Raw genomic sequence first — 230,099 nt, 5'->3', positions numbered from 1 at the left:
AAGCCTTCTTCTGTCAATTTGTCAAAGTCATTCTCCATCCAGCTTTGTTCTGCTGCTGGTGAGAAGCTGCGTTCCTTTGGAGGGGGAGAGGTGTTCAGATTTTTAGAATTTTCAGTTTTTTTGCTCTGTTTTCTCCCCATCTTTGTGGTTTTATCTACCTTTGATCTTTGGTGATGGTGATGTACAGATGGGGTTTTGGTGTGGATGTCCTTTCTGTTTGATAGTTTTCCTTCTAGCAGTCAAGACCCTCAGCTGCAGGTCTGTTGGAGTTTGCTGGAGGTCTACTCCAGACCCTGTTTGCCTGGGTATCAGCAGCGGAGGCTGCAGAACAGCAAATAGTGCTGAACAGCAAATGTTGCTGCCTGATTGTTCCTCTGGAAGCTTCATCTCAGAGGGGTACCCTGCCGTGTGACATGTCAGTCTGCCCCTACTGGGAGGTGCCTCCCAGTTAGGCTACTCAGGGGTCAGGGACCCACTTGAGGAGGCAGTCTGTCCATTTTCAGATCTCCAACTCCGTGCTGGGAGAACCACTACTCTCTTCAAAGCTGTCAGACAGGGACATTTAAGTCTGCAGAGGTTTCTGCTTCCATTTGTTTGACTATGCCCTGCCCCCAGAGGTGGTGTCTACAGAGGCAGGCAGGCCTCCTTGAGTTGCTGTGGGCTCCACCCTGTTCAAGCTTCCCATGGCTTTGTTTACCTACTCAAGCCTCAGCAATGGGGGGCGCCCCTCCCCCAGCCTCACTGCTGCCTTGCAGTTTGATCTCAGATTGCTGTGTTAGCAATGAGCAAGGCTCCCTGGACGTGGGACCCTCTGAGCCAGGCGCGGGATATAATCTCCTGGTGTGCCGTTGGAAAAGTGCACTATTAGGGTGGTAGTGACCCAATTTTCCAGGTGCTGTGTGTCACAGCTTCCCTTGGCTAGGAAAGCGAATTCCCTGACTCCTTGCATTTCCCGGGTGAGGCGATGCTTTGCACTGCTTTGGCTCACGCTTGGTGGGCTGCACCCATTGTCCTGCCCCCACTGTCCGACAGGCCCTAGTGAGATGAGCCCGGTACCTCAACTGGAAATGCAGAAATCGCCCGTCTTCTATGTCGCTCACGCGGGGAGCTGTAGACTGGAGCTGTTCCTATTTGGCCATCTTGGAACTGCCCCTCTACACTAGTTTTGTTTTAATTCCTATTTGTCTCACGCATCTTTTTCCATTCATTTATTTTCAACATTTCTGTGTTCTAATGTTTTACATATGTCTCTTCACAAACAGCTACCATTGGATTTTTAAAAATTCCAACCTAAGTACTTCTGTCTTTTAATGTGTGAGATTAGTCTGTTTACATTTACTATGATTACTGATAAATTTATGGCATTTATACCTATTTTTATCTTATTCTTTTGTGTTTCTATTTATCGTAATTTTTATTTTATTGTTTTCTCCCTTTCTCCTTCTGTTGAATTGATTGGGATTTTTTTGTATATAGCCCCCTCTACTGGTTTAGAAGTTATACGTTCTACTTCTACTCATTATTCTTAACATTTTTGACATGAATATTTGACTTTTAAATCCTTACCACTGCACTGTCCAATAGAGTAGGGCCACTAACCACATTTGAAATTAGATCAATTGAGCACTTAAATGTTTAATTTAATTTAATCTTAATTTAGAAATTGACACAAAATCCAATTACTAAAAAGCTTTTAAGTATGTTTAGAACAACTTGAAAATCTTTTGTTAACTCTAAATTTTGTAAACTCTAAATACAGATAAAATATTTGTAGCAGAAATTTAGCATCCAAATTGGAATATGCTATAAATGTAAAATACACACCAGATTTGGAAGAGTTGGTATAAAAAAATACAAAATGTTTCAATAAATAATATTTATAAATGATTACATGTGGAAATGATAGCATTTTGCATATATTGCCCTAAATAAAATGTTATTAAACTAATTTCACCTGTTTCTTTTTTAATACGGCTACCAGAAAACGTTTAATTATAGACGTGGTTCAAACGATATCCCTGTTGGACAGCGCTGATCCGGAGTAAAAACCGCAAGTGCCCAGCAGACTTAATGTCCCGATTCTCCCCAGTCTTCTCTTCCAGGTGACTGTGTTCAGTGTTAGTTACTGCGCTGTATGAATATTCGTTCCACCTCATCCTTAACACTCCCACCTTTTTTACTCCTCACTCACGCAGCATGATGCTCTGGTTTACCAAAATGTTTGCCAATTCCTCAGTCTTCTCTGCACCCAGCTTCCCTTGCCTCCTTCACAGTTCAACTCTCTTCTTCCAGTTTCCGAGGCCACTTTGCAGGCTGCATTCTCTTCCAGTGTCACCGAGTACCCAGGCCCCGGACAGAGACCCCCCTACCACGGCGCCATGGCCTCCACACCTGCTCCACGGTGGCTTCTCCAGCTCAGGGGGGCTGCCATGTGCAGGAGCCACAAGAGGCTGGCCCAGCCCGAATGTAGATAGGAAAGGGCACTCCAGGGAGGCACTGGACTCAGCCCCACACCCTCCATGTCCCTGCGGCTCCAATTCATAGTGGGAATAGGGATGAGCAGCACCTCGTCCATTCCCTTAATCCCCTCCCAGAAAGTACTTCCGATTATCCTGGCCACAGCCTCTGGATCAGAATAGGGGCTTTAGCGTCCCCGTCGTATAGGCCCCACCTGAGCAGGGCTGAGGTCAAAGCATCATCCTCTCTCCTGGGGTCTCAGGGAGCTGCTCTCCAGCTCCGCTCCTCACAGACACGTCCCAGTCCAGTGACCCAGGGCCGGGACCAGGGTGAGGGGAGAGGGGCGCTCATTGCCCCTTAAAATTTGCATCCAAGATAACTCACTTGCCTCACCCCGTTCCCAGCTGTGTACCCACAGAAGCATGTGTTTCCTGTAAGTGTTACTCAGGTGACTCCCCTGGACTTCCTGGAGCGGACAGAGCCCCTCTTCAGGACATCCTCTGTCCGTGTGCTGGTCATTGCTGTTGGAAAACCCAACAGCTCAAGTAGTGTGCTGAGGGCGCCACCTCGTGGCTAATACGAATCAGCTCCAGGTTTCTTCTTCCAGTAATGTGACCCTTTTCAAAAAGGTGCAAACAATCCCTAGGTTCTGGCATCGACTGACTTAAATATTTAAGCCCGTGAAACAATAGATAGCCCTGCAATGCTTATGACAACTAGAAAAACCAAACAACGTCGCTATATAAAAACAAAAGTATCCTAAGAACTCTAAACATGACCTACAGTGTGGTTATGTGGCGTATATTTTAATTTATCATGTAAATTTAAATGCAGAATATCTTTCAATGTGTGAGAAACTTGTTTTGAGAAGCAAAAACTGCCTTAGCTTCTGCCGATGATGATGGACGAAGCAGAATACACAAGCACTTCCAGGGCCCCTGATAAAGGTTGCAGCTGGAACACACCATCCTAGCCAAGGGCATGAGCATGGTGTACTTAATGCGAGCTGGACACTTAGCTAAGTGTCCTGGCTGACTTTCCTCACTTCATCATCTAACAGACCCAGGGACTCAGCAGTATTACTATCCTCACTTCATACATGAGGAAGGGGACTCAGAGAGGCTGAGCCCCCTAGAGACGCGGCTAAGAAGGGGGCCGGGTGCGGTGGCTCAAGCCTGTAATCCCAGCACTTTGGGAGGCCGAGATGGGCGGATCACGAGGTCAGGAGATCGAGACCATCCTGGCTAACACGGTGAAACCCCGTCTCTACTAAAAATACAAAAACTAGCCGGGCGAGGTGGCAGGCCCCTGTAGTCCCAGCTACTCGGGAGGCTGAGGCAGGAGAATGGCGTAAATCCGGGAGGCGGAGCTTGCAGTGAGCTGAGATCTGGCCACTGCACCCCAGCCCGGGCAACAGAGCGAGACTCCGCCTCAAAAAAAAAAAAAAAAAAAAAGAAGTGTCCGAGGCAAGAGTCAAACTCGACTCTCTGGCTCCCCAGTTCTGTTCTTTCCACCGAAGTTCATGCCGCCTCCTCCAGCAAGCCTGGAGAGTGAGTGAGCCCTCACCAGGGCACACACAGAGAAGGCCTGGCACAGTGTTTTCAATGGAGCCCCCTATAGCTGTGGAGACTGACAGGGTCCAAGAACAGGATGCTATGACCTTGCTTCTCAGGTGCCCTGAGCTCTAGTGTTGTGGCAGGCCTTACCTCTGCCAGCTCCCACTCTCCACCATGGTCAACCTGCCCCACACCTGGGGTCTCCAGGGGCAGGCCAGAGGTTACCACAATGCTTAGGGTGAGTGATGACCCTGAGGCTGGACTGACCCAGCTCTGCCCAAAGGCTGAATCAGGCTCTCCAAGGCCGTCAGCGCATGGCCAATCGCCCTGCCTTTGTCAAGGACAAGACTGCAGATGAGTCCAGGTGAACCTGGACGCTGAACCCAAGTGAGTAGGAGGCCACTTACTTCTCGGGGAAGGATCTCTCTGCCCAACACAGACTCCGAAAGCCAATTCAAGAAGAGCCACCTGCCTGCTTCCTCTGCTTTGACTTTCAAATGCCAGCCATGCTGCGTGTGGCTCTGGGACCTTGGGGAATGCACTGACCCTTTGTGACCGTAGTTTCCCAGTCTATGAAGTGGGGGAGATTTGGGTGGTGTGGGAGCCTTGGGAAGTGGCAGCGATCCCCCTCAGCAACCTCAGGGCTCCTCCCCTGCTAGTGATTTCTCCAGCCCCCACTTTCTCCCCATACTTAAGACACAGAATTGGGCCAGCTATGCAGAATTCACCTGCTCCGAGGAAGACTCAATAGAGAAAATCCTCGAAATCCCACATGCCCTGCCAGCAGCACGGGGCGCACAGGACAGTGAGCTACAGATGAGGCTGGGGCGAGATGAGCTTGGGTAACCAGAAGCCAGGAGGGAAGGCGCGGCGAGCGCTCCGGGTGCTCGGGAGGCCGCGTCCCCGATGCCCGCCAGGGGGCGCCGTGCACCAGGGCCCAGGAAGGTCGCCTCCGCCCGCGGCGCCACCCGCGCTGCCCGGCAGGGGTCAGCCTCGCCGGGCCATCCCCGACCCAGCTGCTTCAGGCGCTCGACTCGCGGGGACCGCCCGCCGCGCCGCTTCCCCCCCCCCCCCCGCCCCCTCCCCCCCAGAGGCGCCGAGTAGCCGGGAGCTTGGTCCTGCCTGAGGATGCGGGGCCCTGGCTGCATACCCCCCGCCCTGCTCGCCCTCTCATCACACGGAGGCCGGGGGCAGGGTCACGGCCAGGGAGCCTGCGGGGCTAAAGGAGCCGGCCGAGAGCTCAGGAGCTGCCGCCGGGCGGCGAGAAAGGAGCTCCAGGCAGGCCCCGGGCGGCCGAGGCGAGGGAGGAGACGCCAGGCCCTGGTTCCAGGTGAGCAGCCCCGCCCGCTCTGCTGGAGGCCCCGCTCACCGCTGGCGGGAGATGTGGGTGCAAGTCCTGAAGCGCACGTGGCCAGGCCACTGCCACGCCCGAGAGACGGGTTTTCGTCGCCACCTCGGCCCTGGTGAAGCCTGTGACTGGAGTGCCTCCCAGTCCCACCGTGATGCCCACCTCGGGGCACAGCCAGGTGCCAGGCTAACGCGTGTGATCCACAGTGTGCTGAGAAGTGCTGACTGTCATTGCGATTGTCCGTGGTGGGGTGACGCCCGGGCAGGGTGCGCTGGCCTGGTTCCAGAAGACCTGGCCTCTCCAGCCCCCACAGGGCGGCCGTTTGCTGCGTGGCCCATGCCAGCGGCGGCTACTCCTGGCTGAGTCATTCCGAGACAAGCGTCCAGCCCGCGCTCTCTGCCGCCCTTCCCAGCGCTGCCCGGCAGGCCCCGGGAACTGTGCCCAGCTGTGCCCGCTTAGCTGGTGCATGACCTGCATTTGAACTTGCTGCAAAGAAAGGTGGGTGAGGGAAAGGCGAGGGCTGGGGTGAGAGTCTGGAGAGCAGTCTCCTGTCCCTTCTCCCCCCAAGGTCACTGTCCAGCTGGTGGGCAGAGCTCTGTCCCCAAGCCTCCTAAAGGAGAGGCTCACGCTGTAGGACCTTGTCACCACTATTGGCTGAGGTTGGTAAAGGTCACAGAGGTGGTTCCTGATAAAACTTCCCTAACCAGAGGTCTCCTGATGCAGCGTCCCCCCCAAAACACACACACACATCCACTCTCCATGGTGTGGATGGAGGTCAGTGAGGAGCAGGGACCTGTCCAGGCACACAGGCCTAGTTCACTGCCTCTCAGGGGAGGGGCCCGAGACCAGGAAGGAGATTGGATCATGGACCTGGCCAAGAGGAAAGAAAGAAAGAGAGGGAGAAAGGGAGGAAGGGAGGAGAGAAAGAAAAGAGAGAGAAAAGAAGGAAGGAAGGAAGGAAGGAAGGAAGGAAGGGAGGGAGGGAGGGAGGGAGGGAGGAAGGAAAGAAGGAAGAAAGAAATAAATAAATCAGCATGTCCAAGGAGAGGAACTAACATTCCCCCTCTTCCTCTGTCTCTCTCTCCCTCTCTCTCCTCTCACACAGCACACACTCACACACACACCACACCAGTGGGATGGTCTCATGTATCTTATCCTTAGGGCAACCTCACTGTGAGCACTGTATTTTGGAGCCCTTCTCCCCACCCTTGGTTGCAGTGGCTGGCATCCACTCTAGCATCCACCTCTTTTCCATACCAGCCGAGGTGGCTTTTACGAAGCCAACCTACCCTATTCCTGGTATAAGACCAGGTTGGCTTCAGTCAATCAGCACATTGCATTGGTTTGGGTGGTTCAGGGATGGGTGAGTGGCCCAATCAAGGCCATGAGGCCAGAAGAGAAGCTTGGAAGAGTAGGGAGGGGCAGTTTCCCAGCACTTCTGAGAGACACTGGAAGATAGGCTCTTTCTTTGTCTTGGTGGTGAAAGAAAGAGTATTAGTTCCTGAAGCGAGCTGGTGTCCAGCATTTTTTAATAATGAGGGGATTTTGTTGAGAATGAAGCAGGCATTCCAGAAGCAAACAGGAGAACTGGGAAAAAAAAAAAAAAACAGATTTGGTTAACATTGCCAAGCTGCTGGATCCAGTCATGCCTGAAGTCCACATTATGAGGGCTTTCCTACTCAAGGAACCAATAAATCCCCTCTTTTTAACTGGCTTTCTTGTTGTCTGCAGTTGAAAGTTTCTTACTTGGTGGTATTAGCTTTTTTGATCAAAGAGAAAATGGATATTTAGAAGGTATAAGGTTGCCAGATAAAATACAGGACACCCAGTTAAATCTGAATAGTGTTTCAGGTCAACTATGCATACCTTTTTAGCAGGTATTATGTTCCATGCAATATTTGGAACAGTTACACTGCAAAACTAACTGGGCATCCTATACCTTTTTTTTGCTAAATCTAGCCCATGTCTAAATTCCCAGCACTCGAAAAAGGAAAACCTGGACTTGGTCCTAGAGTTTTTAGTTCCAAAGCCCCCTGTACACCAGGTCGTGGGATGGGCTTCTTGCTCTCACTCCTCTCTGCCTGTGTACCTGTGGGCTCTTATCAGCCTTGCACTCCGGCCTTTGCAACCCAAATTACTGCTTACTTTGTGGCAAGGACATGCTGGCACCTTGGGTTTTGGCCCTTGCTGCTCTCTTCAAGCAGTTGAGTGCTTGACTGCTGCCTCCTTCCGCTCCTAACTGTCCCTGGTCACTCCCCAGAGGCTCAGGTTAGCCCCCTTCTCCGTGCTGTCCAACGCTCCCTTGAGAACATTAGCAGCAGGAACTGTCCACAGACCCCCAAGGCATGGGCCAAGATGACATTCCCCCAACACCGCCCACTGAGCACTGTCCGGCAGCCCAGGTTCTACCCTCCTGCAGTGGTGACAGCCCCAATTCCTGCACCCCCAAGCCCAGGTGTAGGAAGGATCTACCCTGCACTGAGCCACTGAGCACTAGCTATGCTTGTTTTATCTTTATAGCAGTGATTGGGTTTTAACTGCTTTCATGCTCTCTGCAATTGAAAGGTGTTTCACGTCACTGTCAATAAACGTGATGCAAGCTCAATAGAGCAGAGGAGACAAGGAGGGTGCTAGGAAGAAAATTCAGGTGCATGCCCTCCCAGGAGTCACTGCTCCATCTGAATCAATGCTGCCCTCATTTAGACAACATTGTATCCACCGCCTTGGAGCCTGCCTTTGCCTTAGACTGCCAGGACCACTATGTCAATGATGTTGATGGCTCCATAAACATCGCTTGGCTGTTTCATAATCGGGATTTTTCTTTTTGATTCTCCACAACTGTAAATTATGCTGTAATGATGCTAAATTTCCAGAAATGGAATGGAGAAGCCATGCCATGAGCAGCCTGTGTGCCTGGTGAGGGTCTCACATGGGGTGTTCTTGGACTTTGTCCCTCTGTGGGACTTGCTCTCCCCACTAACAGGACTGCTGTGCCCACCAGACGAAGACCATAATGCATCCTGGAAGTCATGCTGCAAATTTGCAGTGTCCTTTGTACTTATTTCTAAGGCTTTCTGGAAACCCAGCTCCCCTTAAATCCAGGTCAGCTCACGGAAAAAAACCAAATATAGCATCTGATGTGTGCTGAGGGCTTTGCTCACAAAGCCCCTTCTTTCCACTTCTCAATCCTCTGTTCTGAGGAGTGGTTGTCACTATCGTTCCCATTTTACAGATTTGAGGAACTGATACCCCAAGACCCCATGACTTGCTCAAGGCCATTCCAAGATCCCTAGATGCACTTATGCTTAATGAATTAATTCCTCACAGCAAGGCTTCTTGTTTAAAATCCAAGAAAATACCAGATAAAGGGCATTCTAAATATATTTATTTTCTATAGATGTGGATCTCCTGTTACTGGAAAACAGGAGTTAGCTTGTCTGCTTGAGGATGTGGTTGGTTCTTTATAAAAAGGATACAGAAGAAATTTGCACAGACTGCCAGCTTCATTATGCTGCCGACAGCTTCCAGCAAAAGGAGGACGTTTGCAGCCAGATATTTCAGTAAGAATTTTATTATGTTCTATGTGGGAAATGATTACCTTTGCATTTGACTTCTTGCTTGAGGATGGGGTCCCTGGAGGCTGTCTTGGTCTTGTGGCTGAGAGCATCAGGCAGCATCTGTGGTCAGGGTTCTGACCTCCTTCAGCTCCTGGCAATGGCTGATGGCACAACCCCCACCCCTGAACTAATGCAGCTGCTCTGTGTCTGCCTGAAAAACAGAGGCTTCAGGGTCCTGGGATCTATTGACTCAGGGTTCTGATTGCATTCAGAGTCTGTAAGGACCCCTATGTCCAAGGACTGCTGGGGCAGTCAGCAAGTCCTTCACAGGGGAAAGCTGTGTGCAGCTGAATGCTATTCTGTGTCCCTGCTTGGAAAGGATCCAGCCAAGGGGCTACTGGAGAAATAGTGAGGACACCTCAGTAATCCTCAGTAAAGTGTCTGGGAAGTAACTATTAGACCAAATGGGATGACTGTCTGTTTGCGTCCCTCAGTAAAGTGCCTGGGAGATAACTGTTAGATCAAGTGGGATGACTGTCTGTTTGGGTCACAGGCAGGTGCTGTTTTGGTGGGCTGTGCAGGTGAGGATTGGCTAGGTTATGCATGTGGGTCACAGGCAGGTGCTGACTGGGTGGGTTGTGCAGTTGCTGGTTGGGTGGGCTCTGCAGGTGAGGATTGGGTGGGTTGTGCAGGTGCTGGCTGGATGGACTATGCAGGTGATGAATTGATGGATTGTGCAGGCACTGACTGGGTGAGCCATGCAGGTGAGGATTCGGTGGCTTGTGCAGGTGCTGACTGGGTGGGTTGTGCAGTTGCTGGTTGGGTGGGCTCTGCAGGTGAGAATTGGGTGGGTTGTGCAGGTGCTGGCTGGGCAGACTATGCAGGTGATGATTGGCTGGGTTGTGCAGGTGCTGACTGGGTGGGTTGTGCATGTGCTGGTTGGGTGGGCTCTGAAGGTGAGGATTGGGTGGGTTGTGCAGGTGCTGACTGGGTGGGTTGTGCAGGTGCTGGTTGGGTGGGCTCTGCAGGTGAGGATTGGGTGGGCTATACAGGTGCTGACTGGGGGGGTTGTGCAGGTGCTGGTTGGGTGGGCTCTGCAGGTGATGATTGGCTGGGTTGTGCAGGTGCTAGCTGGGTGGACTATGCAGATGCTGACTGGGTGGGTTGTGCAGGTGCTGGTTGGGTGGGTTGTGCAGGTGCTGACTGGGTGGGTTGTGCAGGTGCTGGTTGGGTGGGCTACACAGGTGAGGATTGGGTGGGCTATACAGGTGCTGGCTGGGTGGACTATGCAGGTGATGATTGGGTGGGTTGTGCAGGTGCTGGCTACATGGGCTGTGTAGGTGATGGTTGGCAGTTGCTAGTCAGATCACATGCATGACCTGATGGGCTCAGGTATGAGATGTTGCCTGAGCCCCTACAGGACTGGTAAAGATTGGAAATTCTAGAAGCTAGTGGGTAAAATGCAGTCATGGACCTCAACCTCCACATTAAAATCACCCAAGGTGCATTTAAAAATCCCCAGGCTCCCCCTCCAGAGATGCAGGTTTAATTGGTCTTGGATGAATCCAACATATCAGCATATTTTTAAAGTCCCAGGTGATGTAATATAATGTGCTACCAGGTTCAGGATCCAGCGGACCAAGCCCAGGGTAGGCTCAGATTCCACAGAGCCCCTTTGCTGTGGTCTGAGTAGATATTCATGGGGTGAGGAGTAAAGCTCTGTGTTCATGAAGAACGGAGTGGGCTAGAAGCCAGGACCCCTGGGCTGGCCTCATGCTGCAGGCACTTCTCACACTGTCAACTTCCCTAGATCTCGCTTTCCACAGGAGAAAATAGGGGGTGGGGGAGCAGCTGAGATTAGCCTTTAACTCTGTTCAAGCCTGATACCTAATATCTCCAGTTATTATTTTCCCTGTGCTGGGTTTATTGCATTATATGACTTGGAAGGAACAGTCACTTGCTTTTGTAGGAGGTTCCAGCCATCAGATTTCTATGATGAAATAAATTCTTCCCCGGATTCATAGCATAGGTACAAATCCTTTGAGAAAGGGACAGAGGACATATTGCATGACATACCTGAACTTAATGAATTTGATTGAATTAATGTCTTTATCAAGATGAAATGTACATAACATGAAATTAACCATTTTGAAGTGTAAAAGTCAGTGACAATTCATACACTCACAATGTTGTGCAACCACCAGCTCCATTTAATTCCAAAATTTTTCCATCACCTTGTACCTATTAAGAGGTTGCTCCCTCTTCTCCACCCCAGGCAAACACTGATCTGTATTCTGCCTCCATGGATTTTCCAATTCTGGATTTGTTATGTAAATGGACTCATGCAATATGTATCCTTTTATGAAGCCTTGTGTCTGGCTTCTTTCACTTAGTATAATTTTTCCAAGGTTCATCCACATTCATTCCTTTTGACACTGGATTAATTTGTAAATGATTACCTAACCTCGAACTCTTTGACAACTCTGTAAAAATGGACTGGCAATGCCATTTCATGACAGGCTCCAGGAAAAAATAAAAAAGTCTCCAGCACAGGGGGAGGGGGCTTCTCCTCCCCATCCTTGGTCTCTCAGTTAGCACCTCTGTGTGTTTCTCTTTCTTCCCTCCACCTGCCACCTCCCAGTCTCTCTCTCTCTCTCTCTCTCTCTCTCTCTCTCTCTCTCTCTTCTCTCTCTCTCTCTCTTTCTCTCTCTCTCTTTCTCTCTCTCTCTTTCTCTTTCTCTCTCTCTCTCTCTGCTGTCGCCTGCCTCCCTCCCTCCCTCCCTCCCTCCCTTCTTCCCTCTGTCTTTCTCAGCTAATGGAGATTATGGAGAAACTTAAGTTTGCTTTTAACTGACATCTTCAGGGATTGAGGGCAAATGAAAGGTTCTTACAGATTAAATTGTACTGCTATACTTCATTTCTTCACTTTGTCCACAATCTTGCCACATAGAGAACGTACCAGCACTTTCCCTCCAGCAGGAGCCGTGGTGAGCCTCTTGACCTCTCACTTGGTGAGTTCTATGCTAAAGGTCTCACCCAGCAGTGAGCAGCACACTCAGCTCCATCACTGTGGGCCTCAGTTCCTCCTAGGGAACTCTCCTGCCAGCAGGACCAGCTGCAGCCTCTTTTCTCTTCAGCTCCCAAGCTTCAGACCACTGGTCTGCCTGGTTGTCTCCCAGGACTGCTGGCTTCTCCCTGTCTGACCCTCCTGGCACTCCCCACCCCAAGGAGCCACTGTGCCTCGGGATCACAGTGGAGAGAAAGACAGTGGCCTCTGCCCATACCCAGCCAGAGTGTCCAAAGAGAAGGAGAAGACGTCTCTGAACCAACCACTCCTGCAAATCCCCAAATCCCTGACCTGCACGCTAACGTCAGGACCAAGGCTGGGAGCAGCCTGGGGTAGGGAGGCTCCTTCGAAACCCTCTCCCATGCCTCCCTGACTCTGTGGCTGTCCTCACCTTGGCCTTTCCCAGAGAATACTCTCTCCCCCACTGCTGGCAGGGATGTAAGGGGACTGTGAGAACCCAGGTAGGGGGGCATGACTGTGTTCTGGGAGAATAGGAGACTCAGAGAGAGGGGCACTGAAGTGGTTGGAATGGGTTAATAACGGAGGAATGGTAGGTGGATGCTGTATTGAGAAACTTGGACTTGTTCTTGTGAGCCATAGGGAGCTATTGATGGTTATAAGCACAGACTGATCTGATGAGAATGTTCATAGGAATAATCAATAGGAATAATCACATGGCAGCGCGGTGAGAGGTCAGCTGTCACCTGGATCTTTGCAAAGGATCCTCCCCATTGCTCTTCTTCTTCCCACCCTTGGCCCTTCCATCTCTCCATACTACACCGAGCAAGACTCTTTGAACCTAAATCCAATCAGCACTGTCACACCTATGGGCATCCATGTTGCTCAACACATCCACACAGATGTCCAGGCCACTTATCGCACCTCTGTGGGCTGCCTGCCCTCCCCTGACACCTGCCTTGCCCATTGAAGGATCTCCTGCCAAGTGCCCCACACTCCCCCACCCCGCTGCCCCTGCTCTGCACCAGCAGTGCCAGCCTCCCTGCTGCTCTGGTGTTTGCATGCTCTGCCCACTCTCTGGACCATTGTTTCCCAGGACAGCCGCCTGGCCTACAGACTCACCTCCTTCAGATTTTTACCCAAAGCTTTTATTAAGGCTTTCTCTGACCACCTGGGTGAGTCTGAATGGGCTGAGTTACACAACCACCGGGTCACAGGTCACCTGGGTGAGTTGAGGGGTGGATCCTGCCCTGTCAATCACAGTGACTCAAAGACCCAGGCTGACGTTGCCAGACCAGAGGCCCCAGAAATAGTGAGCTCATGAATGGTCTCATGTCAGCAGTTAAATCCTCAGTCTGGAAGGAACACACATCACACTCTGCTCACAACTGTCCCACGCTAATCACTGCCCCAATCACCTGCAAGGGGCCCAGGAAGAGCAGTCCCACCACATCCTGGGGGCCTGGAGGTTTTAATGACCACACTAATTGAAACCCCACCCTGCCTTCCCATACTCCTTTCCCAGTTTTTTTCTTCATAGCATTGGTTATTATCATATTCTATGTATTTTAACAGCCTTATTGATATGTAAGTTACATGCAATAAAATTCACCCATTCGAGGTTCACAGCTAAATTATTTTAACTACATTCATAGAGTTGTAAAACCATCATTACAATCCAGTTTTAGGGCATTTCCAGCACCTCAAGAAATTCCCTCAAGCCCATCTGCAACTGATCCTCCCTCCCAACCCCAGCCCAAGGAAACCATTTATCTGCTTTTTGTCTTCATAAATGTGCCTGTTCTGGGCATTTTCTATAAATGGAAGCATAATCTGTGTAGTGTGTTGCACTGGGCTTCTTTCATGTACCATAAGGTTTTGAGGGTCATTCATGTTCTCGTGTGAATCAGTGATCAGTGTGTTCCTTTGTGGCTGAGTAATACTCCCTTGTAGGGATATACATTTTGTTTCTCCACTCACCCATTGATGGACTTTTGGGTTGTTTTTGGATTGGGTTTATTATGAATGATGCTGCTATTAGCACTCCCATGCATGTGTTTCTGTGAACTCATGCTTTCATTTCTCTTACTGGGTCATATGGTAGGTTTATGTTTAATTTTTAAGAAACTGTCAAAATGTTTTCTGAAATATCTGTACCATTTTACATTCCCACCATCTTACAATCCCACCTCGCACATAAGGGTCCCAATGTTTCCACATCCTCACCAACACTTGCTATTGTTTTATTACAGTCATCCTAGTGGGTGTAAAGTGGCATTTTATTGGGGATTTGATTTGCATTTGCTTAACCATTAATGATGTTGAATGTACTTTCCTGTGCTTATTAGCCATTTGTATGTCTTTTTATTTCTTTTTTTTTTTTTTTTTTTTTTTTTCTGATACTGAGTTTTGTTCTTGTCGCCCAGAGTGGAGTGCAATGGCGTGATCTTGGCTCAATGCAACCTCTGTCTCCGGGTTCAGGCAATTCTCCTGCCTCAGCCTCCTGAGTAGCTGGGATTACAGGCACCCATCACCATGCACAGCTAGTTACGGTATTTTTAGTAGAGATGGGGTTTTACCATGTTGGCCAGGCTGGTCTCAAACTCCTGACTTCAGGTGATCCATCCCCCTCGGCCTCCCAAAGTGTTGGGATTACAAGTATAAACCACCACACCCGGCCTGTTTGTATGTCTTCTTTGGTAACATACCTATTTAAATTTTTTGCCCATTTTTAAATCAGGTTGTCTGTCTTATTAGAGTTGTAAGAATGTTTACATGTTCTAGATACAAATCTATTATCAGATATATAATTTGCCTATATTTTCTCCTAGTCTGTGGCTTGACTTTCAATTTTCTTAATGGTGTACTTAAATTTTAAAGTGCAAAATATCTTAATTTTGTTGAAGTTCAGTTTTTCTATCTTTTCTTTTATGAATCCTGCTTTTGACGTGATATCTAAGAGTCCGCCTAACCTAACATCACAAACACTTTCTCCTGTGTTTGTTTCTAGAAGTTGTATAGTTTTAGCATCTACATTTAGAGCTAAGATCCATTTTGAGTTAATTTTTGTATATAGTATGAGGTAAAGTCAAAGGGTTGTTCTGTTGCTTGTTTGTTCGAAGGGTTTTAGTTGTTGTTGTTATTGCTGCTGCAGTTTTGCTTATGGATAGTCAATTGTCCCAACACCATTTGTTAAAAGATTTTCCTTTCCCCACTGAATTGCCCAACCTCCTTTTTGAACTATCAACTAGCCACAAATATTGGGGTTTACTTCTGGATTCTCAATTATATTCTATTGACCTGTAGCCTATCTTTGTGCCTATACCATACTATCTTAATTACTGTAACTTTGGAGAAAATGTAAAAATAGGTAGTCTGTAACTTTATCCTTTTACAAAATTATGTTGCCTATTCTGGGCCCTTTGTGTTTTTATATAAAATTTCAAATTAGCATGCCAATTTCTCCACCCCATAAAAGGTTTCTGAGATTTTGATAGGAATCACATCGAATTTGTAGATTCATTGGAAGATAATTGCCATCCTGCAATATTGATTCTTTAACTTCATGAAGAAAGAAATGTACTTCTAATTATTTATATCTTCTTTATCTTCTCTCAGAAGTGTTTTATGCATGTCTTCACATCATTGTTAAATTTATTTCTAAATAGTTTATTCTTTTTGATACTATTGTGAATGGTGTTGTTTTCTTAATTTCATTTATGGAGTTTTTGTTGCTGATGTGTGGTGTAGGTATACAATTGGTTTTTGCTATGTCCATCTTGTATCCTGAGACTTTGAAAAACTTATTAGCTCCAGCAGTTTTTTAAATTAATTCTTGTGATAATTTTCCAAATACAGTATCATATCCTCTGCAGATAAAGACAGATTTCCTTCTTCCTTTCCAATCTGGCTTTAAATTTATCTCTCTCTTTCGCTCCTTCCCTCTCCTGACCCTCTTTTTCCCCTTTTTCTCTCATTGTCTATTGTACTGGATGGAATAATACAGTATATTGTTGACTAGAAGTGGAGAAAGTGGCTATCTCTGCCTTTGTCCTTATTTTAAGGGGAAAGCATTCAGTATTTTCATGGTTACATATGATATTGGTCTCTGGGTTTGTCACAGATACCCTTTAACATATTAACTAATTTCCCTTCTACTCCTAGTTTGTTGAGAGTTGTTGTTTTTTTAAAATCATGAATGGCTATTGGATTTTGTCAGATGCTTTTCTGCATCCATTAGATGATTATATGGGTTTTGTCCTTTATTCTATTTGTATTAGTAAAATATATAGATGTATAATAGATGTACAACATTAATTGATTTTTTCAGGTGTCAAACTAATGTTGCATTCCTGGGATAAATCCCATTGAGTCATGGTGTGTAATCCTTTTTATATCTTGCAGAGTTTACTTTGCCAATATTTTCTTGAGCATTTTTATATGTGTTAATGAGGGATATTAGCATTGTAGTTTTCTTTTTGTAGGAGGTCTTTGTCTAGCTTTAATATCAAGGTAATACTGGCCTCATAGAATGAGTTGGAAAGTGTTCTCTCCTCATTTTCCGAAAGATGTTGTGAAGCATTGGTGTTATATCTATTTATATGTCTCTAGCAGGAGGTGGGGGCACATGCATGTATATGTATGATAATTTCTGTCTTTGTTGGCATAAAGTTGTTCATAGTGTTCTTTGATAAGTCTTTTTAATTTCAGTTGAGTTGATATTATGCCCCCTTTTTCATTACTGATTTTTTATTCTTGGTCAGTCCGGATAAAAGCTTTTCCATTTTGTTAATCTTTTCAACAAGCTAACTTTTGGTTTCATGGATTTTCTCTAATGTTTTACTGTTTTCTAGCTCATTGATTTTTTATTTCATTTTATTTCTCTTTATTATTTCCTTTTCTGCTTGATTTAGATTTACTTTCTAATTTTTCTAGTTTCTTGACGTGAAAGCTTAGCTTATTGATTTGAGCCTTTATATTCTGATATAGGTGTTTAAAGCTATAGATTTCCTTATAGTGATTTCGCTGTATACCATAAATATTGGCATATTGTTTTTCATTTTCATTCCATTCAAAATATGTTCCAACTTCCCTTCTGATTTCCTGTGTGACATGTGGGTGATTTAGTAGTGTGTTGTTCAAATTCCAAATATTTGAGGGTTTCCAAAATTTCTTTCTGTTGTTATTTCTGATTTAATTCCAAGATAGATAATGTACTTTGTATGATTTAAATTTTTAAATTGATCAGGACTTGTTTTATGGCCTACCATAGGTCTCTCCCAGAGAATATTCTAAATATACTTGAAAATAATGTATATTCTGTAGTCATTGTGAGGAGTGCCCTATGTATGTTGATTGGGTCAAATTAGTTGATACTGTTGTTCAAGACTTCTATATAGTTGCTGATATTCAGTCTAGTTGCTCTATCAATTATTGAGATTGGGATCTGGAAATTTCCAACTGTAATTAGTCCTTTGTTTCTCCTTCAATACTGTCTGTTTTTGCTTCATGCATTTTGGGGCTCTCATGTTATCTCCATACATTTATAATTGTTATAACTTCCTAATACCGTTACTGTTTTTCATTGTTAAATGTTCCTCTTTTTCAAAATGTTTCTTTTTCTTTTTCTTTTTATTTATTTATTTATTTTTTGAGACAGAGTTTTGCTCTTGTTGCCCAGGCTGGAGTGCAATGTCATGATCTCGGCTCACCGCAACCTCTGCCTCCCAGGTTCAAGTGATTCTCCTGCTTCAGCCTCCCGTGTAGCTGGAATTATAGGCATGTGCCACCACACTCAGCTAATTTTGTATTTTTAGTAGAGATGGGGTTTCTCCATGTTGTTGAGGCTGGTCTCCAACTCCTGACCTCAGGTGATTCACCTGCCTCAGCCTCCCAAAGTGCTGGGATTACAGGCATAAGCCACCACACCTGGCCCAGAATGTTTCTTTCCTTAATGTATATTTTACCATATATTAACATGACCAGTTCCAGGTGTCTTATGATTACTGTTGTGTGGCATGTATTTTTCTATTCTTTTTCTTTTAATCAGTTTGTGTCTTTGAATCTATAATGTTAGACAACATACAAATGGATCTTGCCATTTTATGGAGATGGTCTTTGTATTTTCATTGAGGTATTTAGACCATTCACATTTAATATAATTATTGATACGTTTGAATTTACATTTGCCATTTTATAATCTGTTTTCTATATGTCTTCTCTTTTTTGTTCCTGTTTTTCTTTTACCATCTTTTGTGTGAGATAGATATTTTCTAGTATACCATTTTAATTTTTCTATTCTTTACTGTATTTTTGTGTCATCTTAGTGTTTGCTATAGAGATTACAATATGCACTTTACCTTAATCTACTTCAGATTAATAATTCCAGTAAAATGTAGAAACTTTTGCTCCAAAACAGCTCCATTTTATCCATTTTCCTTTGTGCTATTATTGTTTTGGGCTTATCATATATAACATTTATAACATTTATATATGATAAACCCAAAAATACACTGTTATAACTATGGCTTTATACACACTATGTCTTTAAAAGATGTTAAAAGGAAAAATAAATTTATGGGACCTTCAGATTAACCCACATGTTTTTCATTTATTCCTATAGATTCAAGTTACTGCATAGTAAAACTCCTCTCAGCTTAAAAAATTTCCTTTAATGTCTTATAACATAGATCAACTAGCAAGGAACTCTGTCTTTGTTTTTATGGAAATATCTTTATTTTGCCTTCATTTTGAAGGATGTATTTTTTGATATAGAATTTTTAGTTAACAGTTTGTATTTTTCTTTCAGCACTTTGAATATGTCCTCCCACTTCTGGCCTTCACTGTTTCAGATGAGAAGGCAACTGTTAATTGTGTCAGTACTCCCTTTCATGCAACAAGACGTTTTTCTTTTGCTGCTTCAAGATTTTCTCTTTGACTTTCAAGAGTTTGTCCTAATGTGCTGAGGTATAGATCTCTTTGTATTTATCCTACTTTGGATTCTTTGAGATAATTATACATGAAAATAATGTTTTTCATCAAATTTAGGAAGTTGTCAGTAATTATCTTTTTCAAATAGTTTTCCTGTCTCTTTCTTCTTTGTCTCCTTCTGTCTGGGATTTGCATTACACATATGTTGGCATGCTTTATGTTGCTTTACAGATCTCTGAAAGTATTTTCTTTGTGCTCCAATTTTTAAAATTGTTTTGTGTTCTTCAAGTTCGTTAATTTCTATAGGTCTGTCTTTACATTCACCTGTTCTTTCTTCTCCTTCCTCAAGTCTTCTGATGAGCTCCTTCAGCAAATTTTTTTTTTTTTTTTTTTTTGAGGCGGAGTCTCGCTCTGTGGCCCTAACTGGAGTGCAGTGGCCAGATCTCAGCTCACTGCAAGCTCCGCCTCCCGGTTTACGCCATTCTCCTGCCTCAGCCTCCCAAGTAGCTGGGACTACAGGCGCCCGCCACCTCGCCCGGCTAGTTTTTTTGTATTTTTTTTAGTAGAGACGGGGTTTCACCGTGTTAGCCAGGATGGTCTCGATCTCCTGACCTCGTGATCCGCCCGTCTCGGCCTCCCAAAGTGCTGGGATTACAGGCTTGAGCCACCGCGCCCGGCCGCAAATTTTTATTTTAGTTATTGAATGTTCAATTCAAGAATTTCCATTTGGTTTTAAACATTTTCTATCTCATTGAAATTCTCTATGTATTGATTTATTATTGTCCTATGTCCCCGTAATTCTTTAATCATGTTTCTTTAAGTTTTTTAAAAACATATTTACAGTAGCTATTTCAAAGTCTCTGCTAAATCCAAAATCTGGCAATACTCAAAGAGTTAGTTGCAACTGACTTTTTTTTTTTTTACATATGAGTCACACTTTTCCTTTGTACTTCTCTTTTGTTTTTTGGTTGTTAGAAATTGGGCATTTTAGATAACATATTTTAAGAACCCTAAATTCTGATTTTCTCACATGATTAATGTTGTTGTTAAATTGTTCATTTGTTTAATAACTTGCCTGGCCTAAATCTGTGAAATTTGTCTCCCTCACAGAACATAGCAACTAATATCTGTTATATTTGCCTTTATTCTTGCTTGTACCTTTAAACCTGCCTTCCTAAGGGTCACTGTTGTTGCTGTGTAATTTAGTAATCAGCCAATGATGAGACAGATGTCATATACAAACCATAAGCCAGTAAATCCTCTATTTTCTGCCAACAGATCTGTGCATGGGTAGGGAAATATTCTCAAAGTTCATATATAACATTTATAACATTTATACATGATAAGCCCGAAAATATACTATTATAGCTTTATACATACTATGTCTTTAAAAGATGTTAAAAGGAAAAATACATTTATCAGAACTTCTTATTAACCCACATGTTTTTCATTTATTCCTATAGATTCAGGTTACTGCATAGTGAAATTCCATTCAGCTTAATGGAATTTTAGGTTGTTTTCAAGACTGCCTTGGCTTTTACTTTTTGTTGGACCTTTCATGTCACCTCTGCACATGCCCTTGGCCTTAGAGTTGGCAAGAATGTGTGGATACTTTGAGCCATCTTTGGTCTCCACTGCACATGCATACAGTCCAAGCCAGGAACATATTTGCCCCAACCTTGACTGCAACCTCAGACTAATTGAGCATTGGTCCTCCCCATTCACTAGCTGCCAATATTGTCAGTTCTACTGACAATCATAATTGAATAAGCAACTTTGGACTACATCAGCAAAATTGCTACTCCCTATGACAATGCCCAACTCTGACAGAACCTCTGTAAGGACTGAGCTTAGAAAAGTGGGATAGGAATTGCCCTAACAAAAAGTACAAGAGTGCAAAGCAGACTTGTTCTGTTCTTACTCAAAGTTTAACAGTTTTTCAAGCATAAGCACTTTTCTGATTGTTGCATGTCTTTGGTCAATTTCCAGAGTACAGAAATGGTTGTTTTTATCAGTTTTTTCAAGCTTTATAGTTGTGTTTTGGGGAGAGAATTTGCTGACTTCATCATTTAGCCATAGCTGGAAGTCCTGCCTTTTACTTTTTTATTTCAAGTTTCCCATACCCCCTTTCTTATTAGGATATAGGCATGATCTTGCAGGCATTATTGCCACTATCCCTTTGCTCATTATTTAAGCACCACTAGAATTAGGAGGAGAAGGGGAAGGTTAAAGTTAGAGCTCTTTTGCACAGTGCCTAGGATTATGACTGGCACATAATATATGTTTAATAGTTGTTTGTGAATAAATATTATTCATAGAATGAATAAATAGCATGAAAGTGGGACTAATGGTGGTCAGGTGACCTTCCTGAGGGCTTGAGTAAATAAGAATATAGAGGGAAAAGGAGGTTCAAGAGATACTGGGAAGAAAAATGGACAACACTTGACAGTACTGGGCAGGGGAATACTGTCAGTACTGGACAGTACTGGACAGTACACTCAGGTGTCTGGGGTTTCTAGCTGGATAATGGGATGATTAGTTTTGGTGGTACAAGGTAATCCTGCAGAAGCCAGGGCCCTTCATCATTAAGCTAAACACACACACACACACACACCCCTGGTCCGGGAGTTGAAGAAGTTGCCCAAGGCTTCATGGGAAGGTGGAACAATGGCAGGCCCAGCTGCTGCTTCACACTGATGAGGTGAGTCCACAATGATGAGGTGAGGCAGCAATGTATGTCTCCCAAATCCCCCCAAGAATCTCCCTGTGGCACAGACTTATAGGAAAGATACACAAAAGGGAATCCTGGGAAGTGTAATTCAACCTAACCAAGTTGCATTATGAAGCAGCTACAAGACCTCATTCTGCAGTTTCTATTAGGGGAAAACAATGGAAGATTGGAAGCCATTCTAAGATTCTAAGGGAATGGCTCTAGGAGGGGTAGTGGATGGGCAGAGGGAGAAGAGACCAGAGCAGGGAGAGTAACTAGTCAGGAGACTACTTAAGCAGTCCAAGGAAAGCTTATGAGAATATAGGCCAAAAGAGTGGTGGTAGAGACATAACAGAGTCTAAGAAGATGGAATGCACAAGTGGCTGGCAGCATGTGGAAAAGGGGGAGAAAGAAGGTAAGTTGAGGCCAGCCTACTGGCTTTGGCAGTGAGGAAGATGGAGACATCTTGTTGGGAGGGGAATGTAGGTGAAGGGATAGGTGAAGTGAGGATACTTTGTACCTTTTCTTATTGACTTTTCCAGCAGGTTCTCTCTTCTTTTCATCCCGTCTCACTGACCCCAGCACCATCCATTCACCCATTCATCCACCCACCCATCTACTCATCCACCATCCATCTCTCCATCTATCTATCCATCTATTCACCCATTTGCCATCCATCCATTTACCCACCCATCCACCATTTATCCATCCATCTACCCATCTATCCATCCATTTACCCATTCATCCATCCATTTATACATCCACCAGTCATTCATCTACCCATCTCTTTACCATCCATCCATCTAGCCACCCATCTACCATCCATCCATCTACCTAAAAATCCACCCATTCACCCACCCATCCACCCACTCATTCACCATTCATCCATTTGCTATTCATCTGCCACTCATTCATTCACCATCCATCCATCCATCTGTATACCTGTGTCCCCTGTCAGCTGTCTCTGGACAACAGCTCTGTGAGTGACGAATGACACCTATTGCATGGCCTCACACAAGCAATAATTCACGGATCCTTTCTACCCCTTGTCCCCCACCTCAACACAATAGTTGGAGCCTGTCTCCATCTGCAGCTTCAGAACTGAGGATGCCCAGGGCAGTTAACTCTCAGTGGCGTTTATCTAAAGGCCTGGTTGGCTTCTGGGGAGATCAGCTTCTCAGAGACTGGCCTGGCAGGGATAGCAGCAATGTGTATGCAGGCAGCTTTTCTGATTGTCCCAACAACCCACTCTGGCCCTTCACACTGGAGCTCTCAGAATAAAGCTGAAGTCCTGGCTATCACGAGGAAGCCTCTCAGACTCCAGCCCTCCCTGATATGTCTTCTGCCCACCCCAGTGTACTATTCCAACTTGTTACCTTTTACTTTCATATCCTGATTCTACAAGTGGCTCTGCTTCCTGGACCCTTTGTCCTGTCCCTTCTGACTTCCCTCCCAGCACTCTGGATTTTGCATGCCAGTCAACGTCTGGGCTTTGCCTGCCCACTTCGTGGCCTCTTTGTGGTTACTTCAAGTGAAAACTCCTCGCTGGTCTCCCACTGTCCTACCAGTGATGACTACAGCAATGGGTCTTGAGCTGGTACTGTTTGCCAGCAGTCATGGCTCTAAAGCTTGGACACACATAACACGTGTAGAGATATAGCCCCTTCTTTCTAGGAGATCTTGGTCCGCAAAAGGGCAGGGCTGTGGTGCAGGGGATATAAGAAGCAGCCAGAAACAGGAGGATCCTGATGCAACCCAGGGGTTCAAGGCAGGGTCCCAGAGCAAGGAGAATCCCTGTTGGCTCTTGGAGCCTGGGCAGGAGCAGCCCAGTGGGCAGACTCAAGCAGACATTCCTGGAAGAGGACCAGGGCCATGCCACAAGCTCTAAGGGCTCCATCCTGCTCACCCCAGTCTTCTTGCACAAGCACCAAGCATGGGACACAGGCACACAGACAGCATGGACGCAGGGCTGGGCTGGAAATACCCAGACACCCCGAATGTCTCCTTTATGCAGTGTCCCCACAGCTAACATGCCTTTATCAACAGCCACTGGAGAAATACTGAAGCTGTGCAGGGCAGAGGAAGAGGGAACAGCTGTGTCATTAACCCCTTAGCCCCCATGCCTCTCCAGGATGCTCACCTGCACCTGACAGCACAGGACCCCTGAGAAATGAGTCTGAAGATGGAGATTTTCCTTCTTCTTTCTTTAATAAAAAGAGATAGAGTAAGGACCTGATGCTACCACCAGACTAAAAATAATAATAAATAACAGCATTGAGATCACCTTGCATAGTTTACAACTCTCTTCAATATCCACAAGGGTGATGTCATTTAATTCCTGTAGACAGCTTGCAAGATATTAATGTTTCCATTTTACAGAGGAGAAAACTGAAGTTCAAAAGTGCAGTCCTTCCATCCTGCTTCCCCAGCCAGGAAGTGGTTTAAGTTTATGTTGTCCAATAGCAGAGCCTAAGACAAGGGCTTGGGTGCAGGTGGTTTATTTGGGAGGTGATGCCAGGAAGCAGGACTGATGGGGCAAAGCATGACACCAGGAAAGAGGGGAGGCCAGTGTGAGGGGCATAATGAAGGTTGCTGCTGTTCCAAGACTCACTTCCACAGTGACTCTGGGAAGAGTGCAGACTCCCCTGCCATGAGCCTGGAAGGTGAGAGGGTAGGGCTTACCCAGCCCCCTTTCTCCCTTGGCTGAGGGCCACCCCAGGGGTGTGGACACCCAGCCCTTCTGGACTGCATTTGTTTGTCCAGGGCTCCAAGGTCCCTGTGGCTTCAGAGAAAGCCCAGGCCTGAGAGCCTGGAGTGGGAAGCCGTCAGTGGGCTCACCCAAGAGGGGATGTTTCACCACAGCCGTGGCTGAACTTAGAGCTGGCCAAGGGACTGGGACAAGTTACGGGGCACCCAAAGCTGTGCTGCAAGTTATGACCTAAACCCTAGGCATTTTTCTCTTGCCAACCTTGGAGGAGTATGAAACTAGTCATGCCCGGGGAGACAGGGAGTTGGGATCCAGGGAAACACCAGGCCCAGTGCGGAAGTGGGGGTAGGGGCAACAAGAGACAGAGAGGCCCAGAAACAAGATGAAGTGCTTCATTCATGATGGACCCAGAAGGAGTCCTGCCTCCAAGAGTCTCCCATGGGTGCTGGAATTCCCTTGTTCACACTGAGGAAGAGGGAGGGCAGGTACATGAGTCTACTTGGGCTGCCATGACAAAGTACCTCGGGCCACGGGGCTTTCACAACACACATGTATTTCTCCCCATTTTGGAGGCTGGAAGTCTAAGATCAATGTGTCAGCAAGCTTCTTTCTCCTCTCTCCTTAGCTTGTAAATATCACCTTCTCCCTCTGTTTTCACACAGTCAGTGTCTGTGTCCTTATCTCCTCTGCTTATAAGAACTCCAGTCATATTGGACTAGGGCCCACCCTAATGGCCTCATTTTAACTTAATCACTCATTTTAACTTTGATCATTAAAGGCCCTATCTCCAAATACAGACACTTTCTGTATGGGGCAGTGGGGGTTAGGCTTCAGCATGAACTGAGGTGGGGGGACATGATTCAGCCCTCTTGCTTTCCTGGGCTCAGAAACTGTCAGCCCTGAGAAGCAGAGGAGAGTCTATGCCAAGGAATAGGCTGGGCAGAGCCTCAGAGAGTGTCTAGACAGATGCTCTGCCAGCCACACTGCCCTCCAGGGAGCCAAGCGGAAGCCCAGGCTCACCCACCCCCAGCCACAGAACCAAATAAGGGCTGAGTCAGCGGCTCTTCTTAGAGACCCTGACTACAATGTTTCCTACAATGTTTTCTGTTTCTGCACATCTGGGAGAAATGATTTGACTCTAGGAATGGTTGTGAAATTGGCAAACCACAGTGCAGGCTCACCACCCCCTGTACCCAGCAGCTTATCCTGTCCTATGGCCCAGCTCTGTGAGGGCAGAGAACTTTTCCCTGTTGGCTAGATCAGGAAGTGAAAGATCTGAAGTTTACTGACTTGCCAAAGGCTCACAGCTAGTTAGTGGCAGACAGGACTTAACCCAGACCTGAGCTGACCCACCTTTAGTGCTCATTCATAGCAGAACCTCTGCTTTTAGGGACACTGATGGCAGCTTTTGGTTGCTGCCATCAAATCCGCCACCCAAATCTGAATGTACCCATTCAGCTACCCATGATACTACTGAGCTACTGGTGCAAACTGGCTTCTCTCAACAGGTGAGCTGGCTGGCAGGTAACACCTCCTATCAGTTACCATAGAAACAAGCATGGGAGGAAGCAGCATCCTGGTGGCCAGGAAGAAGATGAGGGAGAACATAGGGCATAGATGCCCATGGTGTCAACTCTGACACCTGCCCTGGAGACTTCCAGGAGTCAGGGCATCCTGCAGCCAGCTTGGCCCAGTGTTGAGTTGGGAAAGGCTCTCCCTCCTCCCATGCCAGTTCTCTGCTCCCTCCTCCTCTTAGCCCTGTGGAATGACCCTGTCCCTATTAATGTGCCCATCTCCTTCTGCAGATGGATATAAACAGAGACTTTCTTGTGGAAAGTCCACAGGGAAAGCCAGCCCTCCCTCCCTGCTGCTGACATCATTTTCTCACAAAATGTAAAAACAGTCGAGAGAAAGCCAGGCCTGGGTGTGGATCCAGGTTCTACCATCTGCTTACTCTGTGCCCTTACTCAAGTGATATAATCTCTCTGCTTCAGTTCCTCATTGTAAAAGTGAGACCACAATAGGCCATATCTCACAATACTGTAATAAGGATTACATGTCTAATTAAAAGCAGAGAGTTCAAGGAAAGGCACAGGGTAAACCCTGAATAAGAGGGAACTCCCTTCCAGACAAACAATTAGATGCCACTGTTAATCTCTGGCTGAGAATTGTTTCCTTTGGGAATTTTTTGAAAACCAAGTCGTATGATGGAGACTGGACACAGGGACCCTATATTTGAAGCTTTCTCTCAGTTTTACTTCTCTAGCATGCAGTCAGTGCAAACCTCAGACCTGGGAGTCTCAGAAGAAGGTAGACTGTCTGCAGAAACGAGAGCTAACTGGGGCCATTAAAGGTGGACAGGCCTGGGAAATGATCTCAAAAGTTTCCTAAGGGTTGATAATTTATGCAGTCACCCAGCAAACATGAGTTGTGCCAGGCACTGCTCTAGGCACTAGAATACAGCAGGCAACACAATTGGCAAAAACCCTTACCTCCTGGAGCTCATGCTCATATCATCCAATGGAAAGGCCTGAGGGAACTGTCCACTGATGTGTTCCATGTGGGTCACGGGCCTCTGGCAGGTGACTCAGGATCTTCCAGGGGTAGATGAAGGAAAAGAATAGTCAGCATTGTGCAGCAGTAATGAAAATGGAAAGACTCTGGCTTCTGGTTTCATCTCTGACATGTGAAAACTTAGACATTTTCACTCTCATTCTTACAACAAGGAAAAAGCTGAACAAACTTAAAATCAATGATTTGGCTCTGGCATCTGGAGACACAGCAAATATTAAAGACAGCATAGCTCCTAGCCAGGGTGGTTTTGGGAACACCCCCCAATTTGCAGTTGGTGTCAGAAGTGAGGCTGGTCTTGTGAAGGACTGTGTGCCCTCTAAACTTGGAGTTGGCCAACTCCAGGCAGTGACAGACAACAAACCACCAACCTAAGTAGGATAAAAACAAAAAATGTATACATTTTAGGCATATCACATTCAAAATGCAGAAAACAAAAGAGAAAATCTTGAAAGAAGCTAGGGGTATGGGGAGCACCTTTCCTTTAGAGGAACAAGGCTAGGAATTACATCAGACTTCACAACAGAAGCCACGCAAGCAAGGAGAGAGTGAAGCGAAATATTTCAACTGTTGAACAAAAATATGTTGAATAGTTCGTGTATTAAAAGTTGCAATAAAACTCCCCACCAATATAGGATTGCATACCCACTGAAATTTTCCTTCAAAAGTGAAGGTTAATAGAAAGGAATGAAATAATGTCTTTTGCAGCAACTTGGATGGAGCTGGAGGCCATTATTCTAAGTGAAGTAACTCAGGAATGGAAAAGCAAATGTCATATGTTCTCACTTGTAAGTGGGAGCTAAGTTATGAGGACGCAAAGGCATAAGAATGATATAATGGACTCTGAGGCTTCATGGGGAAGATTGGGAGGAGTCTGAGGGACAAAAGAGTACATATTGGGTACAGTGTACACTGCTCGAGTGACAGGTGCACTAAAATCTCAGAATTCATCGCTATAGAATTCATCCATGTAACCGAAACCACCTGTACCCCAAAACTATTGAAATAGAAAAATAATTTTCATTTTAAAAAAAAGTGGGACTAAATACTTTCCCAGACAAACAAAAGCCAAGGGTATTCATTGCTTGTCCTTCAAGAAATGTTAAAAGAGAGAAAGAAAATGATGGGTGAGAAACTCAGATCTACATAAAGAAAGAGCATCAGAGAAGGAATAAATGAAAGTAAAACAAAGTCTTCATTCTTCTCATTCTTAATTGATCTAATAGGTAGTTTGTCCAAGTGACAATAGCAACAATGTGTTGGGTGATTATAACAGGTAGATAACCAAAGTGAATGTCAGTAATATTATAAGGAACAGGAGGGAGGAACTGGGAATACTGATAAAAGGAACTTGTACTATTTTTTAAGCAGTAGTGTTATTTAAGAGTGGACTCAGATTAGCTGTAAATATATATTGCAAAATCTAGGGCAACAAGAAAATATTTTTTAAGAAGTATAATTGATATCCCAAGGAGAAATATATCATTTTAATTGGCTTGTAACTATTAAAGAAGTTAAATAAATAACAATTTTCCAACAAAGTAAGCACTTGTTCTCAAGTGGTTTGACTGGTGTATTCTACCAAACACTTAAGGAAGAAATTAGATAAATTCTCCAGAGTATCTTCCAGAATATAAAAGTGGAGGGAACACTTTCTAACTCATTCTGTCAGGCTAACAGCACCCTAATACCCAAACCAGATAAAGACAAGAAAGAAAAGCTACATCAGTATCTTTTATGAATATAGATGTAAAAGTCCTTAGTGAAATATTGGCAAATTGAATCCAATAATGTATAAAAAGAATTATATACTCCAAGTGGAGTTTATTCCAGATATGGAAGACTGATTGAACACTCAAAAAACTATCATGTGGTAGTTAATATGTGATGAACAATGTGATAACCCACCACATCAACAGGCTAAAGAGGAAAAATCCTACAATCATATGAATTGATGCAGAAAAAAACATTTGACAAAATCTAACACTCATTCATGATAAAAACTTTCAGCAAACTAGAAATAGAGGGAACTTCCTCAACTTGATAAAGAACATCCACAAAAACCATACAGCAAAATTTATACTTAATTGTGAGAAACCAGATGTTCTCCCTCTATGTTTGGAACAAAGCGAGGATGTCCCCTTTCACCACTCTTATTCAACATTGTACTGGAAGTCCTAGCAAATGCAGTAAGACAAGAGAAGGAAACCACATATACACAGAATGCAGGAAGAAATAAAATTGCCTTTTTTCACAGAAGACAGGATTGTCTATGCAGAAAATTCCACAAAATTGATGGAAAAAAAGTCTTGCAACTTGTAAGTGATTATAGCAAGTTATATATTAAACCTTGATATAAGGTTAATATCCAAAACCAATGCCTTTTTTATACCAACAATGAACAGCTGGAATTTGAAAATAAAAGCATGATACCATTTACATTAGCATAAAAATGAAATACCTATAAATCTAACAAAATATGTACATGATCTCTATGCAGAAAAGTATAAAACTCTGATTAATGAAATCTAAGAAAATCGAAATAAATGGAGAGACGTTCCACCTTCATGGATCGGAAGATTCAATATTGTTAAGATGTCACTTTTGGGCTGGGCACGGTGGCTCACAACTGTAATCCCAATACTTTGGGAGGCCGAGGCAGGTGGATCACGAGGTCAAGAGATCGAGACCATCCTGGCCAACATAGTGAAACCCCATCTCTATTAAAAATATAAAAATTAGCTGAGTGTGGTGGCAGGCACCTGTAGTCCCAGCTGCTCAGGAGGCTGAGGCAGGAGAATTACTCAAACCTGGGAGGCAGAGGTTGCAGTGAGCTGAGATTGCACCACTGCACTCCAGCCTAGTGACAGAGCAAGACTCCGTCAAAAAAAAAAAAAAAACATTAACTTCTTTCTAACTTGGTATATAGACTCAGTACAATCCCCATCAAACTCCTAGGAAGCTATTTTGTGCTTTTCCATACACCAGCAATGAACAATTGAAACTTGAAATCAATTTTTTTAATCTGTCATTTAAAATAGCACCAAAAGAATGAAATATTTACTTATAAACTAACAAAACAGGCATAGGATCTATTGCAGAAAACCAGAAAACATTGATGGAAAAAAAATCAGAGATTGAAATAGAGAGCTATTCTGTGTTTGTGGATTGGAAGACTCCATATTATTTAAATGTCAATTATTCCCAAATTGATCTATATAGATTCAGTGAATTCTCAATCAAAATCCTAGCAAGCATTGGCACACTGATTCTAAAATTTATATGGAAAGGCAAAAAATCTAGAATAACCAACACAAAAATGAAGGAATCACACAGCCTAAATTCAAGACTTACACTAAAATTACGGTAAACAAAACAGGGTGATACAGCAAAAGGATAGACACATGAAAGAATGGAATCAAATAAACAAGAATAGACCCACACAAATGTAACTAACTGACCTTTGATAAGAAGTCAAGGTAATTCAATGGAGAAAGGATAGGCCTTACACCTTTTACAAAAATCAACTCAAAATGGATGGTAGACCTAAATACAAATATACAAAATACGAAGTTTCTAGAAGAAAACAGGAGAATATCTAGATGACCTTGTGATTGACACCCATGGAGAGGGTAGGAAGCAGGAGTGAGCAAAAGGCGAAATCAGACTGCAATGCAGGCACAACAGCAGCCTCAGTGGACTCCATACTTAGCTCTGAGGGTCAGCTGGGCTTTCCAGGCTGTCCTAAGTTGGGGCAAGAAGGCCAGGCCTCTATACCCCCAAAATGACCAGCCAGTGGTCGTGGCTGGCCCTAGTAAGGGAGTATGTCTCTGAGAAATTCCCAGTGGAGGCAAAGGCTGAAAGGTCTGGGTATTAGCTGCTGGGAGCTAGTCCTGGGCCATCTGGGTAGCACAACAGAGCCCATTCCAGGTATCTCTAGATTTTTACTGTTACACGTAATGCTGTGAATACACCTTTCCCTGCAAGATAAACTCCAAGGAGCAGACACATGGATCAGGGGTGTGCACTGTGTTCCTCCCTTAGTCACAGCCATGGCCACCACTGCATCTTGAGAGTGGTGGCCTCTCTCAGCTCGGACTCCCCAGGTTGGTGGATGGGAAGGCAAGCTTTGCTCCCCTTACTGCAAGATATGTCACTGTGGCCCCATGTCCTATCTGCACCAAATTTGATGACTCCAAGGGGCCACCTGGGGAATGGGAAGAGGTTTACATCCATTTTGTGATGAAATCCTATTGCTTTAATATACTTTGACTATATTGTCAAGGGCGTGACTCAATAACTTTCAAAAAGTTCATATGCTTTAAATTTGCTAACAGGAGTCACCAGACGGAATCAAATGCCTTGAAAGCAGACTTCTGGACCTATAGAGTGGTTTGGGGCCTCGAGGTGGTAGGGTAGAGCCAAAGCCAACAGAACAGGCAGTCAACTCCACCATGCAAGTACCATATGGTGGACATCTGTGCCCACATCCTTGCTATGGAAACAGACAGGGGCCACCTGGTGTTACTCAACCCAGCAGGCGTAGCCATCTGCTAGCCAGTGACCTTGCACACACTGGCTCTGAGTCTCACTTTTCTCTTAAAACAAGAATTAACAAGACATCTTTGGGTGGCCATGTGTGTGAATCAAGATATTGGGGCCTGGGGCGTGGTAGATGCTCAGCAAATGGTAACTGCTAAAACAAGGACTGTAACACCTGTACTAATGGTAGACCTGCCACCGGGCACAGCATGCTCCTGGCCACATCAGGGCTGGTTCTGAGACTGTGTGAGTGCAGAACTGGAAGGCAGGGCCGTCTCGAACAGAGGGTGGCCGGTCAGGCACCCTGAGGACTCCCAAGGTAGACTCACTCACCCACTGCAAGGAAGAGAAGGAGGCCAGATGTCTGTCCCTGTGATGCCAGCTTGGCCATTGCCCTCCTTTCTTTGAGTCCCAGAGCACTGCATTAATACGTTTTACTTGGGACTGATTCTTCAGGCAACTCTTGTGCAGGGTAAGGAACTGAAGTATAGATAGTAACTTTCTACAAATGACAAAGATGCCTCTTCCTCTGGGCTGAGCCAGCCTCACACCAGACCCCGTAGCGTGTCCAGTAGAGCACCTGGTGGCCTGAATGAAGTGCCCACGTACCTCAGCCAGCCACACCGGAGGCCGGGCCCAAAGTGCCCCTCACCCAGGGCCCTTTACAATGCATGCCTCACATTATCAGTTGGGATCTTTCATAATGCCCTTGGAATGTCAGAGGAGACTGAAATTCGAAATTAAAAACTTGACCAGAGGAGCAAGATGCTGTGGGCATGACCCCAAGCTTCCCAGTGACCTTCCCTGGGCAACCCTGTGTCCCCACTCAGCATGGAGCACTAGCTCTCTCCCAAACCCTGTCCTGGCTGCTAGCCCAGATGGGAATGAGACAGGCCCTGCCCGCCATGCCTTGGACCTAGAGTGAAGAGAGACGTCCTCGGACACCTGTCTTGCCCTCTCTGATTCTCCAATACCAGCTGGGTGTCCAACAGTTCAATTCAATTCAGTTCAATTCAATTCAATTCAATTCAAGTCTGACATTAGCTCTCCAGAGCTAGTGCAGACCACACTGTTTAGGGCTGTGTCCCACAGGACTTCCCCCACTTCAGACGCAAATAGGTGCCCAGGCCATCCACACTCCATCCTACTTGGCTGTGCATTAATAGATTCCCGCAATACCTCTTCAGGTTTGATAATTCACTAGAATGACTCACAAAACTCAGGAAAACACTTTACTGACATTTGCAGGTTAATGATAATGAATGCAACTCAGGACAGCCTGCTGCAGGAAATGCATTGGGCCAGGAAAGAGGGAGGGGCGTGGAGCTTCCACTCTTCCTACACACCCCGCTCCCAGAATCTCCATGTGTTCACCAACCTGGAAGCTCCCTGAACCCCATTATTTAGGGGTTTTTATGAAGGCTTCATTATGTAGGTATGATTAATCAAATCATTGGTCATTGGTGATTGGACTCAATCTCCAGCTCCTCTCTCCTTCCTGGAGGTCAAGGATAGGGCTGAAACTTGTAGCCCTCTAATCACATGGCTGGTTCCCCACCATGCCCGACCAGCTCCCACTCTCCCACAGTCACCTCATTAACCTTGCCTCAGGTACCTTTGAAAGGGGCTTGCTCTGAATTATCAAAAATGCTCCCCTCACTTCTGTCACTCAGGAAACTCCCAGGGTTTTAGGAGCTCTGTGCCTGGTACAAATATCAAATATCTATTTCCCATTGTACCACACCCTCCACGTGAGTGTCCTGGGGACGGGCGGCTCTGTCTCTTGAGAGGGCACCTTCCCCAGGGCTGGATATTGGGCTTGATGCAGCGTTGGTTGTCAGCAAATGTGCATGGAGGGAAAGGGTTGAGTATCTGCCAGGATATTCAGGAAATTCCAAACATGCCGTGGGTTTGGAACAGCGGCCAGGGCTTCAACTCTGAAGGCAAATGCTTAACAAATATCAATGTAGCATCTCCTAGCAGCCACCATTGATAGCCTACTGGATTTCAGAACCATCTAGAAGCTCCATCTGTTTTTCACAGGTTTTCACAAAGACACTGAGGGGTAGATGTCCTTGGTCCTGATGAGGTCCCCAAGATTAAGACCCTGGGGGCATCAGAACTCACACTCAGCCTGTTTGTTGACAACACCCCTCCAGTTTCCATGCTGGGCTCCTGGTCTGGAATCAGGACAAGAAAAAGACAAAACCAAGAAAGCCTCCTGGGTGAGTCTCTCTTATAATTGGATCTGATTTAGCGGGGGATAGGGTTAGCTATTGCAATGTAAGAAACCAGCATAATATCAGGGCTTCAAATAGTATGCTAGTATCCACACTGCTGGGCCAAAAATGGGATTGATGGGACCACATGTCTCTCATGGAGACTTTTACAGTCAATCTACCAAAGGAGGGACATAGCTGCTTTTGAGAACTGGAAACTCATTTGCCCAGGTCTCTCCTGGGACTAGAAATGCTGGTAGTGAGCTGAGCATTTGGGGAAGCAGTTTCTGCTCTAGGTGACAATGGTGTCATAGGGTTACATGCTGTGCACATGTAAACACACTCCTTTGCTTGGGTCCCAGGATAGCTGGGTGTGGATAGGTATGGAGCAGAGATCATCCCTGGAAGCCTGGAAGCTGAGGCACATTCAGATCTTCCCTCCTCTGAGTTTGATATGAGCCAGAAGAAAAGCCCAGCAAAGCAGGGGTGTGTGTGTGTGTGTGTGTGTGTGTGTGTGTGTGTGTGTACGTTGCAGGGAGGCCCTTCCTTTGCAAAAAGGTGCAATGTGAGCACCGTCTGTCTAGTTCCTGCTAGAATCAGACATCCTTAAACAGAAGAAAAGTGCTTCAGGGTGAAAATGCAAAATAGCGGCACGGGAAGGCATGGCTCTTAACTTGAGTGTATTGCAAATATCAAGCACATGTTTTTTGTTTTTTGTTTTTATTTTTATTATACTTTAAGTTCTACAGTACATGTGCACAACGTGCAGGTTTGTTACATATGTATACTTGTGCCATGTTGGTGTGCTGCACCCATCAACTCGTCAGCACACATCAACGCGTCATTTACATCAGGTGTAACTACCAATGCCATCCCTCCCCCTCTCCCCTCTCCCCATAATAGGCCCCGGTGTGTGATGTTCCCCTTCCAGAGTCCAAGTGATCTCATTGTCAGTTCCCACCTATGAGTGAGAACATGCAGTGTTTGGTTTTCTGTTCTTGCACCACTTATTAAATAGGGAATCCTTTCCCTATTTCTTGTTTTTGTCAGGTTTGTCAAAGATCAGATGGCTGTACATGTATGGTATTATTTCTGAGGGCTCTGTTCTGTTCCATTGGTCTATATCTCTGTTTTGGTACCAGCACCATGCTGTTTTGGTTACTGTAGCCTTGTAGTATAGTTTGAAGTCAGGTAGCGTGATGCCTCCAGCTTTGTTCTTTTGACTTAGGATTGTCTTGGCAATGCAGGCTCTTTTGTGGTTCCATATGAACTTTAAAGCAGTTTTTTCCAGTTCTGTGAAGAAAGTCATTGGTAGCTTGATGGGAATGGCATTGAATCTATAAGTTACCTTGGGCAGTATGGCCATTTTCACGATATTGGTTCTTCCTATCCACGAGCATGGTATGTTCTTCCATTTGTTTGTGTCCTCTTTGATTTCACTGAGCAGTGGTTTGTAGTTCTCCTTGAAGAGGTCCTTCACAACCCTTGTAAGTTGGATTCCTAGGTATTTGATTCTCTTTGAAGCAATTGTGAATGGAAGTTCATTCATGATTTGGCTCTCTGTTTGTCTGTTACTGGTGTATAAGAATGCTTCTGATTTTTGCACATTAATTTTGTATCCTGAGACTTTGCTGAAGTTGCTTATCAGCTTAAGGAGATTTTGGGCTGAGACAATGGGGTTTTCTAAATATACAATCATGTCATCTGCAAACAGGGACAACTTGACTTCTTCTTTTCTTAACTGAATACTCTTTATTTCTTTCTCTTGCCTGATTGCCCTAGCCAGAACTTCCAAGACTATGTTGAATAGGAGTGGTGAGAGAGGGCATCCCTGTCTTGTGCCAGTTTTCAAAGGGAATGTTTCCAGTTTTTGCCCATTCAGTATGATATTGGCTGTGGGTTTGTCATAAATAGCTCTTATTATTTTGAGATACGTTCCATCAATACCGAATTTATTGGGAGTTTTTAGCATGAAGGGCTGTTGAATTTTATCAAAAGCCTTTTGTACATCTGTTGAGATAATCATGTGGTTTTTGTCTTTGGTTCTGTTTATATGCTGGATTATGTTTATTGATTTGTGTATGTTGAACCAGCCTTGCATCCCAGGGATGAAGCCCACTTGATCATGGTGGATAAGCTTTTTGATGTGCTGCTGGATTTGGTTTCCCAGTCTTTTATTGAGGATTTTTGCATCGATGTTCATCAAGGATATTGGTCTAAAATTCTCTTTTTTTGTTGTGTCTCTGCTAGGCTTTGGTATCAGGATGATGTTGGCTTCATAAAATGAGTTAGGGAGGATTCCCTCTTTTTCTATTGATTGGAATAGTTTCAGAAGGATTGGTGCCAGCTCCTCCTTGTACCTCCAGTAGAATTCGGCTGTGAATCCGTCTGGTCGTGGACTTTTTTTGGTTGGTAGGCTATTAATTATTGCCTCAATTTCAGAGCCTGCTATTGGTCTATTCTGGGATTCAACTTCTTCCTGGTTTAGTCTTGGGAGAGTGTGTGTTTCCAGGAATTTATCCATTTCTTCTAGGTTTTCTTGTTTATTTACATAGATGTGTTTATAGTATTCTCTGATGGTACTTTGTATTTCTGTGGGGTCAGTGGTGATATCCCCTTTATCATTTTTTATTGCATCTATTTGATTCTTCTCTTTTCTGCTTTATTAGTCTTGCTAGCGGTCTATCAATTTTGTTGATCTTTTCATAAAACCAGCTCCTGGATTCATTGATTTTTTGGAGGGTTTTTTGTGTCTTTATCTCCTTCAGTTCTGCTCTGACCTTAGTTATTTCTTGCCTTCTGCTAGCTTTTGAGTGTGTTTGTTCTTGCTTCTCTCGTTCTTTTAATTGTGATGTTAGGATGTCAATTTTAGACCTTTCCTGCTTTCTCTTGTGGGCATTTAGTGCTATAAGTTTTCCTCTACGCACTGCTTTAAACGTGTCCCAGAGATTCTGGTACATTGTATCTTTGTTCTCATTGGTTTCAAAAAATGTCTTTATTTCTGCCTTCATTTCGTTATGTACCCAGTAGTCATTCAGGAGCAGGTTGTTCAGTTTCCATACAGTTCAGCGGTTTTGATTGAGTTTCTTAGTCCTGAGTTCTAGTTTGATTGCACTGTGGTCTGAGAGACAGTTTGTTATAATTTCTGTTCTTTTACATTTGCCGAGGAGTGCTTTACTTCCAACTATGTAGTCAATTTTGGAAGAAGTGTGATGTGGTTCTGAGAAGAATGTATATTCTGTTGATTTGGGGTGGAGAGTTCTGTAGATGTCTATTAGGTCCACTTGGTGCAGAGTTGAGTTCAATTCCTGGATATCCTTGTTAACTTTCTGTCTCTTTGATCCATCTAATGTTGACAGTAGGGTGTTGAAGTCTCCCATTATTATTGTATGGGAGTCTAAGTCTCTTTGTAAGTCTCTAAGGACTTGCTTTATGAATCTGCGTGCTCCTGTATTGGGTGCATATATATTTAGGATAGTTAGCTCTTCTTGCTGAATTGATCCATTTACCATTATGTAACGGCCTTCTTTGTCTCTTTTGATCTTTGATGGTTAAAGTCTGTTTTATCAGAGACTAGGATTGCAACCCTTGCTTTTTTTTTTTTTTGTTCTCCTTTTGTTTGGTAGATCTTCCTCCATCCCTTTATTTTGAGCCTATGTGTGTCTCTGCATGTGAGATGGGTCTCCTGAATACAGCAAACAGATGGGTCTTGACTCTTTATCCAATTTGCCAGTCTGTGTCTTTTAATTGGACCATTTAGTCCATTTACATTTAAGGTTAATATTGTTATGTGTGAACTTGATCCTGTCACTGTGATATTAGCTGGTTATTTTGCTCGTTAGTTGATGCAGTTTCTTCCTAGCATCGATGGTCTTTACATTTTGGCATGTTTTTGCAATGACTGGTACCAGTTGTTCCTTTCCATATTTAGTGCTTCCTTCAGGATCTCTTGTAGGGCAGGCCTGGTGGTGACAAAATCTCTAAGCATTTGCTTGTCTGTAAAGGATTTTACTTCTCCTTCACTTATGAAGTTTAGTTTGGCTGGATATGAAATTCTGGGTTGAAAATTCTTTTCTTTAAGAATGTTGAATATTAGCCCCCACTCTCTTCTGGCTTGTAGAGTTTCTGCCAAGAGATCTGCTGTTAGTCTGATGGGCTTCCCTTTGTGGGTAACCCGACCTTTCTCTCTGGCTGCCCTTAACATTTTTTCCTTCATTTCAACTTTGGTGAATCTGACAAATTATGTGTCTTGGAGTTGCTCTTCTCGAGAAGTATCTTTGTGGTGTTCTTTTTATTTCCTGAATTTGAATGCTGGCCTGCCGTACTAGGTTGGGGAAGTTCTCCTGGATGATATCCTGAAGAGTGTTTTCCAACTTGGTTCCATTTTCCCCCTCACTTTCAGGCACACCAATCAGATGTAGATTTGGTCTTTTCACATAATCCCATATTTCTTGGAGGCTTTGTTCATGTCTTTTTCTTTTTTTTTCTCTAGACTTCTCTTCCTGCTTCATTTCATTCATTTGATCTTCAATCATTGATACTCTTTCTTCCAGTTGATTGAGTTGGTTACTGAAGCTTGTGCATTTGTTACATATTTCTCATGTCATGGTTTTTATCTCTGTCAGTTCGTTTATGGCCTTCTCTGCATTGATTATTCTAGTTATCCTTTCTTTTTTCAAGATTTTTAGTTTCTTTGAGCTCGGTACGTAGTTCCTCCTTTAGCTCTGAGAAGTTTGATCAACTGAAGCCTTCTGCTCTCAAACGTCACAGTCATTCTCCATCCAGCTTTGATCCATTGCTGGCAATGAACTGCATCCTTTGGAGGGGCAGATGCGCTCTGATTTTTTTGAATTTGCAGCTTTTCTGTCCTGCTTTTTCCCCATCTTTGTGGTTTTATCTGCCTTTGGTCTTTGATGCTGGTGACATACTGATGGGGTTTTGGTGTGGGTGTCATTTCTGTTTGTTAGTTTTCCTTCTAACAGTCAGGACCCTCGGCTGTAGGTCTGTTGGAGATTTCTTGACATCCACTCCAGACCCTGTTTGCCTGGGTATCAGCAGCAGAGGCTGCAGAAGATAGAATATTGCTGAACAGCGAGTGCTGCTGTCTGATTCTTGCTCTGGAAGCTTCGTCTCAGGAGTGTACCCTGCCGTGTGAGGTGTGAGGTGTCAGTCTGCACCAGTGGAGGATGTCTCCCAGTTAGGCTACTCAGGGATCAGGGACCCACTTGAGCAGGCAGTCTGTCGGTTCTCAGATCTCAACCTCCGTGCTGGGAGATCCACTGCTCTCTTCAAAGCTGTCGACAGGGTCATTAACATCTGCAGAGGTTTCTGTGGCTTTTCGTTAACTATGCCCTGTCCCCAGAGGTGGAGTCTACAGAGACAGGCAGGCCTCCTTGAGCTGCGGTGGAGTCCACCCAGTTCGAGCTTCCCAGTGGCTTTGTTTACCTACTTAAGCCTCAGCAATGGCAGGCACCCCTCCCCCAGCCTTGCTGCCACCTTGCAGTTAGATCTCAGACTGCTATGCTAGCAAGGAGGGAGGCTCCATGGGTGTGGGACCCTCGGGGCCAGGTGTGGGATATAATCTCCTGGTGTGCCGTTTGCTAAGACCCTTGGTCAAGCACAGTATTAGGGTGGGAGTTACCCGATTTTCCAGGTGTTGTGTGTCTCAGTTTCCCTTGGCTAGGAAAAGGGATTCCCTTCCCCCTTGTGCTTCCCAGGTGAGGCGATGCCTCGCCCTGCTTCAGCTCTTGCTGGTCGGGCTGCACCAGCTGACCAGCACCGATTGTCCGGCACTCCCCATTGAGATGAACCCGGTACCTCAGTTGAAAATGCAGAAATCACCCATCTTCTGTGTCACTCGCACTGGGCGCTGGAGGCTGGAGCTGTTCCTATTCGGCCATCTTGCTCCTCACCCCAAGCACATGTTTTTAAAGCTGGTCATGAACTGCAATGCGGCATAATGGGGCAGCCTTATGTATGATTAGGGTGGAAGTCCTAGAGCACCTTACAGACCTGAATTCAAATTATCACCCCTCCCTGACTCCCTGTGGGACTCCAACCCCTCAGCTAGACAAGGGGGTCACAATCACATCTAACTCTGGGAGCTGTTTGAGCTAAGATATTATAAGAGTTCCCTGGCACACAGGCTCTGTTCCATAAATGTGATTTGATAAACAACATAAATATTCATCCTTGCTGTAAGGGATGAGTCAAGGGAAGGGAGCTCATGATCTGGGACTTCCTCTATGACCTCACTATGAGGTAGGTATTGTTGTCCCTATTTTGTGCATGAGGAAGCAGAGGCTCAGAGAAGACAGGAGGCTGGCCCAAGTTCATGGAGTCAGTCAAATGGCAGTGAAGGATTTACACTCAGGTCTCCTGGGTCCCAAAACTCCACGTGACTCTGCCAACCTTCATGGAGTGACTCTTTCTAAAAAGTCTTATGCCAACAGACACCAGAGGAGGAAGGTGGTCACCAGTCATCACCGTCTACCTTACATAGGTCTGCCGTCTGCTCTTCCCTCATCTCTGTAGCTTGGGTTTCCCTATCTAGAGGATCACCATGATTTTCAGAGAAGCTATAACTGTTGTTAGGACTGGAACTTGCCCTTAGGGTTGGAATGTGGTGGAATCACTTCACCCTTACTGAGCTGATCTCCAATCTGTGCTGCTTTCCTCATGGCATGAGAATTTATCTTTCTTGGAGTTGGCTCAAAATAATAGCTATCTTCCAGTTAACCCAATCATGTTCTCTTACACCTGAAATATGCCATGGAAGTTATCTAATCCAATGCCTGCAATTTCCAAAAGAGAAAACAGATGTATTGAAGGAAAGGGACTTGGGCTGGATGAGGTGCAAAACATTGGGATGGAGCTTAAATTGGGCCCAAAACACTGGAATGGGAGACTAAGCGTGTAAAGCCCACATATTCCTGGAAAATGACATGAACAGGCTCTCTCTCTCTCTCTCTTTTGGAGACAGAATCTCACTCTGTTGCCCAGGCTAAAGTGCAGTGGTGCAATCTTGGCTCATGGCACTTCCACCTCCCGAGTTTAAGCAATTCTTCTGCCTCAGCCTCCTGAGTAGCTGGGAATATAAGCACACCGACCATGTCCAGCTAGTTTTTTTGTAGTTTTAGTAGAGACAGGGTTTCACCATGTTAGTCTGCATAGTCTCAAACTCCTGACCTCAGGTGATCCACGCCGCCTCAGCCTCCCAAAGTGCTGGGATTACAGGCATGAGCCATTGCACCCGGCCTAAGCCCTCTCTTTTGATGCCCTCAACAACTCTTGCCAGATGGTGTTCATGTCCCCATTTTAAAGAAGAGAGAAAAAGAGACGTGAACAGATTAACTGATTCATCGAGAGTCAAGCCAAGCTCATCAGTGGACAAGCTGGCATGAGAAGCCAAGTGTGACTGCAGAGGCTGATTCAAGAAGAGTAACTAAAAAATACACTCACACAGCCCGATGTTAAGGAATTTAGTTTCACATGGAGAACAAAGTAATTTCAAGCACTAGTAATTTCAGGAAGTCATATTTTGTCACCAATTTGAATTTCTCTTGAGAAGAAATGTGAGAACTAATGAGTCACAGTGACCCCCTGTGCCAATTCCTGTTTCAGGATGTGCTCCCTAAAACATTCTCACTATGGCAGCTTCCATGCCAACCCCAGACCTGCCCTGGAGATTGAACATGGGCTCCTCTTAACCAGGAGCTTGGTGAGGGGTCCAGGGTTCTTTAGCATCCAGGTCACCCTTTTACTTCAAAGGGCTTTGAGGGATAGAGGTATTCTCTGACCTGGACAATCTGAGTGCTTGGTGTACTCTCTGTCATGCAGCCCACATTGTTGTGTTTGGGGAGAAGTGATCACTCAGTTTTCATGACCACTTCCAATCCAACCTTCAACTGAGGCACCATTGCAAGTATGCCCTAGATGACAATCATTCACTCAACAGAAAACTGAGTGGATTAAAGCCCCTGGAGACACAGAGCCATACGAAAGATGAAATCTTTTCTCGAGAAAGACAGTAGGAAAGCTAAAACACACAGAGCTACAATCAAAACTGTGGCCACGCAGCCCTCCCTCACATTGCCAGTCAGACCCCAGGCTGCCCTGGCCAGTGCTGGCTGACCAGCTGGGCAGCAGAGAACAGTGGGCACTTCCTAGGTCACTTGAACCAGGGACTGTCAGCCTTCGACCATGGCAGGCTGGTTGAAGGCAGGAGGGGAATGCCAAGCTTATCACTGGAGAACAAGATAGGACTGTCTCCAGAGCTGATGGCTACGTCTGCAGGCTGGCAGTCCCTGACCTGGGTCACAGAGACACATTTTGAAAGTAGCCACCCTAGCACCAGAGGCTTTTGATATTTTAAAGAAGGACTGAAAAGTTGACTAGATTGTATTATTGACCAGAGTAAAATATTCTGAGAATAAGCTTTGAGTACGGGGAAGCAGGGAGCTGTGTCTGCCCAGTGGGTAATGAGGAGGCTGCCAGCATGTTTCCGTCTCCCACTGCATTAGTGGCTCTTAAGAGCAGGAGACCTGCTTCTCCAGTTATGTGTTTAATAACCAGTGTAAAGGAAGTCACATGCCTATATTTGGTAGAGGGCCAAATAGGTAACAAGTATCATGCTACATGCTTTAAATTCTTGATCTCATTTAATCTCCAAAACACCCCTTGCAGGTGACTATTACTATCCTCATTTTATAGCTGTGGTAACAGAGGCACAAAGAGATAAAGTGGCTAGTCTGATCCACTCAGCTAGTATATGATAGTCAGATTTTGATCCCCGGGCTGTCTAATTCCAAAACCCAGGTTCCCGACACAAAGAAATGGTAAGTGTTTGAGGTGATGAATATGCTAATTACCCTGATTTGATCATGAAACATTGTATACATGTATTGAAATATCACAATGTACCCCATAAACATATACAACTATGTGTTAATTAAAAATAATAATAAAAGCAAAAAGAGAGTGTTCAACCTCATTAGTGATCAAGAAAATGCAAATTTAAAAACTCAAACCCAACCAAAAGAAGATGTAATCCCCAAAGCAACCAACAAGAAAATAACCCAAAAATATACAGTAAAAGAAAAAAGGTCTTAAAAGGGTATGACAGAAAATGTCTTTTTATCACAACAGAAGGTAGTAGTTGAGGAACAAAAAAATATATATTGCACACAGAAAACAAGTAGCAAAATAGCAAAAGTAAGTCCTTCCTTAACAGCAGCTACATTAAATGCAAATGGATTAAACTCTCCAATTTAAAGGCAGAGACAAGCAAGATGGATTTTTTTTTTATTATACTTTAAGTTCTAGGGTACATGTGCACAACATGCATGTTTGTTACATATGTATACATGTGCCATGTTGGTGTGCTGCGCCCATTAACTTATTAACTTATAAGATATACCTTATATACATTAGGTATATCTCCTAATGCTATCCCTCCCCTATCCCCCCTCCCCACAATAGGCCCTGGTGTGGGATGTGCCCCTTCCTGTGTCCAAGTGATCTTATTGTTCAATTCCCACCTATGAGTGAGAACATGCAGTGTTTGGTTTTCTGTTCTTGCTATAGTTTGCTGAGAATGATGGTTTCCAGCTGCATCTATGTCCCTACAAAGGACATGAATTCATCCTTTTTTATGGCTGCATAGTATTCCATGGTGTATATGTGCCACATTTTCTTAATCCACTCTGTCACTGATGGACATTTGGGTTGATTCCAAGTCTTTGCTATTGTGAATAGTGCCGCAATAAACATACGTGTGCATGTGTCTTTATAGCAGCATGATTTATAATCCTTTGGGTATATACCCAGTAATGGGATGGCTGGGTCAAATGGTATTTCTAGTTCTAGTTCCTTGAGGAATCGCCACACTGTTTTCCACAATGGTTGAACTAGTTTACGGTCCCACCAACAGTGTAAAAGTGTTCCTATTTCTCCACATCCTCTCCAGCACCTGTTGTTTCCTGACTTTTTAATGATTGCCATTCTAACTGGTGTGAGATGGTATCTCATTGTGGTTTTGATTTGCATTTCTCTGATGGTGAGTGATGATGAGCATTTTTTTCATGTGTCTGTTGGCTGTATAAATGTCTTCTTTTGAGAAGTGTCTGTTCATATCCTTTGCCCATTTTTTGATGGGATTGTTAGTTTTTTTCTTGTAAATTTGTTTGAGTTTTTGTAGGTTCTGGATATTAGCCCTTTGTCAGATGAGTAGATTGCAAAAATTTTCTCCCATTCTTTAGGTTGCCTGTTCACTCTGATGGTAGTTTCTTTTGCTGTGCAGAAGCTCTTTAGTTTAATTAGATCCCATTTGTCAATTTTGGCTTTTGTTGCCGTTGCTTTTGGTATTTTAGACATGAAGTCCTTGCCCATGCCTATGTCCTGAATGGTATTACCTAGGTTTTCATCTAGGGTTTTTATGGTTTTAGGTCTAACAGTTAAGTCTGTAATCCATCTTGAATTAATTTTTGTGTAAGGAGTAGGGAAATGATCCAGTTTCAGCTTTCTACTTATGACTAGCCAATTTTCCCAGCACCAATTATTATATAGGGAATCCTTTTCCCATTTCTTGCTTTTGTCAGATTTGTCAAAGATCAGATGGCTGTATATGTGTGGTATTATTTCTGAGGGCTCTGTTCTGTTCCATTGGTCTATATCTCTGTTTTGGTACCAGCACCATGCTGTTTTGGTTACTGTAGCCTTGTAGTATAGTTTGAAATCAGGTAGCGTGATGCCTCCAGCTTTGTTCTTTTGGCTTAGGATTCTCTTGGCAATGCGGTCATGTGAGAGAGGGCATCACTGTCTTGTGCCAGTTTTCAAAGGGAATGCTTCCAGTTTTTGCCCATTCAGTATGATATTGGCTGTGGGTTTGTCATAAATAGCTCTTATTATTTTGAGATACGTTCCATCAATACCGAATTTATTGGGAGTTTTTAGCATGAAGGGCTGCTGAATTTTGTCAAAGGCCTTTTCTGCATCTATTGAGATAATCATGTGGTTTTTGTCTTTAGTTCTGTTTATATGCTGGATTACGTTTATTGATTTGTGTATGTTGAACCAGCCTTGCATCCCAGGGATGAAGCCCACTTGGTCACGGTGAATAAACTTTTTGATGTGCTGCTGGATTTGGTTTCCCAGTCTTTTATTGAGGATTTTTGCATCGATGTTCATCAGGGATATTGGTCTAAAATTCTCTTTTTTGTTGTGTCTCTGCTAGGCTTTGGTATCAGGATGATGTTGGCCTCATAAAATGAGTTAGGGAGGATTCCTCTTTTTCTATTGATTGGAATAGTTTCAGAAGGAATGGTACCCTCCCTCCTTGTACCTCCAGTAGAATTCGGCTGTGAATCCATCTGGTCGTGGACTTTTTTTGGTTGGTAGGCTATTAATTACTGCCTCAATTTCAGAGCCTGCTATTGGTCTATTCTGGGATTCAGCTTCTTCCTGGTTTAGTCTTGGGAGAGTGTGTGTTTCCAGGAATTTATCCATTTCTTCTAGGTTTTCTAGTTTATTAACATAGATGTGTTTATAGTATTCTCTGATGGTACTTTGTATTTCTGTGGGGTCAGTGGTGATATCCCCTTTATCATTTTTTATTGCATCTATTTGATTCTTCTCTTTTCTTCTTTATTAGTCTTGCTAGCAGTCTATCAATTTTGTTGATCTTTTCATAAAACCAGCTCCTGGATTCATTGATTTTTTGGAGGTTTTTTGTGTCTTTATCTCCTTCAGTTCTGCTCTGACCTTAGTTTTTCTTGCCTTCTGCTAGCTTTTGAGTGTGTTTGTTCTTGCTTCTCTCGTTCTTTTAATTGTGATGTTAGGATGTCAATTTTAGACCTTTCCTGCTTTCTCTTGTGGGCATTTAGTGCTATAAGTTTTCCTCTACGCACTGCTTTAAACGTGTCCCAGAGATCTGGTACATTGTATCTTTGTTCTCATTGGTTTCAAAAAATGTCTTTATTTCTGCCTTCATTTCGTTATGTACCCAGTAGTCATTCAGGAGCAGGTTGTTCAGTTTCCATACAGTTCAGCGGTTTTGATTGAGTTTCTTAGTCCTGAGTTCTAGTTTGATTGCACTGTGGTCTGAGAGACAGTTTGTTATAATTTCTGTTCTTTTACATTTGCCGAGGAGTGCTTTACTTCCAACTATGTAGTCAATTTTGGAAGAAGTGTGATGTGGTTCTGAGAAGAATGTATATTCTGTTGATTTGGGGTGGAGAGTTCTGTAGATGTCTATTAGGTCCACTTAGTGCAGTGTTGAGTTCAATTCCTGGATATCCTTGTTAACTTTCTGTCTCATTGATCTGTCTAATGTTGACAGTGGGCTGTTGAAGTCTCCCATTATTATTGTATGGGAGTCTAAGTCTCTTTGTAAGTCTCTAAGGACTTGCTTTATGAATCTGGGTGCTCCTATATTGGGTGCATATATATTTAGGATAGTTAGCTCTTCTTGTTGAATTGATCCTTTTACCATTATGTAATGGCCTTTGTCTCTTTTGATCTTTGTTGGTTTAAAGTCTGTTTTATCAGAAACTAGGATTGAAACATCTGCCTTTTTTTGTTTTCCATTTGCTTGGTAGATCTTCCTCCATCCCTTTATTTTGAGCCTATGTTTTCTCTATATGTGAGATGGGTTTCCTGAATACAGCAAACGGATGGGTCTTGACTCTTTATCCAATTTGTCAGTCTGTGTCTTTTAATTGGACCATTCAGTCCATTTACATTTAAGGTTAATATTGTTATGTGTGAACTTGATCCTGTCATTATCACATTAGCTGGTTATTTTGCTCACTAGTTGATGCAGTTTCTTCCTGGCATCAATGGTCTTTACATTTTGGCATGTTTTTGCAATGACTGGTACCAGTTGTTCCTTTCCATGTTTAGTGCTTCCTTCAGGATCTCTTGTAGGGCAGTCCTGGTGGTGACAAAACCTCTCAGCATTTGCTTGTCTGTAAAGGATTTTACTTCTCCTTCACTTATGAAGCTTAGTTTGGCTGGATATGAAATTCTGGGTTGAAAATTCTTTTCTTTAAGAATGTTTAATATTGGCCCCCACTCTCTTCTGGCTTATAGAGTTTCTGCCAAGAGATCTACTGTTAGCCTGATGGGCTTCCCTTTGTGGGTAACCCGACCTTTCTCTCTGGCTGCCCTTAACATTTTTTCCTTCGTTTCAACTTTGGTGAATCTGACAATTATGTGTCTTGGAGTTGCTCTTTTCGAGGAGTATCTTTGTGGTGTTCTCTGTATTTCCTGAATTTGAATGCTGGCCTGCCGTACTAGGTTGGGGAAGTTCTCCTGGATGATATCCTGAAGAGTGTTTTCCAACTTGGTTCCATTTTCCCCCTCACTTTCAGGCACACCAATCAGATGTAGATTTGGTCTTTTCACATAATCCCATATTTCTTGGAGGCTTTGTTCATTTCTTTTTCCTTTTTTTCTCTAGACTTCTCGCTTCATTTTCATTCATTTGATCGTCAGTCACTGATACTCTTTCTTCCAGTTGATCAGTTTGGTTACTGAAGCTTGTGCATTTGTCAAGTAGTTCTCGTGTCATAGTTTTCATCTCTATCAGTTTGTTTATGGACTTCTCTGCATTGGTTATTCTACTTATCCATTTTTCCATTCTTTTTTCAAGGTTTTGAGTTTATTTGCACTGGGTATGTAGTTCCTCCTTTAGCTCTGAGAAGTTTGATCAACTGAAGTCTTCTTCTCTCAGCTTGTCAAAGTCATTCTCCGTTCAGCCTTGTTCCATTGCTGGCGATGAGTTACGTTCCTTCAGAGGGGGAGATGCACTCTGATGTTTTGAATTTCCAGCTTTTCTGCACTGCTTTTTCCCCATCTTTGTGGTTTTATCTGCCTTTTGTCTTTGAAGATGGTGACGTACCAATGTGGTTTTGGTATGGGTGTCCTTCCTGTTTGTTAGTTTTCCTTCTAACAGGACCCTCAGCTGCAGGTCTGTTTGAGTTTTCTTGAGGTCCACTCCAGACGCTGTTTGCCTGGGTATCAGCAGCGGAGGCTGCAGAAGGTAGAATATTGCTGAACAGTAAGTGTTGCTATCTGATTCTTGCTCTGGAAGCTTCATCTCAGAGGTGTACCCAGCCATGTGAGGTGTGAGATGTTAGTCTGCACTTCAGTTGAAAATGTAGAAATCACCCATCTTCTGTGTCACTCATGCTGGGAGCTGGAGGCTGGAGCTGTTCCTATTCGACCATCTTCGCAAGATGGATTTTTTAAAAGCCACACGATCCAACAATATGCTGTCTAGGAAGACTTTAGATTCAATGGCACCAATAGGTTGAATGTGACAGAAAAAAATACTCCATGAGAAGAACAGCCAAAGGAGAGGGGGAGTGGCTACACTAAAATTAAACAAAATAGACTTTAGGACAGAAATTATTACAAAAGAGAAAGAAGGATAATATATATTAGTAAAAGCATTAATCTTTCCAGAAGATATAACAATATAAACATATATTCACCTAGCTAGAGCACCAAAGTCCATGAAGCAAAACCAGAAAGACTTAGAGAGAAAGAAATGGTGCAACAATAATAACTGGAAACTTCAGTATCTCAATTTCAATAATAGAATAACTAGACAAAAGGCCAGCAATGAAATAAGACTTCGACAACATTATAAATCAACTAAACCTTTTTTCTACAGTCACCACTCCATGCCCCAACATGCCCTGAGTTTGAAGGCTGAGGCCACCCAGGACCAAATGTAGTATCTAGGGATGAATAGATTTTCAATGGAGGATGCTAGGATAAACAATAGTGTGACTTATACTTTTAACAAATCTGGCATATCTAAATCCTCTACCATTTGGAGTACACAATAGTTACCATTTACTTACATTATTTTCTGAATAAGAATCCAACTTAAGGTATTCAGTGTGTAATTGAATAAATATTATTCAAATATGAATTGCACAGGAAGCTGAGTATGTAAGATTTTAAATGATCTGAAAAGTATTATTATCAAAATGACAGAGATGACAACATGTTTACATGAGGCAAGTTTAAACCAACCAAAATAAATGAGGCAAAAATGCAAAAATAAGGACAACTTATTGCAAAAAAAATAGAGAAATATAAAGCTGTAATGGAGATGTACATACCTTTAAAAAGATAACTCGCTAAAAATGCAAGTATAATGTATTTTCATATACAATGAAAGAGTCTTAAACAAAGGTATGTAGGAATAGCCTGGATGGCTGTGCAAAGGCAGTCATGTATTGGGCTTTCTGGAAAGAGCAATCATCAGTTGCAAGTAACACACCAAACTTACTAGAGTGCTCTGTACATCCTGTTCTTCACGTCTTGATGTGGGACCCTCACCTTTTTGAAGTGACAGTGAAGGCCATGGTGTTTGTGACTGGCAGCCTGAACTCCTCCCTCTGAGGAAGGTAAAGCAGTAAGGCCATGGAGCCTGGGCCTCAAGCCCCAGTACACTGGTGAATTTGACCAGAGAGTAGGGAGACGTCCTGTCATGGATGTTGAAATTAATATGAAACTCCGACCTAAATATCTGTCTATGGGCAGAGGGGTGGCTCCCTACTCTGCACCCTACGTACTTTGTTCACTACCTCTGTGAGAGAACTGACATTCCCTCTCTCCACCCGCAGCCTATGGGCTAGTTCCTCTCCCCATGCTGGATTCCAGCTCAGACCCTAGCATGGCTCCTGAGCAGTACAAAATGGCATAGTCAGAGCTTTGGGAGGCTGGGAACTGAGCAGAAGAGTTGGATAGTCTAGGCAAGGAATGATCAAGGCCCCAACTGAAGCAAAATGGAAATGATTTCCATGGTCGGGTGAAAACAACCCTGTGGCACTGCATAGTGGGAATCCATGAAGATAAAGAGCCAGAATATATGAGTGTGACTCCTGGCTCCGTCACTCTTGATCTGAGTGACTCGAGAAAGTCCCTTAACATCTCTGAGCCTGCTTCTCCATCCGACCAATAGATATGATAATGTCTGCCCTACCTATCTGAGATGGGCAATGATAAGATAGGAAGACAGTGTATGAAAAACACTTCAGAAACTGTCAAAACTTTAAAAAAAAAAAAAAAATGCACAAACATGTGTATAAACATACTGCTCCATGGCTCAGGATGAGCAAGAATCAACTGTGCTCCAACCCAATAAACTCTATGAGGAACCGTATTGATTCATTCTTTCCCAACACTTTGGCCCAGAAAGCTGTATTTTCATAGCTTGAAGTAAATCTATTTTCTTACTGATCAAAGGTAATACACTTAAGTGTATCACACATTAGAATAGTTTGCTTGTTAGCTTTCCAGTTTGTTTGCAAATCAAATTATTTGGTGTTCTTTTGTTTTTGAGGTATTTGAGTTCCTTGTATATAATGGATATTAATCCCTTGTCATATAAATAGTTTGCAAATATTTTTTTCCATTCTGCAGCTTGTCTATTCATTCTTTTGGTTGTTTCCTTTGCTTTGCATGAGTTTTTTAGTTTGATGTAATCTTATTTGTCTATTTTTTCTTCTGCTGCCTTTGTGTTTGAGGTCTTCTTCATAAAATCTTTGCTCAGACCAATGTCCTGAAGTATTTTCCTGATGTTTTACTTTAGTAGTTTTTAAATTTTAGGTCTTACATTTAAGTCTTTAATCCATTTTGTGTTGATTTTAGTATATAGTGTGAGAGAGAAGTCTAGTTTCATTTATCTGCACATGGATCACATAGATATCCAGTTTCCCCCAACATCATTTATTAAAGAGACTGTCCTCCCAATGTATGCTCTTGTGCCTTTGTCAAAAATCAGTTGGCTGTAAATATGTGGATTTATTTCTGTGCTCTCTATTCTCTGCCATTGGTCTATGCATCTGTTTTTATGCCAGTATCATGCTGTTTGGTTTCCAACCCTTTGAGTTTATTTTTAAGTTCAGTAGTGTGATGCCTCCAGCTTTATTCATCATGCTTAGTATTCCTTTGACTACTTGGGGTCTTTTGTGATTCCATACAATGTTGGGCTCATTTTTTCCATTTCTATGAAGAATGTTATTGGTATTTTACAGAGATTGCACTGAATCTGCAGAGAGCTTTCGGTAAGATTGTCATTTTCACAATATTAATTATTTCAATTCATGAATATATGATGCCTTTCTATTTTTGTGTGTTCTTTTCAATGTATTTCATCAGCGTTTCATAGTTTTCCTTGTAGATATCCTTCACCACCTTGGTTAAACTTATTCCTGGGTATTTTTTCTGTAGCTGTTGTAAACAGGGTTGCTTTCTTCATATCTTTTTCCACTAGTTCATTGTTGGTGTATACAAACGCTATAGGCTTTTGTATGTTGATTTTGTATCCTACAACTTTACTGAACTTGTTTATTAGTTCTAAGAGTTGTTGGTGGGGCTTTTAGGGTCTTCTAGATATAAGATCATGTTATTTGTAAAGAGGAAGAATTTGACTTTCTCCTTTGCAACCTGGATGTTCTTTACATCTTTCTCAATTTATTCCTAATTGCTCAGGCTAGGTCTTCCAGTATTATGTTAAATAACAGTGGTGAGAGTGGGCATCCTTGTCTTGTTCCAAATCCTAGAGGAAAAGTTTTCAGGTTTTCCCTATTCAGTATGATGTAGGCTGTGGTTTGTCATATATGGCCTTCATTGTGTTGAGGTACATTCCTTTTGTACCTAACTTGTTAAGAATTTTTTATCATGAAGCGATGTTGAATTTTATCGAATGCTTTTTATACATTTATTGAGATGATCACATGGCTTTTGTCCCTCATTATGTTGATCTAATGTATCAAATTTATTGATTTGCATATGTGGAACCACACTTGCATCCCTGGGATAAATCCCACTTGATCATGGTGAATGATTTTTTTAACCTGCTGCTGGATTTGGTTTGCTAGTATTTTGTTGAGAATTTTTGCATCTATTTTCATCAGAGATAGTGATCTATAGTTTTGTTGTTGTTGTTATTGTGTCCTTATCTGGTTTGGGCATCAGGGTATAGCTGGGCTCATAGAATGAATTTGGGAGAATTCCCTCCTCTTGAATTTTCTGGAAGAGTTTAAGAAAAAACATTGTGGCCGGGCGCGGTGGCTCAAGCCTGTAATCCCAGCACTTTGGGAGGCCGAGACGGGTGGATCACGAGGTCAGGAGATCGAGACCATCTTGGCTAACACGGTGAAACCCCATCTCTACTAAAAAAAAAGAAAAAGAAAAAAGAAAAAACATTGTACTATTTCTTCTTTAAATGTTTGGTATAATTCTGCATTAGGTCCTGGGCTTTTCTTTGATGGGAGACATTTAATTACAGATTCAATTTCATTACTTGTAATTGGTCTGTTCAGGTATTCCATTTCTTCTTAGTTAAATCTTGGTAGGTTGTATGTGTCCAGAAATTCACTTATTTCCATTAGATTTGAAAATAATTTATTTATTTTTATTTGTTGGCATATAGTTGTACACATTAATCTCTAATGATCATTTGTATTTAGGTAGTTTCAGTTATAATGTCTCCACTTTTGTTTCTGATTGTATTCATTTGAGTCTTTTTTCTTGTTCTCATACTTGGCCTAGCTAATGGTTTGTCAATTTTGTTTATTTTTTCAAAAAACCAACTTTTCATTTTGTTGATATTTTGTATTTTTAGTCTCAGTTGCACTTATTTCTGCTCTGGTATTTATTATTTATTTTCTTCTACTAATTTTGAGTTTGGTTTGTTCTTGCTTTTCTAGATTCTTGAGATGCATTACTAGGTTTATTTGAAATCTTTCTACTTTTTTGATATAGCATTTTTTGCTGTAAACTTTCTCTCAATATCGTTTTTGCTGTGTCACAAAGATTTTTACACGTTGTGCTTCTGTTTTCATTTGTTACACGAAAGGTTTTTAAACATCTTTATCAATCCATTGGTTGGTCAAGAGCATGTTGTTTAATTTTCATGCGTTTGCATGATTTTGAAAGCTCCTCTTGTAATCGATTTCTAGTTTTATTCTAATGTGATCAGAAAAGATACTTGAAACAATTTCAATTATTTTACATTGTTGAGACTTGTTTTATGTCCTACAATGTGGTATATCCTGGACAATATTTCACGTGCTGATGAAAAGAATGTATATTCTGCAGCTGTAGGATGAAGTGTTCTGTAAATGTTTGTTAGGTCCATTTGTTCTAAAGTGCAGTTTAAGTTCAATGTCTCTTTGTTAATTTTCTGTCTAAATTATCTGTCTAGTATTGAGACTGAAGTATTGAAGTTCACAATTATTGTATTTAGGGTCTATGTCTCTATTTAGCTTTAATAATATTTGCTTTGTATATCTGAGTGGTCCAGTGTTGGGTGCATAGGGGATTATATCTTAATTTAGGACACTCTAGTTTGGACTAATGCCAACTTAGTATCAATAGTATTACAAAAACTTTTTTTCTATATATCTCTGTTCCCACCTGCCAAATTTATGTTATTATCACCAGTTACATCTGTATACATTGTAGGCCTATTAATGCAGATTTATAATTGTTGTTTTATGTAGTTGTCTTTTAAATAATATGAGAAGGGCCGGGCGCGGTGGCTTACGCCTGTAATCCCAGCACTTTGGGAGGCTGAGATGGGCGGATCACAAGGTCAGGAGATCGAGACCATCCTGGCCAACACGGTGAAACCCCATCTCTACTAAAAATACAAAAAATTAGCCAGGCGTGGTGGCAGGCGCCTGTAGTACCAGCTACTTGGGAGGCTGAGACAGGAGAATGGCGTGAACCTGGGAGGCGGAGCTGGCAGTGAGCTGAGATCCGACCACTGCACTCCAGCCTGGGCAACAGAGCCAGACTCCATCTCAAAAATTAAATAAATAAATAAATAATATGAGAAAAAGTGAAGTTGCAAAAAAATTAATAATTACATATTTGCCTATATGGTCATCTTAAGTACTATTTTTAATTTCTTCATGTGAATTTCAGTTACTGTCTAGTGTCTTTTCATTTAGCCTGAAGGACTCACTTTAATAGATCTTGTAGGTTACGTCTGCTAGCAATTAACTGTCTCAATTTTTGTTTATCTAGAAATGTCTTGGTTGCTCTTTTACGTTTGAAGGATAGTTTTGCCAGATGTTGAATTCAGTTGACAGGTTTTTGTTTCAGCATTTTGAATATGTCACTCTACTGCCTCTGGCCTCCCTAGTTTCTGATGAGAAATTAGCTGCTAATCTTATTGAGGATCTTTTGTGTATGACAAGTCATTTATCTGCTTTTGGGATTCTCTCCCTGACACTGGCTTTTGACAGTTTGATTATAATGTGACTTAGTACAGATCTCTTAGTTTATTCTATGTGGGATTCACTGAGGTTGTGATATGTAGAGTCATGTCTTTCATTAGATTTGGAAAATGAACATTATTCCTTGAAAGTGACCATTATTCCTTTTTCTCTTTTCTTTCTTGGACTTCTTCTATGCATATGTAGGCATATCTAGGAGACATTGCAGGTTCAATTCCAGACCACCACAATAAAGTAAATGTCACAAAAAGAAAGCCACATATATGTTTGGTTTCCCGGTGCAAATGGAAGTTATATTTTCACTATATTGTAGTCCACTAAGCATAAAATGTATGTAATTAAATTTAAAAATGCTTTATTGCCAGAAACTGTTGACACCATGACACTAAGTGAGCACATACTACTGGAAAATTGGCACTGATAGACTCACTTGACACAGACAGCATTGCCACAGATTTTTAATTTGTAAAAAATGCAATATCTGCCAAGTGGAATAAAGTAAAGCACAATAAAGCAGAGCTCGATAAAACAGGGTATTCTTATACTTGACAATATCCTACAGGCATCTTAAGCTTTGTTCATCTTCTTCATTCTTTTTTTTTTCTGTTCCTCAGACTGAATAATTTCATTTGACCTTCTTCACATTTACTAATTTTTTCTTTTGCTAGCTCAAATCTGTTCTTGAGTCTCTCTAGTGAATTTTTTTATTTCAGTTATTGTACTTTCCCAACTCTTGAATTTCTGTTTGGTCTTTTTATATAATTTCTCTGTATCGATGTTCAGTATTTGATGATACATCATTCTCCCAATTACCTTTAGATCTTTGTACATGATTTCCTTAAATCTTTAAATAGATTTTAAATAGCTGATTTAAAGTCTTTGTCTAGTAAGTCCAGTATCTGAACTCCATTATGGACAGTTCTACTGATCAACTTTTCCCATAAAAAAAAGCCGTACTTTGTGTAGCTTTGTTTCTGGACAATATTTTTTGTTTCTTTTCATGCTTCATAATTTTTTGTTGAAAACTAGGCACTTTGAATTGTATAATATGGCAATTCTGGAAATCAGATTTTCTCTTCTTTCCAGGATTTGTTGTTGCTGCTTGTTGTAGTTTCCATCATTTATTGTTTAATAACTTTTCTGAAATAATTTTTGTGAGTTATGTATTCTTTATCATGTGTGCCCATTGAAGTCTTTGTTCCATTAGCTTAATGGTCAGTTAGCAATTTGACAGAGATTTCTTTAAACACTTGGGGGCAGGGGTTGCTCCCATATCTTTGCTGTGGGGTTGTGTTGAAGACTTAGCCCAGAAGTTTACAACTGCGTCTTAGTTTTCACTTTCTGCTTGAGCAGAGTCTAGAGGTTGGCCTTAGGTTAAAGTTTCAGGTCTTTTTGGGTCTTTCCTAATCATGCACACAACTCTGGCATGTGTATGTATATGTTAGAGCTTTTCAAATCCTTACTCTTCAAAGCATCTTGTTTACCAGCCTTTTCTCCAGAGCTTTAGGTTAGTCTATTTTTTGCTCCAACTATTATCCATTGCCTGAGACAGTAGTGAGTAAAATATTTCTCTCTAAATGTTTCTGACAAAATTCCACAGATATCTGCTTTAGCACTGGAAGAGTTCTGGGTTAGGTGACATGAAGGCAAGCCTTTGAACCAGCTTTTAGGTAACTACCAAATAGGTCAAAACAAATAATTTTAGCTATTTGCAAATGAGGTCCATTGTGCTTCCTACAGTAATGAAACTGCCACCAGGGTTGTCATTTGCAAGACTCTTGCTAATTAGAGAGTTGGAATGGAACTAGGGTAAGTTAAAATGCAACCTTGCTGTTCTTACTGAGACTCAGCTGGGTTTTCCTGATAAAGTATTCCCCTGACTGATGCAAGCTGTTAGTTAGTTTCTAAAGTTCCAAAACACTGATTTGTCACTTTTTTGTTGTTGTTGCTGCTGCTGCTGCTACAGGAGACAAAATTTTGAAATGTCTTACTCTGCCATTTTAACTGACACCATTTTCCTCAGCTATTTATTTTAAAAATGAGGGTTCTGTATTATATTTAGCAGGCTGAGTATGGGGTGTTTTTTCTGTTTTTTTGTTTGTTTGTTTGTTTGTTTTGAGATGGAGTCTCACTTGTCACCCAGGCTGGAGTGCAGTGGTGTGATCTCAGCTCACTGCAAGCTCCACCTCCCGGGTTCACACCATTCTCCTGCCTCAGCCTCCCGAGTTGCTGGGACTACAGGCACCCTCCACCACACCAGGCTAATTTTTTGTATTTTTAGTAGAGATGGGTTTCACCGTGTTAGCCAGCATGGTCTCGATCTCCTGACCTCGTGATCCACCCACCTTGGCCTCCCAAAGTGCTGGGATTACAGGCGTGAGCCACTGCTCCTGACTGGGGTTTTTTTCATGAGGGGATTTGGGGAGCATGTAATCCATAATGTTCCTGGAACTGGAATTCACCAGTCATTTTCACTCCACTTCAGTTTGGCATCCTACTCCACTCTTACAATGAATCTATTCTTGTTAAGGTTATAAACAACTCTCCTTTGCCAAATCCAGTAAATACTGACCTCTTCTCAACTGTCTAACCCTCTCTTCAGCATTTGACAGAGTGAGACACTACCTTGTGAAAACACTAAACCTGTTTTGGCTTTTATGATACCATATTCCTCAGGGTTTTCTCCCATCTCTCTGCCCATATTTGGTTAACTCCCTATCTTAGTCCATTTTATGCTGCTATAACAGAATACCACAGACTGAATAATTTATAGTGAACATAAATGTATTTGGCTCACAGTTCTGGAGGATGGGAAGCCCAAGAGCATGGCACCGGTGAGGGCCTTCATGCTATGTCAGCCCCAGGTGAAGACAGAAGGGCAAGTTAGGGCAAGAGACAGCATGCAAGAGAACATCAACCCTGCTTTTATAACAATCCAATCTCACAATAATGACATTAATTCATTCATGAGGGCAGAGTCCTTATGGCCTGATCACCTCTTTAAAGACTCACATCTTAATAACATCAAAATGGCAATTAAATTTCAGCATGAGTTTTGGAGGGGACATTCAAACCACAGCACTTCCTTAAATAAACTTTCGTCCTCCTTCTAATAATCCCTAGATGTTGGAGATTCTCATAGCTTGGTCCTAGCCTCTCTATTTTTCTTTTCTTGGTTTTTTTCTTTACATTCTTCTCAGTGGTCTATAAAAGTTATATTCCTAGCCAAAACTCTCCTCTAAACAGTATAGTCTTATATCCAATTCTCTTCTAAACTTCTCCACTTAGATGTACTTCTGTCATATACCACAAGGGCATGGCACCATGAAGTCTGGCCTAGGTCTAAGAACTAGCAAGACTGGAAACTTGGGTTTGGCTTAAGTTTCCTTCTATCTGGTTCCAATAATGGTCCAAAAATTAAGAAGATCAACTGATACAATGAATGCTTGGTTTAAGAAATTCAAACCAAGGGTTCTTCAAACGTACCATCTTCTGACTAAACTATAAAGCCCTTGTCTTCTCTTAACCAGGATAGATTAGTACTGAGGGTATTTGGCAACTAGGTGCTCATCAGTGACCTCCAAGAAAACCGTTTCTGTCACATGACAGTGGTAGTGATTACTGAGGCCATATCATGATGACAAGTATAAACTGCTCCATTAAGAAGCCTGTGATGGGCAAGAGTGCCTTAAAAGAAGAGTCACTGAGGCTTCACTAAAGCAAGGCAGCACATGTGCACAAGGTTCCACAAAGGCCAAAGGTATACATGGAGATGGGAGCTGGATTTTGAAACAGATGAGGACAAAATAAAGGTTGGGAGAAAAGAAGTGTTGGTCAGAGGTAGGAGGGCGTCATCCAGCAGCACCTTCTGGTGAGCTGAGATTACTATCTGTCCTAACCAAAAGTCCAAGGTTTCGAAGGATGGCCTGTGGTTTCCAGCCTGAGACATACAGTGATGAGGCTGACAGTATAACTAGGGAAATAGGGAAGGAAATGCCATCAGTGAGAGAATGTACAAGTGGGGAACTGCACCATCTGTGCCGATTTAAAAGGATTAGGAAGTGAGAGAGGAGAACAGGAATGGGGAACATGGCAGAGAGGCATAATGTGGGCATCAGTTAGAATTCTGTGGGTTATGAGTCACAGAAAGGAAATCCAAACTAGCTAAAGCCAGAAAAGAGAATTTATTGGAAAAATCCTTTGGAAGCTGGAGGACCAGGTTGGAAAATGGACAGAATGGTAGTGGCTCCAGAGAACCTAAAAGCAAGAAGCACAAGTATAGTCTTCTTGCAGGAAGAGCCTGGGGAGGACACCCCTGCAGAGTGTCACTTGTGGAAAAGCCTCATCATCACAGCAGGTGTCATCAGTGCCACCAGTGCTGAGAAGTCGACTCTGTCCATCTCTGGGTCACGCTCAAGATGAGATTCAAAACCCAGGCAGGGTCATCTGCTCAGCTGAGCCTCAGCCACATGACCATATCCAACTGCCTGCCAGAGATAGAACAGATCCATTCTTGTAGCTTCCAAAGAGGGAGATGAGGAATTCCTCCAAAACAGGGAGGGCCTAGATATAGTACAGACAAAAAACAAGTTCCATTCCACTATAACAGATGAGGTGAAGAGGAGGCATAATCTTGAGAGCAGGAAAGACTTGAGGGAGTTTGTCAACTTGGAAAAAAGCACCAATGAGGGAGAGATTAAAGATGCAAAAGGAGGGGAAATGGATAGAAAAGCAGGAGGAAGTTGGCTGGGCGCGGTGGCTCAGGCCTGTAATCCTGGCACTTTGGGAGGCCAAGGCGGGCAGATCATGAGGTCAGGAGTTCAAGGCCAGCCTGGCTAACATAGTAAAATGCTGTCTCTACTAAAAATACAAAAATTAGCTGTGTGTGGTGGCACGCACCTGTAGTCCCAGCTACTGAGGAGGCTGAGGCGGAAGAATTGCTTGAACCCAGGAGGCGGAGGTTGCAGTGAGCTGAGACTGCACCATTGTACTCCAGCCTGGGTGACAGAGCGAGATTCCATCTCAAAACAAAAGGAGAAAGGAGAGGAGAGGAGAGGAGAGGAGAGGAGAGGAGAGGAGAGGAAAAAGGAAAGGAAAGGAAAGGAAAGGAAAGGAAAGGAAAGGAAAAAGAAAGCAGGAGGAAGTTACAGGAGGGATCAAGGGTGTGGCATCTGTGCAGAAGAGAGGGGCAGGGAGGAATTTGACTGTGGTGAGAGGTATGAGCAATGAGAGAAGGCGCCTGGGAAATTTCCACTCTTTCCATCTGTTCCAATCCCTGCCTTAACACAGCAAGCAGGTATTTTCACAAGGAAGAAGGCTTGTTTTTCAATAATGCAAAGCTGATCACAATGGTGATTTATCGTTTTCTAAAATCTGACTCTTTACCTAAGTTTCAGGGAAGGGAATCATTTCAGACCCGCTTCCTTGTTGGTACCATTGTGGAAGGGCAGGGGTTGCCTTTGGAGCCTGGGCAGCTGATGCAGTGACTGCTCCCCTTCTTTTCTAGGAAGGGAGGCGGCTTTTGGGAATCTCAGTGCGTCATGTTCCCAGGACCCAGAAACAGAACTGCCATATAGCGAGGACACCTTTCACTCTTTCGTCTCAGCCTCTGACTCCTGGAAGCAAGGACCCTGCCTAGCCCAGGGTGTCAGGCCTGGTAAGCTAGGGTCCTTCCGCAGCCGCTTCCCAAGGTACCCTGTGAGAACCCAGCACTCACAGGCAGGGCCTGTGCTACTATCAGTCCTACACTCACTCTAATAGAAGCTTCCCCTTGTGAGAAATCCACAGACTTTACAGCTGAATAAATTCTTTATCTGAAAGTTGTTCAATTCAATGGGGAGCCCAGATAGTTGTCCAAGTGGATCAAAGAGTCCTAGGTGAGTAGTATTTCCCTGAATCCAACATTTACAGAGGCTTAAAATTGAGTCTGCAAGCTCTAAAGCCCAAGTGTGGTAGGCATGAAACTAAGCTGCTCTGAACCTGCTTCCGAAAAGGACTCACTGCCCAAATGCAGGAGTGAAGTCAGCTGACAGCTGCTAGCTGTTAGCTCTTTCAGGGTGAGGCTTAGCTTTCCAGCTAACTTCACTCTCTTCCTGGGTGGCTCCAAGCCAATGACTGCACAAGTCCTGGCCACCTCCACCCAAAGCCAGGCCCCTCCAGTGGGTCATGTGCTCGGAGTGCCAGTTGGACTGGCAGCAATACTGTCAGGTGTGCAGTGTGCTCTGATACCTTCCTCCCTGTCCCTGCTTCCCTCCTTTCCTGAGCAAAATGTTAATCCCTAAAAACACTCTTATCTCAGCATCTGCCACTGGAACCCAGCTGAGGCACCACTCATTCATCTATTCAGCACACACTATGCAACCTCTGACTTAGCTGTTGCAAAGTTAAAGGTAATGTGTGACAAGTGCTACAACAGTGGTTGGAACAAAAGGTTATGGTTATGGTGTCTGAGCCAATGCAGTGCCCCTAAGCCACCTTTCTCGCAGACCAGGGCTGAACAACTCTAGAAATCATGGCCAAGGGTACAGGATGCAATCCAGGGGCTTTCCAAGCAAAGCCTCTCTGCTCCAGTCTGAACTCTCTTGCTCGGTATATCTGGGTGGCTTCCTAGTGCCTAATTCTATATCTTTGTCCTCCTGTCCAGGATCCCAAGACAACAAAGACCCCAGATAGGTAGAAGTCCAGGTTTTAGACCCCTTCTGGGGTCCTGGGCTGTCAAAGGGAGGGTATGCCATGGATGCAGGGTGTGAGCAAAACTAAAACTAAAAGCCAAGGCAAGGGGACAGAGATGGTGGAGCCAGCAGAGACAGACTTTAGGCCCAAGGCAGCAGAGCTGAAGCCAGGAACAGTGGGTGGAGAGAAAGGCCATTCCCTCTATGACAGAGCAGCCTGCAGTGCCCAAGTGCCCAATGGCAAGATGACCAAGGACAGGCTTACAGTACAAGCAGGGCAAGGCCACCAAAGTGGTGCAAAAGTTCAACTTTGATGAATCCCACACAGTTTCCCAATTTAAATATCTAGGAAGAATATTTTTTAATTCAGCATATGATAGGTTTTATATGTAGATGATATTCAAATTATGGGTGAGGGGTCAGGGAAAACTCATACTCCTCTAAAGATCTCACAACAGGCCTTGTAGAAGGTCCCCGTGGCCTTGGGCATGGGTGATATGGGAAATGTTAAAGGTGCCGAACTCTAACCATAGAGCACTGAGCAAGGAGGTGGTGCTGGAACAAGGTCTAGAGGGATGCATCAAAGTTCAGGAGGCAAAAAAGGGCAGGCAGAGTGGAGTGTGTATCCAGTGAGAATGTCGGCTATAGTAATGAAGAGGACCAACTATGAAATGACTCGATACAGTATAAGTTAATTTCTCTTTCTCTCAAGATGCTTCTGGGTTAACAGTGAGGGCTTGGCTCCATGCAGTCATTCAGGGCCCCAGACTGCAGGGATTCTACCATATTCTACATAGGAATCTCAAAGTGGTCCTATCCCAGTCAACCAGGAAAGGGAAATGAGCTTAGAAGGGTGGCAAGAGAAGGAGTCCTGGAAGCCAGGCCTAGAAGTAACCACATCACTTCTGCTCATGTATAATGGCCAGGATGCAGTCATACCTAACTGCAAGGATGCTGGAAATGTAGAACATCTATGTGTTCCCAGGAAGAAGGGGAGAACAGATTCAGGTGGAGAATTGGCATCCTTTGCCTAGAAGAGGGAGTCTACAGTGACTGGGGCAGACAGAGTGAATGTGGTGGAAACGGGCCAGAGGTGTGCTGACACATGCTTAACAACCAGCTCTGTAGAAGAAAAACAAAACAAAACAAAACATTTAAGCTCTGATTTACTGCATTTGCTGGTTTTCTTGGTGTAAATACTCCCACAACATTCAATTTCAAACTACCAGCATGATGTCACTGAACATTAGAGTTGAAAAGAGATGCATGGCAGCAACCCAATATATATTATCCACCATGTAGAAACAATAGATGTCAATTACCTTAAGAATAATAAAATGTAGTAAAATGATTTGGAAATTACGAGTTTTTAGTGCTTGTTATCTTTGTCTTAAATAGTTTATTTAATTGTAAGTTTATATATATTAATTTCTTTTTTTTTTTTTTTTTTTTTTTGTGACGGAGTCTCACTCTGTCCACCAGGCTGGAGTGCAGTGGCGCGATCTCGGCTCACTGCAAGCTCCACCTCCTGGGTTCACGCCATTCTCCTGCCTCAGCCTCCCTAGTAGCTGGGACTACAGGCGCCCGCCACCGCGCCCGGCTAATTTTTTTTGTATTTTTAGTAGATACCGGGTTTCACCGTGGTCTCGATCTCCTGACCTTGTGATCTGCCTGCCTCGGCCTCCCAAAGTGCTGGGATTACAGGTGTGAGCCACCGCGCCCAGCCTATATATATTAATTTCTAATGACATTCTTGCTAAACAACTGGCTTACAAAACTCCCGAAAATGTAACCATCAGTTATGTCACTGGTACTCTCTAGCTGGTCCAGCCCACTACTGGGATAGACAGAAGGAGAAACCAAAGCATGAGGGTGGGAGCTGCCCATGAAGTCCCTGAGTGACACACAAGGGAGCCGTGGCATCAGCCTCCTGGCAGCAGGAACAGAGAGCATGCTAAGCAGGCAGGCTGGGGACCCAGGTGCTGGTGACCCCTGCGCAGGCATCACAAAGCCAGAGTAGCATTGTTTCTCTCCTCTGCCTCCAGAAGGGCTTACTCTGGTCCTCCATGCAGCTTCTGGAACAGGAGAAGCAGGGCTCTGCTATCTATACGTCGCCTTTGTGCAAATTAGAGGAAAGCTCCCTCTTCTAGCTGCACAGCTCCCCACCTCCCTGTGCTGGAACACATGGCTTTGCCAATGGAGCCCAAATTCAGCCTTCTTACCTCCCTCTACTGGACACCTTTGCACAGTGCACAGACTATCCAACAGCACCTGTGTCTCTGCATGGAGTTGTCTCAAGGTGGAGCTTGGGACAGATGCCCTTTCCACTTTCTGACCAGGAGATTTATTGGCAGATGTGCCTCTCCCTGAGAAGAACCTCCTTCAGGATGGCAGCCAGCAAACACCCCAAATGCAGTTGTCTTCTAAAGAAGTGGTTCTCAACCCTGGCTGAATCCCTAGAGGAGCTTTTACAGCTCCCAATGACAGTAAACCCTCCAGACTAGTTAAATCAGAGCCACTGATGGTGGGACATGGGAATTCACTGTCAGAGCTCCCTAATGTGTAGCCAAGGTTAGGAACTACTGTTTTGAAGACATCCTGGCTCCGGGCCAGTTGATGCTGATTGGCAGCCATCCCAACAAGTGTGCATTTCAATAGATGCCTTCTGGGGAGTTCTGTCCATTCAGTGCTCTCCACATATCCTTCAGCTCCTGTCCCTGAACAGCCCTTAGAAAATACTGAATGATTCAAGGCAGGAAACCAGGTGAAGGCAGACCCAGGACCACTGCTGGAAAGGGGCAGCACCGTTTAGGCAGTCACAGGGCAGTGGAGAGGGAGGCATCTCTCTGTCGCCACTGCTAAGCTAGACCTGTGTCTCCCACTCCTTGGTCTCGGTGTCCCACTTATAAGTGAGAAGAGTAGGGCTGGTTCTTCAAATAAAAGCTTATAGGATGTCACATGTTCAACAGATCCCTTTGCCCTGCCCTTGTCCCCACTCCATCCTCCCACAAGCCACCCAAGAGGAAGTGGGAGGCTCCCAGGGCCCTGCGGATCAGGGCTGGTAAACTTCAGGATGGAGGGGCTCCAATTCCTGCCTCTATGGACCCTTCATCTCAGGAAATACTGAGAGCACAGTCTGAGGGTGGAGAGGAGAAAAGAGCTACTTTGCCCACCTGCCCCATTCCCCCAGCCTTCTCAGATGCAGAATCCAGATCAGTTCCTGCCCTTTTCCCAGCCTGACTTCTGGGTGTGAGCCCAGAGCCTGTGGTTTTGTCCACTTCCAGCTCTGATCCCCAGAAAAGCAGGCGAGTGAACACAGTGACTTAATATCATCAGGGAAAACAGCTGCACAGGAAAAGGGCCTGGGGGTGGTTTCTTAACCAAAACAAGCGTGAGTGGACCCAGACTAAGTCTCAGGGCATTTCCTTGCCTCTGACTTGGATAAAGTGGTCCAGGCTGCATTACTCACAAATGGCTTCCTGATTGCTCAAGACATTGTCACAGGCCACGGGACTTGCCCTGTGACGCTGGTGTCGACATGAGATTTTCTAGCTTGATATTCTCCCTACTCCTCCTGGGTGGCCCGTGTCCCAGCCAGGGCTTGTACCTGGCCTTAAAGGAAAAGGAGGTCAGTTCTGTCATTCAGTGGTGTTTCTTGGATCTGCCCATCAAGCCAGAATTTCCTGTGAGGCTTCTGGCCTGAGTCAGCCTAAGGCTCAGGGAGGGCATACAAGAGGGGCAGTCCAGGGACATAGATAAGGACCCAGGGGAAGTGCTTAGCGGCTCATTCTGCTGGTGGAATCAGGAGAATTTCATTGAGGAGTTGCCAAAAGAAGGACAAGACAATGTGAGGAAGGGCATCCTGGAAAGAGGGAGCTACACATGCAAAGACACGGAGGCACAGAAGAGCAGGGGCTACACATGCAAGAAGAGGAATACACAGGAGCGGGTCATGTGCAAAGTCAATGGGGCACACAGGAGCAGGCGCTGTATGTGCATATGGTTGTATAGCATATCAGCAAGAGATAGGTCAGAGAGGAGGCCATGGATGCTACCATGAAAGAACCTGGAATGTTATGCCAAGGTACTCATTCATCCCTCTGAGGAGCAGCTGAAGACCAGAACAAGTGACTTGATGCTGAGTAAGACAGCTTTGTCTCCAGGGACTCCACCTTCTCCTACCAGCTTGGCCATGCGGCTCACCACATCCTGGTGAGTCTTCCTCCTTACTCTGCAGTCCTCCCCTCTCCACAGGGCACACTCTTCCCTAGGGAAGATTGCCACAGTGATCTCCTGGTGGGCCCTCTCCCGCTCCAGCTGCTAAAGTTGATTACACACCAATAGGACCCTTGGGGATCTGTGGACATGGGGCACTCGAGGGAGTGGGGAGGGTCAGATGGAGGGCATCGCTATCTGAGCAGGGGAGGGCATTGTTCAAATCCCTCTTTGCCAGCTACTGAAAGGGTCACACAATCCTCAGGCCCAAATGGCCAGACCCATGCTCAGATGCCTAAGAAGATACACGGAGTGATTATCAGGGGCACAGAGGCAGGTCACCGTTCAGCAAGTTCATTGGGGGCTCAAGCCAGGAGCTGTTACCATGCAGTGATGGGAATAGGGTGGAGAGGCTGGCATCACAGAGCAGCAGGAGCTGTAGACACAGCCCTGGGTTCCGGTGCCCGCCCTGCCACTCGGTACTGTATGACTTTGGGCAGGTGATTCAACCTTGCTGTGCCTTGTTTTCCAGATTTGAAATGCTATATATATAACACCTGCCTCAGGAGTTTGAGAGTTAAATGAGATATTGAATGCAAAGCACCAGCCTCAGTGCCTGACACATAGTAGGTGCCTAATAAATGATAGCTATTGTTATGATTGCATTCCTTGGGTAATTTTTAGCATCTTGAGGCTGGATTCCCCTCCTCACAAAGCCCCCGTATGCACCCTTTAATATTATGCCAGCATCAAACAGAAACATAGCAATTAGCAGAGATTCACTATTCAATTCAGATATTCCTATGTGAAGAGCCCTGAGTTAAGTGCTTCCTGGCCTCTTATTACTGTCACCTTACTAAGGAGGCATAAATAGTATCCCTAACAGGCATCTTCCTGCTGGGAGTCTCCTGAGGAGTTTACATTGCCAGGCTGCTTGCTCCTTCCCAGACACACCCGACTTTCAACACTTAAAACAGTGAGCTCATAAGCGGGTCCCCGTGGGCTGGGCCCTGCGTGGGGGTCTCGGCTACTCTCTCACCAAAGCGCTCTCCCACCCGGGCTTGGCAGGGAGTGGCGCATTTCCTCCAGCCTCGGCAGAGAACAGCCGGAACCCCAGTACCCTCTCCCAGGCCAGGACCGCGCCTGGCGTCTTCGGCGGGCCCCGCCCCTCTCGGCCCCGCCCCCCCCCCCCCCCCCCCCGCGCTCAGCTTGGACAGCCACGCGTGCGCCCAGGCCGGGCAGAGGAACTGCCCCGCCCTGGTCCAGTGATTGATCAGCAGTGATTACTGAGGCTTTAATGGTCCGCTTGGATGGGAATTAATTCTGGGATGGATAAATAATGCATCGAGGTTGATGTAGTCCAAGGCGAGCCGTCCGTCCGGAGCCGGGAGAGGTAGCCAAGGGAGCCTGACGGGTGACGCCAGCGGCCACGGGGCCCCGAGCGAGCAGGGCATGAGGGGCGACTGGGCGCGAGGACGAGCAAAAGCAAGTGGATGACAGCATGATCGGCCCCGCGGAGCTGGCCAGACGGCTGCAAGAACATGCTGAGCCCAAAGATCAGGCAGGCCAGGAGGGGTAAGTCCAACTTTCTGGGGGTTTTCTGGGCACCGCACGTGCCTCTTGGCAAACGTGCGCGGACACTTGGCCAGCTGTCACGCCGTGTGTCACATGGGGCGGGTGTTCTGGGACCATTGCCGCTGAACAGTGAGCATCCTCCTGAGGAAGTGCCCTTCCTCGTGAAACTCCTGGGCTGCGTGGGGACCCGACCTGAAGTTGCAAAAGGGCGGTGGCCGGTTTAGTGTCCAGTGGGTATGCACACTTCTCCCCACATTCCACATTTTGCAGAGGCCCTCGGTCGCTCCAGGTGACCTGGTGGCAACTTTAAGGAAACTTTGCTTCTTTACTGAGAGGGAAATGCCCAAGATTTGCCCTGTGGCCAACACAGAAGCACCACTTACCAGGGAAGGCAGTGCCCTGGCTTCTAGACACAGCTGGATGCAAGCGAGGGTCTTCATTCCTGCTGTTCTGCAGGCAGCATTTCCTCAAGCAGGCCAGGAGCAGGCAGGCTTTCCTGCCAGGAGAACACCCAGAAAGCTGCAGTGCCTGGGGGCAGGACAGGTGGATGGGGGAGCAGACTCAGACCAGCAAGAGATGGGAGTCAGGAGAGTCCAGGACTGGGCTAGTCAGCTTATGTCCAGCCAGCGACCCAGCACAGTGACCTGAAGACTTGGCCACTGTATGGGACTAGAGACAGCATCTCCATGGACAACAACTTCTTGGCCACGGAAAGTGTCATTTTGAATGAGAACATCTGTCTTTTACAAAAATAGAATGTGTCTTTTCAGGTGGCCAGTATCTGGGAGACCTGAGCTCCTTTTGTAAACAATGAAGTGGAGGATGGGTCTTTGGAGGTGGATGGATCATTTGCCTGGGAGCTTGGAAACAGTTTGTGTCTCACCAGGTGTTTGCAGCTGGGAGCCTCCAGCCTCCTGTGGATTCACAGGGAACACACCCATCTTATTAGCACCCTGCAAGCACTCAAATGATTTTCCTGAATGGGACCGGCCTTCCAGTGTGTTCCACAGCCATCAGAACCCCTCTGTGGGGTGCTTTTGAATGGGCTGAAACCTGTGTACCCCAGTGGGCAAAGGAGGACCTTGCATGGCTCTGCTGAGGAGGGGGCAAGTCTGGTGATGACCCAAGGGATAGGACAGGCCAGATGCCCCGTGAGAGCTTAGTTCCACCCTCCCACTCCTGTGTCATGAGCTGGCCACTGGCTACATGTGGCTACTAAGCACTTGGCATGTCACTAGCCCAAACTGAGAAAAAGACATACCAAATTTTGATGATTTAGTACAAAAAAAAGTACAATGTCTCATTAATAATTATTTTACTGAAATGACAACATTTTGGATATATTGGGTTAAATAAAATCCATTATTAAAATTAATTTTACCTGTTTTATATTCTTTTACTATAGCTACTAGAACATTTACAAGTACATATGTGACTCATATTGTATTTTTTATATTTCTATTGGACAGTGCTGGTAAGAGACCAGTGCTTCAGCAAAGCGGCTTACAGGCAGCCTGTCTTTGAAATCCAAGGTTTCTCATAAATGTTTGTTTTAAGTCAATGGTTCTCAACCAGGAGCAATTTGCCCCCCCTAGGGAACATTTGGCATTGTTTGGAGTATTTTTGGTTATTCCAACTGAGGGGTGCTACTGGCATCTAGTGCATATAGGCCAGCCATAGGGCCCTCTTCCAGTTCTCAGTGTTCTATGAACCTTCCACCATGGGGCTTTTGCACATCCTTCTTTCCCCTGGAATGCCTCCTACATTCACATTTGCACACATGCAAGCATGTATGTGTGTGCACATGCATTCATGCATGCAAACATACACACACACACCCCCCTTAATTCCTAGTCACTCTCCAGTTATAGTATAGTTCAAGTGTTGCCAGCCAGGGAAGTCTTCCCACACACCCCAGTCTAGGCTGGATCCTCTGCTCCAGCTCTCCTTTTCTTTATGGTATTTACCATAGGTTGCAGTTGTATACTCCTGAGTGTGACTGGTGAATAACTGTCACTTGCATGCTCCATGAGCTCCATGAGAGCAGGAACCATCTCTGTTTGGGGGCATGATTATGCCCCCAATGCCAGGCACCAGGTGGACACTCAACCTTTGTTTTTTGAATGGATGAATAGCTGGATAGAGAAGAAAGCATTTGCCTGGGTGGCTGGAGCACTGTCTCTACCCTAGCTGGCCCGATACTTAGGAAATTTGACCTCGCCTTTCACTGACTCATGTGTTACAAATATTTTCCTAATTTGTTGCTTGCCCTTTATTTTTATATTAGAGTGGTTTTTTTTTCTAGATTTACATGTTTTTAACTTGTATACATTTTCCTTTTAGAATTTCTGTCTTTGTTTGCAATGTTTCAAAATAAAATTGATGTTGCTATTAAGGAGGCTCCTTCTTTTAAAGGAAATCATCAGACTGATGGGCAAAGTTACAGGAGCTTTCACCATCTCCCGCAGCAGGAGTGTCAATGTCTTAGGAGCCTTGATGAATGTTCAGAGCCTGGTCAATACTTTGGGGGTGGGGAGAGAAAGCTCTATCAGTGTGATGAAGTAACTTCAATGGCCTTATTCTTGTGATTGTCCCACAAGAAAGTAAACCAACATTTATGGTGTAACTCCAGGCACTTTTGTTGTACCTCATTTAATTCTCATGACTACACTCTAATGTGATATCATTGTTACCATTTTGATAGATGTAGAAGAATCATGGTTGCCCAACCAATAAATGTGGGATGTAAATTTGTCTGTCCAATGCTAAGGCCTCTGCCTTCTCCCTAACCCAACACTATCTGAAGACCACTGCACCTGGCCCTGTACATCTCCATGACAGCTATAGGTTCTTTCAGTGATAAAATGCAAGGATATTTTTAAGAAGGTGCATCTAAACACATGGAGATTAGATTTAGACAACTGATAGAATGTTTAAGGTTGGATTATTGATACCTAGCAGAAAACTAAGCAAATAAAAAAGCAAGGCAATTATGAACTCCAGGGAAAACAAAAGTGATTCACGAAAGAAAAATTATTATCATATACGACATACCTCAAGTGGGACTAGCAATTAAATGGTGCTAATAATGGAAATTCTGTTGTTAATCTAACCAAAATGATAATATAACTATATTGGGAGGGTGGAGTGGGTGCTTATCGATGGTGGGGAAAAGGGAGTAAAAGAAACAAAATCTTCATCTTTTATAGTAAGAAGTTAATAGATAACACTTAAAAGGAAAAAATCAAGAAGTGGCAATAAATAAATACTATCTGGAAACATAGAAGTGATACCAAAAGAACCAATGACAGAGGTTCAAAGTGGCTGCCTCTGTGGGGTGGGGAATGGAAGTAAAGGGATAGGACACTGCTGGGTTTTGCCCCAAGACTGTAGGACTACTTGAAAAGTGGTTAGAGAATGACAGCCCAGAGGTCAACTGACCTCATACCTGCTCAGACTGGGGGATCCTTCAGAGCCCTGGAAGATTCTGCCCTTCAGGGACACTCATAGGGTTAGCAGTCCTCCTCAGATTGCTTAGTTATGAATGTTGTGGCTTCCAGGATATGCCTTTGGCCATGCCATGATGCCCCTGCCCAGGCTTATCAGGTACCATGAGGGCTCCCTATGAGAGCCCTTACCACCTTCATGGCCCTGAGAGTGAAGCAGCTAAGGAACAGTCACCTAATTAGGTGACACAGCATCTGACTTTGCCTAATTCAGAGAGAGGACGGAGGTCTAGCAGAGTGGTCAGTAAGGTATGCTGAGGAAGGGGCGTATTAGAACCGCTCATGGAGGGGTGCATCCAGGTTGTGGGCTGGAGCTTAGCCAGGGACAGGAGGCCTCAGAGGAGCCTGCTCTGGAGAAGAAGGGCCAAAAGGAACTCACCCAGCAGTCTCTACTTCCAGGCCAGGCCTTGGCACTGCTGTTTGTAGCTGACACCCTCTGTGACAGCAGAGGTGCCCAAGCCTGGACATCCTCTGCCACTAGCCAGGTGTTCCACCCCATAGAGAGGACCAAACTGTCTCTTGTCAGTCCCTTCTAAAAATTTGCTCAGAAGTGAAATGAAGTTACAGAGGCCCTCAGATCAGCAAAGGGTCAAGGACAAATCCAGGGGAACCTGATTAGAGGAAATAAAAGTTTCCAGTTTGGGGATTTTTGAACAAGAGTGGCCTCAAATCACATTGCAGCCTGATTTTTTTTTTTTTTGAATACTATTCTAGGATTTTCATTGTTTATTTCTCAAAATTTTAAGATTTTCTTATTGAGGCATAATTTACAGAGTAAAATGCACAAATCTTAAGTGTTCTCTCAGTGACCAGCCTGAAGATCAAGATATAAAGCATTTTCCTTAAGCCTAGGAGGTTTTCTCCTGTGTCTTCCCAATCACCCCGACCCTTCTTTCAACCAGAGCGACACCTTTCTGATTTCTAGCACCCTAGAGTGATCTTACCTATTCTTCAATTTTATATAAATGCAATCAAGGATATGACTTTCCACTATTAATACATTAAAGGCCACAAACTGTCCTTTCACTTTCCTCTTTAAGGAAGGAAGGAAAGTGAGATAATCTCTATTGAGTGTTTAGGATGTGCCGGATGCAAGCTGGACCTTGTGTTACATGTAAACGTCCTATTTTAATCTTTACACCAACTCTGTGAGACAAGGGAGAAAATAGAGGCAGAATAATATAAGTAAAATGCTCAAAATTGCACCACTAATAAGAGCAGAAGCAGCTTAAACACAAGACTCTGAGGTCTGAGAAGCCTCCCTCCTAAATCTAGTGCTGCACAGAGGCAGATGGAGGCTGATGTGTCACTGAACAGCTCATGCCCCCAGCGATGCCAGCAATACAAAGCTGTCAAATCCTGTCCAACCCTCACAAGCACCTGTTTCCATGGCAGGCACACACAATGCTATCACTAGGTGCAGGGGCCAAAATGAAAGTGGAGACAGGCCACCCACTCTGTCCTGGCCTGTCCCAGATTTGTTCCCCTGAAAGTCAGCCTGGCCCAGCAGCAGCCTAGTGGGAAAGGGGAGGGGAATTGGGATTTTATAGGACACAGAGCAGTGGGCATCCTGTGGAGTTAGCCCTCGCCAGGGGTGCCAGGTGTTAGCCATGGTTGCAAAGGTGTGTGGGGGGCTCAGATGGGCTTGGCCCCTGCCACCTAGTGATGTTGAGGAATCCCAGATTTGGCTGCTATTTTACTTCAACTGCCATATTTCTGGGAAAAAAAGATCGGCTATTCCAAATGCTGCAGCCTCAGATAGCTTTCCCTCCCTGATTTAACTCTTCATGCGCTTACCAAGGGCTTAATAATCGCAACAACCACACTAATGCCTGTTGAGCTCATGGGACACACTGTCAAGCAAGCACAGCACACGAAATGACTTTATTTGTGTCCTCCAATGTCCCCACCTGGCAGGCCCTGGGTTTACTCTGGGCATACCTGGATAGAGGTGCCCTAGGGTCACTTTTGTTTGCAACACAGAAGACCAGGTCAACGTTTCTAGGTCCATGGTAGCTGGCTGTGACCTATCTCTCTGAAAGCATGCTTCCTGGTTTGTCCCTCACTTTAGAATGCCACATCCTGTGTGGCTTGGAGCCCTGTTGGAACTTCCTGTTTGAAGTCCTGTTGCACCTATCACGTGCAGGCACATGCATTATCTCCCTTCATCCTCAAAAGATTCCCATTGAAAAAAAGACCACTGTTGCCCCATTTTTTGGATAAGGAAATTGAGTCCCAGAAAGGATAAAGAACTTGCCAGCCAGGAAGGGTACCCAACCAGGAAGGGGCACTGCTGGGATCCAGAACCCAAAGGCTTCTGAACATATAGTGCATGACTTCATATTTACATGCCAGGCTCAGATCCAGGCAGCAAGAGAGAAGAGCCGTCCCAGGTTGTGAAAGCCTCTGTGCTAAGGCCCAGAGGTGGCAACCTGGGGCAAGCAGTGTGCCCCTATGGTGGCTGCAATGCAGGAAGGCAGTGGGAGGACAAGGTGATGTAAGGGAATGAGACTGTCCCACGTCCAGGTAGGGTTTAGACAATGGAGTAGTGTGCCTGGCCGGAGCCTTAGGCAATGATGCAGGCTGCAGTGGGGGCAACAGGTGCACAGGGAGTGGCCCTGAGGGCAGGGAGAGAGGGTAAATGCTAGTGAAAGCAATGGTGTTTCCCATCTGCCACCTGCAGAGAAGGAGAGGGAGACACAGGGGCCTTTGTTGAAGCAGATCTATGGAGAGCTGGGTTCCTCTGCTTCCAGATACTCTTCCCCCAGTGCCAGCTGTGCGCTGGGCAGCAGCTGGCACTTCCCCACCCTGCAGAGTTTGTAAGTACCAGAGTGTTTCAACACCACAAGCTGAGAACAAACACTCCCAGCCACCACCCTCCAACCAGCCCTCAGGCCACCAGTCCATCTGCTGCTGCCTAAGGTTCATGCCAGGAGATGAAGGTGGCTGTTTGTACCCAGAAGAGGGACACTGTGGACTCAAGCCTCTTCCCCCACCAACCCTCATGTTCTCCTTCTTCCCAGATAACTCTGACCAACTGATGGGAAAACAGAATTTCTCTTCCCATGGAAGATGTTAGACATCCATAAGTGCCCCCACCTGACCAGTGCTCTTAGACACTCAAAACACACAACGCTGCTAGGTGCTGGGCTGGAGGAGCTCCAAGCTGGCCTTGTAGCCCCAGACAGCTGGAGAACTAGCCATGACCTTACTGTTTGAAGACAGGGATAAGTGATTTATTTGCAAGACAGGCCTGAACTGAGTTAGGCGTGGGCCAAGAGGCCACCTTGGACTCCACTGTCCAAGGCAGCAAGGCAGTCAGGACCCTGCCCTGATTCTGCTGAAATCCTCACCAGCCCCAATGATTACTTAACCAAGGGTAGAGAATGTATTGATCTAAGCTAATAGCTCATAGGCAGGCAGAAAATGAAATTTATAATCAACATGGAATTATTGATGTTACCGATCCCAGGCTCTTGGTGAATGGCCTGCTTATCTGAACAGAGCAGAAACAGAAAGCACCTGGGGTCCTGGGCCATCAGCCCCTGAACAAAGTCCAGAAGAGAGGAGAGAGGCTTCCAAGGGGCACAGCCCGTGGGAGCAAGAAGCAGGGCCAATACTGTTCACTCAGCACTTCACTGCTCTCAAAGAAAATTGCCCATTCATTCCATCCTCACCACTGTCTAGAAAGCAGCAGGATCTGTATCTGGCCCCCATTTATAGATAGAAACCTTAGGCTCTAAGAGGGTAAAGGACCTCAGGAATTGGAATCCTGTGCATCTTCCATGACCTCCCACTGCCTTTCCACACCCACTGCTAAGCTACAGTTTCGCTTTTCCATTTTCCTGCTTGCTGCTTCTCTGATTATGGGCTGAGAATCAGTAATCTCATGCCCTTTAGTTTTTCATGTGTGGAAACAGGCCGTGGGTAGGAGAATCCTGTTGGCAGATTTCTCCCAACCCAAGCGGATCATCTACAGAGGCACAAAGTCTCTTGGATTTGATGAGTTCCCATCCTCTTCAGACTTGAGGATTCCTGTCTCACATTCACAGACATGAGATGCATGTTTATGAAGGAGAGGTGCATGTCCAGCCAGAGGTGTCAGCAAGGTCCTGGGGGCAGCATAAGGGATGGAAGTCAATCATTCGGCATTGAGAGCCTACCAGAAGGGTCTTCATACCTTAGGAAGTAACTGCACTGACACTGATGCTTCAAAAGTGAGTCAGGATTCACCAGCAGAGTCATGAGTCCAGGGAAAGGGAAAGGCAGACATACCAGGGTGGAGGTATGGCACAATGGTCCCTGGGGAACCTGTCAGCTTGGAGAGACCCAGGTGTGTGGTGTGAGAGGGAGGAAGCTGGGCACCGGCTCACAGAGGCCCTCCACATCACAGCCACATCAGACCCATGTCTCTGATGGCTAAGGCTGTAGCAAAAACTGTCTACACCCTAAAAAGGGGGCACGGTCTCTTCCAAGGAGCCACAGCAAGAGAGAACCCAGAATGGGTTGAAGGCAGAAGTTGGATGAGGTCCAACAGGCTGCTCTTTCTCAGAGGGTGGTTTTCATTAGTCTGGCAGGGGCTTAGGATATGGTCTCTCCTAAGGCAGGAACGTGGGTCCTATGAGAGTCAGGGTGGAAAGCCTGGGAGTGGAGTCAGACTTCCTGGTCTGGACTCACTCTCTCACTCTCTGCATCTTCCTGTTTCCCTGCTGGGCACACTCCACCCCCCAGTGAGGCTTACCACATTCATTTGTCCCTCCTCACCTCACCCAGGCTCCCGGCCTCCTCCAGCCAGCCCCACCCCAAGCCCAACTGCCTCGCTGCTGCTGCCTTCACACTCCCCTCTCCCTTTATATGTGACAGCAAGATCTGGTGTTGGGGCATCCGTCCCCCGTTAGCTCTGCCAGGGCAGGTGTGTGTCTTGTATCTCCATATGCAGTGCTCTCGCAGGTGGGCATACAGGAGGTCCCATAATCTCAAGAATGGATAAATGAACACCAGATCCACTTGAATCTAGGGCTGCATCCTGCATGGAAGTAAAGAGCAAACATTTCGGGTGTCTCCTGGCTTCCCACCACCCTTGCTGAAGACCAGCCTCAGCTGAGCCAGGAGGCAGACCCAGGAAGCACTGATTAAAATAACTTTCAAGAATGCAATCTTTTATATTGATTTTTCAATCACTGGAAAATGTTTCAATCACTATGAAAAAAAATCCAAACTCTCTAATCTACCTAATCACTATTTAAAAATTAATATTTTCACTCCTGGGGGCAGGAATGGATAGGCTATGCACTTTATTGGCTTTAGTTCTTCACGCCGAGGTGAGGCTCATTAGGAGGGCCTGGCTCATTCTCTAGACCTCTTAGATGGAGACCTAGGAACAAACAGGTGGCCAATTAGAGCTAGGAAGAATGCAAGTCACAAATTAAGCTGGGCGTAGTGGCTCATGCCTGTAATTCCAGCACTTTGGGAAGCCGAGGCAGGAGGATTGCTGAAGGCCAGGAGTTGGAGAACAACCTGGGCAACATAGCAAGACCCTATCTCTACCAAAAAAAAAAAAAAATTAGCCAGGCATGGTCATACACACCTGTAATCTCACCTACTCAGAAGGCTGAGGTAGGAGAATCATCTGAACCTAGGAGTTTGAGCCTGCAGTGAGCTATGATCGTGCCATTGCACTTCAGCCTGGGTGACACAGAAAGACCCTATCTCAAAAAAAATAAATAAATAAAATTATACATACATACACACACACACACACACACACACACACATATAAACAAGTTTTTAAAAGTAGGGGCACTCAAGAACCATTAGGTAATAAATCATCTGATGCTCATGTAGAATTCCCAGGACAGTGTGGGACCCTGAAGGAGGTCCCCTTTGGCCTTGGCAGCAAATCGCATTAACTTTCTGAAACCATCTCTTCCCAGCCCCTCCAGAGTGCCTCTTCCAATACCTCATCTCTCTCTCCTCAATCAGTCTTTTGGCCTCAATACTTACCCTTTAAATCAATTCAGCTCTGAGATCCATCTTGCTCTTTTCCCAGCCCGGCTTTAAAATCTCATTGACTTTTATAAATCAATTGTATTTTAGCTCTCCTGTCCTGCAGCCACTTCTCCATGCTCTAGGGGCTGCACTCACAGAGCTGCAGATAGGAAACATCCCTGGCCTGCTGCAGGGCACCTCACCCCAAGGAGCATCTCCAGAGCTGAGAGCCCAGCAGCTGCCCAAAGGCACACAAAGGCTGCCACAGTTTATTCAAAAGGCCCTGAAAACAATCAAATATGTTCAGTGGGGATCTCCAAACCAAAGCAGACCCTGAGATAGTGATTCACATGCAGTAATCTATTAACGAGACCCTCAGGGGACACAGCTGGGGGGTGGGGGAGGGGATCCGAAAGCAGGACATGAGCAAGGTCCTGTTACCCTTTCAGGTGTAACAGGAAAGGGAGGTCTCAGCCCAAGCCCCCAACTGAAGTGTGAAGTACACTCCTGTACCTAGCTAGAAATAAGGTTGATTAGGGATTTTCAAGCTCCTAGGTTGGGGATGGGGGGTTGGATGATATAAACTCCTAGGCACTCCCAGCCCTCCCAGTACATGGGCAAAACAGGCTCCAGTAGCCCAAGGCCAGTCTTCCAAAACCTGCCAGCAATCCTGAGAAACCACCACCCACCCCTGGGAAGACTGTTGGAAGGACAGCACAGTTGGGGGTGGGGAGGGGAATAGACACAGGAAAAGGGATCCAAGAGAATTTGCGCAGAGCTCCGTCATGATCCATATGATCTCAGAGAGCAATGTCTGAGCTTTGGCAGCTGCCAGGTGCTCTGTCAGTGCAGGGCTGGGCCCATGAGTGATCCACACACCCTCACTGAGCCCCTGGATGGCAAGAGAGAGACAGGATGGAGGAGGCAGGCTGGAGTTCCAGGCTCACCCAGGCAGCTCACCTCCAGAGAGGGAACAGCGTGCTCACTCACAGTTCCCTGATGGTGGTCCCATGGAAGGACCACAGATGGGCTTGGTCCAGGCTTCCACCAGCATCCTGGCCTGTTTGTTGTGAGCTGATCAGTGTTAGTCTCTCCCACTAGCTTGGGAGCTCCATGCAGGCAGAGGCTCTGTCCTTCTTGCTTGTTGTGGTCCAGAGCCTAGTGTGATGCTTGTCTCAGATAAATACTCATAAGCATGTATCAAATAATGATCCTTTAATTGCTATTTTAGATGTCCTGTAAGGGGATCCAGCTCCACTCCAAAAGAGCTCTTTCATTTAAAACTTTTAATTGTAATTTATATAATCAAAAAATTCATTCCCTTCATAAAATGTACAATATAACAGCTCCGGGCTTCCCTTTAGGAACATTATCACCGTTCTAGGCGGGATGTGTTCCTTCCAGACCTGTGTATGATCACCAGCACGCGCTGAGAATACATTGCAATGTCTTTTGTTTAGGATTTTTGTTTTTCTTTCCTTTTTATATAAAGTGGTTCCTCCATATCCACAGTATCATGTTTGTAGTTTCAGTTACCCATGGACACCCACAGTCCAGAAATAAACAATTCAAAAGTTTTAAACTGTATGCTGTTCTGCGTAGCATGGTGGACTCTCCCGCTGTCCCACTCTGTCTTGCCCGGCACGTGAATCCTCCCTTTGTCCAGCATCTCCACACTGTCTAAGCTACCTGCCTGTTGTCGCTTAGTAGCCATCTCAGCTATCTGATGCACTGTTGCTGTATCACAGTGCTTGTCTTCCAGTAACCCTTACTTAATAACGGTTCCAGAGCACAAGAGTGTGATGCCAATTTATTAATTAAATTTTGTCATAGATATGTATATACAGGAAAAACTGTATACAGGGTTCAGTACTACCTATAGTTCCAGGCATCCCCAGGGGGTCTGGAACATCCACTGGGGGTCTAAGAACATATCCCCCCTTGGATAAGGGGAGACTACTGTAGTTTTATATTTTGCATATTGTTCTGCAACTTACTTTCTTCCATTTCTGTAATATAATCGAAGTAAATGTTGAGGTAAAGCAGGAAGGAGAAATGGAGTGGTGGGGGATGATTTCTAAAGAGTGGTAAGAGAGGCGTCGTTGAAAAAGTGATGTTTCAGTAAAGAGTGAAGGGGCTGAGAGAGGAACCCTAGGGCATCCAGGAGGGCCCAGTGAGCAGAGGGCATATGGCAGGTGTAGGGCCAGATGCTGGGCACACGTCTGCAGGAACAGCAGGGGACAGTGCGGCCAGGACAGGAGAGGACAGAGGAGGCCGAGAGGCCATGTGGCCGATCCCCAGGACCCTCATAGGCCATAGTGTCGGATCTGACTGTTGCTCTGAGCGAGCTCAGAAGCCTGCAGGGTTTTCATAGGGAGCAACATGATCTAAGTCCCACGCTTAAGAACTTGCTGCCTGCCCTGTTTTGAAGAGGTTGCAGCAGTAACTCAGGTGAGAAACAAAGCAGCTGGGAGCAAGGAAGGTCTGAGGATGGGGTATTCACTGGTTGAGATTATTTCTCTTATGCTCTGAGAAATAAGTGAAACTATTCAGGTCACCCATCTGGCCCTAGCGCTGGCCGTCACAGGCTCTTGTGCAAGTCCATCCCTTCCATTGCCCACCCACCCCAGCCCCACCCTGCCCATGCGCTGAGTTTCTTCTTTCTCTCATCTCACCCCAAGAGGAAGCCATACCCCATGTCCACCTCCAGCGTTACCAGGACGGCCAAGCCAGAGTCATGCAGCAAGCGCAAAGTCTACCATCCTCAGTGACTGGGAAGGCGTGCAGCCCACTTCCTCCCTCACAGGCCAGATGGCAGGGCTCAGCGCGACCTGCACAGTCTGGACCAGGCCACCCAAGGGTTTATGGGCACGCTGGCACAGATACAGCTCAGGGCAGCAGCAATATAGAGGCATGGGATGGGGACATTGTCAGGATGAGCACAAGGAGGGTTATGGTGAACAAGTAGGCTCTCTAATCCCAGCAGGTCGGGCCACAGCGGGTGGGGCACTTCGGAGCAGAGGAAGGCCTCATTCCTGCTACAGAGCACCTCCTTGCCCCTTGCCACAGCCAAGGAGAGTGTCTTGCCATCTCATGCTAACCTCCAACCACCTGAGCTCAGGCTCCATGTCCTGTCACCTCCCAGGAAGCTCCCTCTTGACTCATCACCCCATCCGACCCTCACCCACAGCCTCCACCTCTGCCAGTCCAAATGCACTTAAACCGGCTCAGGTCCCTCCCATTCTAGCAAGGGGCACCCTGCCCCTCCATGCCACCCTCCCCTCCAGCATACTCCCCGCTTCTCTCCTGCTTGCAGGGAAATTCCTGAAAGAGTTCTCCGGGCTCCTTTGCTGTACTCCCCTCCTGTCATCCCTACCCTCTCTCTGTAAAGTGGCCCTTGTGTACCCTCACCTCTCCACCCAAGACACTGCGACCTTAACTCTCTTCCCTTGGCATGGTTTACCTGCTTTTGAAAATTTTGTTTAAAACTGACACATAATAATTGTACATGCCTGTGGGGTGCAGTGTGGAGGGAGCTACACAGAGGAAAATCCTGTGCTGCGAAACGGTGGCGATTGCCAGGCTGGGACTGGATTTTCCTCTGTGCGTAGTAAATACTGTAACTACTTCCGTGAAGAGTAAGATTTTTTAGAACTCTGTGTAGGAAGATCTGTGTGTAGCTCCCTTAGTAGCTGCATATCTATTTTGGAGAATCTTGTGGAAGGCAGGAGCTAAGAGTCAGGAAGTAGCCCAGGCAAGGGATGGTTATATACAAATCAGTTCAGTAAAGGGGAGATGAAAAGAAATGTACAGAGAAAATCTTCAGATTTGGAAACTAAGGGACTCTAGGGCTTGACGGGGAGGGATTTGTCTGAACATGTCCAAGCTGTCAAGTCTGGTTGGTCGTGGAGCCCCAGATGAGAATGGGGAGAAGGAGTGGGCTGGGGAGAGACATGTTGAATTTGGACATAGGCCCAGATAACCATGAGACATTTCTCTGGAGTGTCCTGCAGATGGTTTGACACATGAATCTGAAGCTCCTGAGTAAGATCTGGGCAGAAATAACGCCCTGGGATTCATAACGAAATAGAGATAGCTGGGACAACCCTGGGCAACAGCAGGATTTGGGAGGATGGAGGAAGTTGAGGCCAGAAGCAGGCTGGAGAGGCAGAAAGAAACTTGGACAAAAACGCTGGTATTTGGCTCTGCAGAGAGGGAGGAAGGAAGAGCTTCCAGAAGCAGAGAGTGATTAACAGTGTCTGAGCCACCACAGGGCACTGGAGGATGAGACCCTGAGATCCAATTCAGGTTGGATTTGGTCAGAGCAATATCAGGAGAGGCCAAAATCTCCAAATGCAAGGAGTTGGTGGGGACTGCCGGGTGAGGAAGGAGAGGCAGGTGTGTGGGCCACCCTCTCAAGATGCGCCTGTCAGCAAGAGGAGGTGACAGCGGCCCCTTGGCACTTGCACTCATGTGAGCCAAGAGATTGCAAGTGCCAGGCTAGTTTCTTCCTCCCACGCCTGAGCCCCACCTCCCCTGAGGTCATCCCACACTCTAGTATCCTTCAAGGCCCGGCCTGGGGGCTCCCTCTGCGGGGGTGGAGGGACCTCAGCAGAGGTCTACAGCACCTCAGGGTGGGCACCTCAGGGTCAGCATCCATAGACTTTTCCTGCCCCACAGGCCTGTGGTCCTGTGTATCCCTGTGTGGTGGTTGCGATTTACTTCCCCTGCCAGACTGGGGGACCCCACGGGGAACACCATCAAATCAATTGGGCTCTGTACCTGGAGGAGCTCTATAGATTTGGAATAAATGGATGAGTGAATGGATGGTCCTGCGTGTGCATGGAAGAGCCACCTTTGGGGAGGTTGGAGAACGAAGGGCACCCTCCTCCTTCCTGGGTCCTGAGCTTGCCTGGGGCCTGCTCCTGGGGCCCCTCCAGAAACTTGGATCCGTTCTGGAGACTTAGAATGCCAGAGCTGTTTGACTTGAGGCCTGGTTTAAATATTAACAGGACCAAATAAATTGATTAAAGGAAGTGCTGATGACAGGAACAGCGGTTATTAATAAATCATAGCAATGATTATTTTCCTTTCAAGAAGCTCCATCAGCCTAATATGATTGATCAGCTGGGGAAAATCCTAGGCTGGTTTGGCAACTTCAGTAGCATCTGCAGGAAGTGCCTCCCTGTCAGAGGGGCTGGAGCCAGCCTTTCCTCTCCTCCAGGGTGGGGCAGGTGGGACCTTCGAGGATGCCTGCATCTGCTGAAATAGAGACCACCCAGAGCTTGCTGCCTACCGGCTCCCTTGCCCCAGTGAACATGGCCCCCTGTACCTGCTCCCTCCTTACCTGAAGCTCTCAGGAGGTCTGATGCCTGGGCCTTGGGCATCAGGGCACAGAATGTGCCCACCTTCTTTGTCTTGCCACGTTGACTACAGGCCAGTCCTGCAGTCAGCCACATATTGATAACACAAGATCCTGCTCTTGGCCAGGCTCAGCATCCATGGTCCTATGCACAGGGGGCTCACCCTTCTTGGGGCAGGCATGCCTGGACAGAGAGCACCTCACAGACATTGTCCACCGCCGGGACAGAGGGTGCAGCAGCGCTCAGAGGAGTCGGACTCTGCTGATAAAGTCACCGAGTTTTTTTTGAGCTCCTAATGTGCACCAGCCCTGCACAGGATGCTATGGGGGATGCAGAAGGAAGAGCAGGTGCATTTAATGAGCCAGCTTCAGGCCTGTCATAACAGAAGACAAGAGACAGAATCAGGGATGTAGCTCTAGAACATTCCATGACTTCAGTCCCTCCTGAAGACCCCAAAGAGTGCTCTGCAAACATATGTGGAAGGACAAAAGGTTCTCCATAGCCCTTGAAGATTCTGTGATAAGAGATAAAGGAAAATTCAAGAATAGACAGTGGAGGCCTGAGCCAACCCACCTGCTCCAGAGACTCCTTACCGCCAGGGGAAAAAACATCTGTCGAGTCTCATGGTAGGAATCTCACGTAATTAAACAACAAAAGCCCAGGCACTGGTGACCTAATTTGGCCAGCAATTCTCAACTCATTAAAGGAATTTTAGAGAGGAGCAAGTTGAGATCCAGATAAGAAAACTCAGTAACCAGAGGGGCAAACCGTCCCTGTCCTCCTCAGTCCCCTGCCAGGCTCCACTAGAGCCCAGCACTCCTGATAATCCTTGTCAGCTCCACCTCCCAGGGCCTGATGCAGCCCCCACCCTGGAAAGGGACTGGTGAGTGCTGCTGAATCCAGCCCTGCTCAGCCCTTTACTGGCTTGAGATGGAGAAGGGGAGGGGGCGGCCCTAGAGCAGAAAGGCCCCTTCTGATGCTGTTCTGGCACTTCTGGCACAACCCCACCTGTCTCATCAGAGGCTCAGCTCACCCTCATCTGGGCAGGGTGATTTCTTCCAAGTCTTTGTCCTCCACACAGGGCTGCTGAGGTTGCAGAGCAGCCAGGGCTGTGCAGCACAGATGCGGGATAGGGTGCTACAGGTGTCTGGAAATACAGATGTCTGGAAATTCCAGGCTGTAGGAAGACTTGCAGGAAAGGACTGGGGCTCCCGTGGAGAGGAAAAGGGGGCCCGGTAGCTCTGGGCCTCCAGGACTCCGGGTTTTTATGCCACTGAGTTTGACTTGGTGCTCCTCCTGCTGTGGGCAATCAGCTAAATAGGCAAAGGGAGTGAGCAGATGTCTCATACAATTAGTAAAAGCCCATGCAGAGATGTTCCAGCTGATTAATCAGAACAGCTAAGATAATAACTACATGTCATTTTATACCTACTAAATTATGGAGTAGGAATGCTCAAATTATACTATTTCATGTTGGTGGTGATGGGGAAAGTGGCACACTGGCATAATTGTGTGGTGGAATATAGCCACACACCATCTCTAGAAGGCAGTGTGTAGTGGCATTTAAAGGGCCAGGGGCCAGAGAGCGGTCCATTCTCTGCTCTGTGACCTCGCTGCTGGGATCCCAGCTTTAGGACACAAATGCTGCATGGAGACATCCACTGCACCATCTCCATTATCCTAATCCTCATCACCATAGTAACCTGTTACTAGGCACCTGTACGTCTAAGCACTCTGCAGTTATGGTGTCTCCCCTTTGCCAGCTTGCCCTGCTGGGTGAGGTGTTGTCATCTCATATGGGCCCAGTTTTCTGACTGGAAAACTGACGCACAGAGAGTTCACAGAGCTGGCGGTAATGCAAACCAAGCCTTAGTCCAAAACCTGTATTTCTTCAGTTGGGTCCCAACATCTTTTTAATTAAATACCTCACATTGAGGAGAATGCCAATACCCATCAGTGTGAAAATCTAAAGCCAATGTATGGTGTGTCCATTTGCAGGGATAGTAACCAGTCATAGAAATAAAGGAGGGAGGCACACTCTAAATCCACATGAACAAGCGTGGGGACCAACCCCACAGAGGGGAGGGAACAAAAGTGCCGATCATTCTGAAACACAGATAAGGTGAAGCTCAAGCCTAGGTTCAGGGCACTGTTGGGCTTCAGAGGGGGCTGTTTTCCTTGAAAGGCCTGGGCCATGTGATCCACATTCAGCTCCCTGAATTGCCTTCCCTTTAGTCTCTGGAAAAAAACCACTGTCCTGAGGAATCACCAATCCAGCTTCAGTGGGCAGGAGCAAGCATGCAAACAACCCACTTCCTCTCTGGGCCAAAATACAGCCAAGGCAAGGCTAGAGCATTCAACTCTAACCTCTCCAGCAGCAGAGGGATGGCAACAGGGAATCAAGGCAGAGTGGGTGAGGACGTAGAAGGTCTGACACCAAGGTGGCTACTGGTACCCATAGATCTATCACAGCTACTTGGGTGCCAGAGAGAAGAGATGAGGCCTCCTGTGAATGCCACTGTTGTCCATGAGTCAACCCCTTCCAGAGCAGGGGCCCATGTAAAACTGATAGATTCAGTATTATACCCCAGGCCGTATGACACTTGAGGTGAAGGTGTGAACACCAGTGTTGGGGTGATTGGACTCAACACCAGGCCGTGGGGGCTACGAAGTCCAGCAGAGTCAAAGAAATGAGAAAAGACAAGTTGAGAGAGAAAGTGGGACCAGGGGGCCAATGCTAGCATGGAGGCTGTGAAGGTCCAGAACTCTGGGAGCCCACACTATTTATTGCTGATCAAACAAAGAAACAGGTGGTAAGGAGGTGGGGGTTGAAAGGAAGCAGTATATCAAGTGAATGAGCTACAACTGTGATGGTTTAGCATTTCCTTTGAACCATATGGCTACTTGAGATAATGGGAGTGCTAGGAGCAAGGAGCCAGCAAGTCTAGACACATTGCAAAGGCCACAAGGGGTTTTAGACCCTGGACCCTGGACATGTTCCAAGCCCTGCCTCAGCCTCTCTCCCAACACTCAGCTTTTCTCCCAACACACCAGGCTATAATGTGTCCTCAGACACTGTCTGAGTGCTATGTAATATTTAATGTAATGTTAAGATACAAAAAATACTTAACAATAACGATGACCCTAAGTATCCAGTGATATTTGACCACCATGACTTATGTCTATTCCCTGCCCCCCACAGTGATGAGGACATGCATGTAGAACTGGGTAAGACATCATCTCCTGCAGTCCCCACCCTTCAGTTCAGAGTGGCAGAAAAGCAATCACACAGATAATCACCAGCCATGGGCCACCTGTCCTGGTAGGGGAGGGAGTGACTATTTGGAGGAGATTCAGAAGGAAGGCTCCATGGAGGATGTGTCCTTTGAGTTGGCTCTTGAAGGATGTGTAGGAGCTCACCATGCGGCTAATGCCAGGGTATGGATGGGAGAGGGATAGAAGAAAAGTCCAGGCTAGTGGGAACATGTGGGCAGAAGTAGGCCAGGCTTAGAGAACTGCAGTCATTAGTGTAGTGGGAAGAGCTTACACACACACATACACAGAATCACAGATACAGTGCAAGAATTGTAGGTCACAGGCACTGTGCTTTCCAATCACAAGTTAGGATCCATGGTCTAAGAATTGTAGGTGTGATTACATTTGAAGTCAGAATTATTTCTCCAGAGTTCAAGATGGCCCCTCCTACTGATCACTGTGGCAATGGCCTTGATACTGGCCAGAGAGAGGAGAGGAGCTTCCCTGGTGACAGGGGAGAGTGAAGGAGGGGGACAGAAGGGGAAGGGGTAGGGGCAGAGGGGACAAGAATTCAGTCATCCCTGTGAAGGGCAGCACCAACCTTGGCAGGGTGTGGCTCAGCACCATCAACCGGAAGGACCTGCAGGGCTCACGTGCGCTCAGAAGCTCTGGGGTAGGAGTGCTGGCCCCTCTGCCCTCCCAGTCAGCCACCAACAAGCCACAGCAAACAGCTGAAGCAGAGGCCCCACTTTGGGATGGTCCCAGAGAACAAATACAAAGGCTTTGGGGGCTCTGATGCCTCCATAGGAGAGGGAGTAAGCAGAAGCCAGATCTGGGTGGGGCCAGCTCCCTCTGGACCTGAGCAACAAGAATCCTGCTAGACTGTGAGCTCCAGGAGGATACAGATGTTTATCTGTTTTTTATTTCACTACTTTGTCCCCTGGAAAACTGGAACAGTTCTGTGCACATAGTAAGAAATCAATAAACAATGGCTGAATGAATACATTAATCATTGAACAAATGAACGAGTGGATGGATGAATCCATGGATTCATGGATGGATGCATGGATGGATACATGGATGCATGGATGAACAAACCTGGAGGAATGAAGAACCCAGGATCCCAGGGATAGAGCAGAAACTAACCAGGTGGGCAGGGTGTACCCCTACCCCAGGGGGATCACTGCGGGCTGCTGCACATCTACTCCAAACCATGCCCCTTCAATGCCAAGGGGAAGTAGGCCCAGCTGCTCACATCCTGCTGGCCTGGGCTCCCATGCCTCAGTCACGAGGCAGCTAGGACACTGGGATGGGGGCAGGACTGATAGCAGGCACGCTGCCTTCATGCTCACTGTGTCCCCTTGACTTTCAGCCCGCTCCAAGAGCCTGGTGATGGGGGAGCAGAGCCGGAGCCCCGGGCGGACTCCATGCCCTCACAGGCTGGGCACCGTGCTGAAGGCAGGCTGGCTGAAGAAGCAGAGGAGCATCATGAAGAACTGGCAGCAGCGCTGGTTTGTGCTGCGTGGGGATCAGCTTTTCTACTACAAAGACAAAGATGAGATCAAGCCCCAGGTGAGAAGTGCATGTGCGGTCTGCCGTGGGCATCACAGCAGGGCTCCACAAGAGGGAAGACTATGCCCAGGAGAAGGGAGGAAGGCACAGAGTCACTGACTCCATCACAATGATGTTTTGCCAGGATTTCCAAAGTAATTTTCATTCTTATCCCCCATGTTCCTGGTATCACAGGCTGTTTTACTGGAACATGTCCACAACTTCTGCAATGAAATTGTTTCCTTAAAATGTTGATAGAGAACGTCCCTGCCCAACTTAAGAAAACAACTCTTCCATGTCTTTTTGGCCCCTTCATGCTTCCAAGAAAGATGTACATGCACACATTTCATTACTTCTATCTTGCAAGAAAATGGATCACCAGACACATCTAGCCTCAAACTGAAACCTGACTCACTCTGAAGCCTTTGTGCCTATCCTACATAGGGTTTCTGTGTCCAGAACTGTGAGACCCACATTTTAAGCAGGTGCTTTAAATGTCTGCTTTTCTATCCAAATTGCACTAAGTTTACTCCCTCAGAGCAGCTAGTAGCCCCACCCACCACAGTGTAGCCAGGTCACACAGAGGCCCACGCAAATGTCGTAATGAGATACTCTGTGTGCTGCCATCCAAGACACCTGAGCCAGAAGCACTTGGGCAATCCAGTCCTTGTGATGGGTTTCAGAGAGAAAAAGGGTATCTCTTGGGGAGAAAATGGGAATGGACCTTAAAGGACTTGTCCCAAAAGCTGCTCCTAGTCACGGGTCCAAGTCAGAGTGGGCAGAGTCACAGGTCACAGAATCTTGCTGGGAAAGGGCCTGGTTCACATCCCAGCCATCCCCACAGTGTGGGGGCAGAGAGGGGCTCTGGGATGGGCAAGGAGTGAAGGGGGAGCTGGGCAAGAGAAAATGTCCCTTTCTCTCCTCTTTCAGTTCTTCTGAGCATGTCAAAGATGAAGTGTCAACCCTGTGAGCCTACCTTTGACACTTCTCAAACACTTGGATCCTCCTTTTAAACAAAATATGGGGGCGCGGAGGTGAAAGGGGAACAGGCCTCATCTTACTTAGAGCCTTCAGTGCAACAGGAACTGGCTGCTCATGAATAACTTTCTGCCTTCATTCTGTTCATTCCAATAGCTACCTCTATGGACAGTAATTCTGGTTCCCACTTGTGGTAGAGATATCAGTTTTCCTTTCTAAAATACTGTGTATTGAAATTAAAACCAAAAAGTGTTTCACAGCAACGTGAATGTGCTTAATGGCACTTACCTATATACTTAAAAGTGGTTCAAATAGTAGACTTTGTGTTACACACACATTACCACAATAAAAATAAATTAATTAGAAGACTGCTTCAAGAAAACTTTTACACAAATAATAGCACAGATGAAATGTGCATCTGACAAAAATCATGAAGGTGGATTCAGAAAACCCCTACGTTGTCCAGCCTCCTTGACTGTATGAGAAAGGAGAACTCTGAGCAGTTAAGTGAGCCAGATAGGAGCTCTGGAATCAGCTAGATCTGAACGAAACCTAGCATGCCAGCTGTGAAGTGTGAACAAAAGTTTTCTGAAATGGAACATGGAGGAAAGAGACTTTATTCCAGTGAACAGTTTGCAAACTGGGGACACGCAGCTTCCCTGTAAGAGGTGAAGGTGTGTTCCAGAAAACATAAGGAAGGGTTTTATAGCAAACGTGCCAGCCTAGTTTCCCAATCAGGTCTGTTTATGCAAATGAAGGATTCAGACTCATTTAGTTCTGAGGATTGATACGCTGAGCACTGGAAGGTGAGTTCTGATTGGTTGGTTCAGGTGAACTCTGATTGGTTGGTTCAGGTGAGCTCTGAAAGTCCCAAAGTTAAACAGGAGTCTGGTCTTTAGGGGAAGGCAGAGTACATGTGTGATCCCTAGTCATCCAATGTCCACTTGACTTGGCCCTATTTTAAATTTAGGCCCAGTTAGCCCCTGGGGGCTCATCTTGAAGGATTGGCTGTTTCAGGTTCACATTTGTTTACAATGGCTTGGGGGGAGTCCTTTTTTTTTTTTTTTTTTTTTTTTACTTTAGATTGTATCAATTGTAAAATGGAGACAATATTACCTCCATCACAGGGATGAACTGGGGTTAAATTGTGTAACATACACATAACTGGGTACAAATCCTAACACACTGGATACTCAAATCTGAGCCCACAAGCCCACCCAGCCCTGTCCTCACCTGGCCCCCAACTGCCCCCCAGGCTCACCCCTAGGCTGGGCACCATGTTTCTGGTTCCCCACAGTCATTTCTTTCTGGCCTCCCAGTTTTGTAGACCAGCCTTGGCCCATCAACAGTGTCTTGGCTTTCCTGGCTGACCTGTTGGTGACCTGTCACTCTGATTACTGTGAACAGAGTTGCCAGAGTTGCCCCCAGCCTTTCAGAGCCCTGCCTGGACCCTTACTGTCACCTTCCTCCTGGCCAAGCCCACAGCACTGCCTCCTGGGAGCAGGACTTTGTGATGCTGGGAGAGCCTGGGTTCTCATGACCCTGAGGCCACCCAGGCCACACATGGACAGAGCCTCCTCTGCCACAGGCGTCCCCACGTATTCCTTATAGTGAGCCTTGGGGTGGCCCTGGGAGCCCTCACCCATCAACTAGCTCCATAAGGAACCTCTATCTCCTGAAATTTCTGAGCCAGACACTCCTCTCCCTCCCCTGCCATGTTTTCCAGACCTCCGCATCCTCTGGTGGAAGTAACTAATAAAACGGAGGCATGGACATCCACAGTCAACAGCCTGCACACAAGAGCAGCCCTCAAGCCCAATCCAAAATGGACCAGGGCATTTATTGTCAGGGAGCACATTGGATCATGAGAGGGGTCAGTGTCTCCCAGCAGATGCCAGCATTTGCCCCCAGAGCTCTTGTGGCCTTTCTGGTTCTGGCTGGCACTCACTCCCAATGCCTCTTGGGACATTAAAACTTCTCCCCATTTCCCCCAACAAAACCTGGCTTCTATGGCACCCCACTGCCCAGGTTCCCAATCTCAAGGCAAATGTCGGTCAATTTTGATTCATTCAGCTTATCAGTATGATCTCAAACTTGCACAGCTGCTGGCAAAATAGCCTCACAAATTTCTGTTTAATTGCATGAACTGCATATAATAGACTAATTCTCAATATCTGGTTCCTGGAAAAATATGCTCTGCTCACTGTTCTCAGTGACAGGGGGCCCAGGCGGTCAGCATGCTCCTGTAGGATGGGCTGCACCAGCAGATGTAACTGTCGGGAAGAGGGATATCCAGCCACACTTGATGCTGTGCAGAGCTCACAACACAGGAGGAGAATCACTCCCAGCCTACATTCCTTGTTCTCTCTCCTAAGCCCTATCTCTTCCCCTCTCCCCATGTTGCTGGCAGGAGGGTCAGCAGAGGACAGAGAGCATAGAGACAAGACAGTTCAAGACAGAGAAAGAGGAAGCAGCTTGTGCAAGCTCAGATGGAAAGATCAGGCAAAGGCATGTCACAGCAGAGCCTGAAAGTGAGCCCTTGTTCTTCCAGCTTTTCCCAGCACCTGTCCCTGAGGGTTTCCAGCAGACAGATCCCACAGTTTCACAAGTAAAGGCTTCCAGGTTTTTTAAACCTTAGTGATTTTAGCTTGTGCTTGGAATGTTGAGTCATGAAAACTCCTGCCACATTCTTTGTTGATCAGCCTGGTCTATTTCCACTGTTGGGAACTCACTTTAAGTCTAGTTATCTTGGTCCTTTATTTGTTGTGGGTTTCTTGGCTTTGAATAGAAATGGAACAGAATAGACATGGAAAGTATAACTCCCAAAACCTAAGACCAAAAAAAAAAGTAAAAAATTAAATGTGATCAATTGAGCAAATGGGACAAAATGGGGAAAAGGAAAAAAAAAAAAAAAGAAAGAAAGACAAGTAAAAAACAAATAAGAGAGCAAAAGAAGGTACAAACATTTTGTTTCTCATAATAAATGTGAATAGGTTAGATTCATCTATCCCTTAAAATAGAAAGTGTGAACTGGGTCTAATAAAGAGAGAGGAATAAACAAAAAGATTAAAAAGCAAAAGAACAACAACAAAAAAAAGGTAAGAAAGTAAATGTGAGCAAAAAGAAAGCACATTTAGTAACATCAAATAAAGTAGAATTCAAGATGCTAAGAAAAAAGGGGAACAGAGAAAGATCGTTCCTCATATAGATAACCTACTGAGAAAAGAGAGCAGCTGTGAACTTTACTGCTCCTAATGACGCAGCTTTGAGGAAGACATAAACAAAGAACACTGATTGTTTTCCCTTTAAAAAAAAAAAAACTTTTTCAAAAAAATGAAATCAGAGACCCATTCACTGTCAATAATGCTAAAGCAAAAAAGACAAGTTAGTAACAAAATGACATTGAGGAGAGTGTGCAGGCATGAGAGAGCAAGGATCAAACACACACACACACACACACACACACACACACACACACACTGCGTAATACCTCTGCAGTTAATGAGAAAACCAAAACTCAAATTCAAACTTCCAGTTAAGGGTGACATTTAAAAGTCACATTTGGCTCCTCTGCATCACAAGACTTCAAGATACAGCACTTAAAGGGATGTTTTTAAAGGCACGAGCACAAGTAGATGGAAAGAACATGAGGGGAGACAGCGTTCTGGATGCAGGAAAACAGATGAGGGAGAGGCTGCTGATCTATTTAGCTGATCCAAGACAGCTAAATCCCAAGCCAGCACAAAGGAGAGCACAGAAGCTGTCTGGTTTGCAAAACAAAACTCCTCAAAGACTTGGGGCTTGATAGGACTAGATATCTCTGGAAATTAGGGCAAAAAAGGAGCTTAGGACAGGAGCACTGGGTGAAGGTTAACTTAGAAAAAAGCAGTTAGGGCCGGGCGCAGTGGCTCATGCCTCTAATCCCAGCACTTTGGGAGGCCAAGGCAGGCAGATCACTTGAGGTCAGGAGTTTGAGACCAGCCTGACCAACATGGTGAAACCCCGTTTCTACTAAAAACACAAAAATTAGCTGGGCGTGCTGGCACATGCCTGTAATCATAGCTACTCAGGAGGCTGAGGCAGGAGAATTGCTTGAACCTGGGAGGTGGAGGTTGACACGAGATTGCGCCACTGCACTTCAGTCTGGGCAATAGAGCAAGACTCCATCTCCAAAAAGAAATACCAAAAAAAAGCAGTTATATCTCAAATTTTCTGAACAATCCAGTGCCAAGAGGTGCCTGCCTGCCCCCACTCAGCTATAAGACTGGAGTTGTATTCTCTGAGCATAAGAGGGAGTCCTTCAGACTGGGGACTCTGGCCCTGTTCTTGGTGGAGTATCTTAGAGAACAGGAAGGTTGGTGAACATCAATGTACAGACCAGTTGCTTAGCCCCCAGTCTCCATCCACATTTGGTTCCCAAGCCCCAGCAGTCAGTAGTAGCATCCAGGAAGGAAACTGATGAGTTTTCTCTAGTAACTTTCTCCAGAGGTTCTCCAGTAAAATGGCTGAGGTGGACCTCCCTGTGTATGCCCTCCCTGTCCTCAGACACCACACAGTCAGCTCCATTGAGAACCATTCCCAAGTGGGAGTGATAGGCCTGGTGCAGCAGACATTCGAGGAAAGACTGTCATTTGAGGAACCGAGACAAAAACAGGAAGAAAACAAAAAGCAAGTTGCAGGCAGCAGATAGTGTGCAGGGGGAGGAAAATTGTTATACAAAACTACTGTAATATCCTCAGAGAGAATCTATAAATACGGAAGAGTCAGAGGTGGAACCCATCCCCAGAAGTCAGAAATAAGATATCATGAATAAAAAACTCCAAAGAAGGGTTGATGAAAACTTGACACTCCTAGGAAGAAGAGGACAGTAAGAGAGACAACCCAATGTCTGAACAGAAGGAGTTTTAGAAAGAGAGAAGAGAGAAATGAAGGGAAAGGAGTCTTTAGAGAAATGCTTGAAATAAATTCCCCAGGATGGGAGTATAAACCCTAAATACTAACTGAGATAACCAAAATTACTGTGAAGGTTTGGGAAGGCGTGTGGTCGGGTGGCGGTGGGTGCGGGGGTGTTGTGGGTGGAGAAGGGGCAGAAAACAAAGTCTCACCACACATGCTAGGAAATCCATAGACAATGACTAAAATGTAAAATCAAAAAGGAGTAGCATAAGCATACTAATTAGAAATAAATGTCTTAAAAAATGATAAGAAACCTCATCTGAGAGCATAGAACATGGTGACAGATTCAGGCAATGGCAGAGGAAGAATTTGCTGCCTCATGATAAGCCGTGTAGAATTCTTGACTCTTCAAACTATGTGCAAGTATAACTTTCATTGTAAAAAAAAGTGAAATAAGAGGGAAATAATTTATTTTTGAGATTTTGAGAATATGAATAAGACAAATCAGAGCCACGGGGCAGGGATGTAGGGCAGGGGAGTGAGCTGGTGACAAGGTCAGCTTGCATTTTTTTGTGTTATTGTAATTTCTCACGTTGAGATTATCTTCATGTAAGTCCATATTTTAAAGTATTTTAAAATTTTAAACAAGAAAGGAAAAACTAAAACCAAAAAAGGAAATAAATGCAGCAGGGTCACAGCCCTAGAGGGTTCTTTGGATGACCAGGAGGAGAAGGGGGAGGCCAGATCAAGGGCTTCCTCTTCTAGAAAGGGCCACTGAGCCCCACACTGGCCTCTGAAGAGGCCCTGGCATATTGGAGGTTCTTGGAAGATGTGTTCAGAATGAACCTAGGGATGGGGTGGAAGGTTCATGGATGCTGTGTGTCTGGCAGCCCACACCCAGTGGGGAGCCCATAGTCTCTGAAGCGTACGGCATAGGATGCTCATCCTACAGGTGGGAATACAAAACGCAGATGTGGGACCAGAGGACACCTGTAGAGGGGCTTCACTGCCACACCCAGGATCTAGGTCCTCACTCCATAGGCTACGATAGGGGTCGATGAAGGTTGTGGGTTGCTAAGACTTGGCCATCAGAGCCCCAAGAGGAGAGTCATCCTGCAGCAGCACAGATAGGGGCTGGCCAGGACCAGGCTGGAAGCAGAAAGGCCACTTAGATGGGGCTCGTGTTCTAATATCAGCTGAGGCGAAGAAAATCCTCACCATGCTGCAACAAGGGCTGGGGGCCTTGGAAGAAGCAGGGGAGGGAGCATGGCAGGTGGAGTTTGGAATCCACACTTCCCCCGGCCACCCACCTGCCATGGTTGATGCAACGTTATATTCTAGAAGAGGCAATTTAAAAATCACTTTGAGAGTAGGCTAGGTTTCTGTTGTATGCTGGGTTTTTTTTTTTTTTTCCAGGAGAATAATTGAGGGAAGCTCAGCAATAAGGAGCCATAGGAGATTAATTTAAAGTTTGATGTAATTGAGTAAAAGCTTGGGACTAGGGGAGAGGAAGACAAGATGGATGGCAAAGTACATGCACTTCTAGGAGTGGAACATTAATATTGGACAGTCAGAAACCAGAAAGCTTTAAGAAAGCTGAAACCTCAGGGGAAGAAAGAGAGGTCATCCTATCCCATAGCTTGAAGGTCACAGGAATATTTCAGCCTGCAGGAAATCTTCTAATTCCCCAGCCCATTGTTTAGCAAACTTACACGTCAAAAACAAAAACAAAAAACAAAATGTTGCTTTCATGAACTCTGTGTTAGTCCATTCTCCCATTGCTATAAAGAAATACCTGAGACTGTATGATTTTTTTTTAAGAGGTTTAATTGGCTGATAGTTCTGCAGGCTGTACAAGAAGCATGATGCTGACCTCTACTCCACTTCTGAGGAGACCTCAGGAAACTTACAATCATGGCAGAAGGCGAACAGGCAGTCATGTCACATGGCCAGAGCAGGAGCAAAAGAGAGAGCGGGGAGGTGCCACACACACTTTTAAACCACCAGATCTCATGAGAACTCACTCTCTATTTTGAGGACAGCCCTGAGAAGATGGTGCTAAACCACTAGAGAAACCGCTCCCATGATCCAATCACCTCCCGCCAGGCCCTACCTTCAACACTGGGGATTACAATTCAACATGAGATTTGGGTGGAGACACACAGCCAAACCGTATCAAGCTCCTTAGCTGAGTCTTTGAGCTGGAGTAGATGCCTGGGTTGTCTCCATTTCTCAAATGACAGAACTGAAGGGCTGACATCAGGCTAAGACTAACAGGTACTCACTCTCAGATAGCACCTGAAGGCTGACACAAGTTCAGTGAGACTGCTAGGACAACCCCTTGCTGTGCCATTAATGTCTGCCCACAAAACCTCACACCTTTGGCAGGGTCTATCTTCCATGGCCCTCATCTCAGCACCACCTGGGGGTGTGATGAAGATGCCATCAGGTGTCAGAGCTCATCTTGTGCTCACAGCTCACAGGACTGCCCCTGTGTCAGATGCCCTTCACTTCTAGACCTCATAACTTCCACCCAGCTCAAGTTGATTTAGCAAACCCTAACTGTGCATTCTTCATAAGTTGTAAATTGTTACTCAACCAGCCAAGAGGATGTCATTACTATTATTATATTACTGCTTTGATATTGTTCTTGTTATTTATAACACTTCCTCAATTTAATGTCTGTTCTCCATTCTAGATCATAAACCTCATTCAGGTAGGGTTTCAATCTGTCTTATTATTTCTCTTTTCCCATCACCTAGCAGTACTTGACACATCATTGGTACCCAGTAATATTGGATGCTTACATGAATAATTGAATGAATTAATGAATGAATGAATGAATGAAGAAAAATAAATGAAATGAATGAGTGCATAGTGTGACCCAGATTTGTATTAGATCCTCAATGAAAAAATACTTTATTGTTTTTGTAAAGTGCCTGAGGATTGGCAAAGAGCTTATTGACTGCCTTCCCTATTAGATTGTAAGCCCAAGGTCAGGTTTTTGTCTATCTTGTTTATTTCTGTGTCTCAGTATCCAGAACAATGCCTGACACATATAGAAGCTCAATAAACACTTGTTCAATAAACATTCACATAGCATCTCTACAAGGCCAGGCACAATCAATTTCCATTGTACTGGTGAAGAATGTAGGGCTCAAAAAGGTAGAATGAAAGCTTTTATACTATAATGGAAAAAACCATAATATGGCTGGGTGCGGTGGCTCACGCCTGTAATCCCAGCACTTTGGGAGGCCAAGTCAGGCAGATCACGAGGTCAAGAGATCGAGACCATCCTGGCTAACACGGTGAAACCCCATCTCTACTAAAAAATACAAAAAATTGGCCAAGTGTGGTGGTGGGTGCCTGTAGTCCCAGCTACTTGGGAGGCTGAGGCAGGAGAATGGTGTGAACCCGGGAGGCGGAGCTTGCAGTGAGCCGAGATCGTGCCACTGCACTCCAGCCTGGGCTACAGAGCCAAACTCCGTCTCAAAAAAAAAAAAAAAAAAACCCATAATATTTGGAACCAGAATACCTGGCTTCAAGTCCCATTTATACCACCTACTAGCTATAGATTTGGGAAGATCATTGAAGCCCTTTTATTCCTACTTTTGATGTGGTCCTTTGAGGCTGTGGTTTCACTAAGCATTGGACAAATGGAAGTTGCTGTGGTTGATAGTGTTGTCAATGCTGCCTAAATGCTCAGAGATAAGACTGTTATAATTCTTAGAATGGGTTCTGAAATGAAAGACCTTCAAGAAGCATGCAAAGGCATCTAATATGAAACATAAAAAGGAAGTTGCAGATCTAGAAAACAATGATTGCCTGAGCATGCAGGGCTCCCTGAGACCAGCCCCTCAGAGAGTCCCTCAGTCCCTTTCTTGATTAGGAGTCCAGACTAGTGGGTGGTAGGTCTGCCACGAATACCTGGTGTCTAAATTTTAGCATGTCGTATTACAGGATCTTGCATGATAGAGAAAAATGGCAGATTTCTGGTGAGTAACCAGGATAGTTCTAGCTGGTAACTAGAAAAGATATTTCACTCTCTGAGCCTCAGTTTCCTCCTTGTAAGTTGAGAATAACCACACCTACCTTATAGGACTATGATAAGAGTTAGCTCAACCATTCAGGAAATACCCTAGTGGTGGCCTTCTGCCCTGGGTGGAACTTTACCCAGTGAAGGTTTAGCAAATCATTCAACACAATCAAACAGTGAAGTCTAGGGGCAGGCAACATGGCTCCAACCTCGCCTCTGCCTTACTTCATGAGTTTGATCAACAGTTTGAATCTAAATAAAAGTTAATTTTTATATATCTGATGAACCAGCTTTGTTCTAAGTGTTTTGCATGTATTAACTTGCTTTAATTCTCACAGCAACCCTGCAAGACACATGGTAGAGAATCCCAAAGATTGCTGCCACTCATTCCTGCCCCTTCTCCCAACAAGCAGAGTCTATTTCCCTTCCCCTTGAATCTGAGCTGTCTTTGTGACTATTTGACAAACAGAATAAGACAGAAGTGATGCTGTGCCATTTCCAGGTTTGGTCTCTGTTAACTTAAAAATCACACAATTTATGAATTTGGAAAGGAGATCTTATTTTTCATAAAGGGTTGCAAACTGCAGGCTGACCATCTGCAGGCTAGGAAGCATAGCCTCTGGTAGACCCCGAAAGGCAGGCACTTTGAGGAATAGATGGTAAGGCAGGAATTTATGCTGAACAGATTAGCTAAGTAGGGTTACAGGAGGAGCTATGAATATTCACAAAGAGAGTCCTGATGCATGCCTACTGAACACCCATATTACATGTGACCCATATTCACTCTGGAGCAGAGGTTTAACATTTAAATGCATTGCAGGTAGGCCCTATACAGCAATAGGTGAAGCAGGGACATGAAGGCACTCCGTGTGCAGCCTCCTGTTAACTGGTCAGAGCCAGCCCATGGTTGGTGGTCTTTTATCAAGAGAAAATTACTGACATCCATCTCTCATCCAATCAAAGCTGCAATTGCAACTTGTGGACCAGGGGTTGGGGATCAGTTAGTCAAGGTCTAATGGTGAACTACAATTGTTTTAGCACTTGTTTCTTGGGGCCAGTGCCTGTTGAACTGCTAGAGAAAAAGAAAACCTGTGACACTTAGAACATCATTTATTCTTTAAGTGTAGGGGTATGTGACTTACCTTTTGGTTGGAATGGCCTTGGGTCTTATTTATAACTTGATATCTTATTGCCATAGATTCAGTCATATGATCACTACTGTAACATTACTGCTGGTCAGATATTGTGTCTAAACTGAAGAAGGATGTAGCAAGGCATGTTTGACCTCCTATCATGGCCAGGAACTCAGTTTTTAAGGTTTCTCTAGGTTCCCCTTGGCCAAGAGTGTATTTATTCGGTCAGATGGGGGCCTTAGGATTTAATTCTAGTTCTCATCCCTAAGAAGCCAAGCAAGTTTCTGCTTTGCTCTGAAAAGCCGCCACCATGCTGTAAGAATGCTTGAATGGACCACAGAATGATGAGGAAGCATGGACAAGAGAAAAACCACACGGCTTAGATGAATTAGTGAGGCCTTCCTTCCTGGACTTTCTAACCCAGCTCGGCTGCCAAATGCAACTGTGTCAGTGACTCTGGACCATGCTATATGGAGCAGAAGAACCACCCACTGATCCCTTTCACGGTATCATGACAAATAATGGATCAATGTTTTGTAGGCAATAAGTTTTGGAGTTTTCTTACACAGCAGCAGATTATTGAAATAATTTAGGAATGAGTACCATCACCACTGTCCCAATAAGGAAACTGAGGCACAAAGAGGTTAGGCAACTTTCTTTTTTTTTTTTTCTTGAGACGGAGTCTCGCTCTGTCGCCCAGGCTGGAGTGCAGTGGCTCACTCGGCTCACTGCAAGCTCCGCCTCCCGGGTTCATACCATTCTCCTGCCTCAGCCTCCTGAGGAGCTGGGACTACAGGCGCCAGCCAACATGCTCGACTAATTTTTTTTTTTTTTTTTTGTATTTTTTGGTAGAGATGGGATTTCACTGTGTTAGCCAGGATGGTCTTGATCTCCTAACCTCATGATCCGCCTGCATCGGCCTCCCAAAGTGCTGGGATTACAGGCGTGAGCCACTGCGCCCAGCAGGCGACTTTGATACATAGGAATTAGAACAAGGGAGGGGAAGCCCCACCGAGCTTTTCCATGGTCAGACCAGGTCACTTCTGGAGAGTGATGGTCCCCTCAAGTCACTATATTTCCAAAAACAGGGTAGCAAGGATGTAGGGGAGTCCAAACTCCTGTCCATAGGAGGAATAACTGAATAAGTCATCTGGAGAAAAGAAATCTTGCCAAGGGGCAGTATATAAAGCTCTGAATCCTCATATGAACAAGACCAGAAGACAAATGGACAGACTCCCCTATTTGTCTTCTACACTCCATTCCACACTTCATTCTGGAGTGGTCTACTGGGTGGTAGCAGGCTCCAGTCCCTGGTTCTGGACAAGTAGAAGCCAAACTATCACTAGGCTAAGTGGCTTGGAGAAGAGCTGACCCCTGGGTAGCAAGTTGGCCAGAGATGATCTCCAAGAGCCCTCTCAACTCCAAAATTCAAAGTTCATCCGAGACCTTATAAGGCAAAGAGGAATGGAGGAACAAGAACTACATTCAGCCAAACCCTAGCAGTTTTCAGAAGTTCCACCCTAGATGAGTCAAAAATGAGGCCAAAGAAGCAGGCATGCTCTGGGGGTCTGGCCCGAGCAGGGCAGTTTCCCAGAAGTCCCACTGTGGGCGCTGCTGGCAGTCCTCAGTGGCCATTTTGTGCACAGCGTTTGGAACCCTGACTCCACTGTTGAGCCAGGTCAAGGTCTCTGGGGAGACACAGTTGGTGGTAAGAGAGCTGACAGATGCAGACCTTGATGCCAGAGGCCCTTGAAGATAGGGTCACTCATGGATCTCATTGCTCTTGGTGAATTTGCCCCGATCTTCTGAGAAGCCCTGAAGAGTCTGACTTCACTCTCTCCTCCCTACTTCCTACCTCCTCTGTCCGCAAAAGAACAAGCAACTAATTACCTCCCAAGCTGCTCCCGTAGATCTTGCCACAGCAAATTTCAGTCTATCTATCTGCTCTCAGAAAAAACAAACCTGGGCATAAAAGACAGGCTCTGATGCATCCCACAGCCCCTGTCTGCCCCAGGATAAGCCAGCGATTATTGAAAAGTGTCTTCCGCAGCACGTTAGAGAGCACCTTGAGTTAATTAGGAACTGAGCTTTCCACTCCCATTAGTGCTGCAGAAGAAAAATTAAACAACAAATATTTTCTTTTTTAAAATGTCCTGGGGGACAATTTGAAATGCTTCTTCTGTGAAGAATTACTCATTGGAGTCATAAAAAGAGAGAGGGGTATTATTTATTTAGGTTCAACTATGAGACTTTGTGGCTTTTTTAAAGGGATGCTATATTTTTGTAGCTATTTTAGAACTGTAATTCCCCACTATTAAACATGTCAAAATGAAAATTCTATTCAAGTCATTTTAAATCAAATATAAATTTATTTACTAAATTGAAATTGGCAGTAGCAGCTGTGTCTTAAACAAATTTCAAACAATATTTAGTTAAAACCATTTTTTCTGCATGTCAAAGAAAAGCACAAGATTTAAGTAATCATACAAAAATACGTTTTAAGGTTTATTTTATACCATCTTGCAGGGTTCTGAGAGCAGGCCCCTGAAATGACAGCATCAGCAATATCTGGGGACTAATGTATGGATAGTGAAATTCTGCCACTGTTCTAGGAAAAGGAAATCAAGTTAGAAGAAGCCTGATGACACCTCAAGACCAAATAAATCACAAGTGACAGTGTCTTGGTTGCCCCCGAATTGTTTTGCACCCAGAGCTGTATGGCCTACAAGACGAATCTTCACCTTCTGAAAATGACTTTTGTGTTTCCTCTAGTGTTGCCAGTAGTAATGAGCTTCTCTCAGGGTCTGCTAATTTAAGTCAGCACAGATATTAGTATACAGCACTTAAAGGTCTCCCACTTATAATAGAGCAATCCTTTGGCTTTCATTGCAACCCAGTTAATTTACAGTAATAGGTAGAAAACTGATAGTTAAATTACGAGTTTTATCAATTGCAAGGCAGAAAAATGAATCAAGTAACATTGAAGCAGCATGGGAAACATATTTTATTCATTGTTCAGAAGAGCATAACTTAGGTTTCATTGTGTTTGGAGCATTCTAGCTCCTTAATGCATTGGTGGAATACTGAGTTCCAGCTGATCAGAATAATGGAGGTGGTTTGGAAGGGCTGCCGAGGACGATGGGTACATTTCACAAATGGACTGTGGCCTTTGCTAAAGACTGGAATGAGGTGTGCCTTCCTCAGCAAAATGCAGCCAGTGCTCCTTGACAGTAGTTGGCTCAGCAGATCAGTCTGGCACAGCCAAGGCAGGTCAATGCAAAAGTGTCTATACCATGTTACTCAGACTAACCTGTGCTCAACTAAGCAGCATGGCAGCCTCTCTCACAGAGACACCATATACCCCAGAGTATGGCACTAGTTTCAGGGCCCCCCAGAAATAAGACAGAATCAAACCATTTTCAGCCAAAGGAGGGCCCCACCCACTCCAAGGAGGGGCCTTGGCCCCAGCATCAACATGTCCCAAAGGTGTATTTTGAGCAGAAACAAATCTTCCAAGAGTATGCTCTTAGGCTCAGGACAACACTTGGGACAGCACCAGTGCTCCCAGTCTGAGCAGCTGGGTCTGTTCATCATGGACAGAAAAAAGGAAACACTGTGTAACCCTGGAAAACATGGCAGGGACCATGGCATGGAAGAGCAGGCCAGTGGTTCAGTGCTGCCAACCCAGGCAGTGGAGAGGCCCTGTGTCCCCATGGGCTCCTCCTGGTCGGGGCAGGGGCCAGGCAGCACCTACCAAGAGCTCCCAATTCTGGAGGAACAGGAGAGGCTGTTTCAGACCCAGCCGGCAGGCTCTAAAGAGCAGGTGGGAGGGTGAGCATCACAGTGGTGCAGCAGTCAACACCCGTATCCACCTGAGTCCCAGATCAGAGAAAATACTAAAAAGTGGGTGGTCACTCCCTTCTGGAGAGGCTGAGAGCACGTGCCCTCTGAGGGCTGGTTCTCCGTGAACACACCTGCCTCGACTTCAGTGTCTGATGCAGCCACCAAACGCCATGGGCAGCCAGAGGGATTCAGCTCATCTGAGTTTCCCCCTCAGCCCCTCCATATGGAACACCAGGTATTTCAGGGGGCAAAGAGGCCTACCTTATGGTCCAGCAACCAAGGAGGAAACAGGGTCATTTGCACACTCCCGGGATCTCATGATGCCCAGGGCTTGGGGTCCACAACCCCTCTTGGATAGTGATCTAGATCAGTCTTTTCTGGGCTCTCTCCAATGCTCCAGTCCAAAAGGTCAGGCAGGAAGCAAGTATTACACGGCCATCACAGCTTGAGCCAGAACCTAGACTTGCCATGCTCAGTGCTTCTAACCATCAGAGTAAGACAGCTCCCATCAGCCCAAGGCCCCCAGAGTAAAAGTAGATGAGCCTGACCTCTCCTTTCTTTTTCCTTCCCAACATCCAATCCAAGGAGCAAGGAAATCATCATTGTTAGTTAAATTGATTTACCAGCATGGAAATATGTTTAATTAGTGCTATGATTTTATAACTTCTTTGTTCATGTGGCCAGGTGATCAGCTCAGGACAAAATTCTCTAACACTTATTTTCTCAAAATAACATCTAATTAGTAAAATGAACAATGTTAAATGTCCTTGAGATCCCAGCAGCTAAACACAATAAAAGTTTACCTCTTGCTGCAGTAATGTCCCTGGTGGGGCCAGATGTTGGCCTCGTCTGTCTCTGTGGTCACCAAGGTTGACTTAGCAGGAGAGGTAGGAGAGAGGACTGGAGGTCACTGGCAGTTTTTAAAGGACGAGGCCTGGAAACAGATGCTGTCCCTCCTGCCCAATCCCACTGGCCAGAACCCCATCACATGCCCCCAACCTAAGCACAAAGGACACTCAGAGAGCAGCCTGTGGAGATGTGGTGACACTAACGGTCTGTCCCAAATGTGTTGTAAAATCACGTGCACCTTGGCCTCTCCTCCCTTCTCCCAGGGCAAGCTAAACACTAGAGGATTCAGGAGCTCCCTTGGGAAAGCATTCTGTTCACTGGTCACTTCCACATTAATCCTGCTGCATCCCTGTGGCACTACTCAGCACCCAGCCCCGGGCTGCCACCAAGGCCAGGACACTAGTACTAGTGACTCTTCCCAATGTGGCATGGCATCTCATTCCCACGAGCATGGTCTCAGGCATTAGAATGTTCACATGAATGACAGGACTGAGAGAGGCTGAGCCCAAGGCCACTGGGTGAGTGCAGCCTCAACTGCAGGGTCTTCTGCAGGGCTCAGGAATCCAGTGAGATGAGGCTACCTGAAGGGGTAGACCCCAGGAGTGACTCAGGGCAAGTCAGGGGCACGCTGTTTGGCACGGAGTCTAGTGCAAGGTCCTGGCTTACCATGGAACTAACCACAGAGCAACCAGGAATTTTCAAAGAGGACCCACTCACCTTGAAAAGGGCACTCCCTGGGGTTTGGAAGAGGCTGTGAACTTTGAGACCTGAAGGTTCTTGAGGGCTCCACCAGGGTTTCCAGCTTAGGCTGCAAGTCTATCCCAGGTCTCAGGCCCCAGGCCCTGGGCTCATTCATGGCTCCTAGCTGGACTTCCACAGGCTCAGGGCCTGGGCTGTGCAGACCCGGGAGTAAGGGCTTTAGGGGCTGTGGCCAGTTGGAAAGGATCGGTAAGGTGCAGGGAGCCAGTGTTCTGACTTCAAAGCCCCTGCTCTCTGCATAACATGGTGCTGACCTCAACATACTGTCCCTGTGGCACACCGCATGTGCTGAAGAGGACCACAGATAGCCTCAGGACACAGTGAAGAAGCAGGGCGCTCCCAGGGCCGATCTGCTGACTGCAGACCTGTGGATCATAACAAGAGCATTTGAAGTTCACGCATTCAACAGGTGGCAGCGTCACTGTGGAATCTGTTGGAAGAAGCTTCAAGACAAAGTCATCAGCAAGGAAAGAAGCTGGACAAATGATGTACCTCAACTCCTTAGGGAGGGAACGTTCCTCTATCAAGAACTCATTTGTCTCCAATTTTTACAATCCTTTTTAAATCTGTATTCTGGACAGTCATGGGGCGTGGCTACAGGCTTGTGTGATAAGGAAGCAGGGAGGATGCTTCCCTCCTTGGCACTGAACTTCATTCTGATCTGTATTATTTATGTACAACTCAGAGAGGTTCAGTTCCTTGGGTGTCAGGTGGATAAAGGTTTTTCAGATTGATCTGAGGCCCCAATCAGAGTTAGCAGAGATAAGGAACCCTGAGCGATTGCTTTCTAAAACATGCCTGCAGTTTTCCAAGATGCTGCCTGTGGAGGATTTTATCAGGAGACTCAGTAAGAAGCACTGCAGAAGTTGTTTCTTCAGGCAGTCTCCTAGACAAGGTGAAAAATGAAGACTTCCCAGAGAGCCAGTGTTTGATCAGGTTGAAAAGAGCTGAATTCAGACTGCAAAGACCTCAAACTATCGCAAACTCCAAAGGTAGGCCAATAGGAGGATTGCAGACATCCGCGACCTGCAGGAGGTCCCCGTGGACTGTCATCACACATTAGGAAGCAGGGCCCTGCCTTCACCATGCTGGGACTCCTGAAGTCTGTTTCACACCTTATTTCATGGCACAAGCAATGGTACTATTAGGGGAGGGGAGATTGTTTCTACAAACAGACCAAACAGATGATACAGTGAACAAAATGAGTTTTGAAGTCATAATTATGATAATAATTCATATTTGTATAGGCCCTTAGTGCATATACAGCACTATCTCAGATGGCCCAGTGACAAATCTGGGACAAATATTTTCATTTTTACAGATAAAGAAACCAGGCCTCAGCCTGGTGGAACAGGCTGGAACACACCTGTGTTCTACCTAAGCCGCAAAGTCATAGTAATTACAAACCCTACAATAATTCTAAGATTGCTATCTATTCCCACTCCTATAAAATGTTCATGCACAGAGTCTACTCCTTGGCCCTATAATAATGCATGATCACAGCAACAGCACTTACTCTCACTGGGCAGTAAACCTGGGGAAATCCTCAAAACACCTCCACATTGCAGAGATGGAAATGGAGGTTCACCCGGGTTGTATAGGTGTTGGTGGTGGAGGATCTGTCTGACCCTGACCCCCAGTCATGAGCTCACACAAAACCTCTGCAGCACTGCCCTTTATTAGGATGCTGCCATCCTGGGTACCTGCTATAGCCCAGCTCCATTCCACACCCTCTGCTCACTTGATCCCGTTTAATTCTCAGAGATCTGTGAGGGAGATGCCACTACACCATTTAACAGAGAGAGAAACTGAGGCTAAACTTGTCCTGAAGTTTACTATCACTAAGCAGTGGTGTCAGGATTGAAACTAAATCTGTCTGATGCTAAAACCTGCGAGGTTTCCATGACGGTCTTACAGGATCTCAGATTTATTACGTAATGGGTGCTTATCTTTTTACGATTTGGGTGAGGTCTGGGTATGAGACATCTGACTAGAGACATATGAGTAGAAATCATTGTTGTTGTTGCTTTGTTAATCTCATTTATTCCTCTGGACCTAGCTGAGGCTTCTAGACCATCCGGTGTTCTGGCAGCTGTTCCCAAGATGGATCGTTCTTTGCAAAATGAGCTATGGCAGTCTCCTGATGTGGGCAGGGGCTCTCTGCAGGCAGGGATGTGTGCAGACCCTGATCAGAGGACCTGGAAAGTGCTTGCCACTTTATTTCAGTCTGAGGAAACTTGAGGGGACTGTCACCCTAAATCCTTGCAGAAGAGAGAGGGAAAATCACTCTTTGTTTCCTGAAAATGATGGATGGGCATTCCGGGCTGCAGAAACACTGTGCAGGCTGGCCTGGCCCCGACACATGAGGTCGGAGAGTATAATGGTAGTCAGATGGCAGCAGCCCGTGAGTCAGGCATGGGCAGTGCTACATGAATTAGCTGACCACGTTCCTTTCCAACTTTAACATTATTTAAATTTTATATTGATGCAAACATCACAGGGCAAAACATGAAAGCTCCTTCACCATTCCCACCACTCCCTCCCAGAGTATAAGTTTTCTGTACTATTTCTATACGTTAACATGTAACTTGTGGGCTCTGGGGAGAGGACAGTAACAGACATCAGGATGGAATTGTATTAAAATTATTGTTCTGGTGTTCTTATTTCTTAGCAACTCATCTTAGAAACCTTTTGTATGTACCTCATTCTGGTATGGCCTTACCAGAAATGATTTAACCACCTCTCTATTGACAGAGGAACAAGTTGTTTCTCATTTTGTATAGTAAAAAATGTAACATGGAGGATTGTTATGCATCCATTTTTGTGCATTTTTTTTTCCTTAGAACAAATTCTGAAAATTCAATACAAGGTTACAGGACATTTTATTTCAAAATTGTTTTAGACATGGTGAAATTGCTTTCAAAAAGTCTTTGTCAAATTATGTTTCATCAAAAGTGTATGAGAATGCCCATTTCTGTATGCTCTTCCCATTGCATGGTCATTAAGTACTGACTGTCCTTTTAAATGGAATCTTATGACATATTTATTGACCATTTGTATTTCTTCTATTAATTCCTTGTTAACACCCTTTACCCATTTTTCTATTGAGTTGTCTTTTATTTTAACAACATATTTTATTTATTTATATTGGATAACCCAATATGTCCAAAAATCAGCATTTCAACAAGTAATCAATATAAAATTATTAATGAAATAGTTTACATCTTTTATAGCAAATCTTTGGAATCCACTTATAGCATATCAGATTTACATTCCAAGTTTTTATCAAATATATGTGATCTGTATTTAGATCTTATCAAATTTACATTTGAGGTAGATTCATATACCCAACTTGTTTCAGATATGCTGTAGTATACTATAGTATAAGGTAGAATAATGGCTCTCCAAAAAATATGCCTGTCCCAATCTCTGGAACATGTGAATATGTTATGTTACATGACAAGCATTTATTTAAGGTTGCAGATAGAATTAAGGTTGCTAACCATCTGACCTTAAAGAAATTATCCTGGATTATCCAAGTGGTTCTAATATAATCACAAGGGTTCTTTATCGTGAAAAGGGAGGCAGATGAAGAGGTCAGAGTCAGAGCGATTTGCGGATGTGAGGCTGCTGGCTTTGAAGATGGTAGAAGGGTGCAGGAAGCCTTTAAAAGCTGGAAAAGTGAGAAACAGATCCTCCCCTAGAGCTCCAGAAGGAACAGTTGTGTCAGATACTGACTGTAGCCCAGTAAGGCCCATTGCAGACTTCTGACCTCCAGAACCATAAGAAAATAAATTTTTGTTATTAATCTGCTAGGAAACAAATACATATTTCTAAAAGTTTTTTGATAACTGAATCAAATACCAATTTTTCTTAACAGCTTCATTGAGGTATAATTGACATACAGTGAACTGCACATATTTCATGGGCACAGTTTGGTAAGTCTTATTATAGATGCACATCTGTGACACTATCACCGCAATCAAGGCAGCAGACATATCCATCACTGCCAAAAGCTTCTTTGTATCTTGTTATAATCCCTCCTCCCACTCCCTTTGCCCCTCCTGACCCCTGACCCCTGACCCCAGACTGGTCCACTTAGTTCTCATTTTCTACAGTTTTATAGAAATGGAATCACACAGTAAGTACTCTGGCTTGTTGTCTGTCTTCTTTCCCTTGGCATAATTATTTAGAGAAGCATCCATGTTGCAGCATGCATTAAGAGTTCATTCATTCGTATTGCTGAGTAGTATTGCACTGCATGCAGGTACCTCAACTTGCTTATCTGTTTACCTGGTGATGGCCATTTGCGTTATAGCCAATTTTTGGATATAAGAAATAAAACTGCAACAATTTGCATACAAATCTCTGTATGGAAATATGCTTCCATTTCCCTTGGGTAAATATGTAGGAGGGGAATGGCTGGGTCATATCCCAGGTGTATATTTAACTCTTTTTTTTTTTTTGAGACGGAGTCTCACTCTGTTGCTCAGGCTGGAATGCAGTGGCTCAATCTTGGCTCACTCAACCTCCACCTCCTGGGTTCCAGAGATTCTCCTGCCTCAGCCTCCTGAGTAGCTGGGACTACAGTGCATGCCAACATGCCCCACTAATTTTTGTATTTTTTAGTACAGACAGGGTTTCACCATATTGGTCAAGCTGGTCTCAAACTTCTGACCTCATGATCTGCCCACCTTGGCCTCCCAAAGTGCTGGGATTGCAGGCATGAGCCACTGCCCCTGGCCGTATGTTTAACTCTTTAAGAGTCTGCTGAACTACTTTCCAAAGTGATTGTCATTTAACATTACCACCAACAGTGTACAAGAATTCTCGATCCTCTGCACCCACACCAATGCTTAGTCTGGTCAGTCTTTTTACTTTAATAGATACGTAGTGGTATCTGACTATGGGTTTAATTTGCATTTTCCTAACTACTAATGATGTTGAAGATCATCTCATGAGCTTATCTTCCAATCCTATATCTTCTATAGTAATTATCTGTTTAAATCTTTTGCCTATTTATTTAAATTGGATTGTTCTCTTATTATAGATTTTTGATGGTATTTTATATATTTTGTGTACAAGTCAGATACATGATATTCAAATATTTCTCCCAGTATGTAATTTGTCTTTTCACTCTCTTAATGTGTTTGAAAAGCAGTTTTTTAAATTTAAATTAGTCATATTTACCAATTAGTTCTTTTTTGGGTCAAGCTTCTGATGTCATATCCAAGAACTCTTTGTCTCATCCAAAGTCATAAAGGTTTTCTCCTAGAAGTATTATAGTCTCAGATTTTGCATTTAGGTATATCATTCATTCAAGTATATTTTTATATATGGTGTGAGGTATGAATTGAGATTCATTTTTTTGCACACAAATGTGCAGTTGCTCCACTGTCATTTGTTGAAACACTATCCTTTCTCTAATGAATTGTATTTACACCTTCGTCAAAATCAATTATCCATATGTGGAGATAGATAGATAGACAGATAAATAGATACAGAGATATATATGGGTCTATTCTGACCTTACTATTCTGTTTTATTAATCAGTCTCTTTTAAAGCTAATATCTCATTGTTTTGATTACTGCAGCTTTACAATGTCTTGAAATCAAGTAGTATTAGAACTCCAACTTGATTGTTCTATTTCAAAATGAGCATACTTTCCTTTTTTTTTTTTGAGACAGAATCTCACTCTGTCACCCAGCCTGGAGTGGCAAAAATGAACATACTTTCCAATGCATTTTATGAGGTTAGCATTACCCCTATATAAATCTAGCCAAAGACATTACAAGACAAAGACACTATAGATCAATATTCTTTGTGAACACAGGTGAAAAAATTTTCAACCAAATTTTAGAACATTGAATCCAACAATACATAAAAAAGAAAATACATAATGACCAAGTGGCGTTTATCCCAAAAATCCAAGGTTGATTTAATGTTTGAAAAATATTAATGTAATTCGTCATATTAATAAATGAAGAAATAAAAAAAAATCATCTGATGGATTCAGAAAAAGCACCTGACAAAATTCAATGCTGATTCCTGATAAAAATTCTCAAAAAACCAGGGATAGAAGGGAGTTTCTTTAAACCTGTGAAAAGCCATCTATCGAAAACTGAAAGCTAATATCATACTTTATGGTAAAAGACTAAAAGCTGTTTCCCTATGATCAGGATAAAGATAATGATATTTATTCTCACCACTTCCATAAAACACTTTCATGGAGTCCTGCTTGGTGTAATAAGGCAAGAAAAAGAAATGAAAGTTGTTCAGATTGGAAAGGAAGAAGTAAAACTGTATCCATACCCAACATAATTGTTTACGTCAAAAATCTGATGAAGCCTGCAAAAAGCTACTAGAACTAAAAAATGAGTTATTATTGTTGGGGAAAATGAAAGCTCTAAATAAATGAGGAGTTATACTGTGTTCATTGGTCAGAAGACTTATTATTGTTAGGATGTCAATTCTTCCCATATTTATCTATGCAATCCCAATCACAATCCCAGTAGGCATTTTTCTATTAATAGAAATTGACCAACTGATTCTAAAATTCATAGAGAAATTTAAAGGGTCTAGAATAGTCAGACAGTTTTGAAATAAAATATTAAGTTGGAGTTCTAATACTACTAGATTTAAGGTCAGATGGTTAGCAACCTTAATTTTATCTGCAACCTTAATTAAATGCTTGTCATGTAACATAACATATTCACATGTTCCAGGGATTAGGACAAGCATATCTTTTGGGGAGCCATTATTCTACCTACTACAGTATATCTGAAACAATTTTGGTACAAGAATCTACTTCAAATTTGATAAGCTCGAAATATAGATCACATATATTTGATAAAACCTTGGAATGTAAATCTGATATGCTGTAAGTAGATTCCAAAGATTTACTATAAAAGATGTAAAATATTTCACTAATAATTTTATATTGATTACTTATTGAAATGCTGATTTTTTTGACATATTGGGTTATCCAATACAGATAAATATGTTAAATAAAATATATTGTTAAAATAAAAGACAACCCAATAGAAAAGTGGGTAAGGGATGTTAACAAGGAATTAATAGAAGAAATACAAATGATCAATAAATATGTCATAAGATTCCATTTAAAAGGACAGTCAGTACTTAATGACCATGCAATGGGAAGAGCATACAGAAATGGGCATTCTCATACACTTTTGATGGAACATAATTTGATAAAGACTTTTGAAAGCAATTTTGCAATGTCTAAAACTTGCAAATACTGAGCCCTCCTAGATGCAGACAGAATGGCACATACTTTGTCCATTAGCTACTTACACCAATGGACTGCATTTGTATGGAGCTAGAGATGTGTTAAGTCAGCTGCAGCCTCTCAGGAGGAACTTAGATACATAGGCTGAACAATGCCCTAAGAGAGCAAATTAACATGAGTTCAGACACATGGGGAAGGGGGAAAGGGCCCAACATTTGTGGAAATCCATCATGTGCCTGGAGTTTGTACACTGTTTCTGTAGCCAGGTGCCTGTCTGCAAACTGTGCAGTTCTAGGTGCAAACTGTGTGCCTGGTTCCTTCCCAGATACAAACAGTTAAGCCCTGACCTGGCACTATAGTAGGAAGGCCAGTTGGCAAAGTGCTGACACTCACTTTGTGCTCCTCAAAGAATTCCCAGGACCCTCATAGTTGAGGGCACTGTCTGTGGTGCTAGAAGCAGGTACTGGTTCCTGTAACCTATGTGCGTCTAAAGCACAGAATCTTGGCAAAAACCAGGCTCTCAAAGGCCACTGGGGCCAGATATTGAATCATTTAATCCTCACGACAGCCTCATGAAGCAGATACTATTATTGTCCTCATTTTCCAGGCGAGGAAACCAAGGTGCTGAGTGAGTTCATGAAAAAGGCATCATCCTCTGGCCACCTTCCCTCAGAGTCCCTAGACTAGTGGTTCTCAAAGTGTATTCCCCAGGGCTCGCAGCATCAGAAAAATGGTTAGAAATGCAAATGGTCCTACTTTCCCCATACCTATAGGGTCAGAAACTTGAGAGTGGGGTCCAGCACTATTCTGATTGAACACTTACACTATTAGAAATTAAATCAGGCTGGGTGATGTGACTCACGCCTGTAATCCCAACACTTTGGGAGGCCGAGGCAAGGAGATTGCTTGAGCCCGGAGTTTGAGACCAGCATGGGCAAGATAGGGAGACCCCAATTCTACTGAAAATTAAAAAATAGCAAAAAGTAGCTGGGCATGGTGGCATACACCTATGGTCCCAATTAGAGGTTGAGGTAGGAGGATCACTGGAGCCCAGTAGGTCGAGGCTGCAGTGAGCCATGATCGCAACACTGCACTCCAGCCTGGGCTGCAGAGCAATATCCAACAAAACAAAACAAAACAAAACAAAACAACAAGAAAAAAAATTAAAACACAGAAAACTACCAGTAAATGAGTTATAGTAAAAACAAAGGTTAAAAAGTACTCAACATATATCATTTCCTAACTTAATATACTATGACTTCATGTGCTATGTCTTAAGCTCTGGAGGTTACTGACATCCATTGAATCCATGTGGTGCAAACACTGTGGTGCATCTCTTCTCAGTTCCACATGCAATGACATCATAAAATGGGCCGTGGAGGGGGAGGGTATTTATATTGCTGAAGTTAGCAAACACTCCAAAACAGGCTACTTTATAGTTTTCAGAGACCCCATTATTAGACACCACCAGAACACCAGGCTCTCCGTGTTTTAACAAGCCCTGGGGTGACTCCAAAGTATGTTCAATGTTGAGATCTACCCTGAGTGTCTCAGCTAATGCTATATTCTGACTCCATTCACGTCTTTTCATCACAGTTTTAGCAAACGTCATACTAGGGACCGGAGAGCAGACAGCCTCTGCTCCCCAGGCCCCCATCCCCAACCCAGTCCCGGAGCCACATTCTTGACCTGTGGGAGGCAGAGGAATCTGGGCAGCCGAGGGACAGTGCTAGGGCCCCTGCAGTGGTGGGAGGCACACTGAGATTCCCCTGAGAAGTGAGCAGGGGATCCCATAGTCACAGCCTGGCTCTCCACTGTGGCTTCTTGCAAACAAAGTCAGTTGGTGGCTGCCATGATAAAGGTAGGGAAGCAAAGAGTAAAGCCTGCAGCTCCAGCATTGGGCACACGTGAGCCGACGTCTCCAGCACACCCTTGTGGGCCGTGGGCACAGGGCTGGTTGCATCACCTTCCTGACCTCCGTCTGCTTGTCTGGGAAGACAGGAATGGTAGTACCTACCCCCTGGGGCCTCTACATTAAATCCAGTAATTTAGGCAAAGAGCCAGGAATATAGTACAGTCTTCAAAAACAGAAGCTATTACTGCTTTCCCATTTAGCTGTAGTAGAAAGCAATGTCAATGTCAATATTGTTACTCTCCTTGTATGGATGACAGATTTTAGGACACAGAAAAAAAAACAGCAAAGTATCCAGAATGACACAGGGACTCTGTTACTGAAACAGCAAACGCCCGAGAAGCAACCCATTAGCTAGTGATGGATCTCACCCATGCCCTTTAATGAGCACATTTCTCCATCCTGGGACTGCAATCCTAATTTATTTCCAGTAGCTCCAAGTTCTCTAGCAAGAAAGTAACTGTTAATTCGGTTACAAAGATTACCAGCTGGTTCTCTGGTTTATTGCTGTAATTCCTCTAAAGCAAGCACCTGCGGGTAAGGACGACATTCTGCCTTTCTGCATTAACATTGCTTAAATGAGAAGAGGCATTTCCATGTGTCCTTGTGGCACAAGATTCTAGCAGCAGGTGGGAGGCTCCCATCACCCTGTGAAAGCCAGGATTTGCCTGGAAAATACTGGGGGGGTGTACTCTGTGAGTACACATGGGGGTGGGAGCAGGAGGCAACCTGGATGCAGCAGGTGACTTTGCCCCTCACCTGGGTAAATGCAGACGCAGGGATGCGGTGCCCCACTAGGTGTGGAGCCCTGACATACAATAATAGCAGGCATTTATTGAGCAAACACTTACACAGTGAGAACTGTGTACCAGGCACTGCTCTAAGAACTTCCAAGTACTAATTCATTTGATGCTCCAAACATCCCCACAAAGTACTTTATTATTCCTGTTTCACAGATAAGGAAACTGGGGCACAGACAGGTTGAACAATGTTTCTGTAGCTGAGCAAGGATTTGAACCCAGGAAGTTGGTTGCAGTGATGGAATTCAAAATGGGTTTCCCATTGAGAGGACCAAAAATGTGTAGTCAAGCCATACCAAGTCTGAGTTGAGCAAAACCAAGCAGAATGAAATAAAGACCTCAGCAGAGCTCACAGTCACTGACATACAGAAGGAGTATAAAGGAGGCCCTGCCTAACCTGGGGGTTGGGGAAGGGTCAGTCACAGCAGTTGTAACACCTCATTCTCTTGAGTAGGACTTACCACATGGGAATCTGGCATCTCAACCTTCCTGAGACGTGTGACTTAGTGTTCCATTGTACAGACATGGAAACAGGTTCAGAGACGTTGAGCGGGTTGCCTGAGATCACACAGCCTGGAAGTGCAAGGCTGGGACTCAAAGCCAGCCTCCCAATCCCCACACCCCATGCTCTTTTTCTGCATCTTTCAGCCCAGCTGCCAGACCTCAGCACTAGAGAGCAGGTGGAGCCGCCCTTTGTCATGCATACACATGCATCCCAGGCGCCTGGCACTCTCTGTAGCAGGGTACCGTATGCATGGTAGCTGACTCCTATCTCATAGGTAAATAAATGAAATCTCACCTAGCCAAGAGGTGGCAGGACTGGATGCACACAGATCTGTTGATCCTTTCCCCCACGTGCCTCAGTAGCCACAGTACCAGGCTTCTCCCTGATCCCTCTCCAGCCTAAAACCCTGCTGGCCCAGAAAGGCCACAGGTGGCACACTGGATCAGGCACTCCCAGTGGTGGGAGCCTCCCTCCCTGCTCCAGAGTTCCCCCTGCCTGTGGGCACAGCTCCTCCAAGCATGTATGCAGACAACAGTGTCCACCTTAATCCACCTGGGACCCTGAGTAGGCCTTATCTCTGCCTGGGAGAGGAGGTGTGTGCCCCTCGCTGAGGCCCAGCCTTCCCAGTCAGGGCCTGGAAGGCCCCAGGTCCTAACCTCTCCTCTCTGGGGACCTTGACGACAGCAGTCCCCTTCCCATCATCTCATGCTCCCTGTGTTTGTCTTTGCCTCCTTTTTAGGGATTTATTTCTCTACAAGGGACACAGGTGACCGAACTTCCTCCTGGCCCCGAGGACCCAGGGAAGCACCTCTTTGAGATCAGTCCAGGTAGGCCTGAGCACCTTCCAGCTCTGCTGCCCTGGTGGGGGTGTCTCCATGCCCCTGGCCTGGGAAGGGCAGACCTTCATGACACTCCTCCCACAGGAGCCACAGCGCAGTCTCCAGGCATGACTCGGAAATGTGGGCCAAATCGACAGGATACTCACATGGGGAAGAAATTAGAAAGTCCCATCAATTATCTGGACAATTAGCTTTTGGGTAATGCGAAATGAGGATTTCTAAATTCACGATAAATGCAAGGAAAGAAACTAGTCAATGGGAACATCTCAGGGTGAAAGTCTAAACACAATACCTGGAAATAAAGCCAGGGAAAAACACTAGCACAGATTGAGAATATTTAAGTATGGATGATTATAAATTTCAAGGCAAAGAATTGGGATGTGGCAGGAGGAAGGGGAACAATTTTCCTAAAGAACTGCTCTACTGTCACGTTAGCAGTTACAAAACAATATTTTAAACTTCCAAGTTGACAATGTCGTTGCTAACGAACTAAGTAAAAGTGCCTTGCAGAGAAGCCAGCGTACATGGCAGGGCCGGCTCTGCTGTCAGCCAGTGTTTTCTTTAGCTGGGCCTCCCCCAGAAGCAGAGCCTGAGACAAGGATCTGGCATGAGGAAGGGAGTCAAAGAAGGAAGGAAAGCCAGCCAGGGCGTGCTAGTGAGTGGACTGCTGCTGCAGGCACCCTGGCTCAGTTCCCGCAGGGGCTTCTGGACACAGTACAGAACAGGCCTCAGAGTGGTCTCATCCAAGAAGTGAGGCTGGGGCTCTATCCACCCACTCCCACCACCCAGTCCTTGAGAACTGCTTTCTGGGGAGTAACCGACATTTCCTGCCTACTCTCTCACGTGGACCAAACTCTGCAGACAGAGACAGCCTCCAGGGACAGTTGCAGGTGCTTGAGGAAGCAGTGATGGGAACAGTGAGTGCTGAGGGATCTGAGTAGGGCACCAAGAGTGTCAGCTGAATTTAGACATCCTGAGAAGTAGTGGTTGTGAACTGAGTGTGCTAGGGCCTCACTGGGGCCCTGTGAACTAGTAAGTCTATGACTGGTCGCAAAGCAGTAAAGCCACCCCAGCCATCCTGAGAAATGATCTATTGGCTGTCCACTGAGGTAGCACCCCAGGCTCAGGGCACGAGCAGAGGCTGTTTGGGAACAGGTATGAGCAGATCCTGCCTGGGACAGGGGCATGTCTACCTTTGTCCTATCCATACTAGAGTTCCCAGGGGCACAGGCTGAAATTGAAGTGCAGGAACACCCTTTCCAACTGTATGCCCCTGTGCAAAATTCAAGTACCTATGGTTTCACTTGGGTATTCCTTTTCATCTAATGCAAGAATCTTTGTAGTAAAACTGCACATCAGAAGGTGGTAAAAAAGGGATCCCGGGGTATGGAGTAGAAAGCAGAGGTTGACTGTGGAACCAGGAGAAAAGGTCTCAGCTATTAAGATAGAGAAGAAATGCAAGTAGTGAGGTAGGCAGGGCCCTGCCATCTAGGGGAGGAGTGTGGCCCCTGGCCCCAGGGAGAGGGGTAATGAGTCAAGGCCAGAACCAGAAGGTAGAGGTCAACACACTCCAGTCATGAATTCAGAAAGGCACTGAGTATGTGCCCCATAGACCAGATAAGGGACATCACCTGTGTGCAAGTTCATTATCTGGGTCAGAGCTATTTACAAGAATTTATTTGACTCTTGCCAGTGGTGTTGGGGGTATGGGGGACAGTAGGAGAAGACCCTTTGCCATATAAGGTAACATAGTCACAAGCTTCCAGAAATTAGAAGATGGACATCTTTGAGGACAATTATTCTGCCTCCCACAATACTCCCAACATCCCTCTAAGATAGGGAATGTCGTCACACCTATTGCACAAAAACAGACCATGGGGATTAGAAAGAATCCCCAGCGAGACACACAGCTAGTGGCAGAATTGGGGCTTGAGCCCAGACATTCTGGCTTTTAGCTACACACTTCCCTTGCCCTCTAACACAGGCACCTGGCCATCTGAGGACCCCTACAGATTCTAGCATTTTCCCTACCCGGGCTGGGGATGTCTAAGGACTTTGTTACAGGAAGGAAATTTCCTGAACTCCTTTGTCTCAAGCACAGCAACAGTAGCCTGCCTGCTCATCAGGTTCCTACAGATCCCCAGAGCTGCTCCCCAGAGCTGCCCATCTCTGCCCTCCAGCCTTCGTGCAGCTGCTGAGCAGCTCAGGGAGAGCAGGATGGGTGGTGGGCGGTGAGCAGTCTAGTCAGCCTTTGCGGAGTGCGATGCAGCTATCTGCAGAGCAGAGCACAATGCCAGTGCTGCCCGGGGCCCAAGAGTGGTCCCCTCTGCTCCCCTCCCACTGGGGGCTCCGGAGTTGGGGTGCTTCCTACCAACCTGCTCAGATGGGACCTGGGAGGCTGCACTCAAAGCTCATGCTTGGTTCTGGCTGCAGCTGGCAAAGCTCCCCCTCCTTTGTAGCCCATGAAGGTGTCAGGCCAGAGGGGTAAGGTGAATCTCGCAAGGCCAAACAGCTGGGAGGTAGGGGAGCCTGGACCCTCCCAGGTCAGCCTGACCCCAGAAGGGTGGGCTTCCTGTTACAGCAGTTTCTGACTGAGGCTTCAGCTATATGCCATGTTGGGGCTAAAAATGAATAAGAAGAAGATTGGATGAACCCACCTTAAACTACAGCAGCATGCAGTCACAGGAAGGCCAAGAAACCCATTCACGTCCAACTCAGCAAACCTGTAGTGTGACCTCAGCTTTGAGCCAGCCTTGCAGGGCACTGAGATGAGCAGGGGTCAATTTCTGCCCTTAAGGAGTCTGGGGACATTTTCTTCCTGAGCTCAAGGCACAATAAGGACTTATCCTCACGATGCTGAGCACAGTTACCTGGGGGCAGGAGCAGGAAGTATCACCAAGTGGGCCATGCCAGTGTGCACCAAGCACAGCCCCCGGGGGAAATGTGCAAAGACCAAGAGGAAATTCAGGCTGGGTGGGTGAGGGGCGGTGAGCGCAGCTCGGGGGACAAGGGCTTCTCCTACAGTTCCGAGGTTGCCGGGTGGCAGGCTCTGAGAGCAGTGAACTAACAGGCGCGGGAAGGAGCCTAACAGCCCTGCCTGGGGTCTGGGCCTAGGCCAGGAAATCAGGGCAGGATATGAGGAAGGAGGACAAACCCGGGGTCAGTTCTAGGCCATGCGTGTGCTGGCCTGTGGCACCCGTCACCCCACAATGGTCCCTCACTCTCCAGCCAGCACCCCCAAGAGGAGGGAAAACTTGGCAACTCTTAGAAATGTGGCAGAATTCCAAGGATGGTTATGCGTAGAATCAGCTATGTAAATTTTCAGCCATAGTTCTATTTGTGCTCTTCAACGGTATAAAAAATGACAATATTTTCAAAGTAGAATTAAAAATGAGGAAACATTATACTGTGAGTGCCATCTAGTGGAGAGATCTGCCAGTTCCGGGCCAGAAAGTACAGGCCCTGTTGCCCACCCCCAGCCTTTCAGCCAGCACAGCTGGATAGGAGTGGAGCTTGAGATCAGGCCATCTGGCTTCCAAAGCCACACACTAAAATTGCCCTCCAACACAGGCATCTGGCCATCTGCGGCCTCCTACAGATTCTAGCATTTTTCCCCTCTGAGCTGGGAGGTCTTGGAATTTGATACAGCATACACCTCTGGTTCCAAAAGCAGCTGAGAACCTGCACATCCAGCCACTGAGCAAGACACAGAGAAAACACTGTCATAAGGGGGCTTTAGTGCCAGTGGGACTTCTGTTGTCTTGTGGCTGTGGCCTGCCACCGCTTCCCCAACATAGTCAGTATATAAAGCGTACTGAGAGGTGGGAGCAATAGCTTTGGGCAGAGGTGAGGGTCTCCTCCCTGAAGCTGTGGGAACACGCAGGAAAACCACTTGTAGAGTTTAAGGGAGGCTGAGAGAAAGGGTGACTGGCATTTGTGTCTTGCTTGGACAGTTGCTTATACACAAGATTTGCTTTTCATGGTTACCAGGCAAGGAAAATCTAATTGAGGACTGATGGCAAATGGGCCTCTGCCAAGCAGAGAGTGGGGCCAGCCACACCTCCTGCCATAAGTTCCAGTTCTCAAGAGGTGCAGAATGTGAAGCCTCTGTGGGACCACAGGCCTGGGCACTGATGGAGAAAAGAGGGTGACATGGGCCATAAGACTTTCTAAAATTCTGATAGTGCAGGGCAGACAGGCAAGATGGCACCTGCAGGAAGTAAGCTGAGATTTGAGGTCAGAACTCACAACAGATCAGCAGTGGCCAGAGGAGCTGGTTGGGAGGGTGCCCCTGTGCCAGTTCACAACACCATTCACCAGGGAGGGAACTGCAACCTTGCCTGGCAAGCAAAGAAATGTCTGCATTTCCCCTCTGCCTCCTTCCCACCCCAGTGCCCAGGGTGCAGTTCAAGGACGAGTCTAGGGGAAGCAACCGCCATCTACGCCAGCACACCCCAATCCCCGAGGGCCACAGTGCTGGGGGAGCAGCATGAAAGAGCTTTGAACCAGGTGTGAGGGAACAGAATTAAGGATTGGAGACATCCTTAATGAGACTGTTAGAATAACTAAGAGTGGCACACACTCTGGACCCTGGGAAAATCACCAAGTAAGCAGCTACTCAAAGGAAAGATGGGAAGTGATAGGTATAGTTATTGGGGAAATAACTTTCATGTTTATTCTCCAGTGAGCTTAGCTTTTTGTATTAGGGTAAGTGAACTGCTGGAATAACCCCCAATCTCAGGATCTTGACACAAGAATGTATTTGTCTTTCATATAAAGTCAAAAAAGAACACTTGTGATTGGCGGGCAGTTAGTCTCCCAGAATCTTCCTGTTTCCATACTAGGAGGCCATCATGCCTGGGAGGTGTGTTGGTCCAGGCCTGGAAGTGGCCCCATCATCCCATCACAGCCCATTGGCCAGAATGCAATCACATGGCTATACCTAGGAGCAAGAGAGTCTGGGAAATGGAGTTCAGCTCTCCAGGAGGAAGGCAAGCCTGGTTTGGTGAACAGTCAGTAGTCCTGCCATTCTGCGTAATGATCTGTTACCTTGGAATAAGAAAGACACCTTCCTCCCCTCACAGAATTAACAAGGTCAGAGAGACAGGCAGGAAGGCAGACATTGACTCACAGGATGAGAAGGGCTGGGAGAAGGGTAAAAAGGCAATTGTGTGAGCCCAGAGGAGGGGACGCTAATGCACGCAGGGAGTACGTGGGACTTCCAGGATAAAGTGACAACAACCCTGTTCTTTGAGGGTTAAGTGAGGGTCAACCAGGTGAAGAATCAGGGAGAGCAGCTGGGCAGAAGCAGCAGTGGGCAAGCACAGTGGGCACAGGGGCTGTGTGTCTCCTTCACACCTTAGTTTCAAGGTGCTCAGCATGTAGGTAACTGAATTTAATGTAAGGATTGGAAGCAACAGGAGGTTAAGCTTTCTGCCAGAATGAAAAATTGTCCTCTATGGCAGGAGAATGGCATCGGGCAGTGGTTCTCAAGCTTTAGCAAGCCTCCGCCTCATCTGGAGGGCTTGCAAAAAACACTGCTGAGCGGGCTCAGGGTCCAAGGTGGAGAGGCCGCCCCTGGTGTAGAGACAGTGGGGTACTTAGAGTGCTGGAAGGGTGAATGAGATGGGCCTCACAGGGGAAGTGAGTGAGAGGCGGTTTGAGTTAACTGAGGGCAGGAAAAGCAATAACCATGTTTTAATTCTAATAATTATTCTTCCAGGAGGAGGAGGACCATATAATGTATAAGATGCTGGTTTGTGCTTTGATCTCCTGGCCCTTTTTTCTCCCTAGGCCACTTGCCTCGGGGGAAGGTGAGGTCCCTGGAGCAGAAAGGAGAAGTTCTCTGCTCTCCCACCCCAGATAATTGAAGGTTATCAAGGGAAGGGAAGCATTCCCCTAGACTGGTCACCCTGTCCCCAGCAATGCCCCAGGAAGGTGACAGGCATGGTGCCACTAGGAAAGCTGGCTCCAGGCACCAGGGTCCCACCTCAGACAGACACACCATGGTCAAGAAAGACAGGGGAGCTACCCAGCTTCCAGCCCCAAGTGACTGCAGGTAAAGACCTCAGGTGACCAGGAGGGACTGAGAACAGCCCATCCTCCTTTTCCAGGCCCCATGTAAGCCTGACCACAGCAAAGAGGACCCCTTCCCTCCATCTCAATAGTAGCTGGGACTAAACTCCCTTCCAGCCTGGGAGCATAGGGCTTGGAGATAGAATTAACATGATTCTTTCCAATAAATATCATATTTGTTGAGTGCCTGAGATTGTAGACCAAGGTGTGTATGAGTGTTAGTGGGCTAAACATTCACTGAGTTCCTTCTAAGGAATGAGGCTGAGCACACCACGTTTATCCTCACCACACTCCTGGAACTAACATCTACTAACCCATCTAACAGGCAATGCCCCTGGGACTCTGACAAGCTAAGTAACTTGCTGGGATCCGAGGGCCGGTGAGCGGTGGAACTGCAGCTTGAGCCAGCTCTAACCCCAGAGCCCTGCTCTTCCTCAGCATGCTGAGGCCGGCTCCCCCGGGACAGGCATGAAACAGCCAGGCCCCACAAAGGGACTGAGACTCAAGGACCCCCAGGTCCTGCCCACCTGGTACTTCTCTCTTGTCAGGGCAGCTGCCTGGCAAACCCTGCCCCTCCCAGCCCTTTGAAAGCTGTCTACCCCTTGCAGACTTGATCCTGGGGGCCTCACAGACCTGGGCTTTTTGCTGATGTGGGCATCCAGCCCCAGGCTTTAAATCCACAAGGACGGGGTGGGGAGCGGAGAGACCTGCTTTGGCACTCTGGGCAAAAAGAGTTGCTAAGATCCCAGAGAAGGCCTGTTCCCAAAAGGCGGCCGTGTTTGGTGAGATGAATTAGGTCATCTGTTAAGCTTTGTAACTCGTTGCTAAAATCTGTCTTCTGGAATTAGCACAATGCTATTGAAGGAAACCAAGTGGGCTGGTGCTATCAAAGGGAACCAAGTGGGTTGGCTGCAGGCTTGAGACCAGAGCCATAAGTCCTTCTAGTGAGTAACTGTAAATGGGATGGGGCCAGGGGAGTGGAGATTAAGAGTCCTGGAGGGAGCAGTTTGCAGAAGCCAGCTCTGGCTAACTCTAGCAAAGGGGAAATTCACCAGAAATCAGGGATGGGATGGGAGTGAGACTTGTGGACGGGACAGGCGACTGGGCTATCACGGGGTCAGGAGCTGAGGGTGGCAAGCGGGTGGTGCTCTGTGCTGGGAAGGTTGAATCTCGTCTGGCTCTGCAATCCCAGCATGGCTCACTTGCTGAAAGTCCCAAGTCTTGGGTTTTCAGCTCCAACCAGTCTTCAGAGACCACGGTGTCTGCTTAGGCTACATGACCACCCCTGACTACACTGGGATGGTGAGGAAGGGCCTGTCCACTCTGGCACCTGGACCAGCCCTCCCAAGGCTTCACCTAGCGGGGGCAAGGAGACTCCGAAGGAACCTGGGTGCCTTCCAGAGGGGAGAGTAGATGGCAAACAGCCAGGCTCTGTCAAATGTTCACTGCTCCAGATGGTCCATGAGTATATTTCTGCAGGACTGACTGAAACATCATTGGCCTTGCCCTTTCCAAGTGCCAGACAAGGGGCCAGGACGGGGTACCTTTTCAACAACATTGCACCGAGCCGATGGCCCCCCGCACTCAGGAGCAATTCCTACTTGTGGGGAAGGACCTGAGTGTGCAGTGCTGAGGATTAGCCCGAAGAAGACGTGAATGGCCACACTGGATCTGAGGAAAAGGAGGAGGAGGAGAGTGCTGTTTTCTGGTGCAGAAGGATGCGAAGGGTACCACAGCTGCTCTGAGGCCGGGGTCTAGTCCCCATCCTGGAGCACCTGTCTGCTTTGGGCTGGGAGCCCCATATTTCTCAAGATCAAGGTCAGGAGACTCGGGCGCCAGCTGCACCATTCAGAGGCCTGGCAAGCTCCCTGCTCTCCCACAGAGGTCCACACTCCTTCCCTCCCACTGGGCTCCTTGGGACCTCCCCCCAACTCCCCAAACACAGGAGGTGCATCCTGCAGGCAATAGGAGGCCTGGACAGGGATGGCTTTGAGGTCTTGGGTTTTCAGCTCCAACCAGTCTTCAGAGACCACGGTAGTAGCAAAGCTAGCATTGTGTCCTATGGGAATCAGAGTCATGGGGTTGATTGTCCCCAGACGCACCACACACGGATGCAGATGTTGCCTGGGCAAGCTGGTGTCTGCATGTAGAAAGGAAGCTTCCGAGGAAGAGCTAGGGAGGCGAGTCCAGGAGCCATCTTCCTGTTTGTGCCCATTTTCCATGCACTCTCAACAGACACCAAGGACCTCACAGTGTCTAGTCAGTGCTGTTCCAGACCACCCATCTCTCCAAGCCAGAGTCAGGGAAAGCTGGATGGAAGCATAGCCATGCCACTCAGGGACTGAGTGGGTTTTGACAAGTCACAGAGGGCTCTCTGCCTCAGTGGGGTAGGTATATTGCCAAGCACCTTGGGTTGTGGTGAGGATTCAGCGAGAATCCAGATCCTGGCTCATAGTAGGTATCTGATCTAGATAAGCTCCCCTCCTCCCTGCATGCTGTCTAATCATTAATCGTTACGATTAAAAACAGCAACCCAATCTCATCACAATGCCGTGTGATGAGTGCTCTGATAGAGGTGTCCCTGACTGAGAGCCCAGAGCAGCGGGTAGGACTTGTTTTCCCCAGAGAGTGGTTGGGGATAGTTTCACTCAAGCTGAGGCTTGACACAAAAGCAAACAGAGAGGAGAGGGGCCTTCCCAGAGTCAGGGCTGGAGTATGCAAGACAGAGAGGCTGGAGAGCTCTTCAGTACAGGAGGCTCAGGGAGCAGATGATGCGGGTAGAAAGTTGAACAGGACCAGGTCATGAAGGGTCTTGGATGCTGGACAAAAAGGCTTGGACTTTAGTCACTGACCATGTTCAACTGACAGGAGGGATGGCTAAAACCCAAACTGGGCTTTTTCAGAGATATTTGCAAGGTACCTGAAGTGAATTTGCACCAAAGCAGCAGCTGCATTGCTACACTTTCATCTTCAGCTTCATGATTTCCCTTGGCCAACAGCACAGTAAGTAACCTCCGAGTTCAAAGTATTCAGCAAACAATGGAAAGGCAGAGCAGCCAGAAATGTACACATGATTTTCATGACAGATACGGTAATGCCATGTTAGCTAGGGGAGCCTCTTTCTCTACTGCCAGAATGGACCTATGTTGCAACACAAATTGGAATAGGATGGAATCTGTGCCCTGTTGCCAGGGTCACCCCTAACGGAATGGAGAGATCAGTAATCATCCCAGTTGGTGTCATACTGAATTGTTTATAACCCAAATCATAATTGATGTCAAATAAAAGCTCCATGTAGCCATTAAAATATGGCATTATAAAAGAAGTAAAGTATATTTGAATCCTTAAAAATAAAACCAAAACTATGTGTTAGAAAGATCACTCAGGGTAGAGCGACTGAGGGGCTTACAAAGGACTTTAATGTCTGATGCTCATCTCCACCAATGTCTATTCTATGCCCCCATCCCCACCCTGGCAGTGTTGACAGAAAAGACCACACTGCCACAGGAGTAACAGGGACCCCTGTGGGAGGCAGCACAGAAGCCAGGCTGCTTAAAGCAGAGCCCAGAGTGCATTTACAAGTTAATGTGCCAAGTTCTCCAGGATCAAGCCAGGGAGTCCTGATCACTAACAACATCTCTGCCTCGGGGCCTGTTTAAGTGGCTTCCAGGCTCAGCTCAGACCCTAGCTCTCAAGGGCAACCAGATTAGATTTCTTCTCTTCTCTGAATCTCAGTTTCCCCGGGTGTAAGATGAGAGGGCTGGCCCAGTGACCTCTGAGGTGTCTGCTTGACCTAGTAGAATGGCACCAGCGGGCATTCTATAGCCAAGTTTGCCCAGAGGGAGTCAGTTCCTGCCTTTCTTATGGCTACACAAGGTCATTGAAGTCGCCCTCAGGCATGGAGCTTGTAGCTGCCTGGCCTTATCCAGCCTGCCCTTGGAGCAGATAGGAGACTGCTGCCTGCTGTTCTGAAGGAAGGCTTGACCTTGAAGGGGAGCCAGTGTGCACAGATTACCCCGCAGAGGAGACTGATACCGTGCGTCTGACATGCCCAGAGCATCCCTGATCACATTAGCCGCCGCCTGAGTGGGGAGGATGCTGATACTGGCCTATCTCGGCACCTGGTACCAGCCAGCCTGAGTCTTGGTCTGACCTCGCACAGCCCCTGCTGAGGTTGTCTGCAGAGCTCCAGGTGATGGGTAATGACAGAAATGAAATTAGATGAGAAGTTTGTGAGTGATCCCCACTCCTGAGATGGGAGTGGCTCTTACACTTCCTGGCCTTGCAGTGGGGTTCTCCCGTCTTAGCCTCACTTTTCTCAACTTAGCACAGGACTAGGTATGGGAAACTCCTGCAGGCTCCCTGGAAAGAGGCCCCTTGAGCAGGATCATTTCTTTGGCCAAAATTGTGTTCCTAGATCAGCGCTCTTCTATAGAAATGTAATGCAAGCCATGTTTGTGGTTGCAAATTTTCTAGTGAGTACACATGTAAAAACATCTACATAAATATATACACCTACTACATACTCACAAAGACTAAAAATTTAAATTTTTTTAAAACTAAAAGGAAAGAAAACTAGTGAAATTATTCTTAATAACGTATTTTATTTAAACTACTGGCTCCAAAATACTATCATTTCAATATGTAATCAAAATAAACATTAGTGAAATATTCCACGTTCTTTTTTGCTTCCAAGTCTAAATTGGTATTTACACTTAAAGCACATTTCCATGTAGACACTAAATTTTCACTGAAAGTACTTGATCTATATTTATTTATTTTAATTTTTTAATTTTTTAAATTGACACATAATAATTGTGCATATTCATGGGGTACATAGTGATGTTTTGATAGATATATTGTACAGTGATCAGATTAGGGTGATTAGCATATCCACCATCTCAAGCATTTACCATTTCTTTGTGTTGGGAGCATTCACTGTCCTCCTTCTAGCTATTTGAAATGATGTAATATATTAATTAACTATAGCCATCTTTGATCGTCATTTAGATTTCATAAAATGTATGATTGAAAAGTACAGTCACATACCCAAGTTATTCCAAACATACTTAAAGGTTTTTCAGTAATGGAATTGAATGTCAGTTTTTAAACTAATGTAAATTAAATTAAATTGACAATTCCATTGCTCAGGCACACCTGCTTCATTCAAGTGCTTAGGACCCACATGTGTGGTGGCAGCGTATTGGACAGCACGGGCCTAGATGAGAACACCAGCATAGAACAGGCGCTCTACAGGCAAAAATGAAAGAAGAGGGGGGAGAAAGAAAAAGAAGGAAGGATGAACAAAGAAAGAACAGCAGGGATGGGGAGGGTGTGGGAGCCTCGGTCTTGGAGTAAGACAGAGCCAGATTCACATTTGAGCTCTGCCACTCACTCATTAAAAGAACCTGGACCAGTAACTTAAATCCCATGAGCTTCATTTTCATCATCTGATCATAGAAGGGAAACTGCCTACTTGGCAAGACGGCTGTGACCATCATGTGAAGTACAATATGCAGAAGTGCAGACGGTTTCTCCCCTGGCCCCACACAGTCCTTTCTCTTTCCTTTTTTTTTTTTTTCAGACAGAGTCTCGGTCCGTTGCCCAGGCTGGAGTGCAGTGGCACGATCTTGGCTCACTGCAACCTCCACTTCCCTGGTTCAAGCAATTCCCCTGCCTAAGCCTCCCAAGTAGCTGGGATTACAGGTGCACACCACCCCATCTGGCTAATTTCTTTGTATTTTTAGTAGAGATGGGTTTTCACCATGTTGGCCAGACTGGTCTCAAACTCCTGACCTCAGGCAATCAGCCCACCGCGGCCTCCCAAAAGTGCTGGGATTACCGGCGTGAGCCACTGCGCCCAGCCTCTCTCTTTTTTTTTCCCCAGTTCTTCTTTTATCTGTCATAGACAAACATGTTTCCAATGAGATTTTATTATTTTAGTTGTGTTGCTTTAAAACAAACAAACAAAAAACTTAATAATTATCGCTTTACAGCTGTGCTTCTCAAATTTCCTGGCATGTCAGAATCCCCCAGGCTGCTGGTCCTTCCCTGGCTCCAGAGGCCTGTGGTGGGTCAAAGAATCTACATTTGTAATGAACTCTGGACAATACTGGTGCTGCTGGTCTGAGAGCTACTTACTGACAGGTCAAGAGACAGCAGAAAAAAATGAAAAACCTTTATATTTAATCCCTTTAATGGCACTTTTTTTCCTTTTATAATACAGGGCATTTTTATTTTTGCTTTGAGTCCCCAAAAATTCGCTAGCTGGTCCTGAGCAGAGTGGGTGCGCCACCCCAGAAGTGGGGGCCCTGAGGCTGCGCTCAGGGTGGTGTGAGTCTGGGATGCAGAGAGATGTCCCTGGACTGTGTTTGATTCTGGGCACTGTGCTCAGGAGGGCTGTCCCCAAGGCGGTGAGGAGCCTGGAGGCCACCCCGCTTCCCTGCAACTCTGAGCTCCTCCACTGTGATGGAAGGAGGACTCTGCAGGGCTGAATGGCCACATAAATGGATGTGAAGGGCTCCACATGCCTATGTGGGCCTAGGGGTAGCCCCTGCACCAGGTTTTTTAGTTGATATTTAGCTGGTGTGTCCCCTTGGGCACATGGATACTCAAGGAGTGAGAACAGACCCTCACAGACACCCAGGGGCCCCCAAGTGGCTCCACACATGCCCACCAGCAGCCAGGTACCTCTCTCACCAGTCTCTGGGATCGGGGTGCTCTGCTGAGGGTGTACTGAAATGGGCACCAATAGGGAGATGACTCCTGGGCTCAGCCTCCCCAGCTCTCCTCTGGAGCCTTCCTTTCTAAAGGCAGACACCATCCTGGGCAAGGAAGTCCAGCCAGGCAGCTCCTCTTCCCACAGCCTGCTACCCCTAGCCTGCAGTGGACGGGCCACCCCCAAGGGTGTTCAACCTCCACTCTGCCAGGCACAAGGCACCTGGATTGGGGGTGGGCGACAGACCCATCCCCACAAAGGCACCCACCCTATGGCACTGGCACTGCCAACCCTAAGCGTACTCCACCCCAAAACTCTCTGGGGTGCCTGCCCCCAACCCCAGGCCTCCTCATGCCTGTGCTCGGGCCTCTGCCGGGCATGAGGGGAAGACAACAACAGCCGCTGGGCAGGGCCAGGAGAGACAGGGCAGTGGCTTGGGAACCAGGAGGCTGGAGGGAGCCAAGAAAACCCACTCACAGGAGGTGGAGGCAGCAGGAGACAGGACGGCAGAAGGGCCCCAGCCCTCAGCATACGCTCCACTGGCCCATTCGACGTCACTTTAAAAACACGGATTTAAAGATAGAATGATTAAGAATTTCAAGACAGCAACCACAGAGCATTCAATTCTAAATGCAGGGCCCTTCAAGATGCAGGGTTGTCACTGAGCACACGCCCTAGTTGAAGGCCACGAAACTGGCCCTGACCATGAGCTTCTGAATTTAAATGCAGGTTGTGGCCCTCTGTTCCATCCTGCTAGGCTCCATCCTGTGGGTACAACCTTCGAACAGTCCTTGCTGGTCTCTTCCTGCAAATGCACTGGCCCTCAGAGCTCAAGTCCTGAGTTCGGTGCACATCTTATCATGGTTCTCATCTCATTCATAAACTTGATATCCAGAGAGGGAAAGTGGCCTCTCCAAGGGCCGGGCATGCACAGCTCCCACCACATTCTTGTGCCATGCTCTTCCCTCCAGCACCCGGCCCCTGCCCTACAGCCTTCTGTCCAACTTGCTGATAGCAAGGCTCCAGCACATACTGCACAGATGGCTCTTCCAGATCCAATACGGCAAAGGAGCCTTTAACCGAACTTCCCCCATGAAGCGCAATAGGGAATGTCACTCTTGGAGGGTGGCCTGCACCTTCATCCTTGCAGATCAAGGCTGGGGTCTCAATTAGATGATTAAACTGCAGCCACATCTCTTGAATGATGCCAACCAGAAGGCACCTTTAGTGTCTCACCAATAGGACAGCCCGCCTGGACCAGCCTGGCTTCCTGGGTGCATAACATGGTCTATACTCCAGTGCACTGGCCCAGCCTGTCTTCTTCAGTGTGACACTCTGCCTGCCTGCCTGACCCCACAGGCTGTTCTACACAGGGGGACACTTCCATGACCTTTAGGGGTGCATCCTGCCCTGCAGTGGGCTAGCTGCATGGTTCTAGACTCCACGCTGACTCTCAGGAGGGTCACACTCTTAGCAGGAGGCTCACAGAGATCAGGATGGTGCTGGGCACCATAGTTCTGTGACACTGAGACACAGAAGGATGTGCACAGAAATCCCTCAGATGGTGATAGCTCACTGGACAGGAAGGGGTGATGCGCAGGAGGAGGTATGCTTGGTGCCAGCGCAGAACAAAGATGTAGATAAAATTCTTTACGAGTGATCTCAGCTAGACTAAATCCCTAGATAAATTAGGATGTGGGGAGGAATGTGGCAGGGGATTAGTAGGTGGGGGTTGAATGACCCAGGTCACCTCTGAGAAACCAAGCCCAAGTACAGAGGCTCCTCCAACCATCAGCTCAGGAACCCTCTGAAACACAGGCTGCTCCTCAGAGTAGGTCCTTCCTATGCAGCGTGTGGTCCATGGGCCAGCTGCATCAGCATCACCTGGGAGCTTGCTGGAAATACAGACCCTAGGGCCTCACCCACGCCACCTCAAACAGAATCTGTTCTTGCAGTATGTCCTGGGTGCTCTGTGTGCATCTTAAAATTGGAGAAGCAGCACTTTCAAGCAAAACAACATCAAGCCTCCCCAACTCTGGACTAGGAGCTCCTGAGATGTGATCCCCTCCCTCAAGAACTCCTAGTCCAGGGTTAGGCAGCCTTGATGTTGTTTTGCTCCAAAGTGCTGCTTTTAAGGTGCATGGTTCTTTAAAGGTGCTTGATAAATTAAACCAATGAAGGAGCAATCATCCAAAAGCAGAAAGAATACTGAAAGTCATGGTTGGGAGAGGCAACAGTAACAAGAAATAGGGTCTAGTTCTCAGGCTGAAAGTTGAGCTGCAAACCAGGGCTGACTACCCATGGGCTGATTCTGGCTCATAGACATATTTTGTTTGGCTCATGCAATATTTTTCAATGCACAGGATTTTACCCACTATAGGGTCAATTTGGGCCTGCTTTCACCATATAAAGAATTGACAGGAGCTGACTGGGCACGGTGGCTCATGCCTGTAATCCCAGGACTTTGGGAGGCCAAGGCAGGCAGATCACCTAGGTCAGGAGTTCGAGACCAGCCTGAACAACATGGAGAAACCCGTCTCTACTAAAAACACAAAATTAGCCAGGCACAGTCGTGCATGCCTGTAATCCCAGCTGCTTGGGAGGCTGAGGCAGGAGCATTGCTTGAACCCGGGAGGCAGAGGTTGCAGGGAGCCGAGATTGTGCCACTGCACACTCCAACCTGAGCAACAAGAGCAAAAGCTGCTTTTTCAGTTCATCTTACCTGCCTGATCTCTATGGGGTTAGAGTCTGTGTATACTAGTGCACATAATAAACTCAAATGCAAAGATGGCTAGAAAATGATGGTTATTATGTATTGGCTGACTTATTTGACACCCTTTATTATTTGTGCTGTGGGGTCATGGTTAAGGGCAAGGTGCTCAGTCACACTGTCTGAGTTTCAATTACAGCTCAGCCTCTTCCCAGATCTGAGGCCCAGGGCATATCACAGAACCCTGTAAACTTCAGGCTCCTCATCTGAAAAATGGCTGTGACAAAAGTAGCTCCATATAGGATGTTAAACGTGTTGCTTGGCACATTGTTAGTTATTGGTAAGGGTTCTAAATTAATTTAAATAAAACATTTTATTATAAGTCAATGTATTTAAATTATTTTACAGCTCTTTACCAATAGCTGATTAGTACAGCATTACAATTGCAGTGCCAGAGCAAAACAACATGAAGGAATACAAGTATTTATTCCCTGCATTGCTAAAACACCAACACTGATTATCAATATTTTCTATGAAAAGGTGTTCAGAATACCTAACATTTTAAAATCCAGCTAAAAATTAGACATTTCAAATAAAAAGTAAATATTAGAAGCATTAAGTGAAAATAAAAATCTATGAAATATAAATGTTAAAAATGTTACCCTTCTCATACTAATTGTTAGCAGATGACATGAATAAAATGCTATTCAAAAGTAATGAACTAAACCCTATAGGGTAAAAGAACTACTGATAATATTTGGAATGAAAATCTACTATTTGATGTTATATGAATCGTGAGCACATTTTTGTGCCCATTTTTTCCAGCTGCTGAAACCTTTTCTTTCACTCTAGGCTGGTCAAGGCAATGGTGAGATGTTCCAAGCTAAATTTCAAACTAATTTCCAGTATTATCCTTTGAGTTTTTCATCTTCAAGTAATTCCATTTCGTCTTCCACACTTTAGAAGATATCTTTTATCTTAAACTCTCTTCTTTTTTTGTTGGCAGGAACTACATTTGTTTATTTGATCATGAGCTTTAGTTTCATTTCAGAGAAAGCGTTCCTGGTTTGTGATCATCTTCTCCAGTGTTAATGTGGGTAGGTGGAGATGCCAGGGGGTCACCTGGGGCAAATTCCAGGCTAGAAAGTCTCTGAAGCAGAATAAAGATTTCTATCATGATGGAGGCAGCGTAGTTCGCCTCCTCCTGGGTTGTAGAAGAATAGAAAACTGCTTTCTAAATAAGCTTTCCTTTACTGGATCCAAACGCCTAATGTAGTGTATTCCCAGGTGTAAATAGTTCTAATTTTTTTTAAAAAAATCACAAAAATACTAATAGTTCAGCAGTTCTCAAAAGCACATTATTCTGGAATACCAGAATCCCAAAAACTGGAATTACAATTATTGAAAAACACCAGGTCTGGAGAGTCTTTTGCAAATCAGTTGCCTTTGTGGGTTCCAAGAACGTAGTGTTGACTTAAGACTGAGGGGACAGAGTTTGGAAGGCCAAAGCTGGGAAAGAAGGGAAGTTGTTGCCTCGAGTTGAATAGTGTCCCCCAGAATTCATGCCCGCTGGTAACCTCAGAATGTGATCTTATTTGGAAATAGGGTATTTGCGGATGAAATGAGCTAAGAGGAGGTAATCCTGAATTAGGTTGGCCCCAAATCCGATGGTTGGTGTCCTTATAAGCAGAGGAGAGGACAGACAGGATGCACAAAGACACAGAAGGAGGAAGGTCATGTGAAGACAGAAGCAGAAGTTGGGGGATGTGTCTACAAGCCAAGGGTTGCTAGGGAACCTGAAAGTCACCAGCAGCTGGAAGAGGCAAGGAAGGATTACTCCCTCAAGCCTTTAGAGCTCCACCGCAATCCTGGACTTCTGGCCCCCAGAACTCTAACCAAAGAAATTTCTGTTGTTTTAAGCCACCCAGTTTGTGGTAGTTAGTTATGGCATCCCTATGGAAAACTCATACCATTGTGGCATTGCCAGGGCCACTGGCCCTCCAAAGCAGGGCCCATGCTCACTAACCTTGGAATCCAGTCCACACTCTCAGGGGCCAGAAGACCAAGCTCCTGTTCCTGCTGTCCACTCCTGGCGGGTCCCCCATCTTCCTGAACCCTCTCTCTGCCTAGTACCTCCATCCATGCAGCATGCTGCTCCAGCCATGCTGTATCATTTGCTTGGCCCGAGGCACAGCCCCTGGGACTTCCCGTGCTGCTCCCAGAGGCCTATGGTCAGGTGGGAAGAACAGAGCTGCAGGCATCCAAGAGACCCAGAAGAGGACCTGCTGCTTCCCCACCCGCCCCCGTGTGTGCCACCTTGGAAAGTCACCTCATCTCCCTGAGTCTCACTGGATGGTGACACTAATGACCTTTGTAGGCCCTTGGCAGAGATTTTGGAATACAGCAGTGCCTGGTACACAGCAGATGCTCAATAAACATGAGAACCTCCCATCAAGTCAGCACAGGAAAGACTGAGAATTCCAGCATCCTGGAGAACCAGGCCTCCTCTGATGGACTTGGGGGCAGAGCTGGAGCATGTGGGGGCAGGAGCAACACATCCCTAGCGAGGCTGGATAGGGATGTGAGCCACCTGTCCTCATCACATGTACACAGGCGGAGGATGAGGAGAGGGCTCTAGGTAGGGGTTCTGGTCCACAGTCTTCCCTGTCTGGCACAGAGCAGGTCTCCACAAATACTGGTCGCAGGAAAAATGCTGGAGAAGCAGAGGACCCTCTGGCTGATGCACCAGAGCAGAGTTGCAAGACCAGTCACCCTGCAGGGGCTGCCCTGAAGGAATGTGAAAACCAGAAGGATTTATTTCCTTTCATTTTTTAAAAATTAAGAGAAGCTAACCTTCTTTGTCCTGTGAAGGGTCACTTAAGTGGCCCTCTTAGATATGCAAATGCAAGGCTGGAAAGCAGCTGGCCTCCTGGGATTCCTGTATCAGCAGAATTTTTGCAGCCCTTGGTGATGGGTTTTATTTTTTACTGAGTGGCCTGGCCAGGATGGTGCCCTTCTTTGGCCTGTAGAAGAGGGGTGATTGGTTGAGAGAGCTGGGGGAGGAAAAGAAATTTGTGGACTAATTTGCCCAAAGAGCCCAGGTTTTCTGAAAGGAATGAGACAAATACACCAACACAGTGTTTTCACACTTTTTTTTGATAAGAAATAGACATTACATTGCCCCCTGGAGCCGAGGGCAACGGAAGCTGAGGCTTCAGCAAACACTGCTATTCCTACATTCTGTGTCTTCTGGAATGTTCTGTCCTATGTGAGTCTATCTCTTTCGTAAAAATTCCAGACAAAGCTCACAGAATTGATTTCATGACCCCTCTAATGAACTGGTGTCCACAGTCTGAAAAATGTTTTTTGAGATTTGGTTTACAGGAGGTCTGTTGGGTGGATTGAGGCCTGGCTGGAGGAAGTGGGGAAACAGAGGCACTGGAGGTTGAGTGAGTCAACCTGGTACTGAGTAACTAGCAGGTTGGGGGACAGTGGTCTTCTGGAGCTATACAACAGTAGAGCTGGGTCTGACCTGGCCATCTGAGGCCAACTCACCCTGGAAAATAGTGGCGAGGGCACAAGAGCTTACAAACTTTGTCCTCTAGCATGAAGGTCCCCTGCCTGACCCTGCAGAGACTTGGCAGCCCTTTCCTTCCCCTGGAGACAGCTCCACAGGCTCAACCCCCTATTTCTATACAGCTGTCATCTCACTGGCAACACCAAGGCCAGCTTGGAAGATACCGGCTCTGTGCCCACCACCCTGGGGCAGCCCAGTGCCCTCGTCTGGCAGAGACCTCACCACCAGATTGAGCAGAGTGCAGAGGTGTTCTCAGAAGGCAGAACACCCTCAAAGAGTTGCAGTTTCTGCAGCAAAACCCCGAGGAACGAGGGACCTTCCCCACCCCAACATCTATCTACGCTTTGGACAGGGCCCAGGGCAGCCTCTACCGGGCCCCATCCTGCGCCTTTCTCCTTCCACAGCTAGGTGGCAGCAGCAAGCGCCCATGCCCCCCTTTCCTTAGGGCAGAAAGTCCCAATTCCCTCCCCTCCACCTATGAGCACCGCTGGCCACAGTTTGCTTCACTGAGAAAAGGAAGGGTGTCGGGCACTTGCAATGTGCCATTCTCTTTTTTTCATATCACAGCCAATGCTGACAACCCTCAGGGCCTTCCGCCCCTTTCGTTGTCCACATGAAGTGAGAGTCTTTCAAGATGGTAGAAGTTGGAATTCAATTCAGACAGCTTTGGAGTCAGTTTCAGTCAAGGCAGTGTGGTGGCAAAGCACCAGCTTGGGTGCCAAAAGTCCTGACTGTCCCTTACAGCACCTCACCCCTCTGGATCCGTGTGGCAGCCAAAGCCTCTGCTCCTCTTGCAGCCGTGAAGATTGACTCCACTTCCCATCCTCCCTGCAGTAAGACAGGGTCCCATGACTAAACCCTGGTCAAGGAAACATGGGTAGGAGTGGCAAGTGACCTCAGAGGCTTCTGTAGCTGCTGTCAGCACCAGCTCCTAAAATCCCCTGATAAATTCCCTGCCCCCTCTCCCTGCATCTCACAGCAGAGGATTCAGAGGAGGACACTGAGGTTCTAGAAGGAGCCTGGGTCCCTGAGTGACCACATGGAGCAGCCCACTCCCTCCTCCCTTTTCATGCTGACCTGCAAGAAGAGTCTTTGAGGGATTAAGTCACTGAGATTTGGGAGTTGTTAGAGCAGCAAGCATGAATTACCTGATTGATGTGCCTAGTTTCCTTATCTGTAAAAGGAGGTTATCAACATCAGTCTCAGGGTTGTTTTGTCAATGACTTCTAACGCAGTGAAAACACAAACCCAGGATCTGACACATTCTAGGTAACTGAGGTCCCTCCTTACAGCATCAGCAGCAGCTGCAGCAGCAACAGTACAAGGAGCACTAGTTAACTCTGAGTGTGCACAGTACTATGCCCCCAGCTGAGTGCCCCAGACACCAGATGGGCCTAGTTCATATACAGGGTCTCATGTTCTATAGCATGGGGGTTCTGGGAGCCTTAAAAGGTATGGAGGACTGACTGCAAATGCTTTGTAAAATGAATTTTTCCTATAACTGCAGACCATTAAGGCGATATCTGTAAATAGAATGCTAAGCTGAGAGGTCACACATAGTAAAAGCGAGAAGTAAGAAAGTAAGGATCACCCTGGAGGCGGACACCTCAGTTCTAATTCTGACTTTTCCACTTACTAGTTGGAACCCACATAAATTACTTAACCACTTCAAGCCTCAGTTTCCCCATCTGTAAAATGGAGATTGTCATAGGGTTCTTGGCAGGGATAAATGAGTTAATTTATGCAGAATGTTCAGAACAGTGCTTGGCATACAGTAAGTGGCATGTATGCCACTAAATGACTCCTGCTCAGGCAACCGAGACTGCCTCCCACCCTGAGTGCATGGTAGGGTCTGATGTCATCACAGCCACTGGGAAGTACCTGTCCCCTTTGGGAGCTGCTGCTGTGTTTGTCCATATGGCAAGGAGAGAGAGCCCTCTTGGCCCTATGGCCTCCTGCTCTTTCCCATGCTGCATTTCTCCTGGGGATGGGGGAGGAAAGAAAGTCGGAAAAAGCAGGTGGGGGCAGGGTGGGGGTGAGGCTTCAGGGAAAGGACAATGGGCTTTGTAAATCCCTCCCTGGGCAGGCTGGCCAAGTTCAATGGCTTCAGGCCACATGAACAGCAAGAAAAATGTGGCCCAGGAATTTCTCCCCAACGATTCCCCTTGTCTTTCTCTGTGGGAATTTGGAGCTGCAGACACATTCCTTCCATGAACAGCGTCCACAGCAGCTGAAGGCCCATTGGCCTGAGCTGGGGAACCTGGCTGGCCGGGCACTTCTAGAGCTCTGCCCCTATCGCCCCCCACCACCCTCTGTCAAGGAGTGGGCACTGCCAGTGTGCCAGAGAATGCACTCTCGCTGGCAGACCTCACAGCTTGCTCTGTCAGGGACTGACCCCTCCTGGGCACGGCCAGCTCCTCTCCTGAGCCAAACTGCCCAGACAGCTTTCACAGCTGCTTTTCCACAATCTGTCACCCAGAAGTGGAGACTAGACATCTTGGAGAGAATTCCCATCCATTCGCTTTTTTTCCTAAGCCAAGTACTTCACGACTTAAGAGGAAATTACTTCCCAGATGCTCTAAAATTCTTTTAAAACAGTGTAAAGTACAGTCCACAGGCCAAACCTGGATTGCCACCTGCTATTGTACACAAAGTTTTATTGGAACACAGCCACACCCATTCATTTACATATTGTTGGTGGTTGATTTCACGCCACAATGGCAGAGTTGAGTAGTTGAGTTCTCTGTTGATACAGAGACTGTATGGTCCTCAAAGCTTAAATATGTTTACTATGTTCCCCTTAGAGAAAGTTTACTTCTGGTTTACTCCTTTGTTATTCCACAAAGGATTTGAAATGGCCTCTATTGAGAAGACTTAGAATAAAATAGTGATAACACAATAGTTCAAAATAATTGAGAGCCTGAGAAAATGCAAATAAAAATAGCAACACAGGCCAGGCGCGGTGGCTCAAGCCTGTAATCCCAGCACTTTGGGACGCCGAGACAGGTGGATCACGAGGTCAGCAGATCGAGACCATCCTGGCTAACACGGTGAAACCCCGTCTCTACTAAAAAATGCAATAAAACTAGGCGGGCAAGGTGGTGGGAACCTGTAGTCCCAGCTACTCGGGAGGCTGAGGCAGGAGAATGACGTAAACCTGGGAGGCGGAGTTTGCAGTGAGCCGAGATCCGGCCACTGCACTCCAGCCTGGGTGACAGAGTGAGACTCCGTCTCAACAACAACAACAAAAAAATAGCAACGCAAAATCATGAACCACAACACAAATATGAAGACTGTTGGGACCCACATATTTGCCAAAGCCAGGCTTTAAATTTTTCTTGAGCTTCCTGGAAGCCAAAGGAAAAAGAGAAATGAGACAAATCTCATTAAAAGAAAGAAAAAAGAATACCAGTCCTTATGGGATCTAGAGCTTTTTCTAGCACAAAGATGTATAGGACTTGCTTCAAACAGAAAAAGGATAACACCCACCTTTCCCATAATCATATACTTAGTTAAAAACAAAACAAAACAAACAAACACAAAAAAACAGAGCAATGAGTCTGCAAAATGAATAGCAACTGCAATGCTGTTGATGAGGGTCAGTACAGGGACAGGGGTTCTTGTTAATATGTCTGACCAGAGATTGAGCTAGATATCTAAAGGCAAAGCAGTTGGCTTCCATGCACTGTGCTAAAAGTGCCTAAAACATTTTGAGAGAGAGGATGTAAGAAGCCTCATTTCTGCTTATCATTTCTGTAGATCTATTTGTTTCAGAGCAAAAACTGGAGTTAACTAAGGACAGCCCCAACTTGTCGCTAACTCACCTTACAGTGCCTGGCACAAAGTAGGCCCTTAAGAAATTGCTTGTTAAAAATGAGGAGGTTGTGTTAAAAGAGAACCTTCCAATTCCAATGTCCGTGGGTCTGTGGTATGTGGACATACAGTATGTGTGCACACCGAATTTCCGCCAAACTCTTAATACAGATCAGAAATATGATGGGAGAAGGGGATGGGGGCAGGGAGGCAGGCCCAGATGAGACCTTTACCTCCAAGAGGCAGGAGGCAGTGAGTGGTTGTTAAGAAGGTGACCAGTGGCGTTCAGACTGCCCAGATTGTAGGACAGGCTCTACCCTCTACCTACCAGCTGTGTGATCTTGAGAGCTCGCATAACCTGAGCGGGTGTCCATATCCTTACTTATAGCTTGGATCTGATGACATATCACCCTTATGGGCTATTGTGAAAATTAAACAAATAATGCCCATGAGTTACTAGTGCCAATCAAAGGTATGTTTTGTGATAAGCTGTCTACAAAGTGTCTTCATCACGCCCTTCTTCAACAAGCTCCCTCTACCAGAGGCCAGGGCTGGCAGGAGACAGACATTATTCTGAAAAGCTAGGAACAATGACCTGCAGTCTCAATCCAGCACTCCACAGGACTTGTCTTTTTTAACTGGAAGTCTCAACTACAGTTATGTGTGCCTTCATCCCATAGGCCATCTTATTCACCACCGAGTCCTGTTCCTTTTCCCAAAAAAATATTTATCATAGAATTGTTAAGATCACAGGCTAGAAAGCAAGATGGGCTGGGTTCCGATCTGAGCTTAGCCACTAATTAGCTGTGTGACCTTGTGCAAATGACTTCACTTCTCTGTACTTCAGTGCCCTCCTCTTGAAAGTGGAAATAATGATGACATCGAATGCATAGGATTGCTCTGAATTCTAAGTGAATGTGCATATGTCAAGCTCTTAGCCTGGCACATTGTCAGGGCCAGATAGTGCTAGCCATGAGGATTTTGCATCACTTCCTATGTTTCAGCTATCTGTAACTGCATAACAGACTACCCCAAAGTTTAATGACTTAAAACAACACACATTTTCCTTTTTTAAAAAACATGTATTTCAATAGATTGTTGGGGAACATGTGGTGTTTGGTTATATGAATAAGTTCTTTAGTGGTGATTTCTGAGATTTTGGTGCACCCATCACCTGAGCAGTGTACACTGTAACCAGTGTGTAGTCTTTTATCCCTCACCCTCCTCCCCCGTTTTCCCCCATTCCCCAAAGTCCATTGTATCATTCTTATGCCTTTGCATCCTCATAACTTAGCTCCCAGTTATGAGTGACAACATACGATTTTGCTTTTCCATTGTTGAGTTACTTCACTTAGAATAATGGTCTCCAGTTCCATCTAAATTGCTGCAAATGCCATTATTTCATTCCTTTTTATGGCTAAGAAGTATTCCATGGTATTTATATACTACTTTTTCTTTATTCACTCATTGATTTATGGGAATTTGGGCTGGATCTATATTTTTGCAATAGTGAATTGCGCTGCTATAAACATATGTGTGCAAGCATCTTTTTCATATAATGACTTACTTTCCTCTGGATAGACAGTAGTGGGATTGCTGAATCAAATGGTAGTTCTACTTTTAGTTCTTTAAGGAATCTCCACACTGTTTTCCATAGTGGTTGTATTAGTTTACATTCCTACCAGCAGTGTAGAAGTGTTTGCTTTTCACCATATCCACACCAACATCTATTTTTTTTTAATTTTTTTTTGTTATGGCCATTCTTGTGAGAGTAAGGCGGTATTGCATTGTGGTTTTGATTTGCATTTCCCTGATCATTAGTGATGTTGAGCATTTTTCTATTTGCTTGTTGGCCATTTGTGTATCTTCTTTTGAGAATTGTCTGTTTGTGTCCTTAGCCCACTTTTTGACGGGATTGTTTGTTTTGTTCTTGTTGATTTGTTTGAGTTCTTTTTAGATTCTGGATGTTAGTCTTTTGTCAGATGTAAAGATCACAGAGATTTTCTCCCACTTTGTGGGTTGTCTTTTTACTCTGCTGATTGTTTCTCTTGCTATACAGAAGCGTTTTAGTTTCATTAAGTCCCATCTATTGATCTTTGTTTTTGTTGCATTTGCTTTTGGGTTTTTGGTCACGAAGTCTTTGTCTAAGCCAATGTCTAGAAGGTTTTTCCAATGTTATCTCCTAGAATTTTTACAGTTTCAGGTCTTAGATTTAAGTCTTTGATCCATCTTGGATTGATTTTTTTTTTTTTTTTTTTGAGAGAGTCTTGCTCTGCCTCTCAGGCTGGAGTGCAGTGGTGCGATCTTGGCTCACTGAAACCTCTGCCTCCTGGGTTCGAGCAGTTCTTCTGCCTCAGCCTCCCAAGTAGCTGGGAATACAGACGACTGCCACCACGCCTGGCTAATTTTTGTATATTTAGTAGAGATGGGGTTTCACCATGTTAGCAAAGCTGGTCTCAAACTTCTGACCTCAGGTAATCTGCCCACCTTGACCTCCCAAAGTGCTGGGATTACAGAAGTGAGCCACCGAGCCCAGCCAAGTTGATTTTTATATAAGGTGAGAGATGAGGATCCAGTTTCATTCTTCTATGTGTGGCTTATCCCAGCACCATTTGTTGAATATGGTGTTCTTTCCCTACTTTATGTTTTGTTTGTTTTGTTGAAGATAAATTGACTGTAAGTATTTGGCTTTATTTTTGGATTCTCTATTCTGTTCCATTGGTCTATATGCCTATTTTTATACCAGTACCATGCTAAAAACAAAACACATTTTCTTTATTTGCTCACTGTTCTGCAGTGTGGCCATGGCTTGGTGGGGACAGCTTCTCTCTGCTCCACATGGTATCACTTGGAGAATCCACTTCCAGGACAGCCTCACTCCCAGAGCTGGAAGTCAGTATGGTTGCTGGCTTAGACCTCAGTTCTCCATTTGGCCTCTCCACATTGCTAGGTTGGGGTTCTTGCAGCACAACAGTCTCAGGACAGTTCCACTTTTACAAGGGGGTGCTTTCACTAAAGTCAGGGAAAAGCAGAAGCTGCCAAGTTTTCTTAGGACTTAGACCTAAAATTGGTCCAGAGTCACTTCTGCTACCTTCTGTCAATTAAAGCAGCTCATAGGGCAGCCTAGATTCGAGGGAGGGGGTTACATAAGATGCTAGAACTGGAAGATGTGGTTGGCTGGGGCCCCCGAGTTAACACATTGCCCTGCCTGGTCTCCATCTCTTCCAACCTGTGTTTGCCCCACATCTCTCACCTGGCTTATGCCTTTTGCATCTTTGCTTTCTCTCTGCTCCAGTCTCCCCCTTCCAGTCCCTATCTCACTCTAGCCACCAGGCCAGCCAGTCAGAATCACAGGCTGCATCATGTCTCCTACCCTAAATGCCATGTTGTGACTCCCCCCATCCGAGTAAAGAGCAAGTTCTTAATGGGATACTACTGCACCCATTGGAGGACTGTGTAGTCCATGTGAATTGCTACAAAGGAATACCTGAGACTGGGTCATTTATAAGGAAAAGAGGTTTATTTTGGCTTACAGTTCTGCAGGCTGTACAGCATAACACTAACATCTGCTTGGCTTCTGGGGAGGCCTCAGGAAGTTTACAATCGTGGCAGGAGGCAAAGGGGAGCATACGTGTCCCATGGCAAGAAAGCAACAGAGAGAGAGAAAGAGAGAGAGAGAGGAGGAGATCTCATACCCTTTTAAACAACCAGCTCTCATGTCATCTGCCCCATGACCCAAACACCTTCCACTAGGCCCACCTTCAACACTGGAGGTCATATTTCAACATGAGATTTGGAGGGACACACGTCTACACCATATCAGAGACCATTCCTGTGCCATCCCCTAAGGTGTTGGACCCCTCCTTGCAGCCCAGGTCCCACCTCAAAGCATCCTCCTCCTCAGAGTTTTCTTCACCACCCTTGGCAGACTGGCTTTCTGTCCCCTACAGCTCCCAGGGTAACCTCCTATCCCCCGCCCTACACTGGACTGGCTTTGTGTCAGGCATTCAGCTGTGTTCAGTCATCATTTGTACCTGAGTGAAGGAAAGAATGATCATTATAGGCTCCCTAAGCTATGCTAGTGGCTAAGATGGTACACTTCCATTTATACCCTTCCCCTGAGCTACCCAGGGCTGAGCTCACACCTGAGATAGTGCTGTGAGGGTGCCTTGGATATTTTGGGGAGGAGCAATCCAGACTCCTGCATTGGAACTACAGAGGACATGTCCTGAGTCTCCTAAGAAAATCCTTGAATGGCCTGGGACATATCTGGGACCAGGGGCTCAGGCCTCACAGGCTTCAGGATCCCAGTAGCAGCACCCCCTAGAAGCAGCTCTACATTCTCACCACCCAACTGTGGGTCTCCCAGAAAAATGGAGTAAAGTGGCAGGAGGTAGAGCTCTGGATGAATGGGCAGCCTTTATCCCATGGAAACTTTGTCCTCAAAGCTAGCGTCCAGCCTCCTCCCAGGGCCCACTGTGCCCACTGGATATCTACCCCCTGGCTCTAGCTCTTCTGCCCTGTGCCTGGTGGTGGGCTGGAGGTTGGCCTTCCTGCTGGGAAACATGTCCTAGAGGCTCCCACCTCTGGACCTTCTTCTGGAGCAAGGCAGCTTGAGCACAGCTAGAGCCTTGCAGCATGTGTGATCTTGATGTTTTGGCTCAATTCTAGTTAGTTTGGGGTCATGATCAATTTGGGTGGCAGAGCTATGTTCAAGGAATTTGATTTTTCAGACAAAGTCTATGCTAAGTGGGTGCTTTGCCAGTTGCAGCCCATGACTTTAGGCCTAACTAGGGAAATACTACCCATTCTTCTGTTTATTTAACCATTAAACCATCCATCATCCATCCTTCTATTCACCTATGGAACACATCCATTCAACCATCCCTCCACCCCTCCATCAATCTATTCACCTATCCACACCTCCATCCAACCAACCATCCATCCACCCATCTCTTCACCTCTCCACCCCTTCATGCAACCATCCATCCACCCATCCATTCATCTACTCACCTATCCACACCTCCATTCAACCAACCATCCACCCATCCATCCATCTATTCACCTACCTACACCTCCATCCATCCACCTACCTACCTACACCTCCATCCAAATATCAATTTCTCCATCCATCCATCCATCCATCCATCCATTTACCCATCTATCCACCCATCCATCCATCCATGCACCCATCCATTCATCCACCCATCCATCTTGGCTCTGCCACTTACTACCTCATTGGTCTCAGGCAAGTCTCTTCACCTTTCTGAACATTAGTTTCTTCCTTTGTAAATTGAATCTAATGGCATCTGCTTCATGCGGTTGTCCTGTGGTTAACTGAGATAATCTTTGTGAGTTGCCTGGCACATGGTGGGAAACATATAGTGAATGTTATTTTCCTTCCCCTTGAGGAAGAACACACAACTAAAAAACTATAAAAAGATAATGTGTAATTAGGAATTAAAGTGTGTGAAACCAAAGGCAATAAAACAAGAAGCCCTTGCCTTCCTATTTGTCTACTGAACTGCCTTGGGAGTTGATATTTAAAACCACTTTGAAAAGTCGAGTATCCCAAAATATATTTAAACTGTTCAATAGGGACGTTGACCCTTTATAATAGGCTCATTTGAAACGATCCTGCTTTGCTACTTCCTCTTAGAAAGATAAACAAGCGGCCCACAATGGCCGCTGTGATGTTTTCTTTTAAATCTTGCTTTCCAAATGTAGGACTTGGCCGTTGGACAATCACCCGAGGGGCTCGCTCCCCGCAGATGCTCTCCCTGAATGCAGGGAGCTCTAGCTTGGAATTCCTGGGGCCTCATTAAGCCTGCTGTGACTAAGTGATCTTGCCTGGTGCTAAAACTGTTTAAAATGACTTGGCAGCAACCAGAAGTCAGGTCTCTCTGTTTTTTCTCAGTTACTCTCTCTTTGTAACCCCTGCCTACATGTCATGAAGTGAAAACATCTTTCTTTCTGGATCTAACGCAGGACAACCCTTCTCTCTCCCCAAAGCCTCACCCTGGTCTTTCTGAGGAGTTAAAGGAGAGGGAGGGAGGCAGAAATCTGCCTCGCTGTTGTTAATCTCTCCTTTGAATGAAGACTTAACTCCCGGGAAAACCTCTTCCCTGCTCTAAGTCATTCTTTCCTGCCCCCACATTTATTTAACTCTTCTGCTCCATGTCTTGGGCAGCCTCTGCTTTCCAGCCTGCCCTTACTGAGATTCTCCTCTGAGACCACCTCTGTTCTCCCCAAATGGAATTGTGGTAGGGAGGGAGGGAGAAAATTCCACTCAAGTAAAGGCCATCAGAGCTGGACCACAGCCCTGCTTGAGGGTCAAGAACAGATCCTAGGAACTGGGGGGTGACAAAGAACCTTACATGAAGAAGCCTACTCTGTGCCAAACACTTAAAAATATAATTAATTCAATCAAAGTAAATTGATTATTTAGTTACACAATAATACATGATTATGTTTTCCTTTTACAGAATGAGACCATTTAAAAAATGCCAAAGTCTCTTGACACCCACTTTACTCCATTCTTGTTCCACCCTCTCCCCAAAGGGAACCACTTGTTTTCCTGTTTTCCTTCCATATATTTTTCTAGGCGTAAGGGCCTAGAACAGAACATGGCATAGAGTGAACACTATAGTAATATTTTGTGAGTATGGGTATGTGTTTTACATAAGTGCCATGAATCCATACATCTCAAACATTAAGCCATAATACTCTCCTTTTATATCATATACCATCTTATGAAAATTCCAGTGTATTTGATAATTCTTTCATTTGTTTGCTTGTTTTGAGACAGAGTCTCGCTCTGTCACCCAGGCTGGAGTGCGGTGGCCCAGTGTCGGCTCACTGCAATCTCCACTTCCCGAGTTCAAGTGATTATCGTGCCTTAGCCTCCTGAGTAGTTGCAATTACAGGTGTGCGCTACCATGCACTGCTAATTTTTGTATTTTTAGTAGAGAAAGGATTTCACTCTGTTGCCCAGGCTGGTCTCAAACTCCTGGGCTCAAGTGATCCACCTACTTTGGCCTCCTAAAGTAGTGGGATCACAAGCAGGAGCCACTATGCCTGGCCAATAATTCTTTTACTGATGAACATTTTGGTGGTTCCAACTGTTTGCAACCACAAGCAAGGCTGCCGTGAATAACCTTCTATAGACTTTCCTGGGCATGTGGGCACACATTTCCATGGGGTACATATGAAGAAATGAGACAGCTTGCTCCCAGGGCATCAGCAATTTTAGTTTTAATAAAGCAGCTTCCATGTTACCTTCCAAGGTGATTGCACCAAACACACTCTCATGAAAAAGTGCCCAAATCCTCGCCAAGACTTGATGATGACGATAGCTCACACTTGCAAAACACTTAGCTACAGGCCACTTGGGTTCTAAGTCTTTGCATATATCAACTCATTTAATTGCCACGACCATCCGGTGAGGCAGTTTCTGTTATCTTCTCTGTTTTATAGGTGGGGAAACTGGGCACAGAAAGAGTTTGAATAACTTAATTCTTAATTTGTGCTAAGTGGCATCTGAACCGGTATCATTTCCCTCACTTTTCAGGTGAGGAAACAGTTTCAGAAGGGAGATGACTTATCCAAAGTCACACAGCTCATAGGTAGCCCGCCAGGTTTGAGGGTAGCCTGGGCAAACACTCCCTCTTCCTACTACTGCACAGCCCAGGTGAGCTGGGAAACTGAGAGCTCAGTGGTCCTGAACACCCCCGACCAAGTCATCCTTGAGATGACTGCCCAGAGGATGCTGGTGGGGCAGTCTCCCTTGCACAGCGAGGGCGCCCCTTCTTCGATTCTGCGCGGGGAGGCCAGGCCGGTGTGGCCCCCAACCCCTGCTTGACTCCCAGGGAAACGGAGGCAGCCCCGACTCCGCGGCGCCCCCTGGCGGCTCCTGGGCGAGCGCGCGGCCCGGCACCCCGGGAGAGTAACGGGCCGTGGGGAGGGCGCCGGCGAGGGCAGGGAGCGGCGCGGGGCCGCCCCGGCGCGCGGAGATAAAAGCGGGCAGCGGCGCGGCGGGCGCGATCTGCGCGTTCTCCTATTGATTAGCAGGGTCTGCCCGGAGGCCGGGATGCCCGCGGCGCGGGGCCGCGGTGGAGTGTGAGGGCCTGGGAGCCGCGGGCCGGCGGCCCCGCGCACCCTGCGCCCGGCTGGGCACTGCCCGTGGGCCGGACCTCGGCCGCGCCGCCCAGGGGCGCAGGCGACAGGCGGGGAGAGGAGTCCAGCGGCGGGGCTGCGGGCGGCTGCCATGGGGCTGTGCTGCTGCAAGGACTGGAGAGGACACCTGCGAGCGCCCAAAGGTAACTCTGGCGCGCACGTGCGCCCCGCTCCCTGTGGCCGCCGCCAGAGGCTACCAGCCCTGCCTCGGGGACTCGCCACCGGGTGTCCAGGGCCGCCCGCACCTGCCTCAGCTTTGGAAACGGCTTAGGTGCGGCTGCTGCTCCGCTGAGTCTCCTAACTTTGGAAGGGGAGCCTCCCCCTGACTCGGGGCGCGGAGGCGCATCCCGGGGCTCCTCGGTCTCCATCTGGGAGTGGGGGTGGGGTCCGGCCCCAGAGCCGGAGTGGGTAGAGCCGAGGGGAGGGTCCGCCCTTCAGGGCCCGGGGCTGACCGCGGCGCCGGCTGCAGGTCCGCCAAGTCCACGGCCTGGGTGGAGGAAACCCCGGCGCCCAGACCCGCCTGCAGGTCTCTGCACCGTGAGCCCGGTCCGCGCCCTGCGCCGCCCCTGCGGCTTAACCGCCAGGAGAGGAACCATTCATTCTCGCCCGCCTCTGTCACAAACTTGGACGGTGGGGCCCTGACTCAGAGTTTTCCAAAAGTCGCGGCGGAACCTGCGAGCAGAGCTGCTTGAGGAATGCAGCAGTCTTGGAGAGGGCCCAAAGCCCAGAAACACGCTTAGGACGTTGGCGGCCGCCGGAGGTCCGGCCTCCCGGGGGCTCTGAGGCCCGGCCGACTTAACCCTTGACTGACTGAAATGATCCCTGTTGATCGTTGGGGACATAGTGGTGCATGCCTTTCCTGCAGCGTTCGCTAAACTCTCTTGACCCTAACACTCACCTGCCGAGCTTATTAAGCATGCAGATTCCCAGGCCCCACCCTGGCCTGCTGGGTAGGCTCTGGGGAAGGCCTTGGGAAACTGTGTATTTAAGGAGTTCCCCAAGTGATTCCTATGGCCAGGTGAGTTTGGGAAGCCTTGCCTGTAAACCATATAGGGTAAGGCAGGCTCTGCCAGAATGAGCACCAGGTCTTCCTTCCTCCGATAAGTGTATTCTGCATCCAGATACAGAAAAGGTCAGACAGCTTTCGACCTTGTCCAGGTGAGAATGTACAGGCTGGTTTCACAAAGGGTTTGAAGTAGCTTATAACATGTATAATACTTAACTATTTAAAAACCTAAACAGGACCCTACATTTACACAGGAAGTAGAGAGGTCAAGGGAAAATGGAGCCCAGTTAATCTGGCCATGAGGTAGGATCTGTGGTTGAGCCTCTTTGCAACCAAAACCAAGTGAAAAATATGAGTGCTGTACTTGCAAGGTTCTCATTGTCCCAAAGCAACATTTTTCTCAACTTCTGATTGTAGAAAGAATGAAAAAGAATTTTGCACATGAGGCTTCATTCTTGGAAGCAGGGGCCAAGAGCCCTGTGTGTGGTGTCTTCACTGTGACAATAGCTAGGGCTGCGGTAGGATTCAGAGGGCAGGGTCTTGCTGCATGCTTCTGGAGGGCAGGTCAGAGCCCAGGATTTCACTCCCGCCAGGGCCTGGACAAGCAGCTTTAGTCTCTCCTGACCCCTCCTCAGTAAACATGGCAAAGGGTGTCCCAAAAGCAAGGGTGGGTTTACAAAGTCTTGGTTAGGGAGGACATAGACTCATTAAGCAGCCCCAGAAAAGAGCCAGGGGCACCTCCTCTTGCTTAGGTCTGTCCTCTGGGGCTATAGACCCCCAAGGCCAGCTGCTGGCTTCACCATTCCAGGTAAGGAACAAGCCTGGTCCAGGAGTGTTCCCTAGCTTGGCCCTAACCTCCCACCCACCCGAGAGACGGCTGGCCACAGCAGCCTGGGAGTAGGCACTGAATCTGAAGTGCCTGCAAGGTTCTGCAGCCCATGGAAGTTAGCCAAACTGGCCAAGTGTGTGGGGAGCACTGTGGTGCCAGAGTGGATGACCAGCCACTGCCTGGCAGGGAGGAGAGAACCCATGCAATTGTTGGAGAGTCTGTGGTTCAAGGAAGACAGATGTTTGATCTCTTAGTGTACAAAATCTCCAAAGGTTTAAATGCTGCAGGCTCACTTAACCAATCTGAACCCATGTGGCCAGGCTGGCTGGGTGGTGGACAGTCTGAACCATTGTTCACAATTAGTTCTGCAATAAACACAGGAGGGGTTATTTGGTCAAATAATCTTAGACATCAGGAATTATGAAAGTTTGGAGGATTTTTCACAGCAAACAGAGCCTTTGCCACACTGGCACAGTTGTGCCCGCTAAGTCAGGTGAATTGTAGGTATGGTCTCCACACCTTTGCCTAGGGAACCTTCTTTTCATAGAACATTTCACAGCACCCATATGTGTGGACACACTTTGAGAAACGCTGCTTTGGACATTAAGCTGTTCAGTTGTAATAGCAATAACACAGTATGTCTGTGTATGTATCCGTGTGTGTTTAGCTTTTGCCACCCACCTAAGGAGCTATCTGACTCTCTAGCCTAGAGATGTGTATGTACATTTAGAGAGTCCATTAATCAATTGATATCATTTCAATTAAAGCAACAGCTAAGACAACAATTGTTCTTATTGATTTCATTCTTGGATGTTTCTGAATCAAACTCTTACAACAGATCATTTTCGCATGTTTGTCCCTGTGTAAAAATCTACTTGATAAAGTAGAAAAGCTCAAATATTCTATAATCTCATGAAGAGAGCAGCAAAAATATATCAAGAGCCAGAGCCACATTAGTAGGTGTCGTCATTGTGCGTTTAAAACCCAAATCCTGGGCTTTATCCAGGAGCTCCCTGCTCTCCTGCTGGCTGCAAAGCTGCAGGTGGGCACAGTGGGTCTGGGGAGAGATTGTTGCATGCCTTTTTCAGGGGGGAGAGGGTGTGATATGCTGTGGCATTCATCCCACGTAATGTCATATGCAAGACAGGTTGTCACACATAGAGAACTCCTGGGTTCCAGGTGCTCCCAAAAAGCTGAAAGGTCAGTGAGCAGGATCTGATTTGTAGAGGATGAGCCTCCCCTAAAAGCAGAGGGCTCATGTACTTGTCTGAACTCAGGGTATTGTTTCTGGGGCATGTTTCCAGATGCATCTGTATTTAGAGCTCTGTGATGGGTCTATTTGGTGGCAAATTTCATTTTCTTCAGCTTTGCCTTGTTACCCAAGGTGGAGATTTCGAGGAATAAGGTGGTACTGGAGCACAACATGGAGTCAGCTTTTGTTCCAGGGCGGTGAGGGGCAGGAGTGGACTGGTAGGCCCTTAGATCCTGACACGCACTCATTCTCTGCCACCGCTTCATCTCCAGCTGCCTCTGGAGCTCTTCGCCCCTCATCCTTCCCGCTGCTCTCAGCAGTAGCAGCTGAACCTTGCCTTCTGGGGTTTTGCCCATGATGAGGTCCTGTGCTCTTCCCGACATCCTCACCCTCCCTCCCATCAACTCCTGTCAGCCCATAAGCCTGTCTGAGTTGGTCATCCAAAAATTCAAAAATGAAACCAACAAGGCCAATTCCTTGTCCCGCTCTATGCTCCATAAGCCCTGCCTATTGTTCCTCCCCTCCATTCCCAGCATCAGGGAACAGTGTGCCCAGCCCTGACTCCCCTTTGTCCTCCTTCCCACTCATCCTGGCCCCGCTCTCAGGCTCTGCCTTGAAGGAGGTCATCTGCACTGTACCAGGTGAACAGTCCTGACACTCTGAGCACCTCTGAGCCTACTCCCCTGAGGCCCCTCCTGGGCTGCTGAGGGCTGCCTGAGGACTGTGGCTCCCTGAATGCTGCAGCGGAACAGCAGAACTAGGGCTGAAGGCAGCCCTGCCCTGCTGGCTTTTGGCTGTAAATTTGTTCACTTTCTGAGCTGTCTCCCTCGAGGCCCTGATGACTGTGCTTACCTCTAAACAAATGCCCCCGAAATTCCCCCTCCATGCTCTGCAGAGCCTGTCTGTGGCCTGCAGATCCAGAGCCCCTCATCAGACTCCAGTGCAGTCCTGCACTCCCACTGCCACTTCTCCTGCTTTCCTGGCTCTCGACCCTGCCCTCTTCTTCATTTCTCACAACCAAAGGCTGTTGGCTCCTGTGCTCCTGCCTTCAAGGCCACCGCAGCACCTGTGCATTCCCTCGTCGACTTGTCACCTTGATGGCACTCCTTCCTGGCTGGCCATCCTGTGTTCACCCTTGCCCCTTCTAGTCCACTGCCCAAGCCGGCATCTATCCACAGCTCTGGTGACACTATGGTCCTCATCAAACCCTACTTTGGCCCCACACTGCTTGCAGAAAAGGCTCAGCTTCCCAGCCTTGGTGGCACTGTGTTCCCCCTTCCCCCTCCCAGGCTCCCCGGACCACGCAGCCTGGATCTCTCTGGTCTCCACACCACATCACTTCCTCTCAAGATGCCATCAAATGGGCCTGAGGGCAGTCGAGCTTGGGCAGGTGGCCTCTGCCACCTCTGAGCCCCAGACATCAGGTCCAGTTCATTTCATTCCCTTTGGTGCGGTGAGCCTGGGTCTGCCGCTTGTGATCACCTTGTCACCTATGTGGCCTGGCACCACACTGGCACAGAATCTGTACTTGTGAACACTAGCAAGAGCAGACAGAGTATGGACAGAGACAGGAAGCCATCGAGCTCACCTGCTGGCTCGACCCAGCCTATTGTTGGGTCACCCAACACCCAGCAGATTCCGGTGGCAGTTCACTGTGTTTATTACTGCATTGTAATAGATGAGCTCTGGGCATGGGTTCCTGCAGGCCCTGTGGCCCTTTGCTGGTGAACAAAGTATAGGCTCTGCCAGGCATGGGCTCACTGGGGTGCTCAGTAGCCACGGTACAGAGGCCAGTGGGCCTGGGCAGGAATGCTGCTGCTGATCTGGTGCAAGATGAGTGGACAGAGTGCCCTGCTCTGTATTGGAGGAAGAGGGCAGGAGGCATGGCTGTCACTGACTGGGTGATAGGACCGGTTCTGCTGTTCTGCTGCAACATTCAGGGAACCACAGTCCTCAGGCCAGCACAGTGGCTGCCTCCTGCTCTGCCATTCCATCTCTGCTTCTGTCCCCAGGGGCCTGCACATTCTGATGTTCCTTGCTTGCTTGCTCGGCCCTCTGGCTGGCAAACTCATCAGAATCTTCAGTCATTTTCCCGGCTCAGGCCTCTGGCCCCTGGACACCTCCATTGGATGTCTCCTGGGCTACAGATTGGCCAAAACTAATCGGGCTAAAACTGAACTCTCAATTTCTTCCTTCTCCTCCAATTTGCCATCCCCACGTCCTGCCAGTTCTATTTCCAAAGTGCACTTGAATCTTTCTGCTGTCTCTATGCTGTGCCAGCACCTGCGGCCCCATCTGCTGCAGTGGCCTCTCCCACGTGGACCCTCCCCAACTCCAGTCCCTTCTCCAGTAGCCAGTGTGGCTGTGCAGGTCACCTGCGGGGTCTCACTGCTCCCTACTTATGCATGCTCAGTGGTTCCAGCAGCAGTGACAGTTGATTCCCAATGCCATTCACTGCCGGCCTTGTGGTCTCCAGCTCCTCACATCCCCATCCTCCTCTCACACGTGGCCTGCTTTTGCTTTCCTCATTTCTCTCTGCCTGAAGTCACCTTGCTCCTTGTTTGTCTGAGCCTAAGTGTCACTATTTCCTGAGAGGCCTTTTCTGACCCCTGTTATTTGCTCACTTGCCATTGTGTATTTTTCCTTTAAAACACTTACCATAATGTGTAAATATACATGTGTCATTACTTTGCACAATCTGTTCCCTCACTAAGTGAGTCAGAAGCTCCCTGAAGGCCAGGGCAGACTCTGTCTTATGCTTGCTGCTGGGAAGGCTGGCCAGGGGCCAGGCGAAGTGGCAGCCCTCATGTCTGACTTGATTTTGAAGGCAGTAGTGGGCTGACATGGACAGATGTGAGGCCTGGAACCACATGCTGGGATGTGGTCGAGCCTTGCCATCCTGCAGGCCATGCTCAGGAGACTGAGCCTCGAGGCTTCTGGCCCCACTCCATTTCTGAGAAGGGCCGCTCTTTGTGACTTCTTCTCCACTTGGTGTCCTGCACAGCAGCCCTGGGGGTTTTTCAAAAAGGGAACCAGCATCCAGCAGAGAAATTTGGTTTCATTTCCTAGCCAGGCCTCCCCCTCACCCCTCTGAGCCTCTGCCCTCCCACCTGTAATGGGGACAGGCATGCAGGCCTCAAGACTGTCAGAAAGCCCAGCAATCCCAGCTCCCTGCCACTCAGAACCTCAGTTTCTTTAGTTTCTTTATCTGGAAAGAGGGAAAGAGGCATGACTCGATGATCTCTAGGTCCTTGGTGGCTTGAACCTTGATGTTTCTGCAAGGAAACCCAGAACTGCTGTATGCACCTAGCAACAGGACATGAGAAGTCCTGGCGCCCCCTCCTACCTGCTTGGAGATGAGTCCTGTGGCCTTTCAGCTGGAGGGTGGGGGCTCAACAGGGTCAACGCTGCTGGCCTCCAGGGTTAGGGGGTTGGCTCTTATGGCTCCAGAGACGAACCAATCCTGGGGAAGCCCTAAGTCCCTGACCTCGGCCCTTAGGGCAGCAAGCCTCCCGGAGAGCTTCAGAGGCCTGAACTCCTGAAGGGAGGAGGAAGAAGAGGCTTGGAGGTGTGTTTTCTCATCTTGTTACTCTGTGGTCCTTGTACCTGTAAGGGGATACTCCTTCAGGAATCCTGGAACCAAAATGGGGAATATCTCAATGAAATGAACCCCTAAAATATCTCTGCCTATCGCCCACCCCCAGCCAGCTATGTAGCTAATGCTCATCCTGCCTAAGTTGTCTTTTGCTGGCTCTTCTCCTAAACATCCTATCACTGGACTCTTTTAAATAGCTGTATTGAGGTGTATTTCATGTATTATAGAAATTAGTTCAATTGAATTGAATTTGAATTTATACAATTCAGCAGTTTTTAATATAGTCACAGAGTTATGTAACTGTCACCAAAATCTAATTTTAGAACATTGTCATCACCCCAGAAAGAAACCCCATGCCCATTAGTAGTCACGTCTCATTCCAGAGACAAGCCTCTCCGCCCTTGTCCCCAGCCCTGCAGCCTAAACAACCATGAAACTATTTTCGTATAATAAATATGTTGTATTTTTGTGATTGACTTCTTTCACTTAGCATGATGTTTTCAAGGTTCATATATGTATGGCTACTTCATTCCTTTTTAAGACTAATATTCCATAGTATGAATATACCACATTTTGTTTATCCATTCATCAGTAGATTTGGATTGTATTTTGCTAGTTTTTCTTGAGGATTTTTGTATCTGTATTTATAAGAGATATTGGTCTGTAGTCTTGTATCTGTATTTATAAGAGATATTCGTCTGTATTTATAAGAGATATCGGTCTGTGGTCTTGGTTTTTGATATCAGAGGACTACTGGCTACATAGGAGGAACTGAGAATGGTTCCCTCTCTTCTGTTTCTTGAAATGTGAACATTTGGTATGAATTCTTAAAATGTTCAGTAATACAGATTTTAAATTTCTTTTTCAGTTGGTTTTGGTAGTTTGTGCCTTTCTAGGAATTTATCTCCTTTATCGAAGTCATCTAATTTGCTGGCAAACAGTTATGGGTTTTGTTTATTTATTTATTCATTTTTGAGACAGGATCTTGCTCTGTCACCCAGACTGGAGTCCAGTGGTATGATCATGGCTTACTGTAGCTTAGAACCTCTGGGCTCCAGCAATCCTCCTGCCTCAGCCTCCCAAGTAGGTGGGAGTTAAGCACATACCACCACACCTGGCTAATTTTTAATTAAAAAAAAGTTTAGAGATGGGATCTCACTGTGTTGCCCAAGCTGGTCTCAAACTTCTAACCTCAAGCAGTCCTCCTGTCTTGGCCTCCCAAAGTGCTGTGATTGCAGGTGTGAACCATGGTACCTGGCCACAAACTCTTTTTCATATTATCCCTTACAATCTTTTTTATTCTGTAAGTTTGGTAGTGATGTTCCCTATGTCATTCCTGATCTTAATAATTTTCTTTTTTTCTTGGTCAGTCTAGCTAAAGTTTGTCAAACTTGATAATTTTTTCAAAGAACCAACTTTTGTTTTTATTGATTTTTAAATTTTTCCTATTGTTTTTCTAGTTTTTTTGTTTTGTTTTTTGAGTTAAGGACTTGCTCTGTCATGGAGGCTGGAATGCAGTGGCACAATAATAGCTAACTGCTGCGTCTAACTCCTGGGCTCAAGCGATCCTCCTGCCTCAGCCTCTTGAATAGTTGGAACTACACATCCCAACTCACCCCTAAGTACCCAAAGATGCTAGCACAGATGCCACTGTGATCAGCTTCTTTGAGTATTTAGAAGGGAGTTGTTCAGTTCCCACATATTTGTGAATTTTTCAAATGTCCTTTTTCATTGATTTCTAATTTCATTCCTTGGTAGTCAGTGAATAGACTTTCAAACTTTGTTTTGGTTAATCCTTAAAAATTTTTAAGGCTTACTTTATGATTCAGTAAATGGTCTATCCTCAAATATGTTCTGTGTGCATTTGAGAAGAATGTGCATGCTGTTGTTATAAGGTGGAGCATTCTACAGTTGTGTGTTAGGTCTGTTTGATTTCTTATGTTGTTCAAGTCTTCTGTTTCCTTGTTGATATTCTGCCTAGTTTTATTTTTGAAAGTAGGATATCGAAGTCTCCAACAATTAATAAAATCTCCTCAGTTCTGTTTATTTTTGTCGTGTTAATTATGAGGTTCTGTTTATAGGGGCATATATGTTTATAATTGTATTATCTTCTTTCTGCAACTACTCTTTTATCATTATAAAATGTTCATCCTTTTTGTGTCCATAACATTTTTGTTTTAAAGTCAATGTTGTCTGATATTTGTATACCAACTCTAGATCTCTTTCAGGTATTGTTTTTATGGTATATCTTTTCTCGTCATTTTACTTTCAACCTACTTATGTTTTTAAATGTAATGTGTCTCTTATAAGCAGTAATGGTTTGATTATTTTAAAAATGTATTGGCCAATCTTTGCCTTTTTGTTGGAGTATTTACTCCATTCATATTTAATGTAAGTACTGATAATACAGATTTATGTTAGCCACTTTGGAATTTGTTTTCTATACATGTTATATCTTTTTTGTTCTATTTTTCCATTACTGCTTTCTTTTTGTGTTAAATAGAAATTTTCCAGCATGCCAATATAATTCCCTTATTGTTTCTTCACAGTATTTTTTTAGTTATTTTCTTAGTGGTTATTCTGGGGATTACAATGAACCTCTTAATTTTAAAAAATATAGTTCAGATTAATACTTTAGTGGTTTACAGAAACTTTGCTCCAATATAACTTTGTGGTCCCTGCTGCCTGACTCATTTGTACCATTACTGTCATACTAATTACATCTTTATGAATTATTGGAGTTTTGTAAGTATTGTTTTACGCAGTTGTCTTTTAAATAGAAGAGCTATAAAAATACATTTATTTTGTCTTTTATGTTTAATCATATATGTGCTCTTCTTTTCTTAATGTGGATTTCAATGAACATCTAATGTCCCTTTTATTTTTCCTGAAGGGCTTCCTTTAGGATTTCTCGTAGGTCTGATCAGCTAGGACAAAGTAATGAATATTCTTGGTTTTTAGTTCTCTGAGAATGTCTTCTCCATTTATGAATAATAGTTTTGCTGGATATAGAATTCTTGGTTGACTGGCATTTTTTTCTCTTTCAGTATTTTGAAAATATTGTTCTATTGCCTTCTGGTTTCCATGGTTTCTGATGAGAAGTCAGCTGTTAGTTTTATTGAGAATCTCTTGTATTTTCTCTTGCTTTTTTCAAGATTCTTTGTCTTTGGACAGCTTTCTAGGTGTAAATCTCTTTTTTTCAACAAATTTGGGAAGTTTTAACCATCATTCCTTTACATATTCTTTCTACCTTTTTTTCTCTCCCATCTCCTTCTAGGACTCTCATTTTGTGTATTTTGGTACATTTTATGGTGTCCCATCAATCTCTGAGGTTCTGTTCATTTTTCTTCATTATTTTTTAGTTTCTGCACCTCAGACTGGCTATTTTCAATTAACCTATCTTCAAGTTCACAGATTTTTTTTCTTCTATAAGCTCAAATCTGCTGTTGAAGCCCGAATAGTGATTTATGTATTTCAGTTATTATACTTTTAAACTCCAGACTTTATATTTGTTTCTTTTATAATTTTTATTTCTTTATTGTAATTGGTGAGACATCATTGTCACACTATGTTTTATTATTTAGATATGCTTTCCTTTAGTTCTTTGAACATATTTACAGTAGCTGATTTGAAGACTTTATCTAGTAAGTATAACATCTAGGTCAAGGACAGTTTCTATGGACTGTTATTTTGTGTGGGTATAAGCCATACTTACCTATTTTTCTTGGGTATCTTATAATCTTTGGTTGAAACCTGAATATTGTAAATAATATAATGTGGCAACTCTGCAAATCAGATTTACCCTCCCTCCTCAGGTTGCTGTTATAGCTATTTTGTTTAGTGAATTTCCTGAATTAAATCTGTGTTCCCTGTTGTATGCAGTCACCCAAGTCTCTTGGTTAGTTTATTGGTCAGCCAATGATTTGTCAGAAATATACTTAAGTGTCTTGAAGCAATAAGTCTTCTACCCTTTGATGAGAGTGTGTTTGCACATGTATGTGTGTGTGTTGGGGCATACTTCCATTGCTTAGGAAGTTTGTGACTCTGCCAAAGTCTTCCCTTCCTGCTTGTGCAGGGACTCAAAATCAGCCAGAGATTGGAGACAGAGGCCCTCTCAGGTCTTTCCTCTACAATGGCATAGCACCGCACATGCATATGGCTTTCTGGATCTCTAGGATTATATCACAGGTTTTCAAAGCCCCTAGTGGATATCTTCTTCCCCAGATCTGTAAGTTTTGGCCAGCTCTTGTTTGCCCCAATTGGTATCACAGCTTTAGGCAGCTGTAATGTTAAGGAATTGCTGCTGACTGTTTTTGACAAATGCCCTGGAATTAGATGTTTTCCTGCAGAGTGAGCTGTAAGTCAGATCAAATATGACAATGCTCTCTCAGTGTCTGTGGAAGCATGGGGATTAAAAAAGAGGAGGGGGGAGAAAGAGAGAAAAAGCAATGCTCTGTAAAAGTGGCTTTTTTATGAAGTTGCAAAACAGATCAAATTTTTACAGTGCTCTAGGAATGAGACTCTTTGAGAAATGAATTCATACCAAGGTATATGAGCAAGTTCTCAAGGCTTCTCTAGATGGGGCCTTGTCCCCCTTACTTAATCTTTATCTAAATGCTAAGTGGTGATATGGAGGTGAGTTAAGGTACCTGAGGGCTTGGTCTCAAGGAAGCAGTGTGAAATGTTGGAAGCTCTGGAAGTTTGGAGCTGGGCTGACCCGGTTCTGAATTCTGGCTCTGCGACCTACTGTTTGTGCAGCCTTTGGATGCATTGCTTCTCTGAGCCAAAGAGGGATACCTTTGTCTGTAAACTGGGATGCCTCACTAGGTTGTGTTAAGGGAAGAATTAAATTGGCCTCTGTGTGTAAGACTGTTAGCACACAGAAAATGTCCCAAAATGGACATGATTATTATTTGGCTTGAGGCTTAGGTTAAAATGCTAAAAAGTGATAAGACCAGTATTGTTTTGTTGAAATAAAAGCATTTTTAACACATAAACATTATATGTCAAGCCTGTTTTAAGCACTTTATATGTAGAATTCATTTAATCCTCATGCTAATCCTCAAGTGGACGTTATTAATTGTCCTGTTTTAGAGATGAGGACATTGAGGTGCAGAGTTTCCTGCCCAAGGCCACCCAGAGCTGGGATTCCCATGGGCTATCTGGCACCAGAGCCTGCACTCTTATGTCTGTTTCATGTTCATACTACACAACTGAGAAGCTGGTGTGCACTTTGACAAATAGCAATGGAGAACACCAAAAGACAATAAGAAAAGCAGCATACGCCATTTGCCAATGAAACTGGCAACAAAAGGCCTGGGACATCCCCTAGTCTATCCAATTTGGAAGAAGTTAAAGGTCAGATACAAACTTCGCCTTTGTGGCTTCAGCCTGGCCAAGTTCCTCTCTGAAAATCAGTCATGCATAGAGCCTGCTCATCACTGGAGTTCCTCTTGAGGTAGGGCCTGTCCCTGGAGCAACCTCTTCTCTGCCCCCTAAGTCTGCTAAGACTGTTGTTGAGACTGGGGCCTAATTGAGGGAGGTGGTTAGGGACTGCTGTGCTTCAGCCTGTCACAGTCAGATCCACCTGGGAGCCCACAGTAGCAGCAGAGAGGACTTTTAACTCGGTGCTCACCTTGACAAGCCAGTTCAGTGCTGACCCTGACAGACCAGGGCCATGCAGGAGCAGGCAGCCCCACCGTGGGTTTCGTCCAGTCATTATGACTTGAACAGTCAACGATGTCATTATCAAGTATCTGGTGCATTTATGCCTGGCCCAGCATGGACGCACCAGTCCTCTGCTGGGGACTTACACACCACTTTGTTATGATGAGTCCTGGGCCTTATGGAGCCATTGTTGAGGATTTCCAGCAGCACCCAGTATGCATCAACAAATTCTGGAAGCAGAGAGTCCCTGAACCTTGGAGCAAGGAGAGGTATTTGAGATTAGGTTGTTTCTGCTTCCTCCATTTACCAATAGGGAGAGTCAGATGGAGAGAGGCCTGCATCACCCTCTGGGGCGCATGGCTTGTGTGGAGGAAACAGCAACTCCTTGGGAGTTGAGGGTGCAGAATGAGGGCCAGTGTGGATGGCCTTGGGGTCAGGCCATCCTGGGCTCAAATCCTGACTATTACTGTGCCACTGAGTATGTGCCTGAGCTCTCTGGGCCTCAGTCTCATGCTGGTTGGGTGAGCAGCATCTCAGGGCTGCTGTGTGCCATGAGGGCACTGAGAGAAGGACTTGTGCAGGATATTTGTCCACTAGTACCACACACCATCTTCCTGATGAGGACCAGGGCAACCAAAGTCCTTTGTAGACACCAGCACCTTCTAACTTGGTGAGGTCCTGGCTGCCATGCCATGCATGGAGTCACCTGCCTGCAAACAGCCACTCTCTATCCTGCTCCAGTCCAGTTTGAGAAACAAGCAAGGTCTATTCCAGTGAAGAGCCCCCAGGGAAGAGTCAAGGAGGGCATCTGCTATTCAAATCCTGAACCCCTCTTGCTAATGATGGCATCGCGCTTACTTTTAGATGTAACATACAGCCTCGGAGGGGTTGGAGGAGAGGTCCATGGAGATCACCTGGCTCAGCCTTCTCATTTTCCATATGATTTTTTTTTTTAGTCCAAAGAGACTAAATGACTTGACTAAGGCCACACAGCATGTCAGCAGGCTAGCTAGGACTCCACCCACAAGCCCTGAGTCTGGGGATCCCTGTGCTCTTGGCTCTGAGCAAGGCTGCCTCACTTCATTTTAGTTTAGTCTGTGTGACTTGAGCACAAGTTCTGCACACAAAACTGTGCAAGGTCACTAATAGCACTTACAAAGCAGTACTATCCCTTCCTTCCTTTGAAATGGTGGAGGTGGAGATAGTATGTACAAGAGTTACTCAAGGCAGGGATGAGGGTGTGGGGAGGAAGCCAAACACTTCCATGCCACTCTGAGACAGCTGGAGGGCATAGCCACTCCGTGGCTGCAGCCTGGTTCAGAATGTGCCAGGGGTGGGGTCAGGCACCCCTTTCTTAAATGATCTTTCCTCTGTTGTCTCAAGACATTTTCCAAGTACCAGACAGGACAAAATGGTTTAGATGTAAGCCTCTCTACTTTGCCGCAGGCCCCAGTGCTCTCTGTTGTCCCACCCAGGCTGCTGCTGCCTGCCCTGATGTCTGTAGATTCACTTGGTCAAGAGGAATTCCTTCTATGCTTGCTATGCTTTTCAGCCATAGCACAGAACCATTTTATGCATGGAGCATGCTCATGTGCTGAATCAGTGGTCTCTCACTCAGGGAGGAAGAGGCCAACATTTGCTGAGGGCTCACTGTGTCCTGGGTTCTCAGCTGTCCCCATGAGGGGGTGCAATGCCCTTGGTTTTAAAGAGATGAAAATATCAAGGCTCCAAAATGTAAATAACTTGCCCCAGGCCACCTGGATGTGGCTGGTCAAGCTATGTTTGAACCCACCTCTGACTAACTCCAAAATTCAGGTTCTTTTCTCTTCCCTCGGCTGTCTTCCAAGTGTCCAGAATGGACTGTCTGGAAAGCATTCCATTAGTACTTCTTGAATGTGGGACTACAGGTCTTTGAGTTTCTCCTAATAAAGTGATTTCTGATGAAAATCTGAGAACATCCTTCCTTCCTGTGCCCCCTCCTCCATGACTCATCGGGCGTCTTCAGAGCCTGGAAGTCTCTGGAAATCTGGAGTAGCAGGCACTGAAAGGATGTCACGGCCCCCTCCCTTTATTCAGAGAGCCTCTCCTTGCCAGTAACCTTCTGGGAAGACACTGACAGTGGGGAGGATGGGGCTGTCTGGGGAGGGCCCTGCGAGTCTGGGGGAAATGAGGCTGTGGAGCCCCGGAAGAGGCCAGGGTCACCCAGCATCCTGCCCTGCCTCTGCTCTGAGGCCCCATTGTCCTGGCTGGAGGTCCCAGGCTGGCCCGCCCTCGACTTGAGCATTCATGAGCCTGATTCTGAGGCCCATTCCAAGTTAGTGCTATTTGTAGAATCTTCTTAAAATACCACAACAGTGTCATTCATGGAGCGTCTGCACAGCCATCGATGGCAGACGTCAGAACAAAGCTCCGCTGTGCCTGGCATCCCATTCTGGCCTCTGCTGGAGGTGTCCCCTCGGCTTCACTGACTGGGGATATTGGTGTCCTCCCTGTCCTGGGTGCTCCAGAGCGAGGCCCCATGGGGTCCAGCAGAGACTCTGGTCCACACCAGCCAGGAGCACATCCTGTGCCAGGCTCGCCAGCTGAGTGCAGGATGGCTTGCTGCACTCTGCAAGTGAGACTGCTGCCCTTCTCGTGGCTGTCCCCACACCCCCAGCTCTGACATCAGGCTTCAGCCCAGGGCCTGCTCAGCTACAGTTGGGTGTACTAACACAAGCAAAGAATAACAGGGGGGACCCATGAGAAGAAAGCCTTTAGCATTCAGTTTCAAAGCTGCGGACATTCTCTGCCTTCCCCTGTGGGCAGACCTCAGTTTCCCATTAGATAACAGTGGTATCCTTGCCAACTGCATCTCTCTCCCCTGCCCCAGTGGTACCCACAGGGCATCCTTAGGAACGCTTGCTTCTGGCATGTTGATAGGTGTCACTGTTAGTTAGCAATGCATTTTGTGGTATCTGGGATAAGTGGAGCAGTTTGAGGGCTTTCCCAGCTTCTGGACCTGTCAGAGCCTTTGCTATGTGAATGTACCCTGCCCTGGGCAGTGCCTCCCATACAATTTACCCTCAGGCCCTTCCTCACACAGCTGCCTGACTGGGCAGCCTGCTCTGGCCTTCCCTGGCCCTGCAGGATGTGGGTGTGGCTACAGCTCCTGGCAGTGTGCCCATCCGTTCAAAGGGTTTGATGACTTCCCATTTTTTTGTCTTTTCCCATGGATACCTACCCATGAGTTGCATAGGCAGCCAGACATTCATCCAAAAGGAGGTGACTTTGCTGGTCCTGGCCCGTACCTGAAGACAAGGGCCTGCAGTGGGCCTCATAGTGGATCTGGGAGTGGCTGATGGGACCCCTTCCCAGGTGGGAAAGGCTTAGCAGCCAGGACCTAGCAGCCCTCCCTGGGCAGCCATGCCAGCCGCACTGAAGTGGGGTTTTGAGTTTTCTAAAAGTATAGCCACTTGTTGTCAGCAGGTCCCCAACATGTCCCCAGTAACAGCTGGTCACGAGGCACACAGTGCCACTCCCTGAGCAGCGGTGAGGCTGCTACACCCAACTGTAGCAGGAAAAGTGACCTTTGATGAGGAAGCTCTGCCTGGGAGTGCAAATATGCCTGGGGTGAGGGCTGGGCCAGAGGTTGAAGTCCCACAGGTGGTTTTGGGATTCTCAAAGCATTACCATGTAAAGAACAAAACCCGCCTCAGTAAGCAGAGTGGCCACCCCAGCCTTTGAGCCCTGACAGTTGGAGTCTGACCATCCCAGTGGAAGGCAGGGATGGCCCTGAGAAGCAAGGGCCTCCAAGACAGGCGGGTCTACATGACTCAGCAGCTGCAGGGCTTCAGGCAAGGGACTTGGCATTTCTACGTTCAGATCCCCCCCACCCCCACCCCCCAGCATTTCCGAGCCTCAGTTGCCCAGGGTGTAATTACTGTGCCTTGCTGAGTGGGGGCTGTTACTGGTGGCATCCTATCCTTAAGTGAATTACAAAGTAAATGGGAGGTTTTGTTATTTCTGTAGCCTGTGACCACCCCCACTTGAGGTTGGGAGCTCCCCGAGTTCAGGATTGACTGCTTGTCATCCTGGTGTGCTCAGCACATGGATACATGGGTGGATGACTGTCCCATGAGGACGCGTGAAACTGCTCGCAGGTGCCCCTTTGTGGGAGAGGACCCAGCACACAGAGGTCTGGGGCAGGAGGGAGACTGACTTTTCACTTTGTGTGCCTGCACAGTTGTTTTTTTATGTTGATGTTGCTCACCCTTTCACCAAAAGGCTAACCTTTCTGAGTCCTGGCGTTTCCTGTTTCTTCTCTTGCTGTCAGCCATCACCTCCTGATGTCAATGTGGCTGCCTCTGTCAGCTCTCCCTATCCTTTTTTAACTGCCTGTTTTAATTCACTGCATATCACGAAGCAGTGAACTACACTTGCTAGAAATGTATGCAAAGTAAGAGTCAGCAAGCCCCAAGTAAGGCCCTTGGAGGTCAGTCGTTTGGCTCATAGGAGACCTTCACCTGTTTGGCCTTTCCCAATCATTGTTTTGCATGTCCTTGAACTCTAGATGGATGAGGTTGACAGATGGGTGATTTGGAGATAAACCAGGTGTTACTGTGATGCTCTGTGTATGGAAGAGACAGGAGTCACCCTGGGTCTGGCAGCTTTTCTGGCTCTGCAAGTTCACATGAGGATGGCTAAGATGATGATGGCCCTTGGGAACAAGGTCATTTTTGAGCGAGTTTTCCAAAATTAGTGTTGAACCCTGTCTCGCCGGGGGTCTGGTGGGGGGGATGTGGGAGGCCCTGAGAGGCTGGAGGAGTTCGGGTTTTGCTGTCCAGCCCTGTGAGCTTTGCCAAGGGGAACAGCGCTGAACTAAGAGTCTAGCAGACAAAGCATAAAATCCTAGCTCTGGCCTTCTTGCTTGAGCAGTTTCCTTCTGCAGAAAATCGAAAAATAAGACCTTCCTGAAGGTTGTCTACAGGCTTGAATGTGAGAGCATCTAGGACCTCGTGTCATGTAACTCTAGGGAGCACCATGTTGCCTCCAGAGGGCACCATTGATTTAGACTGCAGTGAGAGTGGCTGCCTTGGTGGGGGGCACATGCACTTAGACTACCATGTGAATGGCTGCCTCCTGGTGTTGTGCTAGGGAATGATGCTGGATGACAGTGAACCTGTGAAACTTCTATCCTAGCACTAGCAAGAGTACTTCTTACATGTCTGGCTGCTTATACCTGGCCTCCAGGAAGGTGGCAGCTTATAAAAATAGTAGTCATGTGCTACATCATGATGTTTAAGTCAATAGACTGCATATGTGACAGTGATCCCATTAGATTATAGTATTGTATTTTCACGGTACCTTTTCTCTATGTTTAGATACATGAATACTTCCCACCGTGTTATTATTGCCTGCAGTATTCCACACAGTCTCATGCTGTGCAGGTTTGTAGTGTAGGAGCAATGAGCTGTACCATAGAGCTTGGGTGTGCAGTACCTGCACTGTCTAGGTTTGTGTGAGCACACTCAGTAGGGTTTGCATAATGGCAAAATCGTTTAATAACACATTTCTCAGAATGTACCCCTGTCACTAAGCGGTGCCTGACTATATGTTGTTTTTATAAGAACCTAAAGAACTTGAGTGAAAAAGAGTGGGAAGGACATTAGCTGAGGCCCTGAGGTCCCACCCAGCTGCTGAGGAGGGCCCACTGCTGCCTGATCTTACAGGAGCCCCTCGTGAAGAGGGAAGGAGCATCAGTGAGAGATACATAGTGGCCAAATCAAATTAAGGAGGTTTCTCACATGCCCAGTATAGATTTTGTGGTTCAACAAATGTCTGTGTGACCATCCAGAGAGGGGGCAGAACTGGGGTATAGGGTATTGGGTGGGTAGAACAGGGGTGTGGAGAGCCACAGGCCCTGGCGGCCTCTGCCATTTGGCAAGCCACTTTCCCCTGGGCTGCAGCTTCTCCAGCCAGCCCTTACAGGCTCCTTACGGGCCTTGGCTATATCTCCAGCATGCCTCCACCAGGCAGCCTTGCTGGCCTACCCCTCTCTCCATCCCAGGCAGGAGAAGCGGTCTGAACACACCTCAGGGGAGGCAAAAATCCTCCCAGGGGATCCCCATCCACCCACCCTAGGTTTCCAGGAAGGAACTGGGAATGACCAGCCAGGTCCTGCCCCAACCACAAGGAGGAGTTCTAGAGCCACCTCCAGCCTGGCTCTGGGAGGTTTTGTGATGCAGAATTGGGGATGGGGCTCAGTGGCCGACAGCCAGGAGACCAGGGTCAGGCGCACACGGGGCTCCTGCATCTGTGCTTTTGGAGCTGCTGGGCGTGGTCTCATGGTTGGGATGGATTAGGGGAGTGGGATGAGAATGGGACGATGCCACCAGCATATTTTGTTTGATACCTTGCAGTTACAGACTGATTTTCATTTATTTATTATATTTAGTCTAAAATGTACAGTTTCCCAAGGCGGGCAGATCACCTGAAGTCAGGAGTTTGAGACCAGCCTGGCCAACATGGTGAAACCTCATCTTTACTAAAAAATAAAAAAATTAGCTGGGCGTGGGGGCAGGCACCTGGAATCCCAGCTACTCAGGAGGCTGAGGCAGGAGAATCGCTTGAATCCAGGAGGCGGAGGTTGCAGTGGGCCGACATTGTGCCACTGCATGCCAGCCTGGGCAATAGAGCAAGACTTTGTCTTTAAAAATAATAGTAATAATAAAATAAAATGTACAGTTTCTAGAGACAGAGGAAGCAGGGTGTGGTGGGACTTGGGTCACCCCCTCTCCCCATCGCTTGCTTGGGGCCCTCTGCCTGTCTAGGCTCCACTCACACCCAGGTGCTTGAACCCCATGCTCTCAAATTTCCTCTCAATTCATCACTACCAGGACTCTTCCCATCCCCTCTCTCAGCTTACCCCCAACTTATGAGCAAGTTCTGGTGAGTCTCAGATCCAGACAGGCACTGAGCCTGGGTGCCTGTTACCACCTGCATCCCAGCCAGTGTGGTCCCAGCCTCTGCTTCCCTCCCCTGGACACCTGCCAGAACCTCCTGTCTAAGCTCCTGACCCCCTCCTGCCCTCCTCAGCCCACAGAGCCCCACAGAAGAGCTCAGGACTTTTCCCACCTCGGGGCCTTTGCAATTCTCCTGCTCATCTGCCAACCGCCTCCCCTGTTCATCCTTTTGTGCCCAGACCAGATCTGTGTAAGAAAGCCAGCCCCTGGTGTTCCTGAGTTCTTAGCCAGAGGATCCCCTCCCCAGAGTGGCCTGTCCTGACCCACCCCATCTCTGTTGTCCTATCCATCTGAGCTCTCCCTGCCACCTTGGTTGGCTCCCTGTCCTTTGGCTGATTCTCTAGGAAAGTGGGGACCTTGTCTCCCTTGTTCACCCACACACCCCCTCCAGCCCATCCCGTGTGTCAAGCACAGCGTCTTGCACACACCAGAGTCTTGGGAAGTTCCTGTGGTCTCACTGGAAGAATCAGTCTCCCTGCCCTTCAGGTTTCCTGCATGGGTCCAGCCCTCTGGAGAGGGAGGAGCTAAGACTCCAGGGATCACCCTTGGCCAGTGGATGGCTAGAGCAAGGGGATCCCTCCTCCCCTTTTTGTCCCAGGACTGGCAGTCCTGACACACATTTCATGAGGCAAGATGGAGTCCCCAGGCCCCTAGGGCAGCAGGCAGCTTATCCAGCTTCCCTGTGGGGCTCTCCCTCCTTCCCATCTCTCCTTCCCCATCCCGCAATTCTCCCTGGGATAGCTTCCTGAACAATAACCTTTTCCTCAGGCTTTGATTTTAGGGAACCCAGGTTAAGACACACTGTTAGTTGGGGGAAAACGTTCTCAATAGCAACCCAAAGCAGAGAAAGGCACAGGCCAGCCGGAGTTTATATCTGCTCCCTTATTAGGCCACATTGCTCAGAGTTACTCATTTAGCCAATGTTGATGTGTCCACTCACAGCAGAGCACTCCAGCAGGAGTTAGGGGAGGTGCAGGCACCACTCATACCCCAAGAGGCCCAGAAGGGGCACTGCAGGTGGGTGCCAGCAGGACTTGGGTTAAGGAGGGGACATCGATGCACATTGCAGTTCCATCACTGACCAGCCTCCTGGCTTGGGAGGTTTACCCAGTGGCCTGGGCTTCTCCTGGCACCATGAGATGATAGGGAAGGACAGCATGATAATGGCCTGTACTTTCTAGAGTTGCTGGGAGAGGAGCTTCGCAAGGCATGTATGTGGTGTTAGCAGGGTGGTGGTGCCAGTGACGGCAGCAGCAGCAGGTGTGGGGCCTCGTTAATCTCTGAGACTGACATCGTTTGTACCAATGTAGAAATAAATACCCCTCCCCTCCACAGAGTCACTGGACAGGCTGACACTGGAAGCTGGCACTGAGTAGGTGTCTCATAAATGTTAGTTCCCTTTTTGTTCCTTAGAATAATGAGTTGACCATCCATTATTCCCTCCAGGTCACTCAGCATCAGTTACATTTTTTTTTCAGTCTAACCACCAGGCCACCCGTTTGTCCCCACAACCCCTCTCTTGAACATTTCGGAACATGGTCTTCATCTGACAGTTAACATATTCCATTTAACATGCTACTGTTTTAACTTATTTTCTTCTCCCTCCAAATATTTTGATGTCAGCACCGGCACCACGTTCATTGGTGTTTCCCAGTCTCAGCCATGCGTTCTTACTGCTGAGGCCTGGCCAAGTCCTGGCTTCTCCAAGGTCAGGGGACAAGGGGGCCTCATCCAGTCAGCCCCAGAGCCAGGCGAGCCCAAGCTGTGGGTGAAGGTAGCTGAGAGGACGCTGTTCTGAATTTATGGCCTCATCCCTGACCCCAGTAGGTCCCCAGGATCCTTCCTAGCATTGGCTGCTTTGAGTTTGTTGATGATGTTGGCTGACGCCTGTCTCCACTACCAGGCCACACTCTCTGAGAGGCAGAGACTCTTGCTTTTGTCACTGCTGTGTCCCCAGTATATGGCACAGTGTCTGGCACATGGTAGACTATCAATAAATATTTATGGGAGGAACAATGGGGTATGGAAATTTGGGAGTGGGTGAGGGGGCAACAGTTGGGAGAGGTGAGGGAGAAGTAGGGATATTTGAGCTGGGTCTTGATGAATGAGTAGGAGTTTGCCAGGTGGCCAGGTGAGAAAGGCACCAGCATGTGCAAAGACCTGGAGGCATGAAGAATGTGGTGCTTCCTGGCAATACACAAGTGGGCAGGGCACCTGGAGTGTCCGGTGAGATGGAGAGAGTTGACTGGGGCTGGAAAGGTGCTCTCTGCTCATCACGCAGGAGCCCAGTGGGAAGCAGCAAACTGAGATGTGTCCTGAAGACAACAGAGTCAGGCCATGATGTAAGATTCTCACTGGAGAAGGGAAAGTTCTGACTGCACTGCAGAGGCCACCCACTGGCAGGGCCTGGGCATTCCCCAGCTGTTCCCACACTCTTCCACTTCTGCAATTGTCCCTGGGAGAAAAATCACAGGCCTCCTTCTCCCATGGGGTACTGCCCGGGGCAAGGTCACACCCAGATCCCCTAAAAAGCCCCAGCATCCCCAGAATCACAAAGGAAGATTCTCAGGGAGAGGCTGGTTTTAAGAAATGAAACTCTGCTATGGTTATAAGCTAGCAAAAGGGGAACTTGGAGCTGAAACCATTTGGAGGCCATTTGGGGCATTTTCCTAAATTAAAAGTACTCAAGACACAGGGCTGGCTTAACTTCTCCAGCACCAAACACGAGCTCCTGCCTCTCTCAACAATGAAAATAAGCACAATCTTCACTCAGGACAGTCATCTGTGCCTATGAGAATCCACATGCCAGCACTTCAGAGCCTCTCCTGAGAGGAAGCTGCTCCTCCCCTGCTCCTGAGCCCCTCCCTTCTCTTCTGGGAGCCAGCCTGGGGCCCAGTATCCAGCTCCTCCTTCCAGAAATAGGCATGCAGATCTGTGCACCTCTGAGTATGTATCATCCATTTATTTTTTCCACATAGTAATGGAGCATCCTGTATCACTTCACACAGTTTCACCACCTTCTTTTCTTTTTTTTTTTTTTGATGCACATAATTTAATCAATACATTATTTATTTGATGAAGGGTTAAGTTGTTCCCAGTTATTTTTACTACCTTTTTATGCACATGTACAAATGTATCTGAAGAGTAAATTTCTAGGAATAGATTGCTGGGTCATTTAAAATTTTGATAGATCTCAAATTATTCTTCCAAAGAGATTGTCAAAATCAAAATCTACTTCTAGCAACAGCTCGAAGGTCTGCCCACTTTCCTCACCATCCCCATCAGGTGGGTGCCTTCAGCTGCAATCCCTCCCTTGAGATGCGGGTAAACCAGCTGAGAGCACCTCCCAAGGGGAGGCTGCAGGGGCCCTGCACCGGCCTCACCCACACACCTGGAACACGTGGTGTGAGAAGGCTTATTTCACCTGTCACTTTATATTAAATCTCATTTTCATTTGTTTTTTAAAATAGGTAACAAATAGTACAAATATGAGAAGGCAAAAGCCAGTCTCCTTGTATCCCTGCCTTCCAGTCACCCACCTTCGTCCCCAAAAACGCTACTGTTCTCTTTCTCTGTCCAGAGATACTTTATACATATTCAAACAAATCTGGGTATAAAGTATGCCCTCATTTTTTAAGACCTGCAAAACATCCCATTTTATGGATATGTAGCTGGCCCCTCTCCTTCTGCCATTTGTCTTTTCACTTTCTTTTCTTTGCCATGCAACTATTTTTAACTTTTATGTAGTTACATTTTCTTTTGTGGTCTCCTGTTTTGAGTCATACTTAGAAAGGCCTTCTCCAAAATTTTATACAAAATTTCTCCCATGGTTGAGCCTGGCACTTTTATAGTTTCATTTTTCATCTTTAAATCTTTTTTTTTTTTCTTTGAGATGGAGTCTCACTGTGTTACCCAGGATGGAGTGCAGTGGCGCAGTCTTGGCTCACTGCAACCTGCACCTCCTGAGTTCAAGGAATTCTCCTGCCTCAGCCTCCCAAGTAGCTGGGACTACAGGGGCGGTCCGCCACGCCCAGCTAATTTTTGTATTTTTAGTAGAGACAGGGTTTTTTCACCATGTTAGCCAGGCTGGTCTCAAACTCCTGGCCTCAGGTGATCCACCCGCCTCGGCCTCCCAAAGTGCTGGGATTACAGGTGTGAACCACCGCTCCTGGCCTTAATCTTTAATCTATTGTGTATTTTTATTTGGTTGTAAGGTGTGACATAAGGATTCAACTTGATTTTTCCTCACATGGCTCTCCCATGTGAGGAAATATTATGGGATATACTATCCCATGTATTAGAGAATCCATCCTGTCCTCACCCCTTTGAAAGAGTTCCTTAAACATTCCAAACTCCCATATGTGTGTGAGTCTTTCTCTGGTGGTGCCACTCAGTGCTGTGCTGTTTTAATTACTGAGTAACTCTACTCAGGTTTTTGTTGTTGTTTTTGTTTTGTTTTGAGATAGAGTCTTGCTTTGTCGCCCAGTTTGGAGTTCAGCTCACAGCTCATTTCAGCTTCCTGCTCTGCTGAGCTCATTACTCTCCTACCTCAGCCTCCTGCATAGCTGGGATTATAGGTGTGCGCCACCACACTTGGCTAATTTTTTTATTATCATTTTCTATAGAGGTGGGGTCTTGCTATGTTGCCCAGACTGGTCTGGAACTCCTGCCCTCAAACAATCTTCCAACTTTGGCCTCTTAAAGTATTAGGATTACAGGTGTGAGCCACCATGCCCAGCCTCTGTACTGTCTTTTAATAATTGGTTGGGCTGGTTGGAGTTCACTATGTTTTCTTTCAAAAGTGCACTTGCTATTTTTGCTTATGAACCTTAAGAATCAGCTTACCTCATTTAAAAAGAAATACTATTCATATTGTGTTAAATTAATAGACCAAGGTAGAGAGAATTGGCATCTCTGTTATGCTGCTGGCATCCCTATTTTCCTACTTATATACATAGCATGCATTTCTGTTTCTCCTAATTTACAAATAGGTTGTTCTTTTTATATATTAATTTTGCACCCAGCTAATTTACTGCATTCTTTTATTGATTATGATGGATTTTCAGTTCATTGACTTAGAACTTCCACACATATAAACAAGTACCCTGAAAAATAATTTAACAGGAGGATTAATAACAGCTCACTCTCTTCTCCAGCTTTCATAGCTTTCCATTCTTTCTCTTGTCTGGTTGGTGAACCCTTCCAGGGAGATGATCTATACCAGGGGCTTCAGTGGACGTGCCTGTATTTTTCCTGGCTTTGATGGGAATGCTGCCATTGTCTCTCCACTGAATGCAGTGTTGGCTTTGAGTATATTCAGGTGAAGATCCACCTGTTCTCATTTAACGAAGAATATTTATCAAAATGGATGTTCCGTTTGTCAAGTGTCTTTTCCAATTTCCCCTTAGACTGCTGGGCTGCAGGCCACCAGTGTGCACCAGCAAGCCAGGGAGGCCTGCCCATGCCTGGCAGCTTGGGGAGGAGGTGGTGCAGCTACGTGGGCAGCCTGTGGCTCTCATGCTGTCTGTACCATCCTGCTTCCAGCTGCAGGAAACAGGCAAGCCCATGTAACCTGCCAAAATCAAAGGAGCTATGTTATTCTTACAGACCAAGAAACCCAGAGGGAGAGGTAGGCGGCTCCGCGGTAGTGACTCAGGGCCTCAGCAACATCAACAAGGACAGGGCTTCCCCCTGCCCCTTCACCCCCCTTGGTCTGTTGGCTCTGCTCGCTGGCCAGAGTGGCTGTAAGATGACCACCAAGTGACCAACAGGCAGGACATGCCCCTCCCATGGAGAGGGGGTCTCTTGGTGGAGTCCTTCTTAGACAGGAGGGAGCCTTTCTCAGATGTCCCTCCAAGAAGTTCCCCTTGGGCCTCAGTGGCTGCATCTCTAGTCTTAGGGCAGCCTGTGAAATAGATCTGTTTTTCATTTCCTTCCAGATCTTCTTTAATGAGTGATAGGTATGCACCTCTCTCAATGGCTGCCCGTCATTCCATCACCTTTGTGTATCCTGGTGTCCCATTCCCCTGCTTTGGTCATGATGTTGCTTCTGGTATTGGATTGGCTTTTGTCATTGCCTGCTTGTTTGGGCATTTTGGGTTCTGAAATGTTGAGTATGGACTCTGTGGCTGCTGCCCTTCTTAGGCCAGCTAGAATTGCACTTTTGGCTCTAGCGCATCAAGACGTGCTATTGCGTGCAGAGCAGGTATGAGAACTCCAAAAAGGATAGGGCAGGGGGCCAAGTCGAGGGAGGCTGCAGCGGGGCCACTGCTTGGGGATGCAGAGGGCTCTAAATCCTTGTGCTGGGACTAGTGGGGGGTGTTGGGGTGGCTTCCTCTACATGTGGGGGACTTCACTTCACTGATCCTGGCTTGGGCAAGGGGCCAGAAGGGCCATGATGTGGAGCACCTGGAGGCTCTGAGAACCAACAGATGCCCAGTGCATTTTTGTTCAGGGGCCTTCATTGTTCGCCAGCGCATCCCAAGGAGGAGAGGGATTCACCAGGTTTCTAGGTGCCCCGGTGCAGCTATGCAGTGTGGCTGGTGTGGTCCCTGCAGGGGTGGGAGGCTGGGTGATGGGGGACTTTTCTGGGCCCTGTCCTGCTCGGGCCAGCTTTCTCCTTTCACCACAGGTTCCCATCTTCCTTCTCAGAAAATAGAGCGTGTGGGCTCGTGATGACAGGCCGACGTAGATGTTATCTGCAGGGAGCCTTATGAAAGGTGGGGACTGGCCCTAGGCGCTGCATCCTCTTTTTCTGGAGTGCACACACAGCAACTCTAAGGGATAGATAGAGGCGGAGCCCTAGAGGAACCATGGAAACCTGAAGTTTCTGCTGCTCTCAGCCTGTCGCCTCACCTCCTGATATTCTGCCCTTCATCTCTTCAGCCCCACTGGGAGGATCCCAGGATGGCCACCTTCTCTTATCCCATAACAGACAACAACAGAGTCAGGGCCCAGGGCCCATTGCAGTGCTGCCCTGGGGGATGGAGCACAGTGGGAGGGGTCCGTTTATTGAGCCCCTGGGTCTTGCAGTTGCTGTGAGTGGCAGGAGCTGCACCTGGGACTGAGGTATTGTGGCCAAGGGGGACCTGGCAGGAGAGGCAGGTGGATGGCGAGACCCCAGGTTTCCTTGGCTTTGTTCCTGTGTCCCCAGTAGTGCCCTGCCTCTTCTTTCCAGACCTGTTTTCCTGGAGGGGCTCCTTCCTCCCTGGCTTGCTCAGCTTGTACTGCAGCACATTGTGAGGCCTCAGACAGCTGACCCCTTACACAGCATCTGCTGTCCACCAGCACTCCCTCTTCAACATCCTGTTCCCTCCTTCCCCTCTGCCTTCTGCGTCTCCTTTTCTCTCTGCATTTATGGCAATAAAAATACTTTCTGGAAACAGAAGTGAGTCGTCGGCCTCCTCCTATCCCTGGCTGAGCGGTGCTGACAGGGAGGCTGGCAGCGGAAAGCCCAGTGCCTTGGAGAACCCCACCTACTTTTCACCCATGCCAAGGAGACAAAGCTGTGGCCCAAGGCCTACCCTGAGGAGACAAGGTCAGGATCCTGCTCTCCTTCAGGAGTGGGCTTTGCTTTTGCAGCTGAGCAAGCACGTCTTGCCGTTCTGATAATTTTTCCGTGGGAGGCCCTAGCCCTGTATATACAGGTAGCAGATTGTCCAGGTCCCATGATCACCCCCAAAGGGCAGGTGGGAGGTGTCAACCCCCTAGGAGGTCAGCAGCATGCAGTTTCTCCTGACCAGCCATGGGCAGTTGGGAGAGTCAGTGCCCAGGGCCCACTGCAGTGCTGTCCTGGGGGATGGAGCAGTGGGCCCTGGGCCCCCCTGCACAGAGCCCCAAGGAATCCGGTGCACCCAGTTCACTCTGAGGACCTGAGAAAGCTGAGTGTGAATAGCTCACAGTCCAGTGGCAGATGGGGCACCTTGGTTCCTACCCTCCAATCCCCAGGGGTGTACTACACAGCACCTCCACAACCAGGTTTGTGAACTCCTTAGGGCAGGATGCAGCCCCACTCCATTACTGCACTGAACTAGGAGGGGGACTCCATCAAGTAGCAACCGGCACACAGCAGTACAGACTTCCTTATCTAGTGTGACCAGCTGTCTTCCTGCAGATACTCTGGCAGGCACTAGGCGATTGTTCAGCAGGCACCTGGAGACAAGGATTAGGTAAGACCCTAGCGAAGGAGGTCCCAGCAGCTAAGGTGAAGAGAGCAGCCAGAACAGGCAGCCCTGGAGGCAGCAGCTCTGGGCTGGGAATTCTTGCCCTTCCAGTTCTTACCTATGTGACTATGAGCAACAAAGTCCATCTCTCCGACCTCAGTTTCTTTATCTGTAAAATGAGAATCATGACACCTATCTCACAAGCTATGGAGAGGATAAAATGCCATAGTCTATGTGATTGCATGTACGTGGCACACGGCTGGTGCATAGTAGGCTGCTGTTGTTATTTAATGTTCTTACTGTCCCCATCATTATCGGTACAGGAAGAGATGTGAGGATTGTATATCCTCATACCACCAGCGACCCACTGTCCAGGCCTCTGAAGGCAGCAGACCACAAGGAGGACGGTTGTGCTTCAGGCTGTGTTTTGACAAAATGGGGATTGCATACATCACCTTTGCTGCATCATAGATTACCCCCCAAACCTAGTGGTTTAAAACAGAAACATTTATTATCTCACAGCTCTGTGAGTTGGGAATCTGGGTGTGGCTTGCCTGCATCCTGTAGCTTAGGGGCTCTCAAAGGCTCATCCTGGTGTTAGCTGCAACTGTGGCCTCATCTGAAGGCTTGACTGACGGGAGATCCACTTCAAGCTGAATCACACAGCTATTTGTAAGGGACAGTCCCTTGAGGGCTGCTGGACAGACCACCACAGTCCCTTGCTGGCTGTTGCTAGAGACTTCTCTGTTTCTCACCATATGGGCCTCCCATCTCAGGCAGCTCCCAACAGGGCAGCCTGCCTCATCACAGCCAGCAAGCCAGAGAACAAGGGAGAGAATGTGAGACAGAAGCCACTGTCTCTTTGTGACCTAATCTCAGAAGTGACATCCTGTCAATTTTTGCCACATTCTGTTCATTAAAAGCAAGTTACTAGGTCCAGCCCACCTTCATGAGGAGTAATTACACAACAGTCTGACTACCAGGAGGCAGGTCCACTGGGGGCCATTGCGGAGGCTGCCTACCAAGGGATGAAGTCAGGAACACCCACTCTGCAGCCAGACTGCCTGGGGCATTCAGATCCTCAGCTATTAAGAGTGGGCTGTGAGGGGCCAGTGCTTTAGGACACCAGTTGGCAACTAATTTCCCTTGGGTGACCAGGGGCAGTTGGGAAGATACACCTTACTAGTCATGTGACCTTGGACGAATTATTCAGCCTTCTGTAGCCTCTGTGTTCTCATCTGTCAATTGGGTATCATAATTGTAACACCATATCAGGTGGTGGTGAGGACGTCGAGATAAAACATGCAAAGCTGTTAGGATGGTGCCCAGCAATATGGTGAACACCCAATCAAAGCTGGATATTTTAATTAAGAGAGATTGCCTGTTACCTCCCAGAGCCCCCCACATCCTCTACAGTGACTGCTGCCATTCACTGAACCCCAACCCTTTTCCAGACACTAGACTAGTCCCTGAGACACCAGGAAGAACAGTCATACATTCCTTCATAAGTCATACATTCCTTTCACAGAGACAGGCAGTAAACACGTATGCAGACAAACAAGCTGCTTTCCAATCAGGATAAGTCCTATAGAGAAAGCCATGTAAGACTAATTAGGGGGGAGGGGGCAGCTCCTTGACAAAGGCTGTCACCCAGGGAAGGATTCTGTAATGTACATTTGAGCTGAGGCTAGAAAATAAGAGGGAGTCAGCCATGCAAGGAGGTGGGAGGGCATTTGGAGCACCCGAGAGAATGCAAAGTTTCTGGTGGGAAGAAGGTGAATTTGAGGGAGAGAGGGTGCTGGAGTGGCTGACAGCAGGACATGGGCCAAGGGGAGGAGAGGTGGTCTGAGGGACCTGGAGGCCCACAGTCACATCAGAGTTAGGTTTTATTCCAAGAACAGTAGGCCCTCTGGAGGGTTTCCAGCAGTTGTGATTTGCCCTTAAGAGGCTGCTTCTTGTTGGAGAGGTGGATAGATGGGTAGATGGATGGATGGATGGATGGATGGATGGATGGATGGATGGGTAGACGACTGAGCAGATGGATAGATGGGCAGATGAACAGGTGGACAGATGGATGGAGAAACTGGGGAGATGGGCAGATGAACAGGTGGCTTCGGCACAGGCACAGCCCCTTGCTCTGTACTTGCTGAGCAGAGTTTGGTACCCATTGCCTGCCTCTGCCCTCCAGGACTGCCTGAGTATGGGCTCCTGACACCACATCCGGGGAGGAGTGAATATTGCTGGAGGAGAGGAGACCAGGCTGAGTGAGGGAGCTGCTTCCTGCTCCCTTTGTCCCAGACGCAAGGGAGACACCATAAGGGTGGCAGCTGACTTGGCGCACAGAATCCACAACAGCTGAATTCAAATCCTGGCTGTACCATCTCCCAGCGTGATGGCCCTGGGCCACTGAAAGCTCGCGGAGTGTCAGCTTATCTGTCTTTGACACAGACCACGTGCCTACCTTAGAGGGTACGGGGGCGCTTACCAAGTACCACGTGCAGGTGAGGTGCCCAGCCCCTGGCTTCTTGGTCTCATTTCATCTTCACCACAGTCCCGGGAGGTGGGTTTAGTTATTGGCCTTGTTTTGCTGATGAGAAAATGGAAACAGAAAGATTAAGTAGCTCAAGACCATGTGGCAACTAAGCACTTATATCAGGCTTCTCCCATGCATTCACTACCTGGTGAGTGGGTCCACCTGGAGAGGAGAACCCTGAGGCATAAAGCTGGTGGCACTGAGCTGGGGTTCCCACATGCCAGATAAATAGGACTCCCCTCACCCCCAGGGAGTCAAGAACACAGCAGGACAAGCGCACGGGGCGGCAGGCACAGATGCGGATGCAGAACAACCACACCGACCTTCCACTGGTGGGAATCCCAGCAGGTCCTCCTTGCCCCGCCCCAGACAGTCCCAGCCTTCAGGCACTGATAAATGCAGAAGTTCCCCAGGAGTGACAAAAGGCCTCAGCCTGGTGCCCACAGGCAGAGTGCACAGGCAGTCGAGTGGCCACAGTCCTGCAGTGGAGAAGTGCCTCGTGCACCTGGTGGTTTTCTGCACCCCAACAGGTGCACCTGGCCACTGTTCCTCCCACTGCAGGCCCCGCTGCTCCACACCATGCCCTTCTGGCCCATCAGGCATCTGAAGAGGAGCGGGCGTCTGCCCAGGGGTAAGTGGATAGCTGGAGTCACTGGGAGGCTGCGAGGACCAGGCTAGGAGACTGGGGAGGGCGATTAACCCTTGAAAGGGAAGTGGGGTTTGGTGGCCGCAACCAGGTAAAGAGAACTGAAAGACATGAATAAAGACTGGGAGGACAACAGGGAGGTTCAGCCTGGTACACTGGGGATCCTGTGCAGGAGCCTCCAGCTGGCTCATTGCCCAGGACTGACACCACACACACAGGCAGGTCTCAGGATGCCTGAGAGTGTGCTTGGCAAAATAATGGCCCACCAAAGGCAACATACACTGCCAGCCCCAGTCCACACTCTCCCTCACTGTAGCCACCAGCCACATGTGGCTGCTAAGCACATGAAATGTGGCTAGTCCAAATTGAGATGTGCTGTTAGTGCTAAATATGTGTTAGTGCCTTAAAGATTTTTAAGACTTTGTACAAATATATGTATAATGTCTCAATAATTTTAACTGACATGTTGAAATGAATGCTACTATTGTAGATATATTGGAATAAACAAAATATTAGGTTGGTGCAAAAGTAATTGCTGTTTTTGCCATTGAAAGTCATTTATTTTTGGCTGAGTGCGGTGGCCTGTAATCCCAGCACTTTGGGAGTTAAGGTGCGTGGATCACCTGAGGTCAGGAGTTTGAGACCAGCCTGGTCAACATGATGACATGAAACCCCATCTCTACTAAAAATACAAAATTTAGCTGGGTGTGGTGGTGGGTACCCATAATCCCAGCTACTCGGGAGGCTGAGACAGGAGAACCACTTGAACCTGGGAAGCGGAGGTTGCAGTGAGCCAAGATTGTGCCACTACACTCCAGTTGGGGCAAAAAGAGTGAAACACCATCTCGAAAATAAAAAGAAAGTAATTTATATATATATGTATATATGTATATATGTGTGTATATATATGTATATATGTATATATATGTATATATACGTATATATATATGATAAATACAGCTGTTCCTTTTTACTTTTTTAGTGTAGCTGCTAAAACATTCGAAGTTGCATGTGTAGCTCACATTATATCTCTGTAGGATCACACTGTTCTAGACGGCTGCATCTAGACACTTGGCCTTCACCCCTGACACCCAGCTTCTAGGGCCCTCCGAGGGTTTCTACACTCTAGGCAGCCAGGAGAGTGACAGTGGGCCCTGTGACAAATCATACATTGCTGCTGCCACTTTTAAATGGTGATTTAAAAAATATTTTTCAATAAACCTTGGTAAAGAGGGGTTAAGGTAGATATAAAATTTGATCAATTACATCAGAATGACAACTTTTTCACCTGAACATCATGCAATAAGTCCCAGGGGTTATAGCGGCTTACAAAATGCTTTCACACATATCGGTTACTCTTTTTTCTTTTTCTTGTGAAAATGTTTATATGGAAAAGTTGAAAGCCAGTTCTTGTCCTGGGACCCCTGCATTTTGGAGCCTCCCCCTCTCCCTGGGTCTCAAAAGGAAATCCTTAAGTAAAGGAGCTCAGAGGGGAGAAGGCCTGGCTGGAATCACAAAGGGCTGGTCACCTGGGGCTGGTGCCCTTGAACAAGCCACGGGCAGAAGCAGTGAGAAAAGTGGGGTCAGGATAGGAGCCAGACTTCCTGGGGTCATAGTTACCTGGTACATACACACACACAGCTCATAGTTAGAGCTTGGGCTGTTTCTAAACATTTCTGGGCTCCGTTTCCTCTCTTTAAAATGGGAATAGTGATATCGCTTCCCTCAGGATCCCACAAGTGTTCACACTACTCACACTCATCAATCTGTAAGTGTCACACCCGCCTTTCGCAAGGTTTTCACGTGTGCCAGTCTCCTTTGTTCTGCCTCTGCCACCCTCACTAACCTCCCATTCATCTCAGGCTCAGTGCCTGTCCTCTCCATGCCAGGCTCTGCTGGCTGTGCTGGAGTTGTCTATAAAACAGACAGAGTCGGGGTGGGCCAACGAGAAACATTATGAATAAGCATGTCATGTAAACACATAAAATACATACAGAGTGTATTGATTGCAATCAGTGCTATGGAAAAATTCAGGCCAGGAAGGAGCATGGGGTGTGGTGGGTGATGCATAGTGAGGCTTAAATAGGGTGGTCAGAAGAAGATGTTACCTTCCCCAAGAAGGTAACATCTGAGGAAAGACCTGAAGGGGGTCAGTGCTGGAAGAACAGCTTTCTGAGCTACAGCAGGAGCAAGGGAACAGCAGGTGCAAAAACCGTGAAGCAGGAGCATGCCGGGTGTGCTTGAGAACTGGCAAAGCAAAGGGAAGGGGAGCCAGAGATGACATCGCAGGAGTAGGGGTCAGGGGCCTTCAGGCTCACTGCGAGGCCTTTGCCGAGATGGTCCTGCTGGGGGATGTTGAACAGGGGTTGGGGAGCTGGTTCAGGCCTCTACTAGGTCTCCATGGCTGCTCAACTGAGAATAGACTGTCAGGGTGAGGGAAGGAGCCTGGAGACTGTGCAGCAGTCTAGATGAGGAGTGATGGTGGCTCAGACCAGTTGAGCAGTGAGAAGTGGCCAGATTGCAGCTATGTTCTAAAGGAGAAGCTAATAGAATTTACTGAGAGGAATGGATAGGAGAGGTGAGAGAGAGTAGAGCAAGGATGTGTCTGGTTTCAACTTGAGTAACCAGAAAATGGAGTTGCCCTCACCCAAAAGGGGAGGGTGTAGGCAGATGGGAGGTGGACTTCCCACAGGTCTGGAGGTCAGGGGAGCAGTGAATCTGGATGTCATCAGCACGAGGACAGCATTTAAAGCCTGAGAACGGATGGATCCACCAGGGAGACTGGGGTCAGTGTAAAGGTGAGAGAGAGGAAGACTCCAGGGGGCTCCCAACTTCCTGCCTTGGGCACCTACTTGTGGCCACCGAAGTGGGAACACAGGAGGAGCTAGTTTGATAGATGAGGCACTTAGAATTTTTGGACATGCCACATTGTGCCTGTGGGAAGTCACAGGACGATAGAATTGTAAGTCATTAGATTCACAGGCAATAGAGATCTGACTCTTCTGTATCAGTGTTTCTTAACCAGGGCATTTGGCCCCCAAGGGGCACTTGGCAATGTGTGGAGACACTGTTGGCTGTCACAGCCTGGGAGGGAGGGAGTGGGCAGAGGCCAGGGATGCTGCTGCCCATCCTGCTATGCACAGGACAGGCCCCCACACCCCACGAAAAATAATCTCACCCAACATGTCAGTAGTGCTGAGGCTGAGAAGTCCCCCTCTATCCTGTATTTAATTATGATAATAAAAGGGAACACTTAGAGAGTACTTGCTAGCTCCCAGGGGCTAAGCTAAGGGGCTGTCCCATTTCATTCTCCTGATGAGATGAGTGCCTTTGGTTTCATCCCCCTACGGGTGCATGAGTCTGACAGTTGGGGAAATTAAGTCACTGTGTACCACATTGAGGGAGCTGAGGTTTGACCCACAGAAGTTGGACCCTAAGCACTATTTAAGAGAGCCTCAGCGCCGGGCGCAGTGGCTTAGGCCTGTAATCCCAGCACTTTGGGAGGCCTAGGCAGGCGGATCACGAGGTCAGGAGATCCAGACCATCCTGGCTAACATGGTAAAACCCCATGTCTACTAAAAATACAAAAAATTAGCCGGGCGTGGTGGTGGGTGCCTATAGTCCCAATTACTTGGGAGGCTGAGGCAGGAGAATGGTGTGAACCCGGGAGGCGGAGCTTGCAGTGAGCCAGGATCGCGCCACTGCACTCCAGCCTGGGCTACAGTGCGAGACTCTGTCTCAAAAAAAAAAAAGAGAGAGAGAGAGAGAGCCTCAAAAGTCTGCCATGTGTAATAGGATGGGGTGGAAACAGTGGCCACACAGACAGTTAAAGGGAAAAACCAGGATCTGTGATAATAGACCTTCATCTTTCATAATAAATTTATTCCTGAAATATTTGCCAGTGTAATTCTTATTCATTTAAGTAAAGCTAATACTAATGTTTCCTAAGTTACAGGAAGAAGGTCAGTATAAACCATGGAACACTGTAGAAAGTCCGGAAGTTTGTTGTAATCCCCCATTTCATCTTCCTCGCACTCCCCTTCATTGCCATAAGGGAGATTTTATATTGAGAAAACAGAATGAGTTTATGGGCGAACAAACCTGTTTGAATCCCAGCACCTCCACTTGCCAGTTCATGAGCAAAGTGCTTAACTTCTCTGAGCCTCGGTTTTTCCACTTGTCAAATGGGATCATCAATGCTCCTTCCTAGGGCATCTATGAAGACCACCTGGGACTGTGCCTGTTAAGCATCTTGCAGGGTGTTTATCATATAGAGTAGGCCCTTAGGCATGGTAATAGGTTTTTCACTTCTGGACAAGATAAAGTATCAGGGACCTATTTACCCTCCCTCCTGAAACAACCAAAAAAAAGAAAGAAAGAAAAAGACAAAATATTTGAAACAATGCTTTTAAGATACTGAACGTTAGGGAAGGACTGTGACCCCCAAGAGATGGAAAACAAGGTGATTCCCTACATGTGCCCCAGCTGACTGCCTGGAGAAAGTTTGCAGGCTGTATGCAGGAAGGGGAGACACAGGTGGAGCCCACTGGACTCCATGAGTTGAAGAGACAGAGCTAAAAGTCCAGAGAGACTAAAACATCTAGATCCTGCAGGGTAGCTGCTGAGGAGGAAAGAGCTGCACAGAGAGGAAAATGCCTTGAGAACTGAGCTGTGCACTCATCACCATATGCATGTGAGGAAAACTACCCCAGGTTGAGCAAAGAACTACCAGAGGCAACAGTGCCCACACTAATATCAGGCAAAACATGGCACCTGTTCCCGCCTGCAAGACCGCAAAACCTAACGGCTTGTGGGGCGTAGGACAGAATACACAGAAAGGTTTTCCCTCAGTAGTGGGGAATAATTAGCTCTATACTGGGCACTCTGGATCCACCTAACAAATCTTAGAGGCAAAATCTGTAAGGATCAAACTCTTTCTAAGAATCTAAGTTCATATCAGAAAAAGACTGAAGAATATTTACAGAAACACAGAAACATTCATCACCCATCCATTTAAAAATCACAGTATCTGGCAACTAATTAGAAATATCAGGATTGCAAAGAAGCAGGAAAATATAGCCCATAATGAGGAGAAAAATAAAAAGCAATCAATTGAGACAAACCCAGAAATGACACAGATTTTAGAATTAGCAAAGACATTAAAACAGTTTTTCTATGCTCATGGATAGGAAGAATCAATATCACGAAAATGGCCATACTGCCCAAGGTTATTTATAGATTCAATGCCATCCCCATCAAGCTACCAATGACTTTCTTCACAGAATTGGAAAAAACGGCTTTAAAGTTCATATGGAACCAAAAAAGAGCCCGCATTGCCAAGACAATCCTAAGCCAAAAGAACAAAGCTGGAGGCATCACGCTACCTGACTTCAAACTATACTACAAGGCTACAGTAACCAAAACAGGATGGTACTGGTACCAAAACAGAGATATAGACCAATGGAACAGAACAGAGCCCTCAGAAATAATACCACACATCTACAACCATCTGATCTTTGACAAACCTGACAAAAACAAGAAATGGGGAAAGGATTCCCTATTTAATAAATGGTGCTGGGAAAACTGGCTAGCCTTAGGTAGAAAGCTGAAACTGGATCCCTTCCTTACACCTTATACAAAAATTAATTCAAGATGGGTTAGAGACTTACATTTCAGACCTAAAACCATAAAAACCCTAGAAGAAAACCTAGGCAATACCATTCAGGACATAGGCATGGGCAAGGACTTCATGTCTAAAACACCAAAAGCAATGGCAACAAAGCTAAAATTGACAAATGGGATCTAATTAAATTAAAGAGCTTCTGCACAGCAAAAGAAACTGCTATCAGAGTGAACAGGCAACCTACAGAATGGGAGAACATTTTTGCAATCTACTCATCTGACAAAGAGCTAATATCCAGAACCTACAAAGAACTCAAACAAATTTACAGGAAAAAAACAATCCCATCAAAAAGTGGGCAAAGGATATGAACAGACACTTCTCAAAAGAAGACATTTATGCAGCCAACAGACACATGAAAAAATGCTCATCATCACTCACCATCAGAGAAATGCAAATCAAAACCACAATGAGATACCATCTCACACCAGTTAGAATGGCGATCATTAAAAGGTCAGGAAACAACAGGTGCTGGAGAGGATGTGGAGAAATAGGAACACTTTTACACTGTTGGTGGGACTGTAAACTAGTTCAACCATTTTGGAAGACTGGCGATTCCTCAAGGATCTAGAACTAAAAATACCATTTGACTCAGCCATCCCATTACTGGGTATATACCCAAAGGATTATAAATCATGCTGCTATAAAGACACATGCACACATATGTTTATTGCGATTGCGACACTATTCACAATAGCAAAGAGTTGGAACCAACCCAAATGTCCATCAGTGACAGACTGGATTAAGAAAATGTGGCACATATACACCATGGAATACTATGCAGCCATAAAAAAGGATGAGTTTGTGTCCTTTGTAGGAACATGGATGCAGCTGGAAACCATTATTCTCAGCAAACTATCACAAGAACAGGAAACCAAACACCAAATGTTCTCACTCATAGGTGGAAATTGAACAATGAGAACACTTGGACACAGGAAGGGGAATATCACACACTGGGGCCTGTCGTGACGTGGGGGGACAGGGAGGGATAGCATTAGGAGATATACCTAATGTAAATGATGAGTTAATGAGTGCAGCATACCAACATGGCACATGTATACATATGTAACAAACCTGCACATTGTGCACATGTACCCTAGAACTTAAAATATAATAAAAAATAAAAAAAAAAATACAAAAAAATAAATAAAAATCACAGTGTCTGGCGACTAATTAGAAATATCAGGAATGCAAAGGAGCAGGAAAATGTAGCCTATAATGAGGAGAAAAAGAAAAAGCAATCAGTTGAGACAAAGCCAGAAATGACACAGATTTTAGAATTAGCAAAGACATTAAAACAGTTTTTCTAACTGTATTCTATATGATCAAAAAGTAGACACATGAAACTTTTTTTTTTTTTTATTAAAAAAAGACCTAAATTAAACTTCTAGAGATCAAACCTATTATGTATGAGATGAAAACTAATGCTGGGTGAGGTTAATGGCAGATTAAACACACTAACATGAAAAGATTTGTGAAGACATAGCAATAGCAACTAGCTGTATTAGTTTTCTATTGCTGTTGTGACACATTGTTTACCATTTATTTGTTTATTGAGACAGGGTCTTGCTCTGTGGCCCAGGCTGGAGTGCAGTGCATAATTATAGCTCATTACAGATTGGAACTCCTGGGCTCAGACTCCTTAGTAGCTGGAAGCGCAGGCTTGGTCATGCCATGCCTGGCTAATTTTTTAAAATTATTTTTCATAGAGTTGGGGTCTTGCCATGTTGCCCAGGCTGGTCTTGAACTGGGGCTCAAGCAATCCTCCCACCTCAGCCTCCCAAAGTGCTGGGATTACTGGCATGAGCCACTGTGCCTGGTGCCTGGCCTGTGACATGTTACCACAAATTTAGTGGCTTAAACAATGCAAATTTACCTTATGGTTCTGTAGGTCAGAAGTCTGACACAGGTTTCACTGGGCTTAAATCAAGGTGCCAGCAGGCCTGAATTCCTTTATGGAGGTTCTGAGGGTGAATCCATTTTTCTTGAGCTTTCAAGTTTCTAGAGGTTGCCTGCATTCATCAGCTCCTGGCTTCTTTCCTCCACCTTCAAGACCAAAAATGACGGATCAGGTTCTTCTCACATTTATCACTTCTGCTGTAGTCACATCTCTCTACACTCGTCTTCTGTCTTCCCCTCCACTTTTCAATACCCTTATGATTGCCTTGGGCTCACGTGGATAATCTAAGATAATCTTCCTAGTTTAAAGCCAGCTGATTAGCAACTTTAATTCCATCTGCAACCTTAATTCTTTGCTGGGTAACCTAACCTAATCACAGGTTCCAGGGACAGGGATGTGGATGTATTTGGGGGCTGTTATTCTGCTACCACACTATACAAAAATAAAACACACAGAGAAAAAAATAATTTAACAAAAACAGAGCATCAGTGAGCTGTGGGATAACCTCAGGTTGTGTAATATCCATGTAACTGGAATCTTAAGCAGAGACAGGGGATGTAAACACGTATTTGAAGTACCAATGGCCAAAATATTCCAAATGTTATGAAAACTATAAGTTCACAAATCTAAGAAGTTCAGTGAGTTCCAAGTATAGGAAACCTGAATAAAATTGCACGGAGGCACATCATAATCAAATTACCCATAACTAGTGAAACAGTAAAAAGACACAAAACATCAAAAAATGAGGATGATGACAAAATTCTCATGAGAAACAATGCAAGTAGAGCAACATCTTAAAAGTTGTGAAAGAAAAACATTTCCAACCTTGAAGACTTTATCCAGTGAGAATATCTTTCAAAAATGAAGATGAATTAATGATTCCCACACTCAACAGCTGAAAGAATTCATCACCCAATAGTTGCATACTCCAAGAAATGTTAGAGGAAGACCTCCAGGCAGCAGTAAAATAATACCATATGGGAATCTGAATCTGTACAACAAAATGAAAAGCACTGTGGTAACTACATGGATAAATATATGTTTTTCTCTTATAATTTAAATATTTTCAAAAGATGTTAAGTTTTAAAGTAAAACTAACATGGGAGGCCAAGGTGGGTGGATCATCTGAGGTCAGGAGTTTGAGACCAGCCTGGTCAATGTGGTGAAACCCCGTCTCTACTAAAAATAACAAAAATTAGCCTGGCGTGGTGGTGCATGCCTGTAATCCCAGCTACTCAAGAAGCTGAGACAGGAGAATCGCTTGAACCCAAGAGGTGGAGGAGGTTGCAGTGAGCCGAGATCGCACCACTCCACTCTAGCCTGGGTGACAGAGCAAGACCCTGTCTCAAAATAATAATAATAACAACAACAACAATATATTATGGGATGTGTAACAAAGTATACCAGTAAAAGGTAAGACAACCATGGCAAAAAAGGTCAGGAAAGAAGACATGGAAGTATAATCTTGTAAGATCTTTATATTATACATGAAGGGGTACAATATCACTTAATGTAGACTGTAATAAGTTAAAGATGTATACCATAAACCCTAAAGCAATTCCTATATCATGAAGAGAAAGAGAGTGAGATTTTTCCTAGTAAGCCAACAAAGGAGATAGAATGAAATCATTAAAAACAAAAAACAAAAACTCCATCCAAAAGAAGACAAGAAAAGAGAAAAAGGACAGATAGAAAACAGAAGCCAAACTTTAATCTAAGCTTCCCAATAATCACATTATAAATAAAGCTTATCAGATTGGGTAAAAAGCAGGACCCAACTATATGCCTGATAAAAAATGCACTTAAAATGTAAAGACACTAATAAGTTAACAGGATGGAAAAAGATAACATCATACTGACACTAATCACAAGAAAACTGGATGGCTATATTTATCAAGGCTTTCAGACCAGAGTAAAAAATATGACTAGGGATAAATAAGGTCATTTCATAATGATAAAGAGGTCAGTTCATCAAGAGGATGTAACGTTCTAAATATTTATGCTCCTAATAACAGCTTCAAACTACCTGAAGCAAAAACTGATAGAAATACAAGGAGAAAATAAACAAATCTAAAGTTATAATTGGAGATTTGAATAGCCTTCTCTCAATAATTGATAGAAGAAGTAGACAGAAAAATCAGTATGGATATTGAAGATTTGAACAAAACTTTCAACTAGACCAAATTGACATTTATAGAACACTCCACCCAACCACAGCAGAATAATTTTTCTCAGTGCACACAGAACACTTAGCAAGATATACCATATTCTGGTACAATCCCCCCAAATTTGGAAACTAACACAATTCTAAATAACTCACAAATTAAAGAAGAAATCCAAAAGGAAACTAGAAGGTATTTTGAACTGAATTAAAATGAAAACACAACATATCAAAATCTGGGGGCTGCCTCTAAAGTACTAGTTCAGAGGACAATTATAGCACTGAACTCTGTAAGAAACTAGAAAAAGACCAAATTAAACTCAAGGTAAGCAGAAGAAAAAAAATAAAGATCACGGTGGAAATCAATGAACTATGACCCAAGTTGGCAACCTGCAACCTGGCTGTTTGTTTTTGTAAATGAAGTTTACACAGATACAGTCATGACCTTTCGTTCGCATATTGTCTTTGGCTGCATTTGCACTATAGTGGCAGAGTAAAGTAGTTGTGACAGAGACTGTATGGCCTAAAAACCTAAAATGTTTGCTATCTAGTCCTTTAAAAACAAGTTTGCTAACCACAAAAACAACAAATTCAATGAAACAAAAGGCTGATTTTTTGAGATCAATAAAATTGGTAAGCCTCCAGCAAGGCTGATTGAAGGAGAAAAGGAAAAAGATAGAAATTACCAATGGTGATATCACTACAGCTTATTCAGATAGTAAAAGGATAATAAAGGAACATTATGGACAACTTTATGCCAATTCATTCAATAACTTAGATGAAACTGACAAATTCTTTGAAAGACACAAACTAGTAAAGTTTACTCAAGAAGAAATAGATGTATATGTTAAAGAAATTGTATTTGTTATTACAAACCTTTCCACAAAGTAAGCTCCAGGCCTAGAGGGCTGCATTGGTGAATTATATCAAATATTTAAGGAAGAAATAATAGCAATTATCTACAAACTTCTAGGTTGGAAAATGAGGGAATATTTAATAGCTAATTCTGCGAGACCACCAAAACCAGACCAAGACATTGTAAGTAAAGGAAACTGCAGGCCAATATCCCTCATGAAAATACATAAAATACTTTTAACAAAATTTTAGCAAATCAAAGCAACAATATATAAAAGGGATAATACATCATTACCAAGCGGGATTTCTCCCAGGAATGTAAGATTGGTTTAGCATTTGGAAATTTATTAGCGTAATTCATCAATTAACACACCAAAAAGTTATATTGTCATTACAATAGATGCAGAAAAGACATTTGACAAAATCTAACATCCATTCCCAATAAAAACGTGGCTCAGCAGCCAACCAATTTTCAACACAGGCACCAACAACATACATTGGGGAAAGGACACCCTCTTCAATAAGTGGTGCTGGAAAACTGGATATCCATATGCAGAAGGCTGAGACTAGACCCCATCTCTCATCATGTACAGAAATCAACTACAAATGTATTAAAGGCTTACACATAAAACATGAAAGTATGAAACTACTGGAAGAAAACATAGAGGGAAAGACTCCAGGATGTTGGTCTAGTCAAAGACTTTATGACTAAGGCTCCTAAAGCACAGGCAACAAAAACAAAAATAGCTAAATGGGACTATATTAAACTAAAAAGTTTCTGCACAGCAAAGGGAACAATCAACAGAGTGAATGGGAGAAAAATATTTGCAAACTGTTCATCTGACAAGAAACGAATATCCAGAATATACAAGGAACTCAACTGGAAAACAACCCATTAAAAAGTAGGCAAAGGGGCCGGGCGCGGTGGCTCAAGCCTGTAATCCCAGCACTTTGGGAGGCCGAGACCATCCTGGCTAACACGGTGAAACCTCGTCTCTACTAAAAAAATACAAAAATCTAGCCGGGCGAGGTGGCGGGCGCCTGTAGTCCCAGCTACTCGGGAGGCTGAGGCGGGAGAATGGCGTAAACCCGGGAGGCGGAGCTTGCAGTGAGCTGAGATCCGGCCACTGCACTCCAGCCTGGGCGACAGAGCGAGACTCCGTCTCAAAAAAAAAAAAAAAAAAAGTAGGCAAAGGATACTATAGACATTTCACAAAAGAAGACATACAAATGGTGAAGAGGTATATGAAAAAATGCAGAGAAGTGCAAGACAAAACCACAATGAGATATCATCTTACCCCAGTTTGAATGCCTATTATAAAAACACAAAAAATAATAGACACTGGAGAGGATACTGAAAAAAGAAAACTCTTATATATTGTTTGTGGGAATGTGAATTAACACAGTCATTATGGAAAACAGTATGGAGATTTCTCAAAAAACCTAAAAGTAAAACCACCATGTGATCCAGCAATTCCACTACTGGTATTTATCCAAAGGAAAGGAAATCAGTGTATCAAAGGAATTAACCCATTTATGCTGGAGGTTGCAAATTTTTTTGGGAAAAATCAGACCTTGGCAGTGACCTTGAGCAGTAGGATATGCATAACTCCCACAAGCTTAGCATTCCAATAATGGAACACTAGGCATAAATTAATGTACCCCAATGTTCATTGCAGCACTATTCACAATAGCAAAGATATGGAATCAACCTACGTGTCCATCAGTGGATGAATGGATAAAGAAACTGTGGTATATATACACAATGTTATACTATTCGGCCATAGAAAAGGAATGAAATCATGTCATTTGCAGCAATGGATGGAACCAGCATATTAAGTGAAATAAGCTAGGCACAGAAAAACAAATATTGCATGTTCTCACTTATATGTAGGAGCTGAAAAGAAGTTTGTCTCATGGAGGCAGACAGTAGAATGATGTTTACTAGAGCCTGAGAAGGGTCAAGCAGAGAGGGGGATGAAGAGAGGTTGGTTAATGGGTACAAACATAGAGTTAAATAGAATAAATTCTAATGTTCCATAGCAGGGTGGAGTGACAATAGTTAACAACAATGTATTACATATTTCAAAATAACTAGAAGAGAGGACTTGAAATGTTCCCAACACATAGGAGTAATAAACACTTGAAATGATGGACACCCCAGATTCCTAGAGTTGATTATTACACACTCTATGCATGTAAGAAAATATCACATGTACTCCATAAATATGTACAAATATTATGTACCAATAAAAAAAACCTCTCAGCAAATTAGAAATAGAACTTTCTCAACCTGATTAAGGACATCTTCAGAAAGCCTACGCAGATAGACTTAATGGTGAAAAACCAAATGCTTTTGCCATAAGATACAGGAACAAGCAAGAATGTCTGCTCTCACCACTTCTATTCAATATGATATTTGAGGCTCTGGTCAGTGTCATTAGAAGAAGAAAGAAATGATTCCCAGTTGGAAAGGAAGAAGTAAAACTGTCTCTATTTGCAGAAAGCACGATTGCACATGGAGGTTCATTGGTGTCCGTAGAGAAAGGATAGACTTTTCACCAAGTGGGGCTGGAACATGCATATGCAGAAGAATGAACTTCAATTACACCTTCTCCCATATACAAAAAGTAACTCATAGACCTACATGTAAATCCTAAAGCTGTGAAACTTTTGAAAGAAAACCTAGAAGAAAACTTTTATGGCCTTAGGTGAAGTAAAGATTTCTTAGATACAATACCAGAAGCACACTCAATAAAAGAAAAAAATGATTAATTGGACTTGCAAAATTAAAAACTTCTGCTCTTGGAAATACACTGTTAATAGAATGAAAAAAGAGAGACAGATGGACTGGGAGAAATATTTGCAAAGCAAATATCTGGTAAAGACCTTATATCCAGAATATGTCAAGAGCTCTCAACACCAATAATGGAAAATAAATAACCTATTTTAAAAATGGGCAAAAGATTTGAACAGATATGTCACCAAAGACGACACACAGTTAGCAAATGAATACATAAAAGATGTCCAACATCATCAGTCATTTGGGAAATGCAAAATCAAATAGCTGCACACCTATTCGGATGGCTAAAAGTAAAAAGACTGAGCATACCAAGTGTTGGTGTGGATGTGGGGGTCCCAGAACTGTCATACACAGCTGGCGGGAAAGTAAAATGGAGCAGTCCCTTTGTAAAACAGTGTGTGGCCATTTCCTTAACAGTTATGCATATATAAAAATATACACAAATACTTAAAAAGTTAGGCTGAGAGCACCTTGGGGCAGGACCCAGGACGGGCACGGCTGGGCATGAGGGTATCTGCCAGCCTCTGGTCAGGGCAGATCCAAGTTTTGTGGGGCCTGAAGCTTGTATGACTTGGGTGGCCCTCTGCAGGGAAAATAATTTTCAAATGAGTCAAGATTAGGTACAGAAGTGAATATTTAGGACAAACCAAGTAACCACAAATTCCTGGAGCTGTGGCTCTCCAGCTTTCTTTTCTTTTTTTTTTTTTTTCCAAGTCATCTTGAGATATTTTTCTAGGAATGCTCACATAGAAAAGCTTCCTGGTGGCATCTGGCTTCCCCTCCCCATCTCGCACACTCAGCCATTCCAGCCTTTGTAGCGCAAATGCTGTGCAGCACTGCTGTCCCCAAGGCAGAGCTGCTTCCAAGTGGCAACCTCGGTAGGTGGCAGTGCCCACACTCTTGTGAGTGACCACAGCAGCCAACCGAGCAGCTTCTGGGGTTGGGCTCCGCAGTCTCAGCCTCCAGCTCCCTTCCTACCTACCTCTACAGCTCTGCTGCCCAGCGGCTGTCTGAGCCCCGGCAAGCAGGGCTTGCCTGCATAGTGAAGGGCTCCAGAGGGCATCGCAGAGCCCTGGCTACTCCTCACCCTCCTGAGCATTGGGGCCTCTCCCCCTGCTTCCCCGCAGGCCCGCTGTGGTGCCCTCAGCCGGGACACAGCCCCGCCCTCTGCCTCAGCCCTCAGAGCAGCCTGCTTGGTTTCCCCAGTTCTTGGCAGAGAGATGGCGGGAGGGAATGTGGGATGACTGAGAGCCCAGAGCTGGGACTTGAATCTCTGGCAGTGCCACTCATTCGCTGTGTGCATTCAACAGGTTACTTAATTCCTCTGTGCTTCAGTTTTCTCATCTGTAAAATGTGGTTGGAAATAGTACCTTCCTCACGGAGTCACTGTGAAGGTTAAAGAACCCCAGGAGGGTATGTGTGTGGCAGCTGTGCTTACCAGAAGGGTCACAGGCACGTACCAGGTGCTCAGTAAGCGCTGGTCCTATCTGCTCTCCATCCCTGGGTCATGGGCTCCAGCAAAGCATGGCTTGGGCCCACCCACCCCCTGGGAACACAGGTCTATGGCTCTCACACCCTACCAGCAGATAGTCCTGGGATGTCGTGGGTAGGGTGTATAAAGACAAACTAGTTCTTGAAAACCCTAAAATTACCTGTAAAGTTCAGTATAAATAGTTTTTAAATATTTCCCGAAGATCAATTCACTTACACATGAAAACTTGAAAACCAAAGAGGGGAAAGTCAGTTCACAAGCAACTGTCTTGAGCTTTCCCATCCTTCTGCCTTTAGGTACCGATCCACTGTCTAGCCGTGAGATGGGTGTGGTGGAGTAATCTGGGACGCTGTGCTGCATCCTGGTTTAACATCCAGCCTCTGTGACCTTCATATATACGGAGACTCTTGTCTTCATGGTGGGGAAGGGAGGCCCTAATCTCTGATCCAAAGTTAAAAGCACATAGTGACGTTCAGCTGTGTTCTTAGAGTGGGCAAAACTGATTTGAAACAAAGCATAAAGTGAGGCCACCCTGGGGCACTGAAAGTCTCTGAGCTGGCCTAACATCTGCATGCTTTTTTTTTCTAATAGTGTCCTGGGGTGCTTTAAATTATTTCTATTTTGGCATGGGAAAATAACAAAGTGAGACCAAGAGAAAAAAGAGAAAATGGGAAAGGGCTCCAAATAAAGAGGTGTGAGGTGTGAAAGGGATGGACTGTGAGATAAAAGCAAAGCTCAGCTGTTGCTGGAAGGACTTTGAGAGTATCCCACAGGGAGTAACGCTGACTAGTGCTGGGGATGGAGAGTGGGCTGCGGGCAGGGACCTGGCATTGCACAGGGACCCTGTATAAGCCTGTGTCTCCCTGTCTTGCAGGTGGTGCCAGGGAGCGGGAGAAGGTGCCGGCCAACCCCGAGGCGCTCCTGCTCATGGCCAGCTCCCAGCGTGACATGGAGGACTGGGTGCAGGCCATCCGCCGGGTCATCTGGGCCCCGCTGGGCGGAGGTACTGCCTGTAGATCGCATGCCCACCCTCTAGAACCCTTGCCTCCAGGTAATCATGCCCCCTGCCTGTCCTGAGCCCCCAGAGACCGCGCTCACTGGGGACCTGCTGGCTGCATCCTGTGCTTCTCACAGCAAGCTGGCCCTTCCACTGCCAGCCCTCGGGAGTCACCCAACGACTGCCGTGTACTCACTTCCTCCTTTATTGAAAACTGTGTATTAGACGTCTAAATGTACTGGATTCTATTCCGGGGTGAGGAATTCATGAGGATAGGCCACACCTCCACCCTACCTCATCTCCATTCTCTGCAGGAGGGATGGTATACGAGGATATGTGTCTCGTGGTGTCCAGAGGTGAGACATGCCACAAAGCCAGTGAAGCTCAGTGAGAGGACGGCAGGGGTGTGGCTAGGTGGAGTGGCCCAGCAGACTTAATGCAGCAACGGGGAGCCAGGGGCATGCTGGGGAAGAGCATTCTGGTGGAGACATGGACATGTGCAAGCGCCCCGAGGTAGGGACGAGCTATGGGAACACGAGCCATGTCAGGAAGGCTGGGGTTCCGAGGTAGTGAAGACCAGGAGAGTGGGAGGGCCTGAGGTGAGAGTGGTCACCAGGGTCTTGGAGTCCTGGTGGGGATTTTTTATTTTGTTCTCTATACAGTGGGATACCAGGAGGGCTCAGAACAGGAGACACACGGGACCTGGATTTATGAAAAGGGCCCCCTGGCCACCACATGAGGAGTGGACCATAGAGGGACAGGAGTGGACACAGCAGGCCAGGAGAGTCCATGGGGTGGGCATGCAGGTGATGGTGCAAAGTGACCAGCTGCAGGTGTATCCTGAAGGTGGAGCTGCCAGGTTTTGCCTATGGTCTGGACATGGGGTATGAGAGAAATGAAAGGTGACTCCCAGCCATGCAGTTGCTATCTCTAGGTTGGTGTCCATATGAAGTGGTCATGTAAAGACGTTTTATAATGGGATCACCATGGCATTTGGGCCAGGGCCACCAACTCCCTGCTGAATGTGGAGACTGGGAGTCTGAAAGCTGGCCGGACTCTGACTACACAAGCTATGGACGTCCCCTTTCTCCCTATGGTGTTTGATCAGTACACAGTCTGGGCAGGGACTCACCTTTTGGGGCTCTGGGCCAATCTCCAGATTTCACAAGCCCCGGCTGAGCCCCTTCCTTTGCTTCTCTGTTTGCCCACTATCCTCTCCCACCCCTGGCTGTGGTCTGCCTGACCACCTTTCATTGAATCATAAATCCCTTATAAGGAAGAGTCAATATAATATTGAGAGTAAAAGTTGTTCTCTCAGGCTTCATGAATGATATCACACTGTCAGCCTTGGTCCCCTTGATCCCTGAAGGTTGCAGCACATTTGACTTATGGCCCCAGATTAATGGCCTGGAAAGGCCTAAGCCCACCCAGGGATTTCTGCAGCCTCACAATGGCTTCCTTTGGTTCCAGGTTGCTGAAAGTGAACCAGTGGAACAGAATAGAGCACAGAAGCAGAATCTTACATAGTTGGACTTTGATGTATGACAGGTGACACTTTTGAGCACCAGGGAAAGAACATTATCATTATCTTGGGGTAGAGAAAGATTTTTTAAATGAGTTACAAAAAAAAAAACCCACTAATCTATTATGAAATTGTTGATAAATTGTATTTTATAAAATGAAGAGCATCTGTTTGTAAAAAGTAGATTAAGAAAACGAAAAGATAAGCTATAGATTGGGTGAAGGTGTTTGCAACACATATGGTCATCAAATTACTCACTCCCCAGACTCCTACAAATGAATGAGGCAAAAACAGACAAGGCAGCAGAAGCATGGGCAAGAGACTTGGACAGGCATTTCCTAAAAGAAGAAATCCTCATGACCAGTGAACATAGGCTCCTGCATACAACCTCTTCAGTAATAAGGGAAATGCAAATTAAATCGCCATGGGATACTTGTGTGCACCCACCAGAATGACTAAATAACTAAATGAAAAAGACAGTTTCAAGTCGTGATGAGGATAGAAAGCTACAGAAACTTGCACATATTGCTAGGGAAATCAGCAGTGTCTGCTGAAGTTGATGCTGTGCACACCTGTGTCCCAGCAATTCCATATGAAGCATGTCCCACATAGAAATGTGTGCACAGGGAGGCCAGGAGACTTGGATACATGGGATGTCATGGCAGCCTTACTGATGATAGCCTGACACTAACCCAAGTGCCCAGCAACAATACAATGGATGAATAACTATGACTCAGTCTTACAGTGGGAAACCCCACAACAATGAGAATGACTCTATTACAGTGCCACCTAAAAACATGCATGAATCTTAAAAGCAATGTGGAACTAAACCCAAACAAACAAAAAACATAACATGTTGTATTATCTACCTATATAAAGCTGAAACACAGGGCAGAAGTAAACTATGTTATTTATAGATAGATAGGCAACAGAATATAAAGAAAAGCAAAAAAATGAATGCCATGAAAGTCAGGATAGTAGGGAGGAAGGAAGAGGTTAAGATGGGATGGGAGAGGGGCATAGATATCTGAAATGTTCTCTAGCATGACTTGGGTAGTTACACAGGTGTTCCTTTTACAATGACATGTTTATCTGCCCATTTATGCTTTAAGAGTTTTTCTAGATGTGTGCATATAAAAAATAAATGAAACAAAGGGAGAAACTTGGGGTTGAAGAGTGAGATGACTTGCCCAAGATGACACAGTCAGCTAGGGGGCAGAACTGAGAAGTGGAAGTGGATGTTCTGATCTCGAAGACTGTGCTTGGTCCTGGCCCAAATAGCCCATCCAAGAGCTGCACCAAGACCTGCACCCAGCAGGCCTGGCTCCCCAGCCACACGTCCATCTCCCTCTCTGCTTGCTCAGATTTGGGGACCTTTGGCAGAATCCCACATAGACCCTAGACTGACCCCTTCCCCAGGCCTGGCATTTATCTGCCTTCCCAGGCTGTGTGCTGAAGAACTCACAACCATTAAAATAGGAACTGCCATCAAAGGCGCTTGTCTCCTTTTCCCCCGGGAGTACAGAAGAAATGCAGAAATCTCAGAAGTTAGCGATGCTAGGCGTGTCTGGGCATGTATGGTGCTGGCAGGTGGGCTCAGTCGGCCCCTGAAGGTTTTCTGGCAAAGCTGTTATTAGCCCTCATCCTCTGGGAAGGAGGCTTAGAGGATCCGTCCTTCTTTGGCTGTTTTGTGACAGAGCCCCTGAGCCCTTCCTGGGGTGCTTATTCTGGCACAGGCAGGCCACCTCTGACAGACAGGAGTGGGCAGTGTGCCCACTTCCGATGGGACAGCCCAGCCATCCCCTTGAGAAGTGGGAGCAGGCCAGTGGTCAAGGGAGCCTCACTGCTGGTGGCCTGCCCAGCCCACCAAGCTGTGGCCCCAGCTGGAGTGCCTCTCATTTGGGCATTCATTTGGTCATTCAGCCAATCTGCGATGGACTCGCAAATGTTCTAGGGGCTGAGGAGACAGCAGTGAGCTGGAGGGACAGGCACTGGCCTCATGGTGCTCACGTGCTAGTAGAGGAGGTGGGTGACCAGCTGAGCAGACATGTGGCAAGTTAGATGGTGGTGGGCACAGTGGAGACAGAAGAGGCAGGGAGGGGAACACAAGAGATAGAGTTAGGGTTTGGTGACTTTTGAGTAGAAGGAAAGAAAGGGTGGATGACAGCACAGGCAGAGGTGGGAGATCCATCCCAGAAGAACAGCAAGGAGGCCAGTGTGGCCAGAGCAGAGTGGGCAAAGGGGAGGAGAGAGACCAAAGAATGAATGACCTTGTCATTATGGTAGGGCTGTTAGCACCTCATGGCGTGGAACAGAGAAGTGGCAGAGCCTGGCCCATCTTCTACCAGGATCCTTCTGACTGCCATGTTGAGAAGAGACCAAAGCCAGTTAGGAGCTCCTTATACAACAGTGCAGGTGAGAGGTGAGGGTGGCCTGGCCCAGTGGCGGTGGCGATAAGAAGTCATTGAATTATTGATTTTTTTGAAGGTAAAGCCAGTGGTTTTCCCGTGCTGAGATGGGTGACAGGTATATGAGAATGAAGGAGAGAAGTTAAGGGTAATTCTGGGATGTTTTGATCTAAGCAATGGGAAGCTAATGGGTTAGCTATTAACTGAGATAGAAAGACTACAGAAACTGCAGCTATTTGAAAGGAAGATATGGGCCTAGTTTGAGATACCTATAAGATGCTCAAGTTCAGATGTCAAGTAGGCAGGTAAATATTTCAGCCTAGAAATCAGGAGAGAGGACTGGGCTAGAGAGAGAATTTAGGGGGCCATCAGCACGTAGATGGGGTTTGAAGTCATGAGGCTGGATGAGACAGCACAGAGCGGGTGGGGGGACAACAGAGGAGGTGAGAAAGAGAGCAAGCCCCGAGAGGGAGGAGAGCCAGAAGCCACCAGGGTCCCTGAGCCAAGTGAAGGAACAAGGGCAGTGATCAGCTGCAGCAAGTGCTGCTGATAGATCAGCCAGAGGGTGAAAGCTGAGCAGTCGTTGGTGACTTGAGCAAAGGGGCTTTTGTGGAGTGCCTGATAATAGTGGGAATGAGAAAGGATGATAGGAGGGGAATTGGAGTGACAGCATAACCAACTCTTTCAAAAAGTTTGCAGGAAAGGGAAAGAGAGAAATGTGGACAGCAGCTGGAGGAGGAGGTGAGGTAAAGAGGAAGTTTGTTTATTTTTTTAAGCTGGAAGACAAAGCATCATTGCAAAAGACTGATGGTGCACGAGGGACAGAGAATTATTGCTGGAACACCAATATTTCTTATGGATATAGATACAAAAATCATTCATAAAATACTAACATGCCAAATCCAAAGAATTATACCCCATGACCAAATGAGATTTATCCTAAGAATGGAAGGGTGATTTAATCACCTGAAAATCAATTAATGTAATATATTAACAGAATAAAGGACAAGAACACATGACCGTCTTAGTAGACTAGAAAAAACATTTTATAAAATCCAGCACCCTTTAATGATTAAAACACTCCAGAAACTAGGAATAGAAGTGAACTTCTATTCTATCCCTAGGAATAGAAGGGAACGTCTCTGATAAAGGGCATCTACAAAAAGCCCACTGATAATATCATACTTAATCGAGGAAGACTGGGTACTTTTCCTCCAAGATCAGGAGCAAGACAAGGATTCTTGCCTTCACCACTTCTGTTCAGCATTGTACTGGAGGTTCTAGCCAGGACAATTATGCAAGAAAATGAAATAAGATGAAGCTTGATTGAAAAGGAAGACATTAAAGTATCTCTATTTGCAGATGGCGTGATCTTGTATACAGAAAGGACAAAAAAAGGAACTATTAGAATTAATTAAAAATTCTGCAAGGTTGAAGGACACAAGATTAGTATATACAAATCAACTGTATTTGTGTACAGTATCCATGAGCAAACTGAGAATGAAATTAAGAAAATTTCATCTACAGGAGCATCCAAAAGAGTAAAATACTTAGGGATACATTTAGCAAAAAAGTATAAAACTTATGTTCTGAAAATAACAAAGCATTGTTGAAAGAAATTGAAAAAGATCTAAATAAGAAGAAAGACATCCCATGTTCAGGAATGAGAATATGTGATATTGTTAAGAGGCCAATACTCCTCAAACTGATCTCTGAACTTCCATATCCAGTTCAGGGAACACAGCCCCAGAAAGACACATGGGGCAGTACCTCCTTGCCAGCTGTTTACTTGCCAGCTCTCTCTGAGAGGAGAGAGAAGGGAGACAATAGTCACAGGGTCCCCAGGGCTGCTTCAGCATCTGGTGGGTGCTTAAACATGTGTGCCCCTTGCCTGGTTATCTGGAGAGAGTCGGCAAGCCTCTCCAGATAACCAGGAATTTAAAGCTTGGAATTTATATGCATAGGAAGGGGCTTAACCAAGTCCATTGCATTGAAGGGTGAGAGGAGGCAGAGTGAGGCTTTGGCAACAGGCTTGGGTCTAGGTGTGATCTGACTCTGCCACTTGCTTGCTGCATGACCTGGCACCTCTCATCCTTGCTGTACCTCCGTGTCCTTGTTTGCAAAAGAGGAAGAATAATATGTTTTTTGCAGGATTGTCATAAGAATTAAGAGAGAAAATGGACATAAAGTGCTCAACACTCTCTCAGTACCAAATAGTCCTCATTCATTCATCAAGCAGTTATTAATACCTGTCACATGCAGGCAGAGGACTCAGCAGGGAAGAAAGCAGTGTACAGTGTACAATTCTGTGGCATTAAGTGTTTTCACCCTGTTGTACAACCATCACCACCATCCGTCCCAGAACTTTTTCGTCTTCCCAAACTGAAACTCTGGCTTCCTCCCTCCAGCCCTGGGCAACCACCATTCTACTTTTTGTCTTTATACATTTGACTGCTCTGAGTACCTTGTATAAGTAGAATCCTGTAGTATTTGTCTTTTTGTGACTGGCTTATTTCACTTTGCATAATGTTCTCAAGTTTCATCTATGTGGTAGCATGTATTGGAATTTCCCTTCTTTTTAAGCTCAAATAATATTCCATTGTATGGATATACCACATTTGTTTATCCATTCATCCATTGATGGACACTTGAGTTGCTTCTGTGTTTTGACTATTGTGACTAATGCTGCTGTGAATATGAGTGTGCAAATATCTCTTTGAGTCCCTGATTTCAATTATTTGGGGTATATACCCAGAAGTGGGATTGCTAGATCATATGGTAATTCTATTTTTAATTTTTTGAGGAGCCTCCAGACCATTTTCCACAGTGGTTGCCCCATTTTATATTCCCACTGGCAGTACACAAGGTTTCTAGTTCCTCCACATCCTCACCAGAACTTGCTTTCTGTTTTTTTTTTTTTTTTTTTAAATAGCCATCCTAACAGGTATGAAGTGGTATCTCATTGTTCATAAGGTGTTGAAAGAGGTGAGAGAGTGAGCCAAGGGGACATCTAGTGGAAGTGTGCTAGACTGAGGCCACAGCTTGGGCAAAAGCAAAACATCTGACGTGGTCTAGAACCAGCACAGAGGCAGATGGGCTGGAGGGAGTGAGGAAGGGAGCCAGATGGCAGAAAGTAGAGGCTTCCTGGGCCCTTTTCAGTATTCTAGCTGTTTTATTTTATTTTATTTTACATTTTATTTTATGTTGTTTTGTTTTATTTCATTTTATTTTTGAGACGGAGTCTTGCTGTGTTGCCCAGGCTGGAGTGCAGTGGCACAATCTTGGCTCACTGCAACCTCTGCCTCCTAGGTTCAAGCAATTCTCCTGCCTCAGCTTCCCGAGTAGCTGGGATTACAGGTGCATACCACCATACCCGGCTAATTTTTGTATTTTGAGTAGAGCAGGGGTTTCACCATGTTGGCCAGGCTGGTCTCGAACTCCTGACCTCAAATGATCCACCTGCCTTGGCCTCCCAAAGTTCTGGAATTACAGGCATGAGCCACCACACCTAGCCGCTGTTACTCTATTTTTTTTTTCTTTTTTTGAGGCTATCTGGGCTCATTGCAACCTCTGCCTCCCAAGTTCAAGTGATTCTCCTGCCTCAGCCTCCCGAGTAGCTGGGATTACAGGCACCCACCACCATCCCCGGTGAATTTTGTATTTTTAGTAGATACAGGGTTTCACCATCTTGGCCAGGCTGGTCTCGAACTCCTGACCTCGTGATCCACCCGCCTCGGCCTCCCAAAGTGCTGGGATTACAGGTGTGAGCCACCGTGCCCGGCCCGGCTGCTGTTACTCTTAAGTGAAATGAGGAGGGGGCATTGGAGGGCTTTGAGCCAAGGAACGTCTTGATCTAATACATGATTTAATTTGCAATAATCCAGGCAAGAGAAGGGGGTGCTCTCCCTGTGGTCAGGGTAGTGAAAGTGATCAGATTCCAAATCTATTTTGCAAGTAGGACAATAAGCTCTCCTGGCTGTGGATGACAGGAAGGGTGCAGTGGAGGCTGACTGCACGGTGTCTGGTTGGGCAGCTGGAGGCTGGAGTTGTTATGAATTAAGAACGGAAGACTTAGCACAGAGCTGGTTTGGGAGGCTATGGCAAGACCATAGCTCAGTTTGGACACGTTTAGGTTTGAGGTGTCTATGAGTCATTAAACCAGTGGAGATGCTGAGCGGGCAGTTGGATTAAGAAGTCTGGGGGCTGGGACTGGTGCTAACTAGCACTGTGGTAACTGTTCCACTATGGCCAGCAGGCACTGCCAAGCAAAGCCCTGAAGCTGTTGGTCCCAACCTTACCAGTGGCAGCGCAGAGGGCAGTCCTGGGGCAAGGAGCCCAGCTGGGAAAAGGTGTCCCTGCCCAGAGTGACTGCTTGGTGCTGGGGCAGGGCATGGGGGCCGGAGATAGGCAGTAGGCCTGTGGTCGTCATCGGAGCTGCACTGCCCTGGCCTGGCTGTGTGGGAATCTCACAGACCTCTGGAGACTTTTCTCAGACCCCCAGGAGTCAACTCTCCTGCCCTTGGGTTCCTCTGGAATCATGGGTGAAAGAAAGAAGGAAGAAATACAGCTCCCTGAAGCCCTAGGGCAGGACACGTGACATGGAAAAAAATCCAACCTTGGGACAACCTGGTGGGACACAATGCAACCTTGTTAGCTGGTCGCGGTCATCATTTGATGGAATGACATCTCTAAAAGGAAGCCCTGGAGGCATAATCAGATTCAGAGTGAAAGGTGATTACCCCCAGGCTAGGCTGCCAGTGGTGGAGCCCAAGGTCCTAGTGGACCACTTCTCCCCAGCACTGCTTGCTCTATATCCCAGCCCTAATGGGAGATTCAAGAAGACAGTCTTATTTCTAGTTCCTGTGAATGTCAACCTGCCTGGCCAGTGGGCCTGGGCTTTCCCAGGCAATCCTTCCAAAAGGGGAGAGAAAGGACTTGCAGACCTGGGCTAGGCCTCAGGTCATAAGCCAGCAGAAGGGGTACTTGAGACTAGTTCTGGTGCTCTCCGTCCATTCTAGCGGGCCCTGAGGGTCCATGTACTCATGTGGAGAAGATGTCCCTATGGGCCTTGGATCCTGTCCAGGCTCATAGAGGGCAGACCTGGCCTCTTCTGGGTATAGGGTGTGTTCAGAGCACACTTGGGCCTCCTTCCCCTGCAGCCCTCAAGTCTTCTCCCCTGCCAGAGCCCCAGGAGCCTGAGAACTTGGATCCCCAAGGCAGAGGAAATGACCTCCAGCCACAGCACCCACCCCCCTGCCTGCCCCCCACTGATGGGACAGCCACAGAGCTATTTACCAGAAAAAAGGCCAGAGCAGCTGCTTTATCTAGGGAGAGCCTGGCAAACTAGTCGGGGTGATTTACAGGGGGCTGTCACCACTGCTTCCTGCAAAAGTCAGGACACTAACATTCAACACCCTTTTAACCTCCTTGCTGGTTCATTAAGCCCTTCCTTCTCAGCAGCTCTGATGAGAAATGCCCATCAGCTTGGCCAGTTTGGTTTCAGTCTGGTTTCAATAGACCTCAGATCACAGAACCAGAAAAGAGTTTGTCCCAATTATTGCTAAGATGGGGATGTACCCCTGGGGACCCCAGCATTTTCTGTACTGGGCTCTGCGTCCCTGCTGAGCCTGACAATAGCCCTGTGAAATCAGTCCCATTATATCCCACTTTTGGTGAGGAGACAGAATCAAGAAGGCTCCAGCATTTGTCCAGACCACAAATAAGTGGGAAGCTGGCATTTCAACCTAGGTCTGCTGGAGTGCAGAGCCGGGGTGCTGGCTGCCTGCTGTAGAGAGCAGGATGCCAGGAGGCCTCAGGGTGTCCTAGGGTTGGGATCTTTGTCTCTCAGCTTGTTCCAAGTGGCCCTGGAGGACTTCAGCCCACACACCCTGAGAGAAGAGGAAGGGAGCTCAAACTGGCTATAGGTTGCCCTTGCCAGGAGTTTGGTACAATCTGGAGGCAGCAGAGACTCAGAGGTTCAGCAACTTACCTAACAACACACAGTGGGACTGGGGGCAGCACAGCCCACCTCCAGGGTAAGCTCATCGCTGGATGCTGTTGCCAGGTAGGCCTCAGTGCATTCTGCCCACTAGATCTGAGATGTCTTGATGGGTGAGGGGGATTTAATTAAGACTGAGGGAAGAGGCAGTCCCTGAGGTCCTGGATCCCAGCCCTAGCCAGGGAACTGTTGTACATACAGCTCAGAGACAAAGGCCATCCAAAGTGAAGAGGCCAGCTGTTACTGGATTGCTTGTGTGAGAGGATAGACTCAGGTTGTCAGCTTCCCAGCCCTGCCCCGAGAAGGCAGTCTCATGACTATCTCTGCACACCCATCCCCAACAGGTGCCACCGCTAAAAACCACCCCTGAGGTGAGGTGGGCATTGGCAGGGCCAGGGCTTCACCTGGAGCCTTCTAATGGGTGGCGCCTGCAGGCCTCTAGCCATGTGGGGCTCCTGGGTAGGGGTGGAGGGCACTGTGCAGAAACTGGCCAGTCTGACTGTGAACACACAGGCGGGGAAACCATGGCTCAGAGCAGAGAAAGCATGTCAGCACCAGAGCCTGCCTGCCCACCTGAGAGAGGCCCACCAGTCCCTGGTTGGTGGGAGCTTCTGCTGAGCCCTTGGCCCCTGCTCTTTAACATGGACATGGCTGCACAGAGCTGGCAGGTCCCTGGGCTGTGGGAATGCCAGGCTCTGTTGGTAGGTGGCGGGCAGACATTCCTTGGTTTGTGACACCCTGCACCAACCTGCGCTGTCACCCTCATGTTCACCTGAGCTCTGGGGAGGAAGAAAACAACTCTGCGGCCTCACTCCCACGGCTTTGAGGACCTTAGCCCCCATACTTAGTGTCAGGGCCAGGACTAAGGATCCTCACTGGCCTGGGGCACAAAATGTAAGGGGGCACCAAAAAAACTCAGTAATCAAGATATTTTATTGTAATCTTTTAAAACATGAACATTAATATACAAATATCCTTATATTAGGTCCCCATTGCAGCTCCAACAAACTGCCAGAAATTTGGCAGCATAAAACAACACAACGTGATTCTCTTGTAGTTCTGTAGGTCAGAAGTCATAACCAGTCTTCTAAGGCTAAAATCCAGATGTCAGCAGGGCTGGTTTCTTGTAGGGCACAGGGAGAAGCAGTTCCTTGTGTCTTTAACCTTCCAGGGGCTACGGCAAGGCCTTGGCTGTGGCTTCAGCATGCAGTCTCTGCCTCTGTCCTGCCCCCACCACCTCCTCTGTGGTCAAACTTCCTTCTGCCTTCCTCGTAAAAGAACTCCTATGATTGCACCTGGCCCCTCAGATAACCCAGGTTAACCTCTCCTGCTCTCATCACATCTACAAAGTCTCTTGTACTGTGTAAGATAACACAGTCATAGGTTCCAGGGATTAGGACATCTTGTGGGGAAGGGCATTATTCAGCCAATCACATCCATGGTCAAATGGGAACATGTGAAATACAGGCAGGAGTGTGGCGGGATTGGGGTGGGAGGCACTCACCCTGAAGGCCTGCGCAAGTGCATAGCTGCTCCTGTCTGTATTGAAAACTTTGATCTTTTGTTCATCAAAGATTTTTTGCCTAATATTTATTCTTAAAAATACTAAAATAAAGTGTTTATCCTAGTTACTGAAGTTTTGGGTGCCCCTTAAATTGTGCCCCTGTGGTGAGTGCCTGGCTTGTTTCACCCTAGGCCAGGCTCTGCCTAGAATGAGCAAGAGGCGTGACCCAGCTCTGCACATCCAGCTTGAAGAAGGGCCCGAACCTCTTCCAGCCTCAGGGTGGCAAATCCCCCCCTTAAGAATTCTGCTCTCCTACCCTTGGGACTCCCATCTCTGCTACTGGTGTTGCACTGCCCCTAGCCATGCCTCTCTGTCCACCTGCCTTCCTGGTGTACCCATTCCAGCTCTCACCCTTTGAAGTATTGGGATTGTGGGCTGATCTCAGAAACTTACCCTGAGAAGAACATGAGCTTTGCAGAAAGATCATGTAGGTGTTAATGAAGGTCCATCACCAGCTGTATGACCTTAGACAAATCACACAACCTCTCTGATTCTCTGTAATATAGGGAAGCTAATACCCCTCAGACTGCTCAGGGGCATTCTGTATATCAAGTCCAAACCACTATCTCTGGCACTAGGGTGCCCAGGCAGGAAGAGGCCAGGAAGGCCTGGAGCCTGGACCCCCCCTGTGAAGCCAGCACTCTCCTCCTTGCTGGGTGACCCAGACTCAGTTACCTAACCTCCCTGGACCTCCTTTGCCTCACCTGGAACACCTGCCTCCCAGGCGAAGGGCTGAGCGGGCGCTCGAAAGCCGGTCCTGAGCAAAGAGGGAAGGGATTCCTGCGGTGCCCGGGAACGTGGGGCATTAGGGGAAAGGGTGTGAAGTTTGACACCGGAGATCCCTCACGGGAGCCGACTTCGGGCGTGGCATCCCAGGCAACTCACAGATCCTGGGCCCTCCTTCGCCTCAGGGTCCGGGCCCGGGGCGGCGCTGGCCGGGGCGGGCGGGCGGCGGGCAAGACGCTACCTGCGCGCGTGCCGGGCATTCCAGCCGCCGCCGCGCCGCCGCGCCTGGGCGCGCCATGGGCCTGATGCCGGCCGCGCGGGCCTACTCCGGGTGCCGCGCCTGCCCACGGCCGCCCTGCCGCCTGCCCGCCTGCTGCGCACCCGCCGCCCCAGGTAGGGGCGGGACGGGGTGCGGGCGCCCCCGGGTCCGCCAGAGAAACGGGGTCTCCGGGCCAGAGAGCGCTCGAAGCCGGGACCCGCGCAGTGGGCGAGGGAGAGCGCCGCGCATGCGTCTCGCGGGGGTCGGCGGGGAGCCTGGGGGAGTTTGGGTGTCACCGCGGATCTGGTGTTGCGGGACGGTTCCCAGGGAGCGGGGGTCGTGAGTGTCTGAGGGAAGAGGCAGGGACCGAAGGCGTCCTCCAATCTCCTGCTGGGTGTGGGCGACCCGCTTGTAGAGATGAGGACTTAAGAGTCTGGGAGGGGCGCAGGGACTCTCAAAGGATCCCTCCCCAACCCCAACTACGAGGTGGGGGGGGGGTACCCAGCGGGATCCGAGCCTCGGGCTCTGACCCCAAGCTTCCCTGGGCCACAGGAAGGGGTGTGGGACCGGCGCCCCCAGGTTGAGGGTATCACTCCTACCCTGGGGCGGACTACCCAGGGCAGGACACTTCTTAGCCTCTGCTGTGCTCCTGCAGGCCTGGACGGGTGGGTAGCAGGAGAGTTTTCAGCTTTGCCGGCTAGCTGGTGGATCTTACCGCTTACAGCCCTGAGGGCAATTCTGAAGCTCTCTAGTACTTAGCGCAGAGCCTGGAAGTGACAGAGTTGGCCGGCTAGTGAGTCCCTGCACTGACAGAGGGTGGGGTGGTTGCATGGAAGATGGCGGGTGTTGGGGTACAGGGGTCCTGAGAGCAGGAAGGCCTGGAGCCAAGAGGGAAACTGTGGAATTACCCAGTTTGGGAGTCTCTAGAGAGAATTTTAGAATTACTTTCCTCATTGTGCCTCTTCCCAGACTGTGGCATTGCCTGCTCCTCTAAGAGTGAAAAGCAGGCATATGACTGAAGCAGACTTGCTGCACAGCTCCACTCTGCTCCGCAATCAGCTCCAAGAGGGAATCCCAGGTCTCCCTTCCCTGATGCGGCCTTGGGGGTGGGACTCAGGGGCAGGCAGAACCTGTCCAGGAATTGACCCTGCAAGGTTCAGAGAAAGCCGCATTTCAAAGCACCTGCTCCCAGGTGCCTCGTGTGGTCTATCTCCCGTGGACGCTCACACCCCGGGAGGTGGCCAAGCCCAGCTCAGAAAGGCTGAGGACAGTGCCCAGGGTCATAGAGGACGAGGACTGGAACCAGAGGACGAGGATTTGAGCCAGCGGACTGCTCTGCCTGGGCTTCCTCTCCTGTGTGGGATTCCCGGGGAGGGGAGTGAGGGATGGCTTTGCCAGGGAAACACTGGCGGGGGAGGCCTGGCAGCAAGTTCATCAAGAGGAGAAGCAGCCTCTGCCAGTTTCCCCTGCGGTGGCAGAGCTAGTGCTCTGTGAAGAGCATGGGCTGGGACCTCGAGGAACCCACACGATGGCTGGGTTTCCAGGGAGCTGACAAACCTACTGGAACTAGTTCTTGGCAAGGCTCCCCTCCAAGGGTGCCAGGAGGGCTGAGGAAGTTCAGCCAGGTGGGGGCAGGCCCTGCCAGGCTCCTGAGAGACCCTGATGAGGGGAGGGGTTGGCGGGGCCCCTAATGAGGGAGGCCGAGCCCAGAAACCCCAGCACAGGGTGCCTCCCACAGGAGGGCGGTGGGGAAGGAAGCCTCTTGGGCGGCTAAGCTGGAATGAGACCTTCTCACGCCTCCTGGCAGCTCCCGTCTGAGGGTTCCAGTGGCCAGCTGGGAATGTGGGGCCAGTCTGAGGACTGATGGTACCTGGAGGCTGGGCCTCAGGGAAGTCTGGCCCTCACAGTACCCCCTAAAGACAGGTATGATCATCCCATTTTATAGATTTCATGGATGGAGAGACTGAGCCCCAGGAAAGGGAGGCAGCACCTCTCCTCAGTGGGTTAGCCAGGACGTGTACCAGATCAGTGCTGGTGTAGACCCAGAATCTTTGTCTCTGTGACCTTTGGCCTTGAACATCACCTACTTGCCTGTGTCCCCACCCCAGCCCCACCATGCCAGGGCAGGGTGCTGCCAACCATGCTCCCTCACCCCTGCCCTCCGACCCCCATGGTCCTCCGTCATGTGCCCTGCACCCCCACCCGCCTACCTGGCTACCTCCTGCTCATCTTTAGATGTTGGTTTCAGCATCACCTCCTCCCTGAACTTCTCTCTAGAAGTGCCCAGGACCCTGTTGATGTCCTTCCTGACTCTTCCAGCCTTGTTCTGGGAAAGTGGTCAGGAAGGTGCCATGGGGAAGCAGAGGGATAGTGGTTATGCTGGGGCTGGGAGCTGCCTGGATGTGCGGGCACTGTGCAAACGGTGGGCTGGCCCAGGCTCTGCACCCCTAGGGGCTGGTGGAGGGAGTGGGGCAGGGCCTTGCCTGCCTGCCAAGTTTAGGCTTTATCCTGAGGATGGTGTGTGTGGGGGAACAGGCAGCAGGGGAGGCCCCAGGGAGATTTATATGTTTACAGCCTTCCGGGCAGCGCTCTAATTCCTGGAGTGGGGCCAGGCACAAAGTACAGGGGTTATGGAAAGGTGGATGGACAGACAGACAACAGGAGTTTTAGGGGTAGGAGATGGGACAGCAGGCAGGGCTGGAGCCAAGAGATGGCTAGGTGGAATTATCCATGCTCCATGGGCCTCCAGAGAGAATTTTGGAATTTTTTCCCTGTGTGTCTCTTCCTTGACTGTGGCCTTCAGTCAGCTGTGAGCTGAGGGTGGGGCTGAACGCTGTGAGTTGGGATGGGTGGTGGCCCTGGAGAGCTCAGTCCCCGCCTTCACTGGCTCTCCTTGGCCTCTGCTGCAAGCCCAGCATGTAGCTGTGGGCAGTCCAGCAACCCAGCAGAGGGGAGTGTCCTCAAGCTGTCTGGAGTAGTGGCAGTCAGGGCTGTGACAGAGGGGAGGGAAAGCTGAAGGGAGGATTTGGGGCAGCTCACGTAGGAGGGACTTCTGAGCTTTCTTCCAAGGACTAGTAGGAAATTTGCCCAGACCAAAGAGGAAAGTGCTACCCAGGAAGAAGGCCCTAGCCACTCACAGGGCCATGAAGGCAGACGGATTCATGCCACTCAAGCAGTGGGCAGAGCTAGAGGAAAGGCAACACATGTGTGCTTGTGGAGGGAGGCAGAAGGCAGGTGGCAGGCACCAGGGGCATTGCCAGGTCAGCCCCTCCCCTCATGGGACCCTCTGCCCATGGGCACTTCCTCCTGGATGCCCACTGCCTGCTCATTTGAGGTCCTAGCAGAGGCCTCTGGTCCCGAGAGGTGTAGCTTCCCATTGCTACCTTTCCTACTTATCCTGGCCCCAATGTCCTTGGGGGAAGTCTGTGCTCCGGAGGTCAAAGCAGAAGAGGTGAACGAATATCTGGCGGGACCACATGAGCAGAGCATGGGCTAGGCTGGAAGTGAGAGGGGATGGTGGGGACTGCGGAGAAATGGCAAGTGTGTGTCCTGTCAAAAGGGCACAGATACCACTGAGCTCTGCAATTGTTGCTTTTTTTGGAACTCAGGCCTGGTGTCACCACATCTGAATTTTTTAAGAGAAGCTGGGAATCCAGATGTATATGTGAAATCTCTTGATTGTAAATAACTAATTTAAAAATGTTTCAAACATCATATGAGCTAAACAGGCACATCTGTGGACCGGTGTGGCTCATTATTAGGCATCAGATGTTGAGCCCTGACTGAGGTGAGAGAGAGCAGGGGCTCGGTGTCCCTGGACCAGCCCAGGCCACTCTTGAGGTGGTGGAAAGGCCAGGACACTGTTAGTGGTGGGCCCTGGAGCCTCCTCGGACTGGCTTCTCAGAGTTGCCCCAGGCAGCTAGCAGGTCAAGCTTGCAGCAGGATCACCCGCTGTGCTCAAGGCTGATGAATGGCCCCTTGGGGCCCATTTCTGGGCAGGGGCGCCTGGTCTTGCCCACCAGATCCCAGGCGGGAGCAGCTTTCCCTTCGTGTTAGTATTGCAACCTCTGCCTGTTTTCTGTTTACATGACCCGCGTTTTCAGGAACTGCTGGTGCTGGGTTGGGGGCGTCACATAGGTATCTCCACACCAATGTGGGTGCCAAGCAGCCATGTGGCCAAGTACATTCTCTATACCTGGAGCCAGACTGCCTGGGTTGGACCCTTGTCCCTGTCATGCATGCTGACTGAACTTGGGCACATTCTTAAGATCCCATGCCTATCAGTTCAAACATCCTGCAAACTGAACAGGCAAAAGTCAAGATGATGATGATGGTTACAGTGATAGTGACAGTCCCTAGTCCCTAAGTTATCAAGATGTGTAGGATTAAATGTGCTGATGTTTGTAAAATGCTCAGAACAGCACCTGGCACCACAGCACTGTGTGTAGCTACTTCGGCACTCTCCTCACACTCACATGCCCCCACCATGTGTGCATGCCCATGCACACATACCCCACATGCACACATATGCACACACATTTACAAGCCCACATCCAGCACATGTGCACACATATGCACACACAAGCCCACCCTACATGCACACATGTGCACACACACTTCTCCCTAAAGCATTGCTGGCATCCAGCAGGTGCAGCTCACATGGGCATGTGTTCTTAAAGGAAGAGTCTTCACCTTTCAGGTTTTATACACTTTGTTTTTGGGTCAAGCAGGGTGAGGAGGAGCATTTACTGTGTCCTGCTTTGTGCCAGGCACTGTACCAGGGACCGATGTATCTTATTCCAAAATAGCCCCTGAGTGGGGAGCTAAGTAAGACAAATGGAGCCCCACTTTTAGCTGGCTCAGTGCCCAGGTCTCTGAGAAGTCCCAAGCCTGGAGTTTTGGCATCTTGCCCCTGGAACACCCCACAAGCCACCCTGCAGGGAAGGTCTCTGCACAGTGGGTGTGAATAATGTCAGGCACTCCAAAGAGTCAGGCATTCACCTTGTAAAGCTTAGGGGCTGGCAGAAGTCTGTTTCTCCTGTTACTGTGCCGTGGTGTAGACAGCTTTATGGATCTCAACTCCTTCCCTTCTTTGCCTGGGCTGCCAGGAACCTCTTAGCCTAGTAATATATTTAGTTTTCATAGATTTTCGCAGAAGTTCCTCTGCCTCCTTCCTCTCTCCCTCTATTCCTCATTTGGTGTCTTGTCTGTATTGTTTTAGATCATTCTCTCTCTGATTTCTTTTCGCTAATGTTATTTAAGAGCAGCATGCAGAAAAGTATACAAGTCATCAGTGTAGAGTTCAGTGAATTTTCTCAAGAGGAACATAACTGGGTAAGCAGTGCCGGGGGGAGTCACAGCATTACCAGAACCCCAGAAGCCTTTGAGTCCCTTCCAGTCATAGATCTACCAAGGTAACCATGTCCCGGCCTAACAGCACAGATGGGTTTGGCCTATCTTTAACTTTACATAAATGGAGTCATGCAGTGTGCACTCTGGGGTTTAGGCTTCTTTTGTTTCTGATGATTTTTTTGTTTTCTAATTTTTTAAAAATTTCATAAAATACACCTAGCATAACATATCCTGTCTTCATCATTTTTAAAGCACACAGTTCAGCAGCATTACATTCATTCGAATTATCATGCAACCATCAGCACTATCCATCTCTAGAACGCTTTCTATCTTGCAAAGCTGAGACTCTGTGCCCGTTCAATTCTAATTTGACATCTCCCCTGCCCCCAGCCCCTTGCAGCTGCCATTCTACTTTCTGTCTCTGTGAATTTGACTACTCCAGGTTCTTCATATAAGAGGAATCACACAGTATTTGTCCTTTTGTGAATGCTTTACTTCACATGTTCTCCAGGTTCACCCATGTTGTAGCACGTGTCTGAATTTCCCTCCTTTTTAAGGCTGAATCAAGTTCTACTGTATGCAAATACCACGTCTTGGTTCTCTATTCATTCACTGATGGACACATGGCTTGCTTCCGCGGTTCAGCTACTGTGAATAATGCTGCTGTGAACATGGGTGTGCAAGTATCTCTTTGAGACCTTGCTTTTAATTCTTTTAGGTATATACCCAGGGGAGGGATTACTGGTAATTCTGGTTTTAATTTTTTGAGCAACTGCCATGCTGTTTTCCACAGCAACTGCACCATCTTGTCATCCTGCCAGCAGTGCACAAGGAAGGGTTCCAGTTTCTCCACATCCTCGCCAACACTTGTTACTATCTGATCTTTTGACAGTAGCCGTCCTAGTGGGTGTGAGGTGGTATCAGATAGTGGTTTGGATTTGCATTTTCCTGATGATGATTGATGCTGAATCATGACTATGGTTTTCGCATTACTATGGCATCTGTCTTGTCCAGTGAGCTGTGCCTCATTTATTCTCCTTGCTGCACTGTGTTCCATGCTAAGAACAGAACACAGGAGATCTGCTGTTGATGAGCATTGGATGGCTTCTTATTTGGAATGACTGCAAAACCAATCAATGACATGCATAATGCACGCTCCCGAGGGCCATTTGCTCCTGGCTTGGGCAAGCTCCACGGGCCAGGTCACACCACCAGCTCACTGCTCCCTCCTGCTGTCTGTCCACAGGCAGCCCAGGGCCCAGCATCTTGGTGTGTGTCCTCCCAGCATGTGTCCAGGCGACCAGGGCCCAGCCTCCTGGTATGCATCCTCCCAGTGTGTAATTTGCTTCCTGAGGAGGAGCCACCTTTAGCCCTAACAGTGCCCCTGCCCTCCATTGTCCTGAGCACCCAACACTGAGCTGGGTGGTAGAGAGTGTGACTAGCTCCTCTCTGTGCTCAGGGATCTTTGGGCAGCGCCTGGAGGACACAGTCCACCACGAGCGGAAGTATGGCCCCCGCCTGGCACCCCTGCTGGTGGAGCAGTGTGTGGACTTCATCCGGGAGCGCGGGCTCACTGAGGAGGGGCTGTTCCGCATGCCGGGCCAGGCCAACCTGGTGAGGGACCTGCAGGACTCCTTCGACTGTGGGGAGAAGCCACTGTTTGACAGGTGAGCTCGTGATCGGGGGTAAGATGGAGCCACTTGCCTATTCCTCCTGCAGGCTCCTACCCAGGACACCAGCTCCAGTGGGCAGGGGTGGGCTGGCAACAGGATGGTGGGCCAGCCCTCCTGGTGGGCAGAACGTAGGGCACACCCTCACTCCGCCAGCCTGGGGTCCCCTCTCAAGATGGATGCCTGCCACGCACAAGGCCAGCTCACATCCACACAGCCTGCCTCCCCTGCACATGCTAATAAACCTGACCCAGGCCGGAGAAAACAGGACCTCTGCTGGCTGCCATGTGAGGACAGACTGGGTGCAGCTGCATCTGGGACCCCAGGCCTTCTGTGGAGTCTGTCTCTTGGCTGTGCTTCCTCCGGTGATATCGATGGCAAGATGGCACAGCAGCTCGGCTCCCCTCCTCTTGGGTTCTGGGGACAGGAGAGCGAGTCTCCTCCATCTGTCCTGGGGCCATGTCCATCCTACCCATCATGGGGGCTTACCCAGACCCTGGATACCCCTGGGTGGAGCCAACTCTACCCCAGTCCAGGGCTGTTTGGGGACTCTGTTTCCCCCAACAGTGCCCCACCCATTATGGGGCAGTTTTTCATAGAGTTCTTCCTACATCAAGAAAACCTACCCTCTATGGGACTTCTGCCCTGTCTTCTTGGATCTGCCCCAGGATGGGCCCACCAGGACCCACAGGCAGCCCTGGCCTCCCAGGGCTTCTCCTCTGGGGGCAGAACACTCAGCCCCTCAGCTCTTTCCCAGACCCATCACTGCAGCCAGGGGAGGGTGTTGGTTCCTCTCCTTACATGTGGAGTCCAGGACTGACCACGTTCCCTAGCAGTACTCCACCCAGGGAGGTACGGAGGACCCTTCCTCTGGAGCTTTGTGAAGCTCCATCCCAGTGTTGACACTCAGTGAGCTTGTGGTCCATTCTGAACCTCAGCCAGCCAGGCCTCTTCGTCTTGTGTCTCAGCGTTAGGGTTGCAGATTGCTTCAAATAATGTCACCTGGGTAAGGCCTGGGAACCAGGACTTTTGGAAGCTCCCCAGGATCAGATGCTCTGCCCTAACGCCTGATGCTACCTGAGGGGCTTCTGCAGACACAGATCAGATCTTGCCACTCCCCTACTCAAACTCTGCTGGGGCCCGCTGGAGTGGCGCAGGCCGTCCGCACCTCACCTCCCCTGCCGAGCTTCTCCCATCCTGCTGGGCGGGTCTCCACCTGGGCACACCTGCTCTTCCAAGGTGGGTTCCTGGCATGCTCAGCCTCCTTTCTCCACCTGGCCTGCCTGCTGAAGCCCCCTTGAGAGGCAACTGGGCACCCCAGGGTGAGTTCCATGCAGACCTGTCTCCCAGCAGCCTGGGGCAACCTTCCCTGTGTCTTGGGGGCCCTCTCCTGTCTGCCTTCTCCCTCTCTGGCTGCTTCTACCCTGCTTCTGGAATTGTGTCTGGAGGGCCATCTCCACGGTGGGCATGTTGGCCTTGTTCCTCCACCCCCATCTCAGCAGTGGCCCCCATATTGCCACGGTGGCCCTGGGCTTTGGTTTCCTCTCCCTTTAGAAACTCCTCCTAGGGTATCTGAGGCCATCCTTACCACTTTCCGCCGTTTCCATGGCAGCTCCTCTGGCTCTGCAGCTGTACCCAGAGAGGGGCCCTCCCCACCCACTCCCGATGGAGGCCCCCCTTCCCACCCACCCCCAGCAGAAGGTCCCCCTCCCTACCCACCCCTAACAGAGGGTCCCCTCCTCACCCACTTCCAACAGAGGGTCCCCCCCCACCCCCAACAGAGGGTCCCCCCTCCCTACCCACCCCCAACAGAGGGTCCCTTCCTCACCCACTTCCAACAGAGTCCCGGGATGGAGCTCTGTCCCCAAGGCCATGGCCTGCCCGCCTCCCGGGGCGTTGGCTGCTAGCCTGGCCCCTTCCCCACGAAGGCCCTCCTCACCTTCCTGCTCATCTCTGTAAGAAGGTCCCCTTTAGCCCCAGGTCCTGAGCTTCTCTTCTGCTAAAGCCTCACCAGGCCTGGAAGCCTCAGTGCCTGGAGCTGGCCCATACTTGCCCCTTCCCAGCACGGTGTCCCCTGGGCACTGGGCTGTCTGTCTCCCAGGCTGCCGCCCCGCTGCTGAGCTGTGAGGACAGCCTCTTGTGAGCCGGAGCCTAGGGCTGCATGGACTCCTGGCTGCCAGGCTCTTCTTACTCCCTCAGCTCCTATCCTTTGAGTGAGGAACCGCTGGGAGGCCTAGGGGTGAAAGGGCACCCACATGCATTAGAAATTCTAAAGGGGGTGGGTCTTGACAGATAACAAGTAAACACCAGGGACACCAGTCCTGGGCCTAGTGGTAGCGAACCTCCTGGGGTGCTGCAGATGGCAGGACTGGGCTGCTCAGGGAGGAGCCCTGTGGACACCCAGGTGCGGTTAAGCAGGTGGCCCGGCTTGGGGGCAGGTTGAGGAAGTGGGGCTGGGTGATAAGAAATGGACTCTAGGGGAGTAAGGCAAGTCGGGGCCAGACTGGAGGCATGGTGTGTTCTGCATAGATGCTGGTGTTGGCGTGGGCAGGGGGGTTCCCTGAGTACGGAGAGGTGATGTGGAACCTGCAGATGGAGGGTCGCCTTGCTGTGGGTGGCCCTGACCACCAGGGCCGGTTTGCCCCCAGGGCAGGCACCTCGTCCCCTGACCAGCTGCTGCCCTCTCTGCCCCACCCCTGCCCCCAACCTCCGCCTGCACAACGTGACCACATGCTGGGAGGCCCACAGGCTGGGGAGGCATACACAGGCTGTATAGAATTCTCCTTGGGTCTTGTTGGAGGGAGGAAGGGACAGCAGTTTAGGGAAAAGTCTCAAGAAAAGGCCTGGCGACAGCTGTTGGAGGAAAGGCACTGCAGTGGGGAAGGAGGAAGGGAGGGAGGGGCGAGGAAAGGAAGTAAGAGCTCAGGTGCTGAGCGGATGGGGGGTCAGACAGGGCCAAGCAACAGGACCCTTCAGGGCAAGGATGCAGCCAGACAGGTCTGCAGAGGAGGGGTGGCTCTGTGTCCACTCACCCAGGGCAGAAACACTCCGTCCCCCAGCTGCAGAAAAGGGGAAGACATGCGGGCTGGCTCCCAACCACACTTCCCTGCCTCCTGCCCCTCCCCCAGGGCAGTTGGCCAGGAACATGGCCCCGGAGAAGGCCGGGGAGGGTGTGGTAGCAGCATGCCTTGCTGGAGAGGGAAGAGGAGTAGGGTGGGGGCTGACTGGACCCAGCCAAACCAAGAGTCACTGAGCCTCAGGTAAGGAGGGGCCCCAGGTATATGGATTTGGGGTACATATGGATACATGGAACCCCAGAATCCCAAATGTCAGGGCCAGAAGGTATTTGTCTCAGTGAGCCTAGCCTGGGATCCATCAGGGGTCAGGTGATAGCATAATGGCACAGCCACAGTCTCCTGGCCCCTGGCTCATCTCTCCTGAGGGAAATGCAGTCCAGGGTTTAAGTTCATGGTCCTAGACAAGTAGATGAACAACCTGGGGCCCGTATACGGCTTGGAGTGCAAGCTCAGAGAAGATGCCAAGGCTCTCGTTTAGGACCTGAACTGCAGACCCCACACAGGACCCAGGGAAGGACTGTGCCAGGCCCATTGTCACCACCATCCACAGCTGGTCTACTTCTGCGTTGGCAGCTCCAAGCCAGAGCAGGAGACTGAGGCCTGGAGTGGACTCCTGGGGCACTGGAGAGGAGGTGATGAGCTTAGAAGCCCAGGTGTCCCCACGGTGGACAGGAAGAGAGGAAAGGGCCTGACCTCCGACCTGCTCCTGCTGTTGAGATTCTGGGGAGTGGGATTCCCCGACAAGGAGCCAGCAGCCCTGCATTGTGGGCACCTTTGATGCAGCTCCTCCCACTCCAGCCAAGGTCAAGTGCAGTGGAGAGTGCAAGCTCAGGCTGGGGGTTGGCAGCACCTGTGGAGGGCCTGCAGGATAGCTGTTCCTACTGCAGAGCAGGCGGCTTCCACATCATCCTGCAGGGGACCTTGGGATGGCCACCAGGCCTGTGGAAGGGGCTCCCTGGCCCATGTCCCAGAGCCCTCCCTTGTGCAACCTGACCTGCATCACACTTGATTCCTCCGGCCCAGGGCAGCTGCTAGGGTGGAGCATCTATGACCTGCAGGGCCCTGTGGCTTTGCTGTCCCTGGAGTCCTACGCAGTCTACATAGGACAGGAGCAGGTCCTGAATGGACTGACACAGACTCAGGGGTTCTGAGCAGGTGCTTAGGCATGATGGGTGGTCCCTGAGCTGGAGCTCCTGGCCATGGATACTTAGTCGCCCCTGCCCCAGCCCTGTCCACTGCTCCCAGAAGCAGCACTGGCCTTTCCTTGACCAAGGCAGCTGGCCGCAGATGCAGCCCCCAGTATGCCCAAGCATGCATCTGAGACCAGAGGCTGCCCTTGGCATCAGGGGGTACCAGTCACCCCTGAAGTCCCCTGGCATCCCAGGCCTCACACACTTGTCCTCTTCCCTTCCCGCCCCCAGCACAACAGACGTGCACACGGTGGCCTCCCTGCTGAAGCTCTACCTGCGGGAGCTCCCCGAGCCCGTGGTCCCCTTCGCCAGGTACGAGGACTTCCTCAGCTGCGCCCAGCTGCTCACCAAGGACGAGGGGGAGGTCAGTGGCTCCTGGGATAGCTCCTGGGAGATGGGCTGGCTGGGTGGTGGCCTGTAGACTCAGGACACAGACTCTGACTTTTCATGAATTTTCATGGCACATGGATCCTGTGGAGGCCTGCTCTGTGTTGGGGGGTGTGGTGGAGGCCTGAAGCATCCTGCTCGGCTGGTGGAGGGGCCAGGCCATCCTGCTCAGGTCGGGGAGGGGCCGGGGCATCCTACTATCTGCCTGGAGCCATACTTGTCTGCGGCCTTGGTCTCTGGGAGGGGTGGGTCCGGGGTGCCCAGCTCTGGCTGCCACACCAGTAGGTGCTCACACTCCTCATACCCGACTCAGGCCACTCGGGCCTGTCATGGGCTCAGAAACAGGGAGATCTTTTATTTATATCTTGCTTCCTTCCCAAAAGAATTTGAGCTGGCTCCCAGGACCGATGAGCCATCCCTCCTGTTCCCACCCACGCAGGTGCTGGTTTGCAGCCCCAGGTGGCTCAGGGTCAGGGAAGGACCGTTTGCCTCCCCTGTGGCCCTGTGGGAGTTGAGGGCTCATTATCTGGCAAATATTTGTGTCTTGATAAGTGAGCTGAGTGCTGGCCCTGACATTCCTCTACCGGCCCCGTAGAGGCTCACCCCTCACTCCAGCTCCTTAGAAGCAAGTTAGCTTCCCAGGAGGTCACAGCTGGGCCCTGGCCACTCCTTGAGGGGAGGTGGAGGTGGTGGAGCCCTCTGGTCTGTTGGGGCTGGGCCGCAATAGCCCCCACCTCCCTTCTCCTTGCCCACCCCTCCTCGCAGTCAGAGAAGGATGAGGGGCCTCATTGCCGGTGTTTGAAATTCTGTTATTCATTCCTAAGGGCACTCTGGAGTTGGCTAAACAAGTGAGCAACCTTCCTCAGGCCAATTACAACCTGCTCAGATACATCTGCAAGTAAGTGGCGTGGCAGGAGGGGAACCACACTTGCCTGCACTGGCTCCACACTCCCCAACCCCACAGCGAGACACATAACTCTTCCTTGTCAGAAGTCATTCCCGGGTCATTCCCCCACCCTGCACAGCCTCACCCAGGGTGGATGAAGCAGGGAGTGGAAAAACACAGACCCTGAGTTCATGAAGCTTACAGTCCCATGGGAGCAGCTGGTTTTAAACAGCCCTGGGTAGATAATACCCTCTGTCTCTCCTGGATGCTTCTTGCCATCCTGTCCCCCCAGGCATCTGCCCCTTGACCCCCAACCCTTCATGTATCCCCATCCTAGACGCTGAGAAGGGGCATGCAGGGGCAGTGCTGACTAGGGTCTGGGACTTCCCAGAATTTGTGCACACTGCAATGTGCAGCATCATGTCCTCCTTTCACACAAATAGCATGGGCCCTTGTCCCAGTGAGCTTTGCTTCTGATGGCCCTCTCAGGCCCCAAGGGAAGCCTGCCCTCATTGAGCCTGGCAGAGGCAGGCTGCACCCAGTGGGCAAAAGCCCACAGGCAGCAGGGCTCAGCAGGGGCGCGGCGGGGCGTCCAGGCCACTCACAGGAGACTGGGTGTCAGAACTTGCTTCTTTGATGACTGCTGCTTCCTTACTTTGCAGGTTTCTGGATGAAGTTCAGGCATACTCAAATGTCAACAAGATGAGTGTCCAGAACCTGGCAACCGTGTTTGGACCTAACATTCTGCGGCCACAGGTAGAGGACCCAGTAACCATCATGGAAGGTAAGTGGGAGGTGTACCTGGTGGCCCTGGGTGCTGCGGGGGTCTGGGCTCATCTTGGTCCAGGGCAGGTCCTCCAAACCATCCCAGTCCAGCGCCAGGCCAGCAGGAGGGGTGGCTCAGGTGGCATATCTCCATCTCGGGGGACTTGGCAGGAGCTTCTGTAGACCTCACCCCGCTGACCCCCATGAGGTCCAGCTATAAGATAAAAAGGAACTTTGCCCTGCAATGGGCAGCAGCAAGTCACTGGGTGCAATTAGAATGGCCAGTGGTTTCTGTGGATGGAAGAGGCTGGAGGGATGGGAGAGGTCAGCACTCTTGCCCTTGAACACAGACATGTTTACTTTTCTTTTACAATTAAGCAATTGTCATAGGTTCCTGGATGTCAGCTTTGCAAACCCTGGAGGATTTATGATAAATAACAATAAGTGATTAAAAATAGCAGCAACAGGCCGGGCACGGTGGCTCATGCCTGTAATCCCAGCACTTTGGGAGGCCGAGACGGGCGGATCACGAGGTCAGGAGATCGAGACCATCCTGGCTAACACGGTGAAACCCTGTCTCTACTAAAAATACAAAAAAAATTAGCTGGGCGTAGTGGCGGGCACCTGTAGTCCTACCTACTCAGGAGGCTGAGGCAGGAGAATGGCATGAACCCGGGAGGTGGAGCTTGCAGTGAGCTGAGATCGCGCCACTGCACTCCAGCCTGGGCGACTGAGCAAGACTCCATCTCAAAAAAAAAAAAAAAAAAAAAAAAAAAAAAAAAATAGCAGCAATAGCAGCTGCTTTCAGTAAGCTTCTAGTAAGTGCCTTGTTTGTATCACCTCATTTCAGGCTTTACAACCAGCCTGTGCTGTGATAATCGCTCCCTCTTTACAGATGAGGAAACTGAGGCCAGGAGAGGCAAGGGGACTCACCAGAGGCCAGTTAGCCAGACTTAGCAAAGGGCACAGGTGTAGGCTGCCATAGAAGAGAGAGCCCACCTCATAGGGCCCATGGAACACTGTCCCCAGTGGAGTACGCGTGAGAGGCGTGCTGCTCAGACAGGAAGCCCACAGCTGAGGTTGTTCTTGCCCTTATCCCATGTGGAGGGACATGGTGGAGTGCTTTTGCTGAAGTCCCCACTTTGGTCTGTCCTGGCTGGGTCTCCCACCCCAGGGCCCCATGAGGCCAGGAAAACACAAGCTCCCACCTGCCTGGTGGTACAGATGCTTGAGGTGGAGGCCTGCCCTACCTGCTTCATGGAGCTCCTGCCTCACCTATGTTCTTGGCCTCAGAATTCTTTCCTTGACTTCTTCCAGGATTCCTAGTCAACTTCAGTGGGAGAGTCCACCCCGGCACTCAGCCCTCCCTCCCACCCGGGGGACCTCCTAGCGTCTGGCCTTTGTGGTGAGGGTGGCGGGAGGGAATGAGGCAACTGGGTAGATGCCATGGTCCTTCCTGCACTGCCCACCTCCGCTGTGGACCCCCAACCCCACCACCGTAGGAACTGAGTTCCCAGCACCGGGGCTGCATCTCGGGGGCCTTGGCCTAGAGACGGGGGATGTGTGTGTGTGTGAGATTATATGTATGTGGGATTCTGGGGGACGGGCAGGGTGCACTATGTGTGTGATTGTGTATGGGGGAATTTGGGGAGGGTGCATTGTGTGTGCAGTTGTGTGTGGGGGATTTTGGGGAGGGGGTGGGGTTCATTGTGCGATTGTGTATGGGGGGATTTGGGGAGGCTGGGTGGGGGATTTGTGTGTTCACTTGTGTGTGTATGAGCTTTGGGGAACCTGGGCAGAGTGCACTGTGTGTGTAATTTATGTGTGTGGGATTTTGGGGAGTGGGCATTATATGTGCAATTGTGTGTTGGGGGATTTGGGGAGGCTGGGTCGGTGTATTGTTTGTCCAATTGTATGTGTGTGTGAGACTTTGGGGGTGGATGGGGTGCATTGTATGTGTGATTGTAGGGGGGGATTTTAGGGGTGGGCGGGGTGCACTGTGTGTGCAATTGTATGTGTGTGCCCCCACACAGGAAAGATGGCTCTATTTCCTGTCCCAGAGCCCTATGCTCCCAGAGTGTGGACATTCAGGCATGGCCATTGTCAGCAGCACCGGGGTGACATGGGGCAGCCGAGAGAGTTCTGGCATCTCAGGTCCCAGGTTCCAGTTCCAACCTGCCACCTGCTCACCCTGCAGCCCTGGTGCCTGCTTCCTCACCCCACCCCGGCTGGAGGTCGTGAGCGCAGGCACAGTGCTTCCTCCCCGGCTTGTGGCTCTGTGCCTGAGGAAGATGGTTCTGCGGCCCCATCCTGCTGTCCTGCCTGGAGTTGAAGGGTGTGTGGTTCTTTCTTCTGGGCGGATGAAGGCTCCCTTGAGGGGCGGCCTGGCTCTGGTTACAGGGCCAGTTCCCACGAAGCTGGGTCCCCATGACTGGCAGAGCGACCCTGGGCCGGGTGGCTGGCAGCAGGGCCCTTCTCCGCCTCTCTTTCCGGCAGGCACTTCCCTCGTCCAGCACCTGATGACTGTCCTCATCCGCAAACACGGCCAGCTTTTCACGGCACCGGCCCCGGAAGGGTCCACCTCCCCGCGCAGGGGCCCGCAATGTGCAGTGGGGTGGGGCTCCGAGGAGGTCACCAGAGACAGCCAGGGAGAACCCTGCGACCCCGGCCTGCCTGCGCACAGGACCTCTTCCCTGGACGGGGCGGCCGTGGCGGTGCTCTCCAGAACAGCCCCCACGGGAGCGGGGAGCCGGTGCAGCCCTGGGAAGAAGGTGCAGACCCTGCCCAGTTGGAAGTCCTCCTTCCGTCAGCCAGGATCCCGATCGGGAAGCCCGAAGGGGGGCGGCTCGTCCCTGGAGGTGCCCATCATCTCCTCCGGCGGGAACTGGTTCATGAACGGGTTGTCCTCCCTGCGTGGCCACCGCCGGGCTTCATCGGGAGACCGGCTCAAGGACTCGGGCTCCGTGCAGAGACTCTCCACTTATGACAATGTGCCCGCGCCGGGCGTGGTCCCCGGCATACCCAGCGTGGCCAGCATGGTGTGGTCCGGGGCCTCCTCCAGCGAGTCTTCGGTGGGGGGCTCGCTCAGCAGCTGCACGGCCTGCCGGGCCAGCGACTCGTCCGCTCGCAGCTCCCTGCACACCGACTGGGCCCTGGAGCCCTCCCCGCTCCCCAGCAGCAGCGAGGACCCCAAGTCCCTGGACCTGGACCACAGCCTGGACGAGGCGGGCACGGGTGCCAGCAACAGCGAGCCAAGCGAGCCGGGCAGCGCCACCCGGGAGCACGCGCGCCGCTCCGAGGCCTTACAGGGGCTGGTCACTGAGCTCAGGGCCGAGTTGTGCCGCCAGCGGACTGAGTACGAGAGGAGTGTGAAAAGGTAACGTGCTGCCCCGTGGAGCCTCCTGTAACCGGGTGGAGCCTGCAGGAAAGCTGTGTTCTTGGCACATGGGCGTCGGCCTCTGACTCGCCAGCCACTGGCCCTGGAAGCCAGCCTCAGAGAGGGGAATCCTACCTAGCTCTGGGAAAGCCCTGGGACTGGCAGGCTTGGCACGCAGTCCCTCTGGCACGCAGTCGGTGCTGCAGAGGCCTGCTGACTCCATGTGAGTGGGAATGCCCGCCCAGCCCACCGTCTTTGCTACACGGGTGAGAACAGAGTCCGTGTGCAGTCTGCAGCTAGGGAGGAGGGGGCAGCCCCTGGAGGCAGGTCCTAGGCCTGTCCCAGTACAGGGGCCCATAGCCTGGATGCTGGGCGCCGGGAAGTGCCCAGGCCCCAGACCAGCCAGGCTAGAAGTGAGGACTCCTTCCTTGATGGGATCAGAATCCAGTTTCCCTGCTGAACCAAGCCCTTGTGCCCGCCCTTGTCACAGGATGGTTGTACTGCACCCTGAGACTTGCAATCTTACTAACAGAGGGCCGGAGTTCCAGCCTCCCATGAGGACCGGGGTTCCCCTCTGCAGTGAGGAACCTCAGCTCCTGGAGGCCGGGTTTTCCAGTGCAGGGGGTTTCCCTTAGCATTGCAGACTCCTTGGCCCCTCTGGCTGCAGGTCCCCATTAGTCGGCTGACCTGTTCACCTGGGTCCCACCCACTAGCAGGGAATTCCTTTTTCCATTAGAGGCAGTGGATGGAGGTGGAAGGCATTCCTGTTGCCCACTCTGAACCTGTGATTTCCACTGGGAGCTGGAATGGCAGCCATTGCCCTTTTGTTCTGCTGACAGCTGTTCTCTGGGTGCTGGAGAGTGCCAGGCATGTGCAGGCACGGTGTCTGCAAAAGGAAGAGACAGGAGAGGAGGGACCTTGAGGGCCGTGTCTGCAAAAGGAAGAGACAGGAGAGGGGGGACCTTGAGGGCAGAGGCCCCTGCCATGGGGAAGGTCACAGCAGGCAGTGCCTGAGCCAAGGCTGGAAGGACCCATATGATGGAGCCGAGAAAGGAAATAGCATCAGTAGAACCCAAGGGCCTCCAGAAATAGAGTAGAAGATGCTATCTGCTGCAGATGAGCTCACAGACCAAACTACAGGGCATGTGGGAACTCTTACCATGCAGAAAGCTGTCCACGCAGAAGGCTGGACTGGACCAGCTTCGCCAGTTGTGTGCTGAGTCCCTGGAGCTCCTCTGGCCTGCTCTGAGGTCTGGTTTCTCCAGGGAGATGCAGGACTGTTGGACTACCTGGATTCTAGTCCCAGCTCCCCCAGGGATTGGCTGAGTGTCCCTGGCAGGATCTTTGGGCCCCAGTGACCTCACCCATTTGTACCGAGTGTTAAATGACTCAGTGGATGGGAGCACTCAGGAACCTTTGCTGCTTGCATTAACTCCTGCCTACTGGCTGGAGGTAAGATGAGGTTCCCAGAGGGAAAGGGACAGCAGTGGTAGCCCTTGTGGAGGGCCTGTCCTCACTAGCATAGTGGTCTGGGCTGTTGTCTTGGTTGGAGGGAGGGTCTAGAGTGAGGAGGGTCTCTGAGCACAGGAAGGAAGTTGAGGGCATTAGCACCTGTCCCGTCCAGCAGGTGATTGGGGAATGTGTGTCCGGTTCTCTGGAAGTATGGAGCCATCGGGTAGGGGGTGGGGTGAGGCTGGCCTTGTCCTGGCCCCCAGGACTCTGGACAGAGCCCCTCCCCAGGGCCCTGCTGGGGAGTCAGCCTTCCTTCGTGCATTCCCAAAAGAGAACCTGTTTCCTGTGAAGTACCAGATGCTGTGCAGGTGGCCACAGCTGTGGCAAAAACTGATCCAAATCTCTGTCCACATTCTTATTTGGGTTGCGGGGAGACAAAGACCGTAAGCATGATAACTTTTGAAAAATACACGGTGTGTTAGAAGGGAGAAGAAGGAGGAGAACATAGAGCAGCATGGAGGGGAGTGGAGAGGAGCCTCAGGGTAGAAGGTTGGAGGGCCCTGGGTGGGAGACCCCAGAGCTGTAGCCAGCACTGAGCCCAGGACCCCTACAGGCGGGGAGAGTCAGGAGGTGGGGACTGGAGATGTGTGGGGCAGGGGCAATGCTCTGGTCTTTCGCAGAGTGAGATGAGAATGAAGTGTGAAGCTGATGGAGGGTCTTGGCACATTGGGCACTGGACAGGCACACCTGGGTGCCATGCTGAGCAGAGCTTGCCAGGGGCCAAGGGCAGAACAGACCAGTTAGGAGGTGTGGGGGTCTAGGCCTGACCTATGGGGAGTGTGGCCCTATGGGGCAGCAGGTGGAGGTGGGGGAAGCGGCCAGGTGCTGAGCATATTTTGAAGGTAGAGCCAAAAGGTTTTGCTAGCTGATCAGATATGGGGCCAAGAAAAGGAATGGACTTAGGGGAGGACATGATTGTTCAGCTGAGCAGCTGAAGGAAGGTATTCACCAAGAGAGTGCACCAGGGCTATGGAAGAGTGGTCTGGAGATGAGGGTCAGGACCCTTTAAGTCGGAGATGCTGATGAAATGGTGCAGAGTCATCAGCGTGTAGTTGGGGCTTGGAGTCTTGAGCCTGGCAGAGAAGGAACAGGGGAGGTCCAGGCCCGAGCCCAAGGGCAGCAGTGGGGAGGTAGGTGGCTTCTCTCTGACAGCTACCTGTGCTCCTGGTGGGGAGGGCTCAGGCCATGCTGCACGCTCAGTGATGAGGATGGAGGCCTCATTTTGGTGGGTTGGGGAATCCGTGTTTGTTCATTATGCACCACATACCAGGCACTGTGCTGGGCCCCTGGCATCTTCCAGCCCATGGTGACTGCTCTGAGGAGCAGTCACCCTCTGCATTTCAGTGTGGCCTGTGTCCTGCCCATAGCCATGTGGCTCACAGGTCACCAGGCTGGCCTTAAAATCCAGCATGTGTTCCCAGGGGCTGGGCTCAGGTGTGTTCCTTCGAACAGACAGAAGCTGGTCGTCTGGTCAAAAAGACGGCCATGCCAACCTTGGCACACTGCGGCATGAACCTGCATGGAAGCATGTGGTATAGGCTCTGATGGCGCAGAGGAGCACCATTGGGACCTGCTGGGGAGGATCACAGGAAGCAGCATCATGTTGGGGGCGCTTGAGCTGAACATGACAGGCAAGCAGGAATGAAAGTGACCACCCCACGGGATCTTCTGTGGGTCGTCACGTGTGGCTGGATCGTGGGGACGGTGTGGGGAGCTGTGGGAGGGGAGGCCACAGCACAGGAGCAAAGGTCAGGGGACAGTCCAAGTCCCAACCCTCCCTATGGAGGGGCCTGTGCTGTTCCTGCCAGCTGGCAGGAATCCCATACTGCACTGGAGGGGCAAATGCAGACCCAGGGAGGCACCGAAGGCATGGATCCTTGTGTTGACATTTCAGGATCGCACGCTGAGGGGAGCTGTGGCAGGGGACAGTTTGCTCACGGGTGAAGTACTGGGGTTCTTGTGAGGAGCAGATGAGCCGGGGTGTCCTCCTGCTGCCATGGCCTGGCCTGACCCTTCAACCCACAGTGAGCGCAAGCAGGGTACACCTATGGGACAGTGAACCTGCCCGCAGAGTCTCCAACAGCATCTCTCCTTGACTTTCAGAATCGAAGAAGGGAGTGCTGACCTGAGAAAACGAATGTCTCGGTTAGAAGAAGAACTGGACCAGGAAAAGAAAAAATACATCATGCTGGAAATAAAGCTGCGGAACTCTGAGCGGGCGCGGGAGGACGCGGAGAGGAGGAACCAGCTGTTGCAGAGGGAAATGGAAGAGTTTTTTTCGACCCTAGGAAGCTTAACTGCTGGGGCAAAAGGTGCCAGGGCCCCAAAGTAAAAGGAATGGTAGAGCTTACTTCTGTGCTATGTCTGTTGGTCTCCAGCCATGCACGGAGTCAGAAGCCTCTGTATCTCTGGAGCAGCCAGGCGCTCTGGAACCAGCTGGAGAGAGAGATCCTGATACCTCTGTGGGGACTGTTGGGACCCCACACATTCCAGGTGGGATCAGATGCTGCTCCAACCATGCAGCTCGTGGTGAGGGTCAGAAGAGGACAGTACCAAGAGTAGCGCTTAGCCCTTACCCAGGAAATGTCCTTCATGGCCACAGAAATGGAGGGCACCCACCATTTCTGCCACAGGATCCAGGCAGCCACTGGGAGCAGTTAGCTTGCTTTATTAAATGTGCTCACAGAGCATAGTGCCTTGTTACCTGGCTCATTTTTCATGCTGCGCGATACAGGGCTTCTTAGGTGACCACTCCTGTTTCTCCAAGGGCTAGGAGCGCCCTGAGGTATGCCCCTGGGTGGAATAGCACAGGCATTGTGAAGTGGGATGTGAAGCCCCCCGAGGGACAGCAGCCTTGTGCTTTCAGCTCTCTTGTCTGTGTGCTCAAGGTGGGATGCCTTTCTTTACTCCCCCACCCCCTAGCCATCTGGACCTCTGCAGCTAATTTCTGTCTTGGGAGGTCCCCTGGGCCTTCCACCATGGCCCCAGCTCTGCTCCAGGGCCAGAGCCTGAGTGCGCACCCAGCGCAGGTGCTATGCTTGGGCGAGGTGTGGGCAAGTGTGGCCGCTCTACAGGAGGGCTGAGCCAAGGCCATGGGAAGCATCTGTTCACCATATTTCAGGTGCCCATGCCTCACCCTGGGCCCTTGCCCAGCGCCCTTCCAGTCCCTCCTTCCCTGCTGTTCACCCCCTCCTCTGGCTCATCCACAGACCTGAAGGCTCCTTTAGGGCAAATCCCTCCAGAAAGCCTTTCCCAACCACAGGGCACCCAGGCCAGGCCCGGCTGGAGCTCCTGGGCTGTGCTTCAGGAGGCAGCAACGCAGTGCCTCTGGGCCCAGCAGTGTCACACTGCTGTCTTCACCTGTTCCCCTCACGGTGTCCTGATGTGTGGCTGGCCCCTCGCTGCCCCTGAGCAGTAACCTGCAGGGGTTTGTTCAGGGAGCAGTGGTCACCAGAGCGTCCAGTTTCTGACCACAGCCACTAGAAACGTCACTCAGGCCCAACCAGCTCCACCTAAAGTCAGGTATAAACATTGCCCACATCTGATGCTTTAAATGCCAGGGGCTCAGTCCTCCCAGGAAATGCCAGCTTCCTACCAGGAAGGCAGGCCCGCAGGGTGAAGCAGGCAGGGTGGCTCCCACACTGTGGCCAGCTACCCATTGTCTCCAGGCAGCTACCAGGGGCTCGTCCACCAGGAGGCGGGCACCTGCTCAGGGCCCTCAGCAGCATCAAGGTCGGGATGCTGGAGCTCAGGAGGGTCTGGGGAGAGTGGCGTCTGTCCTTGCTCAGCCACTGACATGGCGAGCCAGCTGTCTGGGTGATGGGATTTTTCCCTGGGGTTGAGATGCTTCCCTCCCCTCTATTCAAGGAGAGAGAAGAGAATACGAGGTGACTTTGAGTCCTCACAGCAACCCAATGAAGTAGAAAATTGGCCCTATTCTCCATATTCAGAGGAGAAACTGAGGCTTGGAGAAATTGGGTGGGAACAGCAGTACATTCTGATGACCCTGTTGGGTTCTCTCACCACAGCCGTGGAATTCTGCTGATTTTGACCTGGAGAGAAAATGCCACCAGGCTATCGAAGGAGCAGAGGAAACTGAAATGGGTTTCCCATGATGAAAGGAAGCTTGTCTGTCTGTCTCAACCACTAATCCTGGCAAAGGCTTAGGCTCCTGCCGAGTCCCCAGTAGCGATAGGAGCTCATGAATGCCTGAGCCACATCTGCCACCTATTGGCCAAGTAGGATCTGCAAATGCCATTCTTATCTCGAAATGAATTGGCGTGATTATTCAGTTCTGTTCTCCAATCTCTATGTAACCAGCACTGGGCATCTCATCTGTAAAACACCTGACTTAAATGTCAGGCACACTGAGTGAATGAGGCTGACCTGTCAGGGGGTCTCTAGTATCCCCACCACTACCCACTTCTCTCAGTTGAGTTACATTTGCTGAACCTGGTCCCAAACTGACAGATTCCCATTGTACTTGTTACTGTAATTACATCATTTAATATGAAGTAGACTCATGAATTACATGAATTATGAACATGAAAAGGTAGGGAATTGATTCATTGAAACCCTGGAATGCTTTAGACAGACTCAGTAGAGGCACATTGCTAAAAAATATTGTCAAATTAAGTATGGTTGAATGAAACATGCAATAGCGAGAAATGGGAAGAATCTGGGGTTCTGCTCTCAGAATACTTCAACAGTGTCGTAAAACTTGTGTTTGACTTTAAAGAAATACTGGAAATTGTGAATGTCTCATACCAAAAAAAAAAAACAAGAGTTGGCTTATGTTAAAAGAATAACAAATGAATGTACATGTTCTTTAAAGTTAAAATACAATTTTAAGGGTATGTGTGTGTGAGAAACAGAAATAGAAAAGGAAGATTCCTTGTCAACTGGCTTTTGAGTGATGGACCAGGAATGAATCTTATTCCTGAAGGAATTTCGGAATGGAACCCATATATCCATGTTTCCCTGGTCTGGGTAAAAATGGAGTCAGTAACGTTTCACGGACTCTCTCCCTCTCCTTTGGATGCAGAACCCCAGGCCCCTGCAGAGCCCTCCCAGTATCCTAAGTAATTATCTCACGAGTGTCTTGAGTTCCCAGCTAAGCAGCCGTGACATTGCCACACACTGCCGCTGCCTCTCTTTACTCCTGCCTCCACCAAGAACCCCCACCTGTGCCAGGATTGCTGTCCTTTTCTACCAGCCACATTGCTACTACTTCTGTCTCCCAAAGCAAGCCCTGCAACACTTGAGCACAGGGGTCTCACAACGTGTTGCAGTCTGTGAAGAAGTGGGGTAGGGTAGGACAGGGTCATGAAAAGCCCAGCAGGGACCAGATACTCTGAGGGCCTATTGCCCATGGTGAGAGGTTTTTATTCTAAGGGAGATAGGAAAGGATTTGAGCTTTACATTAACTCACATGAATTGACTTCCATTTTGATAGTGGAAGGGGAAAGAGCTTTTGAAAGATGGGAACTCCTGAGCATGTCTGTACACTGCTGAGCATGACCCAAACGACAGGGAGAGAGTTGCAGGCAGGTTCATAGGAATGCAAAGCGGTCTTTGAGAAGTCTTGAAAAATGTCAAACATGCTTACCTTACATAGCATGCCCCAGAAGCTTTTGTGCAGGGGACGTTTTTATTCCCATAAAGCTGCTCAAGCAGAACACAGCAGTTTCCAAGCGAAGGCTCCGGAGCCCACCTGCCCAGATGCAGATCCTGCCCCGATGCAGATCCTGCTCCTGCCACGTGTGACAAGCTGGCTTGATGACCCCACTCCAAGACAGCTAAATCTCTATGCTATCTGGGCATTGGGTCTTAACCCGATGGTTTCATAAATCTCAAGCCCCTGCACTCACCCCATAGCTGGTTAAAAAGTTCACCAGGTTAGGAAACCAGCAGCAGCTGACCCAAAATTCCTGGTAGAGAATTCCTGTTTTTCTATGATTATTTCCTGTTTCCCTTCTTTCAGTGAGCTTTTGATGTCTGTCTGTCCACTGTGGTAAAAGGAGACAAGGGGCAGGGTCTGGGCCCAGTTCACAGGGGACTGAGTAGTAGTCTGGGCCCACTTCTCCAGGCCCAGGTCTAGTGGTGGCCATGGCCATGGGGATGGGGAGCCTCGGGGTCAGCACGTGGGTTCATTGGTTCAGCTGCACACTGAAGGCGGGTGGGGGGTGGGCTTCAGGATCTAGAACATCTCTTCCTTGTGACACATCAAATCGAGGGAAACACAGCATTTAGTTCACATCAAACTCTTCTGGGTATGTTTGCCTAGAGACACATTCAAACAGACATGAGGGACAGATGTTTGACTTGACGAACCTGTATGCCAGGGTGCTGAGCTGACTCTGATGCCAGGCAGGATGATGGCGGTAGCTAGCACCCACTGAGCCCTGGCCAGTCCCTGCCCTGCATGCACACGCCAAATCCTCCCAGCAACACTGCCAGGTGACATTAGGCTTCCCACAGGACAGATGACAGAGCACAGCCCGAGTTGAGGCACTTGCAGGGAGTGAGGCAGCCAGTGAGGTCAGGATGCTATGTGGGTATTTGGCACCAGAGCCCATGCTCACATCACTATAATATCGCAGCGCTGCATGTAGTGTCCTTATGTCACACTTTGAGGGCCATGAATGTTGCATTTTCAGAGGACAGAAATGGTGTAAAGGATAGGTTCTAGTCATTAGCTTACCCGGCCCACCATTTATGGAACACCTACTTGCCAGGCATTATCTCCAGTAGGACAGGCTCTTCCATCCAGGGGATCCCAGCGTGAGGCATCAAGAGAAGATGAGAACACAGGATGCTGTCAAGTAACAGTAAGAGGCATGGCTCAGCCAGATTGACACTTGTCTGAGGTGATCTAAATTCTCCATCTTGACTAAGCTCACCTGGACCCGCAGGACCCAGTAGACCCCAACCTTTCCAGGACCTTGTCTCATAAAAACACATGTGCCTGGCCGGGCATGGTGGCTCACTCCTGTAATCCCAGCACTTTGGGAGGCCGAGGTGGACAGATCATGAGGTCAGGAGATCGAGACCAGCCTAATACAGTGAAACCCCGTCTCTACTAAAAATACAAAAAAATTAGCCAGGTGTGGTGGTGGGCACCTGTAGTCCCAGCTACTCAGGAGGCTGAGGCAGGAGAATGGTGTGAACCTTGGAGGTGGAGGTTGCAGTGAGCAGAGATTGTGCCACTGTTCTCCAGCCTGGGCAACAGAGCAAGACTCCATTTGAACTTTCTCCCTTTCAACTCTTCTGATCCCTCAGTCTACCCCTCACTTCTCTCAAGACACTGTCATGATTTCTTTACATTTCCAGCCAAGTTTTCAAGTCCTTTTCACTACCTGCTTCTCCACTCACTCGAACTAGGCCCCACTTGCACTTCTCTAGGTAACTCTAAAGTTTTACATATGGGATATCCAACAGGAATCTTTCCACTATCTTCCTCTGTCCACAAAATGATACTAACAAAAATAGTGCAAGGGCCATTCGAGCAAATGACACAGATCTCACAAGAAAAGAAACTACGATAGCAGCGGTCTACAGGCAGGTGAGGGAGCAAACCAATCGTTCCCTTCCTCCCACTCCTGGAGCGGTTAAGTTGGAGTTGATGCCATACCTGACATACATTCTGTCATGGATACTTCAAACTGAGATGTACAAATTGCAAAACACACTGCATGTATTTTCCTTGCACCATCTCTGGTGTGCCACCCAATCACTGGGCTCACAGTCTTCCACCAGCTTCAAACGCTAAGCTTGGCGACTTCACCTATGCCATGGCAATACATCTAAATGAGTCCCTTTCTTCCCTTCTCTCAACTGGGTATCTTCAGCTGATCAGTCACCAATCTCCACACCTCCAGCCTAACTGCACTTACTTCTCTTGGCAGTGACCATCCTAAAACAAGGGTTGGGTCATAATACTGCTTT

At 47.4% G+C, this 230,099-nt stretch overlaps 1 protein-coding gene and 1 long non-coding RNA gene across 7 annotated transcripts; both read left to right on the top strand.

Moving 5' to 3' along the window:
• The first annotated feature begins 5,096 nt into the window (after positions 1 to 5,096).
• On the top strand, positions 5,097 to 226,954 carry ARHGAP22 (Rho GTPase activating protein 22). Of its 6 annotated transcripts, none has more exons than XM_033208772.1 (10): positions 65,849 to 66,350; positions 85,835 to 86,034; positions 113,714 to 113,801; positions 191,338 to 191,514; positions 210,749 to 210,956; positions 215,458 to 215,590; positions 216,438 to 216,511; positions 217,162 to 217,283; positions 219,761 to 220,640; positions 224,256 to 226,954. In XM_033208772.1, the coding sequence occupies exons 1-10, from the start codon at positions 66,317 to 66,319 to the stop codon at positions 224,482 to 224,484; spliced, it is 2,145 nt and encodes a 714-aa protein (XP_033064663.1). In that variant the 5' UTR covers positions 65,849 to 66,316; the 3' UTR covers positions 224,485 to 226,954. The 6 variants fall into 6 exon arrangements, with proteins under 6 accessions (XP_033064667.1, XP_033064668.1, XP_033064663.1 ...); XM_033208773.1 differs by having other exon boundaries at positions 65,850 to 66,350; positions 191,338 to 191,466; positions 224,256 to 224,855; XM_033208774.1 differs by lacking the exon at positions 191,338 to 191,514 and having other exon boundaries at positions 65,850 to 66,350.
• On the top strand, positions 191,527 to 203,024 carry LOC117082189. The gene is made up of 2 exons (XR_004436511.1): positions 191,527 to 192,059; positions 201,239 to 203,024. It is a non-coding gene; the product is annotated as an uncharacterized LOC117082189 (long non-coding RNA).
• Positions 226,955 to 230,099: the final 3,145 nt, after the last annotated feature.

Source organism: Trachypithecus francoisi, unplaced genomic scaffold (genome assembly GCF_009764315.1).
Source record: "Trachypithecus francoisi isolate TF-2019V2 unplaced genomic scaffold, Tfra_2.0 Lachesis_group9, whole genome shotgun sequence".
Taxonomy (NCBI): Eukaryota; Metazoa; Chordata; class Mammalia; order Primates; family Cercopithecidae; genus Trachypithecus; species Trachypithecus francoisi.
Note: the sequence above shows the minus strand (reverse complement) of the source record. Positions and strands in the feature narration are given on the sequence as shown.

Bases quoted from the DNA above. Each gene is read 5' to 3' on its own strand.
- ARHGAP22 (XM_033208772.1), top strand. From the start codon at position 66,317: ATGCTGAGCCCAAAGATCAGGCAGGCCAGGAGGG. The intron at 217,284-219,760 runs GTAAGTGGGAGG...TCTTTCCGGCAG, and splicing joins CCCAGTAACCATCATGGAAG to GCACTTCCCTCGTCCAGCAC. The intron at 220,641-224,255 runs GTAACGTGCTGC...CTTGACTTTCAG, and splicing joins TACGAGAGGAGTGTGAAAAG to AATCGAAGAAGGGAGTGCTG.